We start from the raw sequence: 288,358 nt of genomic DNA on the forward strand, positions 1-288,358 counted from the left end.
ATACTCTGGCACCTTATGGATGGACGAGGTGAACCCTCAGCCTGAGAGCTGTTCTTCATTTGGCCAGTGGGTTGATCAACACGACACCAACCAGGTGCAGTTCATAGCATTCAGGAAGTAGTCTTTCACTTGGACTCTCTCCGGGGTTCTCTGGCTACCTCCATGGCAGCTCCCATTACTTCAGTCTCACCGTCACACCTACCATGTCCGTCTCTACCACCCCTGATTGGAGCCTCTGTATTTCTACCCTGGAGAAATATGTTGGTGACCCCAAGAAATGCAGAAGGTTTTTGAACCAGTGTGTCATCCAGTTTGACTTTGCGCCAGAGAACTTTTCTTCCGAAGGGGCTAAGGGGGCATGTATTATTTCTCTGTTTACAGATCTGGTTCTCGCCCTGGCTTTCCCTCTCTGGGATCGCAATGATGCCATCCTGCAAAATTCTACCTCCTTTTTTGAAACCTTGCAAAAAGTGTTCGATGAACCTAGACGCGTATACTCTGTTAATTCCATCCCACTGATTCTACGGCATGCCTCCCTCACAAAAGGCCAGTATACAGTCCAATTCCGAACCTTGGCCTCAGAATTGAACTTGAATAATGAAGCCTTGGTGGTCACCTTCTGGCAAGGGTTGTCCTACAGTATCAAGTGTGATCTAGTCTCACGTGAGATCCACATGATGTATTCAGCAAGGCTACCTGAGAGAAAGTTCCATCACATCCCAGGAAAATGTATTCCCAGGCCATTTGTCCCTGCCAGAGTCGCAAGCCAAGTCTGAATACATCCCTGAAAACCTTCAGTGGGTATTCATTCGAAAACCATCTTCCCTTGCTGGAGTAGGCTTCACCTTCGTTAAGAAGAAAGATGGTTCTGTGAGACCCTGCATTGACTTTCCCAATTAAATGCTATCACAGTTAAGAACCGCTATCCGATGTTTATGAATAGGCTATGCAGTATCTAACTTTGCCTCTGTGATATTATGCTGTTTGTTATACTCTCACTTTGAACTTCTTCAATAAAAAAATATTTTGAAAAAAACAAACCCCCCCACTATCCATTAGCTTTCATTTCAGAGTTGTTTGACCGTGTTAGGAACCCATCCAGTCAGCACGACAAAACCCGGAGTCTGCTCCGAAAGCCTGGTGTTCGCTGGAACCCCTAGTGGTGGGGACAGACTTGGCTGCAGGCGAACGGAGGGTCGTAAAATGTGCACTGACTGGGGAGAATCCAAGGGAAGCGTGAAGTAGTAAACAGCAGCGTGAAATCCAAGCAAGGGTCAAGGGCCGGCAGCAGACAGCGAAACCAGATAATGAGCCAAGGTCAGGGGTCACAGGCAATAGAACAAGGTCCAGAAACAAGCCAGGGGTCATACACGGGAAAAACTAGAATACAGCACAAGAGCAGGGAAACAAGGAACAGGAGCCTAGCTACACTGGGAGCTATAACTGGCAGTGAGGCTCTGTCCTTAAGTAGTGAGAGGAACCAATGGGAACAGAGTGCAGTGAGACTCCTCCCAATTACAACAGGACCAATCATACAGAGCATAGTATAGTTCCAGGTTACACAACAACAGGACCAATATACAGAACATTGTTCAGAGCACTGTAAAAAATGGAATAATAACTTACAGTTTAATTTCTTCTGCGCGCATGCGCCCGGCTGTAGGACAGCTGGCCGGGCGCTGCGGCAGAAGAGGCAGAGCGTCTTGGTTGTTGCCCAGGCAACCGGGATGCGGAGGGCGTAAATGACGTCCCGGTCGTCAAGGAGACGGCTGGGACGTCTGGGAGAACCGGAAGTGAGCCGCGGCGGGCTGTCTGGGAGCCGCGGCTCGTAACAGACCGGATTTGGGGAGCTAAGATTTTCACCAGACCTGACCTTAGGGGAGCGTATAACCTCATTCGTATCTGTCAGGGTGATGAGTGGAAGACCACATTCAACACCCGGGATGAGCATTAGGAATACCCGGTGATGCCCTTCGGTTTATGCAATGTCTCAGCGGTCTTTCAGGAGTTTGTTAATGAGATTTTTCAAGACTTACTTTATCACTCCATAGTAGTTTACCTTGACGACATGTTAATCTTCTCCTGGGACCTGTCCCCCCACCGAACACATGTTAAAGAAGTGCTCTCTTGTTTACAGCTAAACCGTCTTTATTGCAAGCTTGAGAAATGTCTCTTTCAGCGCATCCAACTGCCCTTCCAAAGTTACCTTGTGTATGGATCTGGGCTGCAGATGGACCCGGAAAAAGTCAAGTCTATAATGAAATGGCCTCAACCCACTGGTCTGAAAGCCATCCAACGTTTTATTGGCTTCACCAATCACTACCGCCAAATCTTTAAAGGATTTTCCATCCTTATAGCCCCAATCACATCTCTCACATGAAAAGGGGCTCAACCCAGACATGGCCTCCTGATGCCATAAATGCCATTAATTCCATAAAGGAAGCCTTCAACACAGCCCCTGTGTTAGCATAACCTGATCAATGCATGTCACATATCACGGCTACACGAGTCCCTCCTGGTCGCCTGCAGCACCCTGTGTTTACAAAGTGGTCATCTTCTGTGAACATCCTGCATTACCAACTAAATATCACTTTGCAAGTATCCTGTATTTTAAAATGCACATCTCTTTACAACTAACTGCAATTTCAAAGTGCATATCTTCCTTCAAGAATTCTGCATTACCCGGAGTTCATCTTTCTGCAAGTACTCCGCACTTGGCCCGTGGCCGTCGCGACTCACTTTCTCACACTATTAGCGTTCCGGCCATTTTCATGACGACCGGGACGTGTACTGAGCGGTGCACCCTGACAAGTGCTGCAGCCGGGTGCATGCGCTACTACTGTAGCCTGTGGGCTAATTAATTAATTAATTAGGGGCATCATTAATTATACTAGGCCTGGTAATCATTACAGGGCTAAGCCCTCATTGGCCAAAATCAGTATATAAGGCAGGGAGGGCTTAGCCTCACTGCCGGTTATAGCGTTCCAGTTGCCTACTGTTGCTGACCTGCTCTGGATACCTTGATTACTGATTTCTCATTGTGACCCTTGCCTGTTTCGTGGACCCCTGCCTGCTTGCCTGTGACCCTGACCCTTTGGCCTGTATCTTGGATTCTGCTATTCTGCTTGTGACCTTGACCGACCTTTGGCGTGTTTCCTGACTACTCTTCTTACAAGTGACCCCTGACCTTGGCTTTCGTCTGACCATCCCTTACCATCTCTACTGTCTCCTGGTCTACGGCTGCGGTTTACTATAACAAACCTACACTACTTGGAGTTAAGTCCTGGGGGCATCTGAGTACCTGTGAGCGTGTCTAGCTCTAGGGGAAAGGAGGCTGCTATAGGCGAAGACCTCCGCCAGCCTGTACTGCAGGTTTGTTATCTGACCACTAGCAGCCTAACGTTATCTCAGTAAGAACTTTGCACTATTGTCACGGTCCGCACACAGAGGCAGGTCTTTACGATGTAAATCCTAGGGTTCGAACAGTTTAGCGCTACTCCAGCAGGGGCGTGGAGTCTAACGAGTAGACGGTGTTCACCAGGAACCACCGCAAAGCAGTATGGTCTTAGCTGCGTCTGCTCGCAGGTCGCGGACCCTGCAAGAGTACTAAGCGAGACCCTTTGGGGAGGTCAGGAGATAAGGGACAGTCAGTAGCGGTGAAGGGTAGATGAAACACCGGTACAGCTGATGAAACGTCAGCCCAGTAGACAAAGTAGATTGTTTCGGGTACTTGGATGAAGCGTTAGCTCTGTAGACAAGTGAATAGATCTGCAGGCACTTGGATGGGGAGTCGGCTCTGTAGACAAGTAAATAAGACTGCTGGTACTTGGATGGAGCGTCAGCTCTGTAGACAAGTAGACAGGAGTGCAGGTACTTGGTTGGAGCGTCAGCTCTGTAGACAAGTAGACAGGAGTGCCGGTACTTGGTTGGAGCGTCAGCTCTGTAGACAAGTAGACAGGAGTGCAGGTACTTGGTTAGAGCGTCAGCTCTGTAGACAAGTAGACAGGAGTGCCGGTACTTGGTTGGAGCGTCAGCTCTGTAGACAAGTAGACAGGAGTGCCGGTACTTGGTTGGAGCGTCAGCTCTGTAGACAAGTAGACAGGATAGCAGGTACTTGGTTGGAGCGTCAGCTCTGTAGACAAGTAGACAGGATAAAGGATGTAGCCACATCTAGCACCAAAGGTAACTAAAGGAACAGGCACTGAGTGTATAGAGGAGGTGCCTTTTATATTTTGTGCCAAAATCGCCTGGCCAATGGGAATGCGGACAGAGGTTTTATATATCACAGACCCGAATCTAGGACGGTGGCGCCTGGGACGGAGCGGACAGCCTGAGGAAGGTAAATTTGCCCGGGGGTCGGGTGAGCTGCCCGATACCCTGGCGAGTGACAAGTATCCAGTGTTTATTCTGCGGTATCAGTGGCTTTACCAGTATCACCAGTTCTGTTGCTACGGTTGGTTATGAGTCTCTAATGCTTATTCCAATTCCATGTAACTGTCTGTGGGTTCCAGGTCTGTGACTGCTGCGCAGTCTTGAGTTCGCCATTCCGTGTCACAGTTCTGAGTTCCCATTCCCTGTCTCAAGTTCCAGTTCGTTCTGTTTTGAGTTTCCGTGTGTTTTCTATTTGAGTTCTTATTAGTGGTTTTTAGAACCTTGTGCCTGGCCACAGGTGCCGGGATTGAGTTCCTACAAACAGTTCCAGTCTGTTATTACATCAGATTCCAGTTCAGTACTCAGGCAAAAGATTCTGGTTCTAAGACTCCTATAGTGCTTGTGCTACTTTGAGTACTCTGGATAAGCAGAGAGATCATCAAGGCCTACAGGTTCCATTTCAATCCTGCTTCAGCTAGATACAAGGGTCCGAAATGAGATCGAGAATTACAGACGACCGTGACAATGGAAACCCTTTTTTCTGGAAGTAGATGTTTCCTCAGTGGGAATTAGAGTTGTTCTTTCTCGAAAAGCATTTTCTGGTTCCCTTATTCCGTCTGGATTCTTCTCTAAAAAGCTTTCTCTCAGCAAGAGGAATTACAGCAATGGGAACAAGGAACTTCTAGCGGTGAAATCTGCTCTGGAGGAGTGGCATCATTTCCTAGAAGAGGCTAAAACGTCCAGTTACGGTCTTCACAGATCACAAGAACCTCACTTACCGTCAAACGCAGAGTTCCTGAACCCTCACCAGACTCGTTGGTCCTTATTCTTTTCTCGGTTCCAATAGCCTTCCATCTGGGCTCCAAGAATTCCAGGGCTGACGCTCTCTATAGCTCTATAGCTCTTTTGAAGCTGAGATTTCATGTAAAATCGCCAGAGATGTGTTTCTGTCAAAATCGATAGAGATCAAAGTCCCGACTGTTTGCCCCTCTAGCTATACAAGTCTCAAATGTATGAAGCTGCGATTAAGCAAACTCTCCTGAGATTGCTTTAAAAATCACTAGATACAACACACTCCTGTTACACCGCCCTTGCCTATAGAGCCAGAGATCCAGCAGCTGTCATATATTCCGGGAGAGTTGGCAAATATGGCATATGTTAATATGGGGAGATCCTCCCGGCTATGAATCATAACTTGATCCAAAATCTGTCTCTTTCCATAGCTTTTCTCTGACATAGTAATTCCCCATTAGGCAGGTTGCACAATCGCATGTCAAATATCAAAGTATTATGACATTAGTAAGTCTCTTTACAGAAGATATATGATTGTGGTATGTTTTTTGTACTGCGGTTATTTATAACTTGCTAACCTTATACATTTTCATTCCCTGAGTTTAAATTGGCAGAAAGATTTTTCAAAACATGAAGTATGAAGACATGTGTCTTAAAGTTTGAATTTTCTATATAAATGCATGATGGTGACAGCTTTATTTTTAAAGCTGTCTGGAGCATATTCCTGTGCTAACGCACTCCCTTTGTTGTCTCTCACACTTCTCCAGGAATTGTCACCTCTGGTCTTTGGAGACAGGGAGCTTGTTTTAGCTGACAGCGCCACCTTGCCAATTGACTAACAAACATCTTTTTGTAAGCCCAGCAGGATGCTTCCTGTTGGACAAAGAGTAATAAAACAATACTGGGTAATACAGCAGACCTAATGTTACGCCTCTAGCACTATAACATCTACTTAAACAAGAAATCAGTATATATATTAAAGCCACAGTTTGATTGAAATCTAGACTTAGCGGCATACAGCCTAAAAAATGAACATCAGTCGAAATAGTGATAAATGAGAACTGTAGTTAAGATGTCCAACCCATAATATAGCTGTGGTATAAAGTCAAAATACATTATGAACTGTCATTGTTATATCATAGTCAGGGGGTAAAAGATCTGAAGAATTTATTGTGTATAATTTTTGATACTCACTGTGGCCAGTAAAAAAAGTTAATTTGATTTAATTGACCCCCCCCCCACAAAAAAAAATCTAATTTCCCAGCCCCTAACACACTTGACATTTCTAAAATATAAGTAATAACTCTTACCTCCTCTTGGCGCTGGCTAGGATGTAGTCCAGATGTCTGACGCAGCACTGATGTCTGATGCAGAATGCTGTCCAGGCTTCACTGCTGCCCAGGAGCAAACACAGGATATCTAGAGGGAGGCTCTAAATGTTAGATTTCAGAACAAAACAAACAAAAAAAGAAAACTTGAGGTCACTCACCTGTTACAGACTGATGTACCCCGCTGCCCACCAACTTCTCTTTCACATGCCCATCTGCCCACTAGCTATTTTCACATATTTCTCTCTCACATTTGTCACCCTTTGCCCAGCAGCTTGTGTCACATATGCAGGCCGCATAACACCAGTTTTACTCACATGCCCCTTTGCCCACTACTTTTTTTTTTTTTTAGTATTTGCCCACTACTTGGCTCTCCTCTGTTGCTGTCTATTAATGTATTCTGTAGATGATATATTAAATATACTAACACATGCAAATAAATAGAGAAAGGTAATCTAAATGACAGATAATCTAGACCGTTCTATTTCATTTGCATTTGTTAATGTAATCTGCAGATGTAAAATTAATTATACTAATAGAAAGCAACAAAGGAGAGCTAAATAGGGGCAAATACTAAAAAACATCAATGGTTCCTTAACTATCCCAGAGTAGCCCCAGCAAGGTGAATAAAAGCAGTGCTTCATTATGTATAGCTGCAATTTGTCACAGAACTATTTTAGTACATAGACCCCATCTATCTATAGGACATTTCTAAGTGTAATCCCCCGTCTCCCCATTTTCTCCAGCCTCTCCCCCCCCCAATATTCTGTAGCATCCATTATCCCCCCCCACATTTTCTGTAGCATCCATTACCCCCCCACTTTTCTGTAGCATCCACCCCCCCCTTTCTGTAGCATCCACCCCCCCCTTTCTGTAGCATCCATCCCTCCCTTTCTGTAGCATTCATTCTCCCCCCTTTGTATAGCCTCCATTCTTCCCCCCTTTGTATAGCCTCAATCCCCCCTTTGTGTAGCCTCCTTTCTCCAGCCTCTGTTCTCCCCCCTTTCTGTAGCCTCCGTTGTCTCCCCCTTTCTGTAGCCTCCATTCTCCCCCCTTTCTGTAGCCTCTGTTCTCTCCCCATTTCTGTAGTTTCCGTTCTCTCCCCCTTTCTGTAGCCTCCATTCTTCCCACTATGTATAGCATCCGTCCCCCGTCCTCCCGTTTTCTGTAGCCTCCTCTTTCCGATACTCACCTAAGCTGCTTCATTTTCCTTCCTTTCTCTTCATGTTCACATCTAGCTTCTTTCTTCTTTCTCTGTCAGCTCCTCTACACTGGCAGCGTCATGACATCACGACGCTGCCAGAGGCCGGAAGCCGGGCGTCGGGTACATTTTAATATGCGGTGCTGCACTGTAGCAGCACTGCATTATTGCGGGCGGGCGATCACACCGCCCACATTCATTTAGCAATTAGTACAATCATTTAATGGCCTTAGTGCCGCCCCCCCAGAGGCCGGCGCCCTAGGCAGCTGCCAAAGGCTCCCTAATGGTAGCGCTGGCCCTGATCACTGACAACTGGGACAGTGTTCTGCTAAAAGGATAGCCACTGTGTATTCTGAGATGTAAAGTATGGATGGACTTCTACATGGTGAGTCATTGCAGCTGTTTACACCAGTGCTCTGTCCAGATAACTTATACACTATACATTTAATTGGAACATGGTCAGAACAGTATACTGCCCACTTGATGGAGCAGCCAACACCATGCATTCTGGGGGTTTGTAAGTCTATCATTTGGTAGTACAAACTGCCAGATTGTTGTTCTTTTCTGCCTGGATCCAGTGCTGCCTTGACTCCTGATTACCTGGGTATGACCTTGGCTATTCCTGACAACTTTTTTGACTCTCTAGCCCTCACTTTGACAATGGACTCCACTAAGTCTTTGACACCAGTGGTTATTATAGATCATCTCAGCTCCACCATCGCAAATATTTACAGGATGTTATTCTGCTCACAGATTCCCAACTCCTGTTTTCCAAAACTGAGATTTCCTCACTTCCCAGAAATACCACAACAGCCCTCACAAACCCTCTTACGTAACACTGCAGACTTAGCACTTCTGCTAAAGGTCAAGATAATTAGGACTAAGAAACCTTACCTGCAGCATTACACAACAAAAGCATACTGAATGATTCAACACTGTCAGGTCTTTATAAGGCCCTCACTTCTCCCAAGCTGTGCACAAACAAAGAGTTTGCATTTCTCTGCTGTTGCATCCAAGAGTCTTCTTTTTGTGTGCCTTTTGGCTTGGCTGGAAATGGTGTTTCTCTGATAGCTACCTCCAGCAAGTGGTTCCCTCCTGAGAGCAACCAGCAAGTGACATATTTCATATTAATATGGGAATCAAGACTCATGGAGCCTTTTGATAGGCTGCCTGCACTTACACTAGTGCAGGAAGCTGTACACTCACGGTCTGTGAGGGTCGCAGTGTACAGTGTTTGTGTACTTTCATTCCTGACTCTTGAACACTGACAAACCTATTGGTGGCTGTATGCCCAGGCCTCTACTTGGACTCAGACCATTGCTTTATTTTTTTATTTTGCACAACATTTCTGTATGTTTCACCTACCTACACTTTGACCAGTATAATTTTACTTTCTACCTTAGTGTCTCTGATATTTCCCGCACCAGCACCCTCATAAGAGTAAGCCTCTACCTCAACATATACATACCCCGGGGACATCCAAGTGCACATTTATCTCCAAGGGAAAGGGGGTTGCTAAAGGCAAAGACCATAACTAGCCGAGTTCTAGAGCAGTGGTGTGCAGCAGATGCCCAGGTGACTGCTCACGATCTGTCTCATTCTCTGCTTTGTAATAAAGTAGAGAAAAAGTCTGAATGGGAGTAGTGGTCTTGCCGTGTGACCTTCTCTGCACACTGCAGGGAAGTCACACAGCACAGCACATCAGAGTAGGAGATGGAGTTAGTGCAATGCATTCTGCATTATGTGCGAGTTCCTCTGTGGGGAGATGTAAGAGGCTTGTATTGGCATGTGGGGTAGTTTCAGTCTACATGTGGGATCTGAGAGGTTTGTGGGGGGTCTAAATGCATGGGGGGACATTCTGTGACAAGAGGGGGTCTGAGGGTTATGGAACTATTTTAGAGGATGTGGCAGGTCTGTACAGCATGTGGTGGAATTTTAGATCATGTGAAGGGCATGTGGGTGCGTTTAGGGATGATTGATGTGTGGGGGTTACCAAAGTTGTTTAGGGGATTTTTTTTTATTCTTGAAATGAAGAGTAATATGCGGCCCATTTGGAAGACTGCACATATAGATTTTGAAATGTATCAGGTTGCCCATCACTATTTTAGAGATTCATTCTAGAAATCTGGTGTTTGGGTTCACACATACTTGGAGGTCTCTGTCCGTTTATACGCACATAGATACATGTACAATTAGTTAAAACAGGTTAAGAATTCATATGGATTGGATAGAAACAAACAAACAATAATAAAGAAAAATTGACAAGGAAATGTTCTAACACTGGCTCAGCACCATACCTATATAAACACTACCTACACATACAAAGGACCGCCTGAAAACAGGTTTTCAGAATACGATATGAAACAAATTGGAAATATTGTCAGGCAGAATTCCCCTATAAATCTGTTTGTGACATGTTAAAAAAGTCTGGTTATGCTTACCAATGTTCAAAATGTTGGCTCAAATTTAATCTCGAACAACAGTCCATCTGTTTTTTTGTACCCAGTTTGTTAAACAAACCTTATACAGTTTATTGTTATAACTTTATCACGTTATTATTTGATGTTACATTTTGCTCATACTGTATTTATATTTGTTGTATACTTTACGCTTCTTGGCCATGATGGAAACTTTTTATAAAAAAGTTTATACACAAAAAAATAGGTTAAACAAATTTAAATCAAGTGGGGTAGATCTACTGTAAATTTAACCGACATGGCAAACTGACAATGTATTGAATAAATAATTTTTATTCATATTATAGCACATATGGGCATAATTTACACTTTTGTGGTGTAATAATACACACTTCCATACTGTGCATGTATACCAAAATGCTTCCATATCTTGATTTGAGCACCTCTGTGGGCTGAATAAGCATAGCAGGGAAGGGCAAGTGTAAGTTCAATACAGTAAGGTCACGTACATGAGTGCCCCTGGATATGCGGCATATCCCTAGATACATATTTTAGGAGGTGTATCTGTTGTGTATACTGGAGGCCTGGTGTAAAAATACCATAATTGCTTACTCTCCCGGGAATGTCTGGGAGCCTCCCGAATTTTTGGAAGTTCTCACGGACACCCGGGAGAACAAGGCAACCTTCCGCATCCTGCCTGCTTCGTTGGTGAAGTGGGTGGGAGCGGGGCTAATTGTGTCATCCTGGACCCTCCCCCTGCTATAATAGGCCGAAATTGGTATTAAATAGCGGGGGAGAGGTCTAATGATGCGATTAGCGTGACAACACCCCCAAGACACGGCCAACTTTGGAGATCTTCCGGAGGGGTAATAAAAGTATGAAAGATACATGATGATGATTATAGCAGCAGCACTATATAGCCGCTTCTGATTGTTTGCTTAGTGTATTTATATATTACTTTGTTAACATTGCAGTTATATTATAACAACTATCTATTCAGATTAATTTTTACTATTTCAATGTGGACTACAGCAGGAAATAATATTCTCATAGTATAAAGTGGTAAACAACAGTTGTGACGTTGTTTGTATTTCATTGCATTTTATATGGAAAATGCGACTTGCATTTATTAATAACACTGTCAAGGCACTATTTTCTCCTGTATATATGACACTTCATTACATTATATTGACGAATGTGATTAATGTGGGGCGTTACTAGTAAGCATTTGTAACTGATGCAGACTTGAACATATCCAACGCCTTTATAGATGGCAGCATGATGGCTAAGTGGTTAGCACTTCTGTCTCACAGCACTGGAGTCATAAGTTCAATTCCCGACCATGGCCTTATCTGTGTGGAGTTTGCATGGTCTCCCCATGTTTGCTTGGGTTTCCTCCCACACTCCAAAAACATACAAGTAATTTTATTGGCTCCTATCAAAACTGACCCTACTCTGTCTGTCTGTGTATAAGGAATTTAGACTGTAAGCTCCATTGGGGCAGGGACTGATGTGAGTTCTCTGTACAGCGTTGCGGAATTAGTGGCACTATATACATTGATGATGATATATATATATATGTGTGTGCGAACACACACACACACACATGTTCTATATGCACATTTTCATATTTACATTGATTATAATTGTTACAATGGCCCCTGTCAAGAGGTGAGATAGATTAGACAGTAAGTGAACAGTCTTGAAGTTGATGTGTTGGAAGCAGAAAAAATGGGCAAGCATAAGGATCAGAGCGACTTAAGACAAGGGCCAAATTCTGATGGCTAGATGACTGGGTTAAAGCATCTCTAAAATAGCAGGTCTTGTGGAGGGTTCCCGATATGCAGTGGTTAGTACCTACCAAAAGTGGTCCAAGGTAAAACAACCAGTGAACCGGCTATAGGCTCATTGATGCACGTAGGGAGCAAGGGCTAGCTCGTCTGGTCCGATCCCACAGAAGAGCTATTGTAGTACAAATTGCTGATAAACGTAATGCTGGTTTTGATAAAGGTTTCAGAACACACAGTGCATCGCAGTCTTCTGCGTAGCCGCAGACCGATCAGAGTGCCCATGCTGACCCCTGCCCACAGCCGAAAACACCTACAATGGGCATGCTAGTGCCAGAACTGGACCATGGAGCAATGGAAGATGGTGGCCGGGTCTGATGACTCACATATTCTCATACATCATGTGGACAACCGGGTGCATGTGCGTCATTTACCTGTGGAATAAATGGCTCCTGGATGCACTATGGGAAGAAAGCAAGCTGGCGGAGTCAGTGTGATGCTCTGAGCAACATTTTGCTGGAAAACCTTGGGTCCTGATATTCATGTGGATGTTACTTTAACATACATCACTTACCTAAACATTGTTGCAGACCAAGTATATCCCTTCATGGCAATGGTATTCCCTAATGGCAGTTACCTTTTTCAGCAGGATAATGGACTCTGCCACACTGCAAAAATTGTTCAGGAATGATTTGAGGAACATCACAAAGAGTTCAAGTTGTTGACTTGGCCTCCAAATTCCCCAGATCTCAATCCAATCAAGCATCTGTGGAATGTGCTGGAAAAACAAGTCATGGAGGTCCCACCACACAACTTACAGTACTTAAAGGATCTTCTACTAACGTCTTGTTGCCAGATAGCACAGGACACCTTCAGAGCTCTTGTGAAGTCCATGCCTTGATGGGTTAGAGCCGTTTCAACGGCATGAGGGGGACCTAGGTATTAGGAAGGTGGTTTGAATGTTGTGGCTAATCAGTTTATATTAACAGATGATCCTCTGCTTGCAAAGAAATCAATGTAATAAGTTGGAAATTCCTACTTCATTTACATTGTGTATTTTCTGATTCAAGCCCTTCCAGTAGGGGTCAGATTGTGTAGGTTCTTCTTGCTGGCTCTCGCGCAGACAACATACATCGATCTATGCGAGTCAGCTGCCTTGAGCATTTAAGTCAATGGCAAAGTATAGCTTCATGGGGGAACTGCATGGGACTGAACTCAAAGCAGTAGTGCAAGGAATGATTAGTATAAAGACACACTGCCCTTTGTCAAAACCTATTAGTATAGAGCCTCTATAAATGTAGTTTTATTAAATAAGGTCCAGCTTAACCTATTATGATATCTCATGCGGATACCATGCTTGACATTTACTGAAGGTCTTTTTTGAGTGTTCCTGCCAATTTTGACCAAAAAGCTGCCAGTGACACATTTCCTGTTTCTGTACATGGATTAAACATTTTTGTTTATACATAGCATGCAATCCTGAGTGCTGAAACAAATCAGTATGTGTCCTGAATGATTGCCCCACTGAAGTTGTTTCTGAATGTTACAGTTATGAATTCCATTGACTTGGCTTACATCATCACAGGGAATAAGTCCTTGTGCATTGCTTCTTTCTTATAAATTACCATTTATCACTATTTTGGTGTTTCTATTATCTTGACATTCTAGTGTGTTTTGTTCAGCTCAGCTATTTCACTGCAGAAACCATTACATTAGTCTTACAAACAAGCAGAACACCTCAAATATTTCCTCACAATTACGTTACAGACCTGTAAAAGTACCCCATTTTTGTTCCTCTCCAAAGAGCCCACTGAATTTAACCACATCTTCCAACATCAAGGTTTTCACTCCCAAATGCACGTCAAAATTTCTCCCACTGCCATTTCAACAACAGCAGTAGAGTAGTACACAAAGCTACAGCAGTGATTGCTGTTTTTCACCCTCTCTATAGGAAGAATCGAAGAGCTATCTTATTAACATATAGCCAGCTCCTGTCACTCCAATAGGAAAAAATAAAATGGACACCACAACTGTGTCCAAGAATACAAAACTTTTCTTTTTTTAAGCCCGGTCTGCATGCTTCAAGTAACCCAGAGCAGTGACTGTGTTGGGGGCTTGGGACGCTTCCCTAAAAGTAAAGGGCCCCATTCCTCCCCATCTCCCAGAAGGAAAAAAGGTCCTCAGGTTCCATTTCGCCAAGCTAGGCAGAGACCCTTGACATCCCCGACCTCTGGAGTCATGATGCAAGGGTCTTCGGGAGCTCCTCCACCGCAAAGGCTCGGACAGGCCCCTTTCTCCCCTAATTAGGCTGAAGCTTTCCCAAGGGAAACTGGTTCTTTAGCTCCCCCCAGAAGGAGGGAGACTGTGAGGACTTGGGGAGAGTGTCTCCTATAAGGGTCTGTATCAAAACCCCTAGAAAAACGAGCCACACAATTGAAAAACATGAGAAAAGTTCTTGTGTTTATAAATGGCCAGCAGCCTAAGAGGCAGCAGGTATAGAAAAAAAACAAAACTGGTCCAGCCAAAAGGCCAGGACCAAGAACTAAAATGTGAAAAACTGCTTAGTGCTCGTGCTGTACTCTGTCCACAGGTGAAAGTACAGACCCATCACCAGTGAATTTTCAGGTACGCTGACCAGGGAAACATCAGCACCTCAGGCACCAAACTCCACTGGGCTTTTTGCCAGAGGACCAAGTAACGGCCCATTGATTACAGGTGGTACACTAAACCCCATGAGTAATGAGAAACCAGCTCCTTTTAATATGTAGGGAAATTTGACATGAGATGTCAATTAAATCATAATACACCATCTTAGAAATGACTAACAAACGTTTCACATGGGGTTTTTATTTAGTAACAAATATATACTGTACATTCAACCCCAAAAATTGCAAACCCCCATTTGCACAGTAGCAGCAAGTCATGCAACTAATATGCTAATCACTCAACTGGGCATTTTCTTTCTATCAGCAACCCCTAGGTTCTAGGTCAGCAGTTATCTAGACCAGTAGGAAGGAGTGGCCAGTGCTAGTCTCTACTTAGTTTAAAGCCCATGATCCGACTTGTGAGGAATTAAGGGTCCTTTTTAAAATTATGCATCATTCTATTAACACTTTTGCTAGAAAATGGGTGCTAAACCACATCATACAGTTAAAGGAAACAAAACAAACCCCAACATTTACTACTCTTGTATAGATTTAGTCTCAGTTACCATCCTTATGTGCCATGTGGAAAGACTGCAGATAAGGGGTACTTTCATGAGTTTCAGTGGCGACCCAAACAAGATTTAACTTTTTTTTTTAAAAAAAAGGATTTCAATAAGTTACTTTATTTTTCCTTTACCAACTATGAATGAAAAACAATGTGCTTTGAACAACACTTATGATATGAGAGAAATAAAGCTAGCGAGAACAATCAGAGTTTTAAGCAAGTTGGTAAAGTTTCTATGGTAAAAAGCTGTACATCTCACCTGTAACTCTGCAAGTCCAATAAAATAAAATTGTTCTTAAAAGTATAATAAGCTAGGTGTTAAATTTGTGGCATGTACCAAAATTTGTGAATGCTGCCCTAAGATTTTTTTTTCCCTGCAGACATTAACAGTGGCAATTGCCAAATGTTTCACTCATTATGTAATTCACCATCATTATTTATTTGGTACCACAGATTCCATAGCACCTGATGTAATCATATAGGCATGCATGAAATAGTAATAATGTACCATTTTGCACAGCATGTCAGAGTTTCTATGTACATGTTTGCGAAAATCTGATATCACAACTTAACATTAGAATAGAGTTCAGCAACCCTTTGCAGTTTGGCAAGAGGCACTTGCATGTATGATGTATTTTGGGAAAACACAGAGTACTACTGTATCCCAACATGAGGCTTCTTTGCTGGACATGATCATAATACAGTTATATTCAGTGATCGAAGTGGTGATGTATACAGTGGTATGTTATACCACCACCTTCTCCTGCTGCGTTCATTGTAAATCTATCAATTTCCATTCACTTACATTTTCAGTACTGCCACTTCTACATTTCCACTTCGACCACAGGTTATATTGCATTTTAAATATCTTCCACATCTCTCACAAACTGCACCAAAACACATACAAATCATTTTGTACTGTATTGCAATTAGTCATTAATAATGTTATGCAGCAGAAACATCAAAAAAGGGCACCTTGGAAACCAGGGATGGTTGTTTCCTGTGAACTGGCATTTTTTTGAAACATGTTTCTTAATCATGTCTGGCCCCCAGCATGATGGCTTCACACACATCGGCTTTTCAAGTTTACGAACCAGGATAAAAATCCAACATATCCAGATATAATTTTGTTCAGTCTGCTTGGTCACAAAAAAAGCAATGCCAGAACAATTTCGTTGTAAGCAATTAAATGGTAGACCTAATCTCTCTATATGGACAGCTTACATGGGATGTGAACCCAAACATGTGGCTTATTAGAAGGTCATGGACAGTTGCCAATACGAACTCGAGACAGAGACATAGATAGATATATATATATATATATATATATATATATATATATATATATCTATATCACACATACATATAAATATATCCACATACACGCTTTCAAACTCTCCTCCTAAGAGCAGCATTGAATCTGCCCTACGATACAGGTTCAGAAGAAAAATCTCTACATTTTATTGTTTATTAAAAAATAAAATTAAACCATTGCAATGTTTTACATTTTCCATACTTTATGTGATGCTGTAGATCATTCCTTGTGCACAGTTTTATGGTGATTATATACTATTAAATTTATACATACTGTGTTTACACATGTAATCATAAGCATTTTCAAAATTTGGACTGGAAAACAAACCGTTTAAATTAACAATTTCTAAGTGTTACTAAACTGTATTCTAGAATTGCTCCAAACTGTAAATCAATATATGCTAAAACACCCACATCTTGATTTTAACTCGACTTTAACTATGAAAGGTGGATAGTGAATCAAGGCAGTTGCTTGTGGTAGCAACATTTAATGTGGGACAAAAAGCAGATGACTATAAACATGAATATTGTATTTTAAAACCATTTCACCAGGTATATATTCACAGGGCTTACACCATGCAGCTATTTTACCTGGGGCTCCTTGGATTGTCTCAAAGCTCCAGGCAAAAGGGCTCTGGAAAGCTGAAAAGGCAGGTGCCACCACATGTACCAATAAGAAGGCTTTTATCATGGAGACTTCAGCTTTTTATTGGTCCTCCCACTCACACCTCATCTAGTCATTAAAGAGATGAGCTTAAACCTTTGTGTGTGCTCTATCAGGGAGGAAGCCCGGGAAAACCAGTTTCAGCATGCAGATCCCACGCTGGAAATTAAGCAGCAGCATGGTCAGTGAAAACTAATTGGGAATGCTGCTCTAAATATTTTGCCTAATGTTTGGTTTACATCTGATCACCTCTTAAATACAGCTCTGAAACTACACAATGACTAAACTGAATTCAATGAGTATCTGCTGTTTAAAAATTGGATTTATGTCCAAATAAGAGTAGCAAGGCCTAGCTCATTCGTAATATAAATAATTTACCATAAAAAAAAAAACTAAAACATTATGTACACATTTAAACAAATCTAGTGACAAGTATTGTTGTGGGGCTAGTCAAGCTGCATGTAAAATATATACACTACGATGCCCACTTTTGGACAACTCCTCTCTTTACGCCCTGCCCACTCTAGTCCACAGATAGATATCCCTCCTCTAGAACCCCCCCTAAATACCAGATACTGGAAGCAGTACCAAATTTCGTGTGACTCAATCTGACCAGTTCTATAGACGTGTTCTATTCTGCTCTATTGAAACGTACTGGAAGCCCCTCAGTCCCCCTGTGCTGCCTTTAGATGAGCCGCACTGTCCCTGCTTGCTGCATGGCGGGTGGGAGGACATAATAAGGGCCAAAGTGGAAATTCATTTAAATTAAACAAAATGATGGCGTGACAAGAGGACCAAATGACACAAATGCCATTACGTGGTAAGTAAATAACTTCCGGCCTGTGATTGCCCCTGACTTTCCCATCTCACAGCTTGAGCTTTGTTGGAAATGTTGTCTTGTTTATGTGGTGACTAGTGCATTACGTTGATGTATAGTCATATGTCTTGTATTGTACTATAAAGTGTGACGGACTTAGGTTGCATGGTATATTGTGTCTCAACTACGCTACGATGTAGTACACTTGAATGTGATGTCTTGTACTTATGTATTTGTATGCCAATAAAGAATGTAGGCACTTAACAGAATGCAAGTCAGTCAGAGATAAGTAATTTTGTGATCCATTACTGTCAAATACAAATGACAACCTTCATTTTAGTATAAATAAATATGTGGACAATACTAGCAAATGTTTAAATGAACACAAATCACAAGTCCAAAACTACATTTTGAAACAGATTATTTGGATGCATGTAACTAGGTAATTAGCATAGGTTAAACCCTTTCATAGTTGTAGTGTCTGTTTCTCAGGTTAGGAAAAATAAATTCATGTCTCAGTGGATCTCTCTGTCTCTTCTCCAATTTACAGTTGGACACAACACAGCATTTTCTTGTGTATGCTTTCTGCTGAAAAATACCTGACAATTTAGTGGTAAGATTAGTGGACACAAATGGAATAGACTGAATGCGAAGTAATTTAATCTTGTGTATTAGAAAACATAATTATTTACCAAGTAGCCAAATGCTGCCTTTATGCTAAAACATACATTTACTTTAAATAAAAGTGTTACTCTAGTAATTGTTTAAAGTAAATTGATTTACTTCTTCTGGTGTCCTCTATTGATCTATGCAGGTTAGATTATACAGTAAATGGGGCACCCAGGTATAAGTCAGTATTTTGAATACTACACTGCTATACTACTGTAGTGCATCAACCAATTGATAATTTATCTCAGAACACACTTTCATGCATATTTATAAACATGTGGTGCAGGAATAATAGTTATAACAAGAAATAAAATCAGATTGGTTGGCATAGGCTACACAATAATAATAAAAAAAATGATTTTGTTCATTGTGCGATTGTACTGCAGAGGTCACAAAGTAAGCAAACAAAAAAAATGTATAACAGCAGATGTACAGACGTATGAATAACATGAACGGACATTACAAATCAACAGGATCATATTCTGATTAAACCAATTTACAATTATTGCATCATTCCAATAAAATATACACATTACTTTTAAAAAGAAATATTTAACAAAAAAATATATATTTTAAAACATGTACATGACAATATAGGTTAAGCAACAAAATATATTTACTACTCATTACTGATCAATCATGTTTCTGGGTGTAAATACTAACAAGGTAAATGCCAGATTGCTCTTTATAGGGCAAATGCACATAACACCAAGTTCAATGTACAATGAACCATGGCATCTTGCATTCTGTAATTCAGAAAATAATCTAAATTGCATAATTACAGTAAACCATATAATGCCTTTGTTTGACCCCAGAGTTTGTGGAAACTTTTGCATGGATTGCGTTGCTCCAGTATAGTTGTCCAGCTTTTCTTACCGGGAAAAAGTGTGGTACTTCTAGTTAATCTGTCAAATATCCCAGCAAATAACTGGAACACCTCTCTAATATGAAAATGACATCTACAGCAATATCCAATTAAAGGCAGTTTAGAGCTGTAGTAATATTAGGAGTAATGTATGCATGTAACTCTTCAGGCATGGTGCTCTAAATGCAGAACTCCTTATCTGCAAACCCAAAGTGTAAAACATTCCAGACAACAGATCCTTATCATGTATATACAATAATATGTATGAAATTATACTAAAAACATGATTTGTTCCATGTGATATCATTTATATATACTTTGCATAAAGATAACAATTGCTATTTTGAAATCTATTACATTAACAAAATGGTGTAATTTAATGTGACTAGATTTGAATCCTGAATCAAACTGTTTAAGCAGCAGTCACACAAATGTACTGTCAAAATCCTAAAATGTTCTTTTGTTTTGAGTCAGGACTTTCAAGAATCTTATGCATCCCAGTCCTGAAGGCCACGTGACATTATTTAAGCTAATCAGGACCCACCAAATCAGACCCATCTTACTTATAAGTCTTCTAATAAGACCCAGTGTTCCCAAATGTAGGGATGTGTAGAAAAAAATAAATAAAAAAAGATTCCCAATATTTTAGATGTTATCCATCTCCATTGTGGAGAAAAGTATGTACGGACTCAGGAAAAGCAGAGCCTCCGACAATTGTTTGAGAAACCTGCTCTTAGTTTGCTAGTTCTACACAGCAAATAAAGTACAATTTTATACTAACTGTAAAGAATGCATTACCTTCAGTGTTTTGTTAAAAAAGTTGTGGAGCTCACTGGGTAAATAATTTAGTCTTTGTACACATTATGAACAAGTGAAGCATTCGTCACAAGACTAACTGCCTGTCTAAGTGAGGAGACATGTATGTTTCGGAGGCAAATCTTAAAATATTAGCATTTCAACAAAAGACTATTTTAACAATTAACTCTGCTGCAAAACCAGATGAGAAACTGGATTAAAACACTAATATCATGAAACTAGAAAGAAAATCTACGATCATTCAATGTTTACTGGTCTGCCTCATCGAGCTAGGTGTCATACTTACAGAGGGAATAACCGATATCTGATCTGTTGGTGTAATGGAATATCTGCATAACTTCACTTGGCCCCCAAGTGCCCAACACCTATACATGTCAATGAGACAGGAGAGTAAACATATGCTGCAAGTAAGGAAGAAAAGGCATTTGTAAATTATTCCGATTAACCTTTTATTTTATTTTAAAATTAATGATAGCCATCCTTTAAGACATGAAAATTTTTTGTCGTCTTTGTATGATAGTACAACATATGGGACATTTGTCAAGAACCTCAGCACAGTCAGAGCATGCCACTAAGTGGCCACATGGAATAAACACAATAGACACAGCTTTGTCCATGCAAACTTTGCAAATTTTCTCCTCTTCCAGTTTTCTCAATTTCTCTTCTATACTGTTCTCTGTAAAATGCAAAACACAATAATTATTACAGCTACCGGGTCCTCTGGTATTGTTTAATTGTATTACTACATGGTGCCTAGTGCTCTATGTACTTACAAGAACAAAAAAAAAAAAAAACACAGCTCCCCAAGAACCCATTTCACTCAGAAGAGAATGTTGTTCAATGTACTAAGTGGACAGTCTGACTTATCAAACGCATAAAGCTTAGAAGGTCAACTTTAATTACAATACCAGGTACAAATGTTGTGGGGGAATAAGTAGTACACAGAATGACTTATATGGAAATACATCGATTGGCAACACATCTCTCTCAGTGATGTAAATGGAGATTTCTGCATCCACGTGTAAAACTGGCAACTGTGCCTCATTTAGTCATGTTTTTTTTTTTAAATAGTATATAGTGAATTTGGGCATTGCAGGGAACCACACAGAAATTCATACCAATAAGTAATGGTACTAAGTATTAGGAAGTTGCACTTTCATCTATGGTAAGTTAAAACTGAATGTTACAAATGGGGGAAGTAACAAAAAACAGATGGATCATCTCTTATTACCGAACTTCACTTACAATGCTCCCCCATTTAGACCGACATAAAACTGTTCATTTCAGAACAAATGATTGTGACAAGTATATAATGTAATATGTGAACAGTGTACAAAAAGTCTCCATCTATAATCCCTAAATAACAGCTATATGACACAAAGATTTTATAGGTGTAACAATTTAAAGTTGCAAGGAGTACCAGCATCCTGTCAAAATCATCAATGAGTAATTGCAAGCTGGAACCATCAACTTCCAATCTTCATAAACCACAGCACATGCCTCACAAACACAATCTTGTTATATATTGCATTCTGCTAGTCACTACATTAATTCCCCATATGTTATAATCAACAGAGGTGCTGAAAAAACATTTCTCATATTAATACTGCATTTGGAGGGAGTAGAAAAAGCTGTTCTATAAGAAGAGCTACAAAGCTGCTATAAAGCGAAAACAGCTTGTAAGTGAACACGAATATTTCAAGGATGGGAGAATGACCTATAATTTTCCCCATTTTCAACATGGAAACACTTGCATGGGTTCTATTATCGCATACATGGGAGTGCAAGAATTTGAACATTTTTCAAAATGTATCTTTCCTTTACAATGAATAGAGAAAAAGCACCCACAGGAGAATGATAAGGTCTCTAAGCAGATCAGGAAGTTTGGTGTAAATTGGACATGGTTTATCAATACTTTTGTTACCAATTATCCTCTAAAGCATTTAAATCGTCAAAATATTTTTCAACTAAACCACTCTTTAGTTTGCATAAAAGTTTACCAAGTACTCCTGAAAAACCAGAACCCACCAACCATAGAGGCCCTCAGAAAAAATATCTGGTGCACTTATGAGATGGAATTCATCTGCTTAATTTCTTTTATAATACTTGGGTTACCCAGACTCAATTTAACAATTAGCTCACGTTACTGGTGTACCTGGGTTGGTACTCCTGAGCTCTTACTATGGATCAGGATTGCTGTGGATGGATTATCCCTGGCCTATCACACTGACCAGGGCTGCAGGGTAGCAGGCAGAGCAGTGGTATCGGAAAAGATAGGTCCAACCTCAGAAACAGCCGGAGAATGGATTAGATTTAGGGTCTAATCTGCAGGTCACAAGAATACAGCAATATTGAATATATTTCCAAGCAGGTCTTTGAAGCAAGTGATGTTTATTTGCTCTCACACTGGCTGAAGGTACCAGTGCTAAGGTCAGATGAAATCAGAAGAACAAGTTTTCAATACAAGCCAGTTCCTTTTATAGTTTAGACACAGGCTATTTTTAGAATCACGATGTAACCTGTTTACCAAAATATAGATTTACATGCATTGCAAAGCTAACAATATTTACACTTATCTGTGAAATTCTAGAAACGCCGAGATGTCCTGCATCTTGTTTTTAGAAACAGGAAATCTAGCAGCATATCTTTAATTAAACCTTCCTGTCTTCAAGTGAACCCTCACACATCAAAAGATCCAATCAACATGAATCCTTTCTTTAGACAGTCGCAGAATATACATTCCCAAAGACAGGTACAATCCAAAACAAAGCATTTCCTTACACCAAGATATGCAAAAGGCTTTCAAAACAAAGGCTTATTGTATCAGATATATACATCAGAAATAACGCATTTCCTCTAGAAAGGTTCAAACAGAAAAAACTAATTTTCTACCCTGGTCCCAGAAATAACGATTTCCTATCTCAAAATATATGCATATAAAAAATAAGTGCATTGGCAATTATATAAATAAGCGCACTGCGCTATTTCCTTTAAATAAATTTATACCACAAATTATTTATACGTGATCCAGTCACATACACATAAACTTGTGTTTGTTATATTGTACTGTATTGCTTCATTAATCCTAAGTGTAGGATTTTCACATGTTTCCAGTTTGTAGCGATTTGATGCGGTTAATAAAAAGTTGGGTTTTTATTTATTTTGTTTTTTGCTGTTAAATAAGGTCTTTACATTTTTACCAAGGACAACTTTATGCATTGAAATACTTATTATACACGAGTACTTTGGAAACATTTAACAAGGGGGAAAGCAATTGGCTGCGTTACTCATGAGAGTAATGCAGCCCGCGCCCTATTACAGTTACCACGGTAATAGAGCGCAATGTTATCGGTAGAGCTGCGAACAAAAATAAGCATTGAAATTACCGTACTGAGAGCAGCGAGCAGAAATCTGCGTTAACATTACCATACTAATGGCAATAGTGCGCGGGCCGCGTTACTCTCAAGACTAATGCAGTCAACTGAATTCCCCCCCAAGTGTCGATTTATATCTGTAAATAAATAAAAGGTCTGCAGTTATTCATTGTAAAGAGAGAGCGCAAAGCAGTATGTAAAAATAGAATTTATTGTCCTTACATATGATTGATATCAAATATAAATGCAAAATATTAAAACTAGTAATAAAAATACTGAAGAGTAGTCAGACCTACCAAAGAACCCCTCAGGGACAATATAACATTGTTGGAAAGAAAAGCCATAATAGTCTTAACAACTGATCCTAATATTATAATTAAATCCCCTGATAAAGGGGGGAGGTCTTGTTATCCAGGATGTCAGTGATTATCATGCTGAGGCCTTAAGGCAATTAAATAATGGTTCTTTATATACTAGACTTGATAAAGATCCTACTTCGGTTTACCAAAATGAGCTGGTGTATCTTATCAATTGTAAATGTGGCATCCAGTAAGTGTGTTGTACCATTCGTCCAGTGGGTTTAAGATTTCAAGAACATCGACAAATTATTATGAAAGTAATGAAATCGCACAGTTTGGCTTCACATGTTTAGGAGTGTCAGAAAGGGAAACTTGAGGGCATAAAGATCCGCAAACTAGAACAGGTTAGTTTAACCAAGAGACGGGGAGATCATTTCAATATTCTCTGTAACCGTGAAGTCTTTTTGAGTTTTAGGCTTAAAACCCTCATGCCCTTTGGTTTAAACGATACTATAGAACTGAACAATATTTGAAGTTTCTTATTCAAGCACATAAGTCTACAGTATGGGACTATTATACCGTAAGAGTGGGTTTATTTGTGATCATTATACCTTTATACTTCCTTGTCTGTGGATTTGCGTATATTATACTTTTAAAGCAGTCCTATAGTCATACATTTTTTGGGAGTATTATTATTATTATTATTATTATTAATAATAACAAGCTTGCCCTATGTCACATTGCTAATGTGATGGCTATTGTATTATTTTAGGAGACTTGTGTGGTCCCTTATAATTTATACATATATATGTTTTTTTGATATTGCGGTAGGATTGAGAATAACCAATACCGTTCCTATACATCCCTCCCTTCGGATGAGTTTATATTTATTCATTTGTTATCTGGGAATGTGGCGATTTTGTTATTATTATTGCTTTTAATCAATAACCCTTGGATTAATATTAATTTTCATATTTTGCTATACGATGTTTGTTTTTTTATATTTAATATGACTTGATGACAATGTACTGTTTTATTTATTTTCTTGGAAATTTGAGAAAATGGATAGACTTGTGGATTATAACGGTTATTGTATTATGTTATAAGCGTTCACTGAAAACCCACCTCTTCAGACAAGGTTATGATATTCCTCAACCATCATCTTAATTTCCCTAGATTACCCTAGTGCCATCCTCTACACTGCTAACGCAAGACAACAACCTTCTGACCAACATTGCAACACACACAGCCCACTCAGTACTTTTACCTTTGTAGTCTGGCTGGTCCATTGTGCAATATGATGTAGCACATGCCCTTGTGTTTCTAACTCCCATTGTCCTATAGATTGTAAGCTTTCGAGCAGGGTTCTCTTACCTCTCTGTCTGTATGTATTACCCAGTATTGTCTTATTAATGTTTGTCCCCAATTGTAAAGCGCTACGGAATTTGCTGGCGCTATATAAATAAATGTTGATGATGATGATGATATGTTATGAAACTATGCATTGTTATGTATTATGATTATTTTTTTTATATGATTTGGAGTAAAGATTGGTGACCCTGAATGATTTGGATATCCAACTCACGGAATCCATCGGGCCTTGATTGATTTTTTCCACCCAGGTGACTTACTGGAGCCCGAGTGGTGATTGGAACTCACGTGATTGCTACCTTTTCTATATGAACAGAGTCCGCATTGGATGTTGCTATACATACCTCTGATGAAACAGCTATCAGCCGAGAAATGTGTCAGGTGATTTGTTGATCCGTTCGGTGCAAGTCCTCCAAATAACCCCGGGGTTTAGTTCTCTACATGGTACCAGCAACAAGGGGAATATCTCACATTGGATTGTCACACTGGAACTGATTGACAGTGCCTCTGACATTTTAAAGGCGGATTGAAGAGATAAGTATATCGATGGAAGTGTACTATATATGAACGCTGAGCTGTATACTCTGCACCAAGTGTGCTATTCTTTCAGTGCAAATGCATTTGTCTCTCATTGCCAAGTAAAGGACTGTTTCATTCAATAACTTGTACAAGTGGTGAAATTTTGGTTATCATATCTCTGGATGTTGCCTATATATTAAAGATAATTTATCTAACATACTAAATACACTGGGATCTTATAGAGGACTGTTTTTCTGACTACTTTTCAGTATTTTTATTACCAGTTTTAATATTTTGTATTTATATTTGATATCAATTATATGTAAGGGCAATAAATTGTATTTTTACATACCCTATGCTTTGCGCTCTCTCTACTTTGGTCATCTCTGTTTGAACTTTCTGGCAGATCCAGATCCTGCTGTGTGAGATCTGCAGCATAGTGTCATCACACTAGGGTCTTTATAGTGTCCATATGTTGTCTTTGTTTATTTGAATTCATTGTAAAGGTCCTTTCACACCACAGCTCTAAAGTACATTTGACTGCAGTCAAACCACACTCATTTGCCTGCAGAGTGCACTGAAAATAGAGCGGACATCAAGACCATTGATCCCAATGCCTGTCCACTAAACCCAGTTCATACAATAGTGTGCAGTAAAATCCAATGTGCCAGGATGCTGCATATTAAAGCTTGCTGGTATAGAAGGAGGGGGGGGGGGGGGGGGAAGAGGCATGCTTACTTTAGGCTCAATGATATCTGTTCTATTTTTAGTGCAAGCATGCAGTCAGGTCAAACCACCATGCTTGCAAAGTGCATTATATATATCTATACACGTTTTTTTAGTTGCATGTAATATTGTGAACTCCTGGAACGTGTCCCATCGAGCACATGCAGCAAAGTTTGAGAAACAATGAAATAGAAAAAGGGGCTCCTCCCAAAATACACATCCCATTATGAAATATGTCCATGTCTGAAATGCATCTATATATTATTTTGAATGATAGCAGCATTTTCACATAACGTAAATTTGTATATAGATTTCAGTGAGTCTTTAGCATACAGCAAAACATTATTTTTATGCTGTACCATGAAGGAACCGTGGAGCAGAAATCCTCTAGAAAACAGAATCCCTAAATCCCGCCAGTATACCCTTACCGATCTCTATGTGCTTCGCATCCCCATTTTCGGTCTGAGAGTTTAATAAATCAGAGATCAAAACCTCCATTGATTTGTAATTTTCTCCTGTATTTTCTATTCGTTTTAACATGAGTTTCTTAATTTCTTCCAGATGAAATCCCATTTGCTGTGCATTAATCACCAAAGAGTTCTTCATTAATTCACTGTCTAGAGAGAGATGCATTTCTGTTAATTGCCTGACAAAGGAATGGTCAGATAAAAAAAATGCATAATTGTAAAGAAAAATATATATGACTCTATCCAGGCTTACCCACAAGCGCAACTTTCCACTGCCTGACTAATGCACAGGGTCACTGCTGGACTGACAGTCTCATATGTTGCAACTGATAATGATCATGGGGCATTTTGGCGATTCTGACAAATACATTTAATATGCCTTTTTACTATTAAGAAACACTCAAATGCTAGCTGGAATGTAGAGGGTGTAGGCTCGTTCACATGTAGGTGCTGGGAAAACGGGACCAAAGACAGCCTGTGGTTACAGTGGAGACATCATGAACTGTTTAATTGAGTTCCTGGCACTCTGATGATGGCAAACAGTGTTTTAACTGAATAATTTAGGCTTCACTTGACAAAGCATTGCATCACTAGGCCATCAACGAAAGGTAGACTCAAGGTAGTGAAGTTGGCACCAAGTCTTGCCAGTATCATATCCATTTACTCAGCTATATCAATTTCTATTAAATATAATTTAAACTGAATGTGTGAGTTTGTTAATAGCCAAAAGGAGAGGCGTGCAAAGAAACAGTCTTCTCATAGTTCTAAATAAATTATAAAACAAATGGAAAAATATGTGGTGGGAACAGTTTATAACCTCTTTAGAGCCCTGTCGTTCATTCAAGCCGGTCAGAGGTCATTGTGAGCTGGACTTTTCATAGTATTGCTGTATTTTTCCTCTGAAGAAATTACTATTTAGGTAATGAATCACGTCAGCGTAAAGATCTACACACTGTTCTACTAAATTGGAAGTTCATTTTGTTTTTATTCATTTTAATGACTGACCGAGACCTTTAGAAAAAAAAAATCACTTGCAGAAAGTGTGCAAGGAGTTCTAATTACGGAATTACAAACATCAATTGTGTGAAGTGGCCCAAATATCCTTTGTATTGTCCACATATTTGAAGGAAACAAAACATAACATTTGCAGACTGGAACAGTACTAATGACGTGCCACAGCAAGCGGCCTGATGGATTAACTGCATGTCAGGTAATACAAGTTCTTCATTAAAGTGCAATATCTAACTGGAATTGGATTATTATATTTTATTTAAGTACTTGGATGACTCATCACAAAATGTGCACCTTTGGATAATATTGAAAGACTTCATTTTATCCATTTACATCAGCACGCCATGATTTTCCTTAAGAGTCTCTACATGTCATTTTCTTAGTTGAACTCTCATTAGTGATCTTGGAGATCAAAGGAGTTCTTGAGTTTTATCATTTTTCAAAGTTATTGGAACAGCGTTGTTATTACAACTTACACTTGTTTGTGTTTTTCAACTTGAGCTTACATTTAGTCATTTTTTTTTTTTTTAAGTGTGTTATATGTGTATTTTTAAGATACCCTTTCATCTATTTAGATGTGATACTGTTTATCTATAAATATATGTTATCTAATATACCTTTTCAGCATTGTATTTTGCATGATTATATTTTGACCAGTTGCAGCGCTGTAACTGTTCTTTGCTTACAGTTTGCCTCATTGAGTGGGGCCTCACACACCCCATATTACAGCTGCACTACTGATCAAATTTAAAATTTTAATTTTATCACTATACTTTTATATAATCATTTTATCATTCAATTAGACCTATGGTGTGCCAAATAGATCTTTTTCTTTGCTGTATTAATATTTTCCACCTTGTTTTCTCTAAATAATCTAAAATGTGCTTGTGTAAACTAACAACAACAAAGTAATTTCAAAGTTATTCCAATCAAAACAGATACATCTTGCCAAAAGCATATAGCTAGCTCGTGACAATTATGAATTGGAGAAGTTTAGTTCCTGGCGATAAGCTCACTAGAAATTATTTTTCATGCAAGATAAGGCCTGGACTGTGACAGCACTTGGGTGTCAGTTTGCATGATCTTCTAATATGATAAAAATGCCTGCATTCCCGGCATAACCGATTGCTAAAGAAAGCCATGTACGCTGTGGTATACTCAAAATGGCTTTTACTAGCCAGGGACGGATATCAGGGGACTGTTTAACAGCTATATAAATCAGGTTTTAGACATCATTTTACCTGTATACGGTAAAAGTAATCATTGGCATGCATAAATAAAATTATGTATAATAAAGTTACAGTTACCTTCAGGTAAAGCAGGTGGTATGTCAGTAGTACTTGCCTAAAAGAAGAATTAAAAAAAAAAAAGAAAAAAAAAGACAAAACGAAATACAAAATAAATAATAATTTAAAACATCAGACTAACAGAACTGAATACAGTTCATTCATGATAAACCAGTCGTGGGCAACATGCCCTCTCAGGCCGCCAGTGTCCCACCAAGCCTTCACCTGTGCCCTGCCCCCCCTCACCCCCCAAGTCGGCTGCTTCTAATCTTATCAGAACAGAGGCAGCCAACTTCTGCATCAGGAGACCTCCTCTGCACAGTGCAGGGAGACCACACGGCATACCCGTTGTAGGAGGGAGTGCAGTGTGCTCTCCTTCTGTGCAGTCCATTTAAAGACTGAAGGCAATGCAGGTCCAGCTATTTCACGTTGCCCCTCACTGTGAAAAACTGATGGAAGTTTTGAAGGCTTCCCTACTTAAACTTGAAAGTTCGAGTGGGAGGTTGATCAAATATGTTTATTAAGTTTGAGGGACCCTGCAGTATTCCAGTACAGAAAACACTTTACTATACTGCTAGTTTGGCCACAAATTCCTTAGGTTTTTGAATTTTTTTATATTAATTCAAAATAGGGTATAAATATGATAAATTGTGTACATTTTCAATCAGGAATAACCAGCTATTGAGGGGGGGGAAGAGCTGATCAAATCTCTCCCCTGACAAACGCAATGCTATTGAAAAAATAAACGCCTAACTTCTATCTTAAATAACTCCCACACATGGCTATTGCACATAATTTATCATTTACAGATGAAGAATCCAAAAGCAAACAAGGGTAAAATAGTATTTTGATACTTACGTTAAACCCAATTCTCAGATTTTATTTAGGGACACTGCTACCTTGAAAGCACAGAGGGCTTGTGCTAGAGTAGGTACTTAATGGATAATCAGTTTTTATTTTTTAAACTAAGAAAGCCCTATAATATACAACTGAAAGACCAATCAAACAAGATAACGCTCAATCGGAACAACACTCAACCTCAAACAGAGCATAAAAAGGGGTGGGAATGTAGTATACTCCAAATAGAATCAGAGAACATAAGTATAAAAATAATTTTTTCTCTTTCTTACATTTTAGAAAACACAGCTTCATGGTACATTCTAAAACTGCCCCCCTAGGGGGATGGTAAGTTCAGACACAGCTGTGCCCAAGACTTTCAGTCCAAAGCTAGCTTCTTTGGATGCAAATACATAGAAAGGTAGAATTTTGTAAATGTATGGACAGAGGACCAGGTTGCTGACTGATACAATTTGTCAACCGAAGTGCCATGCCGCACCGCCCAGAAAGCAATCACCGATCTGGTAGAGGGATGCAATGTTTTAAATAACTGGTTTCCCATGGAAATATTGTTACAGTTACCAGAAGCCTTCTACCAGTCTGGGTTAGCACTGACCTTCCTAAGGCATGGAGTCTAACGAACACCCCAGTCTTCACCAAGAACCCCCGCAAGACAGGATGGATTTTGCTGATGGAGGACCCTAGAGGTTGGTCTCCAGACATGGAAGAGAAGTGACGGAGGGTAGCAACAGTAGCGAGTCAGAACCAGGAATACAAATCCGGAAGAGAGTGCTGGACAGTAGCAGCTAGTAGCAAAGTAGACAGGAGATTCCAAAGCCGTAGTCAATAAGGAAGAGCCAGGACTGGTACACAGGAGAAGCGCAACACCAAAGGGAAGCCCAGAAAACTAGTCAGAGGTAATGCCAGAACTGGTACACAGGAGCCTAGCAGCACGAGGAATATCTAGAAGCAGGGTCAGACAAAACCAAGGTCATACACAGGCAGCCAGAATGAATGCAGAAATTAGAGATACGGGAGCCAGCCGCTGAGGTAGTGAACCTGTTGCTCTGACACAGGCAGAGTCACAGCATTCCTGATATAGGAGAGGGGAAGTAAAATTTCCCGTCCCTGTGTAACATGACCGCAGCTGTGCGCCGCCCGGATGTACAGAGCGGCAGCTGAGATTGGGAACAGGAGCGAGGACCAGGAAAGTCTCTTACAGATATAAGTTTATCGGAACATAGCTTTAATTAATCTGGCAACTGTTTGTTGCTGGCTAGTCTCTCCTTAGTGTGTCAAAAAGAACCAGAAGGCTTTGCGATGTCTTATGCTAGGATGATATTCTATTTACTTAATTCCGGAGGGCTCTGACCACATTCAGCAGATGGAGAGTGTCTTCAACTCCCAAAGCCAATTGTTGTTGTCAGGCAGGGATACCGATATCTTTGGGCTAGAACAAATGCTTGGTTCACAGGACAGCTCTGTCAGTGTAAAAAAAACAAAAAAAAACAAACCAGGAATAGTGACCTGAAAAACAGGGAGCCAATTCGGACACCCTTCTTGGCGCAGCAATAGGCAGTAACAATGGCACTTTCCAAGTAAGGAATTTGCCATCAACGGATATGAAAGGCTTGAATGGCAGTCGCTGTAATGCCAAGTAGACTAAGTTTAGGTTCCATGGAGCTATTGGTGAAATATAAGGCAGTTGAATGTGTAGAACCCTCAGTGAAAAAGCCCGAAACTCAGGCTTAACACCCAACAATGCCTTTCAAAAGAAGAGAGGGCCAAAATCTTAACAGAAGCCAATTTCAGTCAACTGGCCATCTTGTAAAAAAACAAGTCACTTAATTCTTCCATCTTGGCGCAAGAGCAGGGGAAACAGCATTGAAGGAGTCTGTTCCAACATCTGTCATCCTGCTCCTGCATACCGCGGTGCCTACAGTAACGCTAACAGTATATAAATTAACCCTTGTAAAAGAGCTCTACTCCATGGGCACTTTATTTAAAAAAAAAAAAAAAGCAATTGGTGGAAGAATATAGAAAGGGGTGGGGCTTAAAATTCTAACACGTTTCACAGATTCAAATGAAGTGTCTGCACCGGCACAAGCCCATCTGAGCCCACAAGCTAGCAGTGTCACCAAACGTGGAAAAAAGAAAATTAAATTTAGGCTTTAATGTTCCTTAAAGAGATCACATCAGCATTTAAGGTTTGGTCAAATGGAAAAATAAAAACCCTCAAAGTTCGCTATAAACTGTTAGTCAACACACACAGGATACCGGTATGAAAGCAGGCTCAGCAATAGATGGAAGATACATTTTATAAAATGGAAACCAGTTAGACACCTGTATTTATTGGTTAAATTTTACTCAACAATGAAGGGTTTGTAAAAAGTGGTATGACCACATCACGCCCTAGGGAGGTGTGGAATTTGATTGCTCACAGAAAAGTACAATTGTCACAGGCAGAGTGCAAAGAACAGACTGTTCTCTTTGTTAGGAATTGAAATTATTTATAAAAGTTAAATAAAAAAAATAAATAAAACTTACCAGTTTGTTTGGCAGAGTTCTGTTCAACTGTACATTATTAATAAAGTGTTGCCCTTTTTCATCAACTAGAAATTTGCATCTGCAGTAACAAGAAAAAAAAAACACAAGTTGCTTGAGCATATTTATGGTCAGCGGAAAATAAAACATATCAGTAAAACCCTCTCGTTACCAAAAGACAAATATTTTACACATAGCAGTACATACAGACTTGCTCTGGTAGCCCAGGCCCCAAATAATGTCGCGAGTAGTTACTTCATTCAATTCTTGCTCACTAGATTATGAATTTTGTGTTCATGCAATATGGAAGTATGTATTTTTTGCATCATCGCAGATCCACTTGGAGGCCAGAATTGTGCAAATGGGTGGAGGAGGAGTCTTGAGAGACAAGGATCAGGGTTACTTTAGAAGACTTCTCCTATACATACACAATACGGTCAAGTACGGTTTGTTCCAGGTAATATATCTAATAAGGTATGTCCCCACATTGTACATTTAAACAGTGAATCAGCGCTGGCACAAAATCAATAATCCCCAAGCCCTTACCTCTTTTCATCAGCAACGCAACACTGCAAAATCCTCTGAAAGGGCTTGTTTGGGTAAGCCAGGATTGTCTATGAAGTTATTATGTAGATCAATTGTGTGTCTTACCCTGGATACCACCTGGCATGCAATTCCCATGGATCATCTTTTACTTTCCAATCTTTTAATTCCCCTCCACAATAAAAGCATCTTGTTGCATCATTTCCACCTATAGTACAGAGACAATATGTTAATATTGTGAAAAACTGTATATTTTACATCAACTTTTGTATCTAGTGATTGCCTCTTGCCCTGCACATGGGACTTTCTAAAAACCACCAGTCTGCCCTAAATTCTAGCATGTACAAATATATGCCCAACACCGTGAATAAAGGAGAAATAAAACAGTGCAGTGTTTTCCCCAGACAATTTTGCCAGCCGGGTGGAATTAAGCAGCTGGGTGGGGGCAGTTGCAATACTAATGAAAAATGTTGGAGGTAATTGCCTACGCCAGCTAGGATTGGTCAGACTGGTGGTCAGTGATCTAACACACACTGCTGGCTGCAGTGCTCACATAGTGCCTTCTCTAATTGGAGAAACAATGTTTTATTCTATTATAATAGGACTCTGTTTGGCTCCAAGAGCCGGGTGGAGCACCCGGGAAATAGGCGCTGGAGAGAACACTACAGTGTCTCATTTAGAGTTGGCTGTACATATGTTTTGCTATTTTTCCCATAAGATACACATGCATGCCCATCAAAAATGCATATACCCATTGTGTATTGCAGTCTTGCTTTCCTGATGCCTGGAAAGGAGGAATGGGGCAAGCAAAAAGTTTACTGAGTACAGTAAAGGCGTGTTCACTTGAGAAACAACTAGACGTGGACTTCATTTAGGAGGCGTAACTCTTGCCGGTTCAATGATGATAACTATCAGAAGTTCTAGCTAGCTGCTGGCTGATTGCGTATTGACCACTCTAGCTGACTGTACTTAATTCATTAGCGTTGTTACATCTGATGTACACCTAGCATAAATTCAGTGTTTTAGCAGGATGCATCTTGAGATGGGTCCAACCCAATATGTGCATGTAAAGAAGCATTTTTCCATGAGTCGTTTCCCCATTTACATTCTGAGTGTATATGCATCCACCTACAAAGGAGGCCCACAATATTTAAAATTTGTAAGAAATGATTATAACTTGTTTGTTAATCCTTACTTATTTCTAGATTAACAATTTATTTTGGCTAGTATGTGGAGATTAGTGGCATCCAATGTGTGGCCATCAGAGTTCCAACTTAAAAAAAGTCTATGTGGGGATGTTGCTTATTGCAACCAATCAGATTCTGGCTGTCATTTTGTATAATGTACTAAATAAATGACAACTAGAATCCGATTGGTTGCTATAGGCAACATCTCCACTTTTTCAATCCCGCAGTTTAGTAAATATACCCCCATGTCTCCACTTAAAACACACCTCTCTAGTACATATATAATTGGTATGAGCCAAACTGTTAAAAATGCTAGCTATCTGGATGTTAATGCATATTTGCATGCTTACTATTTAGCGGTTATATAACAAGAATTGCCATCAACAACAGCTATGCCTGTTTCAATCAGACGCACCAGACTAGTATACGGGAGAAGAAAACCAACTAGCCATGTGGATCTGTCATTCACAGACAGGAACACAAGTCCCTCAAATTTGTGTACATAACTAAATTGCTCCTGTACTCTTGTTTTACTAGTATACAGAATAGCATGGGGGCTACTGGAGTGTTTTACGGACTGGGTGGAATGTGAGAACAGCACACCACATGTAAGTAAAAATCTGGATTCAATTGTTAAAAAAGGAATGGCTAACAGCAGCAGCTATAAAACCATGCTTCTTTGATAGCCTTTCTGTTCAAAGGTCTTCATTTCTAGAATTCTTGTACTCCATCATAAAACAATATTTTATCAAATGTCTAGGTGTTTCTGACAAAATAGGAATGAGGAGTTCCAGCAGAATTACAATTTTAGACAATAAACCAGTATATTTGGTACAGGAGAACTGGTGGCTTTAAAAGGTTAATTTGAATGTGGCTTCATCACTTGGACAGCCAACTGCCACCAATTAAATCGTTGGCCAATTAAAACTTCAATCCACATTGTGGCATTCGATCAGATGCTACATCCCGTAGGCCACAAGATCCCCAGATGACAAAATGCACAACTGTAAAGCCACTGAATGAATGTTGTAACACTTGTCAGTGACAGTAATTTATATTACCATTCAGACCATAACATGAAGGCCATTTTTCCATTACTTTGGCAAAAACAAAACTATGAGGAGAGCAGGAGTTGTAGTTAAGGATCCAGTCTCACAGTGGACCACAAAAAAGCCTTCATACCCTCGGCTACATTTTCCAATATTCATAGGATACAATCCATTTAATTTTCTTTGTTCCTGCAAACTCACATTCACAAGCAACAAAAATGTAATTTTTTCAACAAAAATCTCCTCCCTAAACTAGCAGTATAGCTGGTGTCTCCTGGGGATCTTTCAGTTACAAAAATACAGATTGTAGAACACTGAAAATTCTCAAAGCACTGACATGTGAAGAATATATTGGGTGCTTGGCAGGACTTGACCAAAGTCACATTCCAATCAAATGCCACCGATACAATAGGGAATTCAGGGGAGGCATTCCATGGCACATCCCAGGGAACTGAATTTCTCCCAAAGCTTTTTCACCAATTACAGAAATCGTCAATCTACTTATGAACTGAAGTGAAATTTTTACTATGTGCACAAAAGTTATGTTCTCACCAGTACTGTAAAATCCAGCTCTAGCAAGTGTCTCCTTGTTGACTGCATAGGAGTAGTTAGCAAGGCTCTCAAGTCGTGTCTTATATTGACCCATAGCTGGATGTTCAGGAACTTCGGAACCTCTTCGTGTATTGCTAGACAAATTATTGGATTCATAAGCCACATTCCCAACATCTCGACCCAAAACAAAGAAACAGTCAGGAAAGTGTTTGCGATGTTCTGTCCATGCCACATCGCTGGGTTCCCAATTCATCAGTTTTCCTCCACAACAGAAACACTTGACTTGGTCATTACTGCCTGTGTAAAAGAGGCCTGCGTTTGCCAGCTCCTTTGGTGTTAAGCGCACATAACTTGGCCAATTAGTAAATGTCTTAAGTCGTGCTTCCTCAGTACACATATTAATATATCTAGGGTATTTTGGCTCTGATTCATCTACAACTCTTCCAGTCCTTAACAAGAAATCAGCTTGTATTTCTGAACTGGATTTGTGGCTAAAATCATTGGTTGCACAATTATTTACTAGGTGGGGATCTGTATTTTGACTGACAGGTGCGTGAGTTTGTACGCAATCACTTCTCAAGTTAAATGCATTAATGAATTTGCAGTTTGGGGATATTTTTCTATGCTTGCCAATTGCGGTGTCTCCATGTTGCCAGCCTTCGACCATGGCTTTACAGCTGAAGCACTCTACTAGGTCTTTGGTTCCAGTGTAATAGAAGCCAGCACGGGCCAATGCTGGAGCTGAGATGGGACAGCTACTTGGGAAATTGGTAAATGATGAAATTCGATTCGACTCATCAGAGTAGTCCTGGTTCACCTCCATGTCATAAGCTGCATCTGGCGCTTTCGAACAATTACATGTCATTTCCTCTTCAAAGAGAAGTTTATCTACATAAACAACAAAACAAAAAATATATATGCAGATAAGAAAATATATTAATTTGCCTTGCCCATAAAAGTTATATTGTAATAAAAACAATTCATAGAAATCACCTGGAATGCAACTTGTTAATAAAATTAAAAATATGACCATGTTGTACAGTTATAAAAAGAAGCAAACCTCAATCAAGGGAAAAGTGGATATAACAAAATAGTGTATCCTGTGCTGTACTTCTACTGAAGAACATGTATATTTTGAGTCACTAAGGCTTTGTACAGACAGGAGGTACCTATTTAACATGAAAGTTCAAAATATAATGATAGAAAATCCACCTGTACATACATACTTTGACATGAGCTCACTTGCATCAATTTAGAGTGTCAACTGCGTTCAGAACCATTAAACACTTTGTGCAAGGTAAAGTTCTATAGGAACGCTAATTAAGAACATACTATACAATTATAGAAAAAAAAAAAAAAAAAAAGATAGCAAAGTACAAGATTTTGTCTACCCTTAGTCCTTTATCACCATAAAGGAACTATTAGTGATTTTGCCATTTACAGAGAAATGTTTAACATTTCTGCTTCTCAACTGCAAAAAATTTGTCACACAAGGCATGCAAACAAGAAAAAATGTTCACATACTTTGCTGCTCATTTCAAAACTAGGCTAAAGAAAACATTTAGTACATATTTTGGAATACCCCATGTCTCTGGCAAAACATCCCTTTCCAAGAGGTGGGGCACTTTAACCTCTTCATGAGCAAGGTATGATCATGTTATTGGACTTGTTAAGCCCACTCATTGTTCAAAGCCATTGTAGTACTAACAGGACAGAGTCATCAAGAAACAAAAGAGATGTGATCATTACAAAAATTAAGATAAAACACTTTTAATAAGCCAGGATACACGGTGAAATGAAAGCCCATTGTCGTTTTCCATATATTACTAACATATCATCTCTCGATAAAAAGTGTTGCAGTTACAAGGAACAACTACTATCGACTCTTCCCCACCGCTATTCATGACATTATGGACGAGCAGCTACCACACTATATAGAGTATAGATATTGTGAGACAAGCTCCATAATGAGTAGAGCTACTATTTAAAAAGTAGACTACTCACACAGGACAAGGGAAGATTGCACGCAGTGCGCTCTGAGTTTTTTTACACTCTCCTTAAAGCATTACCTTAGCTTATTCGCTTTCTGCCTACTATACAGTACCACAATATACAAATCTCTCTGACGGATCTTGTTTTAATTGTCCTTCCACATTCATGGTACAGTCATCGTCATTTATTTATATAGCGCCACTAATTCCGCAGCGCTGTACAGAGAGCTCACTCACATCAGTCCCTACCCCATTGGGGCTTACAGTCTGAATTCCCTAACATACACACAGACTATGGTCAATTTGTTAGTAGCCAATTAACCTACCAGTATGTTATTGGAGTGTGGGAGGAAATCGGAGCACCCGGAGGAAACCCACACAAACACGGGAGAACATACAAACTCCTCACAGATACGGCCATGGTCAGGAATTGAACTCATGACCCCAGTGCTGTAAGGCAGAAGTGCTAAGCACTGCACCACCATGCTGCCCCGAATAATATCAATAATGTGCCATGTACATTACAAGTCCCTGGTCATGAATCAATAACAATAATGTACCATGTACATTATTAGACAAATAGAAGTCCACAAATTGGGACTGTTAGATACAAGTTAGTCTCTTTGCTAATGTATGCAACCAAGTTGCTACAGCAGTAGTTCCAACAACATAAGGTTTTGGCTTGAAAAGCTTTGTTGCATTCTACTCTGATTTTATCTATTTTTGGATTTGCTTCTGTATAATTATACTATATTGATAAATATTTGATTTGCTTTTACATTAAGTTCTTTCATAACCGTCATCAACTGTCCTGTGTATAGCTTAAATCCATACAACATGTAATCCAATAAAACCTCACATAGGAACATAAACTAAATGTACTTTGGATTATTGTGCTCTTTGCTATATTATGACTTAGATGGTTGGAATTCCCCCCTCAAATGTCCCTAGTATTGGCAGCAATAGGAAATATACTTACACAATGGGTCAGCGCAGATATATTTATCACTTAAACATTTAACCGTTAACGCTGCTTTAGCCTGGTGGCTCAGTGGTTAGCACTACTGCCTCACAGTACTGGGGGGGGGTCACAAGTTTAATTCATGACCAGGGACTTATCTGTGTGGGGTTTGTATGTTCTCCCCGTGTTTGCGTGGGTTTCTTCCGGTTACTCTGGTTTCCTCCCACACGTCCCCGAAAAAAACAAAACATACTAGCAGGTTAATTGTCTGCTGACAAAATCAACCCTAGTCTGAGTGTGTTAGGGAATTTAGATTGTAAATACAAATGGCATAGGGACCAATGTGAATGAAACAGACCTGCAGAATTGGTGGTGCTAACTAAATAAATGATAATGAACTAAAACAGATCAACTACGGTCAATGATGCAACAGACTTTTTGGACTTGTTCAGACTTTATGTATTATGCCTTTCAAATAGTAAACAATCAGAGCATAAACTATAATTACAGCTTGCGGTGGCAATCCAAGACCATAGCAAACCTGAAATTCCCACAACTAGAGAGGTAGCACATGTTATAAATTTTGGCTGTAACCCAACAGTAACTGCTGAGCCAAAATCTGCCCAAAACGGCGTTTCAGAAAAACAATAAAGTCATCCAAGATAGAGACAACTTATCACACAATATTAAAATATAAAAAAGTTACATCTCCATTTTTACAATAAACTACTAGTGTGTCCTACATTTAAGTAGAAGTGTGTTAGACCAGATCATAAGCATACACTTAATAAAATGATGGGCAAAAATTGGCACAATGGCTGCATGCGGCTAGCCAAAATTTCACCTGCAACACTCAGCTCCTTCCTGTTTTATTGTCATATTTGTTTGTTATAGCACTTGTGTGCTTATATGTTATTGCAGTTATGCCGTCTCTTTCTTTGATGAAATGCATTATTTTCACATATTACTATGATTAAGAGTAATGTGCCTCCCTTTTGAAGGTGGGCCACCATGCAGACCTCAAAGTGTTTCAGTTTGCCCATCACTGACATAATATATATTTGACCAGTGCTTTTTTTTGTAAGAAAAATGGTGTCGGAACTCACATCATGTGGTCAATCACTGTACACACACCCACACACGTCAGTTGTATAACGAAACATAACGGTCACCGCCTGCAGTAAGCTCTCAGCGTGCGACCACATGACCAATCACAAGCTGAGCATCGTCACAAGCAGAGCAGCGACATCACAACCAGCACAAACGAAGTACGCATGCACCAGACTCAACATATAAGCAGCCCGCATGCACCGTTTTAATAATTTTGCCACCAACCTGCTATGCTCGACAGGGCGATTCAAGTCCACGTGGACCAAACATCAAATGTTCAAAAGTTACTTTTAAAACTTGGAAAATACGTCGAAAAAAGGTGCTGTAACTCAGTTCTGTGAGTTCTTTTACAAAAAAAGCACTGTATTTGACCATATTCAGCACCTAGATATTTACACTCTATCTACATGACAGGGTTAACAGCTGTCAATAAATTTGTCGGTGAGTAAAAAAAAAAAATGAAGTAACATTTTCATTTATCACTAAACAAAAAAAAAGTGTCAGTGAAAATTAGGTGCTCTCGCACACTACAATAAAAAGTATTTCAACTATAATTTAGGGATTCGGAAGTGTTGTGAATCCATTACTTACAACCCTAGACACAACTACTTAGTTCTGAACAACTAGTAAACATTGCCAAATAATGTGGTAGAAATGCTTGCCAATAATAATAATAACATTATCAGGAAGAAAATAATTCCAAGGGCTCGCAAACTTTACTGTCAGCAAAAATGTAAGTAGAGAACAGTAAAAAAAAATCTGAAGCAGTCCCGATATTACATTTATACACATATATGAAAATGTTAACTTAGAAACCCTGATAATTATTCTGTTGTTAATGCAGCTTTTATTTTAAGCTTTGGGCAAATTTTGATTTTGCATAATGGTTTAAAGTTCCAGTAATAACAGTAACTAAAAAAAACCCAGATAAATATTTTTTAGTCAAAGATTTTCCAAGTATAGGAAGCCCTGATAGACGTCCATACTCAGTGCCTATGAGATGACAAGCCATACTCTGGTTCATTTCCTGGTAGCAGCACGTAAAGCAGACCTACTGAGACAGACGGCAGCACTAGTCACACCGTCTTATGCTGTGATCAAATAGCATCGGGATAAACAGTCAAATGACGTTCCCAGAGCATTAGGACTTGTATCCGTGACTGTCACCAGACGTTCAATTCGTGGTTTTAACCATTTCACAGCCCAAAACATATCTATAAATATTCCTGCTACACTGGAGTAACGTTAACAGGTACACTGCATTTATAAGGAAACTAATATTTCTCTACTCACCTTGAGCCACATTGAGAACGCACAGAGAGGGCGGGCCCGTGACACTGCAAGTTCATTCACCGGCCCCGCCCCACGTGGGTCAAGATAGACGTGTTTTATAGCAGGAATAATGTTGCGAACTTGTTTAGGGGCCGTAAGTAATGTGGGCGGGCACCTGACTCCGGTAGGAGTAAGAGAACGTCGGCTGTATGTTCACTAAGTGGCGTTGGCAGAAGAAAGCAGAGAGAAGTCTGCATCTAAACCAACGAGAACATTGTTTTTGTTTTGGGTTTTTTTATCTAACAATTGTGACACGGGTTGAAAAATGTGTTTTGGGAATGTGTCAATTTATACATACACAAAATAATGTATAAAGTGCAAAGACCTGCACAAATATACAGTCGAACACAAAAAAATTACAGTTGTACAGCCATAAAAATAATTCACCGCCTAACCCCCTCCAAAAAAAAGCCCCATACGTAAAACAAAACGCATATTACACAAATGAACTACACATAAAATACCAATGTGGTTTGGAAACTGCATGTGTACACAGCTTTATTTGTTTAACTAAGTTCTTTTTATATTAGAAGTATGTGAAGAACAGTTCACACAAATGCGCCACCATAGCATACATCCCAACATTTAGAGTCCCGAAAGCGGGACAAACTAAGTGGGTTCCAAATATTAGTGGCAAATGATTATAACTAGTGCAACTAACAGATATTTTGTTGTTCATAGCAAACCCCTCTCCTCACTAATCGGGACAAACTGTAAGTTGGGCAAGACAGCTCATTGGAATCAGGAAAGTTGGGAAGTATACCATAGCTACACAAATGAAACCACACACATAACGCAACTTGGCCACAAACATACAGGCAAATTCCCCTTTTGATCCACAAATACACCATAGTTGACAACTTTCTGAATCTCCTCTCTGGGAAATCCCAATGGGGAGGGCAAGTGGCTAGTGTGGTGGAGGGCGTGCAAGTATTGCATCATTTGGCCCCATCCCCACAGCAAAATGCTGCAATTGCATCATCAGGCTGTGGAGGTGGATCCAAAATGCTATGATCCTCGAAGAATCGAGGTCTCTATTCCCTGATTGGAGGCTGCAGTCAGCTGAGCTGAAGAAACACTCTGACGCCACAAAAGGAGTCCAGTTGTGGCAGCCAAATTCTCCTAAAACTAGTGCTTAGTTGTCATTCAGTCTGCGAGTGTCTGGTAACAAAGTAACACCAGTAGGAGTAGTCAGTAACTGTCAGTTACTTACGGTGAAAAGGTTACCAAGATAAACTGTGCAGGAAGAACATCCCTCCATTCCTCCTAACTCCATTCAGACTGGGTGGTGAAGTAAGCCCACCCAGACACAGTTTATAATGTTGACACAAGGACACTAGGTGCAATACAGGAAAGCCGGTGAACGGATTAGAGTGTAAGCTCTTATCTGTTGGTGGCAGGTAGAATTTTCAAGCAGTGATGGTTTATTGCTGACAAGGACTTTTACACACCAGTTTGAGGAACTGGTGATCATCAGCAGTTACAAAGGGAAAATGATACTTTGGGATAACCGCAGGTGTTTTTTTGTGAATCAAATCAGGAGAGCAGAGTTATTCAGGAGAGGAATAACTGCAGCCAGGAGAACTCACAGGATGTCTGACTACAACAACATGTCCAGGGCAGACCTCAAGACTCTGTACTGTACCAAGGGCATTGACATCAGCCACTCGCCAAACAGGGTGAAGATGAGAGGCGCTGAGGGAATGGCACCGACAGCATGGAAACTGATGGCGGCAGTGGCCAAGGCAGCGGCCCAGTTGATGATCGGGAGCTAGGTACCCCAGACAGCAGATTTCCCTGCTCAAAAGCCTGCAGAGACCTCTACCCAGCAGACTGTACCCGCACAACCAGCCCCGCTGTCCTATGATGAGCGCAGGGCTGCAGGGCTAAAGATCCAGCTGACGGCCTTAGGGGACAACGCAACTGTAGCTGAGCGGGCACAGGTAATGGCGCCAAGAGGGAAAGGCACCAGCCATGCAGCCCAGGGGGAGGCGCCCCCTAGAAGATCAGGATTGTTATCTTTACCTTGCCCTAAATTTGAGGATTGTGTTGGGAATATTATGAGCTATTAGAGACTGTTTCCACCCCTGCCAGCCTAACGGAGTGTAGCGTGTCTGAAGGTGACTCAGCGGAATCACCTTTGTGCGTCCAAGAGACCCCCCAAAAACGTGGAGAAACCTTCAGCCGGTCCAACTGGGACCCCTTCAGGGTGAAGGACTGAGAGACTCAGGGCCTCAATTACTGTAGTAAGTCCTCATCTTATTGATCCTGCTGCAGCATTGCAGGATCACACTGCCAAGGATACTGTGGTAGATGGACTGGAGAAGGAAGTGCCTGTCGGAGTGTATCTAGATTGGGGAGATCTCCAGGAGTTGCGAGATGTTGCCGTTATGGATGACCTCCCAACTGATGTGATTTTGGGCAACGATGTTGGGGGTGAAATTGTGACCGCAATTCTGAACTCTCTTAACTGGAGCCAAGCTACTAAGCTACAGTCTTCAGGATCAGCTCAGCCAGGGGGAAAGACCACATCTGCTATTTCTTCAGGAAACAGCCAGCCCTTTGCCTCTGGAAAGACCACGTCTCCTAGCAATGCAGAGGATGTTGTCTCTTGCCAAACCTATCTTGTGGGAGTGCCCGGTAATGCTTCTGTCCCTAGCAGTATGCCAGCTCCGGCGGTGAGTATAGCTGACCACAGTGACCTCCCTTTAACTGACCCTAGTCACCCCAACATAGACCCCCCCTTGCAGCATATCCCAACTCAGATGATAGTGAGGGCCGCAGAAAAGGATTCAAGGCAGCACAGCTCTCTGATCCCTCACTGGAAGGCATGAGGCGCCAGGCTGGCAGCAGCCTTCCAGCGGTGGAGGTAGAGAGTGTGACCTGGGGTAAAGGGTTGTTGTACCGTGTAGCTAGGAAGGTAGATGGGGATAGACCAGTCTGAGGACAAGTTCAACTGGTGATACCACGGGGGTTTCGCGCGCAACTAATGTCAGTTGCCCATGAAATCCCTATGGCAGGACACCAGAGCAGAGAGCGAACACTGAAGCGCCTCACACAGAACTTTTTCTGGCCTGTAATGTCGGGCCTACTGTAAGTCCTGTAATGTGTGTCAGCGTCACGGGCACCACAGTGTTCGTGCTCCCCTCAGTTCCTTGCCAATAATTGGGGAACCTTTTCATCGAGTGGCTGTGGACATAGTAGGTCCCCTGCCTGTACCCATGTCTGACACCTACCCCTTGCCCAGTATTAACTCTTTTGTAGATGAGCTGGACAGAGTTCAGGGTTACCTAGAGGACATTTCCAGTTTCAGTAAGGGAAGATAATCTGGTTAGCACTTCTGCCTCACAGAACTGTGGTCATGAGTTCAATTCCTGACCATGACCTTATCTGTGTGGAGTTTGTATGTTCTCCCCATGTTTGCTTGGGTTTCCTCCGGGTGCTCCAGTTTCCTCCCACAATCAAAAAACATACTAGTAGGTTAATTGGCTTGTATCAAAATTGAAACTAAATTGCAACTAAAGTCCTGCAAAAGAAACAAAGTCTGTATCCGCACCGAGAGGAGGGAAGGGCTCATTTGCGACGTCAAATGCCAGAGCTGCATTCGTATGTCCAGGCTTTCACAAACGGTGAAACTTTTGCAGGAAGTCCTGCAATGACCCCCCTGGGGTAGCATTCCAGTTTGGCAATTCCCAAAGATCCAGTTACTGTGTTTTCTTGTATGATTCTTTAAGACCGAGCTTCTGACAATTAAAACAGTTATCGAAACGTCCGGTCGGACTTGCTCACGGAGAACCTCTTTGAACAGTGGGAAGTCTCACCCTAGAATAAGCGGATATGGCATCTTAGGAGCTACGGCAGCCACCACCGGAACTGTTTAGCTTTTAAGTGCAACAGGCAGAAGAGTTCTTTCATATTCCTCAATCGTTCCATGTATACAAAGGACCTTCACCTTCAGCAACTGAGTAGTTATGGTTTCTGGCAGGGCAGAACTGGAAACCAACGTAAGCTCACTCCCAGAGTCAACCAAAGACAATATTATGGCTGATAAGCGCAGTCACTCAGAACAAACAAGGACTTCTTGATGTGGGACTACTAGTACAGCTTGGCTAATATGGCCCGACTTGCACAACAGAACAGTCCGTGGGTTCCTGTAACAGTTTTGGACAGTCAAAAAAGGGCCTGGCTCCCCACATTCAAAGCACTTCGGATTAAACACCTTTATAACTGACCCTCTGTCAATATCCGTTTTACAAGGATCGGCGTTTGACGTGGCATCAGATCTGGCATGAATGCGGGTGCTTTGATCATTTGCTGTAAAGCACTAATCCTCTCTACCACTGTGGCAAGTTCTTCATAAGACTGAGTCTGACTGCAGGACCCGTCTTTGCAGACTGCGGTCTAGCCACCGCATGAAATGATCTATCAACAAAACTTCAAAAATCCAAGTAGACAAATTCCTCTCTGGCTGCATCCATTTTTTTTACATTTTGGAAAGCTCAGACAAATGTGCTCAGACTGTTTTTTCTCTATCATAGCGCCACTCGTGATAAATGAGGGGTCAGCCTGGCTCCAAATCCTCAATGCGAGCCAATATCTCAGACTTTAAGCATGCATTAACAGAGGCCCGGTCCTCATCCAGATCCATATAAGCTTGCTGAGCTTGGCCAGTTAGATATTGCACCAGCCTCTCATCTCAAACTTCAGGAGACCAAACTCTTTCAAAATATAATAGATACGCTTCTATGTCATAAGCTGGTGACATTTTTGTCAGAGCTAGACCAGGTAATATGTTTCTATCACACCTCTCCTGGGCTAACCCTTCCTGTAAGTGCCTGGTGCTTTCCTCCTGTGCCTCTGCAACTCGTAGCACCTGAGCCTGCTGCTCTTGCTGTGGAAAAGTAGTTCAGAACACAAAATTCCATACACTTTCTTGCAACCATGATGCTAGGTTAACAGATACCAACTCCCTAGTCACCTGTTAACATTTTCAGCATCAGTCACATTGCATAACGAACAACTCTGGCTTAAATATTATACACTCCTCCCCAAGCCAAAGCTTGATGGACAGGTGAAACTACCACCTGGTCTTTATAGAGAAGTTCTCTTCAGGCGCTCTGTTTGATTAGTCTCACTGCACAAAAACCCATCAGCTGCTGTTAGCTGTGGAAAAAGATACCTCTAAACCCGTTAAAAATATGCAAGTTAAATGACACTTTATACTATTATTTGTCTCACATCCAACATGTCTTGCTACTCACCACTCCTACTGGTGTCAACTTGCCACCAGACACCCGCTGACTGTAAATTCCAACTGAGCAATTGTTGAAGGAGTATCTCGCTGCCACCACTAGACCTCTTCACGGTACCTAGAACTACTTACTTTAGGGTAGCTGGTATCGCTGTTGCATCGCCTCTTTGCTGGGTTGGGTTGGCTGGTACTTCCTGACCGCTTACTATGGATCCGGACGGTTGGGTAGGGGGCAGAGCGTTGACACAGAGACACTGAGTTCAACGCAGGACAGCCAGGCAACAGATTAAATTGTAAGCTCTTATCTGTTGGTCACAGGATACAGCAATAGGCATCAGGCAGATTCTTCCAACAGTGATGTTTCTGACACACATGTTGGCAGGGAATAAACCAGCCCACTTTCCTACCTGGCACAACAAAGTCTGAGACATTACATTCAATGATTAGCATCAGGATGTTATCTGTTCTCTAAACTTGGATTTAAATGCAATTTAAACATAACGAAATTTACATCAATCTGTGATTTCCTAACTACTTGCTATTATGTTTCCTTTGACTCTAAGACACAGGATGAAAATCTAACAACCCCCCTCCTGCGCATTGAGGCTAAAAAATGAAAAGGCCTTAAGCTTTCTTCCAAGAGGATTTCCTCCAAAATGCCTGCTGCATTATAAATCAATAAAATTCTAATACAAAAATCAGTACATATGCAATGATATATAGTACATTGGTGCACTGCGCCACTAATTGAAATAAATGTATACATTAAGTTATTTATAAGTGATGCAGCCACACCGGGAATTAACTATTTCAGTACTGCGCGTGGGTAACTTACCGATGCCGCAGCACCCATATATAATACATATTTCATTTAAAATATTTAAATATTTTATTTTCTCTCCCTGGCATCTAGAGCCAGGGTTTAACCCAAACACTGCTGCGGTGCCGGGTATTACACTCAGAGTGCTGCAACACATATTTAAAACATCTTTATTTTTAATTAACACATTTAAAATCACTACTTTATACATGCCGCGCCTAACGCCAGTCATTTAACTCTTCCGGCGATGGAGTCCGTTTAAATATGGCATGCAGTGGCCAGACACTCAGGGATCTGGCCACAATAATATTATATACACACACACACACATATATATATATATATATATATATATATATATTAGTTTAAATATAGATGCTGAAGCCTACGTAACAAAAGAAAGGTGTCATCCGTTTTTTATTGTTTCTTTTATCAAAAATGTACAGTCATGGACAAAAATTTTGAGAATGACACAAGTATTGTTTTTCACAAAGTTTGCTGCTTCAGTGCTTTTAGACCTTTTTGTCAGATGTTGCTATGGTATACTGAAGTAAAATTACAAGCATTTCATAAGTGTCAAAGGCTTTTATTGACAATTACATTAAGTTTATGCAAAGAGTCAATATTTGCGGTGCTGACCCTTCTTTTTGAAGACGTCTGCAATTCGCCCTGGCATGCTGTCAATCAACTTCTGGTCCACATACTGACTGATGGCTGCCCATTCTTGCCTAATCAATGCTTGGAGTTCGTCAGAATTTGTGGGGTTTTGTTTGTCCACCTGCCTCTTGAGGATAGACCACAAGTTCTCAATGGGATTAAGGTCTGGGAAGTTTCCTGGCCATGGACTCAACATTTTGATGTTTGATCCCTGAGCCACTTAGTTATCACTTTTGCCTTATGGCAAGGTTCTCCATCATGCTGGAGAAGGCATTGTTCGTCACCAAACTGTTCTTGGATGGTTGGGAGAAGCTGCTCTGGGAGGATCTTTTGGTACCATTCTTTATTCATGGCTGTGCTCTTAGGCAAAATTGTAAGTGAGCCCACTCCCTCTTAACTGAGAAGCAAACCCACACATGAATGGTCTCAGGATGCTTTACTGTTGGCATGACACAGGACTGATGGTAGCGCTCACCTTTCCTTCTCCGGACAAGCATTTTTCCAGATCCCCTAAACAATCTGAAAGGGGATTCATCAGAGAAAATTACTTTACCCTAGTCCTCAGTAGTCCAATCCCTGTAACTTTTGAAGAATATCAGTTTGTCCCTGATGTTTTCCTGGAGAGAAGTGGCTTCTTTGCACAACAGAGTGATCTCCAGCCTTGTCCCCATCAACACTCTCACCTGTGTTAACGAGAGAATCACTGACCTGATGTCAGCTGGTCCTTTTGTGACAGGGCTGAAATGCAGTGGAAATGTTGTTAATTGTCAAAGAGGGACTTTGAAATTAACTAAAATTCATCTGATCACTCTTCATGACATTCTGGAGTATATGCAAATTGCCATCTTAAAAACTGAGGCAGCAGACTTTGTGAAAAATAATATTTGTGTCAGTCTCAAAACATTTGGCCATGACTGTATACGATTGATGTTAGCTTATTTATTTGCCTAGCTGACCTAATGAATATTACATAATGTACTGTGGTAAATCGCAAAAGATTTTCTATCTCTACAGTAGATCAGGGAGTCCAAAACTCTGGCCATTTCTAGTCTACATTATGCAATACAAGCAACCATTATCTGGCATTAAAAGACTCAGATCCAAATACACGTAACCTTTATTGCTGCTTTCATTGAATGTATGTGAGGGGCAATGTGCTGCCCTCCAGCACTCAAAGGGGCCGCATAGAAGGAGGGAGATCATTGTGCACTCCCTCCTCCACTGCGTATGTTGCGTGACCTTCCTGCACGGTGCAGAGGAGGTCATGTGACACAGAAGTCAGCTGCCCCCATTCTGATAAGTTTGGGAGCCACTACCTGGGCGGGCCACAGGTGAAAACTTAGGCCGCCTATTGCCCACTGCTGCTGTGTGTAGTGTCAATGGTAAAATGTGTAAATATCTGCCTGAAAAGTCTTTTGATACCTATGTTTGTAGTCAGCCACAATTTCCACATTTAACTGATTACATTTTAGTTCTATTAATAGACATCATGTAAATGGCTAAATGACTCTATTTATCTGTAAAACAGAACGAACACAAGTGACCCCCAAGTACCTGGCATCCTGCAACCTAAAGGATGTATATATTTATTATATGACTAATGTGTAAACCCTATGGCAACCCCCTTCATCTCCACAAAAAGCACTTCAAATATCTAAGTCTAGAACATCATTTACTTCCAGGTTTTTTAATGTTTCTAGCAGTACAAAACAACTTGTAGTTTAGATTTTAGTTTCTAGGCTTCCTCTGTTGCATATGTTTTATTTGAAACAACACATGTTGCCGACAATCACCTGAGACAGAAAATTCAATATAATATTGAAACAGAAAAGTGTTAAAAGAAATCATCCTAGTAATATTTGCAATGTCAATCATTTTAAATTAAACAAAGTCATAACTGCATTTTAATGGAAAATCTTTAACAATACATTCACATAGGTCGCTTCATTGCATCCATCAGCGTATAACATGTTTCTGGTCCCACAATTTTATTTCCAGAACATGTAACATCAACCTTAAAAGTTAAGGTATTGAAATGTATGTACAGCGTGTAAGAATTTGCTGGTTACAGAGAATCTTGGTATTTATAATGCAGAAGAAACTGGCAGCATTGGTTAGTAGTGAAAGAAGAAGTCCCAGCGTATGATCATCATCCAAATACATAGCTCCAGTGGCTGTTTTTAGTAAGATTATTCTAGAACACTGTGTAGTTTACACTACAAACAGGGATTGTAAGAATCATCTTACACACCTACTCAACCAGAGACCAAGTGTTTATTATTGTCAACAAAGGTATGTTAAGAGATTTGTATTTACTAAACAAATACAGATTCAATTAAACAATGGCACTATGTTTAAAACAACATACTTAAATTAGCATATAAGATAATACTGCACATTTATACTACCTTACAGTCATATTATTGTACTTTGGGTAAAACACATAAACAAAAAAAAAAAACACTCTGCATTTACAAGGAGTTACTTTACATTGCATAATCAACTATTACTACTATCGTGCACAAATTAAAGGGGAATAAAAAATAACATACATTAACCACTTAAAAAGTAAAACTGATGAAGAATACTGATGACGCTGGTTATGCTTGTTATAGATCATTGCATCTATTGACCAGAACATCATCGCACAGAGTACACATAAGCCGGTATATTAGTTACATAATAATATGTATTACTTACATCCTACAAGCAGACAGCGAAGGAAATTCCTGGTAATCACTAGATTCCCTTCACCGAAAGGACCTTCTGACATCACCAGGTCATGTGACCGCTGTAGTCACATGGTACACAGGGGAGGAGGCTGCTGTCAGTGTTAAAGTGTAGCTATTGAAAGTAATGGGGAATCAGGTAAATTGCAATATTTCCACTGAATTCAGATGGAAAAATTTGTATTTCCTTGTCAGACTTATTCACGTGTGAGATGCTTTTCAGGTATCAATTCCAGAAAGGAGTATTAAAAACAGGACACATTGAAGTGCATTAGCTAGTTTACATGTCAGCAAGTTGAATATTCTAACAGTGTGAATGAGTATTAACAAAGTTGCATTTCATGTCCTATGTGTGTTTAGTGCTATCACTAAATGAAAAGTATTTAGTAATGGACAGTGATCGATCCTAAATGTGCTTTGGCTTTGCTGTAGTCATTTTATCACTCCCATAGTGAATGTCAGAGTGGGTCCTGTCCCAACAATGGAGGGTGGCAAATTTACTTAACGGTTTCAGAGTGCAGTACTTTCAAAGCAATACAACCAAGACTAGGGGAAATAAAATTAGAAAATTAACAAGTGCTTTCTGAGAGCTTTAAGGGTTTTTTGCAAAACGGTCATATGTTAGTACTGCTTATTTTTCATGCTGACCAAATAGTATGCATAGTCCGTGTATAATTCTCTATAGTAATCAAACTTTTATATTTATTTATTGGACAGGTAAAGACCTTATTTGCCAACTTCCCAAAATTCGGGTCAGGCTCCCGCGAGAGCTGGCATTTCTCCCGCATCCCGGAATTCACAGAGAATCACGTAATTTGATGTGATTCTCGGTGAATTGTGCCATTTTGGAGGGCGGGAGGAAGCGGCCAATTGTGTAATTTTGGCCCTGCCCTCGTGAGGTAAATTACGGTTTTTGTGGGGGGCGGGGCCAAAATGACGAGATTGCCATGCCCCGCCCCTCCCGCCTCCAGTCACGCCCCCCCCCTAGGCAAGTATGGTAAAGACCAAAAGCAAAAAAATATGTATTATGGAAAAATGAGTGCTATGAGGTAAATTCACATTCTAAACATGTATGAATTGAGGGTTCAAATGTAAAGGGTGTTAAAGTTAGTACATGCATTGCAGTTAATGATAGGTAACATTAGATATCCACAGAAAGAATGTCTCCCATGTTTTGGATAAATATAAATTACTTTGGCAACAGCTGTGTTGGTTTGTAACAGGAAAACTTATTAGAGAAAAGAAGTAAGAAACTCTTGTACCGTTATCACTTAACGGATAATTCAATACCCTCCATTGCATTTCATTCATTTCAAGGGGATGCAGGCAGACATTGCGTAACAAAGGTTTGCCATCCACAGCCCTAACGAGCTGTCTGTGGCGACATGTTTAAGAGCCTGCAAGCATTTGCTATATAAACGCTCTAGTAGAGTATACATAGCATTAATGTCCCTGCAACTCCTGCCATCTTTAAAAGGACGGCCGCTATGAGTCCTTGTATGGCTGGTCCAGTCACTACTTCACACGTCACAACTATTTGCGTCTGCAAGATCCACATGCCTAAATAAGTAATGGTAGAGTGTCATCTTTGTATAAAGTGTTATCATTTCACTTGGTTTAAAAAATAGGTGATAAATGTGTTAAAATGAATACAAAATTGTACTGCCCTTGATGTACAGGCATTTATTGCATGACATCAGAAGCGATTTATCACCTGTGATATCAGTGAAGGTTACCATGCACACCTCTGTGATTTCTCACTGCTGCAGATTTCAGCTTTGCTGAATAATGGCCTTTGACAATTATACAACTGTGACATGCATTCATCTTACATGATAATGTGGGATGTGAAATACATGGTACCTATGACATTATTTGATTCTTAAATATGGTTGAATATTACTGTGACTGGATGGGTCTACTTTGCCATCTGGTCTTTGGGTGTGGTCCTTGGGAGAGAGACCTTACACAGTTTATCTGGGTTCCTTTCTCACCATCAGTAACCGGATTTTACAGACTACTCCTACTGATGTCACCTGCCACCAGTCATTCACCGACTGTGAATGCCAGTTGCACAATTGTTGTAGGAGCATAGTGCTGCCACCACCAGACTCCTTCACCAGGAACTGGAACTGCTTACTTTTGGGTAGCTGGTATAGCTGCTGCAGCATCTCTTTGCTGTGGGTTGGCCGGTACCAGGGCCATCTTAACAACATTATGGGCCCCCGGGCAAAGCAGTGCACCTGGGCCCCTACATGTATAGACATATATATATATATATATATATAGATATATATAGATATAGATGTATAGAGATACAGATAGATATATAGAGATAGAGATAGATAGATGTACTTGCTCAGTGACCCTTGAAGGTTTTTTTTGCAGGTTTTTTATTTTGCAGGATTATATATTCTAATTAAGAGCCCTGCATATGGGCCCCCTTGCCCGTGGGGCCCCCGGGCATCTGCCCATCGTGCCCAATGGAAAAGATGGCCCTGGCCAGTACCTACTGACCACTAGTAGGTAGAGCGTTGGAACGGAGATCCTGGGTTCATCACAGGATAGCCGGGGAATGGATTAGAGTGTAAGCTCTTATCTGTTGATCACAGGATACAACAGGTAATAGGCGTCAGATAGAATCTTGAAGCAGTGATGTTTATTGCTCAAGGGTTCTTATGAGGACCGTTACACACTAGTTAAAGGTACTAGTGGTCATCCAGAAGTGATGTCATGTAACTGTAGATAAAGTTAAAAATGATAATGTCATCCCATTCCAAAATATTTCTTTGTTATTTTAAAAAGATTTTGGAATGGTTTTGCTTTGCACTCTCTTATTTTCATGCTTTTTATATGGAGGTTTTATACTGAATGATATGGGATGAATATATGAGTGTGTATGTGTGTCCAACTGCATCTCTGCTCTCTCCACTTGGATGGCTTAGAGCTTTCTCAAGCTCAACATATCCAAAGCTAAGCTTATAGGGGGGAATTCAATTGGCCGCTGTTTTTTTTCCCCGCAGCGTTAAAAAAAAAAAAATCCCACGCAGTTTTTTAACTGCTATAGCGACCGTTTTTAGTTAACGCAGCGTTAAAATTCTTGCAATTCAATTGAAAAAGAGGTAACACTTCCCCCGCGCATTAATCATTGGTGTTTGCGAGGTTTTAGGGAAGTGAAGGGGAGTGTTTAACGTGGTCATGTATAACAAAAAAAAAGGATTGGCATACATGTGCATACATTAGATTGCATTACACAACCATTCTATTTGATAATAGCTACATTACAGTACTTTCTTTAGCATATTTTTTTATTTCACTATTTTTTACTATAGAATCATCTATACCATGTCAAAACACATTAGTACATACATATTTGTACAATTAATGATTTCTTTTATTTATTTTTTAAAATAAAATCAACTTTTTCATGTTATGCATTACTGATAAACATAGTTTAGCTTTTTTTTTCCTTTTTACATGATTTCAAATAGTTTTCTTAGGTTTTTTTTATTTTTAGCACACCCCAAAGAGGTGCGAGATAAAACAGCATATTGGCCTGTTTAACGCGCAGTGTTATAGCTTTTAACGAGGCGGGCTGTCATCCACCCTATACTTTCAATAGACCTTCTATTGGAGCGCGAGAGGACTGTAAAATGAATTAATGCGGTTTAAAAAAAATATCTTGCGGTCAATTGAATTCCCCCCATAGTCTTTCTACTGCCTGGTGTCATGTCCCCTCTTCCTGTCTCCAAAATTTGATGATGTCACTGTCTCTCCTGAACCTTAAGTTCACTCTCCACATTCAGTCCCTCTCTCAATTCTGAAACTTCTACCTTTGCAACCTTGTTAAGTCGCCCTTTCTTCTTACTGGATGTCACCAAGATCATCATTCCCCTTCATATGCAGGATCTGAGCATTAGGGTGCAAAAAAGGTCCTTTCGGTGAAAGCGAACTAGCCAGCTCAGTACAATTAGTCCAGTACCCTTTCCACGAAAAGTACTTAGCTGGATATTTCTTCTTTTATATGCAGGACCTGACCACGGGGTCAAAAAGCCCTTTTGGATAATGGGAAATAGCCTGATTGTAGTGAGCTGGCTAGTTCCCCTTCGCCAAAAGGACCAGGGGCCTGATTCATTAAGGATCTTAAATGAAGAGCATCCTTATTTCAGTCTCCTGGACAAAACCATGGTACAATGCAAGGGGTGCAAATTAGTTTTCTGTTTTGCACATAAGTTAAATACTGACTGTTTTTTCAGACTGAAATAAGGATCCTCTTCATTTAAGAACCTTAATGAATCAGGCCCTAGGTCCTTACGGCGAAGGGGAACTAGTCACTACTGAAATTATTCCTTATTTTGGAGAAACGCTATTTGTGTTCTTTTATATGGAAATACAAACAATTTCTTGCAGATGGATTTTCTGCTATAGAGATGTAAACTGTATATAGCACTGCCATCTGGTGTCTGTACACAAGAAAACCTTGTTCTTGTTAGGACACAGAGGGAAATTCATGTTGGCATAATTTTTTTACAGCTATAAATGTCTGATTATACTTATAATAATATTTATATGTTAGCTGTAGTTTAGTTTTCTTTTAAACAGTGCATTCAAGTTTCATGTGAAAAATAACAGTTGTGGAAGAGGTGAATTTCTGTTATGGAAAGTGCTGGCTAATTACACAAATGATTACCATTAAATCCTGACTGAAAGTTTTTAATGCTGGGTTGTCAGTCGACGTCATCATTAGGCAGTTGGTTGGGAGCATCAAACACAAAATGAGTGACGACCAGATTCAGTTAGCCACGATGTTCCTCAGAACATCGCGGCCACAAGATTTTTACATTTTGTATGGAGTTTGTAGAGTAAAAAATATAGTTGTTGGAAAAATGAAGAAAATATTATATTGTAGCAATGAAAGCACAGTATGCCAAATGTCCACAATTTCCATATTAGTTCTTATAGATTTGTCCATGACAGTCTTTGTGCCTGGCAATGTTCCATTGTACCCACAGTACCACTTCTCATTTTATCATAATTGTTACCATAGTAGCCCATAAGACTGCCCTGAGATTCAGCAATTGGGGCCTAAGAAAAGATGTTTCCCTTCAGTCTGACTGCATATTAACTTATTGATATAGCGCTTACATTGCACATTTTATGATGCTAAAATAAAGTGTGAGGTCAACTGTGTCATTAAAAGTGTAAATAGAGTTCTGTAGCATTGACTGTTGTTTTGAACTGGATCAGACCTTAGAGTAGAGTGCAGACAAGGAGTGACTTATAGAGACGAGGGCCCCTTCAAATTTTGCCATGTTCAGGACCTCAATGATCCTGATGTCTGTATGATTTTCAGAGTGGTTTGCTCCCATCATGTCTGAACAGATTCTGATAATGTACTTATCCAAACTAGCCCTTAGGATGCATCCACAAGGATTTTCATCTGTATTGTCCTTCTACCTTATTTTCCTTTAACTTATGTTAAAGGAACAGAAAGTACCTTTGGCTTCAAAAAGAGATTATTGATCCCTAATAGGACAACTAGGTCACTATACACAGATATATTTGGGCCAAAACAGCATGTGATATTGATACATCTTGTTCTATTTCTGTATACCACCCATGCATTGACCTAAATATTTGTGTGTATAATAATCTGGTCTTAAAACCTTACTTAATATCCATCCTTGTCATTGCTCAGTATTCTGCTGAACTTTAGAACTACCATGTCCTGACTCTGCATTACAGAGTATTCACTGTTAGGAAATTATATCTGTATTGTAATTTGGAAGAGAGGGTGTAATTTATAGCCATATCTGCATAGGTGAATACTATGAGACCTTGCATACCATGGAGATGAGTGGAAAATATGTACCATACCATGGTGATATATTAACTAATTCTTGCATCAAATTAATTGGCAGTTGCTGAGGAGAGAATGGAATGCACATACAGTAACAATGCCAATTGGGAAACTACAGTGTTTATTATTGTTTTGGAATGTAGAAAATCAACCTTTTATAGGTTCTTAAAACTGCTTTACCACCTATATCGGCAAACATTTCAAGTTTTGGCACTTGTGTGTGAATAAGAGGCATGAGTGGGAGGACCAATTAGATGTTTCTACCCTCTCACAGCCCCTTCTGCAGTGTTACACAACCTCTTTTAGTGTCTGGAGCTGTAAGGCAAACCATGAAGTCCCTTGGACAGTAGTTGCACGATGCATCCACTAGGGCCCTGGAGCATGGCGCTCTGGGTAGAGTGAATTTTTCACCCTACCTTGGAGTGCTGCTTTAAAAGATAATACAGAGCTGGGCAGTGACTTGGAAGGATGGAGACTCATTCAAGGTTTTGCTGTGAGGCTCCATAAACTGTAGTTACATTTCTGTATCTTGATAGTGATATTTCTGAGTGGTCAGTGATCAGATAAGGTATATCAATACGACAACACAGGTCTGGTATTTGCAAGAACTCTGATTTACTAAGCCAGAGACCTCACTTTTTTATTACATAGACATATTACAACGCACAAGCGTATCAGGTATTTTAAATATAAGGCATTATGCCAACCAATAGCAAAATACATATCTCAAGGCTTAAGCAGACTAAAGAAAGAAAATACAATCGATGTGTGTATAACGTTTCAACGTATTTCTAGAAATCTCTAATGAGCGGATGTGTTATCATTGTACCTCATTAGACCATGGATTTAACAAGCAACAAAAGAGCTGTGTGTATCTTACCAGGCACTGAGCCAACTTATCATCTATACAAACTTTTAAGACCTTGAATGTTGACAAGTGATAAAATGTAGATGTGTAGGCCAGAAACTAGTTTCATTTCATACTTCTTTGTACTTCTTGTTCCAAAACAATCTGAGTTAACTCTTTCAATCTAACAGGTGATATGCATTGAAATAATTGAACTAAATAAAAATGTGAGTACCTGTGTGGATTGCTGTGTAAGCTGGAAGAATTTGGAATAAACTTTTTTGCCTAACAAAAGTATTATTATGTTTAAGACTATTCATTTCTATGAATATAGCATTAATGTGCCAAAATTAGATTTTCTCATATTGGGAGCTATGTAAATATACATTATTTCACTATTGTTCCAAAATGTTAAATTCCTAACCAATTAGATTTTTATTTGTTTTTGAGAGTTGCAAGCTCAGCTACGGATACATATGAAATACACATTGCCTGGGTGAACTGCAATTACTTGAGATTCATGTATGTAAAGTTTCTGTTTCCAACTTTATGCATATGGGTCGGTCACGTTTATTGGCCCTATACGGTGGAGGGCTGAACAAGCACAGTCTGATGCCTGCCAGTTAAAACTTTGTCAACAACATAACTGCCTCATACACCCCAGTCCTTAAACGACCATATGAAGCCCTCTGCCTAGTCCAGTGGATTCCAATCTTTCTCAGTTCGAGGCACCCTTAGGGTCACCATAATATTTTCAAGGAACCCCTAAGCCATAATAATTACCAACCATATGGTCAGATATCGTGTGAGTGTGTAAAGTGACTGAGGATCTAAAGTTGTCCCAAAGTGCCGTTCATCGTTTCATTTAGTTGGTCTTACTTTTTCCGACCACTGCACTCATGCTCATGATCTCCATAGAGTTTACAGAGTTGTGTTCTTTTCAGCCGATGCTAGCGATAAATGTCCCTGTGAATAAATGTAGAGATTGCTGTAGAAGAAATAATTAATTTGTTCGTTCTGAGACAGAATGTTTCATTTCACAGTCACAGAAGCTAACAAAATTCGTTAGGACATGTAGATAGCTATAACAAGGTGGTTTTCATCAGTGTGACAATGATCAATGAATGAATATTGTGCTATAATTCTCTGAAGACTAGAGGACAAGATGAAGGACCAGATGAAGAGCACAGATCTGAAGGTAAATCGTATCAATGTGTATGCATGAATCATCAGACTGATCAGACTTTCAGTCGTAGCTTCAATCATTTGAGATAACATGTTGGTCGGAAACTTCTTCAGTGTGTACCTAGCCTTACAGGCTCATGGCCACTATACACATCCATATGTTCAGTCTAATTCCTACTAGTTCCATGCTTACACTGCACATTCCTTTGTCCAGCACAATACCCACCAGAGGTAGATGAATACATATTATCCTCATGCCCATGCCCTCCTACCTGTTTATTTCTTGTCTCAGTGCTGGTTAGTGCTCTCTCTACAGAAACAGGGTGAAGACCACTCTTCTTGAGCAATGAGGCAATGAAGAGAAAGCCGTGCTAGTTTAGTCAATGAACCAACCTTGATGTCATGTAGTGAAACTGCAGCGACTTTTCCCAGTAACAAACCAGCCACAATTTTATATATAGAAATCATTGCTTGCAGAATTTAGGACAAAGTATACCTCTTTATATTGTAATGAGTAAGTCTTGTCTAGAGAGGAGAATGCCAGGCACCTGTAATACTCCCAATTACCCTAAGATTGCATTTCTACAAAGGAAAGAGGTAATTTCTATAAAATAATAAGGTTGGCATAATAATAACTTATGCCAAACCATGTCTGGGTGATGAAGCCACATGGTCAGTTTATCACCCTCATGCCCACTTTAGCCCAAAGCCAACCATATACAGCCCAGTGCATAGCATATCAGTCTCATGCCCAGCATAGTCCAATGCCCACTATAGACATTTCCAGTTTATCTGCCTCGTGTTCACCACAGTTTACTGCCCACCATACAGTTCTGTGCTCAAAATATTAACATCATGCACACCACAGTCCAGTATTCTCCATATAAAGTTCTGTGGGCAGCCTAATAGTCATGTATGCACTTCATAGAGTCATTTACCACGTATGTCTTATACACACCAATAATCCATTTCCCCTGATTTTTTGTAAATAGTGGATACTAACAGAAAATGCCCTGTTCAACATATTAAATTAGCCAATCACCCAAGAACACATACATTTTTCAGTTTTAGGATATTAAGTTATTAAGTGCAGGGACATTCAAGAAGAAATAACAGAAGAAAAGATGTAAACGTGAGAAATAGTAGATCCAGGTGTCATCGGCACAGAAATGACATTGGAGGCCGAAAGAGATATTGAGATTGTCCAGGGAAGATGTGTACATGGAAAGGGAAAGACCAGAGCCTTGGGGGACACTGACAGGTAAATATTTGCATCAGTATCTACTTTTGTTATATTTAGAACCCCAAAATAAAGTTCATATAAAACGACACTTATTGTTCAATTATTTTCACAATGTCTATCTGTGATTATTTTTACCTTGCCTACAAAGATAGATATTGTAAAATAATATTGTAAAAATAATCACAGATAGATATTGTGAAAATAATTGAACAATAAGGGTCTTTTCGACTTTTATTTTGGCCTTCTATATATAACAAATGCAGATACAAAGATGCATATAAATAAATATAAAAATATTTGTTTTCTGTATCTGTTAATTTAATTTTGATTATTGACATATATATTAAAATAGTATAGCTTCTCCTTTTAATCAACATGTATTTAAATATTTTTAACTGAGAAACACAGGTGTCTTCATTAAGTGAAATACCCAATTGGTCTATGGATATTTAAATACACAGACTTCCATATACCAAACTTTTCCTTCTGTTGAAAGTGCACTATTGCACAGAAGCACGTCAAGATGTTGTGAAGGGCTCTGTACCAGACTGCTACAAAGGGGTGCCTATTGTGTTCAAAAAGCACTCATTCGAAGCTGCTTATATTATCTCAACGAAGACCAATGAGACGCTGGATGAAAATTGATCAAACTGCCTGTTGATGGCAAGACATACATCTAAGAGCAATGATTGATCAGCTGAATGAACACAGCATATTAATCCACAAAGCTCAAGAGCTGGAGCCTGCCAGCGGCTCATTATATACAAACCGGAGTGCAGCAATCCACAAAAACCACAGAGTAATCACTTGTGGAAAAAGTGAACCTTCTTTCAGAATTAGCACTTCTTTGCACATGAAACTAAGAAAACCTTGACATCGATACTGAGATCGTAGAGGATCCGTAGCTGGTGAGATTATTTCTTTTTCTGTTTCCATATCTAAACGGAGCCACTTATGTGGTAAGTAGGAGACATTAGACATATTCCCAGCGATAATACTCTGGTATGAGAATCCAGATTGGATATGTCGAAGTCGTATAATTGGATGAAAGAAAGTATATTGATTAATATTGTTTTACCGTGCGATTGCATTAAGTACGCCACATGTCATGACGCAATCGCACGATAAATAACGCACGCATACACTCGCACTTACACATTCACTTATATATTGTTCATATTTATTAAGGTTCCAATCCACATTCATTTATTAGTAAAATGTATTAGATTGTTTATTTATGCATATATAATACTGTAGTAAAGGTATTTATGGTTCAGGTGTTTTAAAAGGTTAAAAGAGTTTGGTCTCATATTAAAGCTTATTTCACCAGCATTAACCTGGTGTGGATGAAATAGCGATCGGAAGATACAAGCAATATGAGATTAATGCTCAAAAATACTTTTGTGTGGGTCCATTTGAACTGGTCATTCAGAGTCAAATCATGTGAACAATAGGGTGGGAGAAGTTTCCCCTCACCCTTTGTAAGGATCAAATGAACTGACCTATGACTTGCAAGGAACTGGAATATCATTAACCCTGGACCAATGAAGATCTCACTAAGTGTTATCTGTATAAGTATATACAAGCATGTTGGCTTTTGTTCTAGCTCTCTGAACCTGGCTACATGTGAGCATGGCTGTGTTCCATGGACCTCGGTGAAGCTCTATAAGGAAAATATAATGTATTCTGTGTTTTATACTTTCCTGCTTTATTTTAAACATGTTTAATGTGTAACAATGGCTGTATTGTATTATAATTATGTATTGAATTGCTAAAACTTTTGCATCTGCTAAATAAATTGTTTTTGCTTTGGAAACACAAGAAATCGCTTAGACAATGCTTTTTGGAAAACAATAAAATTACTTTAATAGATATGTATTAGTTGATCTTACCAGCTCATTGAGATCATAAATTAATTAGTTGCAGTCATATTCAGAGACCGATGCTATATGTGAATTGTAATAATTATACAGTTTTATATGTATGGTGTTAATGTTTTATATACGTTATGTGTTCTAAATAAATGTACATTATTTATTTTAACTTATCATGAGTTATAAGGACTAACGACACTAGTATAATTATAAAGAGTGCTGGTACTTATTCTCAGAATTCTAGCGCATTCCCCGATTTTTTTCTTTATGTTTAAATATTTGCATGTATGAGGTCTGCACAAACCTCAGGGGACAGCAGCTTATTATCTGTTAAGCAGCCTGACGTTAGCTAATCATTATAGATTAATAATAATTTCCAAGAGAATTATTCTACCTTTTATTTGTGGGTCTAGCTAGCTCTGATCCAGTGTTCCAGCACATAAATAGGTGGGAAACTTTTTTGTCTTCAACTGACCTTTGGAAGCCTTGGCTGGGCTTTGTTCCCATGTTGCTGGAGCCATATCCGGTCTCCCTTCTGACAGGAAAGTGTTGACTGAGTGCATGCCCACTTGTCACTCTGGTTAGGGGATTACTCATCCTCTGACTCATCACACTGTAATGAACCAGTTCTAAAGAAGAAGAAAAGAAGAATATATATATTTTTATATATATATATATATATATATATATATAAATCATCAATTTAAGAGATAAGAAACTGACCCTAGATAATAGATTTCCAACCTAACGTCTGGCTCAATGTCCATCTCTTACAAATGCTTGCTTTTGAATTCAGCCAATCTTCCCCTCAGTCATTAAAAGTTTGCTGATCTTGGTGAGTTGGACAGTATCTTCTAGTACTGCTGGTGTACCATAATGTTGTGCCCAAGAAAGTCTGACAATTGATCCAATTCTGTATTATTTAGGTTGAGAATATATGCAAGATTAGCAACATGCTTTTGGAGCTTCATGGAAGACTATTTGGGGATGTTTAGCGCCACATTCCTGAACAAGAAGGCATATGAAATCAAAGCCTCTGAAATGTGACAACGCAGCTGGTCTGGCGAACATATAGACATTTTCGGCTGCCACTTCACATTCTTCTTGCTTCTCTGCAATAGGTTCCATTGAGCTTTGCCCTGCTGGTGTACGCAGGATTGGAACTTTTCCGCCTTGGTTTTCCCTGATTTCAATCCTTGTGAATTGCTCACAGAGCTTCTTCTTAAGAAAAGGTACCCCCTCGGGTTTTGTCTTAATTAAAATTGCAGTTTGAAGAAAATAACTTCAAAGCGGCAGACGTCGACGGTTTTACGGAACAGTCTCATAGTAAATATACCCCTTAGCGCTATTACTGTCATGCTCACTGTGCTCCTCAGAAACATCTTGTAGCATTATGTTCATACCATCTTACAGTACCTTGGCACTAAAAGACCACATGAGAACACTGTCTCAAGACCTTCTGCCTACACCAGCAGTTAATTTGCTTTTTTTCGATAATGATATGTGCATGAAGAACTATACACTGCAGTTAGACCTTTACTCAGGGTATACAATTAATGTTTTTCAAAATTGCATGAGAGGTACACTGTAAAAAAAAAAAATACCTTTTCCTTTTACATCAAGCAAATATACCAGTTCACAACACTAAACTTATAGCCGAATTGTATTATAGAATACTATTTCCATTTATACAACCTTAAAGACATTCAACTAAATTTTTGTGCCAACTAAACTTCAAATAATTGAATTTCTAAATTCTATTGACCTCCCATAAATTTCCAAAGAAGATAATGATTTCTTAAATTCTCTATAGATTAAATAAAACAAAATTGAGATAACAGGTGAAAACTTGATAAGGCTCCTGGGCAATATGGGTTTATAAATCTACTCTAAGTGAACAATTATTAAAATTATATTACAGTTGCCCTATTTCTTCACCTATATTTCTAAAAGAAATGATAGAAACTTGGGGCCCGATTCATCAAGCTACGGATCTGCCTTCTTATGCGGATAATACGATAATCGTATCTGCGCGTGTGCGAAACAGGGAGTTACCTTGCGCAAAACACCACAATACGCTGCGCAAACAGAGCATATCCGTCACGGAAAGGAATACGTGTCTCAAACTCCATCGCAAATACGTTTGTGATGTTGGCTGACTACTTGAGAAAAAAGGGGTGAGAGTGGGAGGAGAGTGGGCGTGGAGTGGCCGGAGATAAGATATCAGTTGAGAAAAGTAGGCGTTATGTATTTCGACTTGAGAAGAGTAGGCGTTCCCAGCTCAGGGTCATGTTTAAGTCCAAAACAGTTATCAAAAACAACAATAAAACTGCTCAAACTGCATTGTGCGTCTAAAAGATTCACTACGAAATACGCACAACATACATACATATTAAAACAGATTATTTAAAAAAAAAAAAATGTTTTTAAACAATTTTCTCATTTATTTGGATATATATATAAAACTTTAAACATTAGTACGTTTGTGTAAAAGAAGCCTCTTTTCCTTACAGACACCTTTGTACTAAAAGCCACTGTAAAGTGTGTGCTGATATTTTGGCCCTTTGGGCTAAATCCGGAACTGCCGGAACGCCGGAATTAGTCACCTTAATATAGCGCCCTCTGCTGCTTGGTGTGTCTGGAGTAAAGATGGCTGTCTTTTCTAGGCCTTTATACTGCATTTTGGTATGCTACACAGATATCTTCTCTGGAATATGTGGAACCACTTTGGCACATAGTACAATATTGTGTATGTGTGTGTATATATATATATATATATATATATATAAATAAAGCCACCTATAGATTCCAGTTATCTGTTCTAACTGCTTCATGTATGCTGGAATGGCTTTCTCAGTGCATTCCCCATCCATTCCGGCTGCCAAAATGGAGTGCTGCGTGCATTCCACACCCGGAAATGGAGTGCTGAGTGTATTCCCCATCCACTCAGGCTGCCGGAATGGATGTTTAGGGTATTGAATACACTTACCATAGTTTGATTACACTCTGAAAATATGCCAGGTATCTTTTCAAACCAAACAAAACCACTCGTCCTCCGGTGGATAATTCTGTAATCATAGTGGTGTTTAAAAACGCCTTTGTGGAACTTCAGTGCTGTTGGAAGTTTCAGTGGTCTGGTTGAATATAATGCAGATGGACAAATGCTGGTTCAAGCTGTTTACAGCAATACCTTTGTCAACCTTCAATATGTTTAATTAGCTACCAAAGCATTGCTATGTGTTTGCAGTGGCAGATCCAGTGGGGGGCGATCGGGGCATTCGCCCCCCCTAGCAGCAAAAAGCTAGGTCCCAGCCGCCGATTAAAATGGGAGGGGCGGGGCTAAGTGTGAGAAGGGGGCGGGGCTAAATGTGGGCCAGCCAATCAGAGTGGTCCCAGTCGGCGACCACAACGGGAGGGGGCGGAGCCAATCACGGGCGGAAGGCGGGGTTAACGCAGGTCAGCCAATCAGAGCAAAGGAGGGGCGTGATTATGCAAAATCGCCCCCCTAAACATAAAGTCTAGATCCGCCCCTGTGTGTTTGATAGCTTGATAGCCCATTCATACTATATGTTTTAAGCTACTTAACTTGGTACTAAAAGGGGTTTACAAACTTTGTTAGAGAGTGGGTTTTGGATGTTAGAAGTAAAGTGTTTGTTTACATTTGGAGTTAGAAACATTTGTGCACTGTGTATACTTTGATGAGGGACGCCATCCAGACTTCAATAATGTTGGTATTTGACTAATTTTTCCCCCTTTTCGTGCCTTTATTTGTTACCTGCTTCCACTCCCCAACAGATTTGAGTTGTCAGAGCTTTGCGTGCGACAGTTATATTAAGAAGCAGCTTTGCGTCTGTGTGGTAAGTATTGAGTGCCACCCACTGTTTTGTTTGTTTTGTTTTGCACTATTTTGGACCAGGTGGTATTTGATGTGGTGTCTTAGGGATTTAACTATTGTTATTTTGGTTGCAAAAACAAAAATTACGTAACTATTTTCTTAACTCACAGTCCATAACGGTTTACTCCTTACAAATTTTAATGAAACAAATGTGATTTGCACAAGGTGACTTTGGTGTTTGGCTCTGGTAAGTATCCCTTTGGCACGCACTTCTGTGGGGTTTCTATATGGCGAGGTGGTGTTTGTTCATTTAATAGGATATGAGTATTAAAATAAATCCTTTTTTTTTGTTTTCTAATTTGTATGCAAATTTACCTAAATCTTGACTGTAGTTTGCCACAACAAGCTGGAAGATGAATCTTCACTTTATTGTATGTATTGGTTTCATATTTGGAGGCTATGGTGAAAAAGGAAAGCTGGAAATATGTCGCCTACTGTTTTGTTTGTTAACTTAGGCAGCTTTTATTGCACATACAGGGGATCCTGGAGTTGGACTACAATCTGTTTCACGGGGGGCCTGCTCCTCCACCATGTCCAAACCAGCAACTAGTACAACATCGCCGTCCGAGGGACCGCGTCTTCAGGCCACGTGTCAGCCTCTTTGGGATGTCGGATGCGCTATAGTTTTCCTCCGCATGTGATCTTGGACACCCTGTGCATTGTGCAACGTGATCTTGAGCCAATGCGCAACATCCCAACAGCAGTACCGCCTTTGGCCAAACTTTTGACAATGTGTCATATAGTGCATGTGCTTTTTATTTATAGTTGGTCCAGCTATACAGTTGTAAAAACAAATTGCCCACATTTGGTTAACTTCATGGTAATGTAGGCCGGTTATACAAACAGACCTAACAGTTAAGGTTAGCTGAAATGTTAAAAAATTAATGCAAATGTTACATGATATTTGTTTATAGGAATTTCTTAGATGTACTTATTTTTACAATGGATGATAATTATACAGTAATATTACTCACTTACCAAACTATTTACCATTAAGTTAATGTATGAGCCATATTTGAGTATGGTTGCCTATTGAAGCTGTTCAGTTGTTACTGTTAAAGTGTATTAATATTTGTTTATTATGTCTTTACTTATAGCTCTGTGTGTGGTGTTTCATAATATTGCCTTCCGGAGTGGAGCTCCAGGAGTCGTGGACGAGGAGGAGGAAGATCTAGAAGACACTCCTCGGGAATCAGTGCGTGGGTCCAACTCCAGCAGTATGTGGTGGAGAGATATTTTTGAGGTAAAGCAGTTATTGGTACTGTTTCATTTAAGACACCAATGCTCTCTGCTGTAATAATGGGCAAGCTAACCCAAAATAAAAAGCACAAATGTATGAACCCACCAAATGTCGTTTGAAATATACATAGGGTGGTGTCCTAATGAAATGTGTTCCATTTGGCCTTATTGAAAAATGAATGACAACCTGTAAGTATTTTAGAAAATGTTTTTAGGAATTCTCTTTAAATGCCTCGTTCAAAGTTTAACGTCATTCTTTTAAGTATAAACGCCTTAATGTGGTTGATTGCAACTACTGTCTAATGTGTAAACATCAACGTCCTTGTCTGGAAATGCCTGGAGTTAATTTTGAACTGTTCGAACATTACACATATGCTGATTGTATAAGCTAATTTATTAAAGGCCAGAATGGTCTAGTATGTCAATGACAAATAGCTTTAAAATATTAATGTATAAGATTTGTGGTTAAAATCTATCCTAATGCATGTGAAGTTTATATTTGAATTTGGACCCATTACAGTGCTGAGAATGCTTTTGTTTTTTAAATACAGGCTGTTTCACCCTGCAAGGGTATTGTACTGGCCTAAGTGCCATAGCACTTGCCTTTGGAGTTGGAGGATGTGGCCATGGTGAAGGCAGTTGACAAATGTAAGTATCTATAGCAGCGTTTCCCAAAGTGTGCGCCATGGCTTCTAGGGGTGCCGCGGCGCTGTCACAGGGGTGCCATGACCAGAAAAAAAAACCCCAAAAAAACAAGTTACCAATCTGGCAGCGCCTGGGACCCAGCATCCTCCCCTCTCCCTTCTCACTGAATGTCGGGCTTATCGTCATCAAGCCCGACATTCAGTGAGAAGCAGCAGGAGAGAGGAGGATGCTGGGTCCCGGACGCCGCCGGATTTGTAAGAAGACAGAAGAAAAGACAGGAAAAATAGAAGAAAGAAGGCGAAGTATGGTAAGTAAAGAAACAGAGGGGAAATGGTGATAGGAAACAGCAATGGAGGGGCAAAAGAATGAAGGAGGGGCAGAGTGAAGATGAAGAGGTGCAGAGTGAAGATGAAGAGGCACAGAGGGAAGATGAAGAGGATCAGAGTGAGGATGAAGGATGGCACCGAGTGTGAGGATGAACGAGGGCACAGAGTATGTGGATGAAGGAGTGGCACATAGTATGTGGATGAAGGAGGGGCACAGAGTGTGTGGAGGAAGGAGGTGCACAGAGTGTGTGGATGAAGGAGGTGTACAGAGTGTGTGGATGAAGGAGGTGCACAGAGTGTGTGGATGAAGGAGGTGCACAGAGTGTGTGGATGAAGGAGGTGTACAGAGTGTGTGGATGAAGGAGGTGCACAGAGTGTGTGGATGAAGGAGGTGCACAGAGTGTGTGGATGAAGAGGGCACATAGTGTGTGGATGAAAGAGGGCAGAGAGTGTGTGGATGAAGGAGGGCACAGAGTATGTGGATGAAGGAGGGGCACAGAGTGTGTGGAGGAAGGAGGGGCACAGAGTGTGTGGATGAAGGAGGTGCACAGAGTGTGTGGATGAAGGAGGTGTACAGAGTGTGAGGAGGAAGGAGGGGCACAGAGTGTGTGGATGACGGAGGGCACAGAGTGTGTGGATGAAGGAGGGCACAGAGTGTGTGGATGAAGGAGGGCACAGAGAGTGTGGATGAAGAGGGCACATAGTGTGTGGATGAAGAGAGCACAGAGTGTTTGGATGAAGAGAGCACAGAGTGTGTGAATGAAGAGACACACAGTGTGAGGATGAAGGGGCACAGAGTGTGTGAATGAAGGGACACACAGTGTGAAGATGAAGGGGTACAGTGTGAGGATGAAGGGGCACAGTGTTATCGTGAAGAGGCACAGCAGTGTGATGATTTTTGTACATGTTATTTTATTTTGTTTGATCTTATTCCTCTGAATATTAGCTGTAAACTATTCTTTGACAGAAATATAATTGAAAAAATATATAAAAATATTCTTTACCCTTGAATTTAGGTGTATTATTTTTGCAAAACAACTTACTAAGTATTTCTGTCCTGACCTATTACATTATTTTGACCCAACTACTTATAAAACGGGACTGATCAGTAATTATTTTATAAGAGTGCCTTCAAAAAAAAATATAGAGACTCTAAGGGTGCCGCAAACTGAAAAAGTTTGGGAACCACTAATCTATAATGTTTGCATCAAGAACATGTAATTGTCAAGTGTGTGTTCTGCATACAATATTGACCTTTGTAACCATTACATTTGTAGGTCTGCTAAGTCAACATTTGTCAATGTGCTATTTGTGTTACTTATGGGTTTTGGGGTACTTTCCAGACAAAATCAACACAATCCAAACTCTGAAACCAAGATATAGCTTAAACACTCAAGCCACTATTACAGAGAATACTGTGTAGAACCTTACCAGACACTTTTCACATTACAGTACAGTGGCCACCTTCATGTGCACCAAGGCATAAGCAAAGTACATAGAAGTTCATTGTGAACTAATATTGCCTTAGTAATTGTTTGTTTGACATTCAATAGGGCACATTGGCCTGGATTTTGGAGTTGTGCATTTCGTGTTTCCCGACATATTGAAGTATTTCTCCAATGTTCCAAGCCTACTTATGTATTTCTTCACTTTGCCCAGATTGTCAGCTCTTCTTTCAAGGAACTTTGCCACACAGACCACTGACTTCTTTGCTATGTCTCTGCCCAAGTGGTGAAACAGTCCAAGCTGGTTTGTGTTTTGGAGTTGTGCATTTCGTGTTTCCCGACATGTTGAAGTATTTCTCCAATGGCCAAATTGTCAGCTCTTCATCCAAGGAACTTTGCCACATATTTTTTAGCAAGTTGTAATTCATGTATGTAATCAATAAATCTTAACCTGCAACAGTGTCACCAAACAGTCCCAAGCAATTATCTGCTGATTACTACACTGCTGTGCTTCCTCTTGTCATACACAACAATCCATACATAGTGCTTTGGGGCCCATTTCGGCACATATCTACTTGTACAATATATTGATTGCATGTGTGGTTATTTTGTCCTTTGCCACAGACAGACCGTAGCCTAAAAACCCACTCTCTGTAGTGGTTTTTACCTATTTTTCCATTTCCCATTTCTTTTGGAGGTTTGTATGTCTGGTTGCTTGTTTTCTGCACCAGTGTTTGGAATTTGTATGCTGCAAGTTCAACATGGTATGTGAACACAAACCTCTACATTTTGAATTATCCTATGTAAAAGATTGTCCCTTAAATGTTTGAAGAGTTGCCCACAACACTTCCTAGTCTTGGACCTTTTCAAAACAACAGGGCCAAAATAGACTTCTGCCCCAATTGCCACTTTGTTTAAAATCAGGCCCACAGCCAAATAGCAACCACAAAGCCCACACAATCAATCCAATTCAGTGCCTAGGTGTCAGATGCAAGTTGACCATCTTTTGGGGTCCGTCTCCACATTACCTTTAATTTCACTTTGGGGCCCCAGATAAACAATGACACTATCCTCCCTTTTCAGTGTGGATTGTATTTGTAAGCTATTTGTGATATGTTACACATCACCTATGTCGAAGTCAGCAAATTGGATAAAGTCATTTCAATTAATATCGAGCAGATTTGGTTGTCTTTGTCTGAAATTATGCATAGAGCACGCTACGACGTGCAGAAGCGTATTCAGCCGCGACACGTGGCACTACCAGGTTTTACACTTTTACACACATTCACACGAACATACACATTTGTAATTAGTACACATTAATTGTAGTTGCAACACATAGTTATTTATGTCAAAATATAGCAGTATTTATGTTTAGTATTATAAGTTATATACATGTTAGTGAAATCAAAGGTTCAGGTTGCAGGAACTATGTCATGTAGTATAATTTTAATCCCCTATTCATCAGCAGTTGTCCGGTTCATTCGCCGAAAAGATCGCACATTGCATACTCTAGTTAGCGATGTTAGGGAATAAATGTTTAAAGTGATACTGACTGTATAAAGCAAATAGACTAGTTGAAACTGGATTCTTGGCGGGAGTGCATCCCCTGGAGAGCTGACCCCCACCCTTCGATATTTTGGTTTGAACTGGCCTATGACCTGCAGTATACTGGACCTTCCTGAAGCCTGGACCAATAGAAGCAAGCCACATCAACTGCATTGTTTTACTGTGTTCACTGACTGTATATAAGCAGGGGCTCTGGACCTAGTGGCCAGTCTTCTTGACCACAGCCTTCAGACCTGAATGACTGTACACTGGATCCAGGGCGCCTGCGATAAGTAACGGCTGTACTTATTTTATTTCGCATTGTTATTCTGCTACTTTTGGCTATTAAATAACTTTGTGCTTTGGAACCACACAATGGGAATCGACAATCATTATTGGATAGCAATTAGAAGTGCATAACATCTATATTGTTTATTGGTCCAGTCATGCAATGTTCCATTCCAGCCCCACACAAATACACACTTGGTAGACAACTAAAATGTTTCTGAAGACACACATTGTTAGCCTGCACACACTGAACATGTTTTGGTGACCTTCACAATCTGTGCTCCAAGTAGTTAGGATCCAAATTTAAGATTGGATCTTGGTGTCTGAATGTATCATTGCTTGGCAATAGCATTCAGATTGCTAATGCCCTCTGAAAGGGCCAAACCTCCAAATTAAGCCACAATGAGGATGGGAATATCTTCAAGTCGGATCTGTCAGTGTGTGTGTGTAAATAATATTTAAGGATACTTTGTGGCATAGTAACACCAAGGCCTGCTTCTACATGTGTGTAAATGTAAGGTATTCACAAGTACTTTCCAAGTGTTAGACATCATAGCACTGTGAGGCAACAATTTCAGTCTCCTCAGACAACAGAGTGGCTATCATCCAGAATGTCAAGCAAGCAGTAAGTAATGACCACTGGCACACAATCCGTTACTCGATGTCCAAACACATCCCAAGCATAGGGCTTTACACCAAAGTGCATTCAAATTTTGCAGCATACACTAAGCTTTGTTTTTGGGGCTTAAGTAGCTACTTAGTGAGGAAGATACCATGGCTGCATAGTCATCCTGGAACCTAGAGGAACTGTGTTAGAAATGAAATCACTACCTATATTTCAAAAGTTAACTGTGCACAATCAAAATCACAATGCGAAGGAGTGCACATAACTAATCATTTAAACAATCACATTGGCCGGGGCAAGCACTCCACCCAAATGGGGACAATGAGAGTTTAAAAATGCCTAACCTTAATACCAACCTTCACATTATTCCATAAGGATTGGCCTCATATATTGAAAGCAGCGTTTAATTTCGGCCAAAACTGATTCTAGACCATTTAAGATGTACTTTGCTTCCCCATTTCATCCTAGATGGTCTGCCCTAGCACACATTAGTCCTGTGAATGCTTAATGTCTGGGTTCAACTCAATCTCAGGTCTGTGCTCACCACCATACTGTGTTTGGATACGAGTCGCTGTTACACCAACAAATACACTGTAGGTAATGTTTTCATGGTATTCTGAGGCTTAATAGTTGTCACTTATGCTAAATGGGTATGCCAGGCGCCGTCTCCGCACTGACACTTGGTGCAGGAGACGGACGCCTGCACCTTCTCAGCAACCACGTCCTGTTGCCTAGCAGCGGGACGCTATCTCTGCTCACCTGTCTGCAGCCAGCATGTCTTACCGCCAAAATCTCCCTAACCCAATCAGGAGGCACCTTAGGGTATATTAAGCAGCCTCTGACACATGTCTATTGCCAGAGTATTTGGTCTTCAGCCTTGCTCCAGCGTTTGTTATTGTGTTGCTGTTATTTGGATTCTGACCCCGGCTTGTTCCTGACTTCTGCTTTGGTTCCTGATTCTGGCTTAGAGTGATATTTGGTATTGACCCAGCTTCCTGACTATTCTCCTGCTTCTGATTTGGCTATATCCGTTTCTCTGGTTTTGACCCGGCTTGCTGACTACTCTTCCATCCTGCCTCCTGGTGGGCTGTCACCGCTGCCTCAATTGTTACCTCGCCAGCTGACTGATACGGAGGGCCTCGACCTGCACGTCCCTTGCAGGGAAGTCCATACCTCCTTTCGGGGGATCCTGGTGAAAACCAGGGGCGTGTTAGACTCCGCTCCTCAGTGCTCAGTAGCGCCAACTGCTGGCAGGTATCATCAATTCCACCTAGTGATTCTGACAGGGTAACTATCTGTGTATTATCAAACTGTAAAAACAGACATCAATAAATGTGTTTTCGTGTTTGGCACATTTTCAGTTACCCAGAACTAGTTTTGTTTAAACAAACTACTGTAGGGGAGCCTCTGCCTACTGACCTGGCCTCTGTAAAAGTGTAGACATTCAAGTGCAAACACAATGGGCAGATTAGTTCAAAATCCTATAATGACTTACGTTTTTAATAGATTTTGTATGTTTGGCCAGGCTCAGACCATTGTTCAAACATTACAGGGTAGTTAAGTTAGTGAGATAAATGATCGCTTGGACATCCATCACTAGTCTAACAAGATAATCTGTTGGCATGTATTTACAAGGATAACAGGGTGTTGTTCTGTGAGGTAATAGTTAGCAATATTCACTGTGTCTTGTATTACTAAACATTAATATACACAGCAGACAGTGCACACACCACTACAGCCTGAGGCTCTTTGCAGAAATATCTCCAGATTGGATGAAGGACTGGGATGACCCTTAATCTTAGTTGTTCTGCTAAAGTTAGGCCATGTCTGCTGATTAAGAGTGCTTGCAAACAACAGGGTCAATGTGAATGCGGAGCACTGGCCGGGTGCCAGGCACTGTGCCTTCGCAATAAAGGATAAGGCTTTTCTTATATTTTCGAAAAATGCACATAATCAGACCAGTACAGATTGGTAGGTACGAAATATGTCCTTGGTGCATACCTTGAATGGAATAAACTAGACCATTATTTGCTTTAGAACCTGTGATTGGTGTTGCATTATTGAGAGATAACATAGATAACATATGAAATTTATGAATTCACCTTGGTTTGAAATATTGCCATACGTAGCAAGGAACACTGTAGGTTGAACATTCTTTGGTAGGCGCCATTGGCTCACACAAACAATGAGACACTGCAACTGGTGTAAAATATGTCGGCATTCTGAAGCCATGACCCAGGATGAGCAATTTTCTACAATCCACTTAATGTCTCTGCCATTCACATAACACAATTTAACATTATAACAAACTACCAACCTGAATCGTTAAGTACATTTGTGCAGACATTTTGAACTTTAGTCTCCTCTTCAAAACCAGGTTAAATAAACGGCTTACCAATTTTATCACTTTGGTGAAAATGATGTAATGCATGGCTGCTTTGTCATGTAGGACCACATTAAAAAGTTATTTGGCAAAGACTGATATTTAGAGTTGAGATTTGTGTGAAAAACAGACAGTATTGAACCTAGGTGCAAAATCTACAAATATTTTGGCACCTTGGCATTTTCACATAGTTTAGTCCAGGACACTTAAGTAATAAATGTCTGGACTAAGTTGTTAAAGGATTCAGGCACTACCAGGCAAACTTTGTAGGGACAATTGCCTCGTGGATTCTGTTTAAAAGTCCTACCTTATGTCCGTAAGGGTTGAAACTAAACATGTACATGCAACACAGAGCACAGGACAATGAAACCTTGCCTTGCACTACAGTTAAGTTGTACACACATCTTGGGAAGACACAATAAGGGGCAGGTAGGTCTAAATGTCTGGATATTGGTCTGAAATGTGTACATTAAGCATCCATGATACTCACTTGGACAGGTTGTAGTCTACTGTGACAATAGACATTGTGCCTGTGGAACAAACTATTGGAGTGTCCTCCGGGATTTTAAGTACTCACGTGTGTACCTTGGAGGTTTTGGATATTGGCTTGTTGTGGGTGAATGCTTGGGTATGTGTATTATTTCCCTCCTCACAATCTTTGGCACAAATAGACATAGGATGACAGTTTGGCACTACTTTGGAACACCATTTTAAACATAATTGTCTTGTAAGACATTTTGCAAATATTGTTTGAAGTTATGTAGATTCAGTGTTCTGAGATAACAATGTCCTGACACTGGGAAAAATGTTTGATTTTTACCATCAATACTTATGCCTACAATAAGTAATAACCACATAGTTTCATAAGATTATAATTTTTTTTAATATATTTGGAAAATGTTTGACAAATTTTAAAAAAATAAATAAATTAAACATAAATATAATAATTTTTTTTTTTTTTATTTGGTTGGCACGGGGCCCATTACATGCCGGGCCTGGCTTCTTGTTACCCATGATGTGGAGGGCTCAGAGAAAGCATCCGAACAGCAGATTGTGCCCGACGCTGTGAAGGTGCAGGGGCCTGTGGAGGCAAGAGACTGGACAGGGAGGGGGGAAAGAGCATGGGAAAGGAGTAGGGCAAGAGCATGGGCAGGGAGATTGACAAGGGTCTGGGAAAGTAGATGGGCAAGGCTCTGGGCAGGGTCCGGGGCAGTGATGGGGGCAAGAGCATGGGCAGGGAGGGGTCAATAGCATGGGCAGGGAGGGGGGAGGCAAGAGATGACTGGTGTTGGTGGGTGGGGAATGAAGCAGGTGTGGTATGGGCTGAAATGGGTGAAGAGAATGTGCCGGAGGTGCGTTGGGAGTGAGCATGCAAGAGATCACCCAGGAGTGTAGCAATATGAGTTAAGGTGGAATTTAGAGTGGACATTTGGGTGGTGAATGTGGTATTGAAAGTGGTGAGTGTGTTATTCAAAGGGGTGAGTTGGTGTTCCATGTGAGGTACTTGCTATTTGTGCAACATGAGTGTCCAGTGAATTGTTGATGGCTTCAAATCGTTCAGATACGAGTGAGAGTGACTGCACCCTCGAGAGTTCAGCCTGCTCCCTCTGAGGTTCCTCCACATCACGGCCAGCTACCTCCTCCACCTCCCCAGCAGGCTGGTCTTCACGTTCTGTATATAGAGAAAAAGAGGAGAGAAGTTTATGAATCCAAAATTTTACGGAAATATTTCCCTTTTTAAACAATCTGGCACAAGCATGATGCAGAATTTTTAAATATTAACATTCCAGGGAATTTGCAAACAAACAGCCCTTGCCAGTCCCGAAAAGCAGCCATAGGCACGTACTTTGAATAGAAATTGTCTTAATTGCAAAATTCTAACAGTGTGTACATTTCATTTGCTAGTATGTGATAGGCAAACACATTTTGACAGTAAAGTTTGACAGAAGACACATCCTGAGAGTTGTCACATGTGCAGATACATTAAATAATGAGAATCATCATGTACCTAGGGAAGAGAGCTCTCCTGTATGGGGTAGGCTAGAGCCAGTGTCGATGTCGCCTACCCCAACAATTTACGCCATTGAAATGGCCACATTTGCACGCTCCTCAATGGGTGTTAATGTGGCCTCCAGGGGAGGGCCCCCACCAGTTCTGCGTGCATGTTGGTGCGCTTTGGACATCTTCCTCTTGAGCCGTAGTTTATAGTCAGCCCATCTGTGGAAATGAAAAAGAATATGGCGTTCAATGGCAGAATAGTGCAAAACATGAAAATTCATAGTGTCCTTTTGCAATTAACATACCAAATAACAAAAACAATACACAGTGAAATGTGTGTGGCTTTTCAAGCGTAGATAATATAGAACACTGAACATGTTTATTTGTGATAGTACCATGGTGATTTCATAGGGTAACTAAGGCCTTGCTAGAGAAATGACTTACACAGACACAAGGATGTGTTAAGCTCACAGTCGTCTAAATATTAATATGTTTTAAGTCATCTAAACAAAAGAGTGCTTTAGAAGAAACATTCTGCATGTTTACGCTGGCATTGCGATACCACATTAATTTTCTGGGTAATTTCTGTCCATTTCTGGGCTCTCTCATATCCTGTTATTGATTGTTGTCCTGAATGAAATTCAGTAATAACCTCTTCAACAAGGATTGCTAATTCGGCATCAGAAAAGTTTAATCGGCGGCGTTTTGTCACCGCTGACGGGCACTCGCTGCTGGGTCCAGCCTCTGACATTTTGCCATAGAAAAGAAATGGAGGGGGATTATTTGCAAAGCAAATAGTCTGGTGCAATGATACATTGTAGGCCAACCCACCGCCTTAAAGAATGCATTCGTCTGCTCCAACCTAGTTATCCAGCACATGCACCTTCTTATAAAAATGCTTGTTCTTTCTATATATACACACAATAGTCACTTCTCATACTGACACCAAAAATTAGTTAGCCAAATTAATTGATTGATACTTTGGCAAATAATACCACTAGTCTCTGTTAACTTGATTACATTGTTATTAACGTTGGAAACACAGTTAACTCACCTATCTTCTATTCCAAAATCAGAACAGGAACAAAACAATGTAATTGGAAATGTAAGGTAAATGCCAAATAAAGCTATAAAGAGGATTAGGAGTATACAATATATAGTCTTTTTTTTATTAAAAATTAAACTAAATAAGTGCCTAGATACATTTGCAGTAATCTGACCAACAATGCTATAATCTACTTAATAGTGGGTTTTGTGGGTGGGAACTCATTAGCAGAGTGTTGCAGTAAATTGGATATCTGTACATTTGGAGGGCAAGGCCACTCTTTGAAAGTTGCAAGCACAGTACAAGGTTGGGCCCTATTCTTAAGCAAGGATGTTGTATCTATTGCAACATATCACATCAAATAGTACTTACTGTCAAATTTTTGGCTGCCATGTTTTTGGATGGAGAGACAACCATTACACACACAGGTGTCTGAAAGATCCGCGTGAGACGTGAGAGTGCCCATACGTGCTCAGAGAACCAATCAGAGCGCGGAGTACTTCCATTTTGAGAGCTAGCGAAAAAAGAAAATGAGGGCTCTATCTTTTCGAGACATGAGCTGCGAGCGCTTACCGAGGGCATGGATAACGTGCCCTCGGGGCACTATATCTCAAATGAGGTTAAACTGCAGGCATACCAGAGGGTCCGCAGACACTTTCGCCTGCAGTACTATAAGCACCGGACCATTGTCCAGCTGCAGCGGCGGGAGGAGATTCTAAGAAGTGAGTTCTCTATTTATCGCCAAAAACGCGTTTACACATATATTTTTGGTATATGCATCCAAATATGTTCACCCAAATCACCTGACATGGCCTAATACTACATATCAAGCTACCTCCACACTAGAACGGTCATTCCCCTTCCAATGCACCCAACCTGATTTTGCTCCTGTCTCCTACATTTTTCTGCTGAACATTTACTTTCCTAAATGATTTATTGAGAAAGGTCCGAATATTAATTCCTGTTTTTGAATCAAGCTCGGCAACTCTTGACCCCAGTGCTGTAACTTGCTGACCTTAGCTTAAAAAACATTTGCAGATTATAATGGCAGATGTGTTTTTATTATTGCCAAAACATTTGAAAGCCAGCTTGGAAAGCAAAGTCCTTAGCTCATTTTAAGAGATTTAGAAGGTCCCATAAGGTGCAAACATATTACCTACTGTACTATATATACCTAATCAATCATTCATTAACTGGCTGTTTGCAATGTGAGGGAGTCCCAACAAAGGACGAATTCAAAAGTATTGTCATCATCCACAGTATTTGAGATCCCTCCACTAATTCAGTGGCGCTGTACAGAGAGAACTCATTCACATCAGTACCTGCCCCATTGGAGTTTACAGACTAAAATTCCCTAACATATCCACACAGACTACTGGCAATTTTTAAAATCTGCAAATTAACCACCGAGTAGTATGTATTTGGAGTGTTGCAGCTATGCAACTACGGACCGAACATGCAAATTACAAACAGATAAGGCCATGGTCAGGAATCGAACTCATGACCCCAGTGCTGTGAGACCAAAGTGATAACCACTAGGCCACTGAGATATTCCACATCCCTACAGCAAAAACAATCATTTGTTACTGGTCATGTGAAGTGGTTTGTGTCTATCATGTTTATGTTCTTTCTTTTGTAGCTATGAATATTTGTCTGTGCTGGCAATGAGAAGTTTATTTATATTGTCTGATCACATGATAATCGTACTACTATTGTATATTAAGCTGGTGAATTTTTGAACAGTATCCAGTTAATTTTTGGCTTGTTTCATACAGACCGGGCATGTTGGGAATGACGGCAACGCCGGCAGCTGGTGGTGGAGGAAGAGGAGGATGATGAGGAGGAGCAGCTGCAGCAAGAGCAGGTGTCAGTGCGGGCCGAGGCGGATGGCGATGCCATTGCCGAGGGCAAAGCCGATCCAGAGACAGAGGGGCAGGGCGAGGGCCAGAGCGAGGCAGAGGAGGAGTCAGTTGACAAATCTGAGGCCCAGTCCCAGCCTGAGCCCCAGTCCTCCGCCTCTGGTGAGGCTGAGTGGGAGTTGGAGGCGGAGGCAGAGCCAGAACCCGAGGTCCAGCCGGACCAGGAGGGCGACGGGCAGCTGCTGGTGCCTCAAGTTGGTGAGGCATTAGGAGATAGTATTTACATGAAAGGCCTTTCAGATTTAGATAACATTGTGATGTCCATTATTCTTGTAAATAATCCCTGCTGTCACACATGTTGAATAAAAGGTGACATAAATATCTCAGGTTTCAATCATAATGATCATCCTAATAAGATTTTGTTGTAAACAAGAAAACAACAGCCAGAGCCATCTTAACACATGGCCACGCACGGCAGAGCCCACATGAGCAGAGGGGCCCGATAGGCTTGTCAACTTGTCAGTATATTATTCTATAGATTTTGAATGCTATTCTAAAACAATTCTCCTGCAGTAAAGTGAACTAAAGGTTGGTTTGAACACTTGATTAGTAATAAAAAATTGTTAGTAATTTTCTACTGAGCCACCTCTGTCTGTATGATGGAATGGAAAATCTTGCTTTACCAAATCAAGGGTCATGTTATATTAGGCAAACGTTTAGATTAATGTCTGCTCTTCAGCAGACGTGGAAAGTTCAAAAAAATTAACATTGTCAGCCATGAAAAAAGGAACTTGCCGTCATGAAGTTGCAGTAGATTACAATACATGTTAAATATGATATCATATTTGACACTGTGGTCGAGGGTGTAGAACAAAGTTTTTAAAAAATAAAATTAGGGCAAGTTCCTGTGGTGTTTCTTAGATGAATGACTACAGTCCACAATCTGCACACAAATGTTATGGTATTTGAACTCATGCCTGCAGTTTTGTGAGTCTAAAGTGCTAACCACTGAGCTACTTGTGAGATTCCTATTTTATATGTTATTTGTCTGAATAATGAAGAGTACTATTAACTATCAGTTTCCTGCAGTGTCGGACTGGGGCATGAAGGGCCCACCAGTGGACAGCAACGCTAGGGGCCCACCAGAGGGGGTGTGGCCAACCATCAAAGAGGCGAGACCAGACACTAGAGGGGGAGTGGTCAGCCCACAAAGGACAGCTAGCACAATAGTGTAGTATATAAAGAATGCAGTGTGTATAAAGATCTGCACCTTAGATTGGGCAGAACAGTCACCAAAAATCGGGATTATCCCACTAGACCAGGCTTGACTAACCTGTGGCACTCCAGGTGTTGTGAAACTACAAGCCGCAGCATGCTTTACCAATATATAGCAGCCTATTGCTGGAAGGGTATGCTGGGACTTGTAGTTTCACAAAACCTGGAGTGCCACAGGTTAGCCAAGCCTGCACTAGACTCAGAACATTTGACAGACTGTCCTACCTGTTCTTGTCACCACCTGTGGCTGCTGGTTTCTTTAGCTGCGGCTTGTCTGGATCCTGGAATGTTGAGGGGTCCTATTTGGAAAAAATAATGGGTACATTTAGAAAATTCCAACCAGCCCCGGCGTTAAATCAATAGGACCCACATTTAATACTTAGGACTTCCTCCAGCCCCAACATAAAAGTAATAGTATTCCCATTTAATAAACCTATTTCCCTCCCAACAGACAGCCCCTGCAATAAATTAATCACATTTACATATAATAAATATACCTATTTCCTGCAACCGTCACTGCCATTAAATAATTCATATTCACATTTAATAAATATACCTCATGCTCCTCAAACTCAGCCCCACATTCAATTAATAGCGCCCAAACCACCACATCTTAAATTAATAGTCCCCACTATAAATTAAATTGCCCCATCTTCACCCTACAAAGAAAATAGCACCCATTATTTAGCCACCACCTACCACACACACATTACATTGCCACAAGCCCGTTGTGCCATCACACACACATTACTGCGCCCCTTCATCACCATGATGTACCTCCTTAAAATCACACTGCACCCTCCATGCTGCTTTTGCTCCCCCCTTCACACACTGCCATACTGTCTGTGCTCCCCCTTCACTCTGCCATGCCCCCCTTCACTCTGCCATGCTCCCCCTTCTCTGTTCCATGCTCCCCCTTCTCTGTTCCATGCTCCCCCTTCTCTGTTCTATGCTCCTATTTCTGTTCCATGCTCCCCCTTCTCTGTTCCATGCTCCTATTTCTGTTCCATGCTCCCCCTTCTCTGTTCCATGCTCCCCCTTCTCTGTTCCATGCTCCCCCTTCTCTGTTCCATGCTCCCCTTCTCTGTTCCATGCTCCCCCTTCTCTGTTCCATACTCCTATTTCTGTTCCATGCTCCCCCTTCTCTGTTCCATGTTCCCCCTTCTCTGTTCCATACTTCTATTTCTGTTCCATGCTCCCCCTTCTCTGTTCCATACTCCTATTTCTGTTCCATGCTCCCCTTTCTCTGTTCCATGTTCCCCCTTCTCTGTTCCATGCTCCCCCTTCTCTGTTTCATACTCCTATTTCTGTTCCATACTCCTATTTCTGTTCCATGCTCCCCTATCACTTACCTTTTCTATCTGCTTCTTCCTTTTCTTCTCCTCTGTCTTGCCGGCGCTCCTCACTGAACGTGGGGCGTGATGACGTCATGCCCGGCATTCAGTGCGAACGGAGCCAGCGCTGCGGTCACGTGAGTTTTTTTTTTTTTTTTTCCTATTAAAGTTTCTAGCTCCCCCCACCAACGAAGAGGGGAGCGATTCAGGGTCGGGGCCTACCGGTGGATAGTCCGGTCCACCGGCGGATAGTCCGGTCCACCGGCGGGCCAGTCCGACCCTGGTTTCCTGTGTAGCACGCATGCTGTATTGTTGCTCTTCTCCCTGTTTTTTCAAATGGCAGTTTGTGTTAGTGGTTACGTACCCCACTTTCCTAACAGGCAGTCATGAGTTCAAATCCAGAAACACACCCTTTATCTGTGTAGAGGTTGTATGCACTCTAATATATGTGTGTATCGCTTATGAAAGAGTATGCTATGTATTTTTTTAACGACCCAGATGGAATTTTACAACTACATACATTTTCATTCTTTATTCATTTGATTTTAATCTAGCGATGTACATGCATTTTGCGTACTATACGGCCACTTGAACTCCAAAACACACAAAGCCCTTCAGCAATCTGCCTTTTAGGGAAAAGTGTGGATTACACTAATTAATAGCAAACTACAAACTTTGTTCAAAGTGTACCACGTCTGTTAAATTTGACAATGAATAATTAGGTAACAGCTATATTGTTAAAATACCCACAGGGATTGTGTTTTGATATGTGTAAACAAACTTGTCGGACCTCCCACATTGGCCGTGACGTATACATTGCTTAGCTTAACGTCAATTGCTTGGGATCCGTTGCTTGTGCTTCTACCTTGTCTAAAGGACCACAGGTGGGTATGTTTTCTGACTTTGAGATTCTTATTCCTATAGCGTAAGTGTAAAAGACCGCAAGTGGGTGTGTTTTCCGACCTTGAGATTCTTATTTCTCTAGCGTAAGTGTCTGCGTCTCTTAAAGTATGTTACGCAAATGACAATGCGAAAAGATACGTATCCATAGCTTAATGAATCAGGCCCTTGATTTGTAACAATACCTAAACCAGTCCAAAACCAACTTATGTTATAACTTTTGACCAATAGTCCTGCTAAACAAGAATCAAAAGATTTATGCATCTAGTTTTGCTAATAGAGTAAACTCCCTTTCCTGAAATAAATTATTCCAGATCAAGAAGGCTATATAGCTGGCAGACAAACTCCAGGTGTATCTTTTGCATCTTTAACAATGGCACAAGATGGCTACCCTCTTTTCCTTTTAATATTCTCCTTTGCAATGGAACCTCCATCCCAAACAATTAGAGATTTGATTCAGGGAAAACATATCCAAGGTTCGGGACGTAAAACATGTCTATTTGCAGATGAAGTAATTGTGTCTCTATCTCTCTCTCAACCTTTTTCATCAAAAGTAGTCCTATCTACTCTTCTCCAAAAATATTCAACAAAATCTTATTACAAACTTATGGCCTGATTCATTAGGGCATGTAAATGCAGATACGTGCTGTATTTTGCGTAAAATCATTCTGCGCATGTCCAGAAATAAACCTTACGCCAAAGAAGGCAGCAACATCCAATTCATCTTTGAGCGCAAAGTACCCTTATAATTTCAATGGCGGAACGGGGAGATGACTGGGCGCATTCATGTAGTCAATGTACAACAAGGGCTTGACAGATTTTGGGCATCTCTAAATTCACAGGGACGGTTTGGACTCCTTGTAGTCTGCTTGGCTTGACTCCACCCACCACAGAGGCGCAGAGTCTCACGAGATGAAGGTGTTCGCCAGGGACCCCCACAAGGAGGTTTAGGCTTCACTGCTTCACCCCAAAGTTCGCGTTCCTCCAGATGGGTACCAGGCGAGACTGACAGGAGAAGATGTTATAACTTATAACAGACAAGGAATGACATTATTAGGAACTATTATGGTCATTCCTTGACCATAGGATGGGATAGATACTGGTTAGCAGGTTACCAGCATAAGCTGAGAAGCAAGCAGCACATGATACCAGGATCTGCTAAATAGGAATTGATACTCAATGCCAGTATTAGCTGAGAAGGTTATGGGGGATACTAGGATCAGTAGAATAGGAATGAATTGATGAATAGGCATGATTAGTTGAGAAGCATATGATGCTGGAAACCAGCACTTGATGAATAGACACGGATACAGGAAACCAATAGACATGGATACAGCATACCAGGATATATGAAGTATATAACGCTGGATACCAGGCCTGAAGAATAGACATGGATACAGGATACCAATAGATACAAACACAGGATACCAGGATTCAGAGGAGCCAAATATTTAACAGCTTTGCAGGCTACAGGGCTTAAAGATCTGGCACCATTTTGCTAAAACAGGTGCCTTTAATAGGTTAGAGGATGAGAACATCATAAAACATAGGTCCGCACATGCGCAGATATGAATCCAAGATGGCGGCCTAAACCGGACGCTGGCGGGTCTATCAGCTGCAGGATGAGGCCTGACAGAGGAGACCAGGTCTACGCACTGGACCTGCGTAAGTGAGCCGGATGGTCCGGTGTGTGACAGTATCCGTCTCTTAAGAATGGGCACTGAACACCCTAGAAAATGTTTGCTAGAAAATTTAAGATGGGATTTCTTTAGAAGAGTAGGGGCATGACTATTAGAGGAGTTAACCAAATATCGTTCTTCAGGACCAAAGCCCTTCCAATCCACAAAGTACTGAATGTTCTCTCGGGAACATCTGGGATCAAGAATCTGTTTGACTTTGAATTCATCTCCAGTGTTGATTATAGGTGGAGGCGAGGACGAAGAAGAAAACAATTGATATTGAGTGGTTTCAATAAAGAGAGAAAGGTATTGAAGATGTGAAGGTGGTAATTTCAACTTTAAATTTGTACTTGGGTGCAAATTCATAAATTGAACTTTTAAACAAATGTTTCTAGTTGAAAGCCGGACTTTGTCTCCTTTTTTTAGATCATGAATAGCACATAGTTTCTTGTCTTGAGATTCTTAATAGAATTAAAACAAACAGTAGTGAAAATCTGACATAAAGGGCCTGATTAATTTGATGTACCCCACATGTGTCCCTGAAGCCGCTCAAACACCAATGAGCACAGCAATGTGTGATTTATCTTCAAGTGCAAATGACACTTACGGCAAACTATGATTTCTAGGAGGGAACTGGGTGGGGAAACGGTGAATACACAAAGGCAATGTACAGTAAAGGTGTTCCCCTGCGCATACTTCCGAAGCAGCCTGCTCAGGGTCTAGTCTAATTCACCACTGACAGTCATGAACAAACACAGCTGCACATCCGCGTCATCTAACGGAAATTTGAATTATTCTTCTGCATACACTCATCTCATTATACACCACTATATAAGACCTATAGATGGAGATTACTATGGTGCCATTTTGTGAAGACGTTGAGAGACTTGAGGGTAAACTTGAAAAATTGACGATGTTGCCTATAGTAAACAATCAGATTCTAGTTATTATTTATTTCGTACATCTCACAAAATAACAGCTAGAATCTGATTGGACCAGCAACTGGTCCATCATTGCCAGACCAGGGAGCGTGTCTCCAGGCCATGTGTTGGCCTTTTTGGCATGTCTGATGCTGAGGTAGTCTGTCGTTATTGGCTACCACTTCATGCCATCATCGATACCCGCGCATTGTGCAGAGTGACCTTGAGCCAATGCGCAACATCCAGATAGCAATAACGCAGTTGACAAAACTGTTGGCGGGATTGCATTTCTGTGCCACTTGTTCTTTTAAGAACACAGTGAGTTTCACAGCAGGAATGTCCCAAGCCATCTTCAGTCAGATGCTGAAGGTTGTGCTGGGGGCATTCCTGTCGCGCATCCAGCAATTTATACATCTGCCACTTGGTGAGGAGTCCCTTGTGCCCAAAAAGCATCAGTTTGCCACCGTAGTCAGCTTTCCACACGTTATAGGGGCAGTAAATGACATATATGTAACTCTGGTCCTGTCGGGTGGGAATGCCAGACTATATGTGATACCTCTCTCCAAATTCGAGACCTGGTTCCTAGATGGCAAGGGAGCACCCATGACTCCTTTGCTTTCACGCAATCAGGGACATATGGGGGCGCATGGCTATTAGGTACTATTTTATCTCTCATCATGATTTAACAATAACTTTTTGTTGTCCGAAAGACCTTGCTTTACACTGTAGTTAGAAATGGTACGTCTACCATCTTTGCAAAATATTATCACTCTGTGCAATATGATGTACTTGTAGACTCAATTGTCAAATATTGTATCATTACAATAGCACCATATCATGTTATAAAGTCTTCATTATTCTTTGTATGTTTGGTTTCTCATTACTAATATTTTTATTTTGTCTTTCTTGTCATCCTTTATAGGATGGCTCCTCCCTCCTCTTTTAAGCGCATAGGAGCAGGAAGTTGCATACATCTCGGCTCATATGGCCACCAGATCGGTTTTAGGAGTGGGAACCGGTCTCGTGGTACAGTTATGTATGCGCTGAAGACAGTATGTCACAAAATTGCTCTGTGTGTGGTGTTCCATAACATCGCTAGGAGTAGGGTTCCATGGATGGAAGAGGCAGAGGTTGGTACTTTTCACGTAAGTAGGTTTTAGAATTTGTTTCAAAGTTAAAGCTTAAAGTAAATGTATAGCAACACAAGTGACATTTTTTGGGGATTTAAAAAAACAAGGTGTGTTAATGAAAACACAAACCAAGCCACACGTGAAAAAACATCAATTAAACAAACAAAAAAAGTTAATATTCTTGGGCCCCTCTTTGCCATTGGTCCTAATTTAGATGTGGGTTTGGACCTGACCTGACTTCTGGTTACCCATGATGTGGAAGTCAACAATGGGGAAGAAGCAGAGGACAGAAGTGAGACAGTCCACCAGCCAACTGCAGGAGTTAGCGATGACTGTGGAAGGGTTAAAGCGCCAGCTGCAGCTACCACTGTTAAACCAAGTGACACACCCAGAACCGTAACTTAGAATTCTAGCACCTGGAGCGAGAAAGACAAATGATGCTGTCCCAGCCGTCAATTTTAACCAAATGAATCCAAAATATTCCTAAATTTCGCGTCCCATTCAGTGTTGCGCCCTGGGCGGTCGCCTCTGTCGCACAGCCCTAGTAATGGCCCTGGACACATCAGTGTTCCAGGATAGTGGTATAGCTGGTTAGGAGGAGTAATAAAATAATGAATAAGACTATGGTTAGCGAGGTAAGCAAAGCGGGGGAATGTGAAGACCGAGGAACGCTCCCCCCAACTGCCATCCCTGCTTGTCCCCCAACAGATGAAAAAAAAATTGGTAAAAAATTTGACGGCGACGGCGCCTTTCTCCCCTTCCCCTCTGCTCCCTTCTCACTGACAGTGTCAGACGTGACATCATCACATCTTGACACTGTCAGTGAGGTGCGCTCAGAGAGGAGCAGCACACAGAGCCAAGAACAGAAGACAGAAGAAGGTCATAGAAAGGTAAGTAAATAATAGAGGGGGGGGGGCAGCACGTTTGAAAAAGGAGAGGGTGGGTTAGAACACGGTTGATAAAAGAGAGGGGTGACCAGCAAGGTTGAACAAGGAAAGGGGGGGGGGGCCCAGCAAGGTTGAACAAGGAAAGGGGGGGGGGAAGACCAGCGAGGTTGAACAAGGAGAGGAGGGGGGGACCAGCAGGGTTGAAAAAAGAGAGGTGTCATGACTCGCCAGGCTCTCTGTCAGAGTTAGATAGATAGATAGATAGATAGATAGGTAGATAATTAGAGATAGGTAGGTAGGTAGTTAGGTGGTTAGATAGCCACCTTGGGTGTTTAGATAGGTAATTAGTTTAGTTCTTAGGTAGATTAGATTAGATAGTTTAGGTAGATCAGATAGGCTGATAGATTAGCTAGATAGATTAGTTAGGTCTTAGATAGGGTCAGTCAGAATCTGCCCTCAATCATGCTGTCATTTCCTATGTAGTGCCTCACCTGGCCAGCCTGTTTCTCTGAGCTCACTCAACTGGCTCCTCATTATCACTTGCAGCCTATTGGTTCTGCTCTCCTTAAATAGCAGGCTAATCCTCTGCAGGATTGCCGGTAATACGTTTACCATAGTGTTCTGGTGCCTTGTGTTTTCCCTGTTACCTGTTGTTTCGGCTTGTGGTATCCCTGTATACCAGACCGGTTCCTTTCCTGTCTACTCTTCATTGGATTTCCCTGTGTTCCGACTCGGCTTGGCTTTGACTCTTCTCCTGTGTTGATATACCGTGTGCCAGACCTGATTCGGTTCCTGACTATTCTCCATTGGATTCCCCGTGTACGGACCCTGCTTTTCCCTTGACTATTCTGCTATCTACTCACCAGTTTCAGTTAGCTATCTTCCAGGTAAAGTTGTGCTCCCAGGCATGGCTTTGGCGTGATCACCAGCTCCTCTGCTCATCCTAACCTGTATACGAAGACGCAGCCCCTGCAGCATCACTGCGCTCTGATTTCAAAAATCTCTCTCTGGCTCCGGACTCAACCTTGCCACAGGTACTTTTGACTGTTTACATATATTACTGCTTGCCTGTAATTGTAGTTACCCCTGGCAACCGCCTAGGAACTGTTTCCCTCCAATCTCCGGACTCTTACCGGTACTGTGGGTTGTAGTTACCCCTGGCAACTGCCTACGTTCAGTTCCATCATCCTTACCTATCAGTGCAAGTTCTGTTCCTTTAGCACCGGTACAGAAGCTGCTGTGTATCAGGGGACCTTTTTATTAACTGTTCCTTTATTTATTCCAGTGGCCATGAGTGATATATCAGTCTTGACACCATCCACTCGGTGTCTCTCCTTACTCCCTCCTGCACTTCCTACTCTACGGCCTCAGTAACTCTATTCCTGGGTTCTCCCCAGCCAGTGCCCATCTCACGACCTTCTGTTTGTCTGCAGCCAAGTCTGTCCCCACCACTAGGGACAACAGTGAACACCAGGCGTTCGGAGCAGACTCCGGGTTTTGCTGTACTGGCTGAAGGGTTCCTAACAAGAGGGGGGACAGCGTGTGGTGGAGGAGAGAGGGGCAGCATGTGATGGAGGGGTGGCAGCGTGTGATGGAGGAGAGGGGGGCAGCCATGTGGATGAGGAGAAGGGGCAGCGTGTGATGTAGGAGACAGGGACAGCGTGTGGTGGAGGAGACAGAAACAGTTTGTGGTGGAGGATATATTCATAAAGCAATTTATGTTTGTTAATTAATGTATGTATTTGCATTGCTCTCTTTATTAAAGTGTATTATATGATTTGTATTAAAATAAAAATCATTATTGAATGAACAAATAATTTATAAAAGAGGAGGGTGCAAATGTATTTTTTGCAGGGAGCACCGACATGTTAGCACCAGCCCTGACCCTCTGCACAGCTAGCACAAGACAATAACCCTGTGACCAACATTGCTGTGCGATTGAGCATGCAACTCACTCAATACTATTTACCTTTACATTCTAGCTGGACCAATATGCAATATGATGTAGCAACTCCCATTGTCCCATAGATTGTAAGCTTGCGAGCAGGGTCCTCTTATCTCTCTGTCTGTATGTATTACCCAGTAATGTTTTATCAATGTCTGTTCCGACTTGTAAAGCGCTACAGAATATGCTGGTATTATATAAATGTTGATGATGATTTTATGCATTGGCTATGTTACCCTTCATGGACATCTTATCCTTTCTTTTAGCAGACATATTAGCATTTGTATTGTCACTGCTAGTTTTCACATACAGGTTACCCACACTACTAGCATTCACAACTGACTCATTAACACTTGTAGAAGACATATTAACATTTACATTGCCATTGTTAACTTACATAGACATGTTTTCTTTTCTTTTAGCATTTGTACTGCCATTGTTATCTTTCACAGACAGCTTACCCATACCACTATTATCCACAGCTGAATCATTAGTAATTGTTTCACTGCTGTTACCCTTCTCAGACAAATTTCGTTTGCTATTAGTAGAAACATTAACATTTACAATGCCACTGTAATCTTTCACAGACAGCTATCAATAATGTTTTCAGCACCAATAATATTGGTATCAATATTAGAACTTTTGAGTTCATGGGGTATATTTACTAAACTGCGGGTTTGAAAAACTGGAGATGTTGCCTATAGCAACCAATCAGATTCTAGTTATCAGTTATTTAGTACATTCTACAAAATGACAGCTAGAATCTGATTGGTTGTTATAGGCAACATCTTCACTTTTTCAATCCTGCAGTTTAGTATATATACCCCCTAAACTCTCACACGTACCACCTATGTGCTGGTGTCCATATCATCGTCCATCACTGTTATAGATTTAAGCAGAGTGTTCTCCTGGCTCTCCTCATTACTTAGTTCCTCTTTCTTTGGTACATTTGGCGGTAGCTGTGCTGATGAAAGAGGCTCTTGTGAGGCATCCACAGCCTGTTTTCCTATGTCGCCCCTCAAGGAAAGCACCTCTTCTCCCACCAATCTTTTGCGGCTTTGGCTTGCTAACCTTCTCTGTTCCTTTGATGCCCTTTCATCACCTCTATGGGTCTTTCTCCACTCTGTGGACACCTTTAAATTCTCTAGATTTCTCTTTTTCAGTTAACATTTCCATCATGTCGTTAATCTTAATGTTATAACTCAAGGCACAGTGATTTTCTTTATCAGCCAGGTCACTTTCGTCACCTCGGCTGCAATCACAGCATCATCAGGTCCTGTAGATTCAGTATTATAGGTACTCATGCTTGCCTGCCTTTGTTTTCCTCTGCTGCTGGAGCCTTCATCCTGGCTGACTTCCACCTACTCAGAAGAACCGCAAGAGGTATTCCCCATGGCCCCCTGCTCAGGGACTGGCTGCCCAGACTTATTGCATCCGCTTAAATTAGTCACTGTGTTTTTGGCTATGTCCTTAGCACATGCAGTGATTTCCAAGCTGATTTCCAAGCTCACTCCTGAGCTTTAGAGGAGCAGCCATACTAGGCCCTGAGCCCAGGACCTTTTCTTGATTTTCAAGCCTCAGGTCTTCATTATTATCCAGGCTGCTCTCTGATTATGAAGGAGCTGGAGGCTTTGCATGTCCCTCAACCTGGGTAGGATCTCCAGGAGGTTACATCTTCTTGGGCTTACTCCCAGGAACCGCTGCTTACTCTGGAGCTTCAGCTGCTGGAACTCCCATCTGAGCTCATTCTGTGCTGTGATCTGTAACATTCTCCTTCCTTTTCATCACATGACATGATGGGAGATGTGAATGTGTTTGTGTGAATTTTCAGTCCTCCAGAGAGATTTTGAAAAAGAGATAATGACTTGTAGGCAGACAGCTAAGAAAAATGATGCATACTTAAAATGTACTTGACTTGCTATTTAAAGAAAAAAGAGCTATGTGTGATTGTTGCTTAAACAAACAAACAAAAAAGATTTTTTACAAAGACAGGACACATGAAACAGTGCAACTAGAATTAAATACGGAACTATGTGGAAACACCATTGAAATGTATAAATAGATGTATAAATAGATGGTATTTGATCCCATTAAAGTAACACAAAATATACCATTCCTGCTCAAACTTGTGTTGGAGAAATTGTCATAATGACTCTTTTAGTCATATCATTTGGAGCTGCAATAAAATAAAAACTAGAGATGTTCACTGACCCCCATGTTTTGGTTATGGATCTGGATTAACTTTGTGTTTTGTTTTTGGCAAAACCACCCTCGCGTGTTTTGGTTTGGGTTTCCCTATTTTTTTCTAAAATCACATAATTTGACTCTTTTTATGTTCCTACATTATTATTAGCTTCAATAAAATTAATTTCCAGTCATTTCCAGTGAATTTTTGGCAAGTGTCAAGAACACTGCTACCCCTATTGTTTCTATATGAGCAATAGCACTGGAGAGCAACAAGAACACTGCTACCCCTGTTTCTGTGTGAGCAATGGCACTGAGCAATGTCACTGGAGAATGGAAAGTGACAAGAACACTGCTACCCCTGTTTCTGTGTGAGCAATGTCACTGGAGAATTGAGCGTGACAAAAACACTGCTACCCCTGTTTCTGTGTGAGCAATGGCGCTGGATCTCCTGGGGATCACATGAGGTACTTATGGAATCCAAAACCCACGAGATCCGACAATGCAACAATGACGTTTTGCCTAGATTCAGATCCGATGACGTGTGAAAGTACCAAGCAGGCTCGCGAGCCCTCTCGGATCCCCTAAGTTCGGGTGGGTTTGGTTATCAGAAAACCGAGCCCGAGCATCTCTAATAAAAACCTCATAAAAACATGTTTTCACTCTTATCCACATGTACTAATCCACCCTTATTTAATTTAGCCCAAGTCTTCTTAATTTTTCTCATGAACCTGTAATCACACAAGACTGATTGATATATACTAAATTCTGCAATACAAATCATTATCCTGTTCTGGGGTAATCTCACTCCCTCTATTCTATTGAATTAAAAAATGGACCTGCCCCTGCAATTTTGCAAACAACATAAAATCATCATCATCATCATTTATTTATATAGCTCCAGCAGATTCCGTAGCACTTTACAACTGGAACAAACAGTAGTAAAACAATAGTGGGTAATACATACATCATCATCATTTATTTATATAGTGCCACTAATTCCGCAGCGCTGTACAGAGAACTCATTCACATCAGTCCCTGCCTCATTGGGGTGTACAGTCTAAAATCCCTAACACACACACAGACAGAGAGAGACACACACACAGACAGAGACAGACTAGGGTCAATTTTGTTAGCAGCCAATTAAGCTACCAGTATGTTTTTGGAGTGTGGGAGGAAACCGGAGCACCCGGAGGAAACCCACGCAAACACGGGGAGAACATACAAACTCCTCACAGATAAGGCCATGGTATGGAATTGAACTCATGATCCCAGTGCTGTAATGCAGAAGTGTTAACCACTACACCACCGTGCTACCCATAGGGAGAGGTAAGAGGGCACTGCTCGCAAGCTTACAATTTAATTATATAGACATATGTACTAAACATTAAAATTTCAGCACAATTAACTACTAGTCATTATTTTGTCATTAGAAAAAAAAAATCACTTGCACACTTTGCTAAAGTTATTATGTGTAAATGAGATTCTGGGATAGGCCTGTTTCCCTTATGATCTCTTATAATAATTTTACAGTGATAATTATTCATGTTTATTTGTTCCATGTTACATTTAATACCTATGAAATAACAGTTGATAATGTTCAATACGATAGTTTCCAGTTAGACAGACATAATGTAACAAAAACTTCTGCTATAATGTTACAAGTACAGGAGACCTGATTCCCAACATGCCCCGCTCCTCCTACATCCCCTTTGACCTCTGGTGATGTGCTAAACATCCGGGCTATCTGTACTATACAGGGAAGATGGCGGCGGCAGTAATACCTGCTGATTGGATAAAGAATTGGGAAAAATCCGGAAAAAATGATTTGTAAGTCTTGGGATCGGGGTTGGGGGTACGAAGCGGGGCAGCTAGGGGTGGCGAAGGACGGAGGCTCGGCGACAGGGCGATCTTGGCGGGATGGAGACACTCGAGCCGCCGTGCTGCAGGCCGCCAAGCATGGGGACCGCAGTGGAGACGGTGGGAATGAGCGATCGGAGGGGGAGAGTGGGAAGCGGTTTAATGCTAATGGCGGGGCGGGATTTTGGGGTGATTATAAGTCGTATTAAGGGAAAGAGAAGCTGTTGCGAATACCCCAGGGAGACCCAGTGAGTGTGCACCGGGGGCCATTGGGGGAGATATTACGCTTAGGGGCGGTGGTGCCACTAGTTGGACCAATTGAGTGGTTTATGGTGTTAGAATTAATTTCCCCTCTGTTTATGTTCTACACTACCCCCTACCCCTGAGAGCATTTAGTTTGTTATTGGGGTTTTCATGAGATATTATCATAGCTGTCAATCATCATGTAAATAAATATTTTAAACAATGCTCCCACTTAAGTATGTGATTTTTCTTTCTGTTCACTGAGTAAAGTACATTGCAGATAAAGTTCATGGTTTTACAGAAACAACATGCAGAATAAAGGGCTATATGTATTTCTAATGCTGTAGGTTACAGTTAATTCCTTTATGTAACTTAGTTTTGGACTATGCTACTTTTGCAAGCTCGATTTTAATGTTCACTCTCACAAAATGTTACTTGCTCTTGCTGTGTACATTTGTTTGAAAAATTTTCATTAGTGAAATGTCGGCAGTGTTTAGGATTATTAACCATTTGATGCCTACAATGTCATATTTTCACAGTGTGCAATTGTGTCGCAGCCTCAGTGAAAAAGGACAGGAAAATGTGACGTTCAAAGGTAAAAGACACTTATGTTTTTTTTTTTATTGTTTTTTTTTAAAGATTTGCTGGGATACATTACATTAGTGTAATAATAGTAGGTGTAATTTGCTACGTGTGTGTCAATTTTCATGTTTTTTTAGTTCAGGTACAAATTCATGGTAGGACAAAATAATATATACTGATTCCTGTTGGTTGTGTAACATTAGGTTAAATATATACTGTAACTGGCGCTAGTGCATTCCTCTGCAGTTCAAATGAATGACAACCATAGTTCACAAAGTACCGTTAGATACTCTTAGAGAGCATATCTAACCAACAGACATGATCAAATTTGCTTTTTTATGTAATTCATTTTTGGGGTGAGAATGTTAGTGATCACTTTTTCGAGTAACTTGTAAATTTGCGTTATCTGTGACCAGACAACCATGAGCCTATTTTTGCAATTTTGGTTGTAATTCACTTGAATTCTAGTTGCATATAAAACCTGTAGAAGATTCCATATTTGCTTTATACGATTCAAACTTTTTTAAACTTCGAGACACACTCCACATGTTGAAACTTTCTTGGAACCAGAGAGCATGCAAGATGCAGACTGTGTGAAATCAATAAATAAAGTGAATTGACTGTAGGGGTTAAGTCAGCGATAAAGGGGCTTATTTTAATAACAGGGTTTAATATTGTTAATAGAGGTATTTTTCCTCTGTACCTTGTCACACTTTTCTGGATGACTTTTCTCCCTCAGGATTTATACCCAAAGGAACGGAGATGGAGTAGTTCTGTTAGTCGTGGCAGTGTTAATCTCTGTTGCCTATTTGTTATCCTTCCAGTTGGCTGTACCTCTTGGTAAACTGTGATTAAACTGCTTTGGTCATATGGATTCTCATGTTATTTACTACTGGCCAAGTTGCTCACTTTGTACCTTGACTTTTATGTTTAGTGTCCTTTCCACTGATATTTTTTTAATCTGTTTATTTAGAACAGTAGATTACAAATAAGTGCCAAAAAATACATTTATATAAACATAAGGCCTGAACAACATCTTATACTCAGGGATTAGTTTCTAATTATAAGCCTCAACAATAGACATAGGAAGTCTCAAATTGACATTTAGCACTTTTTTGAGATAGGTGTATCAAATATGTAGTTGTATCTGATGAAAAATAAATAAAATTAAAGGCCTGTTAGCTATCCACAATTATCTATAGCTGTTTTTTTGTTTCTAAGATTTTTATATGAGTAATGAGAGACTAAGAATAAGGGTGGGAAGAGTAAGCCAGTTCACGGTATGTTTTAGAAGACTTGTGAATGGAGAGACTAGTTCTGCTAGTAGAACATACCACTTCGAGAAGATAAGCCTTGCTTGATAGTTACAGATTTCCTGGTATATTTGCAGTGTTATATGTATATCAAGGACTTCAGGCTTTATGGAAGGTTTTAATTGCATCGTGAAGCAAGCTACAAATATTCCATAGAGGCCACATACCAGATTCTATTAATAATTGCAATCATAGCTGGCAGTGTGTTCAACTGTGGGAGTTGAACATTAGTAATTCGTGTAACTAGGGACAGTATGTCAGTCCAAAATGTAGAGATAAGCAGACAATCTCACCAGATGTGCAATAACTTGCCTATATGTCCGTGAAATGTTTTATATTGCCTTTTTACTTGTGTATTTTAAGTCTCTGTATGTGTTCCTTTGTTTATGTAGTGTGATTTATATCAAATTATTTTGCTATGGCATCTACAATCTGTGCTTTTTATGCTTAAATATGCTCTAAAAATTGATATAGGTTGGAAATAGTGCTTCAACCCATCGCTGTCATTAAAATTATAGCTGTAACTTTTCTAGCATAGTTTAGAAATTCTAAAACCTAATGTCAGGTTATTATATATGCGCTTCACACCTAGTAATTAAATTGTACTTGGTAACTTAAGTAGGACATGGCAGATGTGTCATAAAATTTGCTATGAAAAAATAATAGTTAAAACACTTTGCAATAATATTGAAAAATGTTGAAGGTCATTGCCAACACCTGCCAGGACTTTTGACTGCTGGTCAGTGGTCTAACACACACACACTCCGCTGGCTGTAGTGCTCTCAAAGTGACTGTTCTAATAGGAGAAACAATGGTTTATTCTATTGTAATAGACCTCTGTTGGGCTCCAAGAGCCGGGTGGCAAGTAAAAACAGCTAAGTGGAGCACTCAGAAAATAAGCGGTCCATTGTAGCAAGAGTGAGCGCTGTCATGCTTATTATTCTCAGCCAGGGACTCCCAAATAATTATAGAAAGGATAAGTACTTTACTTTGGTCACTTGCATGAAATGTTAGATTGACACATATTAGCATGACAATTCACATTGATGATTGATGATAAATTAAAGTATGCATATAAATAAGGTTATGGATTCAGAATGACAATTGCCTTTAATGTTTGCCAAACATTCATATACATAGAATGACTAATGTTACAAATTACAGGGCTGTGGAAGATTAAGTACATTTTTTTATATCATTTCTTTGAAGTGACACTTATCTCTTTACAAAATAAAACTTTTTTCCATGTTGATATAATTGTTTGTATATGTGCACACTTGGTGACTGCACAAAACTGGCTGAGATCAATGAAAACACAAATGTGTAGTTTTAGCTTACTGTGTTGCTAATATTTAAGAACTCCCATATTACTGAATTTATCTTTGCTGTTTACCCCATCAAAATAAAACTGTTTCTGCAGTGATCATATTATTGGCTAATTTAAACTGTTGTAAGCAAGTGCTAGGTAGGATATTGAGTTTATATTGAGTGATTGGTGTTAGAAGGGCAGGTAGTAATTTACTAGAAATGGAAAACCACACAAATTGTATTGACATGACATTGACATGTTTTTCACAGGGAGTAAGTGACTACTAAATGGAAAAGTGTGTGTATTTTTGTCTTTTTCATTACAGTGAAGTGTTTTTGTATTTCTTTTTTATTTAGAAATCGAGCAGGTTCTTTATGAGCTTGCTTGTCAAGTGATTAAAGGAAATCTAAAGCAGGATCAAGCTTCTGGAGTTCTTGCAGATATCATAGTAAGTTTTCTTTTTATCTGGGACTTTATTTCTGTTAGGTGCTTTTGGTGTACATCTGTAAGAATAAAATGCAGCAAATCTTTATTACATGAAATGCACCGCAGAGTCAGTTTAGAGAGGAGATAGGGCAATAAACAATGGGCCCACATAACATTATAGACTGTATTAAGCTTCCTCTCTTAATTGATAGAGACAGGACATTACTGGGATCTCATATAATGAAGTCTTTTTAAAAGTACATTTAAGAACAAATAAATATTGCAGATTGATTATAGTACTTCTGCAGCTTTTATAGCATAATACTTAAATTTTTTAGGTATCATAATTTGTGACTTTTTTGCCACTCATTCCCCCCTCCCCCCTTAAACTCTGCTCCCAGGTCCTCTCACCCTGTCCATGTACCTTTCTAACTTACCTGTACATATAGAATTTCATGCAGCTGGACATGAAAAATTCCAGTTTGTGCACAGATACAATGCTACAGGCTTTGGTTCTACTTAAAGCTGCACATAATACAGTTCAACTCCATTATAAGCAGAAATTTAGTTCACTATCTAGTGACTTTGGGCTAGATTTACTAAGCTGCGGGTTTGAAAAAGTGGGGATGTTGCCTATAGCAACCAATCAGATTCTAGCTTTCATTTATTTAGTACCTTCTACAAAATGACAGCTAGAATCTAATTGGTTGCTATAGGCAACATCCCCACTTTTTCAAACCAGCAGCTTAGTAAATCTAGCCCTTTGTCTTTAACCTAATGGTTATGGATGCCTATCTTGTCCTGCTACTTGTATTTTGTCTGCTAAGAAACTCAAGACCATGGGTAATGTTAGATGGTTTTTTAAACTTTGCTGAAATGTAATATCTTTTTGTTATTCTAAAGTTGCTCTTGGTTATGATAACATTTGTATTTCTTACTTTAAAATACTAAAGCATTTGCTACAACTTGTTAAATACAAAGCTCATGCTGAGAGATTTGAGAATAGAACAGAATTTTCAGTGATCTAATGATTAACATCTAAATAATAGCTTTGTAACAATTATACCAGTGTTTCACAGTTACTCTTTTTTTTTTCTTTGCTTGTTAATACTAGGACCTGCGAGAAGATATGCCTTCAATATTAGCAGATGTATTTTGTATTTTGGGTAAGTTTTATGGAATATATATCTAAAAAAAAAACTTTATCTCGGGATATAGTTTAGACAAAAACATACTTCGAAAGGAACATATGACTAATTCTGTGTAGGCAGTCACTCTGTATCCATCCATCATGTTAACATTAATTAAATCATTCACATTAAGTTCTATGCTTTCCTTATACATAACAAGTAGTTATGCATTATAGAAAATCACTGCAGTAAAAACTTGGTTGAAAAGGCAAGTAAATGTATATTAATATATCATTGAAATACAATTTTTATACTTTAAGCCACAACAATCATCCATTTCACAAACAAATCACCATAATAAATATATTTCTTCACTTGAACCAATTTAATTGATGGAGTAAAATTTTTATTGGTTTTTATAGATTTTTTTTTAAAGGGGTACAGAAAGGAAAAAAGGGAGGGGTACATAAAGGGAATGGAACACAATAACCCTGAAAGCATACAAAATCAGTGTAGTATCTACCTGTCTAATTTACTACATATGATACACCCAGTTAATTGCCTACATACAGACTCTCATTCACCAGTATCATTATCGTTGGTGGGCGAGGGTAGGGAACGTGACGGGGCTCCTTCCCCTTCGGTAACATAAATATGCCAAACTCTCCACTTAACCAACGGAGATGATGTTGATGTGGAGTATGGGACACCTAAGGTTTCCATTTCAAAGTTAAAATTTATTTTAGAGATCACTTTGGCCAGGGATAGGGGAGAGATTGTTTCCATGTCTGAGCGATAGCTGCTCTGGTTGCTATCAACGCCTGGCCTGTCACATATCTATCCCAACGTGGAAGAGCCGGAGGATAATGTTGTAATAGAGCCAACACTGGCATGGGGGAGATCGAGTGACCAAGGATTGAGCTTATCAATTGTAAGACCTTGTTCCATAACGGACGCACTACAGCACATGACTAAAATATATGAAGAATGATGCCATGTTCTGAACAATTGCGCCAACATAATGGGGACACGGAGGGCCAAATTTTATGGAATTTGTCTGGGGTGGCATACGTTCTACTCAATAATTTTACCAACATCTCTGTATGATTAAGGCACTTAGACATTTTGAAAGAGTTAACAAAGATATGTTCCCAGTCTTCTTATGACAATTCTAACTGGAGTTCTGTTTCCCATTGGATCTGAGGTTTAGACTTGGGTATAGTGTTTAGGCACAGTAGGGTTAGGGTTAGAGAGATATTTTACCATTACCAGAGGGTAATGCTGGCTTTACTACTACCTTTAGTTAAGGAGGAGTAATATCTGGCCAGGGGAGGTCCTATTGTCAAATTTTTCAATGGCAGAGAGGTTAATAAATGCCTAATTTGGAGGTATTTGTAGAAACCACCTTTGGGCAGCGAATACAGGGCGCTAAGATATAAGTAGCTGAGAAGCTCGCCCGAGTCTAACAAGTTTCCTAGGGTATGGATACCCCTACTGATCCAACCAGAGAGATTTAAATCTGCTATTTGTCTGGCGACCCCTTGCAATGGCACCCCCGTTGTGGGGCGTACAAGTCCCTCAGTATCCCAGCATAGACGGTCCCACACAGTCAAGGTGTCTCTAGTAAGGGTCGGCAAAGTCACCGCAGGTGGAGGTACCATTGACCAGGTACCCATAAAATGTCTGTCAAAGGAAACTCTGAGTTACACGCTAATTCCAGATCTACCCAGGGTTTCTCACCCCTTGGAAGGTACCAATCTCGCACTTGGGACAGAATGCAAGCCTTATGGTATTTTGTCAAGTGAGGAAGGGTTAGTCCCCCGTTGTTTCCCTCTAGTCATTTGCTGCATAGCAATACGTGGGGGTTTGGCCTTCCATACATACGTTTTCATCAGAGAGGTCAATTTGGCCCATAACCCCGGGGAAAAGCAGAACAGAAGCATACGGGATAGGTACATTAGTTTAGGAAGTAACATCATTTTAAATGCTGAGATCCTGCCTAACCAAGAGACCTCAAAGCACATCCACGACCCAAAGAGCTTCAATAGTTATTGGTGCAGTAAAGAAAAATTATGCTCTATAATTGAATATAAGTGGGGAGTTATTTGAATCCCAAGATAAGTAAATCCAGTAGTTTTCCAAGAGTAGATAAACTTGTCTTTTAAGGCCTGCAATCTGCCCGTTGGGACATTTATAGGGAGTACTTCTGTCTTTGAGGTATTCAATCTATAAAGAGAAGCTCTACCGAATTGAAACAGAAGATTGTGAATCACTGGCAGTGAGGTCTCCGGGTTAGTCACAAATAGGAGTACGTCGTTGGCGAATAGGCACACTTTATGGGATGTCCCTCTCACCTTAAGTCCCGTACACCTTTGATCAAGTCTTATTCGTGCCGCCAGTGGTTCTATAGCCATCAAATAGATAAGGGGGGACATGGGTCAACCCTGTCGGGTTCCGTTAGTAATTGGGAAGTTTAGGGAGAGAAACCCGTCACAATACCCCCCAGCGGAATGGTTCAAATACAGGGATAATATGGAATTCAGGATGTTACCGGCAAATCCGAAAGTGTGGAGAACCTGAGTCATATAGGACCAATGTAACCTATCGAACGCCTTTTCGGAATCTAGAGATAGCAACAGCATGTTATTGTTCTTATGGCATTGTTCTATTAAATGGAGGATACGTCGTGAATTGTCAGGGGACTGTCTACCTGTCACAAAGCCCACCTGATCCAGGTGGATCAATTGCGGAATGATAGGAGAGAGTCTGTTAGCAATAAGTTTTGCAAATATTTTGACGTCAGTATTTAAAAGGGGCTATGGGGCGATAATTCTTGCAATCAATAGGATCTTTCCCGGCTTGGGGGTAACCACAATATGGGATTCTAACATCCTTTCGGATGGGAAGGAGCTGGGCACCTGTTTTGCTCAGTTTGGTTCTCTGATTGCTATCCACAGTGTTTAAATTAAATTAGATTTCTTCTAGACATATACTTTATTTATATTTTGTGCTGGATCTGTTACTGACCTGTAGGGTCATACAACATTTTAAGGTTTCCATATTTGTACATTGCATTTTGTGGTTTACTTGCATAACATAATTTTCTCAGATATGCCTTTCTGTTAGGCCCAAAATGGCTGTATGCACGTTCGTTACATATTGAGGTGACTTTCACACCTCATGTTTCCATACCACCGTGGCAGGAGACCTCATCACTACATTGTACTGTTAATATTTACATCCCCAATTTTGCAATATGTTATTCTTGCCATTCACTTGAATTCTTTCACAGCTGCAATAGTTTTTAGAAGTATGTGATCCTAAGGCCATGTACTTACTAGTGTTTTACTTGCATTTTTACTAGAATTAAAACAATAATTCTTTGCATTCCTGATGCATTTAACCTCTGCAAATGCAAAAGGACAAAATCATTCTGAGTAATGCAAAGCATGTGAAAACCCCAATGGGTATGTTTAACACTATAAACAGTGGAATCTTGTGTCAGACCTGCATTCATGTCTTAAAGCATTGAAAAATTGCTGGTACTATGATCATTGAGTTAGGTTAAAGATTGTTTGAAAATTCCCTATCCATCCTATCCATAAAAATGTAACCACCAATTTGTTCATATGACTGCTTAAAGTAGTATGTGTCTGTGTACACTTTTTGACTACTTTTATTCAATGTCCTTTCAGTTAAATTCTTTAGTTACATTTCCCCCCTGATCAGTTGAATGTAATATTTGGGTATATAGTGTCTGCAAATTTAAAACTGCAATCCCATGAAAGCAATGAGAGTTTTTTTATTTTTTGTTTATTTAAACCTAAATCACTGTTGCAGGCTATTAGATGGATCTTAGTATTTTCAATATTTCAATAATTTGTTTCTTCAGGCTGCTATTAATGGTTTATAATTCTGCTCAATGTCATATTCTACTATGGCAACTACAGCCATGTGACACATGATGTGTGGAGGCTTTGGAACAGCTCTGTCTGCACTGTAAAACCATCCCCTTACTACTTCCCCCTCTGCCTTCACTTGACATGCTGGGAGCTGTAGTCTGTGTGTGAGTGGCAGTTATACTTGTCTGCTATCCAGAGAGATTTTGCAAAGGAGAGAATGATTTGTAGGCAGAAAGCAAAGAAGCATAAATCAGATACATGCTTGAAGGGTACGTAATTTGCTATTTAAAGAAACATTGCTTCTCTTTCCTGCCATCAGTGAGTATTAAGCTCTGTTCTAAGAAGTTAAGGATATATAATAACACTGACAAATAAGTATTATTGCTAACATTGACATGCAATGTATTTGTTTTGTTTTTTTAACCAGATATTGAAACAAGCTGTTTGGAAGAAAAATGGAGGCGAGATCATTTTACCCAGCTGGTATTATCATGTTTGGTAAGATTAGTTGTTATCATTAGCATGAAACATAATGCTTTGTTTTGCTGAATGTATTATTAAATTATTGCATTATTCAGTTTTTTCTTGTGTTTGGAATTGTTGCCCACTTCATAATGGTCAAAAGTTTAACACATGCTTGTTAATGCACATATTCCCTATGCGGTGTCATTTTATTAATGTGCAAATGGTATAGTCATCCCTGCCTTTAGTGGCTGTATCACAGGTCTCTTACAGATGTTACAGAAACCGTTTTTCATAGATTGCATTTATATAAGCAAGAGGTCTTATCTTTTATGTACCAAACATATACCATGTTACGGCACAATAAGCCAATAGGTTAAACAACTGTAACAAAACAAATCTGTTGCCATACCAACCATTCTTTTCAATAAAGGGAAGAAGTGACAGCTTGCCTATTCCACTGTTTTGGAGGACTTGCTGATGAGCTCCCCCATTGGGGTTTTAGAGCCTTTGAATTATTACTTTGCACACAGGGCAATAGTGTTCATTTAACAACTGCATTTACAGACATTCCCGATAATGATGCAATGTGGATTATTATCGAGCATTACATTACATTGCGATATCCGGTAAGTTGGCTGATATTGCACCATGTATGTCCAGCTTTAGTGTACCTTATTAAGTCCAACATACACTGTACGAAACTTTCAGATACTAAAACAAATGCTTAAGAAGAATGTTAGTTTGCACGTAGCTACAAAGTAAAATATATTTAAATTTTACCTTTCTATAGTAAACTTTGAAATAAGTAAGACAGAAGGCAAAAAGGGAGGAAGGTTGGAAGTGTATAGCACAGTAGATTATAAGCCATTTTACATGCCCCCATGACATCAAGATTGTATTAGTTAACATTGATTTCCATTGTATCCCTGTGAGTATTCACTTTTGGTGTGGTGGCATATTATCTATTTGTGACTTTCAACCCTTTGTCATAGGGAAACTTGGCAACATCCAGGACATAGACTTTCTTGGCATTGAACAAAGCAAATTGCAGAAACTTTTTGATTGGGTGTGAGGTTATTCACATTTTCCAGTGCATACAGTATGGGGAATGTCAGTATGAAAGCATTTTAGTGTTTACAACTTCTGACTTCATTGATTAGGACATAAGCTGCAGGTTTGCTACTTGAGTCAAGGCTTCGCTTTGGCCTGGTGTAGTGACCTCATCTGCACTGTCTTGAGTGCTGCAACAGTTCTCCAGCTTACTTGAGACATGCAACACACTTCTCCCACCAAATGCATGGTCACCCTCTCGGGTAATAGATTTATGGGAGAGGGCTAATTTGGCCGGCCAGCATATCTTTATCGGAACGTCTTCACTGCAAGTTCACTCTCCAAGTATCCAATTACATAGCCTCAAATTAAAGCCTTTTCCAATTCCTTATCTGTAGTTTGTAAACTAGGTTTTAGTTTGATTGGTATTTGATTCCTGTAGCATTTGATATGATGCGGAGATTTGCATAACGCAATTAATTTTTTAAAACATTTTTTTCTCATTGGCAGTATCTAATATCGGACACTATTCTAAAGGAACGCCTGGACCCTGAAACACTGGAATCATTAGGGCTCATCAAACAGTCCCAACAATTCAATCAGAAATCTGTAAAAATAAAGACCAAACTTTTGTGAGTATGCTGTATAATAATACTTCTAAGAAGGCATGAAAAGTTTGTTTTTGTCTGAAAACACTGAAGGGAAATGTTTATTTTTTGTGTTAACTGGTGCGCTAAGATGGTTGCTTGCATATAAATTTTGATCTGCTGTGCAAACCTATTGTACAGAAAGAGTGAACATTCCTATGGTACATTTGTTTTCTAAATGTAAATGTGTGCTACATAATTGGATTAGGCTTGTTTGAGTACATGCTGACAAATTGGACACCTACAATATGCAACAGGGGCTTTTGTTTTTGTTAAAAATAGAATAGAACAGACTTTATTTATTTATTTTCTCATCTTTTTTTTTTTTTAAAAACTTTTTAATTATACCTGCAGAAAAAAATATAAGTCACAAAATCTGTTAGATGTAAAAACTGAAATGAAAACAGAGAGATTTCTGTTCCAGTCTTTTCTACAGGTGAAACTATAAAATTTTAACATGGGAAGTCCAGAGATAATGAGACTATGTAGTACAAGAGATATAAAAGCTGCTTGTGTGTATATATATATATATATATATATATATATATATATATATATATATATATATATATATATATATATATATATATATATATATATATATATTTAATATAATTGTTGGCATGGGGAGTGACCAAAGAAAGGTGGTGAGGTGAGCTCCATTGCCAGGAAGAGGTGTACGTTGCAAGTGAGTGGGAAATATTAGGGCGAGAAAGGGGGAGTAACCATAGCAATGCTGTGTTAGCACTTAGGGTAGAGCACAGAAGAGCAATAGAAATAACCATATTTTGGAGCCAATTAACAGGATAACTGACAGGGAAAATGAAGTCGTTAGAAGGTGCCTGGTGGGTTGCGGTTATATAAATACCAGGGATCCCACACTTTATAAAAGGCTGTAAGTGTCATGGAGAAGGCTTGTGATAAATCCATAGAAGCACTGTGCCAGATTTTGTTAATAACTGCATTTCTGGAAGGTTTCAAAGCTAGCTATTTGAAGTTTAGTTGCATTGTAAATATAGCAATTTAGTTTATCAGAACATTTGGCTATGGATCTGGCTGGTTGGCAACGTAATATGGGCAGATGGCCTTTAGTTTGAATATCCTTAACCTGAGCGATCAGGATAACTCATCCCAGAATTGAGATCTGAGTGTGCAATCCCACTATATATGGAGGAAGGTAATTTTCTGCCTGCAATTATGGCAGCAAATGTTGAACGTGTGGGGGTAGATGGAACGTAATTTTTTGGGGATCATATATCTATTTGGCATAGATTTCATATATATTTTCCAGCACAGCCGTATTGATAGAGGGTTTAGCAACAAGCTGGCGAATGAGCGGTCATGCTTCCCCAGCAAGCATTATTCCAAGGTCATGCTCCCATACATGTTCAAATGACTCTATAGGTGAGGAATATGAAGGCAGAAGAAATCTATATAGTAGTGAGATATAGCCCTGCTGTTGAGGGTTATTGATACAATGGCTTTCAATAAGCGTGAGGAGACGACGGATTGTGTCTGGCCAGGCCTGTATGAAGCTTTATATATGGACATAATAAATTTGAATGATAGAACAGATCTTTTTATTATTGTAGGGCTTGAGCTATTCTGGGCATTCAAGTAACTAGGGTGGAAGAGAATATTTACTATGCTACAGTCTTTCAATTAGATGTTGCATTCAAAATATCTCCCATCTGTAGAAGCTTAAATTCCCAAATACTGCAGTCTCCAGAAACAAAAGCTCTGTTCTGGTCATGTTAATTGGCTGGTATCTGATAAAGGTGGGGCAACTTCACAGATGTGCAGCACTGGTTGTATTAAATGGATTGGTGGGGCAAGGACAACCTCATAAAAGGGGATTGTTCACTCTTTGCATACACATGTTTACTAACTTTTAATTTAACTTATTTTACGGCATTAAAAAATTAAAGCACTTGTCCCACTGTTCAAATGAGGTCTCCCACCCATCATCCCTCTAGCCTCACCATTTTGAATATATAATAACTGGGCAGAGGATAAATATTTGACTTTATCCTTTGAGCACTTGAGGATTCATTGTTATGCCAGGGGACATCAGGGCCTTTGCATTTTTTTAACTGCATTTTTCTGTCTGTGCTCCAAGCGATGCAATTCCCATAAATGTTTATTTTTACAACTGCTATCAACATTAGAGAGGATTTTAAGACCTGATGAAATGTACACTTTTTAAGTGTGTGTAACTTCTCAAAGCAATGTTTTAGTAGTCTGTATATCTATCTAAATATACTGATTTGAATTACTCAGTCATACGCATAGATTTACTTCTCTTTGTATTATTCGATTTGGACGTTTCTTTCTATGGGTTCAAAGTTGATACTTATTGTAATTATTGAATGTTGACTAAAGTGGTAGAAAAAAAAGCTTGGAGAATGACTGATGTGAGCTGATATTAACATGTTTAAGCATCTCCATTTTGTTATGTTTGTGTGCTGATAATTTTGCAAACTTGTCAACTGCTGTTAATTAACAATCTTTGGTTGAATAACATCATTGTGGCAATAAAAAATATCTTTGTCAGCCCTTTTTTTTTTTTTTTTTCTTTTTTTTTTTTTTTTTTCCCCCCTGCTTGTTTTGGTGGACATTAATTATTACCCTATTTAGGCATTATTGGCAATTTGTGTGTTTTTGTTTTATTTTTGTCTTGTGGTTTTTTTTTTTTTTTGCTGTGCTTTTACAATTATGCCTGCCTCTTGGGAATTCAGAGTAACAGCTGTAACCTATTGAGAAATCAATTTCAAAGTGTAAAGAAAGGGCTATGAATCATTTTTATTTCAAAATACTAGTTCCAAAGCAAAGAATAAGGTGCGATAAAGATTACTACAATTTATCAGATAGACCTGATTTTTTTTTTTTTGTTTGTTTTGTTAGTACACATAGCTGGCAGTTTTATAAGCATTACATACACTGCTCTATGTTAAAGTATACTTTCTGATGAAATTTCAACATTCTTTAGCTGAACTGTAAGGAGATTAAACATAGGATTAAAAGGTCATTAGTGCTAGTCTTTGGATGTTATGTCTTCAAGAGTTCTCATTACTGGTAGTAAACTCCTTGCTTATGAATCGGACTGGGTAGGATGGACTTACCATGCCCCCTTCTCACAGTATTCAAGAGGAGGAGTAACCATAATCAAGAAATGTGCAGGTTGGATTATTCTCCCTTATCACAAGCAAATATATGTTGAGTTGTTAAAATATACTGTATATAATTGATTTGTGAAGTTTATTCTATTCTATTTACACAATGTCTAATGCTGGGTAGTGAGCAGAGAACTAGCTCTTAAGAGAGCTCGCTTACTCCTGTTTTATTATGTTTTTGCGATTTTACACTTCCTTTATGACAGGATGTAATCCAGATTCCCCTGTCCCTTTTTAACCAACTAATTATGTTATCTCTCACACGAATCGGCCTGGACCAAGCTAGTTAGTGTGTGTGTGTTCTTCTTCCTCCCTCCTCCCACCCTACTGTTGACACACTTCCAAGGTGAAGGGGACTATGCCCTACCTTTTTAAGTTTCAACTTTTTAATTGTCCCAGTCAAACTATTTCCGAGAGTTGTGTCCCTGAGGTCTGGTGTGTCCTCCAAGCTGAATATGGCTCCAGAAGGGTTGTACCAGACCATGAAACATCGGTCCTACCTCTGCCGAAGCCAGAGCGTTTTGAGCTTGGCTGTGTGGTGCTTTGCTCCATGGGGCCCACAGGGTCTCGCACAGTCACAGATTGGGTAGTCACAGCCAAATACTGTGAGTGCCCTCTAACTGAAATTATTTATTTGAACTCTGCACAGAGCTACAGTGAGGCTCCCTGCCTTCTCCTGTTCCTAGAACTTGAGTGGGGAAGGCTGTTGAAGCACTGCAGAGATCTGCTGGATCCACACTGATCCAGCAAAGAAATTTTTAGCTATTTTTTTTCAACTTTTACGTTGTACATTTAGTGCACTGCGCTGAGAATATTAAGTGAATCCTATACCACAGCAGGTGTGGTGGAAATTCTATGAATATTAGAAGTCATTGAGGCCACGGAGATTGTCATTGAAATTGTGTGACCACACAAAGCATGAGTCTGTAAACGGTGTTAATACAGGTCACAAAACTTTGGGGCAACTTCTAATTTCCAAAATAACTTGCAGTAGAGAGAAAGTACATTATTATTGTTGCAATAATATTATAGTTACTGTGGATGCTCTTTGCTGCATTTGCCAGAGTCCCAGATCTTCTCACCTCTCATCTTTCCACTTAGCCTGTTTCAAGCAGGACAAACTGGATCCCAGTCTCATGAACTTTCTGATCACATGAATATAGTTTAAGCTAAATGTGAATATTATATATACTACTTTTGCATCCTAAAAGTTTTCAGCTAGTGCATAACTGTAGTCCCTTCTATAGACAAGTCCAATTATAGAAGTCTAAATCAGATAATTCCAGATTTGAAAGGAGCAATACGTACATCGATAATTCAGTGCACATAAAATATATATTTTTATTTTTCGTCTTGCAAAATAAGTTGAACTTTTGGGAGAGCACTGGGTCCACTTCCTTGAGAAAGGGAAACCGTCATACCTAATAGTCAAATGGCATCTTTCCTTTAAGGAAGGATTGTGCTAAACAGCACCAAAGTTACCAAAGTTTTATTTTGGTAAATTATATTTTACCAATGTGTTTGATCGCTATTTTTAGGTTTAGCGCTATATTATGGACTTCCTCCAGACTGTGTTGTCCATCTTTATGGCTGGTAACGTAAAATGGCTTTTAAGCTTTGTGTCAGGATAACTAGAGCAAAAGGAAAAGTTCACACAGAACAGAGTTGGCCTTAATACTGCTGTGCCTGTTGTTTTCTGGTATTTACAGCACAGTCTCCACAGGCAAATGTCATCTGAATGTCTTGCAAATTCCCTGTAAACATCTCTCGGCAGATGGGAGAGTAACAGCAACGTGCACAATGCTTGGCACATTCTGCCTTGAATGGCCTTTTGTATTTTTAATTGTTCCATTTTGTTTCTTTACAAAAGATTGCTTTAGAGAAGTACACAAGCTCCCAGAAAGTCTCATTTTAGTAAACACTTTTTTCATTCCAGTTATAAGCAACAGAAATTCAATTTATTAAGAGAAGAAAATGAAGGATATGCAAAGCTGATTGCAGAGCTCGGACAAGATCTGTCTGGGAATATAAGAAGTGATTTGGTCCTGGAAAATATCAAATCCCTAATTGGTAAGGCAGGCACAATGGGCTATTTACTCATTCTTTTTATTTTTGACATTTCCGCATTAATGTTTTTTTTTTCTGTTCATATTTATGGAAATTCTAGTATGTTAATGATATAGCTTTATTTCTTTCTAGTGACAGAAGCATAAACTAGACAGGCATCTTTATTTCTCTCCCTCTTTCTTTTCATTTAATCTTTTTTTTCTTTCTGAAGCTGGTGTGTGAATGTTTAATATTATGCTAGAAACATTATTGCAGTATGGTCTCATGTTAAGGGAGGAGCCTTGATAGAAAAGAAAGTAAACATTTAAAATAACACAATTTATTAAGAGATTATTTCCACTATTGTGTTTCGACCTTAATGAAGTGTTAGATTTGACATACGTACTACACTTTTACTTGTCTAGGCTGTGCGATCATATCATCCCACCTAATATTTTCTATTTGTTCTGATTAAAAGATACTTATTTCAAAATACTACTAAAAGAAACTTCTTTATTTTTTGAAATAAAATGTCCTAGTTACACTAAGATGCGAAGCCATGTGATTGTGCATATGGATCAATTGCTCTGTGGCAATCGCTCCATAGTTGACTTGTATATTTGTTAAAGAAACTTTTTTAATACATTTTTCAGATATTACATGATTTAATTGTTATTAGTCTACGCTTGAAGATTTTTGATAAAATATATATAAATTTTTTAGAAATGCTCGTTAATGGCATTCGTGCAGGCAGCTAACACCATGTGATCAGTGACAGCCTGAGGTCCGGTAATGGGTCAGGAACCAGTTCATTCCATTATTGAACCAATGATTACTCCTAAACATATAATCTAAAGCTTCCACATGTCGGGACATCCTTGTATTACTAAGGATATCCACAGTTCACATGTCTGCTGCAGTATTGATAGGATCCGGTGCATGTATTGTACACATAAAAATATTCAAACTGTGATCCAAGTTTTCCGTTTCTTTTAAATACATAATCATAATGTAAAAAAGAAAATCTGCTGCATGGTTATTGGCACAATACTAGAATAGCTCTTGACCAATATAACTGTATAGAACCGCTTATATACAGAGAATATCAGTATTTCGCTCATCCTCCATTACTGCTATAATGCTATTATGTCACCACATCCTTGTATAACATTTTCAGCTTGTAATTTGGTAGATGTTTTTTTGCAGTTGAAATATTGTTTATATTCCTCCTTTAGGGTGTTTTAACTTGGACCCAAATAGAGTTTTGGATATCATCTTGGAAGTGTATGAGTGCAGACCAGACCATGATGATTTCTTTGTACCATTAATTGAATCTTATATGGGCATGTGTGAGCCTCAGACACTCTGCCACATCCTTGGATTTAAATTCAAGTTTTATCAGGTAAACCATATGATTTATCTTCAAACAGCTGTTGTACAGCACTGAAAAGTATACCACTTGTTCATTGTTATATTTCTACTAAATGGGAACTTTATTTTGCAGGAACCTAATGGAGAGACTCCCTCATCTTTGTATAGAGTTGCTGCTGTTCTCTTACAACAGAATTTAATTGATCTAGAAGATCTTTATGTACATGTAAGTTCAATTTAAATATATAGTTAGGTTTGAATTTTTAATAATTTAATATGATTATTTCTTCATGTTACAAACAAAGTGTACTTTACAGAAGTGTTTATACATTGTGCTTCTATCATTAAAGGCACAGTAACGTCTTAGGCTCTCTCATGTGCAATGTACAATTAAGCTTTGTTACACACCAGTTTTGTTGGCTCTCTGTAAATGTTCTATGAGGTATCAGCAGAAATAATAAGATTTAAGGCCAGACATCAATGTTGAGCCTCATCCCTCTGGTGCCATTGACTTATTTTTATTTAAAGAGACATTCAGCAGTTTTTGAATGGGAATTTAATGACCATATTTTAAGATACTGACACAAGATCTCTTCATTTGTATTATGTCACAATTGGTGTCATGGTGGAGATTTCTTGTTTTGGTTTGCTGGTCACCTATTTTCTTATCTCTTTACGATCTTGTTTGCAAAGTAACATAAAATTGTGTTACTTGTATTTTTGAATTTAAATAAATGTGCAATTTTAGACTTTTTGTTTACTTAATATTTGTAATGTTGTGTTTTAGCTTCTACCATTAGATAGCAGCATTCTTGAAGAACACAAGAGGGAGCTTATAGAAGCCAAACAGATTGTGAGAAAACTAACGTTGGTAGTTCTGTCTTCTGAAAAATCTGATGAAAAGGAGAAGGAGAAAGAAAAGGATGAGGAAAAAGCAGAGAAGGTAAAAGCTGTGTGTATAAAATGTAAACAGCTGGCAATCACAATAAATTGTCACTTAAGTCTAACATAAATTGATACTCAATTTATCTTGTAAAGTTCACATGTATATGTATGAGTGCTTATATGTGTATGTTAGTATTTTGACCATAATGTTAATAAATAAATTATACATGTATACATACAAATAGCATGGCACCAGCACAGGGCTGGCCAACCAGTCAGAGACCAGGAGCCCAAAAATATCTATAGGTACTGCAAAGAGCCACTTTACCCTTTATATGTGTGCATATACATATACCCAGTATAAACATGCGCTTACATACCATACACACATACTTTAAAAATATAACATAATTTACAATATCTTGCTAATCAAAAAAAAAATATCCTACATTGCGAAATTGTTCAGAATAATCATAAAATCAGCATAGCTCTGCACAGCTATTAACTTACTGCTGTGCCCAGTGGAGGAGGGTTCAAAATGCTACTTATACTCTCTCCACAGTAGCTCACGCTGCTTCTGTATCCACAATCCCTCAGACCTCTTTTCATTGGATTTACCCACATGTGATCAGATCACTCCAGCCCCTTACATACACATTAGCCTCTGCACGTCATCAGACCTCTTTGAATGCAGCCAAATCTACCCACATGGCCCAGAAAGGCCCGCTAGATATTCCCACACACTCATCAGACCTGCCCACATCCCTTACATGCCCATCAGACCTTCCTACCTGCCACAAGATTCGCCACATGCCCCTTACATGCCATCAGACCTTTCCATATGCCCTTTATATACCCTTCAGCCTCCCCACGTGCCATCAGATGTCCCCACATGCCTTCAGATCTCTGCACATTCTTCATGCATGTCATCAGACCTCCACACATACCCCTTATACGCTAATCAACCACCGCACATGCTATCAGATAAACCCAAATTCCCCATACATGCATCACATCACATCACCCCATATACTACATGCCTGCCAAACCAAAACTCCCCACATGCCTACAGACCTACATACATTCCACTACATACTCCTCCTCCTTCCCTGATTGAATGGTTTGTGACACTGTAACCTCCCTGGGTTGTTCAGAGGGGGTCACAAGACATGGCTGCTCTGTCAGTTGATCAGCTAAATGTTTTCCAATCTGCCGGTGCCTGGACAACTATACTTTGTTTATGCTCCCGGCCAGGAACCACATTTAAAAGCTCAAAGAGCCACAGGTTGGCCACTGCTACATTAACAGGACTTGTAGAAATCGAAAACATGGCAAACAATTTCTTAACACATTGATGTTTCACGCTGGTACTGAAATGTTGATGTGCTTTCTTAACATTTTTTTTTACCTTGAGTGTACAACTACATGTGAGTGCTATGCTATTTCAGAATTCTACTTTGATTACATACACAAGATGTTTGTCACTTTACGGTATTTGTTTCACTGCATCTTGTCTTCTGTAGGAATTGTTAAATGTCTGACAGTGTTGTTCAGTGGGCTTACTGATGAGAATGTACACAGAGTGTTATTTTCTAAATTGCTTCTCCTCTCTTCCTGGCTTGGTTAGACAAAACTGAGGTCTGAGCTGCAGAGGAGGGGCATAGTAGGGGAGGAGAGTAGAGATCAAATAAATTGATAAAGTGCCTAAACTCCACACCCACTACTATACCCCCCCACTGCTCGTTTGTAGGGGAAGACTGCTGGCAAAGGTGCTAGGCAAGTGAGCCAGGCTGCTGATTACCTTGCTACCTTGCGCAGGGACCCAGAGTGAAGGAAGCCGACGGGCTATTCACCCTTCTGGATCTTAGGTTCGATCCCCACGCAGCATCTGTAAAGGAATTAAAAATAAAAAAGTGAAAACCTAAATCTAATTAAAGTGTAGGCAGGACCCTATACCAAAGTGACCTATCTCCTAGGCACTTAGAAAAAAACTGATGTCTGAGCTGAATAGGAGAGGCATAGTAGGGGAGGAGTGTAGGAAACAAAAGTTAATAAGTGCCTGAACTCCTAGTCCCACCTACTATACCCCCAATGTCTCGCAATGTCCCCCAATGGAGTAAGAGAAATTGATTTTACGGTGAGTAAAAATCTTCTTTTGCATACATGAAGTATGTGTTTCTTCCCTCCATTGTCACAATGACAAAAAAAAGTTCAGATCATAGACAGCAGTCAGTGACTAAGACTTCTGGGATTCTAATTGTGACTGGATGGGATTACTTTGGCGTCCGGCCTGTGGGTGGTCCCTGGGAGAGAGATTTTACAGAGATTATCAGGGTTTCTTTCTCAGTCAGTAGCCGACTATTACTGACCACTCCTACTGGTGTCATTTGACAATTGCCGACTGTGAGTGTCAAGCTGCGCCGGCACCTGGAACCTCTTCCTTCTGGGTAACTGGTATCTGTTGCAGTGCCTTGTTGCTGTGGGCAGGATATTTAATATGCATTAGTTCTCTTGGGTAGCTGGCAGACAATAAGAAAATCAATACACTTACAATGATGTACAGCAGGTGCACTGCGCAAATAATATGTAGAAATTTATTCAAGAAGTTAATTTCTATGTGATCTGGCCGCAATAATAAAACAGGCGGGCGTAGTTCGTTGATTTCCATTTCAGTTTTTCATTTTTATACCACTCGTCATATCTGTAAGTCAAATATTAAAGAAAAATTTGCCTTGGTGATTGTGTGCTACTGATATGATTTGTTGTAATTGCTAGCTATGATATCAAAATATCAATCCGTACTGTTTACAAACCACTGATTTTGTTGGTCTTTAAGTGATTTGTAAATGCCAAAAAAGAATAATGAAATGTTTTCTAAGGTTGTTTGAGAGTAATAGACTGAGAGTTTGCTGAACAAAAGGAGTTGAGAAATTCCATAAACAGAGTTCTTAGAGAGATAAATTTCCATAGTGCAATTAGCATTATAGCAGCCAAACAGAAAGGACAAAGAAAGTGCATCACATGTGTAGCTGCTGATTTCTAGACAGGCGGAGGAACTACAAACTTTTAAAGAGAGACTGATATATTTTAATACACATTCGTATTATAGGTGTGTCATTAACATTTATTGAATGAGTAAGGTGCACACTTATCATATACTTCACATTTTCAATTTAATTCACATCATGTTACTATATTTATTGAAACTACTAATAATTATTAGATATCTGCCTACATATACTAGATTAAGAAGAATGTTGTCGGACTCCGATTATCACAAAGGAATGTGCCTTAAATGCCTACAGAATAGCAGCTTTTGTAAACAAATAGGGATATCCTAGTTTACTAATTTGGGAATGACATTCTGCAGAATGTGATAACTAGTAAAATACTGATGTAACTGCAATATAATGTCTCTTTTCAGTTAACACATCAGTGTCTCTCATACTTATGTTTGTGTTAACCCCCCACCCCCCCAAAAAAAAAAAAACACACACAACTTTTTTATACTGACAAAACTGGTTCCAGACCATCCCTATAAACTTTTAAATTACCTCTAGTGTTTTTTATTCTGGTTTTTCTGATACTTTTCTTACGTTCTTTTAAATTGGTTTGTGTGGAATGATTTCATGGTTTGTTTAGTTTAGTGCCGTGAATGTAAATACAATTGCAGTACGATACACAAGAGGCAGCACAAATGAGCAGAACCAAGATGCTAATTCATATTTTATTGTTGAAAGAAGCGTAATTTGATTATATGCGGAGTTGTAAAATTAACATCTCGCAAAGAGAAAGTTTATTATTTAGAACATGTCACAATATTTATTACTTATGCTGATTTGTAATTCGATAACCTTTTCACTACTAGGTAAATAGTTTCAAGTGTGCAACTTCTGATTTTTGTTTTTAAGCATTGTTATAGATATGTATCAGATGCAAATTATTTTTTGCAGTTTACTGTAGCCTTTCAGGATAAAAAAAAATAACCTAATCTTGCTGCATTTATGGCTTTCATTTTTTTTCTAAATACCCCCTTTAAAATGAATATGCACCTCCATTTGTGGGATAGCAGATTTTGTTTATATCCTGAATAATAAGAATGAGTAACAATGGGAATTTCTTAGTTGTACTGGGTCATTCCACATCAAATAAACACTATTTTTGAAAAAAAATCTACCTTACAATATAATTTCGATTAAATTTGGTATTATAAAGTATAGAAAACCGCTATATATTAGGATGATGTTACAATTTATTTAACAAAAATAGCTTTTAACTTTTATTTAAATTGCAGCTGTAGCTCGCGTAATTTAGGTGGAGAGTTGGGCAAGGTCCCATTTTAAGCCTTTTATAGGCTTTTGCATGATGTATAGCACAGCAATATGTTTCAATACAAATTATAAATGTGAAATTTTCCAAATTTTCTTTTTTTTTCTTTTCAAAAAGCCACTTTTTGAAAAACATCTAAAACAATTGTTCATACTGTTAATAAATCACACATCAGTACCTGCCCTTACAGTCTAAATTCACACACACACACACACACACACACACACACACACACACACACACACACACACACACTCAATTTGTTAGCAACCAATTAACCTACTAGTATGTTTTTGGAGTGTGGGAGAAAACCGGTGCACCTGGAGGAAACCCACCCAAACACGGGGAGAACATACGAACTCCACACAGATAAGGCCATGGTCGGGAATTGAACTCATGACTCCAGTGCTGTAAGTCAGAAGTGCTAACTACTGCACCAGTATCATCTGCTACAAGAGCTTCAACTTTTGAGTGATTCATGAAAATTGTATTTGAGGCACTACATATCTAGGAAAATCAACAAAACATAATTTTTTCCAGTTCCCTTCCTTAGTGGAATGCACGTTGCTCTTCAGGTGTGTTTAGGGATGAAATTATCTAGAAGGCGCCTGCTCCCATTTCTGCGCAGGCATGCAAACTTAAGAGGAAAGATACTCCACGTGAAAGACACTTCAATTGTGTTGAATAGGCAGCCTTTTACATTTTCCTGGACCAGTACAAGTAGTCCAGGGACAGGTCAGGATTCAGAGGCTATCTAGGCTCTCAACACATCCCTTCAAGAGCTAGGAGCATCCCCTGTAAAAGCAAAAAAAGCAAAATACAAGCAGTATTCTGCAGAAAAGATTTGTTGAAGATTGAAAATTTGTTCAACCATAAAACATAGTTTTTCATAGTTTTCTGAGAGTGATAGTGAGGCTCCAGATGAATCCGTATTTAGCAACCTCAAAGCTCAGTTCAGTAGTTTAGCCAGCAGGAAAAAGAATCTTATGATTTTAACTTATTTGCCTGAATCATGGAGTGTGAATGGATAAAGGGATCCAGATCAGAAACCAGGAAAAAAGCCTTCCAGCATAATCTGCACATACTATTTTTTTTTTTTTTGAAAGTGATAACATTAGCAAGGCCATGCATGGTAAAAGATTTTGTATCAATGAAGGATAGCAGTGGTCGCAAAATTCTAAAAAGAGGCTCATTCTGTGTAACTTAATGGAGGCATATAGTTTGTTTAAAGACCAGTTCCCAACATGCAAGTCCTTTTTGAAATTTGCAGAGCTTTCACCAAAAAACTATTTAGGAAGGTCAGAGTGGTGTACACACACACACTGTGTGTGTACGATCATCAGAATGTGGAACTTGTGATATAAAATGCTAGGTTGGCCTCGTTAACAAATGGAAAAATTAAAAAATACAAAGACTGTCCTTCAAAGGTGATTTGCAACTCGGCATCAATTAACTCACATGGGGGACTATGCATGTTGTCCTGGTATTGCAGAAATCACGATCTTACTTGAAGCATTTGATGAAAATGTCACGTTCCGCCTATGGATATCTGCCAGGTGCACTTTTGTGACAAACTTTCTGTGCTGATTCAACATGACTTTGTGGCAAAAGAACAAGTTCATTCTTGAACCATATTAAAGAAAACTTAAAAACCTCAGAATTTGCAATTACGCTTGACTTTGCTGAGAACTACTCATTTGTCGTGCAGGATGAGTCCCAGAGCGATCATTGGACCAGTGCTCAAGCTACAAGTCTCCCATTTGTGGTATATTGCAAGGGAAAAACAAAAACTGAACATCTTCGCTCTGTTTCAGACTGTATGAAAAAACACTGTGGCAGTCTACTGTTTCCAGAGGAAAAGACAAAATTTGAGTAACCACCAAAAAAGATTTTCTACTTTTATAATGGGTCAGTCACACAATTTAAGATAAGAAAATGTATGCTCTCATAAAGATTATTTTGCAATAGAAGCAGAGTGGCATTATTCAGTGACTGCGTGTGACAAAAGGCCTTGTGATAGTGTAGGTGGTACAGTGAAGAGGTTAGCATCCCGAGCAATGTCCATGAGAGAATCTGATTCTTACACTACAACAAATTTTTGACTGGGCTGAGGAAAACATTAGAGGAATGCATTTTCCTTTCTCAGCACAAGAACATATTGAGACAGCAGTATTTCTAGATGATCACTTCAAAAAAACACAGTAACAATTCCTGGGACCCAGAAATTCCATTCTTTCATACCTGCAGCATCTACAACAAATATCTATGTGAAGACATCTTCCTTCTCACAAAATTCATTGGAACAAACAGTGACAACATTCCAAGAAAATCTCCCACTTGCCAACATTAGAGGGTATGTAACTGCTGTCTGAAATGAAATGGTAGCTCGCATTTATTCTGGAGAAGGATGAAAATGTTGAAGTGAAAGTGAGAATCCTTCATCCAGGTGGTCAATCGCCATCTTTTTCATACCCAAGGAAGCCGGATGTTTTATGGTAGATATTCTGTGTAAGGTAAATCAGTTGACGCCAACAGGTCAAATGTATACCCTTCTGAAATGGAAATACTAAAAACAAATGAGGCCTTCAGCTGGTTCCAACCCATCAAGTAGCACCATCCATCTAGAGCAGCAGCATCAAATAGTAATGATCTGTAGTAAGTTTTCCTAAAAAATGCGAAAGACATAAAACTCAGTACGTTAATACTGAAATATTTAAAATACTGTCATCGTACAGAATATACATCAAAGAGATTGTTTAATGTGATAAATTAAAAGTAATGAACAGGCCTAGATCTCATTTTCATTATTTTAACAGTCCAAAATGAAAGCTCTTGTAGCAGATGATCCCATCATGGTCCCAAAATAAAACTTAGGTGATTTTATTAACAACAGTAAGAACAATTTTCTTAGATGGCTTTTCAAAATTAAAAAAACGAAAAATTAATTTATTTTTTTTATTGAATCATACTACTGTGTTGTATCATAAGCGGTTTAAAATGAGACCTTGCCCCAACTCTAGCTCAGTTAGGTGAGCTACAAATGCAATAAAAAAAAATGTTAAAAGCAAATATTTCCTTAAATTGCAACTTTAAAGGCATTTAACTTCAAAACCAATGTACACATCAGCCTAAGATTTGTGAGTTTTCTTTACACCCATGGTGTCATTGAGACATTGGGATATAGTAGGTGGGACTAGGAGTTTAGCCACTTGGGTGCGCATTGGGTGGGTGGGTGCGCAGTGTCCCCCAATGGAGTAAGAGAAATCGATTTTACGGTGAGTAAAAATATTCTTTTCTTTTTCCTACCATTGGGAGATACTACGAGGCATTGTGTACATACCAAAGCTGCCTCTAAGGGAAGGAATGCTCTGGAATGGCTGCACGCAATATTCTGCGTCCAAAATTCACATCCGCGTGTGCAAAGCCATGCAATCTGTAGAAGTTTGAAAATGTGTGGACAGATGACCATTTTTTTCCCCTCTGCATAGCTGCTTTGCCGAAGCCCCATGGCGGTCCGCCCAAGGTGCGCCAACAGCTCTGGTAGAATGAGCCTTTAATGATACTGGGACGGGCTGAGATGTCTGGACATAAGCCAGAGAAATAACGGACCTTATCCAGTGGGCAAGGGACTGCTTAGAAGCTAGCCAACCTCGCTTCTGTGCATTGTAAAGAAGAGCAAAGACCTGTTTGTTGAGGCACCATTCTCCTCAGTGAACCCTCTGCCTGCTGAGGAAGTCTGCTTCCCAATTTTCCATGCCCGGAATGTAAATGGCTGATAGGTTGGGAACATGACGCTCCGCCCATGCCATGATTCTGGCCGTCTCCCGCATGGCCCCTACACTGCGGTTTCACCCCTGGTGATTTAGATACGTCACGTCCATTGTTCGACTGAATTTGGAGAGGCTTCCCTGACAGGAATCTCTGTGCCTGTCGTTGTCCTGTACACCGCTCTGAGTTCTAGGATGTTGATTGGGAGAGTTGCCTTCTGGGGGGACCAGAGACCCTGAAATCTCGGGGGCCTTGTCACCCCTCCCCAGCCTAACAGACTTGAGTCTGTCGTGTCTAAGGTCCATGTCGAGGCACTCAAACACTGATGCCATCGTCCCCAGGACGATGGCGTCTGAGAGGTCTCGCTCTGCCATAGAAGGGTCCTGGTCTTGCACAAGAGTGAGGACCTTGTTTCCCTGTAAGTATACTGAGTCACTATATCGAACAAAAGTCCCAGGAATCGCATTCGCTGTTGGTGAATGAGAGAAGACCTGGGTTAATTTAGCACCCACCCATGTGCTTCCAGAAATTGCATTGTGATCTGGATATGAGATAAAAGCGACGCTGACAGCGCCTTCAGAAGAAGATCGTCCAAATAGGGTACTATTGTGACTCCCTTCTGATGCAGGAGCCCCGCCGTGATCTTGGGATGGTCGCTAGGCCGAAAAAAGGAAGGGCCTTGAACTAAAAGTGGGAGTTCCCTACTGCAAAGCGGAGGAGACAATGGTGTCCCCTCCACATAGGAATGTGTAGGTAGGCATTCTTGATGTCTATGGAGGCCAGGAACTCTCCTTGCTCCATTCCGACAATGACAGTCCGAAGGGGCTCCATCCGGAACCTTTGAGGGTTTACCTGCTTTTTGAGAGACTGATTTAAAATTGTACGTAATGATCCATCCTGATTTGGCACCAGGAAAAGGCTGGCGTAAAACCCTTGACCCCTCTCCTGCATTGGAATTGGAAAAATAACCCAGGCTACTAGCAAATTCTGGATTGCCTCCTGAAGTTCTCTGCGCCTGAGCGGTCAAAGGGGGATTGCCGTAGTGAAGAACCTCTGTTGTGGGAACTGGACTAGGTCTATGATATAGCCCCAGGATACAATCCCTCGTGTCCAAACGTCTGTGGTGTAAGTCCACCACTGGCCCTGGAAATGAAGACGTGCCCCCACCACAGAATCCCCTGGGGAAAGTCTGTCACGCAGCGGGCTTGTCATCTGGTCTCGAGGTTCCTCGTCTAACCATCCTAAGCCAATCCTATGCCCCTGGGGGCATAGGATTGGCCTCTGGACGGAGTACCACGGCCCTGGGCAAAGGAACGAAAGGACCAAAACTGTCCCTGACGTGGTCTATTGGAGCCCATGGGTAAAGCACTGCCTTTTCCCCCCTGTGGCCACCTGGATGACCCTTTCTAACTCTGAACCAAACATAGTAACCCCATGAAAAGGTAAACCTTCTAAAACTCTTTGATTCAGCGTCCGCTTTCCAAGGTCGTAACCATAAGGTAGAACGAGCTGAGATTCTCTGCCAAATTCTCTGCTATCATTATAGCAGAGAATTTGGCATTCACTGACACAACATCCATGGCTGCCTGTCCTACGTAATCTGAAGTGTCCAGGATATGCTCGGCCAAAGACGGTTTCTGCATGTGGGACGTTGGCTTGAATACCCTTAACCAGCAGTTCGGCCCAATGCTGTATAGTCTTGTTAGCCCAGGCAACCGCCATCGTGGGTCTAAACATGCTGCCTTCCGCAATATAAACTGAGCGGAGCGTCTGATCACACTTGTTATCAGTGTGGTCCCTAAGAGAAACCCGCTCCTGAGTTGGGATAGCCAAAGATGAAGACAAACGTGCCACAGGGGCGTCAACTCTAGGGGAGGCCTCCCATTTAATGGAGTCCTCTGCCGGGGGAGGGTAAAGACACTTAAATCTACCCGGCATCATAAACTGCTTATTTGACCTCTGCCATGTGTCAGAAACCATCTCCGTCATCTGAGGGGATGGGGGAAAGGCGGCCACCTGCGCCTAGGTCTTTTTGAACAAGGAGAACCTTGATGGGGCCGTCGGCTCTGGTTCAGCAAAACCCAACGTATGTCTGATACCCTGAATGAGGTTATCAACATTATGGGCACGGACAGAACCTACCAAACTAAGTGAGTCCTCCTGCAGATCAATGTCTAATTCATCCTCCTCCTCTGAGGAATGGTCTGAATCATGATCACGGCCCTGAAATGCATCAGTAATGATTCTCTTCGCCCTGTGGGATACTGTAAGCAGTCGTTCCTCTTCCTGAACTGATTCGGACTGAGAAGACGTGCCTGTGGCCGCTAGTGATTGTGTAGAGGTGTTGGAAACACAAACTTCACGTACCTCTGCGGACCGTATCACCACCCGGGTGAGTTCCGCCATGGATGTTTGTGTATTAGCTGAGCTGGGGTGCATTGCTCCTGGATCTCTGCCTCGCAAGCAGTGCAGCGAACATCCTGGTTAGGCTGTCCAACAGATAATTTGATATTCCATTTGACACATGTATAATGCAGCGCAGACATACCAGAGGATCCCTTATTTTTGGACGTCCCCTTCTCATACATCTTAAAAATGTATGCAGATTAAATACAATATAAAAAGGAAATATTGTTTCCTTGAAGACTAGGTAAGTCTGAGAGCTAGAGTCTGACTACTAATCAAAAAGATTCTACCTCTATACCAGGTAAATCTTTGAAAATACACCAATCTCAAGACATTGAAAACAATAGTCCTGATTGTGAAAACAGCCTAAAAGGAATAAGTCTTCTCAAAATATTACAATTAGAATACAATGATACCAGTTGAGGAGAGGCAGAGCAGGGGTGCAGCATAATGATTTTACGGGTTTCAGCAATCCAAGATGGCATATCCACACCAAGAGGTAGGGAGGCTGACCTTCCTACAGACCTCCGTAAAAATGGCTGCCTCCGTGATTCGCCGATGCCTGTGTATGGCAGTCGGCGTGAAAGGAGTACAGGCAGGAGCCTATACCAATATACCAACATGACCTATCTCCTAGGCACTTAAAAAACTGAGGCTACAGGAGAGGAGTGGCATAGTAGGGGAGGAAAATTAAGTCAAAGTGCCTAAACTCCTAGTCCCACCTACTATACCCAGTGTCTCGCAGTATCCCCCAATGGTAGGAAAGAGAAATCATATTTTTCTACTGCAGCACAATAGGCTTCATCCACATATCGCCTGAAAGGCCTCCTATCTTCCCAACTATCCATGCGCTTATGTCTTCAAACAGGTGCCCTTGTACAAAAGTAATTTTAGGCTGTCGCAAAGACAGTTTGCATTTCAATTTTGCTCTTCTGTAAATGAGCCTTTTGTGTGTGATTACTTGTTCACAATACAGGTGCTTATGTGTCAAGTTTGGTTATGTTGTCATTGAAAGTCTGATGGTACAGAAAGCTGACAATAAGTTTTGGCTGAAATCTTTAGATCTGTTAAGTTTTTTTAACAGCATGTACAGGAAGATGATGTTGGACTAAAGTATGTGCTTTCCTCTGTACAAAGCAAAATTATTCATAGAACATTGTGCTCTTTTTGGCGCTATGGTGAATCTGAATGATCGTCTCAAAAGCACAAATAAAGTTAAATTAAATGCTGTCACAAAAATTTCTAGAAGTGATTTATACAGCTAAATTGTGGAAGTGTTATATTACAGCCACAGTTTCGAGAACGCACTAAAGGGAATACATGTACGCTATAAGCAGCTTCTCACAGCCCTTAAGATTTGCACAATTATGAAGACTTTTTTTCTAGCTTTTTAGATATAAATGTAATCTGAGAATATGGTGTGTTATCGAGAGATGAAAGTCATTTATCTGTGTTCAAAGAAATGCTTTCTGTAATGCTATGGGATTACTCGGTCACTGAAATTAATTTGTTTGCAGGCTCCTGACAACCAGAAGCTTGGTTTATTGGAAGCACTGCTGAAGATTGGAGACTGGCAGCATGCTCAAAATATAATGGATCAGATGCCTCCGTTTTATGCCACATCACATAAGCCTATAGCGTTGGCACTGTGTCGCCTTATCCATGTAACAATTGAGCCTCTGTATCGAAGGTAAGTTCAATATTAATCTTGTAGTTAAACATTTAGATTGATTAACTTAACATTACAAAGATATATTTTTAACTATTGTACGTACAGAAGTGAATTTACTTTTAAGTTATTTTTTCATTGGAATATCTTCATTTTAATAATAAAATAAAGACTTTTTCCTTCAAAAAATGAGCCTAAATTGGTCATCTATCATAGATAATTCCATCCTTTTTTGTTAATTTTAGTTTTACAAACACAGAGAGAACACCTTAAAGTTGCAATCCCACATAAGTTTTCTTTAAAGGGCAAACGAATTGCCTCTAATGCCATATTATTTTCTTAGTTGTCTTCCTACAAATTATTCTCTCAATTCAAAACCACTCTGATGTGCTTACGAGAGTGACTGCCAGTCACACTCAGACTCTCAGCTTGGGATGGCAGAGAGGGGAGGATTTTTACAGTGCAGGTAGAGCTCAGTGGAGTGTCCCAAAGCCTCTTTGCTCAATACTAACAGAGCCGTAACTAGAAATTTTAGATTACTATGCAGGAGAGAAAGCTGCTGCCCCCCCTTCCCTCATTGAAACCTGCAAGAGATGATGCACTGCCTGAGGAGGCTTGTATAGCCCTTTACAAATTCTGTACTCAAGCACTGCACTGCACTACTCTGCCCTGCCTGATCTTGCAGATTTGACTTCCGGTGCTGTAGCTGATATCTTAAGCTCAGTTACTGATTGGCTGAATACTGGAACAGTGAGGGCCAGTTTTAGAAAAGATGGTTACTGTTCATCTCTTTGAATTTCTCTGATCAGTGAGTGAACCCTGCACCCATATTTAATAATTACACCTCCTTCCTCCCCCAACCATCCAGACATTAAATTAGTAGTGTGTTTCTGTTTAATAAATAGGCCTCATTCCACTGAAGTGTCCCCAAAATTAAATTTAAGTAATTTACTTTTGGGGACACATTCAATTAATAAAAATGTTAATAGAATTAAATTTTCCCTAATGAACCCTGACATTAATTTATTAGCCCAACATTTACTCCTCATTGCATATAGACACCCTCCCAACCCTACATTACCCTACATTACATTAATAAACCCACCAGCCTCAATAGAATATTAATACCACACAAGCCCACATTTTAATATCTGAACCAGCTCCCCAAAAATCTTGCTGCTTTCCAGTTTTGGACGGAGATACATTCAGGGACAAGTCCTTCCCCCATCAGCTCACTTTCCTCTCTGAAGTAGGGGGAAGAGAGATAGAGGAGGGAAGAAAACCTCTCTCTGATCTGTAGCATATAGAACAAGGTGGTTGGTCCTGTTGGAGCTGCCAGCCACCAGAAGCACTGTAATCGATGTGAGGTACAAAAAATAAGTCATGTGTTGGAGGGAGCAAGCTGCCATGGTAGTCACATCGCACTGTTTTTTCTGGCTGCTAATAATAATTTATGATTCTGCACAAACAAATGAAAGATGGGTGTCGCCAAGCTTCTTCTGGCTGCCACTGTGGTTTTATGTAAAACACAACGGTTTTTTTTTTTCCATGGAATTGCTGCTTTAAGTTTTTTTTAAAATGTAGTGGAACTTCAAGAGACGCATGAACAATGACTCATGCCCATTCATGTGCTGCCCAGTTTAGCTAGACACATCCCATTTCCTTTCATCTTTGCTGTCAAATACATGTCTAACACTAGCAAGTGGTCCAACATTTTTAACTAGCCGAGTCCAGGGAGGTGTATGCAGTATTTGGTAAGAGAATCTGAGTGTTTACAAGCTGCGTATATCAAGTAATTGAAAAGCATTGAGTGTGTGTTCTCATTTTGATTTTTACATTTTTGTACTTTCTACACCAGACATTGACCGTTGTTGTTATTTACTATTATTATTATTTTTTTGTGCGACTAGTTAACATTCTGTTATGGTTACTTATATTTTGAGGGTATGTATGCTAGTTTTTGCCTTCAGTTTTTAGGAGCAAAGTGTAGGAGAGTTATGAAAAAAAATTCAGGAAAAATTACTTAACTGAAAGGGTAGTAGATGGCTATCCGTGCCTTCTAACAGAAGTGTTTTGAGTCTGATACGGTAATGAATAACAAACATACTTCAAATAGACCTGAGGCTAGTCCATACATGCCAACTCTCCCGGAAAGTCCGGGAGACTCCCGAAATTCGGGTCAGTCTCCCGGGCTCCCGGGCAAGCTGGCATTTCTCCCGCATCCCAATCTCACCGAGAATCGCGTCATTTGACGCGATTCTCTGTGAATCACGCCATTTTGGATGGCGGGACAAGGCCAATCGCGTCATTTTGGCCCCGCCCCCCGCATCGGAAATTAAGGGTTTTGCGGGGGCGGGGCCAAAATGACGCGATTGGCCTCGTCCCGCCCTCTAGTCACGCCCCCTCTCCCGGAAACAATTTTCCGGGAGTTGGTAAGTATGGGCTAGTCTAAATGTGGTAACCATGAAGTATCAAATATGGTCTGAGGTTCTTGGCAGTAAAATGGGCAGACTAGCTCGCCCATGTGGTTCTTATCTGCTGCAAAACTTTGTAAAAGCCATCATCTATTTTGTACAGAGGAAATTTCCAGCTCTGTGTCAACCTTATCACAAAAGTTTTGTGTGGCGTAGCAATCCTCTTTCCACAAAATGGTAAATAAATGTAGAATTTAGCATGTTTCTTTTTAACTTATTTCACTGAGCAGCACACTCAGATGACTCCGTAAAATTTGTTGTGATATTTTTTTTTTTTTCCGTGACGACAAAATGGTGGTTACTGAAATACATTTACCACATACTAAGTTATTGCTTATCTGCAATATCCAAGTTTGTGGGTTGTTAATGATTTCTAAAGAAGTTTGTAGTAATACTGTGTGAACATTTTTGTTGCTTGACAATCAAATCGGTGAATAATTAAAACACACGGGGCGGTAAAGAAGTCTGCTGATGAAAATTTACCACCACGCCTATCAATTTTTTTTTTATCTGCTACATATGATATGTTTAATTCTTTGTGTCACACATTGGATATGTAAAATATGATTAACCTATCTTACTAGTCAACTGTTAGAATGTGCATGTAATGAATTTCTTGTTTTGTTTCCTAGGCTGGGAGTGCCAAAGGGTGCCAAGGGATCTCGGGTTTTCCCCATGCACAGCCAGAGGGCTCCCAAACCAGTGGAATGTTTTGACGATTTAAGAAGAGATGTTTTCAACATGCTTTGTTTCCTGGGCCCACACTTAGCACATGATCCCATTTTGCTGGCAAAAATTGTCAGACTTGGCAAAGCATTGATGAAAGAGGTTTGTGTCTTGCTTTTATGCTAACTAGAGTTTACACTGTATTGAGACCTGCTTTGTACCTGACATTGCTATAATTTAGGATGTGGGACATTGTTCTTGTCAGTAAGGGCTTATTTACAAAGACATCTGGATTTTGGCAGCTTTTCCTTATACTGCGATGTGTGAATACCGCTTCAATTAGCTAAAATAGGAATCATTAATGATTAAATGAAATGGATCACTAGTGCACAGATTTGTTTTTGTCTGTTACGTGATGGACCAACAGTGGCTCATTAATGCCTGTGTACATCACTGATCCATTCCAAATGGGGTTCAACGATCTGTTTTTTTTGCTCCTTTTCAATTTGTGCACTCTGGAGCGATCATAAGCCCATGACCAAGGACCCATGCATGGGAGTCCTTAGTTTGGATCTTCAATTTAATTTTTTTTGTGCAGGAGATTATATACAGTCAAGTCTGTTTTTGTTTTTATTATTATTGGTTCTTCATATTTTAGCATTCTATTTCAGACTTTCCTTAAAGATTGACCCTCTGTTCCATAAATAGCATAATGGTCACTAAATGCTTGGTTTTCACTTCACTGACTATTAAGAAATTGGTTGGGGTGGTTTATTCATACAATACAGAAATGGAAGTTGCTCAATCGATTTATAGGTTTATAGCAGGTGCTTGAAAGGGTGGGGTTATATTCAAAGGAACAAACGTAGACAAAAAATCCCAGAGCACACTGCTATAACCAGCAAAGGAGCTGCTATTTCTACTTGTACATAAAAAATGCAGAAATCTCAATTCCACACATTTGCAAATGTATGGAAAGTCACCCATCCGCCACTTCACGTCACTTCTGCTAAATGGGTGGTCCTAAATGTAAACAGTCAGAGTCCCTACATTGGACCATATGTGTTTTTAAATTGAGAGCGAAGAAGTACCCCAAAAAACCTCCAAATGGCAATACAGCAGCAGCACTCCTCATCAGCTACTGATAGCAACATGCCTCTCAAACAAAAAATAAAGAATGGAAGTTGCTCAATCGATTTATAGGTTTATAGCAGGTGCTTGAACGGGTGGGGTTATCCTGAAAGGAACAAATACGTAGTGGTTTATACATAAGTAGTTTTTTTGCGTTCTTGGGTGTCTGAATCTTTTTCTGGTTTGTCGCACACCCACTGATTTAGTGTTCAGTTAGTGTCATGTTTGCACAATGATGTTTTAGGTTGGTATGTATGTAAATTCACCTCCCAGAGTGCTAAATCTTCCACATGTACAATGTAGCCATGAAGAAGTCATACGTTGCCATGTCAGGCTCCTAAAAGTGCTGCTGAGATTGCATAAAATCTCCAGTATTTCTTTGTGTCAATAATGTCAGTCCTTGGGGCACTGCTGATTTGGGGATAGAAACCAACTTCGAAGCCAGGTAGAGGTAAAAGATGGGAATAAATTATAGATGTTTCTGGTAAACCTATGAAGAGCTACCAATGCATCTTAATAAAAAAGCAAATCTGCAATAAATATTATTTAAGAATGTTTAATCATATTCAAGTCTGGACTTGTAGTAAGCTGTTTAGCAATTCCTGTGGCTGAAACAAGTGTTCTCGTTGACGGCCTTGTATGTTGGTAGAAGAATTTTATATTGGATTCTATAAAAAAACAGGCAACCAATGTGGAGACTGACAGAGTAGCTCAGCAGATGAGGAACGATTTGCAAGGAGAAAATCAATTTAGCAGCTACGTGCAAAATATATTGTAGGGGTTCAAGTCTGACTTTGAGAAGACCAGTAAGGAGGGAATTGCAGTAGTCGAGATGCGGGAGATGATGAGTGCATGAATTAAGGTTTTTGCAGTGTCTTGTGTGAGATATGTGCGTATTCTGGAAATGTTCTTTAGATATATGTAACATGATTTAGATATAGAGTCGATATGGGGAATAAATGATAGTTGTGAGTCAAGGATTACACCTAGGCAGCGAGCTTGCAGGGTGGGATTTATGGTCATGTTATCAACAGAAATAGAAATGTCAGGCAGGAAGTTACTATTAGTTGGGTGGGAATATTATTAATTCAGTTTTTGAAAGATTGAGTTTGAGTTGGCGAGAAGACATCCAAGATGAAATGGCAGAAAGACAGTAATGCGAGACAGCACAGATGGTGAAAGATCAGGAGAGGATAGCTAGATTTGTGTATCATCCAAATCTAAGTTTGCCTCTGTGATTTCACACAGTTGTGTTTGCTATTTGCAGGGTTGATTTTACTTTGTGTATCCATTTTTTTCCTCTCCCTTTTCTGTCATATATGTGAAGGGGAGTAATTCCAGGTCTAAATCTGGAGATGTTTCATCAGTAACCTTTAATACTTGTGTAAAATCCAATCTGAATTGCCTAGTGGGCACATGATCATGAACGCCTTATGCGGACAGCATAGAGCAAAGCATCCTGGTCTACTAAGAAGCAGATTGCCAGGCCCCTAGACAACTTGTCTGCATGATAGCCACTCAGCTTGCCCAGTGTCAATAGTGGAGGGGCCTGTCTGCTTTTTTTTACTGGGGTCAGTGGTTCAATTCCAAATTTTTGGTCGGAACGTGCTGTGCATCGCAACTCTCTGAGCATGCCCAACCGAAGGGACAACTTGTCTCAATTGAATCAATGAGAAAATAGGATTTTTATACTTGCATTAAATCCTTCTCTATAAATCCATTGGGGGACACTGAGCACCAATCCATTTACACTCCATTTCTTCTGTTCAAACATATTACCTTGGTAAAACTTTCGAGGGGGTGGGGTGGGACTCTGATAGAAAAACAACTGAGTTCCCTGCAATGCAGGACAGAGATATAGAGATGGGTTGTGCTTAAGAAGTTTGATGTTATTTAAAGTGCCAGTGTCCTGATGGAGGCTTTGTATCTCTATGGCCCAGTGCCTAATAATGGATTCAGAGAGGTTTTAACAAAAGTATAAAAATCTCGTTTTCCCCATCCTCCTGTGGGCAATTTCTATGCACATTTCTCAGTGTATAGATAATTATGATGATGTTTACTTAGTGGAAAATTGGAATATTGGGTATTTTATCATGCATTTAGCTCACCTAGTTAAGAGGAAACTGCAAAGTGTGAAATTTGTTTTATATGGTCTTTTGTTCTCTGTTTCAGTCTGATGCAAATAAAGTAGAAGATAAAGAAAAAGTGGTAAGTATATTGAGTCCCAAACCACAGCAACGGAACTTCACTATCTATTTAGCAGTCGTATATCTGAAAATACTGAAAAGCAATAATAAACTAATAAAGAATTCTTCTTCAGTGAAGGATGATACGATTTTCTGGTGCTCAGGTTACGGTGCATGAAAGGTGTTGTGACATCGAACAAGCGATTGGATGTATGCTTTAACTTTCTGGAAACTTATAGAACATGACTGAACTCCTAATTTCTTCATTCTCCATAGGAGGCGTTGTTCAGTTGCTTGCTAAGCATTACAGACCAGGTTTTGCTGCCCTCGTTGACGTTAATTGATTGTAACGCATGTATGTCTGAGGAACTTTGGGGAATGATCAAAACATTTCCATACCAGTACAGGTAAGCTGTGAAAAAAGACAAGTAATTTCTAAAATGTCGTCATATACCTTTTTTTGATACTCTTCCCCCTGCCTTCCAGTAAGGTCTCATACTCACAGGTATTAATTACATGCACTTTACATGTATTCTACCATTATAAAAACGCTAGCAAACTTGTCTAAAAATAGAATACATTATTTTTTAAAGAACGCATTCCAACTTAAGTTTTTACTAACGTTTGGGTGCATAAGACCTTGTACCTACTGACTGTATTTTTTGCATGAAAATGCTCACGTGTGTGTGAGATTGTATGTCGCGTGGGTCTAAAAAATGTAAAGCTCTAAAAGTAGATAATTGGTTTAAAACAATAACAAAGTTGCTTTTTTATTTCTTTATTGAACATATAGAACAGACACTCACTCTTTGCTGGTTAATGTTTGTGTATGTTTAAGTATGTGAACCTTTAGCAACAATAACTTTAAACTGTCCCATACATCTGCTTGGTGGAGTTTTGGAACATTACTCTTTGGAAAACTCCTTTAATCCTAAGATATTCTGGGCTCTCTTGAATTGGCTTTTTTGACAATGTCCCGAAATTGCAGATAAGTGTAGTCAAAACTGAGTGGGTCTGGGCCTTTTCGTTTTTTCTGTCTAGAATATTTTCTTTTTCTCTTTAATTTATTCTATCACATACTGCCAATGGGGGACACTGTGACCATGGGGTATAACAGGTGGACCTGGAACTATGGCACTTCAATAGCTAAAAACTATTGTGTGTAGTACCTCCCCTATGCAGCCCCTTCCATTTGGAGTAGGGTGTCTTTTGAATAGGGTTCCTGCCCTACATTATTTGCTTTATAAGTTAAAGATAATATTAATAACCCTGATCTATAGCGAGAGGTCAGGAGAACCAGCCCAGGCACACCAGCAACGAGGTACGCTACCAGCGTCAGCTACCCAGAAGAAATGCTGGTAAGGAGTCCAGTGGTGGCAACTTTTGTAAGCCGCTCCTACTGCGGCAAGTGGGCGCATTTGGGATAACACAAGGGAATGGTGGCAAGGTAAGCCCTGCTGGTTCCCAGCAACAACGTACAGGGTGGCATAAGCAGTCCATCCTGTCACAGATTTCTGGTGGCAAGCGTCGGGAAAACCCTGGGTGGCTTTTCGTGCAGCAGTCAGGAGAGCCAAGTTATTCAGGAGAGGAATAACTGCAGCCAGGAGAACGCACAGAATGTCGAAGTACAGTAAAGTGTCCAGAGCGGACCTGAAGATACTGTGCCAAGCAAAGAACACAGCCACAAGGAGCAAAATGAAAAAGGCGCTGATAGCCTGGGATGCGCAGTATGGGTCAGCAGATAAGGAAGCTGACAGTGACCTGGTGGAGACATTAACTTCACACCCAGATGTAGCTGCAGTAACATCCCAGAACACAGCACCTGTATTCTGCAACAATCCTCTCCCACAGAGTGAACCAGTGATGCAAGTTCAACAGCGTGATGGGGGAAACTTTTCTATTCTAATATAGCAGCTGGGGTCCCTGGGAGATAAAAAAAAACTGAGGCGGAGCGGTTGCTTATGATCAAGTTGTGGGGCAATCGGTGGGCACCACCACCTCCAGCAACCTTGGATAAAGCGGCCTAGCTGGCGGATCAGTATGTGGCAGTGAGGCCACACTGGCAGAAACGCCAGGTTAACAGCCAACCCCAAAGGATTGTACAATCAGGGGGACACCCCTCTACTACTCACCCCCAAAAGCAAGGACTTAACCCTTCAGGTACCATTCGCCAGCCACCGCCCCGTCCTGTCCCAGGGAGTTATCAGAGACCACCAGAACCCAGGCTGGAGAAGAAGTGCTATAGCTGCGGGAATATCGGTCATTTAAGGATGGACTGTCCCACAGCCCCAACCCCCCTGACTCGTGCCCCTAATCCGAGTCCTGGGGCCCGGCTTAACTGGTGAAGGTGAGCCATTAGAAACTGTTTCCACCCCTGTCAGCCCAATGGAGTGTTGCGTGTCTGAAGGTGACTCAGCGGAGAGAGTCACCTATGTGTTCAAAAGACCCCCCCAAAAACATGTGGAGAAACCTGCAGCCGTTCCAAGTGGGACACCTGCAGGCTGAAGGACTGAGAGACTCAGGAGCCTCCATTACTGTAGGGAGTCCCCACCTTATTGATCCTGCTGCAGTATTGCAGGATCGCACTGACAAAGTTACTGTGGCAGATGGACTGGAAAAATAAGTGCTTGTAGCAAGGGTGTATCTGGACTGGGTAGATGGCAATTAGTTGCGAGAGTTTACCGTTGTTTATGGCTTCTCAACTGATGTGATTTTGAGCCACGATGTTGGGGGGGGTGGTGGTATTGTGACTGCATTTCTCAACTCTATTACCTGGAGTCAGGCTGCTAAGCTACAGACTTCAGGGTCTACACCTGCACAGCCCAGCCCAGAGGAAAAGACCACAGCTGCTACAACACAGCCATCATCTGCAACCACAGGCGGCCCAGAGGAAAAGACCACTTTTGCTATTTTTCAGGAAACGGCCAGCCCTTTGCCTCTGGAAAGACTACGTCCCCTAGCAACGCAGAGGATGTTGTCGCTTGCGAACCTGATCTTGTGACTGGTGCTCCTGTCCCTAGCAGTATGCCAGCTCTGGTGGTGAGTACAGCTGACCACAGTGACCCCCCCCCCTGTTGACTGACCCTAGTCACCCCAGCATAGACCCCCCTGCAGCGTATCCTGACTTAGACGATAGTGAGGGCCGCAGGGAAGAGTTCAGCGCAGCGCAGCTCTCTGCTCCCTCACTGGAAGGCATGAGGCGCCAGGCTGGTGGCAGTCTTCGAGGGAGGTAGGGAGTGTGACCTGGCGTAAAGGGTTATTGTACAGTGTAGCTAGGAGGTAGATGGGGATAAACCAGTCTGGGAACAAGTTCAACTGGTGGTACCACGGGGCTTTTGTGCGCAACTGTCAGTTGCCCATGAAATACCTTTGGCGGGACACCAGGGCAGAGATTGAACACTGAAGCACCTGACACAGAACTTTTTCTGGCCTGGAATGTCGGATGAAGTCCGGGCCTACTGTAAGTCCTGTGATGTGTGTCAGCGTCTTGGGCACCCCAGTGCTCATGCTCCCCTCAGGTCCTTGCCAATTATTGGGGAACCTTTTCAGCGAGTGGCTGTAGACATAGTAGGTCCCCTGCCTGTGCCCATGTCTGACACCTACCCCAAGCCCTGTATTAACGCTTCTGTAGATGAGTTAGGCAGCGTTCAGAGGACATTTCCAATTTTGGTAAGATTTGGGAAGATAATCTGGAGCAAATACGGATGGTGTTAGGGAAGATTGGGTGGGCATGTTTAACTGTTAGGGCAGAGATCTGCCAGATGGGGATGTCCGAGGTAAAGTACCTGGGTGATCGTGTGGGGGGAGGAAGGGTTAGGTCAGAACCAGCTAAGGTAGAGACAATTTGAGACTGGCCCCAGCCCACGACCCAGTTACTTGTACATGTTACTTTCTTAATGACTGCAGGGGACTACAGACGTTCTATCCAAGACTTTAGTACTGTAGCGAAGCCCTTGACAAATCTCACTAAGAATAAACTCCCCAAAGTTAACTGGACATCCGCTTGTGAGCTGGCATTAAAGGAAGCCCTGGTTCATGCTCCAGCACTGTTGGCGCTTAATTATGACAAGGACTTTATTGTGCAAACTGATGCATCACTGTATGGACTTGGAGCAGTACCTAGACAGGTTGGGCCAGATGGGCAGGAGCACCCTGTGGCCTAGTTGAGCAGAAAACTGCTAAACGGGCAGGTGGGGTATGCCACAGTTGAGAAGGAATGTTTGGCCATTGTGTGGGCAGTAAAAAAACTTCAACCTTAATTGTATGGACGACATTTTACTGTGGTGACTGATCATAATCCTTTAAAGTGGCTGCAACACACCTCACGGGAAAATAGCCGTTTGTTGCACTGGAGCCTTGCACTTCAAATTTATGACTCTGACATAATTCACAAGCAAGGAAATGCTCACAGCAATGCGGATGGACTGCCTCGGCAAGAAGAACCAGATCACCTCCGGTAACCCTAGGATACTGCGGACCAGGAGCCAAATCGTCGGACATGGCACCCTGGTTTCCGCATAGACGTGGGGGTGGGGGAGGGGGGGAGAGTGACTGGATCACATAAATAACTTATGGTATCAATTTATTAAGGGAAATAGGGCAGGGCGCTTATTTATATAAGTTGCCAATGCACTTATTTTTAATATTTCATATATTTTGAGATAGGAAATCGTTCTTTCTGAGACCATGGTAGAAATTAGTTTTTTCTGTTTTAACCTTACTAAAGCATATGCCTTATTTCTGATGTATATATCTGATACAATAGGTCTTTGTGGATAGAGGTCTTTTGTGTATTGTGATGTGGGAAACTGGCTTGTTTTTTGTTTTTGTTGTTCTGTTTGAATATGTATTCTGAACGGTCTGTAGAAAGGCCCCATGCTAATTAAGATCTTTTGATATGTCAAGGTCCAACATTGAAGGCAGGAACTTTTAATTAAGACTGGCTCCTGGATTCTCTGCATTTGAAAACCAGATTAGGACATCACAGCGTTTCTAGAATTTCACATATAAGTGTACATTTTGTTAGCTTGCAATGCGTGTAAATCCACGTTTGTGTAAATATGGTACTTCCTGATGCTAAAAATAGCCGGTGTCTGAAATGTATAAAAGGCACTAGCTTGTATGTGAAACTTGTTCTTCTGATTTCAACATTTGACCTGATCACTGAAGCAAGATGTTTATTTGCTCACACTGGTTCGTGATATCAAAGACCTGCTTGGAAACATCTTCAATATTGCTGTGTTCCTGTGACCTGCAGATTAGACCTTTAAAACTTATCCGTTCTCCGGCTGTCTGAGATTTGGACCCAAGCTTTTCCAGTACCACCGCTCTGCCTGCTACCCATGCAGCCTGGTCAGTGTGATAGGCCAGGGGGGATCAATCCACAGCAACCCTGATCTATAGCGAGAGGTCAGGAGTACCAGCACAGGTACACCAGCAACAAGGTACGCTAGCAGCGTCGGCTACCCAGAAGAAACCCAGTTCTGGATGCCGGTATAGGAGTTCAGTGGTAGCAGCCTTTGTAAGCACCTCCTACTGCGGCAAGAGGGCACATTTGGGATAACTAAAGGGAACGTGGCAAAGTAAGCCCAGCTGGTTCCCAGCAACAACAGATAGGGTGGCATAGGTGGTCCATCCTGTCAGTCAGTCCTTTCAGAGTTGGGGGTGGATCTTAGTCACCATGGATGCCAGTCTGGGTGGGGAGGGAGGTCATAGGTCCTTTCCAGTTTCAGGGACTTGGGCATTAATAACTCCTGAAGAGACTAATCAGTGTCCATGAACTAAGTGTTTTATAGGACTCTCTTAAGGAGTCTCTTAAGGAGTCAGGGGATTCTGGATGAAAAGCGCTTGAAAGTTCAGACAGTGCAACTGCGGTATCATATCTGAATTATCAGGGAAGGAACACACAGTGCCTTGACCATGCAGGGAGGCAGCATGAATCATGACCTGGGTAGAACACCATGTTCCAGTGATCAACTGTTTTCATTCCTGGGGTGGAGAATGGGGAGGCAGCTTACCTAAGCAGAACCAGAGTCCATCTGGGAGAATGGTCCCTTCACAAGAAAGTGTATGTTCAGTTGGTCTTGAGCTGGGGTCAGCCAGCAAATGATCTCATGGCGTCTTGCCTGAATTTTAATGTTACTCAGTTCTGCGCAAGATCCAGGGACTACAGGCGAGGTACACAGATGCCATGTCTTGTCCTTGGAGGTTTTGCCTGGTGTATCTTTTCCCACCGATCCTAGTGCTTCCGTGAGTATTATAGAAATAAAAAAGAGAACTGGCAGCTGCTGTTCTGGTGGCTTCCTGTGGCCCATGATCAGTGTCCCCTAATTGCAGGAAATAGAGAGTGGTATTTTTTGCTCACCGCAATACCTGCATCAATTGATGGACACTCTGCAACCTCCTTTGCTCGAACTGTCTAGTTAGTCCTTCCTCTGTTGGACTTTGGTACACAACTGAATTTGGCTCCAAGTAGAGGGGGCTATATAGGGGAGGTGCTGCACACTGAGCAGTTTTAGCTTTTGAAGTGGCCTAGATCTGGGTCCACCTGCAATACCCCATGGTCAGTGTCCCCCAATGGACTGGTGCGTAAAGAAATCCACTTTCTGTGATTACAGTTTGTTCAGGATCTAAGACTGCAAAGCAGTCCCCAAGCGTTGTACTCTTTCCATCAGACATCACGGTTGGGATGAGGGTCTTTTGGTGGAATGCAGTGTGATATGACAAATATATCTATGGAGGAAATCAATGTTTATTTTTCACTTATTTGTCCACAGAACCTCCTTTAAATAGTGTTTTAGATAATATTTGGCCAATTTTTCATTTTAAGTGGGTTTTGCTAGCTTCGTCGCCAGCTGTTTTTCTGAGGTACTTTGAAAATTTATCGACCATGGTATAATTCGCTTCTGCAAACTTATCCTAAAGAGTGGATTGTAATGAGGATAGCAAAGGTTTAGTTTTTCACATAGGAACCAGTCTTGAAAGTAATGCGAGGTTGTTATACAATTACACAATCAGTTTAGCTGATTATCAATGGTTTGCATTCTCTTTTCAAAAAAGTCAGTGAATGTTCAGTAAAGACTAAACACAAAATAGTGTAATTTTATTATCATATGTTGTATAATTTCACAGTTCTGAATGCATACAGTGTGCATCCATTTAGACCCTTGGTTGTCTTTTTTTGTGTTTTAGTAAATACAAGCAAGTATCACAGACGTGTGTCTTCATAGTGCTACTTCAGTAATTGTTTTGTGTGTCTTATTTCAAGGTATCGACTGTATGGGCAGTGGAAGAACGAAACTTACAACAATCATCCGTTGCTAGTTAAAGTTAAAGCACAAACTATTGATAGAGCTAAATATATTATGAAGTAAGTATTAAAAGTTACATTTTAGAATAACTAGCTCACTCTTAGTTGTGTTTTTTGTTTTGTTTTTTTCTTATAATATAGTGATGGATATTCTTCTTTGTAATTTATTACTTTAAATATTAAGGCATTTAAATATTCTTATATATAGAATGTTATCTAGTTTGTTGATAAAGAGCTCACCACTTAAAGAACGGTCATTGCTTTTGTCTTTTATTCTCCATTATTCCTATTCCTCCTAACATAACCTCCTGTTACTCTTACTGATGTTTGACACCATTTAGGGTTGTGGTGAAGTCTGGGAAGGATCATGCGACCGGATGGGCTTACTTTGCTATCCCGTCAGTGGAGGGGATTTACAGATAGTGCAGTGTTTTGCTTATTCTGATTTTAACCTGCTGTTGCTGATCGCTCCTACTGGCAATAGTTGGCCACCAGAAACTTATTTAAACTTACTATGTCAACTGCACACCAACCTGATGCCCCCAGCTGTAGGTGAAAAGTCATTCCGAGCACTCTGCTTCTCCACCGACATCTGGAACAGTTGGCTTTGGGCAGGGTGTGTAACTGTTGCAGCACCTCTTTTCTGGTTACGCTGGCAGGGTCCTCCTGGCCTTTTAATTTGAGTTGGGACAGCTGGGTAGTGGGCAGAGTGTATTAGTGATGATTATTCACTCAGGAATCATTATTAAAAGATCTTTTACACACACCACATACTTGAAAGTAGTAGATGTTACATCTTTTACATAGTCCTTTTTGCCCTTTATGTACAGTTTTACACACACATATGCTGACACAGGGTTTTCTAGCCCCTTAGTCTTTTAACCAGTCCCAACTGATAATCACAAGGATCTGTTGGGCTCATCTTAATTTCACATTGCCCTCAGTGGCGGTGCTGGCTTCAGTTTTTCCTTAATACATACTTTTTTTTGGAAACATTCTTAGTTAATGTTTAAAACAATTCCGGCAAATGAAAGATCTGTATTAATATTACATATAAAAATGGTCTATTACAAATAACTAAATGTATAGAAGATAAAATGTTGTCCTGTTTTCCCTGTAAAATGGAAAAAAGAAATGAGCAAAATAGCAGTAGTATCATTCAGCATTTTCTTAATAGGTAGATTCTACAATTACCTAATACAGTGATACATACTAAGCCTCAATATTATATAATATATTTGGCTTAATGGCTGAATCCATTCTGTGTCACTGAAGACTAAGATAAAAAAAATTTATATCTATCACAAGCGGCTCAAAATTACACTATAGTCCAAATGGTAGATGGGAATTTAATTTATTAAGAATAAATTGGAGTTCAAATGGTTTAACCTTACAAGTAGATAAAAAGAAATATTTTGCTGGGTTGAGGGAAATATCCAATTCAACGTATTCTTTTGAAGCTGCTGGCTTGAAACATTGCAGTTGCTGATAAATGAATGCACACTGCGGTACTGCAGTACTGTTATCACTGAAGCAGAAACAGTCCACTTACATGAGAGTTATAGACTTGAGACTACATTTGGTTGAAAGTGCTTTAAAAGGCTGCACACAAATGTAATGACTTCTATCACGGTTTGGTATGAACCAATTATTTTCTGTATTCATGAGATCTTTAGCTCCTTCATTAAGCACCAGTCTCATTAGGCACAATCTTTTAGTAGTTACTGAAGAGTGCCCATTTTCTAAGTCTTGTACATTTCATAGCAAATCAGCAAAAAATATTTTCTTTCCCTGAAATGTTAAGTGAGGATTTCAGTGTTATGATAAGATCTTTTGTGGCACTGGCTCTTAGTTATGATCTATAGAGAGTTTTTGTCTTTCTGTATTTTAGCAGAGGAACTTCATTTCTGTTGTTCTTTCTTATATTTTACACATTTACCACCCCTTTTCCTTAAATATACTTGTTGTTTTATGGTTGCTTTGTGTTTATGACCAATTAAATTGTTAATGGTACTCATAAAACACTTTAGTAGAGGTGCACCAAATGTTCACCTTTTTTCCCTGCTTCTCTCTTGCAGACGTCTAACAAAAGAAAATGTGAAGCCATCAGGACGGCAAATAGGAAAACTAAGCCATAGCAATCCAACGATTTTGTTTGACTATGTATGTTTGTAATTTTATTTAGTACCTGTGGATGTTTATAATATGTATGCACCATGTAATTACTTGGGGAAAAGAGTGTTTTCATATTTTACTAGGTTGAATCTGGTACAAAGATTTTAGTAAATACAATCCCTCAATGCAAAGTACTTAAACAGCAGAGAATTCTCAGATGTATGCCTCTTGTTGTACTATGGGTAGGAAATGCATTGCCAATAGCTGAATACCCTTTATTCTCTTTTGCCTCATTAAATATGAACCAAGACATTTCTGTGGATTGAAGATATGTTACAATCCTTTCATTTCTTTTATTTATGTATTTTTAATTGTACAGTAGTAAACCAACAATTGTGCCCTTTAACCAGACTTTTTGTTGTCCAGAGAATACTACTCAAATTCCAATTTATTTTTTTTCATTTTAAATTTCCTTGGATACGAGCATACAAATTTCTCCTTGAACTGTGGGGGGGGGGGGGGGGGGCTCTTCCTTAGAAGAAATGCAATGGGGGGCAGCAGGGTACTGATACCCCCTCAGTATTTCCAGACTGTTCTCCTATTACTCCTCCATTCTGTTTCCTGTGCTCTGCAGAGGGGGTGGGCATGGGCCTCTTGTCCTTTTTCACTAGTTTTCACCCTTGCCTTCTACCCTCACTCCTACCTCTGTCTCAGGTATTGAACAATGGTCAAGTGTACTCTCTGCTGAGAGGTTTGGATACCACTGCAAACTATCACTGCTCTTTTAATGATGCGGTGTCAAGGGGATGGATGGAACCAGACAAACACTTTCATACCTCACAGCCTTTTGGAGCCACTTTTCCCAGGGTTATTTGTAGTTTTAGGAATTGATTCCTCATCCGGATGTGACGTCCTTTAAGGAATTTTTGCCTTAAAGGTCATCACATCTAGGTTTGACAGGCTACTTAGAAGCCTATTTGCCACTTATAGTTCTCAGGTCTTGACATCCTTTGCAACAATTTAGGGTGCAAAAGCGTCCTTTACTTGGGTAGAACATGTTAATCCCAGGGCCTAGCTGATGCAGCTTGTCGTTAATATCTGGTGTGCATCGTCTTATACAAAGGATAATTAATTCTGCCTGATTAGCGTCCAGATCTTCTAACAATTAAATGGTGGTACTCAGTCCTCTGGCTTAAATCTTGGCCAGTGGACAATACTTTTGGACCAAGTTGCCTTTTTTAGGGAAAGGTTTACGTTTTAACACAGTGGGGGGTATTCAATTGTTGCCGTTAACGCTCTCAAACGAGCGCTCTAAAAATATTAGCGTTAATACGGTAATTACTTGCTAAATTTCATCTGCGAGAGAGCTGCGAGATAAAATTCAGCGAGTAAACTACCGTATTAACGGTATTTACGCGCATATTACCGTATAAACTGTAATATTTTCCGAGCGCTCGGTTTTTTTTGTTTTAGCGCGTTAAAAGCAACAATTGAATACCCCCCAATGCATCAGAGTGTGTTCCTTTCTCAGCAAAAAGTTTACTCTCTACAGTTGCTGATATCCCACTTGTCACTAACTTGCACACTAAAATATGACCGTTTGAAGTTTCTGGTGACTGATCTCAGCCCTGGAAGCAGTACTATATTGCAATTCCATGTGTGCTACTTCAGAATTCACTTTTGTTCGTGGTATAGATATCATGGGTTGTTTTGAGTTCCATCTGTCTATCTCACATTCCTGAGGTTGTGAATATCTCCCATCTGCCAGCTGTAGGACACTCCCTCTGTTCTGGTGTGGAATGTAATTATTGTGGATGCTATATCTCCTGGTGTGAGGCTTGGTTTTCATGTATCATTAAACCCATTGTCTTAGGCATCCACCTTACTGATCAGTGATGCGGAACGCTGGGTACTCGCTATGTTCTTTAAAGGGCCAGATAATCAAGTCTAGACAGATAATTTCACAGCTATGGCTTGTTAGAATCATCAGAGGGATGTTGGCAACCCCCAGGCCAGCATGGGTAATCATGCTTTTTTTGTGGTTCCCCCTCCACTCTTGCCTCTTGGGGCTAAGCATAACCCAGTTTTGGTCCTTGTACAGCAGTGCTCTGCAACTTTTTCTCACCCTCTGCACACCTAAGCCCTTCTCAGATTTCCACGGCACACCAAAACCAAAAATATGCAAAAAAAAAAGCAGGAATTACTGCTTGCAGGAATCACATGTACATGATACATTCAGAAGTGTCATCCCCGTAACATAATAACCACTTTATTTCACTAAAATATTTTACAAAGAAAACATTGAACAAAAGGTGAAATGATTTCCTTAAGGCAAGATCTTCCAGTTAACCATAGTATGATGCATGTACCGCCATAAATCTGGTTGAGAGCACTGCTCTACAGCCTCAGAAAAAAAGGATATATTATTGATACATTAAACTAGAAAATTTTCAGCACTTTTATAGTAGAAGAAACTTCCCTCTTTGGAAATATCCCAACAAGATATCAGGACTTTGGTACTTATTTTTCAATCTTTTAAAATTGCCATAGGGACAGACCAACCAGTGTTTTCTTGTAGGGCAATTTGACTTTAGTCTGGTATGCCATTAGTTAACATGAATTGAAGCATGAAGACAGGTTCTATATTTGAATGTTGAATGAATGCATTTCCAAATTGTGGAAAATTGACACTTCATGTGAACTTTTTCCCCATCTCATTCTTTATGCATTTTTTTTCCACTTTTTCCACAGATACTTTCACAGATACAAAAGTATGACAACCTTATAACACCCGTTGTAGATTCATTGAAATACCTCACTTCACTGAACTATGATGTCCTTGCATGTATCCTTTCTATGAGGCTTTTTTTTTTTTTTTACTGATAAAAAGACACCTGCTACTAAATTCTGGAAAATTACTTAATTGTAATTTTTTTACGTTATTCCTCACTTTTTACAGATCAAGTTTAAGTTTGTTGGAGTAATGTTGGATTTTTCTTAGTTTTTACTACTTTGTGATATGTTTGCTATAGCTCTGCAGCAAAAGCAATGATGATACTATCTTAATCACCTTTTATCAATGATAACGGGGAGCAAGATTTACAGAACACGAAGTGGATGGTACCTAGAACACAGTGGTAAAAGGAAATCATGTGATATCCATTGTAATTCAATCACGCATGTCTACTGGTAAGATGATGTGCAATGTCTTCAGTTATCCACCCTGGCAGCACTTGTAGATCGTATGTAACCTAGGCTCGTGTTGTCTGGTGCTAGCAATTTAAATGTGCTTTCTTCCACATATTCATTTGCTTCTGTCTAAAATGTATAGTCCATTTCTACCAGTCCACCATTAAAGTATGTTTGGTAACCTATGGTAAACATGTTGAGAGGTGGTTTATTTTGCTTAACTATAAAACCAGACTGTATAATTGAAGCACTCGCAAATCCAGAGAAGGAGAAGATGAAGCATGATGACACCACCATCTCCAGCTGGTTGCAGAGTTAGTATAACATTTGCTCATTCTACCAAACACATCTCAAATAAAGAATTATTTAATTGCCCCCACTGATATGAGTACTGAAGAGTCTCTAGCTATCGACCCAAATTGTTTAGGTTCTGTCATGCAGATAATCTATAATCCGATAATCTACATATACCTGAATCCCGGTTTATATTTTTACTGGAGATTTATAAAAATAATTCTGTACATTTGAAGGTAAATGCTCATAAACATTTAACATGAATGTGCTCAATGCTGAAGCTGACCTGTCACATACACACACCTATACTTTAAACAGACAACATATAATTAGATATGTAATATTTAGTGCACTTTACAATGGTATAATTTATTGTAAAGTCCTCTTTTAACATGCCTGTGTGCGTTCTGCCATCTTCTGGGCAGATGTAATTATTAATTTGTATTAATGAGTAATGGTACCACTCGTATTACTCTGCGCTGTACAGAGAATATGTAGTCATTCACATCAGTCTCTGCTGTATTGGAACTTACAATCTAAATTCCCTACCACACACACAGACTAGAGACCATTTTGTCAGAAGCCAATTAACGTGTCAGTATGTTTTTTTTGACTGAGGAAGGAAACTGGAGCACCTGGAGGAAACTTATGCAAACACTGTGAGAACATACAAACTCCACACAGATAGGACCCTGGTCAGAATCTCATGACCCTAGTGCAGTGTGGTAATAGTACTAACCACTGTACTTTGTTATATCTGCTCTTGAGAAACCTTTCTGACGTTATTAAAATGGGAGAAGTTTTCAGTTTTCACAACTGGCTCCTGATTGGCTCTGAATGATCATATGAAATTTGTGTCGCAGAATCTTTAGCCCCCACAAACCGCTAGACCAAATAAAGCTCAACACATTGCAGCAAGTACTATGCAAACCGAAAGAGGCACATTTTATCAAGAATGTTGCGTGTTAACAACTTTACATTGCACATAGGCTTTTCTGCTATTGATATAGGTTTTTCCAAACTGTTTAACATGCAGACCGAGTTCCATATTTTATAACTGCTGAACTCCCAAATTTGTCAAGAGGCTAATTATATTGACATAATGACACATTTTTATCTTTTGGTGGGTAAATCCATTTTGTTTGCTATCACTGATGTTTTCTGTTTGTGTGTATAAACATTGTTTTAAATTTAAGTAATTTAAGTAGCACTGTCTAATAATTGCACATTTGTCCAATCTATAGGCTTGGCTAGCTTTTGTGGAGCGATTTTTAGAAAATATCCCATAGAATTGGCTGGGCTTCTGCAGTATGTAGCAAATCAACTAAAAGCTGGTAAAAGGTAAGTGAAGACCTCCCAATACAGTGTGCACTTGTCACTTGAATTTATAAGATATTTGTGTACTTTGAGTTAATTTGTTTGTGATACCAGGGGTTGTATGTGCTGGATGTATGAATTGCTTGGAGCTGTGTTTATTAAAATTCCGTCTGTGAGCCTAATGCAACATATCGCTCCATTATTCTCCTCACATTTCCCTTTCAGTTTTGATTTACTGATTCTAAAAGAGGTTGTACAAAAGATGGCTGGGATTGAAATTACAGAGGAAATAACAATGGAGCAGCTTGAAGCAATGACTGGTGGAGAACAACTTAAAGCTGAGGTGAGGGAGATAATGTGATGCCTGCTGACACCTGTTTTAAGCACAAACATCAAAATTGATTTAATGTCCTATTGTATTTTACTGATCCATTGTGTACACCTGTTGATGTAGTGTAAACCACTTTCATTGCATATTAATTTAAACAAATTCAGTCCTTAACGCTGGCATGTATTGTAACAGTACTTTTGTCAGTCAGCCAATTTTGTTTTTTGTTTTGTTTTAAACCATGCAGACAGATTTAGAGTTGGGAGGGGAGCATGCCCTGGCTCAAATCTGAACTGCAGTGTTACAGTAAAGCTGCTACATGCAAAAGCAGGCCGTATTTTCCCTGCGAGGTAAAAATAATTTGCATTTGCACCATTAGTATTGCAACATAGTTTAGGTGCACATTTGCACTCTTTTGCTTGTTTTTTTTCCTAACTCCTAATTGTGCTCTTCATGCTCATAAAAGAAAATGTAAAACAAAAAAAATGGCAAAAAGTTGCATTAAATCTGCCACGTATGCCATACATCTGCTACCGTTTGTGGTCTTCACAGTGTTCAGTGAGCCTGGTACAGTGGGAGCACAAATTGTGAAGAGCTTAAGATTTTTATATTTGAGGTATTGTTCACCAGTAATTTCATGTTTGGATCTCATATTTCCAGGGTGGTTATTTTGGACAAATTAGAAATACCAAGAAGTCCTCTCAGAGGTTAAAAGATGCTTTATTGGACCATGACCTGGCTCTTCCATTGTGTCTGCTGATGGCTCAGCAGAGGAACGGTGTGGTATTTCTGGAAGGAGGCGAGAAGCATTTGAAGCTGGTGGGGAAGCTGTATGATCAAGTGAGTGGCTTGTTATTACCAGCACATCCGAATACATTTTTTTTAGCATGGTTTGCTGATCATTGTCATCAACTGCTGTATGTGGCAAAATGGACTTATTTGTGTGGCGTTATGGATTTAGTATATATGCTTTACTCTGTTACAGACTTTAATCCATGCAGCTGTTATATCTAAAATACTTTTTGTTCTGCATGTTGGGGTTAATTCTTGTAGATTTTCCCTAAAATCACAAGACTCCTACTCTTCAGTAATTTGCTTTTAAACTTCTGTTTCTCTTTCCTACCATTGGGGGACACTGCCAGACATTGGGTATAATAGGTGGGACTATCAGTTTCAGCTTGTTTGTTCCTCACACTCCTCCCTTTACTATGCCCCTCCTCTCCAGATCAGACCTCAGTTTTTGCGAAGTGCCTAGGAGATAGGTCAGTTTGATATAGGCTCCTGCCTATACTTTAGATTTAGGTTTTTATTTTTTTACTTTCCTTTACAGGTGCAGCGCAGGGATCGAACTGAAGACCCAGAGGAGTGAAAAGCCTGTCGGCTTCCTTCACTCTGGGTCCCTGCGGAGGAGGGAGCAGCAGCCTGTACAGCTCACTCATCCATCGCACCTTTGCCTGCAGACTGTTCTTCCTCTAGGGTAATGAGCAATAGGGGGACATAATGTAAGTCTGCCATAGAGGCAGCATTTATTTAACAGGCACAATGTCTTTGTGCACATTATAGGACGGCCATACAGATGGCCGCAGCCATATATTGCTAGTTGGGCGGGAGTGAAGCTGTATCAGCCTCTTCTCCCGTCCCAAAGGACTTGCCGGTATGCCCTCTCCTCCCCCCCTAGACAACGAGCATCAGGGGCACAGCGCAGCAATCGCGCTCCTTAGGAGGTGATTCGTTCACTATTGGCACGCGCAGCCTGGGCACAATCGATTATGCGGTTGGTGCACAGACAGCCATACAGAGTATGCGCTGTTGGGCAATTCATGGAGACGGCCAATGAGAGCGGATGGACTGAGGACGGAACTTCCTCCCTTTCCTTTTTAGATTCCTGGCGTGGACAGTGGTCATTTTTGGAAACTGGGACAAATAGAGACATTGTTCTACATGCTGTTCCTACCATGCCTCTCCCCAGCCGGTACCTCTGTGTTGTCTACTCGTATGGATTTTAAATCATACACAACGTTTGCAGACTGCTTGTTTTACTCACACATGTATAGAATAGATATGTTAGATTTTTATTTTTAATAAATTAGCAAGAATCTCCCAAAAACTTTTTTTCATGTTGTCATTATGGGATATTGTGTGTGTTTGTGTAGAATTTTGAGGGGGAAAAAGGAATTTATTCCATTTTGGAATAAGGCTGTAACATAACAAAATGTGGAAAAAGTGAAATGCTGTGAATACTTTCCGGATGCACTGTATACTTCATTCGGACTCGGTGGTACATCTAAGCTGCATTATATCTGTGCCAAATATATTTTTATATTATCTTTTAAACAGGTTATTATTATTATTAATTTTTATTTATAGGGCGCCACTAGGTATCCGTAGCGCCGTACAGGGACAGACAGAAACACGATACAGGGTAAGACAGCACGGTACAGTTAACAAAAAGCACAGTAATTCAGAAGCTCAATGAACAGCTAGATGAGAGGTGAGAGCCCCCAGCAAGGTAGAAGGGCTGGAGGACCTCACGGAAGAGACAAGGAGCTGGAGAGCAGAGTTAAGGTGGTGGAGAACAGCGGGATAGGAGGCCCTGCTCGAAGGAGCGTACAATCTAAGGGGAGGGTAGGACGGACAGAGACGCAAAGGTAGGAGGATGGAATGGGGAGAACGGAGGCCGAGACGGGGAGGGGGGGAGAGGAGAAAGAAAAGGAGGGAGGTAAGAGGGGGACAGGAGGGAGGGCAGGAGTGGGAGGTCGGTAGGCGGAGACTGGGAGGAGGACAATTAGGCGGGGGACTGGAGGGCTTTTAGTAAAAGGTGGGTTTTTAAGGCCCATTTGAAGCTGGACAAGTTGGGGGAAGTTCTGATGGAGCGGGGAGGTTAGCCCGGATGCTCTCTGTGCAGCTTACGATGCTAGGGTCTGCGAACAAGGTGCTCCCACTTCGGTGTCGGCAGCTCTAGAGTAGCTAGTCTGGGTTGAAATCACTGACAGCATCAATGGCCGAACTCACTAAGGTGGTGGTAGGGTCTGAAAAGGTACGTGAACCCCCTCTTTTCCCCCTCTTTTCCCCCTCTTTTCCCCCTCTTTTCCCCCTCTTTTCCCCCTCTTTTCCCCCTCTTTTCCCCCTCTTTTCCCCCTCTTTTTCCCCCTCTTTTCCCCCTCTTTTCCCCCTCTTTTCCCCCTCTTTTCCCCCTCTTTTCCCCCTCTTTTCCCCCTCTTTTCCCCCTCTTTTCCCCCTCTTTTCCCCCTCTTTTCCCCCTCTTTTCCCCCTCTTTTCCCCCTCTTTTCCCCCTCTTTTCCCCCTCTTTTCCCCCTCTTTTCCCCCTCTTTTCCCCCTCTTTTCCCCCTCTTTTCCCCCTCTTTTCCCCCTCTTTTCCCCCTCTTTTCCCCCTCTTTTCCCCCTCTTTTCCCCCTCTTTTCCCCCTCTTTTCCCCCTCTTTTCCCCCTCTTTTCCCCCTCTTTTCCCCCTCTTTTCCCCCTCTTTTCCCCCTCTTTTCCCCCTCTTTTCCCCCTCTTTTCCCCCTCTTTTCCCCCTCTCAGGATGGATATTCTCCGTTTAAACATCAGACACACTTTAACCCTTGTAGAACTTGAGTTTGTGACCCCATCCGCGCTGTCTGATCTTTGGCAAAGAGCCAAATAAACAATTATTAGACTGGACAGATTTTCATCTCCTCTTCCTCTCCTGGCAGAGAAAAAAAAGGTGGGAAGGAACCCCTGAGATTGACAACCCTGTGACTCATATATTCACTTATTCTGCTATCCCTACGCAGGGCAGAGGCCCATGGAAGGATTTCTCTGACTGGAAGTGTAACCTGGCTTCCACTCGGCTTAACTGACAGCTGCCAGTTTGTTTTACACCCTACAGGGTCATAGCTGGGTTTTGAAAAAGAACATTCAGCCATGGTCAGAGCAGTTAGCCAGAGGTATTCTGGAGGACGTTCCAAGTGTGGAGCTTCTCACTTCTGCAGAATTATAGTGTAGTCTCAAGGGGCCTCTGGGGGTAAGAGTACATATCTTCCCGTAAGCTCCAATAGGCCACGTCAAGGGCAGACTTAAACCCTTTGTTCCCTTTCTTTCCCTGGGTCATGGTGCCCCATCAAGTAGTCTCTTCTTGACTCCCATAGGAGCATATAGTATCTGCACAGGTGCAGTTAGGTGAGGATCCTATATACTTGGTGGTATTCCCGGAGGTTTGGGTATTTTATTCTAACCTCTTCCTGACACACAGATGGATCCTTCCCTTCCATTTCAACTGGCTGTCCCTCAACAGTCAGGCCTGTATTTCGGATGTAGTCACTGCGCATAGTCATTGCAGGCAGTGAACAGAAGTAGGTCCTGGCCCCCATTTACATCCTGGAGGTCTTCTTACATGTACCATCCGGGAAGGGGGCAGCGGTCTTTCGCTTTGGCTGTGCCGAAATTTCAGTTCCGGCTCAGGGTCCTGCCTTTTCATTCTACACATTGCGCCTTGTGGGTTTCCGAGGTTATGACGGTCATGGCAGGGCTATGCCGCACTTGGCTACTCACAATAGTACCCTGTTTGGACGACCACTTTCAGAGGGCTCCATCATCTCTCTCACAGATAGATCTCCATCCGGGTGCTGGAAGCACCCGTCTGGATGCAGAAACTACATAGGTCCCCACTCAATCTGGCACAGCAGATACGTTTATTACACCTCAGCTTCTATACTGGGTCCCACAGGGTCTTCCTACTGCAGGAAAGGGCCCTCCCATTATAGCACAAGAAAAAGTATGCTCCTGGCGCAGAGAGAAGTCTTCTCTTTTCAGTTGCATGAGGTCTCTGGAATACAGGGTACCAACGTTCGGGATAGAAATGTTTGCATTCTCCACTCTTGACTTTTTCAGAGGGAAATTCTCTGGAAAGGAGCTTGTTCCTCGGGTTATTGGACTCGCAGATAATCACTTTGTCCGGTCATTCGTTCTCCAGGTCCTGAACCCCGGTCCTGGCGGGCTCTAGTCTGTTGCATGGAGGCGGATTAATTGGATCTTTAGGATTCCAGGGTCTTTTGGGTCCTCTTAAGAAGACTGCTATTTCAATCTGGTGCTCAGGGTTCACAGGATGTGGTGTCAGGTCTAACAGGCCCTGATCAAGAAACCTTCAGACAATCGGTCAGATAATGCCACCGCTGTTGCATTTCTGTAGCATCACATGGGAACACGCGGCCCGAGAGCAGTGTGAGAGACGACCAGGTTATGGCCTGAGCAGTGTCATGTTCCCATATTTTTGTCCATTATCCGGCCTGAATGAGTGGGAGGCAGAGAGTTTCGGCAGGCAGGGAGTTAACTGGGGGGGGGGGGGGGGAATGGTCTCGCCACGAACACGTCCTTTGCCCTCCTGGTGGAGACTTGGGGACACTTCGGACTTTGTCCCCAGGACCTTCATACTTATTTCTCTGGTCTTCTTCCTTCTTATAATCTGAAGACCAATAATTGTAGTTCTCCGATGCCAGGATGTTCCCTGAAGCTTCGGTCTGGTGTACCTGTCGCATCCACTTCCCAGGTTCTCACGGGTGCTAGGGAGTTTCTCAAGGTGTGCGGCTTCCAGCTTTCCCGTGGCCCTTAATTTACCTCACAGGTTATGGTACTCAAGCATTGGCGGCTGGTGGTGACACCTCCTTTCCGCCTATCTCTGTGGCTAAATCTAAACGGTCGGAGGCCTCTTTCTGCCACGCTTTATACAGTCTAGCTTGGCGCAGTGGCGTTAGAAAACCCTAACTTTAGGGCCAGAGGTTCTTCGCAGGGAGCTGCTTGGTACCTTGAATAGAGCCTGTAAGGCATTTTCATCATCCGTTCTCCTGGGGCCGGAAACAGTACAGCGTTTGGTATGAATCCTAGAGTTTTCGTACACTTACCAGTGCTGGCTCTCTAGGTCGCTTTCTTTAGCAAGCTAGCTCTGATAGGGGACTCCGCCTAAATTACCTCAAGGTGCTGTTCCCGATTGATGTACATCAATTTCAGCGCTGGTTTACAGGATCACGGAACCTTCAGTCCTTTCTTTCAGGGGTCTCTGCCGGATCAGCTCCCCTTTGGCTAGTGAGGTGAGGCCATGATATCTATTTCGAGTGATCAGAGCGCTTGTTTTGACCACTTTTCACTTGCTGACTCTGGCAAAATAAATTTATCCCAGAGTAGGGGTGTCTCCTTGGATATCGTCCCTGTTTGCAGGGGTCCGGTGGGAGTAATATGGACTGCATTCCCACTTTGGAATTTTCCAGGAGGATAGAGAGGTGCGTTGCTCCGGCCAATATGGGTTCAGAGGATATTATCTGCATTATACTTGACTCGGGAGCTTGTGGTCAAGCATTGTGTTATTCTTCCTCCTTTGCATGTGACACTCTTCATCGGCTGGATGTGGTTCATGCTCTTCAGTGCCAGATTGACAGCAGAGTCTCTCTATCCGTGAAACTAATGGCCTTTTCGTCCTTTCGAATGTTCAATAGTGGGACTGGTCAGTTTCCAGACAGCCTCATGTCTGCCACATTCAATCCACCATTCTGTGGGATGTTCGCGCCCCTTATCCTGTTTTGGTGACTTTAGAGCTCACTCTCCAGGACGGTTGGCGTTTCTTGGACGGCATGTAAGGGTGCTTCGGTAAAGTAGTTGTGCAGAATGGCAACGCCTTCATCTTCTGCAGAGTTTCTTGGTTGTGTGGCTTTGCATCCGCTGATGCGCACAGAATGTTGCGCGCAGTCGTTCCAGAGCAATCTCTCTTAGTGGCAACTTTGGTATGTCCCAATGTCTTGCAGTATCCCCCAATGGTAGGAAAGAGAAAAGAAGATTTTTACTCATCGTAAAATCGATTTCTCTTACTCCATTGGGGGACACTGCGCTCTGAAAGTAGTGCTGTTTTTGGTGCTTTTTTCTGTATTGCTTCTCCTTTCTTCCTGACTTGGTTATACAAAACTGACGTCTGAGCTGGAGAGGAGGGGCATAGTACGGGAGGAGTGTAAGGAACAAACAAGTTTAGAAGTGCCTAAACTCCTAGTCCCACCTATTATACCCAATGCCTCGCAGTGTCCTCCAATAGAGTAAGAGAAATGGATTTTATGGTGAGTAAAAATCTTATTTTCTAGACTTTTAATACTTTATCAAGCATTAATGTAAAAAAAAAACAACAACTGTTGCTTTTCTCTTTCAGTGTCACGATACTCTAGTACAGTTTGGTGGTTTTTTGGCATCTAATTTGAGCACTGAGGATTACATAAAACGTGTTCCTTCAATAGATGTTTTGTGCAATGATTTTCACACACCTCATGATGCGGCATTCTTCCTGTCAAGACCTATGTATGCTCACCACATTTCAGTAAGTAGTGCAGGAAAAAATATATATTCTGTGTTTTTGTCTAGTTGTTTTCTTTTCCCTTACATAATAGTATCACAACATATGTCTTTTATCTTGTATTTTAATTGAAAAAAAAATATCAATGAGACTTTTTTTTTTTCTATTTCTTAATAATTAACTTGACTTCTCTTGGGGTAGCACCTCCTATTTCATCTGCTTCTGATATGAAAAGGGATTCTACTATTTATGTGAAATTAAGAGCAGATGTGTAGGGTTTTCCACTAGAATAATCCTACTATACATATAAGGTTCTGTGCGGAAGTTCAGCTAGTTTTGCTTCAATAAATGCATGTTTTGCCATATTAAAGACCACTTTTTTTTTTAGTTTTATTGATGAAGCTGAAAATTTATTTAATGAGATACATAAGTTAAATAAAACATAACCTCCCCCCTTCCTTCACATCTATGGTAAAAGCAAACTAAACTTAACTCAACTTTAGTTATGAAATTGTATGTTCAAATAAATTTGTAGTGCCTTTATGTTTATGATCGCATAATGTTAATACCCCCGAAAAGAGGCATGTTCTAAATACCCCCAGAAATATAAGGCTTTCATGGAATTATCTAAAACTACATTACCTATGACTCCTGGAGGGTCAGGGAACCCCTAACTGGGGAGTAAATATTTTATTTCCATGTTCACTCTTCATCTTCTAGAATTGGTATGATCCTGCTGATCCACAATTTGACATTAAAGCTGCTAGCCAGCAAGTATACCCTATAATCTTATCGCGCTTTGTTCCTTATCACATGAGACCTTTTTAGATTTAGCTTCTCGTCCCTCCTTTTCTATGTAGAGGCTTAATGAGGCTCTAATTCAGAACTCTGTGATAAAGAGACAGATAGAAAGATGCTCAAGCAACTATTTCAGACTTCATGACATCCCTGATGTTTCCTCTAGGACACAGTTGGAGGCTCAAACAGCATTGATAAAAGAAGAGGTTATGTTATAAGAGCTAAGAAATATAGACTATGAAACTAATTGCGCAAATTCAGGCTTTCAAATCTCAATATAAAGGCTTGTCTGATCAGAGTGCAGAGGCTCAGGGAAATAAAAGGGGATATAAACTTAATTGTATTTGTCCAAACTGCCCATTTAGCTCAAATGGCTGAAACAAAAGTATAGTAGTTATAAATAACAATTGTATACATCCTTTTCCTCCTCGTGAATAGTTGTCATACACCCATCTCTCTCCTGAATAACAATATCATTGTTTTGGACAACATCCTCACCATCTGATGAAATAAAGTACTCCTTAGATTGATTCATTATTTACAAGGTGCTGCAGAATCCACAGTGCTGTACAATCAACAAAATATAAACTGAACAAAATACAATTAAGTAAAGATCAAGAGAAACAATAGCTTCAGTAAAAAGCATCACAACATGAGAGAATAGAAAAATCAACTACGTTAGACACCACTAGCACAAAGGAAAAGCTTTCAAAGTTGACAAGGACATAAGAGAGGGGCGAGGAAGTAAACAGAGACAATGTGGAAGGGGTAGGTGTATTGAGAGGTGTTCGTTGTTTAGGATGGGTTGAGGAAGCAAGCTGAGATGATAGGGGTGGAGAGGTAGAGTGTGCGGGGAGAACGGTCTTAGTAATGGGGCAGGATAAGCAAGAGTGAAAAGGTGAGTTTTGATGGAGCGCCTGAATGATTGGAAATTGGGGGAGAATCTGGTCAATTAGGGCATGAAGATCCAAAGATGGGGAGCAGTGCAGGCGAAGTCCTTAAGGCGGGAGTGTGAGGTGGTGATAGGTGAAGGTCATTAATGGAACGGAGTGGGGAAGTAGCAGAGAATTTCTTGAGAAGGTCCGAAATGTAGGAGGTAATGGCGTTAGAGAGGATTTTCAGAGTGGCACGGCAGGAGAGTAAGATTATTAGATTACATTATTCGCAACACTGCATTCAGCACAGATTACAGGGGTGACAGGCAGATCAGAGAGGAAGAGATTGCTATAATTACGGAAGAGGATGACAAGAGCGTGAAAGATGGTCTTGGTGACATACAGGGAGAGGAAAGGGCCAATCTTTGCAATGTTGCAAAGATCATGATCAAGTCGGGTTAATCAAGCCAGAGATAACATTGCGCGAACGATAGACCTGATCCAAATTGTCAGTACTGGCCGCTTCCCAGCTATCATTCTCTCACTTGATGCCAAGAAATCATTTGCTAGATTCTCAATTCATGTTTCAAACTCTAAAAAAAAACACCCATGAGGCCAAATTTTCTAACACGCATATGAGGCCTGTATTTATGTCCAACAGCCAGAATATTGAGTAATGGCTCCTCCTCGAACTTGGTTCACAGGGCTAAACTTAGCAGACACATCAATATAGATTTGCTTCTAGTGTTAAATGTGCTGTGGGAATATGGAATTCCTGCGCATTAAAATTCAACCTTTAAGAAAGATATAGTCTGCTCAATTAACATTATGTTTTTGGATTCGGCAAAGACTGGAAAAGAAAAGTCATGACTCTGAATGGGAGATAGAACTTGGTAACCCTGAAGAAGACTATTATGAGGATAGAGCTCTCTTCTCGGATATGGTTCATAGCCTTCTTGTTTTTTTTTTTTTGTTTTTTTTCAAAAGCTCCATACCTGAACACCACTGAATTTTTCTTCTCTCGATTCCTCTCAAAACCTAACCAGAGACTGTTTGTTTAAATCTCGCCTCTGATATCTCGGTATGGCAAAATCAATTATAGTAGGCCATTTAAGATAAATAGTTATATTTATCTTTGCCCTACTAGCATTACTGAAAACTGTGCATCTGGGATGTCACATGCATGGAAAAAATGACATAGTATCTCCAGGATAGAATAATTTTCCCACATGTAAACTCCTTGGATTTTTAAAGAAGGACAGAATCGCGCATCCTCTATATAGACCAGCTTAGCCTTGCCCTAACCATATTAACACTCTTAAAGTGTCTCCCTTTAGTTACCTTGAGGTGTGTTTTTTGTTTTGTTTTTATTTTTTAGTAGGCACCCCATTAGTCTCTCTCCTCTCCTAAGCCTTATAAATGTGTTTTTAAATGTTAACTTATAATTTTCAAATTGTTGTATTTTTGTCTATTATGTACACAATGATTTTGGTAAAAGATAAAAAATACCTATGCAATCTTCATGTTGACTATCTTTATCTCTATATATTCCTCCCACAGTATCAAACTGTTTAGTTAATTGGCTTCTGTCAACCTTAGTGTGTTTGTGGTAGATGATTTAAACTGTAAGCTTCATTGGGATCAGGGACTGATGTGAACCATTAAAACCTTCTCAGTAAAGTAGTCCATAATATGTTGGCACTATGTAAATAAAGAATGCCAATAGTTACAAGCCAGTTCATAGCCATACAACGTTTCCCTGCCGAGAGATCCTGCATTGTGAATTGGTTGTCTTATCAATTTTAGCCCTTTATTGGGTAAATTTAGCATGGGTCCAAACATAGTAACCTTTAAAACATCTGATTATAAGTTTAAACTCTTTATTTCCGTCATTGCAGCTGTGCAGCTACACCAACTATAAATAAAGGAGCCGGTTTGCATTGCCTGAAAAACACAGGGGGAAATGCCTGAGTTCATTTTTTTTTTCCAGGTACCATCATAACAATGTTTATAAGATGTTTACTTGGGTTCATTTTTAAATCTGCAGTCTAAATACGATGAGCTGAAGAAGACTGAGAAGGGAAACAAACAGCAGCATAAGGTGCACAAGTATATTACATCGTGTGAGGTGGTTATGGCTCCTGTCCATGAAGCTGTGGTCTCCTTGCACCCTTCAAAAGTCTGGGATGATATTAGCCCTCAGTTCTATGCTACGTTCTGGTCTCTGACCATGTATGATCTTGCTGTCCCAACCTCCAGCTACAACAGAGAAATCAATAAATTGAGGATACAGATGAAAGCCATTGATGATAATCTTGAAATGGTATGTTGGCCCCTTCTTTGCCTAGACCTAATTTTGCTAGTTAAGGTATTTACACCCTGTTGAACTGTAAAGAAATGTATGAGCTTGTGAAACAATAAAACAAAAGTCTATATTGCATGGTGCTTAACTGGCACTTCAGTTAATATGAGAGTAGAGCAGAATGGAAAACGTGAGTTGCACTATGGTTGACTTGCTAAATTAACACAGAATTATTGATATTAATACTTTTTAAAATATAGCTGATATAAAATTTATACCGCCTGACCTAGAAGCAAATCCATAAACCTCTCTTAACCAAATGTGCATTGTGTAGCCCCCAAACAAAAAGAAAAAAGAAAGGGAGAGATGCACTGCCCTACAAGACAAACTGGTGGAGGAAGAGAAGAAGCAGTCAGAACATGTAGGGAGAGTCCTGCAGAGGATGAAGCTAGAGAAGGACAACTGGCTCTTAGCCCGTAAGTATACTCTGGCGGAATGCCAGTGTCCTTTACCCCTTTAAATGTGCCTGGAGTGTGAAATTGCATTTTATTTGAAGTGACTTCTTTTTGTACCTTTTGATAACTGTACACTGCATCAGCAAGTACACGTGCAGAGCAGCAGTCTAATATGATGCTTAAGTCCTGCAGTTCTACAATAGACTTCAAATAGGACCTAGCGTTTTGTAACTTTCTGTTCTAGTTTCCTTTGCTGAAAAGATTTACTAAAATAATGAGCGTTTAAACTGCTGATCAACTGCCTAAAAAGTGCTTGCTTCATAGATGTGGGATGCCAAAATAGGTTTCACGGAAATTAAGTGTTTGCCTGCGCTAGGGAAAATGTACTGAAAATGGCAGAAATTTGTGAGAGGTCCCAGGAGCGTTGTGTTGGTAGGATAGAATCAATACCATGAAATGCGTACTCTGCACTCCTAATATATATATAATTATTAAATATATATAGAAACAAAAAAGTGAATTTTATTAACATTTTCACACCCAGGCATGCTTTAACATGTAGTAGCTCCCTGCTGTTATTGCCTGTAGCACACTGAGCTCCCCACCTCTTACACTCCCAGTGGCTCTGTGCAGTTGCTTTTAGGAGTACAGGACCTGCAAGCAGGAAGTGGGGGTGAGTGCTATATACTTATATGGGAAGCAGCTGCAGTGTTTCCTGTATTCCACTGGATTCATTCTTAACACATCTTTGCGTCTCTCACATTTGTTCCTCTCCCTGCAAGCAGCAGACTATAGCATGCAGTCTAATCTTAGACTATTTCCAGACTAAAACTAAACATTTTGTTCCTTAAGATCTAAAATAAATACAAGGTTATAAATGCCTTTTCTGTAGTGTTACCCTAATGCAATAAGCTCTTCGAAGGCTCTAGTGATCCAGTGCTGCAGTCCGTTTATCTATTACCACTTCACTGATTCAAACAGGTAGCAGTGTTGTTGATGCCTTTTCTCCGTAAACTTCACCTTCATGCAAATGATAGGTTCATGAGAAGAATTGTATAGGAGAAGAGGACTGCATTACAGGACCTTTTGGAGTCTCCAAAGATCCTGCTGCTTTGTATGGTGGGACATATTTGTGAACTCTACCCAAAGATAGATTTTTAGTTTTAGGAAGCATAATTCTTTAATACATATATGTATATATTTTCATTATGAATATTGTTAAGTAAATATGGGCACTCCTACAAGTTGTCATCTTCTACCAAACATAATGTCTTAGTAATATCAGGAAAGTGTTGTAAAATCTGTCATGATAATATAGCCAATTGGGACTTTGGAGATATAAATATAACATTTAGGTGTGTCCTGGCAGTGCACGCAATAGGCTCATTTTAAAAGCAAAACCTAATTTATGTTCATTATTGTATATAGAAAATATAAGTTATGCCTATATCAGTTAATGAGGCTTTCCTTTACTGTAACCAGACCACCCTGTTACCAGGAGCCAATTGCTGTGCTCCTGCGGATCACACCAGTATAGTACAATCTACCCAGGGGGTTAAGAAGGAAGATCGCTGTTAGTTTCTGGCCACTCGATTGCCCTATATAATGCTCAAACATATGCTTCCCTATTGAGCGCAGGAAATCATATTAGTGGTTTCCACCAGTGTTTAAAAAAAACAAAAAAACCACACCCCAAAACATTATTCTCTGTGTTTAAAAAATGCATAGCAAAACTGAAAAGTGTTTTTGTTATGAAGGGGTTCATTAACACTTATGGATGATGAGTAAAATGTGTGTTGTCCCTTTTAAGATTCCGGCCTACATTTGCAGACTAATATGCAAATGTTGTGCTTGCCAGCAGTATACATGTTCTTTTACCATTTATTTCACTGTTTTACTTTAGGAACTACAAAAAATGAGACGATCACCAAATTCTTGAAGCTTTGTATATTTCCTCGCTGTATATTCTCAGCAATTGATGCTGTATACTGCGCACGGTTTGTAGAGCTCGTACACCTGCAGAAAACACCTAACTTTTCTACACTGTTGTGCTATGATAGAGTGAGTATTCTATCAATTTTTTTTTTTTTTGTTAAGCTTTAATCATCATTGTTGTTCAAAACCAATTTGTGAGCCACTTGTTACCTAAAAGAAAGTGAATTCCAAACTGTCAAGACTACAAAACTAGTACTGATTAAATCTTTTTTTTGCAATGCGTCCCTCCATCCTTTTTTTTATTATTTATTTTTTTTAACCATTTTGTAAATAGTGTTTTATCTCTATACTATGAACTTAGAACACAAGTACAGTTTATGATCTGCCTGTAATAGGAAAGTTGTAGTGTGGATGGAGCTTTGGGGTGGTAGTTTGTAGCACACACTGCAAGAGGTGATGTTCTCTCAGATAACTTTTAACAGAATAAGTTGCGTAATGAAAATAAACATTTGGTTAGTGTACCTTAATTAATCTTAGTGCGTTTTCATATTCAAGGTAATGTTGGCTAGTAAACAGAGTCCTCTGCAACATAACTAATGTTTTAATGTTTAAAATCCAGTTTATTATATTGCTTTAGCCGTAGGTCTGACATGTTCTTTTGCTGGTCTTTTGTGCAGGTCTTTTCAGACATCATTTACACAGTGGCCAGTTGCACAGAAAATGAAGCCAGCCGATATGGGAGATTTCTTTGTTGTATGTTGGAAACTGTTACCAAGTGGCACAGTGATCGAGCAGTATATGACAAGGTGTGGCAACTGTCTCGACTTAAGAGAAGTGTTGCTTAATTATAATTGAATGACTTGACTAATGTGTATTTTACTGTATATTTTGTCTGTATTTAGGTTTTGTGTTCTTGATAGCACTACTTGTATAAAGGTTTTAACTACCTCTTTAAATAACTTGTAAAAGAGTAAACAACCAGTTTAAATATGTAACAATAAATTCTGGGTTTTCAGCGTGAGTTCTGTTAAAATTAGATTACAGCAACATGTTTTGTGGTTTTTTTGGTTTTTTTTCTTGGCATGAGAGTATTGGAGTGTTCAGGAAAAAAAATGTTCTGTCAGGCTAGATTTGACAGTAGAAGATATGCTGGTGTACGCTCTGTATCTTCTTGTGAGAATGCTTCATGTCGGGAGTTTGAACTGTTGAGCTTCATCATCAGCTGGAGACAACGGATTAAAATCCTGGGCACTGAATTTAAATATTAATGTTGCTTTTGACAGTTTGCCGACTCCTTGCTAACACATTTCTCAGCCAAATTTCTTGCTGTCACTTCCTGCTGCATGACAACCATTCATGTCTATCGTCAGTGAAGCATTGAGCTTCATTCCATATATATTTGGATACTTGTGCTCTTACTGCAGCACTGTTTTGTTTTCAGGTTAGAGGGAAGTAGTTGTGTGCTATTTATTTTACTTGCCTTTTGTTTACCATACAGTGAACTGATGGCTAGCAGACTCATCTGTACTCCATTGTTTGCCGCTTTTGTCCACCCCATTATTAATACATTATGAGCAAAACATTACATGACATAAAGTAATTTACGTTCAAGTGCAAATCTTGGCTTATTGCTTACCTAAAGATCGCTTGTTCCATTTGGTGAAAGGTGACCTTGAGGAGACACGGTTTACTGATGAACTTTACATAGTTAGTCCAAGCCTAATAATCTTTGCAGTTGAAGACTGCGGACTAATTTTTCTTGCCCTCTTTATGAAAATAGGGTCCACACAGTGTTCCCCAAAGTGGAGGGCTGTGCGGCAGCCTGAAGCTGGAAGGAGCCCAGCATCTGTGGTAGCGGCTATATAAGCATGTTCTTCCTTCCATAGCACTGTCCGTTGCCCCTCGTTAATCTTCTTATTCAGTATATGCTTATGGAGACTTCAACATGCTAGCCATTCAGTGTGTGTATATTGTGGTAATAGCCCTTTAAATTGTCATTCTGATCATCTAACCATTGTGCTATTAAAATCCTGTGAAAAGAATGTAATGTTTTTAACTGGTTAAAAATTACTTTTTCCCTGATTTTGTGTTTTTGTCTTTTCAAATAATTTTTTCTAGGACTGTGGTAGTTATCCAGGTTTTGTAACAATATTAAGGGCATCCAATTTTGATGGAGGTAACAAAGCTGACCAATTGGATTATGAGAATTTCCGGCATGTGGTTCACAAGTGGCATTATAAGTTAACGAAGGTAATTAATGCACATATCTAAAAAAAAATAAAAAAAATAATCTTCTTATCTTAGGACTTGAAGGTAGTTTTCTACTCGCTCAAATTGTGTTGGTACTCCAGTTCCTGAACTGCCTCTGCATGTTTATTGATTTGAAATGCATTCAAATCCATCAACTATTGAGCTGTTGTCAGCAACAGCAGATAGTTGTAATATATTGTCCATGTGTTTGTTGTAAAAGTGAAACACTTCTCTGTATATATAAATTCTTATGGACAGATATTTTTTATATATATATATATATATATCTTATTTTGCAGGCATCAGTTCATTGTCTTGAAACTGGAGAATTTACTCACATCAGGAATATTCTTATCGTCCTTACCAAAATCTTACCTTGGTATCCCAAAGTCCTGAACTTGGGACAAGCCTTGGAGCGCAGAGTACACAAAATCTGTCAAGAGGAGAAGGAAAAAAGACCTGATCTATATGCATTGGCTATGGGGTAAAATACTAACGAAAGGTGGTCATTAATAAAAGTGAATAGATATTTACATAGTTTTCTTATTTGGGGGAGGGACTTTGTTTGTGAACAGCAAAAGGTAACTACATAACATTGTGTTGGAACAGGAAATTGGTTACAATTGTGCTGAAACACTTCTTGCTGCTAGGCAACCCAGTCTAGAACAAAAAACATAGATATTCCAGGAATGGTATTTATGTTTTAAAAGTGGTCAGATAAACTGACAAAAAGTTTTTGCAGCTCCATCCAGACTAAAGAAAGGACTATGTTTTGTTTTACGTTGGTAGACAAATGTAATAGAATACTAACCGTCTAACATTCCTGGAGTGCCTATACTTTTTTGCAACATTGACAGGCTCAATATAGTTGTCTATTGATTGTGTTTTTAATTTACATGTGTTCAATTTGCATTCTTCAAATCTCATGTTGAGCTTTCCGAAGCGTACAGGATCATAGCTGTTTAACTTGGATTGTTTCTTTACTGGTAAAACACATCTGCCCAATACACATTATATTCCCACATTCCAATATTCAATGCATAGATTAAGTATGGCAAGAAAATAGGATACAGATTGTAATTTCATTAAGCGTAATAAAACCCACATAGATATAGAGATATAGATATATATAGCTACAGGGTGATAAAAAATAGTTTTACTCAATCCTTTGAGAGAATAGCTTTCAAGTGGATAGCAAGACTACCAAGTTGTTCTGAGTATGCCTTTATGCATGTAGGGCTTAGAGTTGTAGGTCAAAGCTTCACAGGGTTAATGTTTTTGAATCGTGTTTCTATATTTAACACTTTGCGCGAATTGCAGCTACTCTGGACAGTTGAAAAGCAGGAAACCTTTCATGGTACCAGAGAATGAGTTTCATCACAAAGATCCCCCTGCCAGGAACATCATTCCAGCTACAGTACAGAATGGACCAGGCGCTGCCAGTCAGTCTGCATCTATCTTGGTGAATGCAGCTAAACCCGAGGAAAGCACTGCTGAGGATACTGGTCAGTACTGATAGGGTTAAAGTATGGGTTTTTACTGATTTAAATTTTTTTTTTTATGGCACAAAATATGACAGGAGAATAATTAGAATATTTAATATTATATTTTCAATGTAGTTTTTGGTTTATCTGGGGGTGAATGTGTTAAATGGATCAACAGTAAGCAATACTACACCTCGCACCCTCTATTTTAGAACTCCTATTTTATTGTATGCTGTTAAATTCAGGCCTTTGATATGTATCATACATATGCATGTGAATAAAATGATGGCATTCTGAAAGAAGGGTCTTTAAGTCTGTTACTTGAAGTGCATTCAAAGTATGGAGGATCTTGGATGTATAAACTTAAACTTTGTTCTACAGTCTATCACATCAGTTTGAGAGATGCCTGCCCTGCTCCTTTTTCTAACTTTATGGCTTCCTGCTTGTGTCCATACTCCTCACCCCATCATGGGCCTGTCAGTTTGTGTTCTGCAGCAGTGCTCTCACTTGCACAATTACACAAGCGGACATATGTCACTCCTTTCCACATGACCAGCTCCTGAAATAATCTGTGCTGCGGTGGGCATGCTAACCACATCTATGGCTGCAGGCGATTCTGTTTCCCCGCACACGTTAAACTAGGGCTTATGGGTGATTGATCAGGAGGTAAATATTGATAACAATACACAACTTTTAATTGGCATTGTTACAATCTGCATATTTCGTAATAAAGCACCAATTTGTCAAAACTTTTTAAATTAGTATTACGTATTGGTTCTTTTAAAGGGTTAGGCATAGAGATATTTCTCTAACACACACTCATTTGACAAAAAGTCTTTTACACACCTAAATTCAGTACTGTGATAAAAGTACACTAACCTGAAAATTATTTAACTGATTGTGTCTAGCACTGGGGGAATTTATTTGCCAGACATAATTTGTCTGCTCTGTGTCCTATGATCTGACCATTCTTTATATAGTCACCTTTAAAATGTCATTTTAGATTCTTTATATAGTCACCTTTAAAATGTCATTTTAGATTCCCTTTGCCATGTCTGTATTTAAAAGGACACCTAAATCCGTAAAGGAAATGTTTTATGCTTGAAGATACAGTGCAGTGTTCATGTTTACCTTGACGTGCCACTCCACTGCAGTGTTACTTACAATTCCTTTTTTTCAACCACAATTTAATGTGCCTTCGAAAACAGAGACATTAATTATCAGATACCCTTTGTGTTTGATTTCAAAAATCTGTAAAGATGATTTATTTTAAGATCAAGCTTTTTAGGCTTTTATATTATAAGAACTCTACCCCTACATACTATTAAACCGGTCATAAGGAAGCAGGGTAGACGTTGTTTTCATTTAATTTTAATTGTTACAGATGTACCACATAAGCATGGTTGTCAACATTCATGAAAATAAAATGCCTCCTGCAGTTGTATTTAGGAAGTTTTATTTTTGTTTGGCTTCACTTGACTAGCAATTTTTTTAAATAACCAAAATTTGCATTTTTTTAAGGACCACTAACCCCCCAAACCTTTTCAAACGTATAAAACCTGAAGGCAAATGGTCAGTTTTAAGCTGACTTTCCACCCCAGCTCAATTTCATTATTGACACCTGAAGCCCTCCCTTTTGTTTAGTGAATTATTCTGATGGGGATTCAAATAGGTGAAAGAGCAAATTCTGCAGACATTTGTGTTACTGTGACCTCATTGGTCTTGCGTCCTGTGTTTGAATAGACCAATCCACATGATTTCTGTACACATTTCTGCACAGCAAGTCTGCAAAGCAGTTGTTTATACACTACTAGTTTAGTGAAGCAACTGCCTCCTATCATGGCAACTTGCTGCAGAGCAGTGAAAGAGCACGATGGCCGTATTTAGTTAAATATTAACAGTTCTTTTGTTTCATATATCGATTCAACTCTGCAATGCACCACTTTTGCTATATATTAATATCAAATAGGGGCTTTCCTTACTCTTTAAGGGTCATGATGTGCCTGTTATGTCTAGCACTTAATGTATTTAATTGCTGTTACTTGCTTTACTTGCTAAGTAGCCAGTGGTCTTTATTGTCTTATGGTGGTGTTTTTTTGTTTTGTTTTTATCAGACAAATTAAAAGAGAAATCTCAGAGTGCTCAGAAAGTTGTTGTCAAAGCTGCAAGCACAACACCAAAAGTTACTACAAATAATGGAAACAGCTCTGTAAACAGGTATGTATTACATGTCTGTGCTTCATCTAGTGAGGTGCATCTGCTTGCCTAATAGTTTGCATTGCAAAATTCAATTATTACTCAACATATAAAAACATTTAATTTGCAGCAATTAAATTAAAAGCTAGAGATTTATATTTGGGGATATTTAAATCTTGTTTGGGAATATCTACATCTGTTTGAGGTGAAATTACACTGTACATGTAACAGAATTTTCCAAAATTGTTACATATACATTGGTTATCTGGATCATGCAAATTCTAAACCTAAATAATTGTGTGAATCTGCTAAAATGTAAGACTGACTTTTCAGAGTTTTTAAAATTGTGCCATTTTGTTCTTTTTTTTTGACCAGTATTATTATTATGAAACAGTCCTAAATATTTTGTTTTGGTTTTATCTGATAGGCAGCTATAGAATAGCCAAAACATATATTTATGTCTTTTTTTAAAGCTAGGCATCTCAGTTGACATACAGGGCTGGATTGAGTGTTTATAACTACATTTCATTAGCATGATTTATTTAAAGGACCATTATATTCCAAACCTGACACTTTCAGGCATGATCCATGAAGATAAAATATATTGTTTAAACAAATATTATATTAAACTGACATTTCACTGTTACTCTGTTTTATAATGTAAAGCATAGCTTCCTCACTCCATTACACATTTGAATTATTACACTACCTTATGTATCAAGTGTTTCCTCCATCTCTTAGATCAGTGATGGGCAACCTGATCTACTTCAAGGCCAGCATGTGTGGCCTCCCAACCTTCAAAACAGCCACACGTTGTTATTATTTTTCAGACTGTTTTTACATTCTTGAAAAATTCTTGCCATACGCATATTGCTTATTCTGAAATACCCTTACAGGCCCTCCACTTTCTCCAGAATTCCCCCACAAGCCATTTAGACCTCCCACTTGCTCCAACTGAGAATAGACAATTGGTCCCTTCCTTGTCCTAAGTTGTAACTTTTTCCATGCTTCACTCCTTTGATCCACATTTTGATGATACAGGTAATGTTGGTTTCTTTAAGCGATGGGCAGTAAGTTCAATTATACAAAATTCTTTATTGTTCTATGCTGATGTTTTATGCTTGCAAAAATAATTTCTGTGGGCAGGGGGTGCGTTTTTTTTTTTTGGATGCTGCCTGCTCTATTTACTTGTGTTCCCCGCAACGGGGTCAATGGAGTGCAAGCGGTGGATTCTACCGCATGTCAAAAGCCTTTGCGTTTGACATGTGATGTTACTGTCCTTTTTCAATGGGAAACCAGCCTTAATATAGACATTTTAAGAAAGAAAATAAAAATGTAATGTTGAGTTTCAAAATGCAAGTCTTTTACGCATTGGAATATTAAAATATAGTTTTCGTACAATTCTTAATCTGCCAAAGTTTCAGGTCAATTCATGCTAGCTCCCATGTTCCTTTTCTATAGCAAAGTTATAAAAGAAAAAGAGGAGAAAGATAAACTTGGAAAAGAAAAGGAGAAAGATAAAAAGGAAAAGACTCCAGCAGCAACACCAGAGACGAAGGCACCAGCAAAGGATGGAAAAGATAGAGTAAAGGAAGATCGGGCAATCAAAGATGAAAAGCTGCGAGATGTTAAGGAGAAAACACCAAAATCTGACAAAGAAAAAGAAAAAATCAAAAAAGAAGAAAAGTCTCAGAAGGAAGAAAAATCTAAGGCTGCTACAACGAATACTGAATCAAAACTGGCTGCAGAGAAGGAGAAAGAGAAGGAGCCCTCTCGAGAGAGAGATCTGTTGAAGGAATCTAAATTGAAGGAAAGCTCTAAAGGAGGAGATAAGACAGCTGTGGCTGGGTCCTTGAAGTCCCCTGTTTCCCGATCCGAGACAGCAGAATCTGAAAGGGGTAAGTTTGTTTTGTTTTTTGTCTTATAATGGAAAAGAAAACTTGTTTTGAGGTTCTATCTATTGTAAAAGTGTACAGAAGATGCGAAAACCTTTCATTGTGGAGATGTAAATAGTCATACTGCTATATTTAATGGTGTCCTGCTGTTATTTCTGCAGTTTATATATTTTTCTATTCTTTGGTAAAAAAGAGAACCTTAACTTACTTTGATATCTTGTCAGATAGATAAGTTATAATGGCAGCTCTGCTTTGAGATTTTCATGGAATAGTGCACAAACAGGTCTTTAAATCTCATTTTCTCTGATTAAGGTAGTTTGAGTATACACCTGTTTACGGAGGTTAGACATTCAGTAATATGTTCATCTATTATCTCCGTGTGGATGGGTTTTAGTTATTTCAGACTGAAGTAACTTTATGATATAGCATTTAGGAACCAATAAAACAAATCTTTATCTCTTGGAACTGTCAGAAAGCTTTGGGATTTTTCAGCTTCTGTGGTTGCCTTGCCCTGTTCTTACACAGATGGGCAGAATTTCATGGCCACAATTTCTTTACTTCAGACATTTGTTTTATTTGGAATGTGTTCCATGGTGTGTTTCATAAGTCTTTCTAAGAAAAAAATAAGGTGCTGTCCCAGGAAGTATTTTTAAGTGGGACTGTAGCGACACGTGGTGATGGGGGCCTGAATACATGTCATAGGGATAAATGATCTCTATGGTAAATGTGTGGTAAGTATATAAGGAAACTTTTCAAGAGCAAATTGAAGAAAAATAGTACAATCAACATTTATTGACCAGTACAAACATACAATTGATATGTGTCCGGGTGTTGAACTGAAAATTCACTGACCCTACTGGTCAATGACACCCGCATTCACTATGAAGTGAACGGTTGGATTCCGACCGATTGTACCTTTAAAGGTTAGGGACATAATTTTTAGGCTGCGACTAAAAGCCTTGCTGTTTAAATAAGTTACTAGACACAAAGCACTATTTCTAATCAAAAGTATAGAGCCTTTTCTATTTAAACAGAATTGTGTAACTATTGTTTAATGTTGCACAAGATTTAAATGCATTTTGTTTCTTATGTATTTAAGCGCCAATATATCTGCACTTCATGACAAATGACCTGTCGGGTGTCCTTCCAAAAGCAGTCTTCTCAAATTTATTAAACTGCGCACATTAGAAGAGGAGCCCACTTATGGTCCCTTTAAAACTGCTCTTTAATTATAATATCACCAGTGTGGCATTGTGCACCATCTTTTGGTCATTAATTAGCTGCTGGAAAATTTGGTGGAGCCAGATAAATAGAATTATAAAATTGTTCACAGTTATTGAAAATGCTTTTTTTTTTCCCCCCATAATTTGGAGAAACTAGTGTGCATTTTTTTTCCATATGTGCTTGTTAGTTGTTTCGAAGCATAATGAACATTTATTGAATCTGTTTCTAAATTCATTTCTCTTTTTTTTTTTTCCCCCCATTTAGAACAAAAACGACGTAAAATTGATACGCATTCTTCTCCATCACATTCCTCAGCAGTAAAGGTTAGTATAGCTTGAGGAAGGCTGTATCCATAATAGGCTCACCTGTGTGGAGTACAAGAGTCCGTCTTCCTTCAAGTTGGGTGCCAATTGTCCACTGGAAATCGCTGGAGGCTTTTTGTTTCCTTTATTTTATGTTGATATTTTGTATTTTGAAATTGCGGTAAAAGTTGCCCTGTTTGGACTATTTTTCTATAAAGTATTTTTCTAAAACGGAAAAATAAAAGCTAAATCTTCAAGGACCTTGCAGTCATATATTTTTGTATATAGCGTGAAACATGGAAATTTGTACAAGAGAGAGCATGTGCCGAAGTGCCTGAATATTTATAAGCAGTCCGTTTTTAAAAGTTTAAGGGAGTGAATAAGCTACAAGCAAACCTTCGAGATGAGTCTGAGATTTTTTTTTTTCCCCATCATTGATTTTTTTATTTTATTTTTTAAATTCTTTTTGCATTTTTGGAAGAAAATTTACCCTGAAGATTTTCTGGATCCTGTGGGATAATGAAAAAAAGATACTTCCTGAGTTACTCGGGGATTGTGAGCTGCTTTTGCCGAAACGTGCCTTCTAAGAAGGAATCCTGAAAGGTTTCACTGGTGATCGATCCGGCGGTAGTTGTGTAATTTGAATGAGCATACAGCTTCTGTTATATGTATCCTGGAAGGTTTATCTTAACCCCATTACGCGTTGATCCCTACGTTGCAGTTAAAGCAGATGTGGCAGCTATCTAATCATCATCATCATCATCATCATGTCGCCAACCCAAGAGAAACCCTGTTGGCCTTCAAGCAGTATATTATCATGGGCATTGGCTACAATGAAGACTAAGGGTAGCTACATCCATGCACCCTTTCTTCCCATATTTTTTTGATGCTCCATTGCAGTAAGATGTTTTTTTTGTTTTTTTTTCTCGTTACACTCTATGCCGAGCCACTAAAACTGTAAGTTCCTCACTTCTGTCCAGGAACACATTTTTGGATTACCGAGATGTGCCTTGCAACTGTCAGTGGATTCTCAACACTAATTTTTCGTTTTTCCTTTTTTCTTATTTTGGTAAGGTAATATGGCTTGATAGAACACATTCTGATTACACATGGGACTCTTGTACATAAGACTAACATCACCTTTGTACATTTAATTTCAGCTCTATACACTATTTTTATTTTTATTTTTGTTTTTATAACCCTTTACCTTTTTAATAGTTCCCCTGTTACAATGGGTAACTGATAAAGCTACAGTCCAAACATTTTGGCTAGCTCTTAAATGAATCTCAAAGTAATTTTTTTTCCTATTTTTAATTATTTTGAACATATTCATTTTTTTTTTTTTTTTTTTTTTTTCTTTTTCTTTTTTTTTTAAAAAAAAAATATATTTTTACCCTTGTTAAAATTGGAACACGTTTCTATTTCTATATAATGCATAGCTAATAATTTTCAGCGTAATATGTAGCTGTTTCCATGTTGCTTTTCTTTGTTCAGTATTAACAGCATCAAAAGATTTATTCCCCCCTCAAAGGAGTAGCTGTATTGTCTCAAGATCACAACAATGGCTCTGGTTACTGACAACTATACCAGCTCACGTGTCATCTCCATTCATTTTCTACAGGACAACCTCAATGAATTTAAGGACTCGTCAACAAAGGTTTGAGTTCCTTTCATCATGTTTTGTTTTTTTTATTTTATTCATTAAATAACTTACACTATTATAGTGTCACAAATTGTCTTGTCTGTAGGAACTGTTGATGTTGGGATTGTTGTTGTAGAATAATGTGTTATTTTGTTTTTATAGAATATTTACCTTCGCAAAGGCTATCTGCCCTAAAAATGGTATCGCAGTTAGAGGACTTTTTAAAATAAAATAATAAAAAAAATTCCATCAGGTCTGATGGTGTGTTGGTTTTGCTGATGGGCATTTTTATCTCTTTCGGTGTTTAATGGCTGTACTAATTTTTTGAGATAGGCATTACAGGGGTTGTGGAATATCTAATGGACATAACCCAAAAATTGTAAGCAGCTGTAGACACTAACATTCTCATCAGTTTTTGCTTGCATTTTAAAATGAGACCAGAGGGACAGATAATTTCTCAATACCAGTATCTGATCAAAAATGACAAAAGAAAATACGCTGTTCTTTTTTGCCAATTTCTCTGTTCTTAATTAGAATAAAAGTTTAAAAAAAATGCAGAGAAAACAAAAAGCTAAATATAACACATTTATTAAGTTAATGTTTTTTGACCAAAGTACACAAAATCTAGTGTACCCTTCACTTTTTTTTCCAAACCATTTATTGCTGTACGAACTGTATTTCTTTTCAATTGTACTTCCATTCCATTTCTGAAGCCTTTTATTTACATATTATTGTTACATTTGTTAGTGAAATAATGTAACTTGCTGCCCACCGCCAGTCCACTCATTCAGGAGAGGGGCTGCATTGTCAACTTTCCGTTTGTTCCCTTATTACTGTGATGTACAGTAGGCTGCTACCCTAGAGAGACTTGGCATGCTAATAGGTAAAACATACAAAGCAAAGCCCATCCATGGTCACCTTTCCCATTTAATTCAGGTCTTCCAGTGTTTCTTGCATTTGTTATGGATCAGAAATGATGGGGGCAGCCAAAGGTGGGTAGTCATTAAGGAGAGTAAAGAAAAAAAAAAGTAACTTTGCACCTTGGCAAAACCATGTTGCATTCGAATGGGAGATACATTTTTAAAATGTGGGGACAGATTTATAGTTGGGGTAGGGCATGTCCTAGATCAACTTTAAATTTCACTGTAAAAATAAAGCTATCAATTATTTGTGTCCTACATGAAAAAGCAGACAGTACTTAACTTATGTGCAAAACAATAAATTCATTTGCACCCCCTTACATTGTAACATGGTTTGTCCAGAAGCAACTTTACAAAATTTGAGCAGATGTGCAGCATGGTGGACAAGAGTGCAACAGAATAGCTGCTACCATAGAGGACATTTTGGTAAAAAAAGCTGTGATCGTATTCACACATCTCTACCAGTGCTGTGTGGTTACTTATAACCCCATATATAGTCAGTAAAACACTTATGTAAGGCAGAGACCTACCTGCTTCATGAATACTGTAAACTAAGTTTATGCCCACTCCCTTGAAGGAGTAGGAGAAATTGCTTGGTAGCTTGGATTTATTACTGTGTGCTTTGTCAGAAATGGGTTAATGCAATCTGCTTTTCTGTTGTGAAATTGTGTGATCAGCAGAATGTCAGCAGCTGTCATGTTTTGACCTTGCCTGTATTTTTCACATTGCATGGAGGAGAATTTTTGGACTCCATTCTACGATAGATATATTGCGCTGAAGCACTTGGTCTGCAAGTAGTTGCATTTGCATTTTAACTTTTTCCCCTTATTTAATTAATATGAATTTGTTACATTTTTGAATATTTAGAGGGGTGACCTAGATCTTTAGAAACCTGTGTAGTTTGGCTAAAAATACCCAGCAGTCACGAGGCTGGATTAGTCTGTGAGCTGGGAACAATGGATTTTCTACACACTAATTTCTAGTTTGCTTTAGTATCAGTAGAATCTATTCCAGGAGTTTTACTGTGGACAGTTTTCGATCTTTACTCCCACTAAGTGTATCCAGCCCCATTCTCTCTACTGCATGAGAGCTGACAAAGAGGAGAGTGGTCAGCAGACGGGGGCAGTGCTATACGAGGGGAATTCAATTCGGCTGTGCTCAACACGGAGTTCTTTATATTACCATTAATGCGGTCATTTTAACCCTGATTCCTGCTTGCGACTCCCTGAGCTGCGAGGAAAAAACCCAGTGTTAAACATTACCGTAGTAACGGTAATAATGCACACTATTACCGTAGTATCTGCAATAGTGCGCGAGTCAGGTTACTTTCGGGTGCAGTACCTATTAACAGTACTGGCTACCCCAACCCGGACTAAGACAACATGAGGATTCCGCAGAAGTACTACACCGACCTGATAAAAAAAGACTACTTACGATGATCCAGATGACTTCATGTGACAACCCAATCTGTTGCTGACTGTGGAAAATGACTTTGTGTGAAAATGTGACTCCTCTTAAAGTGGTGATGGAGGGACCGGGCTGTCATTCATGTAATACAAATATTATTCTAGCGGTATTAGGGTTAAGAGTTAGGTTTAAGGTTAACCTTACCTTTACAAGCCAAACCCGGCATGTTAAGGTAAGGTTAACCTTAACTCCTAAAAGAATACTTGCATTACATGAATGACAGCCGGGTCTGTCCATTGCCGCTTTAAGAGGAGTCGCGTTTTCACATGACGTCATTTTCCACAGTCTGCACATGAAGTCATCTGGATCATGGTAAGTAGTCTTTTTCTCAGATCGGGGTAGCACTTCTTCTGAATCATTTCGTCTTAGTCCGTGTTGGGGTAATCGGTATCGTTATACTGACTACCACCGGTTACTTTCGGCAGTAACGTGACCATTTGTATTCCCCCCCTAAGTATCTAATTGTTAAGCTTTATTTATTTATTTTCAGAGGCATAGCTAGTAGTTGTTTTTTGTTAGCATTCTACTTTAAAAAACAAAGTAGCAGCTTAGTCAGAGTTTTGATTTTTTGTTTTAATGTCTCATTAGCTTTGATTATATCCTTGACAATTGAGCCATATAAATTTACCGAAAAATGTCAAAAACTTTAAAAATCCATCTAAGAGATATGTGTGAGAAATATAAATGTTGATTGTATGACACATAAACCACATTTTATCAGTTTTTCAAATGTGATTTGCTGGTTAGGCCTGTCTTAAGTGTCTCTCAGTACTCTGTATATACAAAGGAAATTTTTATGACAACAAAAATGTCCTGGTTTAGTTCTCTGTGTGATATTCAATAGGGGGCAAAGGAAAGTATACTATAGCAATATTATTTCTAAGGGCAGTTTATTGATCTCCGTATTTTGATTATGGAAGCAATTTCATAGCTCGAACAGTAACATTTTTACACACCTGCACAATAAAGAGTAAAACCTTAAAGATGTTTACGTATATATTTTCTTTAGTCCTCAAGAGACATAAAGGTGGTTTCTTCAACTCCGATCCTTAAGTACCCCTAATAGGTTTTTTGGTTTTTTTCTAATCTATTATGCACAGTTGAATTAATGTGTCTTTTAAGTGCAGTGCTTAATTATTAACTGATGGATGCATAACTATGAGTGGAAATTTAAACTAGTTATTGTAGAGTGTATAAATGTTCGTTCCGAGTATCTGTGTATTGGTGTGCAATTTTAAAAAGATAGTGTATTTATTGCTTATTGCTTATGTGGCATTACACATAGAATCAGAAATGATTCCATCTATTTATTCCCACAGAGGAAATATTTATTTACTATGCAAACTATATAGAACAAACATTTTCTGTTTTAACTTTTAACAGACATAGGGGTACAACATTTTATCATACAGGATATATGCACATTCCACTGTGGCAGGGGAGGGCTGGCAAATTGTTGTCCGGGGGGCAAGACTCGACTCGGTAGCCTATTTTAATGGAATAAAATGCAGGTGACCCAGGCCTAGGTAGCCCACTATGCGATCGGCCTGGGCAGCAGATGTCCCCCTGTCCCCCAGCACTGCATCTCTGTTAAGAGAAAGTATTGCTTGTACACTCCATGACAGACAACACACGTTCCACCATCTCTTTAGGGAAGTATTTTAATAGGATCGGATGCAGGTTAAAAAACTGAAATGACAGTAATTTGAGCAGTTGCAGCATCATTAGCCCTGCCACTTTGTATGACTCTACCAATTCACACAGTGTACCTCTGTAGATCAAGTCTAAGGCTGTTGATCAGTCATTGCCTGCTTAATTAGAAAAGCACTTCCCACTAACTATAGCAACATAATACAAAGAGCTGATAGAGTGCTTAATAGATATATTTAGTATAAGTCCTGCCATTATTTCCAGTATATATTTCAGCTAATATACAGCCTTGATATACAGTAATGTTAAATACTGGCTTTATTTGTATAGCTTTGTTAAAGAACAAGTAAATATCTTAAGAATATTTTATCTATACACCCCTTTTTGGTTTGATTTGCAAATCATTTTTTTTTCTTTACTATCTTAGGTCCTTTATCAACAGGTATGAGAATGGAACCCATTACCCACTTGCATTTGTGGTTGGATGCTACTGGGTGTAGTCGAAATGTCTACACTGATATAATGTCGACCAACAAAATGTGTACATGTTCATAATGTTAACATTTAAAATGTGTATACATTTGACACACTCGTGTCTACAGTGCTGTAATGTCGACGTTTTGAATGTCGACAGATGTAAACGGCAACAAACCCCGAACAAGCTTAAATACATGCCATTGTAACAAGATAATCAATGTTGTTCTCTTCACTTGTCAGTTGTTTGTAATGATTCCACGGTATATAGTTTTTGTTTTAATGCATTACAATCATAACCAAACATATTGAAAAGTTGTAATCATTTTGAAAACTACGGTGATGCAACAGTTATACAGAAAAATAGACAGAGACATACAATATATTGACAAAAGTAATCTGGCGTTTGCCATTACACAAACAGGAACTGTAATGACGTTGTATTCAAATACATATACTTTAATATGGTGTTGGTCCCCTTTTTGCAGTGCTAACAGCGTCCACTTATCTTGAAAGGCCTTCCGCAAGATGTTGGCGTGTTTCTGTGATTTGTGCCCATTCACTCTAGAGCATTTATGAGGTCAAGCACTGATATATTGGATGAGTAGGCCTGGTTCACAATCTCCGTTCCAGCTCATCCCAAAGGGTTGAGGTCAGGGCTCTGTGCGGGCCAGTCAAGTTCTTCCACACAGAACTCATCAAACCATGTCTTTAGTCCTTGCTTTGTGCACTGGGGCACAGTCATGTTGGAATAGAAAAGGGCCTTCCCCAAACTGTTACCACAATGTTGGAAGCATAACATTGTCCAAAATGACATGATATGCTGAAGCATTAAGATTGCCCTTCACTGGAGATAAGAGGCCTAGCCCAAACCCTGAAAAAAGCCCCATACTGTTATCCCTCCTCGACCAAACCTTTCAGTTGGCATAATGCAGTCAGGCATTTAACGTTCCCCTGGCATCCGCCAAGCCCAGATTCTCCCATCTGACTGCCAAACAGATAAGCGTGATTAGTCACTCCACAGAACACGTTTCCTAAATCCAGTGTCGGTGTGCTTTACACCACTTTATCCGACGCTTGGCATTGGTCTTAGTGATGTGAGGCTTGCATGCAGCTGCTCAGCCATGGAAACCCATTTCATTAAGCTCCCGCCACATGGTTTTTGTGCTTACATTAATGTCAGTGGAAGTTTGGAACTCTTCAGCTGTGGAATCAGCAGAGCGTTTGGCGGCTTTTACGCACCATGCACCTTAGCAGTCGTTGACCCCCACTCTGTGATTTTACGTGGTTTTCTGCTTTGTGCCTGAGTTGCTGTTGTTCCTAAACACTTTTAATTTCTAATAATATCACTTACAGTTGCTCATGGAATATCCAGCAGGGATGAAATTTCATGAATCGTCTTATTTCAAAGGTGGCACCCTATCACCGTACCATGCTTTAAGTCACTGACCTTCACTTGAGGTTCAGAACGACTTATTTTGTATCAGAAATGTTTGCAAATGTAGACTGCGTGGCTAGGTGCTTGATTTTATATACCTCTGGCAACGGGTCTGATTGAAACACCTCAATTCAGTAATTAACAAGTGTGACCAAATACTTTTCTCTATATAGAGTGTGTGTGTGTGTGTGTGTGTGTGTATATCTATATATCTCAAGCAATCAAACAAATCTTAAGCTTCATAATCTGTAAGAGGTCATCTGTGACATTTCTTCAAACCTAGAAAATACTCTTAAGGGCTAGATTTACTAAGCTGCGGGTTTGAAAAATTGGGGATGTTGCCTATAGCAACCAATCAGATTCTAGCTGTCATTTATTTAGTACATTCTACAAAATGACAGCTAGAATCTGATTGGTTGCTATAGGCAACATCCCCACTTTTTCAAACCCGCAGCTTAGTAAATCTAGCCCTAAGTCTTTTTCTAACAGGTTAGAGACCTCCTCAGAGTTATTTAATCTTGCGCAAAGGCGTACACTAAAACCTTAGCAACTAATATACCAGTTGTTTTTATTACTTATCTTGCTTTGCACAGATGAAAAAAAAAAAATACAAACATCCTATTGGTTTGAATGGTTTAATGTAGATGTGAAGCTGTTTAACCTCTGTCTCTAAAGCTACCACTAATTCTGTACAAGCGGTGATGTAGAATAGATTATTCTCTGGTGAAAAATAGTCTGTGTCCTTTGCTGAAATGCTAGTGAATATAGTTTGCATTAAAATAAATGTTAAACAGATACGTGTTAGGATATGTAAGAAATACTTTACCGTGCATCATACTTTTCTGGAGCAGTGTAATAATCCTAAACACACACACACACATCTGGCAAAAATATTTTAAGAGTGGACAAGCTTTTGATACAGCGGATACAAGATTCCTGGAGCCCTAAGGATGTAAAGTCAAAACCTTCATTTTAAAAGATCTATCCGCCCTAGAGTTTATTTTGTATTAGTGTATCTGGAGCAGCTATTTAAAAAGATAAATGTAATGCAAACTTGTTTTGTCCTCCTCCACCTGGCTCTCTCGGCATCCCAACTTCTATTCACCCTCTATCACAGATGAGTGAAGTTGTGGTGCCCCCATAGTAGCCTGACAGAAATCGCCTAACTCCCCTTCAACATGTCCTGACATTGTTGATTTGTCACCATGGCAGCCCCTTGCTAATCACATAAAACTGGGGGATATTTTAATTCCAGGCACAGACCATGTGTAAGAGAAGCCATGTCCATTTTCATTCTGACGACTTGTTTTCTAGCAGTGGTCAGCATTTTGCATATCCTCCTCAGTTGGTCATATTGACTAGAGTGGAAAATATTTCCCGATAAGGTGAAAAGAGAAGAAAACCATAAAAATGTCTAGAAGTATGTTCCACTGATAGTTACCATGTGAAACTTTAGTTTTTGGCTCATATGGTCTATTGCCTGTTAACACACTGTGGATATGGAAATGTGGTCTGGAAAAACTTGATAAACCATTAAACTTCTCATAGCCCTTGTTAGTCATTTAAAAATGCAAGGTTCCCACAAACTATAGTAGTTGGGGTAATACTGCATTGCTGAACTTGTTACTAATTATCTGAGCAGTAAAGAACTGAAACAGATTAAAGTGTAAATCAAGGTTATTAGTCATGAAGAATAAAACATGAACTATATAGACATGTTTTTTCATTAAAATAAAGCTGCATGTTTAAAGAAGGCATTTTCACTTTCTGTGATTAAAACTGGCCACATGCTGCAATATTGTAGCGTGTGGACCCCAAACAAGTGGTGCCGGATTATAAATCTGTTTGAAATCTGATTAATGCTACAGAATATAGTCATAAGACCACTGTTGTTGAACATGCATTAATTTATGCTGTAAGTGTTACAACTGCTCCACTTGAGTTCCCCATTATCGAATATTATGTTATTTTGTTGCCAATGCCTGTGGCTAAATTGTGCAGTGAACCTGTGTCTCAGCGCTTGGGCGTACATTGGCCTCTGTCCATGTCTGGCTAGCTTAGGGCAGGTGGGAACTGATGCTTTGGGACAGAAATGTGCAAGGACAGTGGTGATTGCACTCTTCTGCCCCCCCAAAACCCCAACACAATTGTCCCTGATTATTTGTGGAAGATGATTCATGGTGGACTTTATCTTTATGGTAATGTTGAATTAGAAGTACAAGTAAATCCTTTTCCATGAATCATATTTAACCACCTGTTATTTTGAACAACCCTAACGGGTAGATCATCTATCAGCACTGATATGTGCCATGCAGATGGTGTAGTTTAACTGCTGACCGCAAGAGCACTGTCCTGAGAGAGAGCTATGATCCACTTACATGCTATATCAAGTTAGCCTTATGTGGCAAGAACTCTGCACTCTTAAAGCTGCTTGGATTGTGTTATGGTAGAAACAAAGATGATTGTCATAATGGTAATATTGTATGTCTATTCACATGGACAATTACAATCTGTTGCAATGGGGCAGATTTTTCAGAAATTTAATTGCATATATAAGTTTGCATTAAGTCCATTTGAAAACACACTTTATAAATATGTAAAATATTTTTTGCATATGCTTTTATTTATTGGACACTTCTTTATTAAACAAACTCAATTCAAGTTCTGATTACACATAACATTGTGTGTAAAGTTGATGTTGGCTCATATTAGTTCTGTGTTTTTACATAATAATTGTACCCATCAACTTCTGTCTTTATTTAGTGAGTATGAAATGGTGTAAATATAACCGTATGTTTCTCACAAAATGAAACACTTAAAGGAAGATATAGGCCAGGATTTTTTTCTCTGCTTTCTTAGATTTGTGAACAAATTACATATTTCCACATACATGTTAAAATCAGCTAAAAGTTTTTATTTAAGCCAGTTCAAAGTGTATAGATCAGTTGTAGGAAATCTGAAACACTTAAAAAGGGCTGCACATTACACATAATCTCAGTAATAAGTTAAATCAATACATTTACACAAAGAAAGAGACGCCTATCTGTAATAACAATAATCAGCAGACATTTTAAACAAATGTTACAGGCTATAACAAACATCTGCTATTAAAGCAGGAAGAAGCTGTAAGATGCAGGTGAACGCTCACAGGGCCGCTTGTTGTCACTTACTGGTATAGATGGTCAATATTTGTTTACTCAGAATGTTATTTTAATACTTTTATTAAAAAAGCATTGTAGGATTTCAAAACATTAATTTGCCTTTTTGAAGGCCAATGTCACCTCAAACTGCTAATTTAACCATAGATGGAATGCCAGACCCCAAGTACCATTCTGGGATAATGTAGAACTTCACCTATCAGGTCCCACATCTCTTCTGTTTTGACCATGTTCTCCTTGCACCTATCAAGTTGGTATGTTTTTGGAAAGGTATTGTGTTATTAATAAAACTACTGGCAGGAGCCAGGGGAGCGTCATAGAACTGCTATATGGGCAGCACAGTGGCCTAGTGGTTAGAATTTTTGCCTCACAGCGCTGTGGTCATGAGTTCAATTCTCGACCATGGCCTTATCTGTGTGGAGTTTGTATGTTCTCCCTGTGTTTGTGTGGGTTTCCTCCGGGTGCTCTGGTTTCCTCCCACACTCCAAAAACATACTGGTAGGTTAATTGGCTGCTTTCAATATTGACTCTAGTTTCTCCCTCTTTGTCTGTGTGTGTCTATGTTAGGGAATTTAGACTGTAAGCTCCAATGGGGCAAGGACTGATGTGAATGAGTACTCTGTACAGCGCCGTGGAAGTAGTGGCGCTATATAAATAAATGATGATGCTATGAACCTCAAGGTACCTGCTGAATAGGGTAGAATGTTGGACCTATGGTAAATAACATTATGTGATGATGATTTTATTTTGTCCATTTGGCCATCATGACTGGAGCGAGTGCGGTCAGAAGATGACTACACACATAGGTCGTTAGCTGCCATTTTCTGTCCACATTTCCTAATATTCTCCATAATGTTTCAATCAATTCTGATCATATTATCAGGCATCATGGTAGCTTTCTGGTAACATGGAGATACTGGGACAGTTGACCAATTTTAGTTGCTGTTTCGCAGTGTGTGGAAAGCATAGCGAAGACCTGTGCCAAACATTTTAGCTACATCTAGATCACTGATTCCCAACTCCAGCCCTCAGGGACCCCTAACAGTGCATGTTTTCCATATCTCTTCGCTGGAGCACAAGTGTATTCATTACTAACTGACACATTTTGAAAGATCTGCAGGTGGTACTAATTATTTCACTTGTGACGTGGAAAATCTGCACTGTTAGGGGTCCCTGAGGACTGGAGTTGAGAAACACTGGTCTAGATGATGATTTGCATTATTTTTAAAAGGCCGATATTACTGTATATATTTAACATAGTTCTTCTGAAAGTCTTTTGGGAGCTGTAAACTTAAAATAAATACATTAATATGAAGGCAACTCTGCGTGACTATTGAACAAACAAATGATCAAAACCGGGGCATATGGTAAACTGAGAAATAGGAGATTCTCTAAAAAGAAAGTTATGTCTGTCAATGTTAACTTGCTGTCCTGCAGCATAGTGTGTTTATAATTTATTTGGGGGGGAGGGGGGTATTTTGGCTTAGCAATCATTGACAAGATATATTAACAAGTTGCATAGTTTGTATTCAACATATGCCAATTATTTTCATGCTTTAGGTGATACTGTTGATTATAAAATGTAAGTGTTCATTATTTAAGAAGATACTTAATAAATGTTTTTCTTTTTGTCTGAAATACAACACTGTGGTAGCCAATTCTTGGGCTTAGGCTCTATTCTAATGGTCATTGGTTATCGGCTTATCTTCAGTGATGTCATTGGTAGGCGTTTGTTCAGTGCACAGAGTGGTGGCCTTCACTATGTGTAGGCATTGAGTATACTTAAAAGCAGATATGTCACTGTCTGTGTTGTGGAATTAACTCTAGAATCAGTTGTACATAGTTTTTCACCTTTTTTAACTGGCATTTCATGGTGTCAGGGGAACTGCCTGAAACATTTTATGAAACAATGTATATTTAGATATAGGCAGGTACTCCCTTTTTGAAAGATTTTCCATTAGGTCTATGGTCTGATGTTTCATTGTGCAGAAATTGAGCAAAAACTGGCAGAACTACTCCTATTAATGTGGTCCATATGTGTTCTTATAGAAAAAATAGAACCCTAGTTAAGAAAATATTTTCAACTGTTAAACTAGAATTTTTACTTGAAATAGATGGACCTTCCCATTGTATTGTTGGGTAAAACCTTATGGTCTTGCTTTAACCAGAAATACCTAGAAACATTTTGTATCTATGTGTTTTGAGGGAAGAACATGTCTACTTTAATTTCATAGATCTTGCAAGTTTTAAAACAATCCTTTTAAGTTTGTTCTGTGTCATATAAGCTGAACCAGAATGGCATATGCTTGTACTTTTGTAGCTTGTGTATTTTGAGTTTACCTACTTTCTACTGGCGGTAGAATTGTATTTTTAAACAAGTTCTAGTCATAATAACATACTAAATTGGTTTGTGTGGAGTTTCCTCTGGGTTTTAATAAAAGCAGTACACTTCATGCTGGGCTTTTGAGTGATTGTGCATTACTATTTCAACTGCGATAATGGACATCTTTTCAGGATACACATAAACTTCTAATCACACAGGTACATTTTAGTGGAATGGGCAGCACATGGAAATAAGTGAATGCAGGTTGATGTTTGTCTAATGTGGGTCGAAGCTGTAATTTTTTCAATGTTTTTTATTCAACAGCACTACACTAACCACACTACCCCACCAATATCCAAGAGCAAAGAGAGAGAGGTAGAGAAGAAAGAATTGGATAAATCAAGAGAGCGTTCACGGGAAAGAGAGAAAAAGGAGGAAAAAGAAAGAAAAGAGAGGAAAAGGGTTTGTGCCATGATTGCCAGATTTTGACCACTGTTGTATTACAATTCTTCAGTTAAGAGAAATCTGCCTGCTTTCAGTATTCCGGACATCTTTTGGCAGGAGCACATCACACATACATTTCAGAGAAGACCTATATTGTGAAATAAATCGATCACTTTTAAATTTGTTTTTCTTTCTGTTTGTTTTTTCTTTGCCCTTAGTAAGCATTATAATATAATAAATAATGTTTAAGGCTGAGCCATGTCTTATTCAGTTTATTGATCGTGGCATGACTCTCTGAAGTGATTTATTACACACTACATGGCTGAAAGTTAATGGACACCCCTTCTAATTATTGTCATTGGTCATTTCAGCCACATCCATTGCTAACAGGTGCTTAATATCAGCCATACAGCCATGCAATCTCCATAGTCAAACATTAGCAGTAGAAACCTGTAGGAGCAACGACAGCTGAGCCGCAAAGCAGTAGGCAGCACCAGCTCGCAGAATGGAGCCGCCAAGTGCTGAAGCGTGTAGCGCATGAAAATCATTTGTCCTATGTTGCATCACTAATGACAGAGTTCCAAACTGCCACTGGAAGCAATACCACTACAAGAACTGTACCTCAGGCGCTTCATGGATTGAGTTTCCATGGCCGAGTAGCCGCACACAAGCCTCAAATTACCATGCACATAGTCAAATGTTGGCTGTAGTTTATTAAAGAACAACAGTACTGGACTTGTGCTTCACCATCTGGCAGTCTGACAGATGAATCTGGGTTTGGCGGATGCTAGGACAATGCTTCTTTCCCAAATGTGTGCTGCCAACTGTAAAGTCTGGTGGAGGAAAATGATGGTCTTGGGGCTATTTTTCATAGTTTGGCCTGGACCCATGAGTTCCAGTGAAGAGAAATGTGAATGCTACAGCACACAACGGCATTCTAGAAGATTGCGTGCTTCCAACATTGTGGCAACAGTTTGGAGAAGGACTTTTTAGTTTCAGGGTCACAATAGTCCACGTGCCCTGAAAAAATGTTTTTCCAAGGTGTGGAAGAACTTGACTGTCCTGCACAGGGCCCTGACTTCAACCCCATTTAAAACCTTTGGGATGAATTGGAGCACCGAACATCAGTGCTCGACTTCAGTAATGGTGGCTAAATAGTCGCAAATCCTTGCATCCATGTTCTAAAATCTAATGGAAAGCCTACCCAAAAGAGTGAAGACTATTATAGCAGCAAAGAGGGACCAACTCTAAATTAATGCCCATGGTTTTGGAATGAGATGTTAAACAAGCAGCTATGGATCTGTTGTCCGGTGTCCACATACTTTTCGCTGTGTAGGGCGTATATTCGCAATCGCCAATTATGAGGTTATTTTTTTTGATATACTCATGCCAATTTTAAGTTTAAAAACAAAGCTGTTATAGTTTTCTACAACTACCTTTTTAAATGTGGTTGGCTGCTTCTTAAAACGCACTGGTGAACCAAAACAATCATGGATACCATATTTGAATATATTTTTGGTGCAAAATTAAATAATTTAACAACATTTAGCTAAATAATAGTTTTTCTATATTGCTAGTACAAAGCGTGAGAAATATATGCCGCTCAGAAGTAAAATAACAAAGTGGGGTCTTTTGTTTTCATTGTGTCACATGGACTATAACTGAAGAACACACACTTATGCCATGGACTTTCATCACTTTGGAACTAGGAAGTTTATTTTTAGTTGGCCTTGTATATGTGTAGTATTATATGGCTAACTAAATATTTAATATGGGGAAACATTTTTTTTAAATATTTATCTAAAAAGTTTTTATGTTTTACAAAATATTCAGTGCAATTTTCTCATTACAATTTCACCACAGGATCACTCAAATAGCGATCGTGAAGTGAACCAAGAGTCAAAAAGACGCAAAGAGGAAAATGGAACAAGTGAGTGCAGTTTATTTTGAATCCTGTTTTGTGCTTGTAGTGTGTGTACATTTTGTTTAATGCAGTTGGTGTCCTAAGTTTGCATATTAAAGTCATGTTGTATGATTCATGTTTGCCTATAAAGTGTGAAACAGGAACATGCTGGGCATTAGAACACATTCTAAAATTAGAACAAATTACAATACCTCTGTTATATCATACATTGTCTATGGTTTTAGGATACGAAGTAAAATATCACAGATATGACAACATACAGCGATCAACTGCCAAATGAGTAAACTAAGCTGTTCTTATATTCAAGGAGATGTGTTTAGTTCATGTTTCTGAACAAAATTACCACAATTTTTTTTCTGTTTATTTCTACTTTTGTTTTTTGCAAGCCATAATCTTAATAAACAGCAACAGCACCTCTTTTTGTGAAAGTTGCAACAATACAAACCACTTAGTACTGCCTTATTAAGGTGATTTTGCAAATATATTTGAAGACATTAGGCTCATGCTCTGCACAGTTGATCATAGATCAATATACATTTTTCAAATGTAAATGAGTTTGCAAACTATTCATTTTTAGCATAATATTTTTGTTAGTATTAAATCCTCAATATAATGTATTTATCTGTTTCACAAACGTTCAAGGTGGTTCCTCAAAACACAGTAAAAGTGAAAGTCCGTCAGATTCCCCTCACTCAAATGAGAAAGACCGAAACAAATCAAAATCTTCAAATAAAGAGAAAGGGGAGCTTGTGAAATCGGAGAAGATGGAGAAAAGTTCTTCCAGCAGCAAGAAGGTATATAACATATGTTTTATGACCTTTAACTCCTTGATGGGCAAATAGGGGACGTACCCCAAATCTTTTGTACAGTGCCCTGATCCTTGCCGCACAGCTATAATGGGGGCAGCTGAGTTGTCTTTGACTGTCACTTGAATGGAGTAAGTGGAGGCTTGCACATTCAGCTTTAATGCACAGTGTCCACTGATTGCCAGGCTCTGTCTTAAGTCATGTTTTCAGCATCAGCCACAAACATGGAAGCAGCGTTTGAAAAGAAGTGTCAGGTTTCCTTTGAGCATACTACACTAAAGCTGAATATTGGATTGATATGTGACTGCAGGAAGGAGATATCACCTGGTGATCAAAGTAGCACCTTGGGAGGTTATGGGTTAGGGCTTAGAGCCAAAGGTAAGGAGATAACTGCTCTATAATATATATGCGGCAGAGAGGAGTATGTGTTACTTATATGGAGCTGTTACATGCAACCCGATTTGTAGATTTATTTGATATGGGTACAGGAAGAATGATGCAATGGATTCTATTATATATTCTGAGAGGCTATCGTCAGACACAATTAGATTTAAAATTAAGTGCTATTTGCCCCAATTACAAATTATTTATTTTGAGGGGAGGGGGTGGCAGAGTTAGTTTGTTTTGTGTTTATTAAAATTTGTTTATTCATCTTTTGGGTGAAATTTAAGACATTGGAGTATAGATCTGGGAGGTGGTTTGATACTTTATTAAATATTCAGTTAAACAAGCTTGTCTTCCTCTATACCTCTACTGGCCACAGTAGCCCAGTTTTAGATTAGGTGCCTGCAGGAGCCAGCACATTTTTTGATGCCTATACAGCCCTCACTTTTTTATGGGTTTTGCTTTTATTTTATTTACTTTTGATCTGTATTTATTGTGCTTGGAATGTTCCCCCCCCATAAGCAGAGGATTCGTTCAGTGGCATCCTGTTTCAACAGTACATTGCCTCCGGTGGGACCCGGTCACTACTGCCGCAGCCAGTGACCAGGGATTCTAGCACCACCACCAATCACGGGCAGAAAGGGGGATTAGGCAGCAAGGCCACAACTGAAAGTTAAAGCCTGAGCCAAGTCTTCCCCTTCCATGGAGGGGCACTATTATTATTTATTCAGTACCCCAGGTTTTTGGGCTGGGGGAATAGTTATTAGCAGGGGCTGTCATTATGGCCATCTGCACTGTTCTGGGGGAGAATGATGGGGCCTTCCAGTGGACAGAGGCTTCCATTACAGCATATCACATGGGAGAGGTTCTCCACTACTAATACCTCTTCCTTAAGTGGGTTTCTCTATCTGGTAAACATTGCAGATGTGTTTTGGCAGCCGCAGTGAGTCTACCACCACATTAGCTTAAGGTCTCCTTTGCTACTTTTCTTGTTTTTAAGTTTTAGAGGGAATTTTCCTTGAGCATTTCTTAGTCCATTTAAATAATTTTCTTTAAATTGGGTAATTATTTTTTTCTATCTGCCTAAGCTTAATATTCTGTCTTTCTGCACCTTACATTATCACATCTCCTAAAAGATCTTGTTTCATGGGAAGTGAAGTATTATTATTGCATTCTTATTGGGAGTGTTTAAATATATAGGAATTACCTAATTTATCTGCTGTTCATACCCTCTCTCTGGGTGTGTTTATAACTGTTTCTGTTTACTTATACACTTGTTGCTCACCCTCTACGTGAGCATGTGACTTTAAGTATAATTTAAGCGCACTGTTGGAATCACACCCACCCTATGAATGTATGCACTCACATTTTACTTTGCTAGTATGCATTAGTTAAGTAACATTAAGCAACTGTTTGTGCTGATAATTGCATATATTCTGTTTTCTCTCTTCCTCCCTCATTTAAACATGTCCAGGAAGTGGGTAACACCTGCTCCAAGTGTAATACTAAGCTTCAGTGTGTACAGTTGGACCCGGGCACGTTGTGTTCGGCGTGCGAGGTGTAGGTGCAATGCCCACACTTACTTGGGTCTGCCCAGACAGAGGTGGTTGAACCGGTTTGTGCATGGCCCATGGTTCAGTCATAACAGAATTGACCCAGCAGCTCGTTGCTAGTAGAAAGCCAAGCAGAAATCCTCTGTCTTTTGCACCTGTTTTTCTTCAAGAGCAATACACCATTTCCCAACCCCCAAGTCAAGATCCCTGAGATTTTTGGTATTTAGGCCTGAGCAACCTGGGACCAGGAAATTGTTCCCTCACTGTAATTTTCATCACAGGGAGTTGAGGCCCTGGTTGAGGCTGAATATTTAGAAAACTGAAAAGAGATGCCGTCTGAACCACAGAGTACTCAAATGTCAGAAGGAGGAGGTTTTTACCTTCCCATTTTCTCCACAACTGCTGGACCTTTTATGTGAAGCCTGGGGACGCCCTGATTGTACGTTACTGGTATCCCACAGTCTTCAGTCTCTTTACTCTCTTCCTACTTTCGACACAGTGGGAATCTCCTCCTAATACAGATGCTCTTGTGGTGCACATATCAAAATCCACTACAATCCCTGATGCAGGGATAGCTACCCTTAAGGACAGTAGTGATAGAAAAATGGAAGTTACTCTTACATCCAATTTTTGAGGCTCGATGTCTGTGCTCAGATCCATTTTAGTTTTTACATGGGTCTGCAAGACAGTGGAAAGGTAGACAGGCTAGCTAGTGAGGGCCTGCAGTCAGACAGATGCTGGTCTAAATTGCTTCTCCTCTCGGAACAAATCAGGAAAGCGGCAGAATACCTAGGAGAGGCCGCTATTGATGCAGGTCAGGTTGGGGCCAGGATCTCTACCTTGGCAATCACATCCTGCCACTCACTTTGTCTGCTTGCCGGTCTTTCGACCAGGGGGGATATTTACTAAACTGCTGGTTTGAAAAAGTGGAAAAGTTGGCTTTAGCAACCAATCAGATTCTAGCTGTCATTTTATAGAATGTACTAAACAAATGATAACTATAATCTGTTTGGTTGCTATAGGCAATAGCTCCACTTTTTCAAACCTGCAGTTTAGTAAATATACCACATAGTTTTTAAAAAGTCTTTGCGCTCCTTGCCCTTTTCAGGGAAGGCCTTATTTAGTCTGGAGTTAGATAAGATTATGAGATGGGAAGAGTGTTTCTTCCATCTAAAGCTCCTAGATCTAGAGGTCCTTTTGTCCCTCAGGGAAGTCTAAAATTCAGACCGCCTCTAGGGCCCCAATACTTTGGAACCCTTGGAAATCGCCTGAGGAAGCAGCCTTGGGCAACTAGGTGCCCAGCTTCCAAGCCTTCTGATAAACAGTTGGCATGATGGACTGGCCTACAGTGGGTACCGACCTTCTGGAGAATTCAACGTCTTATGCTTGGGTCAGGGCCATTGTCTCAAGGGAATAAGTCAGATCTCAGTAGGTCTCCCAAAAAGAGAATTTTCACTACAAGCCTACCAGGAGTCCAGCAACTGGAGGGGCTAATCTAAATCTTTGAAAATCCATCTACTTGTGGACCAGTTCAAATAGAATAAGAGAGATCTTTAATTGGTAGAATGCAGCAGGGGGACATTATATCGTGACCATGAACATCCAGAATCCCTACCTGCACATACCTATCTGGGAGGGGTACCAGCATCTCCTCAGGTTCACAGTGCAGTCTTAACATTTCCAGTTTAGGGCCATTTCCTTCGCCTAGTCTACAGCCCTGATAACACCGACACTGACTATCACGAAGGGAGGAAAACGAAAATGATTTACCCTTACAAGAAACAAGGGCCGACCTTAAGAATGACTGATGAAGTGCCCTGCAGTCTGCTAACAAATCACGATGCTCACTAACAACGGCATGTTGGTACTACGAAATTATCAATTGCAACTTGTCTTAGTATTTTTAAAGCGGCAATGGCGCTTGTCACTCTACCTATTACACTTAAGCCTCAGTGTAATAGTTCAGTGAAATCAGAACTGATATTACGGTAGTGTGCGTAATTACTGTTAACGTTAGTTCCTTGGCCGCGAGCATAAATCTGTGCTAAAATTACCATATTAACGATAATAGACTTAATGCGTCATTGTTTCAGGGGGAGGGGGATTAAATTCCTCCCTTTGTGTCCAAAAGAAGCATCTCTAAAAGCAAAAGTATCATTCTTAACAGTGTTAAGAAGCGTTTCCTGCCTTAGGGACAGCTTTGGTATGTCTGTAGTGTCCCCCATAGGATCAAGGAGAAAATATGATATTTGTACTTCCGTTAAATCCTTTCCTCTTAATCCATGGAGGACACTGGATGCCCTCCCTGTTTTCCTGTTCTTCATGTTGGTTCAGATTTTGTTAAAGAGCTTTTTATCATCTCTATTGGTTGGTTGTTTCCTTTATTGGGCTTCTTTTGGAATTTGGTAATTAAACTAAAGTTACTGTCGCCAGTAAGAGGTATAGAGAGGGAAGAGCTTGTGTAAATGAGGATTTATTAAAGAGCTAAACTGCCTCATTCCAACATCTATAACCCAATGCCTCCAGTGTTCTGAAGGCATTAAGAGTAAAGGATTTAATGAAACAAAATCTAAATGTCTTAACGATAAAGCACCTTTTAGCTCAGTTCAAAGAGCCAAGGAGCAATTAAATAAAATGACCATTTTTGTTTCTTTTATACCAGGAATCCAGACATGACAAGGAAAAATCTGAGAAGAAAGAAAAACGAGAGAGCGCAGGAGGAAAGGAGGAGAAAAAGCAATATCCTTTTATGTTTATGGCACTGGGCATTGCTGGGCTCACACATTGAGGCAATGTTCCATTGATTTTCCGAGTACTAAATTGTTCATTAGAGTGTGTGGGGGATATGGATCATTCTCATTGACTTATAACATAAAGCCAACACGGGCCAAATTTTTACACACTGGATTTTCTACAAACAAATGCAAATGGAACAGTTTTTTTTTCTATTTGTTCTTGTGTCTATTGTAAATTAGTTGCCAGGAAATGGATCAAGCTCTCTCAAAAAAAATGTATATGTCAAATGATTTCCTTTCTAATCCTGAGGAAGTGTGTACCAATTCCAATCATGCGTGCAAAGCAAAAACAAAAATCAATTATATCTATTATTTTCTGCTGTGTATGCAGCACTGCAATTTTAAGCTCCATTCAAGTGATAAAATCCAAATAACCTTTGTTCCCTTTATCTAAAGTAAGCTATATTTTAGGTGGATGATGAGTGTTCCTAAACTTATTGCTAGATGATCACCTATGCAGTTAAATAGTTGTACTTTTAATGAGAATCTTTAATCAGGTTCTTCTTTTATTCCTTATTGCTTTGTGCACTATGTGTTTCTCCTCTTCTGAGAGAGCGCACACAGAACTGTGCTCTGTAAGCTGATGGCTCCTAGTCTGGCTTCGTACTGCGCTGTGGTTTCTCATAGGCTGGATCCTCTTTAGTTCACAGATCTTTTGCTTTTGGGTATGTGGAGGAAACCAAACAAATCATCAACATCATCATCACCATTTATTTATATAGCGCCACTAATTCCGCAGCACTCACATCAGCTCGGCTTACAGTCTAAATTCACTCACACACACACACGTCAATTTGTTAGCAACCAATTAACCTACCAGTATGTTTTTGGAGTGTGGGAGGAAACCAGAGCACCCGGAGGAAACCCACGCAAACACGGGGAGAACATACAAACTCCACGCAGATAAGGCCATGGTCGAGAATTTAACTCATGACCCAAGTGCTGTAAGGCAGAAGTGCTAACCACTACCCCACGGTAATCATGTAGAGAAAAGATTAACATTAGTACAAAATTTATAAAAGATTGTCATTTGTTTTCCTTAATGAAAGCTTTACCCATAAATCTTCAGATAAGCACAGATAATGGATTCTGTTAATATCAAGGTAAGACTCGTTTTTTTGTTTCTCTTTAAATTATTGTACCATTCATACAAACCTTCAACATTTCAGATTTGGAAATTGGGCCACACCTGATCCACCCAAACCATGCCCATAAATAGTCTATGTCTGCCCCTAAATTACTAAATACCTCCTTCCTATTCCATTTTGGAACGCAAAAATCAGGACTACTGTTGGATATGATTGCCTGCTAGCTATTTTGCATGATTTTGTTTCCCAAATATTGTGTAGTATTGTATCATCTTCTTGATGTATACTTTTTTTTGTCTGAAATAAGTGAATTTGTCAATGTAGCTAGTAAGTACGACCTGATAAATCAGACTGAACTGTTTTTTTATATTTAAATACATTTTTATTAAGTTGAAGTACAGGCTTCAGAAAATGAAACCTGCTATCAGGATTATATAACATGCATCTTCAAGTTCATGGTGGCCATATTAAGATATTTACAATAAATAATTACTCAGCAGGGAAAGTGAGACCAGATGGTTTTTACTCGGCTATATTTTCTTTTAATGAAAGCCTTACATTTTTGTTTTATTGTGCCTTAGAGTAAATTAATGACGGTACATGAATTATCTATGTAGATTGTTTCTGTTCCACTGTCTATCTAATTGTATCCCTAACCAAGTGGCTGTATTTCCTGTACACTGACTTCAGTGGATACAGAATTATGGCACTGTATTATGTTGACTTCTCTGTAGATAACGTTGTCAGAATGTTTGTTTTAGTTTTGTTTTCGTTCAGGGATATTTCTGAAGGTCTTTGTCCTAGATTTTTTTTTTTTTTTTTTTTTTTAGGGCTAAAGGTATGACCTATTTAAAGCACTGTGATCACATGACATGTTGAGAGCTGTTAGCCTGTGTCTGTGTAGCCGAGGCTGACTGTTTGGCAAACAAAAATGACTGCCAGACACAGCTTTTGCACAATTATTTGTAGGAGGATAACTAAGAAATTGACATGCATGCTTAAAATGTGCTTGCTGTTTAAAAGACATTTTTTATGTGGAATTGCTGCTTTGTTAGATTATCTACAAACTGCATTTTCATTTTACCAACTAGTTTTGGCTATTTTGACCAAATGTTGACCTGATTGCTGCCACAATAGTGCTGCATGCTTTCATATAATCTGTGTGTGGGAGAAGGCTTCCTGGCATCCTTTTTAAAGGATGGCAGCATTTTGAAATTCTGTGTTGGGATGGGTTTTTCTGCAGCAGTGTTACTCCATTCACAACAGCATACCTGGCATTAGTCCACTAAACATTAAAGCAGTCTGAGCTTTGGTTATCTTTAATTTTTAATCACATATTACATTTCCTGCAAATGCAACTATTAGCAAACCTTGTTTTTGGTGTTGCACATCAGTTGTTTTTACTAGAATGTCTGGAAAGCTTTAGTTTAAATATTTATACGCTGCACCTGCTCAGTGTTGTCTGCAGGGTACAGTTCATGTAATATTATTGCTACAAGTGACTAATACAGATCATTAAGTTCCTCATTGGACACACCACAGTTATGTACTGGAACTAGGTACTAATATAATTTATAAGGAAAAGTATGTCGGGATCATAATGTGCAACATGTGTTAAATAAAAAAACTGTTTAGTAAATCGGTTTATATCGATCAGTCTATTTTGACCTGAAGTATAACAGACAAGAATTTCCATTAGGTAAAAATGAGTTCTTCAGTATCATGTAGGGAAATTGATCCATTCCTTTATGACTCCAGGAACAGTTCTCAATATGGTTATACATTGAATGTTTTGCTAAGGTCAGCATGACTACCAATGGCACATTGTTTCCAATAAAATGCACATTGATTTAAAGGCCCACTGAATACCAGCAGAATACAATTTCATGTACGGTAATTCCTATGTCTAACTTTTGCCAGTGTTCAGGGTTTTACAAAGAAGCCTTGGGGAAATGGATCCCCTTTTTTTTTTTTTTTTTTTACCCTAAAGGTCTTTTTTTTTTTATCTGGTCAGTGATGAGGCTAAGCACACGTGCAGCTGTCTGCCAAAGGGGAGCCAGAAAGACCAAAATCCTGGTGCATCACTGTCTTCCCATGCAGTCCTGCAGTGCTATATTAACAGCCTAATGATTTCAAGAGCAAATTATTTCTCAACATAAGTAAAAAAAAATAAGCAAGGTTTCCTAATGAAATATACTGAAATGTTAATTTCATTTTGAATGGCATGGTTTTAGAAGATGTATGCAAATATGTATTGTACACAGTATATATAGGTATAGTACTGATGTGCATAAAAATATTCATGCAATATGGCCGACAGTACAAAAGTGCCCTCTGTAGAAAAATAAAGCGCTATAAAAGGGTACATCTGTATGCACCATCGTCCACTTTATTGTAAGCCTTTGTGCCATGCCCCCAGCACACTATCACACTATGTACAAGATAGAACATATTGATCCAGATCAGTGTTAAGAAACTTTTGTCACTCCAGCTGCCATGAAACTACAAATCCCGACATGTCATAGAGTTGCAACTTGTAGTTCCACAATAGCTAGAGTTTCCTGTTGTCTACCTCTGCCTTAGTATAAGTAAAAAAAAAATGTTTTTAATGAATGGAGGCTATTTCAGCTAGCTATGTCAATTACAGCATGTTTCGTTTCTCTCCACAGAATACATTTTGCATTAATACTTGGGATCCTGCGGTGATGTCTAAAATGGAAGGTGACGAGCTGTGTCCAGATTTTTTCCACAATATTAATTGCACATATATTTGTTAATGAAGAGAGGTTCCATTTGCATCTCCTTAAATTATTCATTTATTTGCATTCTTTGTTTTTGGTTTTTTTTTTTTTGTTCGTTTTTTTTTCCCACCCTCCAGTAAATGTTCAGGTTGTGCATTACTGTATTTTAAAAGTATTGCTGGTTTTCTTATGCATTTATTTTCAGTACATGGCTGAAAGTGTTTACCTATTCCATAATTTTAAGCACAATGTGCTGCAAACGGATAATTGCCACCGTGTAAATGAGGTTCCATTTTGTGTGTACAAAATTTCACTAGGTCGTCAGAATACTGCCTAAGACTTAGCAATTATTTGCAATATTAAATGCATCCTTTTTAAATGTTGCAACCAGAAATAAACAGTTATTCAACGTTTTTTTGAACTTACCTCATTTAAACTCAGTTTTATTTATTGCTTGGCCTTGTAAGTAAGACATGTGGGAGCACAGTTTTCATGCTAATTAATGGAAATTGTTTGTATATTGTGTAGGACATAAAATATCTGTTAAAGAACAAAGAAGCAGAAAAAGTACAAATTTTATTTCTTGAATGTCCCAAACCAGATTTCTGTTATGTCATAATGTTTTTAAATTAATGGAAGAATGAACTTATCCCGAGATAAATTAGGGTTCAATTATACAACTACAGAAGCTTTGTATCGCTGAACTTTAGTCTGAAAAGTTTCAAAGACTTTTTTAAAGAAATTTTTAACTTCTGAATTCTACCAGTGTAAGCTTTTTTTCTAAATAAACAATAGTTTTCTGAATGGGTCGTAAATCATTGTGTGCATCGTGCCTTATTGTATGTTTCTCAGCTTTACTGGCTAAATAACTTATGAATACACGCAGCTTGGGAGATTGCAAACACTGAACATCTTGACATAACTATTTGTTTTACTTTCGTTAAACTCTTTCTTACGGGGGACATTACAATGAAAATAGCTGTTTTTAAAAGAAGTATGTATTAAATATTTTCTTGTGCCTTAGTGAAAGATTACAAGAATGCAAATCTGCAATCTTTGCCCTGATGTAAGCAGTATTCCTGACCCTTACACATGCCAATACCTTACATATCCATGTCACTGTAGGGTGTGTGTGTGTTTTTTTTTTTGTTTTTTTTTAGGAATATACTAGAAGTTGTAGCTGTGGATTTCTGCCACATGCTCCACATACATTAAAATTTGTCCAGGCACCTCTTGCTGTGGTTTGTTTAGCTTGTAGTATGACATTAACATTTTCTATTCAGAAAGACAGTGAGCGTAGCACAACAAATCTCCAGTAAACCACAATGGCATGGAAAAGCACATATAATGTTACATATATCTGAACAGAAGAAGATGATTTAGAAAGGGCTTCGGAAAGTATGAAGGTAGGGTCTGACTTCAGCCCTCTGACTCGTACTCCACATGTTCTACTGAAGTCTAATTTTATGTAGATGCTCTGGCTGAAGTAGGTTCTGTGTATAAGCTATTACTTGTGTTAAGAGCTCTAAGGCTGCCTTAATTCAATACAGGATTCTATGACCTATTCACAGCCCTCTTCAGGCTAGGTGCAAATGTCCATTTACCACTTCTGAAAACGTTGTCAGATGACTTCTAAAGACCATTATGTAGAGACACATATAATTGTTTGAGGGTGTTCATTTCCTCAAAAGCCATAAGTAGGTCTTCCAATGAGGTGAAACCCATTGAGGTTTGAAGTAAACTGCACACTCTTTAGGTGTGTTGTGGGTATTTGAAAAAGGCATTGTCTGACACCGTATACACAATCTTCAACTTCAAAAGGAAAACGAGCATTATTGGTTAACACATTTTCAACCTATTTTACACATTTTCCTAGCCAGAAATGTGATCTATAAACTGGAATAGATTTATAGATAGACAAGCTTGTTTCAGGGGAACCCTTTGGCTGAGGAAGCTGATTTCAGCCTGGATGCCCACTCCTGAGTCTCTGTGTCAGAAGGGAAGAGGAAGGCGGGAGTTGCGGCAACGGGATATGTGTCTCACCAATAAACGTAACCACATTCTCTGGGTCAGGTTAGAAACGCCAAAAACTATTGCAGTTCAAGGTAATGTATGAAAATATTTAGGCAGGACACACTTCTCTTTTGCTTTTAGCTTCCAGGTGGCTTTGTTAAACCTATAAAAGAATTTGGCAAAGAAAGGACCGAAAAGCCTTCAAGAATTTAAGTGCTAGAGTGGTACCATCACTGGGAATGTTTGGAAAGTGGAAAGAAATGTTATTGGCTATATATAGGTTTCAAGGTAAGGAAACCTTTTAAGCTTTACCTGTGTCTTACCAGGGATTTTGGATTTATGGGGATGGTGGCATGTGTTTTTTTTTTTTTTTTTTTTTTTTTAAAAGTAACTTTTTTTTTCTAAAGATACAAAAAAAAAATACATAAGGTATTGCATTCCAGTGTATTGCGTTGCAGCGCAGCTGTAAGCACAATACATCGGGGGAAACCTAATCATGTATAATTTTATGTACAATTTGAGATATTTGATACAAGACATAACATCCTACGCTATAAATCAAGTACTGCTCTAACCATGCTTTACTTTAACAATACAACAGCTTCAGCAACCAATGGATGTGAGATCGGTGAAAGAGAAGGGGGGTGTATCACATGTTCGAAGCTTTATTGAAGGACAGACAACTTTTAAGGGGTGTACAAATTAAAGGCAAGAGGTTTCAACAAAACTTCCTCAGGACAGTCTTCTTCCTCAGGACTGTCCATGGTGGTATAGCCTCTTAGGCTCTAGATCAGCCTGCAACAATCCGAGATGGCCATTTCCCTTTTCAAAATGAGACGATTCCTGGCAATCCATAATGCGTTCATAAGGCACTAGGCTTCCTGGATTACCCATAAGTGTGAGTCTCTGGAAATAATCGTTAAAATACTGAATGGTATGAAAGGCAAGTCCTGGGCACACAGTCCTTCATGTTCGATGGCATTCAGCAGTGTGTGTGCGTGGGGGCAGTCCCAAAAAATACGCTGAGCTGTCTCACTACTGGTTATGCAGCAGGGGCGGTGAACATTCTGCACAGGTTCCGGGAGTGCATGTATGTCTTGAGGCAAGTTCTGCCGGATAGTATCCATGCAATGAAATTGTGTCTATTAGTCAAGTCCAGATTCTTCCAAACTTGCTGCAGGGAGCCCCAGAACAAAATCCATAATGTACATGGATCTGATGAGGTTGTGAATAATTTTAGGCTTCCAAAAGTTTGGTTTAAGTCCTTCCAGATGGTGCTTCTTCACAAACTTTCCCATATCCAGGTAGAACCAAGTAGGTGTCCAGTTGTAAAGGAAAGGATCTGTATCGCTTGTCCCAGCCGAGGTTCCTCCGAAGGGGCAGGGAAAAAAAAAAATGAGACCTTGAGTTCCCGGGAGAGCTGATGTTTTGTTTGTTTTGTTTTTTTCCAAGCAGAGTCCTATGGGTACAGTTGCACACAAAGTAAGGTGTGCAACATGGTGGGGATCTCATTAATCCCTTTACCATTTTTGCGGGGCTCCTTGTACATAGGTGACCGTTTCATTCTGTCCCTTTTTGGAGTCCCAGATGAAGTGGAAGACTGTACTTGTGGTGGTCTTGCAGGCTGCAGCAACGGGTTACCAGTCCTGGGCCATGTACTGCAGTATGGGAACGATCTTGTGGTGTGCTTTCCTTTCAATGGTGAGGTCTAAGAGACTCCACAAGCTAATCTTCTGTTGAGCTGTTGCAAGTCTTTCCTCACAACACTATAGGGCCGCCTCCTCTCCACCAAACCAGTGATAACGTTGAGAACTTGTATTACAAATAAGGTATGCAGACCGGAATCCCACCAGAGGGAAAGGTCATCATGGGCAATAGAATATGAGCAGAAATTGAGTAAACAGTATAATGGTTATGAGATTTCCGAAGTAACATAAAGGGGGGAGGGGGAGAGAAAGAAGGAAGAGCAGTAGCTGGAAACAGGAAAAAAGATGGGGGGGGGGGGGAGGAGGGTATGTTAGTAAAGGGAAAAACAAATAAAAAGGGAAGGAAAACAGATCGAAGTGAGACTCTGATCAAAAAATTATTAAAATCTCTATTTTTGTTTATTAAGAAAAGGATGTGTAGCGGTAAAGTAAACCAGCCAACTATGCCATGTGGAAAGAAACTTGTTCAGGCGATCATTAGCTATACTAGTCATGTGCTCTAGGATATAGATATATATATATTACACACACACACCAAACCTTCTGAATTCATTCGTAAATAGATGGGCTCTCTGGTTGTTTCCATTTCCTAGCTACTAAACATCTGGCTGCGGTCAAAATATGGCCCGGGATATGATAGGTGGAATGGGGACCATAGATTAGTAAAGAAGTTCAGTAACCGCATTCCAGAAAGGTTTGCCCCCTGAAGCTCCCCAAACGCTGGAAAGCGCAAAAGACAGTGACGTGATCAATGTAGAGCAAGCATTTGGCCTCTTGTTGGTCTGCACCAAGTTCGGTGATCCCTCTATTTTCTGGATTTTGCCTGATATACATCGCAAAGAGCTCTATAAAGCAAACAAAAAGAGGTGAACGAGTGCAGCCTTGTCTGATCCCAGGTAAGGACAGAAAAACGGTCAGGTGCTGGAAGCCATCCGTGTTCTTGTCATCCTTCCTTAATGAGACCACTTGCCAGTTCAGAATCCGCTTCCATCCAGGATATTGGAGGGATCCTTAACTACTTTACAGAAGCTGCTCGTGAAAGTAGTGATATCTTTGCCAATTGTGTGTGGGTGTCACGGGCACTAGGAGTTGCTTACCCGAGTTTCACCAAATGGAACTCTGCTAGAGAGGCGGGGTTATGGCACGCACCTCAAAGCAGGCAAGTGAATGATTGGAGCCACACAACAGCAGGAAAGTAGAGATAGTCTGAGGAAGTGAGCGACTTGCAGCTATGGTTACAGGAAAGTGAGCGACTTGGAGCAGTAAACTGGAGGCTGAAGATAATATAGACACGAGGAGTGGACATGGATAGGTGATGGTAGGTAGAGGAGGAGTCAGTGGTCTGCGTACAGCAAGTTGTACCACTGCAGTGATGGGAAGAATAGTACTGGTGCAGGTAGGAAGCAGGGTAGTCGGTGGTCTGCGTTCAGCAAGTTGTACCACCGCTATGGTGAGGAGTCTGGTCCAGGTGTAGGTAGGTAATAGGAGAGTCAGTGGTCTGCGTATAGCAAGTTGTACCACCGATGTGATAGGAGGACTTGTCCAGGTGCGGGTAGGTAGCAGGGAAGTCAGTGGTCTGCGTACAGCAAGTTGTACCACTGCTGTGAGAAGGAATAAGGACTTGTCCAGGTGCAGGAGAGTGAAGTTGAAAGGCAAACTGTGGCTGTATGGAAACGGCGCGAGTAGAGCAATGTCTTGTGAGGCCGAGATGGAAGGCACAATGAATAGTCTGTATGGAGTAGATGCCTTGCAGGGAGGAGAAGCTGGTCACAGCAGATATCCACAATAACGCTAAGTAGTAGCGTGAGGAGAAATCGTAGCTTGAGTGAAAGCTTGTCCTAAATGAAGCAATGCAGTAACACAGTATATATGGGTACTTGTACCCTGTGCAGCAAACAACAATGGATACAACTGGTATGCGAGCAATAGGCAATAGTCAGTAGAGCATACCCAGTTGTGTAGATCCGGAATCAGCTGAGAAGTGAAGCGTTGTAGCGGTATGGGAACCGCCGCTGAGTTGAGCAGGGAGCAGCGTGGAAGCTGAAGCACGAGTAGAGCTGGAAGCAGTTTGGAAACTGCACACACGAGTAGAGCTTGAAGCAGTTTGGAAACTGCACACAGGAGTAGAGCTGGAAGCAGTTTGGAAACTGCACACAGGAGTAGAGCTGGAAGCAGTTTGGAAACTGCACACACCTATAGAAGTTCACTGGGAGTGAGACTTCAAGAGCAGGCCACTACCTAAGGCTGCAGGTGCCTTAAGTAGGGAGGGGTGATTGATCCATCAATCACATTAGTGGTCAGGTGTAGTTGTTAAAGGGACCTGCGCATGCCCAGTGCGAAAGGATGGCGGACGGCCGCGGTTCCACACAGGTGTGAGCGGGAATGATAGAGAACCACGTACCAGAGTGGAGGCACTCACACTCCGGTGAGTGACAGTACCCCCCCTTTTAAAGGTGGGCACAGAACACTTGGAACCGGGTTTGCCCGGAAATTTTTGGAAGAATTTTTTAAGCAGGGCTGGAGCGTTGAGGTCCTCAGCGCGAATCCAGGAGCGTTCTTCTGGACCGAAGCCCTTCCAATGAACGAGGAATCAGAGAGTTCCTCGCAAAATTTTAGCATCCAGGATCTGAGAGATCTCGAACGCCTCTTCTTGATGAATCTGTACTGGTTTAGGTACAGAAGGAGGAGCAGAAAAACGATTGATAACAAGAGGTTTGAGCAGAGAGACATGGAAGGCATTTGAGATCCGGAGGTTCTTTGGTAATAGTAGCTTTAAGCATACTGGATTTATGACTTGAGTGATCTTGTATGGTCCGATGAACCGTGGCGCAAACTTCATGGACAGAACCTTCAAGCGGATGTTTTTTGTAGAAAGCCATACACGGTCTCCAAGCTTGAGTGGTGGAATGGCTCGCCTCTTTTTATCTGCGAAGAATTTGTATCTGGCTGATGCTTTCCTCAGGGATGATCTCACCTGAGTCCAGGTTTTAAAGTTTTGACAAAGTCTCTCCACCGCAGGGACTTGGGTGGGAGGGAGGGCAGGAAACTCTGGGAGAGACGGATGGTGACCGTAAACCACGAAAAAAGGAGTTTTTGTTGAAGACTCATGGTACATGTTATTGTGGGCAAACTCAGCCCACGGGAGTAAATCTACCCAATTATCTTGATTGGCTGAGGAAAAGATTCTTATGAAGGTCTCGAGATCTTGATTGACCCTTTCGGTCTGGCCGTTTGGGGATGGTAAGACGATGATAGAGACAGTCGGATACCCAAGTTCTTACAAAGGGCTCGCCAGAATCTGGAGACGAACTGCACTCCTCTATCGGACACAATCTCGGACGGACAGCCGTGAATTCGAAAAATCTCTGTAATGAAATGGTCAGCCAAGGTAGAAGAAGATGGTAATCCGGTGAGAGGGACGAAGTGAACCATCTTGGAGAATCTATCCACCACTACCCAGATGGTATTACATCTCTTGCGAAGAGGAAGTTCGGTGACAAAGTCCATACTTATGTGGGTCCAAGGTTTGGTAGGGATAGGTAGTGGTTGGAGCAATCCCGCTGGTGTTCTGTGGGAAGACTTAAATTGAGAGCAGATCTCACAAGCGGCCACAAATTCTCTGACATCCTTTCTGATAGAAGGCCACCAATAACTCCGGGAAAGGATCTCAAAAGTCTTTCGTTCACCAGAATGTCCAGAGAAGCGTGAAGAATGGTACCATGACCATATTCTCTTGCGTAGAGATGGCGGAACAAAAGTTCTCCCAAACGGTAGCACATTGGTGGACAAAGTGGCAAAAGTCACACATTTTTGGATCCAGTATAGGATGATCGGAAGAATCCAGGATGTCAGAAGGAGGGGCAAATGCCCGGGATAAGGCATCTGCTTTTCTGTTCTTTGCAGCAGGTTTGAACGTTATAATGAGTTCGAAGCGAGAAAAGAAAAGTGACCACCTCGCCTGTCGAGGGTTTAGACATTGGGCTGTTTGTAAATAGAGGAGATTTTTGTGGTCGGTGAAGATGGTTACAGGATAATGAGCCCCCTCCAGTAGATATCTCCACTCCTCCAATGCGACTTTTATTGCCAACAGTTCTTTGTCACCGATGGTGTAGTTGTTTTCCGCGGGTAGAAGACCCCGGGAGTAGAAGGCACAAGGATGGAACTTCTGTTGCTCAGATCTTTGGGAGAGAATAGCTCCTAGTCCGACATTGGAGGCGTCCACCTCGAGAAAGAAGGGAAGGTTTACGTCAGGCTGCCGAAGAACAGGGGCGGTAGAAAATGCTTCTTTAAGGCTTTGGAAAGCGTGAACGGCCTCGGAGGACCAGTGTTTAGTATTGGCGCCCTTCTTGGTCAGGGCCACAATAGGAGAAGCAATAGATGAGAAGTTCAGGATAAAACGTCTGTAATAATTCGCAAACCCCAGGAAGCGTTGTATAGCCCTGAGGGTAGTTGGCTGGGGCCAAAGTAGAACGGCATTAACTTTGTCTGGGTCCATCTCCAGACCTACTCCGGACACAATGTATCCCAAGAATGGAATTTGGGATAATTCGAAGGAGCATTTTTCTAATTTGCAGAATAGGAGGTTCTTCCACAGTCCGGAGAGAACTTCTGCCACATGTTGATGGTGGGAGACAAGATCTTGAGAGAAGATTAAAATGTCGTCCAGATAGACTACAACGCACACGTATAATAGGTCCCGGAAGATCTCGTTCACGAATCCTTGGAAGACAGCTGGGGCATTACACAGTCCAAAGGGCATAACTAGGTATTCGTAACGCCCATCCCTGGTGTTGAATGCTGTCTTCCATTCGTCGCCTGACTTGATCCGGATTAGGTTGTAAGCGCCACGGAGATCAAGTTTGGTAAAAATCCGAGCACCTTTTATACGATCAAAGAGTTCGGCGATAAGAGGAATCGGGTACCAATTTTTTACGGTTATGGCATTGAGCCCCCGATAATCAATGCAGGGTCTTAAGGTCCCATCTTTCTTTTTCACGAAAAAGAAGCCCGCTCCAGCGGGAGAGCTGGAAGGTCGAATGAATCCGCGATGAAGGTTGTCCTTGATATACTCTGACATAGCCTGTGTCTCTGGTAGCGAGAGAGGGTATACCCGGCCCCTAGGAGGGTTTTTGCCACGTAGTAAATCTATGGGACAATCCCATGCCCGATGAGGTGGCAGGCGTTCAGATTGCGCCTTATCGAACACGTCAGCGAATGGGGCATACTGTGGAGGAAGACCCGGAGGACCAGGTGTTATAGATGATCTGTTGATTTTGAGTGGTACCACTCGGGTTAGGCATCTATGATGACAATCCAGGCCCCAGGATGTGACTTGGGGAGTTCTCCAATCAACTTGTGGTGAATGAAGCTGAAGCCATGGAAGGCCAAGAACGATGGGACTAGTAGTAGCAGGAAGGACCAGCAAAGAGATTTTCTCTCGGTGTAAGGCTCCAATTTGAAGGGTCAAAGAAGTCGTACAGTGGGTGAGAAGTCCATTAATGATACGAGAGCCGTCTATAGCGGTGACCGCTATGGCGGTTTTTAACGGGGCCACTGGTAGGGACCACTGGTTAACAAGAGCACTGGAGATAAAGTTGCCGGCAGCGCCGGAATCCAGAAGTGCTTGAGAGATAAAAGATTTGGTGGCTGAGAAGATGGTAACATCAAATGCACACACTTTGGAATCCATAGAAGATGGAGAGGAGTCCAGGGACCCTAACCTTACCTCTCCAGAACTGGTTAGGGCCTGGCATTTCCCGACTTCTTAGGATATGAGTTCAGGCTGTGAGTAGGGTCAGCACAATAGATGCAGAGTCTATTTTGTATTCGTCAATCCCTCTCTCTAGATGTTAACTTAGAACGTCCTACCTCCATGGGTTCCACTGGAGGGGGAAGATGACGAACTTGAGGTGATGGGCGAGTGAACCCCTTAGAGGTGCTTGTTCTTTCAGACTCCCTCTCACGGAATCTCATGTCTACCCTATGACATAGGGAAATTAGATCGTCCAAGGAGGAGGTTAACTCTTGTGTGGTCAGTGCGTCTTTGATCTTATCCATCAGACCCTGCCAGAAGGCAGCTATCAGGGCCTCGGTGTTCCACTGTAGTTCAGAGGCGAGTATCCGAAACTGAATGACGTACTGGGCCACAGAGTGTGATCCTTTGCGTAGTTGGAGAATGCTGGAAGCCGCAGAGACAACGCAGCCAGGTTCATCGAAAGTTTTGCGGAACGTGGAAATGAAGAGTGCACTATCCTCCAATAGGGGGTCATTTCTCTCCCACAGAGGGGAGGCCCACGCCAGAGCCTGTCCGGAAAACAGAGAAATGAGGTAGGCAATCTTGGCACGGTGAGTGGCAAAATGGTGAGGTTGAAGCTCGAAATGGAGAGAGCACTGATTCAAAAAACCTCTACACGTCTTGGGCTCTCCATCATATTTTGAGGGAGTAGGCAGGTGTAGCGTGGAAGCAGTAGACACCTGGGATGGCACTGGGGAAGGAGAAGGCGCTTGAGGTTCAACAGTCGCTGAAACAGTTTGTAGAGGAACTCCTCGGGTGGCCAGAGTCTGAAAACACTGGAACAGATGTTGCTGCCGAACATCCTGTTGTTGTACCTGAGTGATCAGATGCTGCAGCATCTCCTTAGCTGTTGGTTCCAATCCTGGGTCTGTCATGGCCTGATCTTACTGTCACGGGCACTAGGAGTTGCTTACCCGAGTTTCACCAGATGGAACTCTGCTAGAGAGGCGGGGTTATGGTACGCACCTCAAAGCAGGCAGGTGAATGATTGGAGCCACACAACAGCAGGAAAGTAGAGATAGTCTGAGGAAGTCAGCGATTTGCAGCTATGGTTAGAGGAAAGTCAGCGACTTGGAGCAGTAAACTGGAGGCTGAAGATAATGTAGACATGAGGAGTGGACGTGGATAGGTGATGGTAGGTAGAGGAGGAGTCAGTGGTCTGCGTACAGCAAGTTGTACCACTGCAGTGATGGGAAGAATAGTACTGGTGCAGATAGGAAGCAGGGTAGTCGGTGGTCTGCGTTCAGCAAGTTGTACCACCGCTATGGTGAGGAGTCTGGTCCAGGTGTAGGTAGGTAATAGGAGAGTCAGTGGTCTGCGTATAGCAAGTTGTACCACCGCTGTGATAGGAGGACATGTCCAGGTGCGGGTAGGTAGCAGGGAAGTCAGTGGTCTGCGTGCAGCAAGTTGTACCACTGCTGTGAGAAGGAATGAGGACTTGTCCAGGTGCAGGAGAGTGAAGTTGAAAGGCAAACTGTGGCTGTATGGAAACGGCGCGAGTAGAGCAATGTCTTGTGAGGCCGAGATGGAAGGCACAATGAATAGTCTGTATGGAGTAGATGCCTTGCAGGGAGGAGAAGCTGGTCACAGCAGATATGCACAATAACGCTAAGTAGTAGCGTGAGGAGAAATCGTAGCCTGAGTGAAAGCTTGTCCTAAATGAAGCAATGCAGTAACACAGTCTATATGGGTACTTGTACCCTGTGCAGCAAACAACAATGGATACAACTGGTATGCGAGCAATAGGCAATAGTCAGTAGAGCATACCCAGTTGTGTAGATCCTGAATCAGCTGAGAAGTGAAGCGTTGAAGCGGTATGGGAACCGCCGCTGAGTTGAGCAGGGAGCAGCGTGGAAGCTGAAGCACGAGTAGAGCTGGAAGCAGTTTGGAAACTGCACACACGAGTAGAGCTGGAAGCAGTTTGGAAACTGCACACAGGAGTAGAGCTGGAAGCAGTTTGGAAACTGCACACAGGAGTAGAGTTGGAAGCAGTTTGGAAACTGCACACAGGAGTAGAGCTGGTAGCAGTTTGGAAACTGCACACAGGAGTAGAGCTAGAAGCAGTTTGGAAACTGCACACAGGAGTAGAGCTGGAAGCAGTTTGGAAACTGCACACAGGAGTAGAGCTGGAAGCAGTTTGGAAACTGCACACACCTATAGAAGTTCACTGGGAGTGAGACTTCAAGATCAGGCCACTACCTAAGGCTGCAGGTGCCTTAAGTAGGGAGGGGTGATTGATCCATCAATCACATTAGTGGTCAGGTGTAGTTGTTAAAGGGACCTGCGCATGCCCAGTGCGACAGGATGGCGGACGGCCGCGGTTCCACACAGGTGTGAGCGAAAGATGGAGAACCACGTACCAGAGTGGAGGCACTCACACTCCGGTGAGTGACAGTGGGTTTCGCATTAAGACTGTCATCTGCCTTTCTGCTCTTTGAATAGGGCAGTTGCTCACAAAGTGAAAGAAAGGGGACTCCAACTTTGCAGCTTCCACCGCCTCCCACTACTTCTTACAGATGACTATGGAGCGAAAGGTGATCTAGAAGATCCCCTTCTTGTAGCTTTGTACTGAGAGCATCTCAGCCTTGGAGAATTCCTGCTTGAGGATCATTTTGCTCCCAAAATTCTCCATGGTGAAATGCGGGCTACTTCCTTCATCTTCAGGAACACCGTCTGCCTCATTCAGGGTTTCAAGGCTGGAGTTCCCTGGGGATGGTCCTGGCTGGGCATCACATAGCCTGTTACGGGAGGAATGGCGGCAGTAAAAGCACTTTATTCTCTTCCATCTTCCTGGGTGCAGGAGTGCAGGCTGGAGCAGGAGCAGCTGGAGTTGGAACCACTGAACCACTTTCTGCTTTCCCTGGAGCAGAAGGAGCTGGAAAGGAGGTCTTGATGAAGATTTCTTCAAGGGGGGTTAAGCTATACATATTTCTTCCCACTGGGCAGAGAAGAGCAGGTTCTTCCTGATGAGAACATAGGTTGTTCTGCTGGGTTGCTACCACAGTTTACCTCTGTCTGTTGAATCTTGCACTGCTTGCCTCTGAGGCAAGACACATACACAGCTGTTGGAGTTGGCTGCCCCCACATTTGGAGAAGCAATGTTTCAACTGACCTATGACCTGCATTGTACTGGACTATCTTAAACCCTGAACCAATGAAGAACGATTTTGGTGTTAATTTTGTGTACATTGTGACACCATCAATGTCTTCTTTCAACCCAAACTATATAAAACCAGGCCACTGGCACAAGGAAAGCCTCTCTCACCACACAGACTTCAGGATTGATGAGCTGTTACTGGATCCAGAGTGCACGTGTATGTATCATTTACACTTATTTTTATTTTGCTATTAAATCTCTTTGGGTATGAGTCATTTAGGAGAGCAAAGCATTAAAAAAGAGTAAATTTGCACCTGAGCAAAACCATGTTGCATTGGAGGGGAATGTAAATTTAAAATGTGGGGACAGATTTATAGTTGGGGTAGGCATGTCCTAGATCAACTTTAAATTTCAGTCTAAAAATAAAGCTATCAAGTATTTGTGATCTAGATGAAAAAACAGCCAGTATTTAGCTTCTGTGCAAAACAATAAACTAATTTGCACTACTTGCATTGTAACATGGTTTGTCCCGAAGAAAATTTACTTCTGTTTTTTGCCTTACTTTCTCCTTCATCCGGTCTGGGGGACACTGCTTACCATGGGGTTGTGGAGGGGAGCTTGGGAGTTGGCACCTAACTAGTTAATTTAGTTCTGCTGGCAAACCCCTCCCCTCTACAAACCTCCTGCCTCTTCCTGTCCAGTTTTTTTTAGGTGCCCTGGAGTTGGGCAGCCTTATTTTTTACTGCTTAGTTTAATGTTTAAAATTTTTTTTTTTTTCCTTTACTTTTTACTTTTTTAGGTGGCAGCGCTGGAGTGTGTTCTAATATAGAGAACACACTCACAGCTTGGCAGCGCAGGCATTCCCCTGTCAGCTGAGAGCCAGCGGTTCTCACTGACAGGGGCTGAAGACAAGGTGCCTGATTGAAGGGAGTGACAAGCGGTCTCATGGACCGCTGCACTCCCATAGCCTCCCCGATAACCGGCGCTGCCATTACAGGCATAGAGCGCTGGTTATCGGGTAATGAAGATGGCGGCGGCCATCTTGGATTTTGGCAGAAGCCCTGAGGAGAAGGGGCTAAACCAAGATTCCCCCCTCAGTCATAGGAGGGGGGCGTCGGATACCTTCCGCTGCGGAGACCTCTGTCCTAGAGGTCTCCACCACTCTGCCACTATTATGATAGTTCTTTTGAAGAAAGAAGAAGACATGGGAAAAAGAACTACAGGAAGGGGGAGCTAATACATAGAGTTCCCCCCTTCCTTCAGAGAGAGAGATGGTCCTTCCCAGGTCTTTTGGCGCCAGCACAAGCCCGGGAAAAGGAACAGAGCTGAGGAGAAAGCACAGACTGCTGTCAGATCTGCTCCCCAGGGTGGCCTTTGGCTAAGTATCACCTTTATTTACACACATATCTGATGTGGTTATACTGGGCTAGCAGGTTTACTATTATAGCCTCCTACTAGCCATTGATATTTATGGGGTTTACTATTTCAAGTACACCTTTTAGAATATATCAGTTGTTTACTTGGTATTGCTCTGTTTTTCATTGCTTATTTTACTCTCTCTCTATATTAACTATCTATCTGTATATTCAGCTAGATTTTTTATTACTCTGTGTGCTTGGTGTGCCTTCCTTTATAAATATGACAGATAAGGGAAAGGGCCCTATGCAAAAATATTTCACATGTTCAAAATGTAATGTTAAATTACCTAGTGCTCAGAGGGACCCGTTGGCGCTCTGCACGACATGCGAAGCAGAGGCTTCCACTGCACAGATACCGCAGGTTTCAGTCCCACCGTCGGTGGAACCGGCCTGGGTTACCTCCCTTACGCAGTCGGTTAGCTCTTTAGCTCAAATGGTCCTTCAGTCTAACCAGTTGCTGACTACTGTGGCAACTTCTGTGGCTAGTAATGCAAGTTTACAGTCAGACCCCCTGGCTTCCTCAGGTTCTAGTGCTTTGAGTTTGCCGGGACCATCCTCATTACAGACTGACCCAGCCCTGGTTGCTACAGAACCGGCATGGTCTACAGCTTTTATCAGAGGGCTGAATAAGCTTAACCAGCTACTTGACCCCTCTAGTACCCCGCCTGCTAGAAGAAAGAGGCCTAGATATGTTAATCCCCTATTGACCCTCTCAGATTCTGAGGAGGAGTCTGAAGAAGAAGGGGAAATTTATTCGGACACTGACCAAGGTCATTCCTCTGAGCAGGGAGAAGTGTCTAAGGGCCAATTTGTAAACGATTTGGTTTTAGCGGTAAGACAGGCGTTGGATCTCCCGGAACCGGAAGATGTAACCCCCAGAGACAGAAGTCTCTTTAAAAAGGCCAAGAGGAAGGCCAGCCGTTTTCCTCCCTCCGCGGAACTTAGAGATATCGCTGAAGGGGCATGGAAACATCCCGATAAAAGATTTTCTATCCCCAAGAGGTTCTCTTCCCTGTATCCCTTACAGGAAGAAGAAGTAGCTCGCTGGGAAAGTATTCCCAAGGTGGACATTCCCATTGCTCGCTTAGCAAAACATACTTTACTCCCAACCCCGGGTTCAGCGTCCCTGCCGGACGCCAATGATCGCAAGGTTGAATCACAGCTCAAATCCATATTTGCGGCTGCGGGTTCTGCCTTTAGACCCACATTTGCCTCGGCCTGGGTGGCTAGAGCCATGGATGCATGGGCAGACCAGCTAGCTGAGGCCTTACAGGACTCCGAATTTCTTCCCCTAGCCTTACAGCTAAAGGAGGCTTCGGGGTATATTTATGAAGCAGCCCAGAACTCAGCGGCAGTCTCCTCTTCCATTCAGGCGGCCTCCATTTCAGCCAGAAGGACGCTTTGGTTGAAATCCTGGGAAGGTGATGCGGAATCGAAAAGGTCCGTTGAAATTATCCCCTTCTCGGCTGCAGGTTTGTTCGGACCGGAATTAGATACCCTTATTTCCCAGGCCACGGGGGGCAAGAGCACGTCCTTGCCAGTCTATGCTAGCAGGAGCCGCGCCCCGAGGGGTAGCTCCTTTCGTCAGCCCTTTCGTGGGGCCTCTCCCCATAGGGGACAGCCCTTTAGAGGCAGGCAATCCAATTCCAGAGGCTCCTCTACCAGAGGGAGGTCCTCGTTTGCATCCAAACGCCAGGCCCCTAAATCTCAGGAGAAGCCTGCGTCCTGACGACCACCCTGTATTGCAGGGGGTGCCTGTGGGGGGACGTCTGTCTCTGTTTTACGAACAGTGGGCAGCGTCTTCCCAAGATCCTTGGATTCGGGGAATTATTTCAGAGGGGTACAAAATAGACCTTTCAGGCCCGGCTCCACGCCGTTACTTTCAGGCCCCTCTTTCCTGAAATCCAGTAAAAAGACAGGCTATACAGGATTGTGTAGCTTCTCTTCTAGCTCAGAGGGTCATCGCCAAGGTTCCAGATTGCCAGATAGGAACAGGGTTTTATTCCAACCTATTCCTAGTCCCGAAGCCGGACGGCTCCTTTCGCCCTATCTTAAATCTAAAGGGCCTCAATGTTCAATTAAGGGTGGACAAGTTTCGGATGGAATCTCTAAGGTCAGTGATAAACGGCCTAGAGAAAGATCAGTTCATAGCGTCCATAGATATAAAGGACGCGTATCTCCATATTCCCATTTGGATCCACCATCAGTCCCTTCTCAGATTTTCGGTGGGATCAGTTCACTATCAGTTTCGGGCCCTCCCCTTTGGCCTATCAACAGCGCCAAGGGTCTTCACAAAGATTATGTCAGTGATGGTAGCATGTCTTCACCTGCAGGGTGTTCAGGTCGTTCCTTATTTGGACGACCTGCTAATCAAGGCTTCCTCAGAGAGTTGCCTAAGCTATCACCTAGCCCTCACCCAAGCGGTTCTCGAGGGCCACGGATGGCTGAGAAATTTAAGGAAATCCCAGTTGGTTCCGTGTCAGCGCATGGTGTTCCTGGGACTCATCATGGACACCAGCAAACAAAGGATATTTCTCCCAGTAGAGAAGATCACCTCTATTCAGAAGGTAACCTCCCAGGTTCTGTCTTCTCCCAGACCCTCAATACTCTTGTGCATGAGGCTACTGGGAAAGATGGTGGCCTCCTTCGAGACCATTCCCTTCGGTCGAGCTCATTCTCGATGTTTCCAGTGGGACCTATTGTCGAAGTGGTCAGGTTCACACCTACGCCTAGATCTTCAAAAGATTTCTCTATCCGAGAGGGCGAGAACATCTCTTCAGTGGTGGATGTGCCAGGATCACTTGAATGTGGGCAGATACTTCGCACCTTGGTCGTGGATCATAGCCACGATGGACGCCAGCCTCAAAGGTTGGGGGGCGGTGGTCCTGCACCTCCGGCTCCAGGGATGTTGGTCGGTTCAGGAGTCGGCTCTCCCAATAAATGTATTGGAATTGAAGGCCATTCTTCTAGCCCTTCAGGGAGCACAATTCCTTCTTCAGGGCCACCCAGTCCGTATCCAGTCCGACAATGCCACGGCCGTGGCATATGTCAACAGACAAGGAGGAACCAGGAGCGCAGCGGCGATGGATATCGCAGCCCAAATATTGGTTTGGGCAGAGCTATATGTTCCGGCAATATCAGCAGTTTTCATTCCAGGAATAGAAAACTGGGAGGCGGACTATCTAAGTCGAAACCAGATGATGCCGGGGGAGTGGTCACTTCACCCGGAAGTCTTCCAATCTCTGGTTCACAGACAGGTGGGGTCTTCCAGACATAGACCTCATGGCTTCCAGACACAACGAAAAGGTCCACAGGTTCTGCGCAAGGGTAAGAGATCCCCTAGCGGCGGCAGTGGACGTCCTGACGATGTCATGGAAATTCAGGATGGGATATCTGTTTCCTCCGATCCCCATGCTTCCTCGCGTCCTCAGACGAGTTCGACAGGGTTCCCCATCAGTAATTCTGGTAGCCCCCTTCTGGCCATGGCGTGTGTGGTTCGCAGAAATAATATCTATGGCGGAAGGTCCGGGATTCCACCTTCCGTATCGTCACGACCTTCTTCTTCAAGGTCCATTCCATCACCAGAATTTACATCAGCTCAATTTAACGGCATGGCTGTTGAAGCCAGCCTTTGGAGGGCTAGAGGGTTTTCTTCCAGTGTAATTCAAATGTTGATGCGAGCTAGGAAACCAGTGTCATCTCGCATCTATCACCGGATTTGGAAGGCATATATTAGATGGTGTGAAAGCAGGACATACCACTCGTCCTCCTTTCGCCTCCCTCGCTTGTTAGCTTTCCTTCAGCATGGCTTAGAAGCAGGCCTTAGATTAGGCTCTTTAAAGGTTCAGGTTTCAGCCCTTTCGATATTTTTCCATACGAAGTTGGCTGACTTACCAGACATTAGGACTTTTTTCCAAGGAGTTCTCCATAAACAGCCTCCTTATGTCCCTCCTACAGCTCCATGGGATCTCAATCTGGTTCTGGACATGCTCAAGGGACCCCCCTTCGAGCCTTTGAACAAGGCGGATTTGAAGTGTTTGACCTGGAAGGTCCTTTTTCTTCTGGCTATTGCCTCTGCTCGCAGAGTTTCTGAATTAGGAGCCCTGTCCTGTCGGGAACCTTATTTGGTGTTCCACGAGGACAGAGCGGTCTTAAGAACCCTTCCTTCCTTTGTGCCAATGGTAGTTTCGGCTTTTCATCTAAACCAGGAAATAATTGTTCCGGTTTTCTCATCCACTTCTGATACGGATCAGCAATCGATGAAAAAGTTGGATGTGGTTAGAGCTCTCCGCATTTATGTTAAAAGAACTTCCCAGATTAGACAGACTGACTCACTGTTTGTTCTTTATGACACTAATAAGAGAGGCTGGCCAGCCTCAAAACAATCCATCGCCAGATGGATTACATCTACCATCAGGCAAGCTTATATTAATGCTAACCGTGCTGTGCCGGAGAGACTTACGGCCCATTCCACCAGATCGGTGGGGGCCTCGTGGGCAGCAAAGAATGGAGCTTCTGCGGACCAGCTTTGCAGGGCAGCCACCTGGTCCTCTGTCCACACCTTTACCAAATTTTACCAGTTTAATATATTTGCCTCTGCGGATGCAAATTTTGCTCGTAGTGCTTTACGAGCAGGGCTTTCAGAGTAGTCCCACCCTTAGGGGGCTGCTTTAGAACGTCCCCATGGTAAGCAGTGTCCCCCAGACCGGATGAAGGAGAAAAGAGGATTTATGTACTTACGTTAAATCCGTTTCTCTGATTCCGTCTGGGGGACACTGCGATCCCTCCCTTCTGTTTTTCTTCTGTGTGTTCTTGTGTGACTGCCCTTTTTTATCTTGGGCTTGTTAAAACTAACTGGACAGGAAGAGGCAGGGGGTTTGTAGAGGGGAGGGGTTTGCCAGCAGTACTAAATTAACTAGTTAGGTGCCAACTCCCAAGCTCCCCTCCACAACCCCATGGTAAGCAGTGTCCCCCAGACGGAATCAGAGAAACGGATTTAACGTAAGTACATAAATCCTCTTTTCCTCAATGTTACAGGCAATTTATTTTTTAGAACCACACTGATCGCATCAGACAATCTTTATTGGGGACAATAGATACGAATATTACAATATTTAGGTAGATTTTCCAAATTATCCAGAATAAATAATCTAGGCATTTCTTTCATTGCTTCTAATTCACTGAAGGAATGTTCCAATATTCCCTGGAGAATCCATATCAATACCTAGATATCTGGTTCTTTTATTTTTTTGCATTGTATACAAGTTTTTCTTATTTACAAATGACTCTTTCATCCACGCAATATGCTCCTTAAATTGCTCAGAATGCTAATCTTATCCATTTGTTTTGAGCACTGCATGTGTACAAAAATTCAAATTCAAATTGTATCATAAAAGTCTTATCACAAACTATCAAAGCCTGTGTCTTATTTTCTTTCTTGTTTTCCCCAGGCTTTACAAGAGTGCTGGAAATGGGAACACTATTACTAACTAACTAGTATTCCAATAATGAAACACCTGTAATTTACCTGGGCTTAACTGGAGCATGTTTTCGTCAGAATTTTGGGATTGGGTCAGGCTCCATTTTGCTGACCGACATGAGGCTGCTGCACTCTTTGCAGTATATTACAATGCCATACTCCTGAACAGGGAACAATTTTTGTGACAGTCCTAAGTTCATATTGCTGCTACCTAGTGACCTCTGATGATACTGTGCATGCGTATGCACAGTAGCCACTTCCAGCATCAAATATGCTTATCAATTTTCCAGTATTCAAACCAATGCTGCTACCAGAGGTAGAGATATGGCAGTTGCTGAGTAGTCAACCCTACTCCAACTTACACCACAGTGGTGTGTCGCTGGGAAAAAATCCAGGGAACTCTTGCTCTACAGAAATATTAACAAACTTCTCTCTAGCTGGTCTGCCTAGCTAACTGAGGAAAAGGAAAGGGAGGATCTGGCTTATATAGTAACTGATGCAGTGTTTTTATTTGACCTATTTCTAGTTAAACAAAACTCAAGCAAATTGAGAGTGAAGCAAAATCCTTTTCCTCTTCAATCATTTATGACATTTAGTGGAATTATAAAAATGGCCCCAGACATTATATTGCGCAGCTCCTTCTTTTCCCCTGTGTGTTTTCTGTCTCTAGTTGAGAATTAAGAAGACTGGTAGAAGTTTTGTTTTCTGTATTTGCAGGAACTTCCCAGCTTCTGGTGTCCTGCAAAACACTACTGGCTGTGCAAGTTGGGAATATGGGTTGACTAGCTTATGTCACAAATGTGGTGAAGATTGGAGATTTTAAATGGTCACACTGATGCCAGCAGGGATTCCATGTGCATGGGCATGTGTGTGCAATGCATCCTGGGTAAAGGATGCCAAAGTGGAGGACCAGACAGAAAATTGCCTCTGAACTGCTAGTGAGCATTTCCTGTTTCTTTAAGAACTATGGCTGCCCAGTACAGTGGGAAAATCTGAGATATGATGAAGCCAAAGTCATCCCTAAAAAGCCAAAGAACACCTGTCCAAGGTAAACCCCTAAATTAAGGATTCTCTGGATATTTAGTTGGCTACCCAAATACTCTTCCCTCTTAGTACTTTTGTAGAACCTGAGGAGGGAAAGAAATAAAGTCCAGAAACATCAGGCCTCTGAAGACTGTGAAAAACCTTTACCTACTGCTTGTGAAGGGGTCTTTTGCACAGCATGTATTTCCCAGTCCAAAGCAAATCATCCTCACCCCACTGAGCAATTTTGGGAACTGATAGCTTGAATGACAAAATCATTTGTAAGCAAAGAGGATTTAAGCAGGAGGTTGATAAAGCAAGGACCCACATAAATATGAACAGGCATTCCCAGTCAGAATTTGATTCTTTGGAAGATGTGGGGAATTCCTCTAGTTGTTAATTAGGGGAAATAAAGAAGAACCCATTTGTTTAGTTTGCCTAATGTGTAGATTCCGCTCAGGCACATATATAAGTCCATGGAGTTGAATTAAACATCAACCTCCATTGCACTTCAGAAGTCCCTCCTTGAGGATTGTAGTAAGAAAAATTGTTTTCCTGTGAACAGGTAGTAAAGGGTTTAATTTATAAAGAAAGGATTGAAGTGTAAAAGCACTTGTCTTACCTGAAAACATTAGTGTAGATACAAGTATCTATACTCAGGTTTCTTTTTTAAGTTCGGACAGAACAGACCACCGGAAAGCACACTATAAGGTCACAGAACACAGAAAGAAAATGTTAAATTATAAAATAAATGAACAACTCTTAACAGTTTAATAATTTAAAGAAATATGCATTAAAAAAAAATGTTTTTTCTTTCATTAATTCCATAAATAAAGATGCTTTCAATGTGTACTGTACATACAATGTGTTTTTATAGTCCATCTTGCTTACATACACATGTTTTGTGATAGTGGTACGCATACATGTGTAGTACCCCAGAGGTTGATATATGTGTATGGTCCCTTTAAAAAAAAGTCTGTGCATGCTCAGGAAGCTAGTACCCAGGAGTTTCCCTGCTCATTGGTTTCTGCAGTTGTCAGTCAAGGCGGGGCAGACTGAGCGAAAGATTACAGCCAAAATTCCGATAATTTTTCGTGTGTGTAGGCAAGGAACTTTTGCTGAGAGGAAATGGGGAGAAGTGCGGTGTGAAGTGCTGTGGAATAACAGACAAGCAAATGTTGTTGGAGTTTAACAGCAGCTATAATGACAAGTTTTCCATGAAAGACAAGGCAGCAACAGAGATATCAGCAGCCCGATGTGCTGTGGTGAGTCTATAAACTATACCCTATAAGAGTAGAACTTTGTACCTTTTGAGACATAACAGTAGTGAAAAACAGGAGTACAGCTCTAAGAATAAATCCTAAGACTATATTTGGAACACTTGTATTATTAATCAGAGGAACTGAGAGAGTGAGTCACAGTTGTTATGGCCACCAGTGCGGCATAAACTCATAGAAGAGGTCTTCACCTTTAGCAGCCGCCTTTCCCGTAGAGACTGGTTGGGCTCACAGGTACTCAGATGCCCCCAGGTCTTATGCTCAGAGTACTATGAGTTTATGCTTACACGGTAGCGCACAGGTAGAGGAGGTTGCACACGGAGTAGCGACAGGCCAGATGTCAGCGGACAGGGCAGGGCACCAGAGGATATGTCAGGTATAGGCAGAAAGGTCAAGGCTACAGACACAGGTTCAGGATCCAGGGACAGGCATAAAATCAGGGTCACTAGCAGAGGTTCAGAATCCGGGTTCAGGCAATAGATCAGGGTCAGAAGCACAGGTTCAGAGTCCAGGAACAGGCAAAGGTCATACACGGGTAATCAATCTCAGGTTAAACACCAAACACGGGAACAAATAGCAGGCAGCAGTACTGGAACAGGACACTATAACCGGCAATGAGGATCAGTCCTCACTGCCTTAAATAGTACAAGGAGCCAATCAGAACAGAGCCCATATCAGCATTCACAGGAATAGCCTAATGATTAATTTGCTAATGGCCAAAAAGGCTACAGGGTGCTCAGCTAGGAGTAATCAGCCAGGTGGCTGCATGATGAATTACTGTCATACAGCCAGTAAATGAGTAGCAGAGCCCCCTAAATCAGCCACTATTGGCTGAGTACTATGGCCCCTGTGCGCACGCGCCCTGCTGTCTGACAGCTGGCTGGGCGCTGAGCGATTTAACTACAGGTGTCCCGGTCGTTGCCTAGGCAACTGGGACGTCGGGACCGGAAGTGATGTCCCGGTCGCCATAGCGACGGCCGGGATGCCAGCAGGAAGGTAAGGAGAGTCGCGGCGGCCGCGGGCACTAACAACAGTATGATAGAGTATGATAGAGTATGATAGAGTCTGTGCAACAGCATGGCACTACAAGTCAAGTCACAGCCAGCTTCAGGACATAAAAGCACCTAGTAACTAAAGGTTTTGTAGTACATCACAAGGGAAACAACCCCACTAGCAGTGCAATATCATTGTTCCAGAACTGTAATTAAGACTGCCTGTCAGTTAAAGGAATTGAGTTTGTTAATCACCACCATTTTGAGACAGTGAATGCAGTATCCAGGATTAGACATTTTGTTTGGTGCCGAGACTGAAGTATCTGTCAGAACTTTATTTGGATTAATAGGTTTAAGAGATTCAGGGCTAGATTTACTAAACTGTGGGTTTGAAAAAGTGGGGATGTTACCTATAGCAACCAATCTGATTCTAGTTATCATTTATTTAGTACTTTCTACAAAATGACAGCTAGAATCTGATTGGTTGCTATAGGCAACACCACCACTTTTTCAAACCCGCAGCTTAGTAAATATAGCCCTCAGTCTGCATTGGAGTACCATTTAAACACAAAACAATAGTAATGTGCCTGCACAGTATATGTCCTGCACCCCACAACTAAAACGGAGCCCAGCATTTATATTATGCTTCCTACAACAGCAGTATCTTTGTTACGGGAACTTTGTGACTATTGGATACAGTTCAGTTCTGTGGAACCACAGATCCCAACCAGCCCCGAAATGTGATGCTCCTTCACTATTGCCGGCAGATTAAAAAGTATTAATCTGTGCATATATTTTGCTGATAAAGGAGCAATTAGTTATTTACAGAAACTGCTTAATTTCGGAATTAACAATTGTTTCAACTTCACCTTAATTTAGTGTAGATGACTGAGATATTGTGGGGAACCTTATAACCACTGTGGGAGAGTATAGTACACTAGTTATGGGCAGCATGGTGGCTTACTAGTTAGCACTTCTGCCTCACAGCACTGGGGTCACGAGTGTGATTTCCGACCATGGAATTATCTGTGTGCAGTTTGCATGTTCTTCCCATGTTTGCATGGGTTTCCTCCGGGTGCTCCGGTTTGCTCCCACACTCCAAAAACATACTAGTAGGTTAATTGGATGCCATTAAATTATCCTTAGCCTCTCTTGGTCCGTGTGTGTGTGTGTATATTAGGGAATTTAGACTGTAAGCTCCAATGGGGCAGGGACTGATGTGAGTGAGTTCTCTGTATAGCGCTGCAGAATTAGTGACGCTATATAAATAAATAGATGATGATATTAAAAGCACTAGAAACAAGGTTTGCACGTTGCTATTATGCTCAGGAATTTATCTAGTTTGACGGTTAGGCTATTTGTTTATTGAAGTGTTATTTACCAGTTATTTGAAGTGTTTATTTATTTACCCAGCAACTGCTTAGGGAATTGTCTATGCCAACTTGCCTTTTTCAACCTTAAAATCTTTGATCCAGAAATAAAGGGTTATAGGTTCTGCGGTTGGTTATTGAGTTGGGAGCTAATAAAGTTCTACCAGTACCATTGCCCCTCTATCCCCCATATACATTCTCATACCAACTGAATCTGAATTGCAAAGAAGGAGGAAGAACAGCATTTAAGAAAAAGAAGAAAGTCCTTGCATTGTGGTCACTCCATTCCTCCAGGGTTTTAAACCAATACTATGCCGTGTTAGTCATCACTATCAGTCAGCATTTACATTGGCCCTGTAGCTGGTGCAAGAAATAAAAACAAAAACAGAGCTAATAAGAATTAATATCTGTCACAAATGAAGTGCAATCTGTATAATAAAACCATACATTTATTACAGATAAAAAAAACAAATAACAATAGAATTCTAAAACAAATAGAAAGATTTGTCTCCACATAAATAACCAAATGTTATCTAGCATGGCATCTGTTACTATAATCCCAAATGTCGAGGTAACTCAAGGTAAGCAGATGTAAATCATATGCAAGGTGCAATTTTGCATTCCCACACAACCAACAGCACAAACTTGTTCTTGCTGTGTCAAATGTTTCAATAGCGCTAGATGGAGATCCAAATCTCAGAACAATGTGAGTGGCCAGTTCGCTTATAATAACAAAACAAACAAATTTGTGCACATATTTGAATCACTGTCCTTAGTTAAACAGCATCTGGAGCTGGGTAGAGGTTGCATGCATGTGAACACTTCAAGAAATATTTAGAGCCTGTCTCACCCAGTCTGACGTAGTGGCTATTAGGGAGAAAACGTTCCCCTTCTGGTTGATCACACAGCACACAGAGTGCTGGATGTGCGAAAAAAGTTCTGCTGACGCGTTTCGTCAGTAAAAAACTGACTTTCTCAAAGTTCAGCTGGTGCAAGTAATATGGCTGAAACCAAGCACACAGACTTAAGTGTTATTTGCATTTGGACATGAATTGCGTTCATTGGCATAAGGTCTTTTTCTGAGCATGAAAACAGCTATTTCACACAAGATACGCGACACAAATGGGCGTACATCTGAACATGAATCAGGCCCTCAGTATCTTGCTAGAGAGAAAGTTAGCTTCAGAATTCCTTATTATTTGTTGTTTTTCAAGCAGTGAATAGAGTTTGTTTTATATTAAGTCCTTTGTTTTACCAAGGGATCTCAGTTTAGTTTTAAACACTGTGATGTGAGCTTTTGCAAGAGGTTTCCTTAAGGTGGCTTACAGTGGTAGTATTCCCAGTGGTAATTACTTTTGCCTGTAGAATTGGAGAATTGAAGGCTGTATGATACAAAAAAACCCTTTCTGAATATCTACATAGGTAAGGTTTAACCCAGCTTTCTTGCCTAAAGTGGTATCCACATTTCATATAAATTAAGAAAAAAGACACAATGGGGTGGTGTCATTATAGCAATGCTGAGATTTACATAATCATGCAGTGAGAGGCCATGTTGATGCGATTTGAAGCAATTTGTGTCATAATGGCACCCAACCTGCCCAGTTCACTAGAAATTTAGGAGTGTCCCGGCATATTGAGCAGTAGGCAAGTAAGATTCCCATGCATTCAACACAATCATAAGAAAGCCGGGTTAAGTTTACTGTAATAACAGTAGTAGGATTAACACTTCGCTAATCTGGGGGGAATTCAATTCCCCCCAATGTGTCCACTTTTTTTCAGTTTTGCAGACCAAATATATAATCCATATTGTTTAGGGCAAGTTGACAACTGTATGCGAATTTTGTAGAAAATTACAAGTACATGTAACAAAACACTACACTGTGCAATATAATGATGTGTTTAAAGAGAAAAAGGCAAATGTAACTTGCACTCTAAGGGGGGTATTCAATTGTTAGCGAGATCCCCGGAAAACGAGCGCTCTAAAAATATTAGCGTTGATACGGTAATTACTCGCTGAATTTCATCTCGCAGCTCCCTGAGCTGTGAGATGAAATTCAGCTACTAAACTACCGTATTAACGGTATTTACGCGCATATTACCGTATTAACGCTAATATATTTTGAGCGCTCGTTTTTCCGGGGATCTCGCTAACAATTGAATACCCCCTAAGGGGCTCATTTAGCAAAAGTCATTTAGACATTGATGCTCTTGTGAGCATCAAAGTCAGTAAAACATGTAGGTATATCTCACTAATTTTTAAAGAGCGCACTTATGTTTATGACGTTCATTCTGGTTCATTCCATAGATTGTAAGCTTGCTTAACTCTCTGTATGTATTGCCCAGTATTGTTTTATTACTGTTTGTTCCCAATTGTAAAGCGCTACGGAATCTGCTGGCGCTATGTAAATAAATGTTGATGATGATGATGGTGGTTTTTACAATGAAAAATTCCACTACCTTAGACCAGACAAAATTACGTAGGTGTTCCCTCCCCCCAGCTTTACTCTTGTAATAATAATATGACTAGCACTGTTAAAAATGTAAATAAAAATATATTATAAAAAACCATCAGAAGTCCAGGCTGCAAATTGTGCAACCAGCTGCGGTGCTTTTCTGCTGGTGATGATATATCAACAAAGTGGCCATATGGGATAGGATCCATGCGCTCAGTGTTTCAATGGAGCAGCCGAATCTACCTTCTATGGGCACTTTCAGTCATCTCTAGTTGTCAAAGCAAATACTGAATAATCATATCACCATTTATTTATATAGCGCCACTAATTTAGCAGCGCTGTACAAAGAACTCACTCACATCAGTCCCTGCCCCATTGAAGCTTACAGTCTAAATTCCCTAACACACACACACACACACACACAGATACATAGTTTAGCACATTTAAAATCAAATAAAGAGAATACAGCTTGGGTTAACATTAAACTAAAATAGAGCAACCAAGTAGCTTTACAATGTAGTACATTGACCAAAATCTGGAACACAATAATTTATGTTTATTGCCGTACAAGCTGCATTTTTTTTATTAAAAGGGATATATAATCACATGTACTTATTTTCCAGCTATACCAATTACTACTAATGGAGCAAATAACTAAGTGTAAACACATTTGTGTGCTTTCCATCTGCTTTTGTATCAACATTTAAACTTTATGATTTATTTGTTCTTATCTAGAATGAAGATAAGTGTTTTTATATATAATTTAGGAGGATAAGAATGAGATTCCATTCATCATTGTGCTGCAGTTTAATGATAGTAATATATCATTTTTACTAAACCTAAAGGTGAATCGCTATAAAACTGAAGTATTTAGTATACTAACATCTATAAAGTAAATTTTTACATTTAATTAAAACATTTTTTATGTTCTTTCATTATATGTTCTTGGATAACCTAAAAGCTAGTTTTTTTAACCCTGGCCTATAATACTTCATCTCATTTAGTGCAAACTTGCTGGCATGCTGTGTATAGCTTTAGTTTGATGAAGCTTCTGAATTCCACATGATTATTTAATATGAATCTTTATATAGCTTCAGCCACAACATTAAAACCATTTTCCTAATATTGTGTAGGACCCCTTGTGTTGCCAACCATCGAGGCATGGACTCCACAAGACCACTGAAGGGGTACTGTGGTATCTGGCACCAAGATGTTAGCAACAGATCCTTTAAGTCTTGTAAATTGTGCGGTGGGGCCACCATGGCTCGGACTTGTTTTTTGCCAGCATATCCCACAGATTTGGGTAATTTGGAGGCAAAGTCAACACCTTGAACTCTTTGTCATGTTCCTCAAACCATTCCTGAACAGTTTTTGCAGTGTGGCAGAGCACATTATCCTGTTGAAACATGCCACTGCCATCAGGGAATACTGTAGCCATGAAGGGGTGTACTTAGTCTGCAACAATGTTTCAGTAGGAAGTGTCACAGTGACATCCACATGAATGTCAGGACCCAAGGTTTCCAATGCCTTCTTCCCATGGTGCATCCTGGTGCCATCTCTTTCACAAGTAAACAATGCAAATGCACCAGACCATCCACATAATGTAAAAGAAAACATGATTCATCAGACCAGACCACCTTTTTCCATTGCTCCATGATCCAGTTCTGGCACTGACGTGCCCATTGTAGGTGCTTCTGGCAGTGGACATGGGTCAGAATGGGCATGCTGAACAGTCTGCAGCCATGCAGCCCCATACGCAGCAAGCTGTAATGCACTGTGTGTTCTGACACCTTTCTATTTCTATATTGGTGTTTGACAGGCATGGTCTGGTATCAGTAGGTGATGGGGAGTGCTGGTCCTCTGTTGACATTTGGAGGCTTCTGGCGTACCTCTTGGTAAGTGAGCTCTCAATTTAAAAACACATGATTGTATGACCCACTATATAGGGACTCTCATTGTTTATAGTTAGGACCCCCTATTAGCAGAAGCAACGTGAACTGGTGGTAGTTTATCATGCATTTGCAAATGTATGTAACTGAGAATTCTGGAATTTTATGTACAAGTAGAAATGTGTCTCTTTTATTAGCTCACAGCAGTGTTGCTGGGGATTTTTCTCTGTACTTTTACCTTTCTATTATAACCAGCATTAACTTTTTCAGCAATTTATGCTACATTAGATGTTCTATGGGATTGGACCAGACAGGCTAACCTTCACTCCTCACACACGTCAATGAGCCTTGGACACCCATGACCCTGTATCTGGTTTACTAGTTGTCCTTCCTTTGACCAATTTTGGTAGGTTCTAACCACTGCATATTGGGAACACACATAAGCTTGCCCTTTTTGAGATGCTCTGACCGACTTGTCTAGCCATCGCAATTTGGCTCTTGTCAAAGTCACTCAGATCATTACGCTTGATCAATTCCCAGCTTCAATCACATCAGCTTCAAGAACTGACTGTACACTTACTACCTAATATATACCACCCGGTGACAGGTGCCATTGTAAATAGATAATCATTGTTATTCACTTCACTTGTCAATGGTTTTACTGTTGTGGCTGATCGTTGTATTAAAGAATTCTATTCAGGTTCATCAGATCCTGCCCAAGTGGGGCTAACAATGTTAATTTCTTACCACAGGTCCATGATCAAACACAGCAAGGGTAGTTTAGCCAGATACTAATTAACCTACCGATATTGACTTGGACTGCGGGAGAAAACCAAAGTACATGGAGGAATCCTTTGCAAGCATTGATAGAACATAAAAAGTTAACATGGATAGCACCCTGGTCTGTTAACATTCAAGGTTCCAGTGCTGTGGGCAGCAGTGCTATGATCTGTGTCACCATGCTGCACTGCCAATAGATAGGCTTTTTACAGGCATTCAGACCAATGTTTTTTACTGCAAAATGCTACTCATATTTGGTACATTGCAATATATGGTGTAAAGAAAGATTCTTTAGAATTTAAATACAATGTTTACAATAATAATAATAATAATAATAATAATAATAATAATAATAATATAATTAACAATAAGAATACACAAAGGAAGAAGACATAAGAAATGTAAAACATTCCAAAGAGAGTGTCTCTAAAATATGGCAAACAGTGCACACCATCCCCACTTATGTGTAATTGCGTACCAGATATAAAATCTTTTGGGCTTATCTGTATCAAGACAGGTTTACTTCAATTACCAGTAATGATTATGTACCTGGTGGGCGGAGAGCAGGTCACAAGTAGTAATAGTCCTGATTCCAAGCGTGAGTCCCTACAAGTCACCACAAATTGCCCAATTTCTGGCCATTTTTGAGAGACACTCTCTTTGGTATCACTTGGACCTGGAGGAAATCTGTCTTGATACAGATCAACTGAATTTACACAGATAAGCTTTAAAATATTATATATTTGGTATGAAGCTACACATGAGTGGGGAATGGTGTGCACTGCTTGTCAATTTTTGAAAACACACTCCCTTTGGTATATATACTTCTTCTGGTTTAATCAACTTTATTTTCTCTGGTGACAAGTTGGATGTGCCTGTCGAATCTAAATCAGGTTGTTCACCTGTAAGTGTCAGTTTATCAGTTTATGAGCTCATCAGCCGAAGAGAATTAAATACACTGCAAGTTCTGCGTGTACAATTAGCTCTGCTTTATTAGTTACAAGTCCATATCTATAAAGCACAAAATCACGTATTACAGAAAACTACGCCCCAAAAGGTTTTAACTACTCATGCTTCCTCTACGCAGATCTTGTTACATTCTCACATTTTCACATGGGAATTCTCCCCAGGGGGAGTTGCTTTATCTTCTGTTCTGCCATATTCAAGGTCATGGGCATAGTTTATTGCAAACAATGAATAACTCCTACAAACTAGCAGTATCTAATCTGTCTTTAAGCTATAAGAGAACAAAATGGCTATAAGGCAACAAGATGGCATCAGCTTAGCAAAATCACATTTCTCATGCCTATATACGTTTACTATCTGGTACGCACATATACATGTATAGCAATGAACAACTGTGTAGCTAAAATACTACACTATTGTGTGCCTTGTCCTTCTGTTCCTATTTTAGATTATCTCCAACTACACCATCTGGTATTTCTGGGGGACTGGCAGCCGCCTGTACTTTGGAAGTGTATATAAGGACTTTTTTTATTTTAATTTAATTTGCATTACTAATAATTTGTCACGCGCCTTTTTGTATCATATTTTTTATATACACACACATACATACATATATATATATATATATATATATATATATATATATATGTATATATATATATACGCTGTAGGCAGTATTGACATACTGTGAATTAAACATTTCATGCAATTGCTTGATGAGATCAATGTATACAGTGATCATCTGACATCATCTTGAGTGAAACCATTTTTCAACAATTCTCTTTTTGCTCTGTATCGTGATAAATTGTATATAAAATGGCGAAGTTGATTTTAGTTTTTTCCTCACCTGGATAGGAATATTGTTAGGCAATGACTTTATACATGTAAAATTTAGGTTAAACTGTTTAGCTTCCCAAAATTTGCAAAGAAATAATTTATTTAAACTCCAGATTTTTTACATACTCTGTGAGATCATTTTACAAGATGCATCTTCACAAGATTGTGTTTCTCTGTAATTAGTAGCAACTGTATGATTCACTTTTTCAGGTTTGGCAAACTATGACATTCCAACTGTGAAACATTAGACATCTCTGTGTTCCAACTGACAAATCAGTTTGAATGCATATATGACCTTTAATTACCACACTCAAAAGTTAGACAGTAAGGGGTAAATGTATCAAGCTGCAATTTTTTTCAGAGATTTTAAATTCCCGAAAATCACGAGAGATAACCCGAAATTTGAGTTCCCAAGTCACCATATGTATTAAGTAGCGATTTTTTAATCTGATCTTCAAAATCAATGTTCATCTATTGCGATTTTTGGCGATTTAAAGTCACCAGTGTTTAGCTGAAAATCTCTATTTTCAAGCCAATACTCCATTCTGGTTGTTGCAAGTTTTGCATGCAAAACTCACCAGATTTTGACCTCATTAACATTATAAAAAGCAAGCTACTTGCTTATTTGAGTTGATAGGGGTTTAAGAAGCATAGAGAGAGCAGGTGACAGTGTAGGAGAGATTAGTTTGTGTTAAGGAGTGCAGAAAATGAGGTTTGTTATTTTTTTCATGATTTTTTTAGTTGTCTTTGTTTGTCTTATTGTCTGTGTGTTTATTAATATATTTTTTTTGTGACTATTTTTTTTTGCAGTTTACTGTATTTTGTCTGTCCTTAGTTTGTGAGTGCATTTGTTGTTTTGTATTTCCCCTGTGTTTTATTTGTCAGTCTATTTGTTTTCTGCTTTGTCTTTCTCCTGTGTCTGTCAACATGATGAGAGGCAGGAGAGGTGAGGAGGCTAGGGAGAGTGGGGTGGAGGAGATAGGAGCTATGAGGTGAGGAGGAGCATGAGGAAGAGGCAGGCCTCTTCGGTGGGCAAACCTAAATCCGTGCACAATGTGCAATTTAGTTTCCAGGAAAATTGTACCCTCATACACAATTAAGTGCCTGTGAAGATTTTGGAGAAGCTTGCTGGATAGACCACATTTGCACGTAAAAAGCAGCTGTGGTCACAATTATGTGACGCTGTTAATGTAGTCGGCCCTATTAAGCACCATAAAAAAGTACTGCAAGCGCATCAACGACATAAAACGCAGAGTGAAGGAGAAGATGGCCGAGGAGAGGCGAGTAGCTGCAGGGACTGGAGGTGGGCCTGATCTTGTCATGTCCTACACAAGTTATGAGTTCAAGCAGCTAATCCCTTGTGAGCTCCTCAAGGGAATTAATGTGTGGGACACTGACAGACCTGGTGAGTACTGTGGTAATGGTGCAAATGTTTATCCTTTATTTGCAAACAGTAATCCATCAGCATGTAAATGTTGATTTTTCTGCACATTGCAAACAGAAGTCTGAGCATTTGTAAACGTTTTCTTTTTCTAGGGTGAATCTTTTTTACACTAGATAAAATAATTAATATCAAATCTTTCAAAATTTTCTACACACAGCTTCCACCGAAAAGCAGGTAGCACCACCACCACTTTATGAGGGAAGGGGGGTATGATGCCCTAATGTGTGAGGGAAGGAGGGGTGTATTAATATAATGTGTGATATGAGGGCAGGGAAGTTGTCTTAGTACATGGGTAGGAGGTAGGCTATTAATTTAATGGTGACATTTAGGTGGGGGCTAATTATTTTTTTAGGGTGAATGTTTTTTGCACTAGAAAAAATATCAAACCTTTCAAAATTTTCTACACACAGCCTCCACCGAAATGCAGGCAGCACCAGCAGCAGAACCGGCACCTGCACATACAGTCGCAAGCCAGGAGGATGTTGACTCCTTTGAAGGTAAATCCACCTATGTTGAAGTGAGAGTGAAAAGATGCTATTAATCATTTGCCTGTAATGATAAGCACCTGCAGCGCCGTAACCAGGCCGGTGCGGGCTGTGCCGTTGGCCAGGGCGCAGTCCCAAGGGGGCACAGTGGCCGCCCGCACCTGCCTCTGTGAGGAGACTGAAAAATAAAGAAAATAACAGACCTCAGAATCAGACTGCCGGCCGCCCAGAGCATCCAAAATGGCGGCCGGCACCTGGTTTCATCACCTTCTGAACTCTGCCCTCTGCCCCTCAGCGTCTGATGTCATGACGTTGCTAGCCAGCAGAGGAGCAGAGAACAGAGAAGAGCCAGGCAGCGATGGCTGGACAGTAAGAAAGATGAAAAAGGTAAGCTTCAAAAAGGGGGGTATGTGTGCTGCTATTATGGAGGGGAGGGGGGAATGTATGATGCTATTATTGAGGGGAGGGGGGAATGTATGCTGCTATTATAGAGGGGAGGGGGGAATGCATGCTGCTATTATAGAGGGGAGGGGGGAATGTACGCTGCTATTATAGAGGGGAGGGGGGAATGTACGCTGCTATTATGGAAGGGAGGGAGGAATGTATGCTGCTATTATGGAGTGGAGGGGGAATGTATGCTGCTATTATGGAGTGGAGGGGGAATGTATGCTGCTATTATGGAGGGGAGGGGGGAATGTACGCTGCTATTATGGAAGGGAGGGAGGAATGTATGCTGCTATTATGGAGTGGAGGGGGGAATGTATGCTGCTATTATGGAGAGGAGGGGTAAATCTTCCATTAGCCTGGGGGCCGCCATTCCCTTAATCCATGCAGTATTATTGCAGGATAGTACAATGTAGAACAGTACATTACAATAAACAAGTAACAATATAACTCAGGTAGCTGAAACCACAGCTAATAAGAGAGGATGAGGGTGAGCGAGGGATATTCAGCACATACTGGAACCTGTGCCCAAGAGTGTGGGCGCAGCTAACAGGTTAAGAGCCACTGAAAAGGTGAAGAGAAAAGCAGGAGTGGAGTCAGTGGGCAGAAGGCCCAAGAAGGAGGTGGGCAGAGTAACTGGAGAACAAAGTTAAAAGTGGTGGAAAGAGGAGGAGAGAGTCCCTGATCAGAAGAGCTTACAATCTAAAGGGATGGGCAAACAAATGGAAGACACAAGGCGTGAAATGGGGACAGGGTCAGACGGAGCGAGAAGGAGGAAGGTGGAAGAAGGGTTGAGAGGGAGAGGTAGCCAACAGGTGCGTAGTTAAGTGGATGACTGATAGACTTTTAAGATAGGTGGTTTTTTTGAATGCCCGTTTAAAGCTGCACAGATTGGGGGATGTTCTGATAGAATGAGGGAGAATATATGAGAAGAGCTAATCAGAGGGGAGGGGAGGCCGATCGAATTGCAGTGGGCAGGTTGGAGTGTGAATACAGGTTGGCGATGTAAGCAGATTATACTGTATGTGTATAGGATATAGTACAATTGTACTGTGTGTGACTGTGATACAATACATTACAATAATATTGCATGTATAATATATCAAGTGTATACACATAATGACATTTACCCTGTGTAGGCGCGGGCGACGCACAGGCGGCCGCAACCCATGACACGCGATGTGGACGCGGACATATCGCGTATCATGGGATGCGGCCGCGGGTCAAAATCAGGTCATTTTCCATCCCAGGGGCGGCTGACCGGACTTCCGGCCGGCCCTAACAGCGCTGAAACTGAGCGGCCCGGAGGACCGATGCGTCCCTGCCCCACGGGCCAGCCCGCCCTTGACCCTGTGTCAGATTTAGCAGCTTATTGTACTATTGTGAGAGGGCCTAGTTATCAATCACTCACTAGCTTCTTCCTGTCTGCTACTGGGAGCTTCCAGTAGGGGACGTAGCTCAGTGGTAGAGCGCATGCTTTGCATGTATGAGGCCCCGGGTTCAATCCCCGGCATCTCCACTTTTTATATGTATATATATATATATATATAAAGAAGAATCATTCTGTGTGTGTGTCTTGATTTTACTATTGTGAGGTTGCAGGTACATCAGTCACTCAGTGTCTCCTTAGTGTCTGATTGCTGGTACAACCCCTACCATCCCTAGGGCATGTAGCTCAGTGGTAGGGTGCATGCCTTGTGTGTATGAGGCCCTGTGTTCAAGCCCTGGCATCCCCAGTTTTTAATTTACTTTTATTTCATTTTTTAATTAAAGTTATATTGTTAAACACTCTAGAAAATTCAGTATACATACACGACTATCACTAGTTGTGTTGTTTGCACACCACTTTTATTTTGCATTGTGTAAACCCACGATTTTGCTTTCCTATATGGCAATAGACCTGGGGAAACTTATGGACCAAATATTTTCCTCATATGTATTAACAAAAAAAACAAGCATTGTTATCAGTTCATTAAATAATTAATAACAATTGTTTGTTTCCAGGTTTATCACTCATTGTCAGATAACGCAACACTACAAGACTGCACAGATTATCTGAATTCTCTACCAGACACTGACACCCCTGATATCTTTGGCATGCACCCCAACGCTGAGAGAGCGTACCTCAAATCTCAGGCACAGGTCTTCCTAGATACCATACTCAGTATGCAATCCAGAACCAGCATGGAATGCACAGGTTACTGGTTATGAATTATATATCTGTGCTGTAACTATTGGGTTGTATGGAGTGTCATATCGGATATTGTCGCTATAGAAACCACACACACACAGTGCATGATCGACATGTACAAAAATAAAAATCTCCGCTGTTACTAATTTGTCCTGTTGGCAACAAAACATATTGAGCATTTTTTGATCTGCCCATTCAACTTCTCACAGATTGGAAAGTGACAAGAAAGCTGCAGTTTGAATGGTGACTGTGTCGCGTCATACATTCAGTATGTCATAATTTGATTTTAGACAGTGTTTGTGTGCAAAAAGTGGCTCATTATTATTACAATCTTTTATTTATAAGGCGCCACAAGGTTTCTTCAGCGCCGTACATAGGGGATTGGAACAGACAGCAAAATTACATAAGAACTTACTGAACAATGGGTACAAAGTAACAGAGTAATAAATGCATGCGTGCAATTAACAGAACAACTCGCATGGCGTACAGAAACAATAACGTGAGTCAAGAAAGGGACAGGGAGGAGGACGGAGAGTGGACAGACATGAGACAGCTTACATTCTAACGGGAGGGAGTAAGAAGAGACAAGAGAAGTAATTGGGAACAAAAGACCTTATGGAACTGAGTTTAGCTGAGTAATGATGCACAATGTTCTACAGAGGTGAATTCAGTCAGGATCAGATGATTCTGGATATGGTCTCCAATATTCTCACAAAGCTGCCAGCGACTGTGGAAGGGAAACCGGCTGTGGAGGGTTCAGCGGCGGTGCCGGATGATGCGTTTACACTCAGTGATTTGTTTGCTGAACCTGCGTGGGAAAAACTTGTGAAAACTTCTACCAGACGTAATATACCTGGCATTATGTTACAGCTAATATTAATTACAGCCTGTGAGTCGCTATTTATTTCTGCCTTTGTAGATGAGTGACATTTTTCTCTAAAGTATTTCTAATGTAATTAACTTCATCTTAACTAAATAATTTGTGTTGAAATTAAACTATAAATGTGCAGAGGTTCAAAATCACGTTGTTTTTTTTAAAAAAAGTAGTCAGGGAGAATGGTAGGTAGCTATCAGTAAATGTTATGCTGTTAGCTGCCTGCTGTCCCTGTAGTGCTTCCGCGGCGCGCAGTAATCTCCTTACTGAGGAGATCTTGTGAGAGTGAGACTATGAGTCATAGTCTCAATTTCACGAGATCTCTTCAGTAAGGAGCTTACAGCATGCCGCGGAAGGACTACAGTGACAGAAGAACGGAAAGAGGTAAGCGCTCAGGGAGGGCCTCACGTGGGGAAAGGGGGGGGGGATTCATGGTACCATTAGCCCAGGGGCCTCCCTTCCCTTAATCGGTCCCTGCAAACAGCCCACAACACCATATTAGCTACCTTAACTGGGACATAGAGAAGCACACTCCCAGATGTATAAAGCCACAGTAATGTGAACTTCTAAAGACAGATGTCCGGCCGTAGTGTCTGACGTCTGTGCGCCCTCAATGAATTTTTATTTCAAGCAGCAATATCGGGACCCCTCTCTTAACAGTTAACCTGTGTGGTCCCGACATTGCCACTTTAAATAAAAATTAATTGAGGGCGCACTGATGTCACACACTATTGCCGGACTCCTGTGCATTCGGAAGAAGCTCCTGTTAGTGTTTTGCTAGGATCGGATATGTGGACAGTCGCTGATCAGGTAAGTCTGTGCATATTCTTGTTGTTTTCTTCTCGGTTTTCTTTTGTAGATGTCCTCAGCGTCGGATTTATCAGCATAGGCAAAGAGACTACCACCGCTCCAAAACACCGAACAAGACTTTTCCTACAAACACCATTTTCAACCACCCTCAGTGTCATGACCATTTGTGTCCCTTTTAATAGTCCTCATCAGCCTGCACAGAGCAATGGCTGATATGTTTGCTAATCATGCCTATAAAATGCAGCATTTTGTAGTTTAACAGGCCTGTACTTCAAATGGTGATCCCATCTGGAAATATTAGCTGTGGCCATATCATACAAATATAATTATTGCCCCACTGGTGAGGAAAAACTAAGCCACTATAATAAAAAATTTTTTTTTATCAAAAAACCCATACATATAGTCTAAAATTAAATTCGAGCCACTAATTTATTCTTACAATAAATTGTCCCACCTAAAGAAAATTCATATTCATTTTTGACCCTCTAGAACAAAAAACATGGTGTATTGAAACTCCCACTGCGCCTCCTGTTATATTAACATTGCCCTGCAGTGTAATAGTGATGAGTTTGCTAATCTCGCCTATAGAAAGCAGCGTGTTGTATCTGGCGATTTTAAATTTAAACTTAGGTCATTACATTTTGAAGCAAATGGTTCGGATTCAATAGCACATGAAAAGTACTAAAAAACCACCTATATTACGCTAGTCATGTATATTCTTAATATATCTTTTCTCTCTTGCTGCTACCTTCCCTTGCAAAAATAATCAGCTGAAAAAAAATTGGTGTCCTCCTATTACCACGTGTTACCACTATTACTCATTGCACATGTTTGCCGGTTATCCCAGGGTTAGTTAACTATACAAGTGACAGCTCTGTGATAAGTATGAAGTGGTGAAGAGCAATCACGACTGGTAAGTTTTAGTATGGCAGTGTTCAGGAAAGAACAGGAGGAATGTCGAGAAACAGATGGCTGGCATGAAAACCCAGCAAAGCTGAGTCTCTTACTAAAATGCAATATTACCGATGTCCAGCTGCTGAAGCTGAGCTGTGATAATATAAAAAAAAATGTTTAAATAATAAAATAATTTAAAACAAATACTTCCCCAAATGAAACTAAATTAATTAAACTAAATGAAACAAATACATATCAAGTGCCCTGCAGTGTTGCGTGTTGTGTATGTATGTAAGTATGTATGTTTGTGCATATATATTTATGTTGTGATAAAGGGAGTGGTTTTCCATAGGTCTCTAAGAGAGGAGTCAGCTAATCAGCTGACAGTCTGCAGGTAAAAAATGGTGAAACAGGTCATCTAGGAGAGGTTGTTGACTGAGGCACTCCAGTCCATTAGAAAGTTTAAAAACAAATTTTATTAGAGATCATCTATAAAATCGAATAGACCAGATATCATCAATGTCGGCGAATTTTAAAATAAAGAGGTGATGAAAAATAAAGATAAGTGTTAAAGATAGTTAAAAAATACCCTTCGGGAAGCCGGTGGTCACAAAGTTGTGACACTTGTAATTGAATGGGGAAAAATACCCATTAGTATAGACACTGTATCATTAGATTCAAAATAACACAATTTATTGAGATTTAATTTCATTCCCTATGTTCATTGATACATTGTGGCAAATCTCACATATAGCTAGCAAAATGTGTCCACTCTGGATTAGATAACAGTAGTTCATATAGAGATGCGCTTATGAAGGTTATAGTTTTAAATACCACTGAGGTGTTATAGTCTGACACAGATATTCAGGGGAGCTTAAGTCTATATATATATATATATATATATATAGTTCCAATAGTCGGGATTAATAGCCTGACTAGTATAGATTCATGGAAACTTGGGATCTGTATATATAGTCCCAACAATTTGGATTGGTGACTCAAATTGTATATATATAGCACCCTCTCATGTAATGTGTGAAAGAGAGGGGTTAATAATATCATGGCCACAGAGGATTCTCATCTAAAACATATTTGCTGTATGTGGAGCTAGGTCAGCTCTGCCCATAATCTTGCTGGTAATGATAATGTAACTAACGGTAATAAGTGACCAAAAAGACTGATAGTCTGCAGGTAAAGGCTGCAACACCAAAAATACATACATGTACATCAGTATGTAGACTTTTATGTATCGTTGACCTTCTTATGCCTGGAGATCAGGGGTTGAGCAGAGGCAGCAAGCATAGCCTGAGTACAGTAATGGAATGTTCATGTAATTACACATTTAAACGTGGGTGCGTCCACAGGTATGCCTATTATGAGGCATATTTCATGAGGCTGCTGGAGGGCTTGTGCAATGGCATGCAAAGATGATGATGACAATTAGCAGCACTAGCTAGTCACTTCTGATTGCATATTGACCTAGCAAGCTGATAGTACATAATACATTAGTGAAGAGGCTATGTTATATCAAAGTGAAGCCATCTATTCACATAACATATTTATAATTTCCATTTGGTTAATGGCAGGAAACAAGATTCCGGTTTTATTTTCATGGTATGAAGCAACAGACATGGGGGTGTTTGTGTTTAATTACATTTTACTTGGAAAATTTTACTTACAGTCATGGCTCAAAGTTTTGAGAATTTCACAAGTATTTGTTTAAACAAAGTTTGCTGCTTCAGTGTTTTTAGTCCTTTTTGTATACTGAAGTAAAATTACAAGCATTTTATAAGTGTCGAAGGCTTTTGTTGACAATTACATTAAGTTTAGGCAAAGAGTCAATATTTGCAGTGTTGACCCTTCTTTTTGAAGACCTCTGCTATTCGCCCTGGCATGCTGCCAATCAACTTCTGGGCCACATACTGACTGATGGCAGCCCATTCTTGCCTAATCAATGCTTGGAGTTTGTCAGAATTTATGGGTTTTTGTTTGTCCACCCGCCTCTTGAGGATTGATCACAACTTCTCAATGGGATTAAGGTCTGGGGAGTTTCCTGGCCATGGACCCAAAACTTTGATGTTTTGATCCCCAAGCCACTTAGTTATCTCTCTTGCCTTATGGCAAGGTGCTCCATCATGCTGGAAATGGCATTGTTTGTCACTGTTCTTGGATGGTTGAGAGAAGTTGCTCTTGGAGGATGTGTTGGTACCATTATTTATACATGGCTGTGTTCTTAGGCAAAATTGTGAGTGAGCCCACTACCTTGGCTGAGAAGCAACCCCACACATGAATGGTCTCAGTATGGTTTTCTGTTGACATGACACAGAACTGACGGTAGCGCTCACCTTTCCTTCTCTGGACAAGCATTTTTTTTCAGATGCCCCAAACAATCTGAAAGGGGATTCATCAAAGAAAATCACTTTACCCCAGTCCTCAGCAGTACAATACATATACCTTGTGCAGAATATCAGTCTGTCCCTGATGTTTTTCCTGGAGAGAAGTGACTTCTTTGCTGGCCTTCTTGACACCAGGCCATCCTCCAAAAGTCTTTGCCTCACTGTGCGTGCACATGCACTCACACCTGTCTGCTGCAATTCCTGCGCAAGCTCTGCACTGGTGGTGCCCCGTCCCCGCAGCTGAATCAACTTCAGTCCTGGTGCGTGCTGGATGCTCTTGGGCGCTCTGAAGCCTTTTTCACAACTATTGAACCTCTCTCCTTGAAGTTCTTGATGATCCGATAAATGGTTGCTTTAGGTGCAGTCTTACTAGCAGCAATATCCTTGCCTGTGAAGTGCTTTTTGTGCAAAGTAATGATGACTGCATATGTTTCCTTGCAGGTTACCATGGTTAACAGAGGAAGAACAATGATTTCAAGCACCACCCTCCTTTTAAAGCTTCCAGTCTGTTATTCCAACTCAATCAGCATGACAGAGCGATCTCCAGCCTTGTCCTCATCATCACTTTCACCTGTGTTAACGAGAGAATCACTGACCTGATGTCAGCTGGTCCTTTTGTGACGGGGCTGAAATGCAGTGGAAATATTATTTTTGGGATAAAGTTCATTGTCATGGCAAAGAGGGACTTTGAACTTAATTGCAATTCATCTGATCACTCTTCATGACATTCTGGAGTGTATGCAAATTGCCATCATTAAAACTGAGGCAGCAGACTTTGTGAAAAATAATATTTGTGTCATTCTCAAAACTTTTGGCCATGACTGTACATAATTACTAATATCAGTCAAAACACTTTTCTCTCCTGTGTATCTGACACTTCATTACATTATTATATTGTGTACAAATAGTGTAACCTTAGCATTTACTACTAACACTGTCAAGCCGCATCCCTATGTGTTTTTCTCTATCATTGCGTTTAAGTACACACATTTGTATGACATTCGCCTTGCGCAAATACTACTGTTTTTGAGTTGGTCACTTCTTGAGATACGTCTTTTTGTTTGCAAGTTCAGTGCAGAAATGTTTCCAACTCTAAATCAGGCCCTATATTGTTTATTAAGGGTAAATAAATAAGTTGTTGTCACTAATTTTTCTGATTTTCATTGTAAGCCATTGTACTGCAAACATTTGATATTAGCACTTCCATATAAATGTGAAAACAAAGTGGCATCAAGAAATATCTTCTCAGCGTTTTGTGCCCTTTTGACAACTTATTAAGATCAGTGAACTTAAAGTAAAATAAATGGATAGTAATTCAAATACTGACATAATGAAAAGGGCAAATTACTACTGCATGTTGTACAGATTTGTACAATTTCAACTATGTTCTTTATCTTCATGACAATGATGATAATGAAAGTGGAAAGCATCCTTGTGTGATCTTATTTCCATGAGAACCATAATTTCATGTCAGCACTTTCTAATTGTGCTACAAAATGTTCTTCTCTGAGATGTTTAGCAGAGGTGAAAAGGTGTATTCTCCAGCTTGAATAACTGATTAGTTAGTGATTGTGCTCTTTTAACACTAGCATCTCTAGGTGAACAATTATAATAACATTTATTGAAAGGGCTATGTCCTTTAACCATAGAAAGTTGGCGCTAGTACCATGTGTTTACTTGAACATCTATTAATGTGTAAACCTGACATATATGTACTGAGAGGCATTCTTCACTATGAAATGCTGAATACTTGCCTTTTCTAGAGGCACTATATGATGCATAAGCAGTGTTTATCATACACCTCCATTGTTACAGTGTGATGTTATTGCACCCAGGGGTTGCTTAGACTTACATTTTTAAATTTGAAATTCGACATGCATTGAAGAAGTCTATTAATATATATTAGTCTGGTCAATAAAATATTGTGTGTTAATATTGCTCTAGTAGTGTACTGTACTGTAGATTGATTTACGCAGATCAGAAATACATTTTTAATGTTGATGCTTTATTCAAGAAATACTAAGATTTATGTCATAATTGCATATTTTCCACACACCTTTTGCTTAAACATTCCTTTGTATCACCCAATAAATGTCATCCTTAAGTACATATCCCACTTATTCAATATCGTACTAGTTTTGGGGTTCGAGTCTCTCTGAGTTGTTATTGGTGCCACACACTTTCTAATTACCGGAGTTGAGCAGCTGCCATCCATGACATCTGTACTAAAATGATGGAAAATGATGTCTGTCGGACCTATCTTGTCACAGCCACTATCGGCCTGTGTGTACATTCATCTTCCAACTGCACTGGGTCCCAGTGACACTGGGAGAGATTCAGCTGCATAGCCCGAGTGCTAAATCTCTTTCATGTGGCCTCTTATATGTGTGTCCAAACTGAGATCCTGTTGCTTAGTGCACAGCTCAGTGGCGTGATTGTACTGTGTGTGTACGGGTTAACTTGGGACCTAGACATATGTTCATCAAGGACTCACAGGGAATGATTGTACTATTGGCCCTTTTTTTCCCCAAAGAGTTCATTGTTACCTTTTAGTAGTTCTAGTTGAAATGCATGTGTTTGAACTGTTGCAGAGAAGCTGATGATGTCAAATCTTGCTTTCAACCATACGTTAGCAGAAACATAAATATGTTGCAAAATCATTGTATTATGAATTTGATTATATCAATGTAAGCAAAAAATGTCTACATATCTCATTAAAAGTAGGAACATAATATAAAAAAACTTTTCTTGCAGTGTGACAGGACAGACATCTTCATTTAATGCCACATGTGGGCTGCCAATTTCACTACACAAGTCTTCTGTCAATTGAATTTACAATAATGTTTTGTTCAATATTATCACGGATATTGCTGCATGTGTGGTCAGTTTTCCGTATAAGTTGCTCACAGTAACAATTATTGATATGGAGGGATCAGCTATAATCTGAATAATCATATTTTGTGTACAGTGAGAATGATACTTCTTATTGTTATGATCTGCCTTATATCTTTGTGTGCATTTTACCCTGTGTTATGATTTGCCTTGTTTCCCTGTGTGTATATTACCCTGCAGTACCTGTGATCCTCCAGAGGTGCTGCTGTTCGGCCTTTTCCTACTATCAGGGGTTAACTACCACTGCTAGTTAATCAGCCACACCTGTGTGTGGCCTATTTATGCCTGCTTGTTCCAGAAGCCTTTGCTGGTCATTGAAGTTCCTAGCCTGCTCATGTTGCTCTGTTCCTGAATTACCTGCATGTTTCTGACTACTACTGCAAACTGGTTTCAGTTAAGTCATCTGCTGCATTTCTTTATTATTTACTGCTTGTTTGCCAAGATCTGGAAATCCAATGTTCCATTCAGCCTGAACTGTTACTGTTTATTTTTGCCTTACCTGGACTATACTTAACTGCAATAAACAGTTTAAACGTTTATTTCATGTGTCTGGCTCCATGGCTGTAATCAAGGAATTGGTTTTGAACAGAACCATAACACTTATGCACCATGCTTTTCGCAAAGTGAACATCCAATGTTGTGATTGTGAAAATACTGGACTTCGTATAGCTCTGTGCCACACAGCTGCCATACCTGGTACCCATCCAAAGGTCAGGTTCACCCAGGCAAATATCCTAAATGACAATAAGTAATATTATTTAACAAATGGGTAGCACTAAACAGCAATAATAACATTTGAGCATAAACCGCAATAAATCATAGTACAGTCTGGCACAGCCAACGTATAGGGCATAACGAAAACACATTACCTATCTCCTAGCCACTCTTAGGGTGCTGTCCATGCAGATTTCTCCTGGGTAGCAGAGGCTCTCTTCTTTAAGGTAACAGGTCTCTGTCACTCTGCTGTTGGTGTACACACAGCTGCAATACTTTAAGTGAGCTCACGACAAAAGGCAATACTCCAGGGATCAATTGTCTCTCCCTGTCAGCTGCCAGAGGCCGTAAATTCAATGGCAGTGAATCTCAGCTATCCCTAGGTAGCTATTGTGATATACAATCATGAAGGAATTAAGTGGACATTTAATATAATCTTTCTGCCTAGTTTGAGACAATGGACTAATCTGCGTGTGGATTTTCTGTGTACACAGGTTTGCATACCATGCTCTTTCAGAACTGTCAAAACCTATCAATAAATCTACCAGTTTAAACATATAGATAATACTTGTTTAATTTATATATAATTGGGGAATCTGGAAAACCAAAGGGCTAGAAAAGTACATGTTTTATAGTCCACACTTTGTGAGAATTGTCAGTGCAATTCCATTTTATCCTCATTAACTGGAAACTTTGGATATTATCGTTTCAGTTGTTTTTCTCTAGAGAAGTTTAAACAGCTACTACTATTTTCATGATAAATATATAAGTATCTACTTATCTCATTGTTTCATGATTTGTAACAACCAGAAAAAAATGTGTTTGTTGATCTTAGTTCTAAGTTTTAAATCATACACATTAGCATTGATCTCAACAATACCTTTTCATTACCCCTCCAAGCAATCAGAATATCATCAATGTATTGTTTATACATAACTATCTTACTCATATAGGGGCACCTGCAGAGGTTGATGCAAGTGTTTGTGCAAAATATGATTTTTTTGTACTATGCATGTGTACAAAAATGTGTAATCACAAGTTTCTATGCAAACTCACATCTTCCAGTTACTGTAATGGAATAAATTATGGTACAAATATAAGTTGGATAAAATATTATTAATGTATATATGTGTTTAAAATATAGAAGGTCAATTGTCTCTTTCTGTATTCTGTGCAATGGGTTAAATTATTTCTGCATATATTATACCAGACAAGGGACCTGTTTTCTATAGGATGTTTAAATTGATATCAGATGTGGAACTATGTGGAGAAAGACTAAAGAATGTAAGAGGTCAAATATGCCTCTTGACCTTTAGGTATAGGATTTTCTGTTTAAGGAAATGTCTGTAAAAAGCATATGCAACTGACTTTTTGTCCTTATAAGGTATATTATTTTAAAGTATGTGAAGTGATTAGCAGGGCCGTAACTAGGGCTGTGCAACAGGGGCGACCGCCCAGGGCGCAACGCTGAAGGGGAGCGCAATTTAGGAATATTTTAGGTTAATTTGGTTGAAATTGAGGGCTAGGGGGGTGGCATTTGTCTTTCTCGCTCAGGGCGCTAGAATTCTAAGTTACGGCTCTGGTGATTAGTGACGTCTGTTAAGGGGGGTGGGATTATCTGAATATAATCTGTGGTCTCGCATAGGAAAAAGTTAGTCTGTTTCTACTGTTGAATACAAACCAATGCATATGCATTTTGAAAGAATAAAGAGAACTTTGTTTTTTCTACACTTACTATTTTTGAATAATTTTTACTCTATCATATTTGGAGGTCCCACCGAGATTTATCTATAAATAGCGATCAGCCAACACTTCTGGAAGAGGGGAGACAATTATATATTCAACTGTGGCCACAAAGGTAATATATTTTTTCATCTTTCTGAGTATATACTTCTGTCTCCCACTCTCTGGGTTTGCTGAAAAGGTATTTATAGTTATCTCTGTAAGTGTGAAATTGCAAACGTAATTTTAATTGTTTGTCTATATGTTTGTATAGATGTATAAGTATAGATATGGAACCAATTAGAATTTCCATTTGCTGTCCATTGCTCAGAGACTGTTTTACCTTGTGTTAACCATAGTATGAAAATTTGCATGTATGTGAGTGTGAAAGGGCTTTCTTTACGAGGCCAGAATCCAGGTTAGTTACTGAATTCAAGTTTTACTTCTGGTTAATGCTTGAAGGAGGTAAAGAATAGTTCCAAGTCACGTACTGTGAACCACAAAAAAGTACACTATAAGGCCTTAGATAGAAGTGCGTGTAACATGTGTGTGTGATAAGACCATAATTTATCTGACGAGATAAAGTGTGGTATCCCTAATAACGGTTGAAGCCGGTAAACAGGGTGTTACATATTAATAGTGGTTGTAGCCCTATTACCATAACGCAGATTGACTGGAGTATAAAAACAATAAGCTGCTTCATGGGAGCATATGTAAACACACAGGAAAAGCCTAATAATAATAGCTTGGAGATTTCCGCTGGTTCTCCAGTAGCTGTTATGTTCCATAAATATGGAAAAAAGTCTGTTCAATATGTGCATAAATGGTTAACAAGGTGTCCTGAATTTACAGAAAAAGGAAATTTAAATGTCTTAGGAGAAATAGGAAAGGGTGTTTCTAAAAGTAAAGAAGTGCAAGCTTTGCAATTATGGTTAAATGAGGCTACAGTTCCGCCTCCATATATTGATCAATATATGCCAGTTAAAACTTCTAGTGCACCAGGAGAGCAAGAAGATGACCCAATATCTGATTTGTTATCTACTGTAATAGGAGCACAAAGAAGGTTGTATCCACAAATACCTCTCCACGTGGATCATCAAATAGATATATCCCAGGGAGATAAAATTGTGGATAAAACAAAAAGGAATGATGAAATTGTTGTAAGGTCTGATGAGCATCAAATATCTGATGAGGACAGTGAGGAAGAAGTAGGGGGACCAGTAGGAGGTCTGGTTGCAGAGGTTAAGAAGTCCCTTATGGGTAAAGGTTATGCAAATATATCTGCAAATAACATTTCCAGTATTCCAAGATGACTTGGAAAATCCTCTGAGGTCCACATGCTTCCTTTAAGGACTATAACTACAGACCAGGGATTACAGTGGGTAGCTCATGTCCCTTGGACACAAACTGAATTGAATTCAATTGGTACAGAATGTAAGGATTATAGAACTAAACCTGCAGATGTAATGACTAAATTGCAAAGATTATACAAAACCCATAGTCCCACATTCTCAGATATACTGCAATTGTTTCATGCTCTGTTAACCTCAGATGAACTTACTACTTTAATATCCAGTGTAAGTGGAATGAGGCTAATTTTCAAACCCCTAGAAATGATGCAAGGGCTGATATTGATACACAGTGGGAACTTGCAATGGCAAAATGTAAAGAAATGTTTCCCCTGAAAGTAGATTGGTCCGAAGTTTTTTTGATTAAACAGGGTGCAACTGAAGTGGTAAGAGAATATAATGCTAGATTCAGAAGAGAAGTTGTAAATTATTCAGGCGTTTCTCATGTGTTTGCAAAAGCTGATTTTAAAAGTATTTTGACTAGTGCTTTTGTGGAAGGGTTGAAAAATAATTAAAAAGTCAGAGTTCAAATTCATGACCCTCTCTGGACTATAAAAGATATTGATGCTTTAGCTACAATTGCTGCACATCATGAGGATAATATGGTAATTAAAAAAGTGCAAGCAGAAACAAAATTGATGAATTTGCAAATGGAAGCAGCTAAAGCTACGATTCAGGAAGTTGTACATAAAGCAAAGGAGAATTTATATCCTGACAGAAGTAACAGATCACAAGTGATTTGCTATAATTGCCGGGAGAGGGGGCATTTTGCTAAGTATTGCAAGAAGCCTAGAAAGCAAAGAGATAATCGTGGGGGAGGCCAGATCAAGTAACCACTTCTCAAGATAATATTGATTAACATTCTCCAGCAGCTCCTGTGCACATCGGTCCAGTATTAAGAACAGATGTAAAGGACCCTATTGTAAACATGACAGTTAATGGTAATAAGCATGAATTTCTGATTGATACGGGCAGGGCCACCAAGAGGGGGGGTGCGGGTACTAATTCCGTCATTTTTTTCTTTTCTTTTTTTTGCGGCGGGGGGGGGGGGGGGAGGGGTTTCGGTCGTTGGTGGGGGAGCAGGGTAGTTAAAAAAACCCCAAACCATATTCACGTGATCGCGGCACCGGCGTCCCTCCTCTCTGCTCCACTGTGCTCCATTGCTCCAATGCCGGGTGTGACGTCATCATGTCATGCTCAGCATTCAGTCAGTCTGGAGCAATGGAGCACAGAGGAGCAGAGAAGACCAAGAAAGAAGAGAGAAGAAAAGGTATGTGAAGAGAGGAAAACGGGGGGGGGGGGGGCACAGAGGGGATAAAAAACGAGGGACAAGCTGCATGGCACAGGGGGTTAAAGAAAAGAGGGAAAAGCAGCATGGCACAGGGGGTTAAAGAAAAGAGGGACAAGCAGCATGGCACAGGGGGTTAAAGAAAAGAGGGACAAGCAGCATGGCACAGGGGGATGAAGAAAAGAGGGACAAAGACAGCATGGCACAGGGGGATGATGAAAGGAGGGGGCAAAAGCAGCATGGCACAGGGGGATGAAAAAAGGGGCAAAGGTAGCATGGAGGGCGCAGTGTGATCATAAGGGGGCATAGCGTGGTGATGATAAAGGGGCACAGTAATGTGTGTGTGATGGCACAGAAATCTTTTGGCAATGTAGGGTGTGTGAGGTAGATGGTGGCTAATTAATGGCTGCTATTTTGTTTGTGGGGTAATGGGAATACTATTTTAATGTTGGGGCTGGAGGAAGGCCTAATTATTAATCATGGATGCTATTGATTTAACGGTGGGGCTGGCTGTAGCTTTTTAAATGTAGCCATTTTTTTTCCCAAATAGGTCCTCCAACATTCCAGGATCCAGACAAGCCGCAACTAATTAAACCAGCAGCCACATGTGGTAAAAGTGAGAAGAACAGGTAGGACAGAGCAGCATAGTGTGTAAAATGTTGTGATTCTAGTAGGGACAATGCCAATGTTTGGTGAGTGTTTGGTGAGCTCAGTGGGTGCAGGCCAAGACTGAACTCTATCTGTACACACTGCATTCTTCCTATACTACACAAGGGTGCTAGATGTCCCGAAAGTCAGGAGTGCTTGGACAAATGTCACGCTCCGGGGAATTTAGGACCTAGTTATTTTGTTGTGTTAGCTACGCCCCAATGGTGCATTGCCACGCCCCCAATTGTGTGACCACACCTTGATTTTTTTTTTGCTTACTCAACTATAAGGGGGGGGGGCATGAATTTGTTGTACCGGGGCCCTGAATTCCTCTTGGCAGCCCTGGATACGGGAGCTGCAAGATCAGTATTAAAAAATAAAATTTCATTACCAATTACTGACTGAATTGTAAATGCTATAGGAATCGCTGGTCATGTAATTTCCTTAAAAGAAACAGAGCCAGTTAAAGTCACTTTAGGTCCTATCACAGATAAACATTCTTTTTATTGGCAGCAAATGCTCCTTCTAATTTATTGGGTAGAGATTTGTTGTGTAAATTTGGGTGCTCAATATATTGTACTCCGGATGGAGTGTTTTTAGACATACCTGAGAGAAATAGACATGAAGTACAGATAGCTCTAGACATGGATGCTAATATGCATTATCATGACACATATGACATCCAGCCTGTATGGTGCTACTAACCAGGGCTAAATAAAACGGTAGCTGACATGCTAGAAGATGTACCTAGTCAGTTGTGGACTACGGATGCAAATGAGACTGGGAAAATGAAGCTTAGTTAAATATCTGTTAAATTGAAACCAAATGTAAGACTTCCCTCAATACATCAATACCCATTGAGGCCAGAAGCTGAGCAGGGTATTTTTCCTGTAATACAATCATTGTTACAGCAAGGAGTTTTCATTAAAACACAAATTTCTTGTAATTGTCCAATATATCCAATAAAGAAGTGCGGTGGGCTGAGTTTTAGGCTAGTTCAAGACCTACGGACTATTAATGCGATAGTTGAACCTCTACATCCAGTTGTTCCAAATCCTGTAACTATTCTTATGCAAATACAAGCAGAAGCCCAGGTTTTTTCAGTCATTGATTTATGTTCCGCTTACTTTTCTATTCCCATCCATGAAGAGAGTCAATATCTGTTCGCATTTTCTTATCATGGTGAACAGTATACTTGGACTAGAATTCCCCAGGGTTTTGTGAACAGTGGAACTATATTCAACCAAGCCTTAGCAGCTGATTTAAAGACTTTGAGAATTCCACAACAAAGTACGCTTATTCATGTTGATGATTTGTTGTTATGTTCTGAATCTTTTGAAGCATTGCTTACAGACACTGGTGAATTGTTAACTCATTTGGCATATTCAGGACACAAAGTGTCAAAGGGTAAAATGCAGATGTGCAATCCACAGGTCCTGTACATAGGACACTGTTTAACTAAAGGGAAAAGACATTTATCCCCAGATCGCATACAAGCTATTCCTGATTAAACTTTGCCATTAAACAAAAGGAAGTTACGCATATTTTTAGGGTGCTGTTGATTCTGTCGTAGTTTCATATCAAACCATTCAAGTTTAACTGCCCCTTTGTAAGAACTTACAACTGATGGTGTTAAAGAACCTCTCATTCATACTGATATTACCAAAAGTTGTTTTAAGCAGCTTAAACAAGAGCTCTTGATGGCCCCTGCATTGGGTATACCAAATTATGAGTTATCATTTACTTTGTTTTGTCATGAATATTCAGGTCATGCGGCTGGTGTTTCGACACAGCCTCATGGGAATATCCCCAGACCTGTTGCATACTACAGTAAGCAACTTGATCCTGTGGCTAGAGGGCTTTCAAGTTGTTTGAAATCTGTTGCAGCCACAGCTTTGTTGGTACACAAATGTGCTGATATAGTTATGGGAAATCCACTAACAGTACAAGTCCCACATGCGGTAGCTTCACTTTTAAATTGTCATATGACTAGACATGTAACAAATGCCAGACTAACAAAATGGGAATTGATTCTTCTTATGGCTTCAAATATTACACTTGTCAGATGTAATGATTTAAACCCTGCTACTCTGTTGCCTATTGCTTCTGATATTGAATGTTATCAGATTCAAAGGGAGGGGAAGGTATATATAAATACAGATGATAATGATTTGGCATTAAGTGAATTAGATGAGGAGAATACACACAAAAGTGAACCTCAGAATTTTAAACATTTTTCTCATGAACCACATGATTGTGTTGTACACATGCAGCAAACTACTGCATCACGACCAGATTTAAAAGAAATACCATTGCAAAATCCTGATTTGATTTTCTATGTAGATGGGAGTTGTCATACGTGAAATGATACAGGAGTATTGCTGTCAGGATTTGCAATAGTGGATGATAATGTGACTGTATATTCTGAAAGCTTATCATCACCACACTCTGCTCAGATCGCAGAATTAAAAGCATTAATTAAAGCTTGTTAATTGGCAGAGGGTAAAACAGTAAATATTTATGCTGATAGTAAATAGGGGTTCGGTGTCGTTCATGATTATGCTGAAATATGGCGACAAAGAAATTTCATCACAGCTAATGGTACACCAGTTGCTCATCATGAAATTGTGAATGAATTATTGAATGCTATTCAGTTACCAAAACAGGTAGCAGTTATTAAATGCCAAGCGCATATGACAGGACATGATGAAGTAACAAAAGGAAATCATAGAGCTGACTTAGCTGCTAAGAAAGCAGCAGAAAGAGACATTGCACAGATTTTTTGAAAATACTGAAATTCTAAATGTTGTAATACCAGATCAAACTGAACTAATTGAGATGCAAAAAGGTTGTGTTTCACAGGAAAAGGCCCGATGGGAAATGGCAGGATGTCAAATTGGTAAAGATGGTGTTACGATTTTGATGCCTTAGTCAGTATTAGCACAGGCTTACCTAGGGCGCGGAGTCTAACGGCCTTCCGGTCTTCACCAAGAACCACCGCAAGGTAGTGTGGACTTAGCTGCCGAAGAACCGCAGGTCGCGGCCCCCAGATTAGCCTACGTTAATTCCAGGCGTTGTAGGTCTGGAACAGTAACCGGTAGATGCACGGAGGCAATGGGTGCGTGGCAGGGTCCAGAGAATAGTTGGTAACACAGCCGAGTCGGTACACAGAAGGTATCAGGGATGCGGTGCCAGAGGGAGATCCAGAGAATAGTTGGTAACACAGCCGAGTCGGTACACAGAAGGTATCAGGTATGCGGTGCCAGAGGGAGATCCAGAGAATAGTTGGTAACACAGCCGAGTCGGTACACAGAAGGTAGTCCAGTTGCGTAGTGCCAGGGATAAGCCAAAGAATAGTCAGGTCACAGCCAGGTAGGTACACAGGAGTAGGAGGAATAGAGGGGTTACCAGGGAGCAGGTTCACAGGAGTCAGGACACAGGAACTGTAGCCAGGAACAGGAAACACATTGCTCTGACACAGGCAGCGTGTCAGAGCAGGGGAGATATAAGAGTTTGAATTCCCCGCCCAGGAGTCACCTGAACGGCAGCAGAGAGAACCCGGAAGTGCGGCAGCGCTCACAGAAGAAGCGCTGAAGAGATCGGACACCGCTGTCAGCTCCCGCTGACAGCGCAGCGGAACGGGAACAAGGTAAGTTCCTAACAGATGGACTGTGGCATGGGATGGGAGGTAAGCCTGTAGCTCCCAAAGCAGTATTGCCAGCACTGGCACAAAAGAGTCATGGATTAACCCATGCAGGTAAGACTGCTATGAAGGAAATAGTCCAAATGTATTGGTATGCACCTAGATTTTCAGCCATAGCTGCCAGGTACTGTGCTTCATGCATTATCTGTCTCCAAAGCAATGCAGGGAAGGCAGTAAAAACAATACCTAATCACCTGCCACCAACTGATGGCCCGTTTCCAATAATTCAAATTGATTTTATCCAACTTCCTAAGTGTAGGATGTTAGAATATGTATTAGTATGTGTTGATCAATTTTTTCGGTTGGGTTGAAGGTTATGCAGTTGCAAAAGCCATCGTTAATGTTAGAGCTAAAAAGATTGTACAAGAATTTGTATGTAGATATGGCATACCACAGGTAAATTCTTCTGATCGAGGTCCTCATTTTATTGGATTTGTTTTTCAGCAAATGTGTGAATTGCTAGGTATACAACAACAGCTTCATGTACCGTACCATACACAAAGTAGTGGGAAGGTTGAGAAATACAATGGAATTATTAAAAATAAACTGTCTAAAAAAATTCAAGGAAATGGGGATGCTATGGCCTGACACATTGCCAATAGTTTTACATGCTATCAGATTAACCCTGCGAGGTCCTCTCAATTTATCACCATACGAAATTCTGTTTGGAAAAATTCCTAATTTAAATCTGGACTGCAATTCCAGTCAAAGCCAAGTTAATGATGTGACTGTTAACTACATTCTATCATTTACTAAACAGTTAAGACAGATTCAAGCTGCTGTGATACACACAACCATGTCCGATTGATGGAGCCTGTCATAATTTGAATCAGGGAGATTGGGTGATGATAAGAAGTTTCTTAAGATCCGGTTCGTTGACTGATCAGTTGGAGGGTCCATATCTTGTGCTACTGAGAACGCCAACAGCGATAAAGGTCAAAGAAAAAAGCACTTGGATACATGCCACTCATTGCAAAAAAGCAGTCGATCCTGGACATGTAAGAAGATAATTATCACCTTTACTATACAAGTAAGGGATATTTCTGAGACCATAAAAATGTTTCAGCCCTTACAAAGGCAAGATGCCCTCCTCTTGATGAAGTCATGGGGTGAAAATCTTGTGAAGAGGTGAAGACAAGAGACGGAAAGAAACTGGTATTCAGAGTTAACTGGTCCACAACCAAATTTAAAATTATGGACATTGCTGTTTGTTTTAACATTAATCATGTTTGCAATTGGTATTTCTCTTGAACTATATGTTTACAGCCCTGTAAATGGACAACAGAACAATAATATAATGGTTTTGGAAAGGAGAGGTAAACGAGATACATCACAGGACCATTGTAAAGATTTATCTCTAACACAAGCATGTATTTGTAAATATTGTGAGCGTCATATGGGAAAACAATGCGTACAATGGTGCTTAGATGATCCAAATTTTTTTAGTGATCAACATCCAATAGATGTATTTCATCAGTTGATAGGAAAAAAACGTAATACTAGGGAGTGTTGGGTTTGTACACAAATACCTTGTAGTCATCATAATGTTGGTCTTATACCGTTTCCCATAAATGAGAGTAAATTAGGTGAAAAGAAATGTGGTAATAAAACAAAAGGAGAGTATAGTACTACAATGCCACCACATATAAAGTTGATAAAGTATTATAATGTGATGCATGAAATTATAACATGTTATAAGTAAACTGCAAATCCTAAGGTTCAACAAAAAGGAGTGAATTATAATGTATCAAAAATATATTTAGAAGCAATAAAGGAATGTTTGAGGATTGTACAGTTTAATCATTTAAAAATAATTGAAAAATTGATTAATATAACATTGAGTGGGAATATAACTAGGTGGACAATACATTCTGTTAATCGGACCACTTGTGAATTGGGCTATGAGGCAGCTCATAGTTTAATGTCTGATATACCATATGCACTTCCTGAGAATTTGTATTTCATATGTGGAATGCGAGCATATAAATGGCTGCTTCCAAATTCCTAAGGTATATGTTACATTGGAGAAGTAATTCCTAGTACAATTATCATGGAACATCAGGATCTGGTTGACATGATTACTCAGAACTTAAACCGCAGGACGAGGAGATCTGTAAAAATTGTTAGTATTAAATATAAACATCTTTTTAAAATAAAACATTCAGTCAAAGTAAGGGTAGGTTTTGATTTTTTTTTCACTCATGAACATGTGGGATATTTAAACAATATTGAAGCAATTGAACAATTAGCTGATTTGTTGGATAACATCACAGAAATTTATGATGACACTTTTAGATATGTTTCCAAAGAGCTTCATGCATATAAAACTGAATTAATCCAACATAGATTAATATTAGATTACTTAACTGCACAAAGTAGTGGATATTGTCACACATTAGAAACTGTTTATGGTGTCCATTGTTGTACCTATATTTCGAATGATACAACCAACCCAGAGGAAGAAATAGATAAATATATGTTACATATTTCATAATTAAAAAATGAATTCAGAATAAGTCATAATAATATTGATACAGAGAATGTTGACTGGTGGGAGAGTTCCTGGTGGAATCCTTCTACTTGGTTTACATGTATATTCTCGGGAATATCGGGGTGGTGGAAAGGGCTATTCTGGACATTAGGAAAATATGTTATTATTTTTTTAATAATATGTGCATTCATTTATCTCTTTTTAAAATGTGTTCCAGGTATGTTAGGAAAGTTGTGCAAGGTTGGGACAAATGCTTCACAAATAAATGTAATCTCGGAATCACAAGGGAATGTCTCAATTGCATTAAAAAATGTCAATGAGAATAGAATATTTGTAGCACAACTTAAATGAACATTTCTCTTTTGATAGTTAGTTTTTATAATAGAGCATATTAATATATGCTCTGCTTTGTTTAGATTTATTTTATAGTTGAAATGTTTTTTTTAGTTAAAGGTTATAGTGTGTGAATAGTTTTCACAAAGAGGGGAATGTAATGGAATAAATTATGGTACAAATATAGGTTGGATAAAATATTATTAATGTATATATGTGTTTAAAATATAGTAGGTCAGTTGCCTCTTTCTGTATTCTGTGTAATGGGTTAAATTCTTTCTGTATATATTATACCAGAAAAGGGGCCTCTTTTCTATGGGATGTTCAAATTGATACCAGATGTGGAACTATGTGGACAAAGCCCTAAGAATGTGAGATGTCACATATGCCTCTTGACCTTTAGGTATAGGATTTTCTGTTTAATGAAATGCCTGTAAAAAGCATATACAACTGACTTTTTGTCCTTATAAGGTATATTATTTTAAAGTATGTGAAGTGATTAGTGACGTCTGTTAAGAGGGGTTGGATTATCTGAATATAATCTGTGGTCTCACATAGGAAAAAGTTAGTCTGTTTTTACTGTTGAATACAGACCAATGCATATGCATTTTGGAAGAATAAAGAACTTTTTCTACACTTACTATTTTTGAATAATTTCTACTCTATCAGTTACCATGCTATACGCTTTGAAAAATGGAATGGGGGAGGGAAGTGGTAGACAAGGATAGGGCAATTACAGTAAATGCATGTTCATGTACTTGCTACCTATGTAGTGGTTGAGACTATGCACATATGCCTTACAGGAGGTGTATTTGTTGTGAAAAATTCCTGGTGCAAGATATTTGCTATTGCTGATGATTATTTTTGCAAGTCTGTAAAAAAAAATAATTTGAAACTGTAAAAAACAAAAAAGCATGTCTCCCCTCCTAAAAGTGCTACCAGCACTAGTGCTCATAGCCTAGGCTGGTAGCAGCAATTTTGGAGGGACAAGCAGTGTGAGTGCCACCCAAAAAAGTTGTTATGGAACAAGGCTATGACAGGTTGGGTTGCTGACACTCCATTAACTCTTTATTAACCAAACATAGAGGACCAGTGGTGTAAAAGAGTCCTATGGGTATTTTTTACTAAACTGTGGGTTTGTAAAAGTGGAGATGTTGCCTATAGTAACCAATCAGATTATAGCTGTTTTTTTTTTTGTCCCTCTGATTTTGCTTGTACCAGCATAGGCTATGAGCACTAGTGCTGGTAACACTTTTGGGAAGGGGACACAGTTTTTTTTTTTTTTATTTATTTATTTATTCATGTAAAAATTGATGATGATGATGACTAGTGTCCCTCTACTGCATGATATGCTTAAATTGTATCATATCCTTTCAGTGCAAAGTCGTCAAACATACCAATTTAGCGCAGAATGATGATTAGCACATGTCTTAAGATACGTGCAACTCACTATAAGTGCTTTTGTTTTTTTGGGATGCATTTTATGTCTACATTTATTCTGTAAAATGCATCCAACTCTACATGAAGACCGTAGTCTCTATTTAAACATATGATAGATTTCTCCTAGCTGTCCATTTTTATGTTTGCACAACTTGGTGCAAACGGACTGTCATTGTAGTACCACATGTTTGGAGGTAAAAATGATTTAAAAATAAAGTAATTATGATTAAGAATACATCTAGTGCATTCTAAAATTAAGGCTTTTTTATTTTCAGTCTATCCTGTACACTGAAGCCTAATTTAGAGGTATACATAGGTCAATTTGCACAACATAAAAATGCATTTTGCCACACTGAACATGCACTAAAATGTCTTGCATAGAGATAGACATCTTAAGATATGTGCAGCTTAAAATGAAGATGTAAAAAAAGCAAGGTTGTTTACATATTTTCTGTGCATTCAAATGTAAATGAGGCCCTAGTCATCTCATTAGGTTTTTATACTTAATATTGAGCTACTCCCCCATTAGGTCTCAGAGTTCTGTCTGAATTTGTTAGGCCATTGAGTCAAGAAATTATGAAAAGTAGAGCATAGTAATGCTGTTGAGTGTCAACTCCAGAGTGTCAACTTCAGAGCATCCAACAATTATTAAAATTAGCTGACAGTGAACCTCTACCAAAAACAACTCTTTCCACTTCATTATGACAGAAAGAACGTCACAGAGAACTGATTTTACTCTAAACAAAGTCATTTAATAGCCCAAATATATTGCATAATAAAAATAACGACAAGAAGAAAAACAATCAATTGTTTCCAATCAACTCATTGGAAATAGCTTCTGAATAACAATTAGTGACAATATTAGTCCCTAATAACTAATTAGTACGGTTAGTAAACATTAATTTCAGTAAAGTTAGTCATCAGACCTACTTAATAATGTTATATCCAAACACAGTTCTGGGAAGGAGCTGAACAAGAAACATAGAAACAATAGTTGCCACCAACGATATATTCCAATGACTAATTATTTATTAGTGGTGTTAATTCACACTTCAAACGATCCATTAGCTGTATAGATCAGAATTATTGCAGCAATGCTCATAGTGTTAATGCGCTCTTAAATGGTCATTTCAATTTCAATTCATTTAAACTACTTTTTCCAATACTCACGGTACTCATACAGATGTAATTTTTCTCTCTGTAGGTAATGCTGTATGTGTGTCTTAGCTGTCGGGATGGAAAGTAGTTCCTTTTACTACTGGGGTTAGTGTCACAATTATTGCTCTGCACTTATGTTTCAACAAGATGTATGGCAGATGCATGCAAATGTGCTTGGTAACGTTGAACATGATTATAATGAATACTGAACATGTTTGAAACATTTTGAACAGCTTCAAACTTGTTCAAACAGCTTCGAACCTACTTGAACCATTGTCAAATCTTTCAAACTTGCAAAAGTTCAATAAATACCTGTGATCTTAAAACTTCTCATAGCTTCAACTAACAGGTCCTTGAACTAGTTAGTCTGGGAAGGACAAAGGCATCTAATTACTTGACCACTACAATAATAAAAATAACATTTAACATTCAATATCAATGTAAAAATAATCAATGTGCTGATGACTATATTTTTACCCCTGTCTGAACTAAAATCTCCTTCTGGGAACAAGTGTCTGCTTTGTCACTAAATAAAATAAATGCAAATCATAAGGTATTTTTTTTGTTTACCAGATATGCAAAGCTTATGCAAATCTATCTATCAAAGAGAATCTTCAGTGTCCTTCACATTCTACAGTCTCACAGCAGTCAATGTTAATTAGTGGTATCAAAGTGTTGACATTGAGTTGTATTCTGGGGATCTTGTTGATGTGCATCTGATGCTTTGACCTCCATATTGATCTGGATGATTTGTAGCTTAATCATGTCTTTGCAGACCAGTTTACCAGCGTGGCTAATCTTGCTTACACTCTGCTACTGCGTCACTAATTTTGAGGTGAAATTATTTATGCCTTTACTCATTTTTTTTTTCAAGAGAATAGTAAGAGAATAGTAATAGTAATATATTTGAATGTTTACAGATTTTTTTTTAAATAAAAAGTTTTTCTTTTACTTGAGCAGGGAATACTTTGTCATACCTTTTTATTTTACATTGAAACACAGAATCATAGAGAACAACCATTCGGCAAATTTTTTTTTTATCCCTGATAACCTCAGACCCTAATTGCGCCTTCGTTTTTTTTCAGATTTAGGATAGCCTTAAGTCTATCCCAAGCATGTTTACATTTTACTAATGTATAATCTCTAGTACATTTGGTGGGAGGCTATTCCACCTATCCAGTAACCTTATGGTAAGTAAAGTTTCCTCTAAAATTTAGATGTTATCTTCGTGTTCTAAAATTTGTCTATCTCTTTACAATGCTTCCCTCTTGTACCCTGATATTTGATAGCTTATCCATCCCTTCCCTGCTTCAAGCTATATATGTTTAGATATTTTAGTCTTTTCTGGTAATACTATGCACCACTTTAGTTGCTCTTCTTTGCACAATCTCTAATTCATTTATGTATTTCTGGAGGTATAGCCTCCAAAGCTAAGCACAGTATTCTAGGGGATAAATGTATTAATGTGCGATTTTGAAAAACCAGCGATTTTCTCGGGAGAGTTGAAACTTGCTGATGTATGAACCTGAGATTTCATGTAAAATCGCCAGAGATGTGTTTCTGTCAAAATCGCTATATCAAAAATCGATAGAGATCAAAGTCCCAACTGTTTGCCACTCTAGCTATACAAGTCTCAAATGTATAAAGCTGTGATTAAGCAAACTCTCCCGAGTTTGCTTTAAAAATCTCTAGATGCAACATGCTGCTTCCTAGCTGCGTGATAAGTAAACACATCACTGTTACACTGTTTGTCTATACAGCCGGAGGTCCGGCGGCTGTCAAAAGTGAAAAAATAGATAAATGTTAAAAAAAAAATGCGTGTTGTCCCCCAGTCTGACTTCTATTAACCGTAGTGCTGCCAGCCTAGGCAAACCAGCACTAGGCAAACCAGCTGGGGTGGTTGGCACTACAGCAGGGGGACACGCCTCAGGGGTTCCCCTGCCATAATGACATACCAACCCCCAGGCTGTTCAGCGCTTGGCTGAATTCCCTAGGGAGTGTGGTCCGCCGAAAAAAACATGCCCTTCCTCCCTCTAGGAATAACCAGCCCAGTGCTGAAAGCACCCCTGGGCGGTAGGTGTAGGGTCATATCGACGACTATAATGTAAAAAAAAAAACATATGCCATTTTTTTGTGGAACTATACGTCCCAGCCATGCCAGGGTGCAGTGTGGGCACGCTGATGCTTCTATAACTAAAAGCATAACTAACTTAAAGCACCAGCATACCCATGGCAGCCAGGTCATGCTGACACTTGGAGAACCACAAGTGCCAACATGGCCTGACACCCATGGCTGGCTGAGACCTGTAGTTTCACAAAACAAAATGTTTAAAAAGCCACAGCACCCTCATTAAAATAACATCATTTTAATAAAAATAAAAAACCCCAATAAAAACATAACACAGCCTCTTTATTACCACATAAATTTAATAAAAATAATAAAACCCAAAATACTCACCGATCTGAATTCTACCTCTTTTGTCAGCAGCGTTTAATCCAAAGGTGTTTAAAACCCATGTCATAAATATTTATAGATCCAAATGCCCTTGCTTGTAACCTTGTCCATAAATATTTATAGATCCAAATGTTCATGCTTGTAACCATGTCCATAAATATTTATGGATCAAATGTCCATGCTAGTAAATATCCTCTGGTCTTCTGACCATCTATCTTCTGTTCTTCTGGTCACCTAGTTGCTTGCAGTCTTCTTATCTTCAAGCAACAAGAAATAAGAAATCCAATTGATTAACGACGCAACCTCTGCTTGTACATTGTACAAGCAAAGGTTGCATCGTTCATCAGCTGGGTTTTTTATTTCATTCAAGCATGTTCCAGATTTGGATTTACAAATATGGGGGCCCTTGTTGCCTGAAGATAAGATGACTGCAAGCAACTAGGGGGTCTTGATGACCAGAAGAACAGAAGAAATTTACAAGCATGGACATTTGGATCTACAATTATTTGGGATATTTTCAAGCATGGAGATTTGGATCTACAATTATTTGGAACATTTTAAAGCATGAACATTTGGATCTACAATTATTTATGGACATGGTTACAAGCAAGGACATTTGGATCTATAAATATTTATGGACATGGGTTTTAAACACATTTGGATTAGAAGCTGCTAACAAAAGATGTAGAATTCAGATCAGTGAGTATTTTGCATTTTATTTTTATTATATTTGTTTGAGTGTCTATCAACCATTATTCCTATGAGGAGTATATTAAGCAAAGGAGAAATAACAAGGAGAATGAATCTATAAGGCTGATGTTGAATGAATGTAAGCACATTACCATTGGGGGTGTAAAGATTTTTTTTTACATACTTCGGTATACATTTTTATTCTTTCCTTTTTTGCCAGATGAATCCACAAATCCACAAAGTGGTGAAAATGAAGCAAGAAAAGGAAAAGAAAAGCAAGAAGGTTAAGATAAAATCCTACTGATAAATTTGACCATTATTTAAGGATATTTGTTGTTATTTGATTTTATATGAGAAGAATCTAGCGCCTATATGTCCATCTATTTTTTGTCTTTGTCTGTGTCTTGGATTAGTGGTTATCTTTTTGATGTGATTTAGGCTGGTTCATTGAAGTGCTCTGGAAAATATTCTATAACCGTATTCTACAATTTCTTACTATATGCCCCTTCCTTTGACCATTGAAACAGATTCTTTCAGACCCCAAAGTTCTGCCCATAGGCAGACCTCTCTTGATTTGGGCATGTTTTTGCCTGGATGCAGCAGCCATCTTAATGTGACTTCTCTTGCTTTTATTTGTATATTCATTAGCATAGTGGAAGAATTGTCCCTCTTAGTAACATAGTTGATGAGGTTGAAAAAAGACACCAGTCCATCAAGTTCAACCTATTTTGGATCTCCTGCGATCCTGCACTTATATTTGAAATTGATCCAGAGTAAGCAACCGCCAATCTGTTTCAATTGGGAAAATCCCCCCAGACTCAATATTGCAGTCCTATTTTTACCCAATATCAACTAATATCCTTCATTTTAATTAACGGTCGTATCCCTGGATACACTTTTCCGATAAAAATTTGTCTAACCCTTTCTTAAACATATCTATTGAATCTGCCACCACAACCTTCCCTGGCAATGAATTCCATATCTTGACTGCCCTTACTGTAAAGAACCCCTTCCTTTGCTGATTGTGAAATTTCCTCTCCTCTAACCTTAGGGGGTGACCGCGTGTCCTGTGTATAGTCCTTGGGGTAAAAAGTTCCCATGAAGGTTCTCTGTATTGACCCTTAATGTATTTGTACATGGTAATCATATCTCCCCATAGATGCCTCTTTTCTAAAATAAACATGCCTAAACTGGCTAACCTTTCCTCATAACTTAATGACTCCATACCTTTTATCAATTTTGTTACCCTTCTCTGAACCTTTTCTAGTTCCAAATTATCTTTTTTATAGAGTGGTGCCCAGAACTGTACTGCATATTCAAGATGAGGTCTTACCTACAATTTATACAGTGGCAAAATTACACTGTCTTCCCTTGCATCTATGCCCCTTTTTATGCATGCCAATACTTTGTTTGCCCTTGCAGCTGCTGCTTGACATTGAGCACTATTGCTAAGCCTACTGTCTACGAGCACTCCCAAATCCCACTTTTCCATTATAGATTCTCCTAAATTAATTCCATTTAATTTATAGCTTGCGTTCTTGTTTTTGTTCTCTAAATGCATAACCTTACATTTATCTATGTTAAACCTCATATTCCATTTGGCCGCCCAATCCTCCAGTTTATTTAAGTCCCTCTGTAGAGACGCTACATCTTGCTATGATTTTATTACCTTACAGAGTTTAGTGTCATCTGCAAAAATAGAAACTTTACTCTCTAAACCATCACCAAGGTCATTAATAAATATATTAAAAAGGAGTGACCCCAGCACGGAACCTTTAGATACTCCACTTAAGACTTTTGATCAATTAGAAAATGTTCCATTTATCACAACTCTCTGTTCCCTATTCTCTAACCAGTTTTCGATCCAAGTAAAAATGTTGATTCCTAGACCCAGTTCCCTTATTTTGTAAAACAACCTCTTGTGTGGCACTGTATCAGAGGCCTTTGCAAAATCTAAGTAGACCACATCTACTGTGCTGCCCTGGTCTATAGTAACATAAAGCGTCTTATCGTCTATGTTATTTTCATGTTGTTTTGCTTCTTCTAAAAGTTCAACTAAAGGTTTACAACTTTCCAAGCAGGAGGAAAAGAGCTTTAAGCAGTCTCTAATAGAGATCCTTGTGACAGGATGGACCGCCTATGCCACCCTTTCATGTTGATGGGGACCGGCTGTGCTTGCCTTGCCACTGTTCCCTTTCTTTATCCCAACTATGCCCCTCTAGATGCAGTAGGAGGGGCTCTGCTGCCATCACTAGGCTCTTTCAATGGCACCTAGAACCGCTTCCTTCTAGGTGACTGTCGCTGCTAGTGCAACGCATTGCTGTGCACCTGACCTCTTCCTTTAGATCAGGGTTGTTGTGAATGGTTCCCCGTGGGTTCTCACAATGACCAGAGCTGTATTGAAAGCGGCAAGAGCGTTGGTACTAGATGCTGGGTCCCAACCTCAGAACAACCGTGTAATGGATTAGATCAGTGTAATCTGCAGGTCACAGGAATTACAGCAGTTAAGTAGGCGTGAAAGCAGGATCCTTAAGCAGTGATGTTTATTATCTCAATATGTCCTTTAAAGTACAGTTACATGCCAGTTTAAGTTACTAGTGATCTTTTAGGAGTTACAGATAGAATAATACATACCATGGTCAAACAGGGCTCTTTTATACAGTTTCTGAAACACTTGTTGGCAGGGGGTAAACCAGCTCCCTTTCCTTTCTGGTACCACAAAATCTGAGATATTATATTCAATGATTAGCATCAGGATGTAGTGTTCTCTAGACTTAGAGTTTACACATTTTCCAAATCAGTTTCTGATTACATTGTTCAGAGGTTTCCATTTCTCTCCAAGACACAATATGAAAAAAACTACACTGGATAGAAAGATAGCAATCTGCTGCTGTGCATTCAGTCTAAGAAGATATATTTAAAATGAGATTTCCTGCCTTCAGAAGTTACAGAAACAATTGTCCCCCTACATAGCATACAACCTCAGAAATCAATACATTTCCAATACAAAAATCAGTACATTTACAATGATATACATTGGTGCACAGTGCAACTAATCAAAATTAATTTATACAATAAATTATCTATAAGTGATCTAGCCATCTAGTCCCAGGCGCAATGTCTGTATGTGAGTGTTAGAAAGTCTCTTGACACAAAAGGACATAGAGTTTGACCAATTAATGGTGTAACAAGTAATCAAATAATTTCCAAGTGCACTGGATAAAAACCATATACAAATACAATAATAGTACTAATGTTCTAGGTTGACATAGACCATGTCAAGCATTCGTCTTGTAACATATATGTTCTCACATAATTGCAATGAATATATGCGCAATTAAAATTAGCTGACTGTGTCAGCTGTTAAAGTCTGGTAGGAAACCTCTATTAAATTAGAGAGGTGTGTTAATGCCAATAAATTGTAGTTGCCTTGTCCCAAATAGCAAACCATCTAAAATAAAGGGAGTGCTCAAAGGTAATGATAGCCACCACAGATGTCAATTTTGTTTGGCATATGAGATATCGGCATTGAGCCAGTTAGATGATTCCAGCTGACTTACACAGCATGGTGAGGTCTTGAACTCTAAGTGTAGTTCTGGCATAAATGATAGGTAAGTTCGTGCAGTAGGTCAGAATGAAACCTATGCTAAGTCCAAAGTAGCAGAGAGTTGTAAGCATGTGCAAAGTATCCCTCACCCTTGGTTCAAGTAGAATATCCGGATCTCCGGTCAGTATCAGCGTCCTTCTTTTCCTCCGTTCTGCATCCAAAGTTATGGAAAGTTGTACATGGGGGGAAAGGGGACAGAGGTAGAAAGTTTCACTTTCCTACTCCAAGTTCACCAGTCATACATGAGGACCACCGTTACCCTCCTCAGGTAAGATATGCACCACAAATACTGGACTTGTGAGGGGGGGGTTATCTACATGGGGAAGGAATTTTTAGATATTGTGATCCGGCTCTGCAATACCATGTTTCATCACTGTATTGTTTTACTGTGCTATTTTGCAGCTTGCTGTAAAACGTGTTGCTTTATGTTTAGTTCTTCAGTTTTAGTAAAAGGTGTTTTACATGCATAGCACATCTCCTGGTCTCCGTGTTCTGCTTGTATAATGAGCACATACACAGACACTACAACACTTAGTGTAAAAGGGTGATCCTAGGGGTATGGGGTTTTAATCTCCTTATAGTCTGGCAAATGTATGGATGACCATTTAATAACATTGCTTATGACTATTACCGTCAACCAACTCCTCGCAAAGCTAATTCTGATTTAACCTAAGAAATATAATTTTTTCCTTTAAATCCACAGGACCAATATTCATATAATAACGTATGCTTATCTCTTCAAGAAAAACTGCTCACAAGATGTAACTTCATTTAAAATGTGTTGTATTATTAATTAACATTCTAATTGTAAAACTTTTGTATATTATAAAACAATATAAAAGTGTAACAGTATTTTACACAAACTCAATAGATTTCGTTTACTCTTCTAACATAGCATAGATTTTCCTACAATACATTACATTCATGGTTCTATGAGCTTCACCTATATTTTAAAGGTGTGTTACAATTATGTGTGTGGGGAGGGGGGAGGAGGGGGAGACCTGTGGGGCGGTACACACACACATACATTCCACAACCAAAATCTTTTCAACTCCATTCATCTCACATATAAGCCATCTACCATTTAATCTCCTATAATTTATTTCACTTATCTCAGACAAAGTCCAAAAGGTGTAGTGTAAATTTCATCATGCTTTGCAACAGCCATTATACACTATCCACAGTCCATTCACATGGAAGCTGCTAGATGGCAGCCATTTTGCAAGCATGGTAGCTTCTAGATCACCTCCATGTTCTCTATAGTGTATAAACTCAGCCTGAACACATTGCATATTGCCTTGCTGCCATTTTAACTACTTCAATTTCTCCAGCAATAACCCACATTCCATTGCAGACTATCTTTTAAATCCACAGTCTAACAAAACTTTATACGAACAATTTGACCACTTTCTGAACAATACTATCAATGAACAGGGCTCAGTTCTTAAACCTATAGTAATATACTTGTAAGTCCACCACAAATATCTATTTTACACAAAAAACATCTATTTAGTGAGAGACATTAAGCATTATTACACAAAATACATCTATTCCAAATAACTTTTGCAGCAAACACAGATGCTACCATTTAAAATCCACAAATACTGACCAACTCCACTAACTCCATTTTATCTGAACTCAGACAATTCCACTCAAATAACCCAACAAACAAGCAGTTACACATTTTCACAAGCTTTTTCCTTTAACTAAGATAGCTCACATACAGTGCAACCACAACAATTCCATTCAACTACATGTAATATAAACTCAAATGATCACATACACTCACACAAACCTTACATTTACACATTTTAACTATATTCCATTCACTCCATTCAAAACTCCATTCTAACTATATGTTTCATACTAGCCAGATTCTAATATAAATTGCCTTCCAGGCCACAGATACAGACCTCCATGGCATTAAGCTAGTAGTCTCCGTCAGCTAAGTCCTCTCACCTTTCGAGGAGGGCAGGAAAAGGACCTTTCTGCCTTGTGTTACAGTATCAAAAACATTTTTTCTGGGCGGAGTTCACCTTTCCACAGAAATTCTGCTTATATTATATTAGAAAATGGAATATCCTTATCACTTGGCATCTGTTAATTAGCATGATATATGTGGTCTTTATTGGGGGAAGTTTGTTCAAGTAATTTCAGTTGACTTCAGGTAAGTTGTGCCCATCCATATTAAAACAACATTGGATGATCCTAAGAAAAATTGATAAGTGATAGATGTTGTCTAACACTGAAGGATTGGTTAAATCTTTTGATATCCTTTTGTTTCTCTGCACCGTGTGTCATTGAGAATTATCCGACCAGGTAGGTGGTAGATCAATATAGGGAGACCCCTCTTTTCAATCAGGCAGGTGAACCTTTTCTAATACTAGTGTAGAGTCTTGGGGATTAGGTGGGGATCTTAGTAATGTCATTTTCATCTTATGGTCCACTTATAGACTGAACAGAACATCCCAACGATATTTGATTTTGAATTTGCAAAGTTTAGCCGTGAGGAGTTTGAGGGCTCTATGCTGATGTAGGGTGTACCATAAGAGATCCTGGAAAATTAGTTTTTTTATCTACATTAAAATCTATGCTGTCTAATTGTTGCATTGCTTCATAAAATAGTGAAGTCCATATGATATCTCTCAGTTGAAAGGCTTCTGGGTCTCAACACTCTACTTTCCTATCAAAATTGATCCATTCATGGGGATCTTATTGCAAGATTTTATTAAAAATTTTAGAACATTTTATAGACCCTTTGGTGGAATGTCTTGCAACCGAATTTGGTTGCAACTGCCCTTGTTATCCAGATCATCCAACAAATTATGGGTTAGTCTAATTTCTGTGGATTGAGCATTCAAGGCCTCACGTAGCTTGAAACAGAGATCTCTGCACAGAGATCATTTGTGACTTCACTTTCATCTTCTAGGTCTAAAACACACAATGTTATCGGTGAGACCCCGTTGTGAATAGCTTCTTTTTTAATGTCTTAAAAAAACATTTTTAACCAAAAATGCTAATGCTAACTTACGTAAATGCTTATAAAGGATCATAAAATAGTCTAAACAAAGCAAAAAAAACGAATGCTAATGTATGTAAATGCTTGTAAAGGAGCATGAAACATTTTTTTTTTAAAAAACAAACGCTAATGCAGGAAAACGCTTAAAAAACAAAAATGTTTTTTTTGCTGCTACAGAGCCGCATGTGTTAAAGTTTTACCTACCTCTTTAACATGGTTTGTAGTCTTTAGAAAAAAATGACACAATAGGAGCCTCTCTCCAATGGTCTTATATTGTGTTATTTAATGAGATGAGTGATGTCAGGTGTGCAGGTGATTTATCAATCATCCCATTAAATTTTGTGAGGCAATGCCATATTTGCTCATCACTATCATCCATCAGTTACACCGGCCCTGAAGCTGGTGCAAACTTTACATCTGAAAAGTAGCGTACTTACGAGAAAGCCAGGCTTTGAATTGGCCGTAAGTGCGTGTGAATGCCCTTACTGTACATGGTCGATGTTAGTGAGTTCCTTCATTCCCCCATTCCACCTCTCTTAAGTCATAGGGAGAAGTAAGTGTTTTTTGCGTTCAGACATTAATTGTATGTAATTGCAGTAATTGCCATAATCTCCCTTTCTGGCCATGCACAGATCTATTTTACACAAGATATGCAATGCAAATGGACAACCAAAAAAGAATCAGGCCCTTTGTGTACAGTGTCAATTTTAAGAATTGGAGAAATATAGGGTACTTGACAGATTTCACTTACATAAAATGTTTCTTCTTACTCCATCTGCACAATACTTGAAGGAGTGACATGTTTATGATAATAGGACAGTCACATATAAAGTGGTTCCTCAGCGCACTTACATTCTCGCAGCAGTGTTTCACTAACTCCTCCTTTGTGGGGGTAACATCATTCACTCGGCTCTGTCACTGGGTCTGGTGCTTTCTCAGCAATGCTCACCCCTCCTCTGTAGGGATAATATCAATCACTTGGCTCTGGCACTGTCTCTGGTGCGCTCTCAGACCTGTTCACCCCTCCTCTGCAGGGGTGACACATCACATGTTTGGGCTCTGAAAGTTACTTGCTATTGTTATTTCAGGACTTTCAATGTACACAATGCTGCCTTTTCTGCACCCAGCAGGATGCCGCCAGGTCACTTATTCAGATGCAGTATATTACCGCTTACTGATCTCTCTCCTCCATCACACAGTCACATTCTGAGCTTTTTTATCCCTCAAATCTGTACCATTCCCCTTGCCACAGTCCCACTCCCCAGGTGGCAAGGGGAATCCCAAGACCTCTCTCATCACACAGGTTCTGATGCATTCATACCAGCCTTGTGTTGCTCAGTAAAAATTCTTGGTATGTCCCCTTTGTTTCCTAATGCCAGGGCTCCACATTCAGTCACCAGGAGGTGTGAATAACAATACCATAAGGGGCATTAGAGCTATATACACAGTCATGCATTCACCTCAGTAAATGTTTGGATATCTGTTTATAGTAATGTCATGTGCAAGCATATAAAACTGCAAATATGTGTTTGTGAATTAATTCCTAGTAATAGCTTGATATGGCTCAGAAGGATCTGAGTACAGCCAGGGGTTAATTTTTCCAAACTGAAACAAAATCACTGTGTGCCTTTGATTATGTTTAACTCCTCTGTACACCTCAGATGGTGTTTGTACATAAGAACCCAGTAAGGGGGATTTGGGCCCTGCAGCATGGTTTTAAAACTACCCTGTGACTCTTTTGTTCATTTTTGGGAGTCAATCTGATATTGAAGAGTGTCCCATTTTTCTGCTTCTCCAGCAACAGAAACTTGATCATTTGTGAGTTATCAATTCTGTGTTTTATCCTTTTTATTTTAGAAAAAAATCATTGCATTATACCTTTGTATGTCATTTTAGTAATTGTTTTATTATAAGCATTGTGGATGTATTTTCCATCCTAAATTACACTTAATAAGTTCAAGTCTCTGTGTTCTTACAAATTCACATGACAGTTTGTCCAAAACGCTACATAGTTGAAACAGCGGAGATCATTGTGGTTTATGTTAACTCTGATTAAACCTGTGTTAAATTAGTTTTAAGGGAGATCCTAAGGCTTCCTGAACAAGAGTGTTAGCTCTTCACAAAAAAATCTTGGTAGTGGCATAATTGGTAAACAAAGCTTGTGTGTGGCATAGATAGGAAAGGATTTAATCATCACACACATCACGCAGGCTCAGGTGACTGCTGATCATGACAAGTGATATGAAAAAGGAGCTTTTACTAAACTCTTATACAATGTAAGAGTCCACAGAAAGGAGCATAGCCAAACAGAATAAAAGTAAGACTTTAAAAATATTTTTTGATTTGGACTGTTTAGTACAAAACAGTTGTTCTTGATGGTATATATATTATAGGACATTTTACTGGGTATGGTATAGTATTCCTTGGATGTATAATATGCTGGCCATTGCTGGACATAACATGATGGTTTTTTGCTTGGCATTATATAATGGTACTTGTGCTTTAAAACTATATACTTAATACTGGCCATTGTTAGGTATACAGTTATAGAGGCATGTTTGAAATCAGTAGAGAATACCTGAGCGCTCACTGGCTTGATGTTTGGTACTCATATATGTGTCTAATCCCAGTGATATACCATCTATCACTATAAAATATGAATATAAAGGCTAATTGCCAAAAAAATAAAACATGTTTGAAATCAGTAGCTGATGGGGAGTGCTGGTGTTGTATTGCCATTTGGATGTTTTTTGGGGGCAAGTCTTGTTATGATAGCTCTCAATATGAAAACACATCTATGTATAACCCAAAAAATTGGGACTCTCATTGTTTATGAGATATGACCAAGCTATTTTACGAAGCGCCTTGACAGGGCATGTGGCTTATCATGCATTTGCAAATGTAGTAACTGAGAACTCAGCATTTTTAAATAGAAAAGCAGATCCTTTACTAGTTCATAGTTCTATTGGTTTCCTTTTTGGATAACCCCACCCTTTCAAACACCTGCTGTAAACCTGCTGTAAATTGATTGAGCAACTTCAATTTCTGTATTATACAGTTAATATCTGATCATTACTAGTTATAATTAGAGATGGTCACTAACCCCCGTGTTTTGGTTTTGGATTTGGTTTTGGATCTGGATTGCCGTTGTGTTTTGGTTTTGGTTTTGGTTTTGCAAAACCGCCATTGCGTGTTTTGGTTTTGGTTTTGGTTTTGTTTGGTTTTGTTTTGCTATTTTGTTGGAAAATCAATGTTTTCGGGCCTAAAATAACCCAATTTAGTGCTCCAACTGTTTGACAGATAAGTAATCTAATTGTAGAGGTAATAAATCATCCAAAAAACAGTTTAATTCCTTGTAGGTAGGCCTTCATTTATTCTACACACAAAACAGATTGTCTTCCTCTTTATCTATGCGTATTGACAATGCAGCCATCGTCTTTGGATGTATATTACACCCTACACTTATAGTTCAATATGTAAAGGAATGGAAAAAGGCAGTTTGCTTTCTGTCTCTATAGGCCCCCCTCCACTTGTTTAAAAAACCCAAAAATTCAGCCATTATAGACTGCACAATATTAATTGAAATGGACAAAGCCAGTTTGGTTTCTGGCTCTCTAGGCCCCCCTCCACTTGTCGAAAATACAAAAAAAATCCGCCATTATAGACTGTACAATATTAAGAGAAATGGACAAAGCCAGTTTGGGGTCACTCTGTCTATGACACCCTACCCTTGAGGATAAATTTCCCAAACAGCAGCCTTTCAAGATGGTACGTGATATGGAAATGCCACAAGTCACTTTCCTCTTTGGGGGTAGATTGCACCCTACACTTATATAGAAAGTTTTAAAAAGATGTTATCGTCATCATCTTCAGCTTCATCCTCACCCTCATCAGTGTGTACGTCATCATCACAGACTATCAATTCATCGCCTCTTGAATCCGCCATTAGAGAACAGTCAGTGCTTGGATGTCTTGGATGGTGAAGGCCTTCCTCGTGGAAGATGTAGTTCATTTTTATAAACATCATTTTCTCCACATTTTTGGTAAGTAACTTTCTACGACTATCACTGACTAAGTTTCCTGCTGTGCTGAACACTCGTTCAGAGTACACACTGGAGGGTGGGCAGCTTAAGTATTGCAAAGCAAGTTTGTACATGGGTTTCCAAATGGCCTGCTTTTCTTTCCAGTAAGGAAAGAGACTGTCTGATATTTCCATATCAACTACCTCTTGAAAGTAATCCTCCACCATCCTTTGCATGTTTATACTCGTATTGGATGGAGTTATGGGCAAATTGACAATTTTTTTTGAAAAATCCTTCAAACCAGCCCAGATGTTAAATTGTTCTGGTCTGCCCCCTGCGTCTTCCCTGCTTCTTTTTGGGAAATGTATTTTTTTACGAGCAGCAGCAGCTTGAGGAAGTGAAGGAGGACACGTCGTCAAGCCGAGGCCCAGTTCAGCGGACAACTTGCTGAGCAATAGCTCCTTGCAAAAGTTTACATCTCGCTCATTTACAAGTAAAGATTCAATGTAGGTTTTAAACCTTGGATCAAGCACAGTGGCCAAAACGTACTGATCCGAGTTCAAGATCTTAATAACTCGAGGATCATTGTGAAGCGAATTAAGTACTTGATCGACAAGGCCAACATACTTTGCTGAATTGCTTGCTTTCAGCTCCTCCTTCATTTTCTCAAGCTGCTTTTCCAATAGTCTAATTAAAGGAATGACTTGGCTCAAACTAACAGAGTCTGCACTCACCTCACACGTCACAACTTCAAATGGTTTCAGCACCTTGCACAGCACTAAAAGGATTCCCCACTGTGCAAGAGTGAAATACATCCCCCCTCCTTTCCCAATGTCATGGCTTGTGCAATATGCTTGGATGGCCTTGCGCTGTTCCTCCATCCTCTGAAGCATGTACAGGGTGGAATTCCACCTAGTTACCACCTCTTGCTTAAGTTGGTGGCAGGGCAAGTTAAACTGCTCTTGGAGCTGCTGTAATCTCCTACATGCTGTGGCTGAATGCCTGAAATGGCCTGAAATTTTATGGCCCACCGAAAGCATCTCCTGCACCTCACGGTTATTTCGTAGGAAGCTCTGCACCACCAAGTTGATGGTGTGAGCAAAACAGGGAATATGTTGGAAATCACCCAGCTGTAATGCTCGCACTATATTGTTGGCGTTATCAGAAATTACATACCCTGGGGAGAGTCCAAGTGATATAAGCCATGCATCAATCACATCTCTCAGTTTGCGTAACAAATTGTCAGCTGTATGCCTGTTAGTGAAGCCGGTGATACAAAGAGTGGCCTGCCTGTGACAAATGTTACGTAGTGGTGTACATGCTGCTGCTGTTCCTGCTGGTGAAGGTGAATGACCAACCCAGTGGGCTGTCACAGTCATATAGTCTTTGGTTTGGCCACTTCCACTTGTCCACATATCTGTGGTTAAGTGGACAGTGGGAAGAATGGCATTTTTCAGCGCAATCTCTACATTTTTACACACTTTTTGGTATAGTTGTGGAATTGCTTTACGGGAGAAATGGTGTCGCGATGGAATTCTATAACGCGGACACAAAACCTCAATTAACTGTGAAAAACCAGCTGCGTTTATTGTGGAGATTGGATGCAGATCTAACGCTAACATTGCAGCCATGGCGTCTGTGATTCGCTTGGCGACTGGGTGACTGCTGTCATATTTGCTTCCCCTCGCAAATGATTGTTTCACAGTTAATTGCTGAAATGTAGGACTGCTCATTTTCTTGACCTGCCTCTGAGATGAGGATTCATCCCCAGCAGCAGCAACAGCAGCAGCAGTGGGACTAATGCTTTCTTCAGAGGAATCAATAATAGTGCAGGAGTCATCCAGCCTTAAGTGGGATGCCGGGCTAACTCTGAGCGCTACTAAGGATATTGATGAGGATGGTGTATTTTGTAGCCGTCGGGATGTCGGTGAGCGGAGGGTCTTAGCTGATGATGGAGTGCTTGTAATTTTTTGGGAAGAACTTTCAGCTTTTCCCAACACTTTGCCATGAACTCTCGTTAAATGGCGTAACATAGACGAGGTTCCAAGATGGTTAAGGTCCCTCCCTCGACTGACTGTGGCTTGACATACACTACAAATGGCTAGACAATTGTTGTCTGGATTTGGGTAGAAATAATTCCACAAATAAGAAGTGGATTTTTTTGTTTTATGCCCAGGCATGACAATGGCCTTTTTTTTGTCACGTGCCAGAACTGCTGCCACTGGTGCAGGACTTACACACACAACCTCATCCTCATCAACATCCTCATTAGCGCCCTTGTCGCCTACACAAATCTCCCACTCATCCTCTTCTAATTCCAAAGTGGCATCCTCAATTTGTGTATCACCGGCTACACTCGGGCTATTAAGGCACACATCAGCAGAATGCTCACGATTAGACATCCCACTGTTGGATGGACTCTCCACAGGGATTGGTGTCATTTGTGAATCAGAGCAAACATTATACTCTAATGCCTTACTGTTATCTTGTAGCTCGGCTTTGACGCGTAACAGTAGTTGTGCACCAACTGTAGGCTCGGTAACTTTTTGGGATCTGCCACTAATAGCCAAAGGTGAAGGCCTCATTCTCTCTTTGCCACTGTGTGTGTAAAATGGCATGTTGGCAAAAAAAAAATTATCGGCACTTAACTTTTGCTCAGTAACACTTCTTTTTCGCTTCAACACAGTAAAAAAAAAAATTGATTTTGTTTTTTGGACTGATTTCGAAAAACTCCTCAGTTTGACATCGCCTTGCCCAGATGACGTACTGGGAACACTAACATCAGGACTGGTAACAGAACCTGGTTGCTCATTCTGATCATATGTGGACTGCTTTGAATCCATTCAAAATGATTTGGTAGATACTGCTGACAGATATGATTTTTGACAGCCAGAAATATTTCTGCACAATTTTGGGGGACACCCCAAAAGCACTGAGGAGTGCTAATAATTATTTGGTAGATACTGCTGACAGATATGACTTTTGACAGCCAGAAATATTTTTGCACAATTATGGGGGACACCCCAAAAGCACTGAGGAGTGCTAAAAATTATTTGGTAGATACTGCTGACAGATATGACTTTTGACAGCCAGAAATATTTATGCACATTTATGGGGGACACCCCAAAAGCACTGAGGAGTGCTAAAAATTATTTGGTAGATACTGCTGACAGATATGACTTTTGACAGACAGAAATATTTATGCACAATTATGGGGGACACCCCAAAAGTACTGAGGAGTGCTAAAAATTATTTGGTAGATACTGCTGACAGATATGACTTTTGACAGGCAGAAATATTTATGCACAATTATGGGGGACCCCCCAAAAGCACTGAGGAGTGCCAAATATTACAAAAATAAAATAAACCTTTCTCCTCCTCGCTTCCCTAGCGATTTTTGTTACAGCAATTGGAATAAGAATATTGTATTCTCTGTCCCTGCTCTAATCAGCCTGTGACTACACACTGCTCTCTCCCTCTGTCAAATGGCGATGGATTGCTGTGGAGGCAGGTTTTTATAGTCTTGAAGTATCGCGAGAACCGAGCCACGAGATCCGACGACGTCACAATGACGTTCGGCCTCGATTTGGATTCGGAGCGGGCGGGAGAGTACCGAGCTACTCAGCTCGGTACTCGGATACCCAAAGTTCGGGTGGGTTCGGTTCTCGGAGAACCGGACCCACCCATCTCTAGTTATAATATACTGACCTTTTCTGTTTACAATGTAGATGAGGGAGCAATGTATATTCATTCTTTATTTTACATTCTTACAAATATGACAGCAAACCAATAATGCATGCCCTTTGTTAAATTGTCAAAATGCATAAAGCAACCATTATCAGACATTTTCCCAAATAAGCAAGCCTGCACAGAAAACTATAGCATATACTGCATCAATAAATTTTAAAATGTTACAAGTCTTGGATGTATTAGAGAAACAATAGTTGAGGCCAAAATACATTATTAAAGTATTAAATCAGATAATAGAAGAATATAGTGTAAATAGAGAAAACCCTTACTTGCAGTATTGCGTCTCTGGTAAATCAATAATATTATAATTATAATTATAATAAATACTCTAGATATATAATGAAATATTAATATATAGTCATGCCAAATAATAAAACCAAGCAGCAAGTTAAAACCCTCTGGCTAATAAATAATGAAATGTAATTCACATGCAGGAGTACAAACAAGAATACGTGTAATCCTCATGGGAATTACAAAGTCAAATAGTAGGTTTACTTGCTCCTGATGGTTACTAACAATAGGTCCACTAACTTTATTGGTTCACTATTTTCTCCCCCTTGATAGCCCATTTAGTTGTGTAATTTACTAACTTAAATAAGTTATAGGTGTGCAAAGTAGCAGCATTAATATATTACTGAGTAAGTCCAACAACTAGATATAGGAAAAATCTTTTATTCCATTAACCTATTGTGTATCCTACTTTCATCATCAAGAGTAAATGGAATCCTTATTGATTTGTGTTAGTTAATTGTATGTTTTTTGCTTACCTGGGTGAAAAAATTTACAACCCTCATTTATATCAGAGCTTTTAGTTGCTTTGCCATGGTGATGATGTGTCTATTAAATGAGGTCACTTGGAGGTTTTTTTTAATGAAATCAATTAAAATCAGTTTAGTACTGCAAGGGGAATCAATATTTACTGAGCAGCCTGAGAAAGAGGAATTGTAGGAATACTGCTGAGAGAATACTGAGCAAAGCAATTGCCTCCTGTGAAATAATGCAGATTGACGACACTGCTTGTTACCAGGTGACTCTCCAGACCTGACTGTATAAGTGGCAGTACTCCTTGGGCATTATTCACTGCAATGTATGGGTTGTACTTCACTTCTTTATCAAAGGGCAGAAAGCCTTTTGATAAACAGTAGGGACATTTTAGAATCTATCTATCTATCTATCTATCTATCTATCTATCTATCTATCTATATCTATATCTAGCTCCATCTATATCATTGTGTCAGAAACACTGCAATATATTTGCAGATATATACTGTATGTCCCAGGCTTTTTGTCTCATGTGTTTTAAAAACTCAGGGAGATTGTTTGTGTTTGGGAATGAACCTCCAAAAGATTGTGTTAAATCTCATTAGAAAAGCATAATATTGAGATTCATCTCTTTGGGAATCTGGAGGTGGCACATCAATTCTAACACCTAAAGTGTATGTTTTTTTCTCACACACTGGGTGTATGACATAGAAATTAGACATACTGCACTATTATTGTTTCTTTTTTTGGAGGTCATATTTGGATGTCATAATATCCATTGAGAAGATCAACAACTATTTTGCGACTCATTAGAAGAACTGCTTTTGTGAACTATTTCGTTAGAAGTAACGAAAGTGGAAGACTGATTCAGGAAAAAAACATCTTGGAACTCTTGAATGTTATGCTTTTCTAATGAGATTTGACATATTCTGAATTTATATGTTAATGATATTTGATATATTCTGAATTTATATGTGTAAGGGTCAGCGCCGATAATTATCTGATCCATTCTCCTTCACTATATATAATCTTTGGGATAATTCTGGTGATATCCCATAGGATAATATTTTTTGGCTGAAGATTTTGTGTGCGCGGTTAACAGCTATATTTTGTAAATTCATTCCAAAAGATTGTGTTCGATTGTAGAAAAAGTCAGTGTAAGGGTCCCTAGGGTTATAAATGGAGAGAGAAGAGTGGGTTCCATTCATATCAAACCCATTCCAGGGCTTCTAACATACCAGACACACTGAGACATTCTGCTGGCAATCAGGTGGTGCTGTTAAAAGGCTACTGGGCAGTCCCGTCACTCACTCAATACCTGGGGTACAGATTGAGAGCAATTTAATTTGCCCTGCCACCAACTGAAGCAAGAGGTGTTGACAAGGTGGAATTCCACCCTGTATATGCTTCTGCAGATGGAGGAACAGCGAAAAGCCATCAACGCTTACTTCACAAGCCATGACATTGGGAAAGGAGGGGGATGTATTTTAGTCAAGCGCAGTGGAGAATACTTTCCGTGTTGTGCAAGGTGCTCAAACCATTCAAAGTAGTCATCTGTGAAGTGAGTTCAAACACTGCTAGCTTGAGTCAAGTGATTCCCTTAATTAGGCTTTTGGAAAAGCAGCTTGAGAAACCGAAGGAGGAGATTAAACAAAGCAATTCCGCTAAGTATGTCAGACTTGTAGATCAAGTACTTTATTCGCTTCTCCAGGATCCAAGAGTTATCAAAATCTTGAAATTGGATCACTACATTTTGGCAACTGTGCTTGATCTTCGGTTTAAGAGCTATGTCTTCTCTCTGTTTCCAACTGACCCAGATCTGAAGAGATGCAAGGAGCTCCTGGTGAGCAAGATGACAGCTCAAGTGTTAAGAGACTGGACGACGTCTCCTCCTTCAGTTTCTTACTCAACTGCTGCTAGGAAAACACTTAGCTTTCCCAAGAGACCCAGGGATGCAGATGACTCAGCACCAAATTTTGACATCTGGTCAGGTCTAAAAGAATTGACAAAAAACGTGAAGCCCCTGCCGTTACTCAACCTGATCCTACTATCAACCTCCAAAGGATGGTGGAGGAATATTTTCAGGACAGCATAGAAATAGACACATCAGATAGTTCCTTTACATACTGGGAGGAAAAACAGGGAATTTGGAGACCCATGTACTAACTCGCTTTGCAATGCCTAAGCTGCCCACCCTCCAGTGTGTACTCAAAAATAGTTTTTAGCACAGCCGGGAACCTTGTCAGCGATCGGCGTAGGAGGCTACTTCCTCAAAATGTGGAAAAGATGATGTTCATGAAAATTAACTTCAAGTTCCACAAGAAAAGGCCTTTCCCGCCAATTACATCAAAATACTGAGACTTCTGTAATGGTGGATTCCAGTGGTGATGAATTAATAATGTGTGCGGATGATGTTCACCCTGATGAGGGTGAGGATGTGGTTGATGATGATGACAACAACATCTTGCCACAGTAGAGTTCATTAACAGCACTGTTACCTTAGTTGGCTTAAGGCCATTGTTACCTTGTTTTGTGGGGGCCCAAACAAACCAAGCACTTCAGTCACAAGGAGTGGCCCTTTTGTGGCTGAAGTGCTTGGTTTGTTAAAGTGTGCCTGTCCTATTTAAGATCCAACATAAGGGTGGGTGGGAGGTCCCAGGAGGGCAGAAAGACAATTCCATCTTGAACCATTTTTCTTCTCAGCTACCACTGTGTGCCAATGTTACCTATATGTGCTATATATTGTTGTGTGCTTATCAAAAATCTTAGACACCCATTGATGATGCTGATGACTCACACAACATTTTGACATCTGGGGGTAAAAGTATCAATCTCTGGTTTCTTCAACTCGCGGGAGTTCGGTGAGATGACAGCTAAAATTTAAAGTGGCGCTGCCTTGTAAAGGGAAACTTGCCTTTACAAGGCAGCGCCGCTTTAAATTTTAGCTGTCATCTTGCGCGAGTTGAAGAAACCAGAGATTGATACATTTACCCCCTGGTCTTGTCTACTGATAAAGAATTGACCAGAGTTAGTGACACCTGTCCTGTAACTTCACCTGATTCTACTAACAACTATCAACATCCAAAGAATGGTGGAGGATTCTTAATTTTTTTGTACCATATTAAGACAACAGTTTTATTAACAAAGAACAACGTTGCTTGCAGAAGTAATGTAAGCATGTATATCAAAATAGATGTGTATATGTATTACCTTCCACTTTGCTGCTGTTTCATGAAGTGTTTGTAATCTACACTTTCATCAAAGGTACCTAGCTATATTATAATTTTGTGGGAATTGGGGCTGATTCGAAGCTCACTGATGAACTCGCTTTTTTCTGGGAGTTACAATGGCTCTTTTTAGTGCATTGTCTGACACCCTGGATTGGTGTAGGTCTGATAAAAGCACGTATCCCAGGGGGTTAGCGCTCATTGCCATGTATTAGCTGTATAATTACCTCAGTTATTCCAGAAACAGGTAGAGCGATCAAATGAACCATAACTGGTTTCATGATCCAAGGACAATTCCATCTTGAACCACTTTTCTTTTCTGCCGCTGCTGTGTGCCAATGTGTCCTAGATGCGATAGGAACTGCCGTGTGTTTGAGTCATTGCTCTGTCACTTAGCATCCAGCCAGGTCGCTGCAGTATTTTTCCGAAAGTGTATAAAAATAATAAATAGTGTTATTATGGTTAATAATAATGTAGGATCAATAAAGAGCAAAATTATGTGATTTTAGCACATTTTAGCAATTTTTCTAAAAAAAATACAGATCCAAAACCAAAACCAAACCAAACCCAAAACACACGAGGGTGGTTTTGCCAAAACCAAAACCAAAACCAAAATACGAAGCTAATCCAGATTCAAAACCAAAACCACTTCACGGGGGTCTGTGAGCATCTCTAGTTTTAGCTGCTTTTCGTGGTTTATTTTTATTAGTTGCTTGTAATACTCTACTGTATGTTTGCCTGTTGATGGATCATACAATTGAACTAGCTGTCTGCCCTGTCGCATTTTGACTGTATCAGATATAGTAGGGCCAACTTGTTAACCCCCCACAGCACCCAGCTCAACTGCAACCCCTACGCCATCTGGTGGCAATGCTGGTACTGCAGTCACATCCTGATTAACAATCTGCATTAGCAAAATCATCTGAATTGCTAATGCCATTTCATTTTCTGTAAGAAAATCCTCTGATTCACTTTATACATAGTAACATACATAGTAACATAGTTGATGAGGTTGAAAAAAGACACAATTTCATCAAGTTCAACCTATTTTGGATCTCCTGCCATCCCTCATTTATATTGAAATTGATCCAGATTAAGCTACTTCTGCTCTGTTTCAATCAGGGAAAATTCCTCCAGACCAAACATTGGAGTCCTATTTTTCCCCTATAGCCACTACTATCCTTCATTTTAATTAACGATCATATCCCTGCATATACTTTTCCGCTTAAAGTTTGTCTAACCCTTTTTTAAACATATCTATTGAATCTGCCATCACAACCTTCCCTGGCAGTGAATTCCATATCTTGACTGCCCTTACTGTAAAGAACCCCTTTGTTTGCTGGTTGTGAAAATTTCTCTCTTCTAACCTTAGGGGGTGACCGCCAGGGGAGGGCTGGCAGACTTTAGCCCGGGGAAAAAGCACACAGCAGTGGCCCATAAGTAGCGCGGCCCAGCCTTAAAGCTGTTTTTCGGTACAATATATATTTCATAAGATAAAAAGAGGCTGTTTTAGTGTTACTTAATCAGCTGTACTTTATTATTATAAATTATAAATACTGAAAATAAATAATGTAACCAAACACATATATATGCATAGACAAACTTTACAAACTTTTACAAAAAATGTTGTGAGTGGCAGACCAGTATAAAAATATGGCTCCAAATAACAAATTGTAATAATAGGTTATGGAAATAAGAGTAAACAATATTATACGGCTTCACACTTGCAATCTTTGACAATACAATACACTGCATTGTACTTAAACACACATTCATAATCAAGATCAGGCCCATATATATGGGGGGTGGTTCTAAATGTTTGAAATCAGAACAAAGCCATAAAAAAAAAAATTCCACAATAAACCTTCAACATACACTTTTTAGTCTAGTCAAATTGTTTTTCAAAATACCATTCATACCGTACATCAAAACATCATTGATACCGCACATCAAAACTAGCAATGATACCGCACATCAAAACTAGCAATGATACCGCACATCAAAACTAGCAATGATACCGCACATCAAAATAGCATTGATAACGCACATTACAAATACAATTGATACGCTACATTAAAAATTATTTTGATAACGCACATTTAAAATATGATCAATTAAAAAAATAAACAGCCAAAAACATTGACACTATGACACCAGTTTTTGATTACATTACAAACATGTTTACATGCTTTTGCCTGCTCGTCCGTGAAGGGGGGAGGGGGTTTAGTAATATATTATATAATAATGTTCTATTACAGTACTGAACCCAGGGGCTGATTTATCAAAGTGCAAGAAGCCATTTTGCTTTAAAAAAATGATGTTTTTGCCAGCAAAATGGCTTGATTTTACTCCATAAAATACTAAAAGGGTTATCGCTGGCGATAACCCCTGTTGGGGGAACCTATTTATCAAGCACTAGTAATAGATCATCATACAAATAGCACATTATCTATTCGCCCACATACACAAAAAAATGCTATTTTTTTACAATAAAGATTAAATAGATAATATTAAAAAACTGAACATACACTTACCTGAATAAAAGTGATTGTAATTTCTCTCTTTCTTTCTTTATTTCTTTCTTTCTTCTTGCTGTGCCTTTGTCTTCTCTTCAATAATGGCTGCAGGGGTGGGTGTTTTTCATGCCCTGCCTAAATGGGAGCCTCCTACTGTATTGGATGCTCCCATTGTATTGGTGGGCAAACCGCCAGTATATAATATATATATATATATATATATATATATATATATATATATATAAATTATTTTTTAATTTTGATTACGGATTTAATTATCTAAATATGTGTGTGTGTGTGTGTATATATATATATATATATATATATATATATATAAACACATTTCTTTATTAATATTAATTTATATATTAACTCATTGACTTTTACCTACTTCAAGGGAGCCTCCTAGTGAGATTGAGGCTCCCATGCATTTGATTAATTGGGGCTGCCCCAATCAAATTCAGAGTGGGTTAGTATTGTGGAGGAGGAGAAGCAGGGCACAGGGTGTCAATCTGACACCCTGGCCCTCAGTGATTGGCTGCTACAGGGCTCCTGTAGGCTAAGGGAGGAGCCCTGTAGCACTTGGCTAATATTTTTTCCTGTATACATGGGTAGTATATACAGAATACTACCCATGTGTCATGTGGCCGTACCCCCCTCCCCCCCTGTGAATGAATGAGCCATCATCCACCCCTGCAGGGAGAGCGCGCCACGGTGCCCCCCCCAGTCCGTGGATGGATACGGAGCCGTCCGCATAAACAGAGTATTTCCCAGCGCACAGGCGGCCGCATCACCTGACACTCAATGCGGCCGTGTCATTGGATGACGCGGCCGCATCGAGTGTGATGTGATGCGGCCCCCTGTGCACTGGGAAATACTCAGTTTATGCGGATGGCGCCACATCCATCCACGGACTGGGGTGGGGGGCGGCCCGAATAGGTCTCTGACCGAGCGGCCTAGCCTGCTCCTGGTGACCATATGTCCTGTGTTTAGTCCTTGGGGTAAAAAGTTCCCATGAAAGTTCTCTGTATTGACCCTTAATGTATTTTTACATAGTAATCATATCTCTTCTTAGACGCCTCTTTTCTAAAGTAAACATGCCTAAACTGGCTAACCTTCCCTCATAACTTAATGACTCCATACCCTTTATCAGTTTTGTCGCCCTTCCTGAACCCCTTCTAGTTATAAAAATATCTTTTTTATAGAGTGGTGCTCAGAACTGTACTGCATATTCAAGATGAGGTCTTACCAACGATTTATACAGTGGCAAAATTACACTGTCCTCCCTTGCATCTATGTCCCTTTTTATGTATGCCAATACTTTATTTGCCCTTGCAGCTGCTGCTTGATATTGAGCACTGTTGGTAAGTCTACTGTCTATGAACACTCCCAAATCCTTTTACATTATAGATTCCCCTAAATTAATCCCATTTAATTTATAGATTATGTGCTTGTTTTTGATCCCTAAATGCTTAACCTTACATTTATCTATGTTAAACCTCATATTCCATTTTGCTGCCCAATCCTCCAATTTATTTAAGTCCCTCTGCAGAGAAGCTCCATCTTGCTCTGATTTTATTACCTTACAGAGTTTAGTGTCATCTGCAAAAATGAAAACTTTACTCTCTAAACCATCACCAAGGTCATTAATAAATATATTAAAAAGGAGTGGCTCCAGCACAGAATCTTGAGGTACTCCATTTGTTCCATTTATCGCAACTCTCTGTTCCCTATTCTCTAACCAGTTTTTGATCCAAGTGTTTACTAGACCCAGTTCCCTTATTTGGTAAACCAACCTCTTGTATGGCACTGTATCAAAGGCCTTTGCAAAATCTAAATAGACCACATCTACTGTGCTGTCTTGGTCTAAGTTCCCACTAACTTCTTCGTAGAAACTAATTAGATTAGTTTGACATGACCTATCCCTCACAAATTCATGCTGATTCCCACTAACAATCTTATTCCGCACCACATAATCCTGAATACTATCCTTTAATATACCTTCCAGTAGTTTCCCCACTATTGATGTCAGACTTACAGGTCTATAATTCACTGGTTGTGATCCCGTCCCCTTTTTAAACAACAGCACCACATCTGTTATTCGCCAATCAACCAACATATTTACAGGAGTAACAATTACAGGTATGAACAATGGACACGAGAGTAATACATACAATACAATACCTGTCCTATTATGGCCATCTTGGGAAATCAGACTATAGGCTTATGCTTTCCTGGGAGTATGAAGCCCCAGTGACTGCCAGCAGGACAGCGGTCTGGCTTCACTGTCACCTCACTTTTGGCGAGCACACTGATTTACAAGACCTGAGGTAACTTATCCAAAGGAAGAGGAAAAAGTATCCTTGCAGTCCTTCTCCCGATCTCTGTCCTTCATCAGATGACAGGAACCATACCTCCTACACCAGCCTGATCTTTCCTCCATCAACCCCCCTGACACTCCACTGCTCTTTTGTATACCCACAGAATAGTTGACTGTCTGCTGTGTTTTAGGATATTTAGGCATAGGAATACAATACACATTTCCTAATTAAGGTGCATAAATCAGACACAGAAAGCCACCAATGTCTGGCTTGTGAATACACTACTAAACATTATCTCATTTGCCTATATATGTAGCTAAAAGCACAATATTACAGTTTCTCGTTTTTAGCCTGTAATGTGTGGTTAACTAGAAATGTAAATAGCAGTGCCAAATATACACAATCTATATAAATGGTTACAGCATAATGTAATGGTGACTATTCACTCCATTGTGCTTTAAACATAACAATTGACTGACTAAAGTTTAACAGAGGAGGGGACGCTACCCCTAGCTAGATCTCCGGTTGTTTGGGTGAACAACGATAGCTTCTGTTAAACAATAGTCTGATCTACCTGATAACATAATTATTGATGTATGTGTCTACAGATCTAGAATACACATAGACTTATTCCTTTGGCATAACTGAACAATAGGAATACCTCAGACTAACACGGATACCCCACCTATAGTGTAATAGATAATATAATACAATATTTATTATATATTATTAATATCATATATTACCAATCTTAAAGCTAATATTCAAACAAAGTATGGGGGTGAGCACAGACATGAAAACACACATACGGAATACACAGTCATAATGTGTGCTAGGGCAGACACTCTAGGGGGACATTTGGATAAAAAGTACATGTTTAACGGTATCGTGACAGACAGAAAAGTCCCTATTCTAACAATATAAATATAATAAAACTAACTATCAAGAGAGAAATTTTCATTAAAGTTGTGGTACAAATATACTTTTTTCCTTGATATTCAAGGCAATAGATCCTTTTCTTTGTGATTCTGACACAACATTAATCTGTAAAGCCTTTGTTCCAACCTTGCACAAATTTACTAATATACCTTGTACACATTTTGAAACTAGATAAATTAATGCACATATTATTAAAAAAAAATAACATATTTTCCTAATGTCCAAAATAAACCTTCCACAATCCTGACACCCCAGAAAATTTACCTGTAAACCAAGTAGAAGGATTCCACCAGGAACTTTCCCACCAGTCATCATTTTCAGAATCTAGATCATTATGGTTTATTCTTATTATACTTATCCTTTATTTGTGCAATATTTAGCATATATTTATCTATCTCTTCCTCAGGATTGTTAGTCGTGTTCGACTAACAATAATGATGTATGTACAGTTGTGAGTCCCATAAGCAGTTTCTAATGTGTGACAATATCCACTACTTTGTGCAGCTAAATACTCTAATATTAACCTATGTTGAATTAATTAAGTTTAATAAGCTCTTTTGAATCAAATTTATACATTCCTGTAATATTATCCAACAAATCAGCTAACTGCTCTATTGCCTCGATATTGTTTAAATATCCAATGTGTCCATTAGTGAAATAATCTTCAAAACCCACTTTTACTTTACCCGAGTGTTCTATTTTAAAATGATGTTTATATTTAGCACCTATAGTTTTTATAGATCTCCTCATTCTGTTTTATATTTTGAGTGATAATGTCAATCAGATCCTTATGTTCCATTACAATTGTACTAGGAATTAATTCACCAATATAACATAATTTCAGAATTTGGAGGTAGCCATTTATATGCTTGCCTTCTACATATGCAATACAAATTCTCAGGAAGTGTATATGGTATATCAAACATCAAACTATGAACTGCCTCATAGCCCAATTCACAAGTGGTCTGATAAACAGAATGTCTCGTCCACCTTATTATATTTCCAATAAGTGTTACATTGATCAGTTCTTCAATTAAATTTAGATTGTTAAACTGTATAATCCTCAAACATTCTTTAATTGCTCCTAAATATATTTTTGGTATATTATAATTCACTCCCTTCTGTTGAATTGTCGGATTAGCAGTTTTATTATAACATGTTATATTTTCATGTATCACATTATAATATTTTATCAACTTTATGTGCAGTGGCATTGTGTAGTACTATACTCTCCCTTAGTCTTGTTACCACGTTTTTTCTCACCTAATTTACCTTCATTTATTGGAAACGATATAAAACCAACATTTTGATGTCTACGGGGTACTTGAGTACAAACCCAACACTCACTAGTACTTAGTTTCTTTCCTATCAATTGATGATACACATCTAGAGGATGTTGATCATGGAAATAATTAGGATCATCAGTACACCATTGTACACATTATTTTTCTGAATGACGCTCACAATATTTACAAATACATGCTTGAATTGGAGGTAAATCTTAACAATGCTAAATGCGATGTAGTTTTAATTTTACCTCTCTTTTCCAAGGTTGTAACATTATTGTTCTGTTGTCCATTTACAGGTCTGTAAATATACAGTTCAAGAAAAAGACTAATTACAAATGTCATTAGTGTTAAAACAAGTAGCAATGACCATAATTTCAAATTTGGTTGAGGACCTATTAACCCTGAATACCAGTTTCTTTCCGTCTCTTGTCTTTTCCTCTTCACAAGACTTCTTTTCCCTGACTTCATCAAGACGATAGTGTCTTGCCTTTGCAAGGGCTGAGACATTATTATCCCTTACTTGTAGTGTAATTAAGGTGATAATTATCTTCTTACTTGATCAGGATCTGTTGCCTTTTTACAATGGGAAACATGAATCCAAGTGGCTTTTCTCCTTGACTTTTATTGCAGTTGGCATTGTCAATAGCACAAGATATGGATCTTCACACTGATCAGTCAGCGAACCAGATCTCAAGAAACCTCTTATCATCACCCAATCTTCTGGATGTAGATTATGACAGTCTCAATCAATTGGAATAGGTGAGTGCCTATCACAGCAGGTTCAATCTGTCTCAATTGTTTAGTAAACCATAAAATGTAGTTAACAGTCACATCATTGACTTGGCTTTGACTGGTATTGCAATTCAGAGTCAAATTAGGAATTTTTCCAAACAGAATTTCATATGGTGGCAAATTGAGAGGCCCTCGAGGGGTTAATCTGATATGGCAATGTGTCAGGCCATTGAATTCCTGCTTCTTTAGTTATTTTAGACAGTTTATTTTTAATAATTCCATTGTATATTTCAACTTTCCCACTACTTTGCGGGTGGTACGGTGTATGTAACTGTTGTTTTATACCCAACAATTCACACATTTGTTTAAAATCAAGTCCAGTATAATGAGTACCTCGATCAAAAGAAATTACCTGTGATATACCATATCTACATACAAAGCTTTCTACAATCTTTTTAGCTGTAGCATTAGCAGTGGCTCTCACAACTGCGTAACCTACAACCCAACCAGAAAATTAATCAATGCATGCTAATACATATTATAATATTGGAATTGAAGTTGGATGAAATCAATTTGAATTATTTGAAACAGGCCATCAGTTGGCGACAGGTGATTAGGTTTTGTTTTTACTGCCTTACCTGCATTACTCTGTAGATAGATAATACATAAAGCACAGTACCTGGCAGCTATGGCTGAAAATTCAGGTGCATATTAATACATTTGGACAATATTGTGCATAGCAGTCTTACCTGCATGGGTTAACCCATGACTCATTTGTGCCAATGCTGGCAAGACTGCTTTGGGAGCTACAGGCTTACCTTCCTTCTCACACTAAAGTCCATTTTTATCAATTTGGCATCCTGCCACTTCCCATTGGGCCTTTTCCTGTGAAGAACAAACTTTTTGCATCTCAATTAGTTCAGTTTGATCAGGAATTGCAACATTTAGTATTTCTGTACTTTCAATAATCTGTGCAATTTCTGTTTGTGCTGCTTTCTTAGTAGCTAAATCAGCTCTAAGATTTCCTTTTGTTACATCATCATGTCCTGTTATATGCGCTTGGCAAGTAATAACTGCAACCTGTTTTGGTAACTGAATAGCATGCAGTAATTCATTTACAATTTTATGATGAGCAACAGGTGTACCATTAGCTGTGACAAAATTTCTCTGTCGCCATATTTCGGCAAAAACATACTGGTAGGTTAATTGGCTGCTAACAAATTAGTGTGTGTGTGTGTTAGGGAATTTAGACTATAAGCCCCAATGGGGCAGGCACTGATGTGAGTGAGTTCTCTGTATAGTGCTGCAGAATTAGTGGCGCTATATAAATAAATGGTGATGATGATGATGATAATCATGGATGACTCCAAAACCATATTTATTATCTGTGTAAATGTTTACTGTTTTACCCATTGCCAAATGACAAGCTTTAATTAATGCTTTTAATTTGGCGATCTGGGCAGAATGTGGAGGTAATAAACTTTCAGAATATTCAGTCATATTACATTTACTATTGCAAATCCTGACTGTAACGTTTCTGTATAATTTTTCCTATGGCAACTCCTATCTACATAGAAAACCAAATCAGGATTCTGCAATGGTATTTCTTTTAAATCTGGTCGTGTTGAAGTAGTTTGCTGCATGTACACAACACAATCATGTGGCTCATGAGCAAAATGTGTAAAATTCTGACTTTTACTCTTATGTGTATTCTCCTCATCTGATTCACTTAATGCCAAATCATTATCCTCTGTATCCAAATATACCTTCCCCTCTCTCTGAACCTTACAAGATTCAATATCAGAAGCCATAGGCAACAGGGTTGCAGGGTTTAAAACATTGCATCTGATAAGCATAATATTTGGAGCCATAAGGAGATTAAATTCCCATTTTGTTAGTCTGGCATTTGTAACATGTCTAGTCATCTGGCAATTTAAAAATGCAGCTCCTGAATGTTGGACTTGTACTGTAAGTGGGTTTCCCAAAACTATATCAGCACATTTGTCTACTAACACAGCGCTGGCTGCAACAGATTTTAAGCAATTTTGAAGTCCACTAGCCACCGGATCAAGTTGTTTACTGTAATATGCAACAGGCCTGGGGGTATTCCCATGGCGCTGTGTTAAAATACCAGCAGCATGACCTGAATGTTCATGACAAAACAAAGTGAATGATAACTCATAATTTGGTATACCCAATGCCATAAAAAGCTGTTCAAAACAACTTTTGGTAATATCAATGTGAATGAAAGGTTCTTTAACCGCATCAGTTGTAAGTTCATAGAAAGGGGTAGTTAAACTTGAATAGTTCAATATAAAATTCCTACAGAATACTACAAAACCAAGAAAACCTCTTAGTTTTCTTTTGTTCATTGGCAAAGTTAAATCATGTATGGCTTATATTCGATCTGGGGATAAATGTCTTTTTCCATAAATCAATGAGTGAGAAAAATATGGGCTTCTGGTGGTATTTGCATAAGAATCGCTACAGGATCAGGAAGAACTGGATGTAAACTACTGCATTAAAAGCCCTTAGATCTTGAATTAGTCTAAAACCCCGTCCACCACTTTTTTAATCTGATAGATGGGCGAATTACATGGACTTTTGCTTTTAATCAAAACTCCTTGCTGTAATAATGATTGTATTACATGGAAAATACCTTGTTCAGCTTCTGGCCATTTGGCTTTAGTTTAACCGAAATTGGACTAACCTTCATTTTCTCAATTTTGTTTGCTTCAGTAGTCCACAACTGACTAGGTGTACATTCTAACATGTCATCTACCATTTTGTTTAGCCCTGGTTGGTAGCATCATAGGGGCTGAATTTTGTTTGTCTCATGGGGCCTGATTCATTAAGGATCTTAAATGAAGAGGATCCTTATTTCAGTCTCCTGGACAAAACCATGTTACAATGCAAGGGGTGCAAATGAGTGTTCTGTTTTGCACATAAGTTAAATACTGACTGTTTTTTCATGTAACACACAAATACTTGATAGCTTATTTGTACACTGAAATTTAAAGTTGATACGTGTGTGTTACATAAAAAAACAGTTAGTATTTAACTTATGTGCAAAACAGAACACTCATTTGCACCCCTTGCATTGTAACATGGTTTTGTCAAGGAGACTGAAATAAGGATCCTCTTCATTTAAGATCCTTAATGAATCAGGCCCATGATGAGGTGTACTATAATTCATGTCAAGAGCTAGCTGCACGTCGTGTCTATTTTTCATAGGAATGTCTAAAAACATTCCATCAGTAGTACAAAATACTGAACATCCTAATTTAAACAACAAATCTCTACCTAGTAAATTAAAGGGAACATTGCTGCCAATACAAAAGAATGCTTATCTGTAATAGAACCTAAAGTGACTGTAACTGAGTCTCTTTCAAAGAAATAACTTGTCCAGCTACTCCCACTGCATTAACAATTTTGCTAGTAGTTGGTAATACAACTTCATGTTTTAATACTGATCTTGCAGCTCCTGTATCAATCAATAATTCATGCTTATTACCATGCATTGTCATTTTTACAGTGGGGTCCTTTACGTCTGTTCTCAATATTGTCTCCTAGGTTTCCTGCAATATTTAGCAAAATGCTCCTTCTCCTGGCAGTTATAACACATCACTTGTGATTTGTTACTTCTGTCAAGATTTACATTTCCCCCTGTTGGTTGCTTTTGCAGCTTCCATTTGCAAGTTCATCAATTTTGTTTCTGCTTGAGCTTTTTTAATTACCATATTATCTTCATGATGTGCAGCGACTGAGGCTAACACATCAATGTCCTTTGAAACACACAGGGGGTCGTGTATCTGAATTCTCTATCTTCAAATTTTGCTTTAATCCCTCAACAAAAGCACTAGTTAGAATACTTTTAAAATCACCCTTAGCAAACACATCAGAAACGCCTGAGTAAATTAAAACTTCTCTTCGGAATATGGCATTGTATTCTCTAACTCCTTCAGTTGCACTCTGTTTAATCATAAAAACTTTAGACCACTCCACTCTCAGGGGGAACATTTCTTTGAACTTTGTCATTGCAAGTTCCCTTTGTGTATCAATATCAGCCCTTGCATGATTTTTAGGGGCTTGAAAATCAGCCTCATTCCACTTGTGTGACTTTGTGTTTTATATAATATTTGCAATTTAATCCTTACCTGTGAAGATTTAGTTGTATAATATTTACATTCAGTAATAATTAAATTCAATTCGGTTCTTGTCCATGGGACATGTGCTATCCACTGTGCGCCTTGATCTGTAGTTATAGTTCTTAAAGAGTACAGGTAAACATCAGGGGATATTTCGTGTCATTTTGGAGCACTTGTAATGTTACTTGCAGATATATTTGCATAGTCTTTACCCATAGGGTTTTTTTTAATTTCTGTAACTAAACCCCCAACTGCTCCCCTTAACACACCCTCAGTGTCCTCATCAGAAATTTGGGAGTCATCAGAATTGACAGGAGTTTTATCATCCTTTTTGTTTCTTCCACAGTTCTGTTTCCCAGTGGCATATCTGTTTGATGATCTACTTGGAGAAGCAACTGTGGATATAGCCTTTTCTGTGCCCCCATTACAATTGATAATAAATCAGATATTGGGTCTTATTGCTCTCCTGGTGCACTAAGAGTTTTAACTACCATATATTGATCGATATGGAGGCGGGATTGTAGCTTCATTTAACCATAATTGCAAAACTTGCATTGGTTTACTTTTAGAAACACTTTTTCCTATTTCCCCTAAAACATTTAAATCAAAATTTCCTTTTGCTGTAAATTCAGGACACCTTGTTAACCATTTATGCACATATTGAACAGATTTCTTTTCATATTTATGAAACATAATTGCTGCCGGATTCCTTGGGAAAAATATCCAACCATTTAGGCTTCTACTGTGTGGCTACCTTCTGTTCCATGGTGCAGCTTAATCTTTTCTTTTATAGTCCGACTATGCACGATGGTAATAGGGCTACAATCACTATTAGAATGTATTACACTCCTTTACCTTCAACTTTTTATGGAACCACACTTCATCTCATAAGATAAACCTGGTGATATCGCATACACACACACACGTTACATACTGTCAGGCGCCTTCCGCGCTGTTCTGCTGTGAAGCAGGGACGGCCGCCTTCTAGGTCCGGCTGAGTGCTAAGCAGCAGGCACGCAGCGTCCCTGGCTGTCCTCGCATGCTCACTGGCTCGTCCCATTGCTAGGTAAAGAAACGCTTTCTCATTTCGGCGGTCAGCGTGTCTGACCACCTCTTTTTTGCCTAAGAAAAAGCTGATAGCGAAACGTGCATCGGCGGACGCCGCGTTTACTGCTCGATACAATTATACTTATTAAGTGGATCTCTGATAAGCTCAAATTAGAAACTATATTCTCCTAAGAGAGGCTAATAATGTTATATACTATTGCTAACTTATACCGCTCTGCCAGCTATATTTAAAACATAGCAACTACTGTGTGTAATTGCAATTACGAGAGCAACCTCAGTTATATCACTACATAGGCTGGTCTATGCGTGGAAGCTCCGGAGGGCGCATAATATCAGTTTGAGAATGATGTATATTTATTAGCATCTATATTGAGCACTGTGCCAAAATATCAGTGTTTTAACATACTGACACTGTATCAATGTGGTAGTTATTACTACTTATATTAATGTTGCTGTATTACAACTAGGGAGAACAGTCTCCTTTCCAATAATTTCCTCTGGGGGAATTAAAGTATGACCTGTATTGGTGAATATAATATACCAAACTTATAATTATTCAGTTCATTGGATCAGTATTACCCTAGCAGTCTCTATTTTTTAACTTCCAATGGATGGTCAGTGTTCAATATAATCAAATAGAGTGGCAATCATTATTTCAATTGCCTCTTGGGGTGACAGTTTCTAATCCTCAAATATGACTATCTACTTATAAGGATAATTATCTATTCATATATCCCTCTGACACATACATTAGTATTGAATAGATTGTGCCAAGGATCCAGTTCAGGGCAGTATCACGGTTGGACATTGTTTTGTCCATTTTATCAGTTAAATTTTCGTTTTGCATGTTTCATATATCCATATTTTAATATTTCGCTACTAGATGGTTTTATGTATATTATTTAATAAAGTTGTATTTAACAGCAAAATTGTATCGATTATCTGTTTAGATCCCATGTGAGTGCCCCATACAATTCTTTCCTATCCTACTATTTGGATTTTTGAATTAAAATGTTTGCCACTGATTAGGGAGCACCCTTCTCACAGACATATGTTATCTATATAATAAATAAAGTACAATATTATCTGATGAGAAGTATCATGGGAAGCTTGTTGCGGTGTTTTTCTTTAGTTGTGTAACAATATTCTGACCGCCTCTTTTGCCTCCTCCTATCCCAGCTGGCCTTCCTCTATTTAAACCCTGCTCTGGCACTATTAGGGTGCCAGGGTATTAGGTCTCCTGCCCTCCAGCATTAGTTGTATGTTCCTGTTCTGACCCGGTTTCCTTGACTACTCTTTTGGATAGTGACTCATTGTCTGTGTTTGGACCCCAACTTGTCGACCATTCTCCTGGATTCTATTTATATCTTTCTCCTGAGACCTCGGCCTGCCTGACCTTTCTGTGGATCTCCCTCTGGTACTGCATATTCCTGATTGGCTTTGACCTGGACCATTCTGACCACTCTTTATCACTACTCTGGTAACTGGCTGGTGGGACCGCGACCTGCGTACCCTGTGCAGCTAAGACCAAACCACCTTGTGGGGGTCCCTGGTGAACACCAGGAGTATGTTAGACTCCGCACCTTCTAGTTTAGTGGCGCTAATACCAGTTAGTGGTTTCTGAAGCATCCCATCAAGGAAGCCCAATCACACACACATACATGAAAACTTTCATACTATGTTTAACAAGGTTAAGCCGTCTCATTGATAAATAAACAGCAAATGGAAATTCTAATTGGTACCAAATCTAAACGTATACATCTATACAAACATATAAACAATTCAAAAATACATTTGCAATTTCACAATTACATAGATAACTATAAATACCTTTTCAGCAAACTCAGAGATTAGGAGACAGAAGATATAATCGGAAAATATAAAATATTACCTTTGTGGCCACAGTTGAATATATAGTTTATCTCCCATCTCTGCATGTGTTGGCTGATCGCTATTTCCAAATTATTTTGGTTATGATCTCCATCAGTGTTGAAGCACTCAGCATCAGTAAGTGTTGAAAAAGCAACGTTTCTTTATTTCCCAAATATGCAGTGCATAGAGTCTGATTACATATCACAAAGACACAGTTTTTAAGCATGAAAACCCACCCCTCTAACAAACGTCACTATCCATATCACATCCTTTGAAATAATACACAACAGATGTCACAAAATCAAACATTAATACTTTTGACAGACATTTCATCAGAAAGAAAACTTATATGCCTAAGGGAAATGTGTGACCTTTGCATTCCTAAGGTTTATGTCAACTTAAAACATCCGGCATTAATTTGAACATCCTGTTAACATGAGGACCCCTATACAGACAAAGACACAAATAAAGCATTTTGCCCTATACACAAAATAAAAAAGATAAAGACTTTGTATATATTCTATCTAAACACATATAATACATTAATAATATTCATCCAACTTATATAGTTGCACCAAAATTGAATCCATAACAGCACATACACCTGCCCTGTAGATGGTGCAAATGATGCAGCTAAAGAACGCATACTTAAGAGAAACCCAGGACTTGAATCAGCAGCTTCTGAGTTGGCAGGCCCTTGGTACATCCTTACTGTACATTGCCTACATTTGTTC

At 39.9% G+C, this 288,358-nt stretch overlaps 2 protein-coding genes and 1 non-coding gene across 7 annotated transcripts; 2 read left to right on the plus strand and 1 right to left on the minus strand.

The window, feature by feature from the left end:
* Positions 1-18,544: 18,544 nt before the first annotated feature.
* Positions 18,545-50,943, minus strand: XIAP (X-linked inhibitor of apoptosis). 3 transcript variants are annotated; one of them, XM_075184370.1, is made up of 7 exons: positions 50,839-50,943; positions 36,017-36,904; positions 33,337-33,436; positions 32,689-32,767; positions 29,326-29,362; positions 26,969-27,157; positions 18,545-20,927 (listed from the first exon to the last, which is right to left on the minus strand). In XM_075184370.1, the coding sequence occupies exons 1-7, from the start codon at positions 50,909-50,911 to the stop codon at positions 20,734-20,736; spliced, it is 1,560 nt and encodes a 519-aa protein (XP_075040471.1). In that variant the 5' UTR covers positions 50,912-50,943; the 3' UTR covers positions 18,545-20,733. The 3 variants fall into 3 exon arrangements, with proteins under 3 accessions (XP_075040471.1, XP_075040472.1, XP_075040473.1); XM_075184371.1 differs by lacking the exon at positions 50,839-50,943 and adding an exon at positions 41,372-41,471; XM_075184372.1 differs by lacking the exon at positions 26,969-27,157.
* Positions 50,944-93,161: 42,218 nt separating this feature from the next.
* Positions 93,162-193,641, plus strand: THOC2 (THO complex subunit 2). 3 transcript variants are annotated; one of them, XM_075184369.1, is made up of 39 exons: positions 93,162-93,256; positions 94,069-94,124; positions 97,090-97,181; positions 98,274-98,325; positions 102,619-102,689; positions 104,217-104,338; positions 109,463-109,596; positions 110,808-110,974; positions 111,077-111,169; positions 111,731-111,886; positions 123,849-124,021; positions 127,107-127,302; positions 130,444-130,479; positions 130,734-130,864; positions 137,725-137,826; positions 139,845-139,929; positions 142,633-142,726; positions 143,304-143,384; positions 144,609-144,705; positions 144,907-145,024; positions 145,670-145,849; positions 152,174-152,338; positions 156,035-156,310; positions 156,624-156,765; positions 158,648-158,805; positions 159,357-159,485; positions 160,798-160,929; positions 161,229-161,413; positions 162,250-162,434; positions 164,528-164,630; positions 166,071-166,507; positions 167,993-168,051; positions 169,652-169,687; positions 181,427-181,564; positions 183,410-183,476; positions 184,113-184,264; positions 188,876-188,952; positions 190,064-190,111; positions 192,766-193,641. In XM_075184369.1, exons 1-38 carry the CDS (start codon positions 93,192-93,194, stop codon positions 190,089-190,091), a joined length of 4,770 nt encoding a protein of 1,589 aa, XP_075040470.1. In that variant the 5' UTR covers positions 93,162-93,191; the 3' UTR covers positions 190,092-190,111; positions 192,766-193,641. The 3 variants fall into 3 exon arrangements, 1 of the variants encoding a protein (XP_075040470.1); XR_012678875.1 differs by lacking the exons at positions 183,410-183,476; positions 184,113-184,264; positions 188,876-188,952; positions 190,064-190,111; positions 192,766-193,641 and having other exon boundaries at positions 167,993-168,929; positions 181,427-181,479; XR_012678876.1 differs by lacking the exons at positions 169,652-169,687; positions 181,427-181,564; positions 183,410-183,476; ... (2 more) ...; positions 190,064-190,111; positions 192,766-193,641 and adding an exon at positions 169,525-169,576 and having other exon boundaries at positions 167,993-168,929.
* Positions 193,642-227,751: 34,110 nt separating this feature from the next.
* Positions 227,752-227,823, plus strand: TRNAA-UGC (transfer RNA alanine (anticodon UGC)). Its single transcript has one exon. It is a non-coding gene; the product is annotated as a tRNA-Ala (tRNA).
* The last annotated feature ends 60,535 nt before the right edge of the window (positions 227,824-288,358 follow it).

This window comes from Mixophyes fleayi, chromosome 9 (genome assembly GCF_038048845.1).
Source record: "Mixophyes fleayi isolate aMixFle1 chromosome 9, aMixFle1.hap1, whole genome shotgun sequence".
Classification (NCBI taxonomy): domain Eukaryota; kingdom Metazoa; phylum Chordata; class Amphibia; order Anura; family Limnodynastidae; genus Mixophyes; species Mixophyes fleayi.

What these genes read in the sequence shown, in the direction of transcription:
- XIAP (XM_075184370.1), bottom strand. Translation starts at nt 50,911, where the DNA reads ATGTCAGAAGGTCCTTTCGGTGAAGGGAATCTAGTGATTACCAGGAAT. An exon ending in TCGCTGTCTGCTTGTAGGAT is followed by an intron (nt 36,905 to 50,838) that starts GTAAGTAATACA and finishes TTGTTTATGTAG; the next exon opens with ATAAACTTCTCTTTGAAGAG. An exon ending in ACCACCTGCTTTACCTGAAG is followed by an intron (nt 27,158 to 29,325) that starts GTAACTGTAACT and finishes ATCTCTCTCTAG; the next exon opens with ACAGTGAATTAATGAAGAAC.
- THOC2 (XM_075184369.1), top strand. Translation starts at nt 93,192, where the DNA reads ATGGCGGCGGCAGTAATACCTGCTGATTGGATAAAGAATTGGGAAAAA. An exon ending in AAATCCGGAAAAAATGATTT is followed by an intron (nt 93,257 to 94,068) that starts GTAAGTCTTGGG and finishes ATATTTTCACAG; the next exon opens with TGTGCAATTGTGTCGCAGCC. An exon ending in ATCGAGCAGTATATGACAAG is followed by an intron (nt 159,486 to 160,797) that starts GTGTGGCAACTG and finishes AATTTTTTCTAG; the next exon opens with GACTGTGGTAGTTATCCAGG.